The sequence below is a fragment of the Chamaea fasciata genome, unplaced genomic scaffold, assembly GCF_029207755.1.
Source record: "Chamaea fasciata isolate MVZ Bird 193981 ecotype frontalis unplaced genomic scaffold, bChaFas1.0.hap1 SCAF_9, whole genome shotgun sequence".
Taxonomy (NCBI): Eukaryota; Metazoa; Chordata; class Aves; order Passeriformes; family Sylviidae; genus Chamaea; species Chamaea fasciata.
The window spans coordinates 16,438,819-16,727,176 of NW_027094094.1; the positions used below are offsets into that span (position 1 = coordinate 16,438,819).

The 288,358-nt window shown below is 39.7% G+C and overlaps 5 protein-coding genes across 6 annotated transcripts; 2 read left to right on the forward strand and 3 right to left on the reverse strand.

Moving 5' to 3' along the window:
* Window positions 1-26,208: 26,208 nt before the first annotated feature.
* HECTD2 (HECT domain E3 ubiquitin protein ligase 2) lies at window positions 26,209-60,351 on the reverse strand. Its single transcript, XM_066191219.1, has 21 exons — window positions 59,950-60,351; window positions 55,613-55,742; window positions 50,930-51,068; window positions 49,410-49,512; window positions 48,478-48,567; window positions 47,868-47,932; window positions 46,774-46,819; window positions 45,572-45,681; window positions 44,003-44,151; window positions 42,516-42,639; window positions 41,694-41,790; window positions 40,707-40,814; window positions 38,738-38,870; window positions 35,690-35,778; window positions 34,538-34,696; window positions 34,177-34,251; window positions 33,181-33,268; window positions 32,822-32,928; window positions 31,529-31,644; window positions 30,770-30,913; window positions 26,209-28,743 (listed from the first exon to the last, which is right to left on the reverse strand). The coding sequence occupies exons 1-21, from the start codon at window positions 60,175-60,177 to the stop codon at window positions 28,623-28,625; spliced, it is 2,421 nt and encodes an 806-aa protein (XP_066047316.1). The 5' UTR covers window positions 60,178-60,351; the 3' UTR covers window positions 26,209-28,622.
* A 41,616-nt stretch (window positions 60,352-101,967) lies between these two features.
* On the reverse strand, window positions 101,968-169,009 carry PCGF5 (polycomb group ring finger 5). 2 transcript variants are annotated; one of them, XM_066191220.1, is made up of 12 exons: window positions 168,920-169,009; window positions 158,951-159,061; window positions 153,851-153,922; window positions 135,770-136,079; window positions 125,956-126,052; window positions 121,424-121,479; window positions 121,245-121,304; window positions 118,020-118,168; window positions 116,770-116,868; window positions 115,627-115,716; window positions 113,673-113,732; window positions 101,968-111,518 (listed from the first exon to the last, which is right to left on the reverse strand). In XM_066191220.1, exons 4-12 carry the CDS (start codon window positions 135,879-135,881, stop codon window positions 111,471-111,473), a joined length of 771 nt encoding a protein of 256 aa, XP_066047317.1. In that variant the 5' UTR covers window positions 135,882-136,079; window positions 153,851-153,922; window positions 158,951-159,061; window positions 168,920-169,009; the 3' UTR covers window positions 101,968-111,470. The 2 variants fall into 2 exon arrangements, with proteins under 2 accessions (XP_066047317.1, XP_066047318.1); XM_066191221.1 differs by lacking the exon at window positions 113,673-113,732.
* A 49,177-nt stretch (window positions 169,010-218,186) lies between these two features.
* Window positions 218,187-226,268, forward strand: ANKRD1 (ankyrin repeat domain 1). Its single transcript, XM_066191223.1, has 9 exons — window positions 218,187-218,291; window positions 219,439-219,618; window positions 221,418-221,555; window positions 221,645-221,752; window positions 222,389-222,487; window positions 223,611-223,709; window positions 223,855-223,953; window positions 224,074-224,172; window positions 225,365-226,268. Exons 1-9 carry the CDS (start codon window positions 218,262-218,264, stop codon window positions 225,473-225,475), a joined length of 963 nt encoding a protein of 320 aa, XP_066047320.1. The 5' UTR covers window positions 218,187-218,261; the 3' UTR covers window positions 225,476-226,268.
* A 2,817-nt stretch (window positions 226,269-229,085) lies between these two features.
* Window positions 229,086-245,976, reverse strand: RPP30 (ribonuclease P/MRP subunit p30). Its single transcript, XM_066191224.1, has 11 exons — window positions 245,829-245,976; window positions 244,808-244,863; window positions 244,433-244,489; window positions 243,659-243,733; window positions 243,019-243,090; window positions 238,325-238,414; window positions 236,091-236,207; window positions 232,575-232,604; window positions 232,131-232,168; window positions 230,941-231,020; window positions 229,086-229,559 (listed from the first exon to the last, which is right to left on the reverse strand). Exons 1-11 carry the CDS (start codon window positions 245,908-245,910, stop codon window positions 229,450-229,452), a joined length of 807 nt encoding a protein of 268 aa, XP_066047321.1. The 5' UTR covers window positions 245,911-245,976; the 3' UTR covers window positions 229,086-229,449.
* A 6,556-nt stretch (window positions 245,977-252,532) lies between these two features.
* Window positions 252,533-283,429, forward strand: HTR7 (5-hydroxytryptamine receptor 7). Its single transcript, XM_066191225.1, has 3 exons — window positions 252,533-253,258; window positions 274,589-275,335; window positions 281,218-283,429. Exons 1-3 carry the CDS (start codon window positions 252,732-252,734, stop codon window positions 281,252-281,254), a joined length of 1,311 nt encoding a protein of 436 aa, XP_066047322.1. The 5' UTR covers window positions 252,533-252,731; the 3' UTR covers window positions 281,255-283,429.
* The last annotated feature ends 4,929 nt before the right edge of the window (window positions 283,430-288,358 follow it).

Below are 288,358 nucleotides of genomic sequence, written 5' to 3' on the forward strand. Positions count from 1 at the left end.
ACTCATCTGCAACAGGAGAAAAATGGCAGAATCCTTCTCTCAAATGCATAGAGTATTAGCCTTTTCCAGAAAAAAACCAGACCAAATTTCTTTATATGGTTTTGCAGAGTTCCTATACAGTTCTTAGCTGTGAAAAGTTAAATTTTTTCCAAGTATATATAGATTTATTGAGCATTTAACAATGGCCAGAAACAGTCAACACTGAAGCATGTGTCTAAGTTCTCGATAAATACCTTGATTAAATGTAGTCGAGATGCCACAAAATCTCCCTGATAGGAAATAAAACATGGTCATCTGTTCTAATTGCAGTGATGCTGATGCAGCAAAATACGTATTCATCAATTCACTTTATCAGCGAGTACCATAAGGACATGACTACCACATTTCCGAGGAGATCCCCCAACAGATCACATGTAAACAATGTTTCAGCTTCATTTTCAAGGAACAGGATTTTATTTTTAATTTTAAAATGAGGCATGATCTGAAATGTACAGACACTTACTCAAGCTGTGGATTAATGAGGCCCTGCCTCCAGCTGATGCCTCCATTATGGAGCTCATAGCAGAACGTGGTTTATGCCCACGTCAAGCACAGCTTTGCCTACTTTTGGTTAAAGCTCTTTTTTTTTAGAGAGCTGACTGCAAAGGTGAACATACTCAGTATCTTTTTATAGCCTCATTTACATATTTTTTATATCATGATTCTTTATCTAGGTTATCCCACCTCACCCTTTTTCTGAATAATTGAGCAGTGAGCATACAGCAGAATTAGGTAATGAAGAAGAAATATCTCAGGAAAAGATTGTACTCCCAGTAGGTCCCCAGGGACCTCCAGGGAGGCTGAAGGGAATTAGAGTGCACTAAATCAGGTTTCCACCTTCTGGAATGGGCCACAGGGTAAGAAGAGCTCAGCTCAGCAAGGAGCTGCTCTCGTTCATTGTGGCTGCGAGCAGCAGGGTGGGCTGCCCTAAGCTACAAGTTGTCAGTCCACAGAGCACTTTGGCCTGATTACATTTCTGACTCTCCAGCTTGTCCTCCAGACCTTTCCTGAGGTCAGTCTGACTCTGACTTCCATGTGGGACTACAGGGGAAATGCTGACTGGCAGACTCTTGGGCACCACAGCCACATAAGTCTTCACAAACAGAGCAGGAAAAGGGGGTGTGCTGTATCTTCTGCCAGGCCGTTTTATAGCACAAAGACTACTAAATCCCCAAAATATGCAGGGTCAGGTTGCGGGTTAAAAAGCAGAGATATGAAGAATATGAGAAAGACCCACAAGTTTAATTAATTGCAGAGTCAGAAGACAGATGTATTTGTAGCCTTAAATCTCTGAACAATGAAGGCTATGAGGCCTCTTAGTCTGCCCTCTGGACTCTGTGTGCTTTTGGGATCTAGCAGTCATATCATATCTTCCTGAACCTGGAACTAAATGAACCTTAAAAAAATATACAAGAGGGATTTAAGAGGTGAAGTGCCAGAAGTGCCAGTGGTAGGCATCCTTTCCTAACCCCAGCCCACCAGCCATGCTCAGTGGGAGATTTCCCCTGCTGGAGCTGCATTAAAGACACTTTGTCCTGGGCTTGATTTCCGTGGAAGTATTCCACATGCCCATGCCAGAACTTGGCCCCAAGCTTACATTCCTACTGTCAGAAGGTGCTCTTATGCTCAACACAACAACTTGATTTCAACCTGCCAACCACAGACAGTTTTGAACGAAAACAGGGTAGATTTAGACTAAATATAAAGAAAAAAAATTATGATGAGAGTGGTGAAACACTGGATCAGGTTCCACAGAGGGGGTAGTTGTCACTGTCCCCAAAGGCATTAAAAAGATGTGTAGACTGGCTGATAAGGGCCATGGTTTAGTGGTGGACTAGACAGTGTCGTGGCTATGGTGGGACTCAATGATCTTAATGGTCATTTCCAATTCATAAATGATTTTATGATTACTCTTGAAATCCACTGTAGACATAAGTCCTGATTGTTCCTTACTCCGGATGCTAGAATACAAAACAAAAAATAATTCCAAAACCAGTGTTTCTTTTAATAAGGGAGAGAATTCATGTGAAGGTAATATGCTATGCTATAAGAACCCCTCATTCTCTCTACAGAAAATCAAGAAAGGACCAGTGAGACAGTAACATTCAAAATGTGTTGTTTTACGGCCCTGTGCTAGCCTCATTGCTTCTTGAGAAACATCCTTCTGGGTAGTTCTCTGAAGAATTCATTATTCCACCCAGTGATTTCAATTTATTCCATCTAAAGCAGTTATATTTAGAAAAGTTGCAGTCAAAACCATATGATGCCATCATTGATTTATGTGCACAGTAGCAACAATGAGTAATAAAGTTAAAAAGCAATAAGAGAGGTCTAGCAGATGGGCAAAACACAAAAATAAACGTTCTGATAAAAACACAGATTCAGCAAACCACCAAACCAGCTGATTCTTGGGAGTTTGGCTTTATTTGTGTTAACTAAGTAAATTTGCTAAGAATGTTGTTACACTGTCATAACATTAAGGCACAGAGCATGGACAAGGACAGTGGAACATAATCTGGATATCAGAGGATGAGGATATTAGAGAGAAAATGCAGAATATACTGTAGCTCAGTTGCAATTTTCCCCCATCACATAAACATATAAATCTTTCCAGAAGAGCTGCCCTTTCCCACAATCCATGCCACTAAAACTAGATGCAGGAATGGTATTTGTGTACTCAAAGTCCTCAGCTACTGTTCCTCCCATCGTGCCTTCCTGTTTCGTATGAAATTGCTTTTATTTCAGGAAACAGGGCTCAAACTCAGGGAAAAAGTACAATAATGCAAGTGTATAAAATACTGAGCCATCTTAATGGGACATGTAAATTTGGCAAATAACTTCTCATTAACAAGGTTTTGGCTCAACTGGGTTCCTGTTTCCTGTGCCAGGATAGGAAATATTAATTTAGTGATACTTTTGTATTGGGGAATGTGGCTTCATTACCACTGGGGAATCCAGTGCCATTGCCAGTAGTGGCTTGGATGAAGATTCTGAAACTCAGAAACTCCCTTATTTCCCATATTTGAGAGCTTTGAACCTGCTCACAGATGGGTAACCCCTCCTTTTGATCAGAAAAAGACAGTCACAGGGTTTATTCTGTGATAATAGAAGATGATTTTAAAGTGGACAGCCCAGCTGCACAATCCATTGCAATCTGAAAATGAAATGGAAAGATTACGAGGAGCATGGTTTTCTTGTATACACGGCTTCTGTACAGAAGTAACATTTAATTATATCTTTTTGTGCTAAGAAGATCTGAAAGTAGCTTCCAACTGCAATTATAACCCGTGGATGGCAGAACATATTTCCTGAGATAATAATCTGTTCTGGACAGATAATAAAATTTACGTGGCCTAAGACCAAGACTGAAGTTTAGAAACACTTAGAGAAATAATTTCTAGCATGATGATTTCTCAACAACTCTAAATCAATCCAGCTGTAAGCTGCATTTGCCCTGCCATCCTCCAATGCCTTTGTGTTTCCTGCCTTCTGCGGGACCTGTGGAATCAGACAGTGACAGGAGCAGGACCCTGTCAAACACAGCTGTTAAGCAGGCTCTTTCTTAGCTGCATTCGGTTTTCAGTAGACCAACGGTTTTGGTTACAGCAGTGCTTTTGAACCATGTACAATCCCAGTACTTCTCTGACTGCTCTAAGTGAATAACCTGGTTTGTGCTGCAGTAGCAGCAGCTGCTCAGGAGGATGGGAGCTGCGGTGTGCTCACCCTCCAGCCCTGCGTGGTCCCTGGTACCCAGAGCTGGCAGCCTGGAGCCCTGTGCCCAGCGAGAGACTCCCAGCCTTGGGCACAAACCCTCTGCAACACTGGCAGCAGGGCTGGAGGACCTGCCTGTTTGCTGTCAGCTATAATCTCTGGGCCTGGGAAAATTTTCTAATGTGATACCTCACAATGAATAGAGTGTTATAAAAAATATGGCATGCAACACATATAAGGAGGTTTAATCAGAAACAGAAGCTGAATACTGTACAAATGAGGAAATTTTGGTCACAGGAGACTGTAGAGCAGTTTTCTCAAATATGCATTTGTTGGCTATGGCTGTCTCAGTCTATCAATTCAGCATTTTCTAAATTAGGAGGGATTTATATAAACAGAGCATGGTCTCTAAGGTGCTGTTTATGGTCTGTCGGGTATAAATATTTATGATCATTCTAAAATTAGCGATTTTTCTAAAGTGTTCTTTTGTTTAAAACAGCTCCTGACAGTCTCTGTGGTAAATATGCAGTTTTGTTTCTTATGAGAGGCAACAGAGAAACCCACTGAAAATTCTGCTACAATGGTGGCTAATGAATGGAGGGTGGCCCTCAGCTGTGAACTGCAGACTCTCTGCTGTCTGAGAAGTCCCTCCTACACACTTTTCCCCAGGGCATGCAATCATTTTCCCACGTGCCCATGCAAACCTATCCATGCCACTCAGGAATATATATAGGAACAGAGTGCCGGGAGGAAGTGCTGGAGCTGCTGCCTCCTGCAATAGAACACGTGTGATCACACGGAGAGCATCTGCTTACTCAGATCTGGTGTCAGAATGATAATTCATGTCCTCTCTGCAGACATAAAAATAAACTGGGTTCAGGCTAAGTTCAACAATCTAAGGTGGAATATTAGCAGTTACCAATCTTCTTGGGAGGTGAGGCATTTTTTCAAGTTCCCACTAAGAGGAAAGAAACCAGAATAAAAGCCTGGTGCATGGTGCTCACACTGACGTGACTCATACTCATTGGTCGTGACTTCAGTGGGCTTTTGTGAGCCATGACTACAGCATCTTTTAGCAGGATTTCCTTGAGTCACTGGCCTGTCTATTACAGATCTATAGATCTGTGGAACCTGAGCAAGTTTATAGAATAGATTGTTCCTGTTCGTGTACTGCATTATGAATTCTAAAGTGCAACTGTGGGTAGACTGTCAATTCATTTCTATCTTAATCTCTCTTTTGAATAACAAAGCTGCATTAAAAAATTGTAACCATCTCATTGCCAGATTTTGCAAGTAAAATCTGCTTTTAATATAGAATCACCAAATAAGAATAATAAATTACTGAAAATTATTATGAACTTCCAAGTCCTTCACCAAATTCAGTCATCCAGTGTCCCTTCTTCCTCTGCCTCTTTCCATTCCCACTCATCTCCCTTGTTACACAGCTAGGAACATGGATTTCTGCAATAGTTAAGCAAGTTTCCTATGGTCCTCCACTTGAACCACTTCAGCACATCTCAAACAGAAAAAAATTAAATTCATTTGTGACAATTTACCAGGAAGATGGAAAACTGGCAAACTGTAGAGCGGACAACCCACTGCTATGATTCAATCTGCACGAGTCGACAAGATGAATGATTGAAGTACTTTTGCAAATGGGAATGAATTTGTCCAAACTGGGAGAAGTCAGGCAGTAGTCATTGAAAGGGAAAGAAATGGAGTCTAAAAAGAATTCGAGATCACAGGGAATAATTAACTGAACATTGTATTATTGTTGATAAATACCTGATAGTTGTGGTGAGAAGGAAAGAAGAATGAGCCAGAATCTTCTCTGGCAGGACTGTGACAGGACCAGAGGCAATGGACAAAACCTGAAACAGAAAATTCCCCTTAAACATAAGAAAACACTTTTTCAGTGGGGTGTAATGAAACATTGAAACAGATTACCCTGAGAGATTTTGGAGTACCCATCCTTGAAGATATTCAAAGCTGGACCAGGCAGAGCCCTGGATACCAGCCCTGGTTGCAGCTGCTCTGAGCACAGGACTTGACAGCTTCCAGAGGTCCCTGCCAACATCCACCTCTTGTGATTCTTCAATACCTACAGAGATCAGAAATATGAGAATAGACAGACCAGAAACTTATCCATGGGACAAGATTCAAGAAATAGGAGTGATAATAAATGCTTGAATTATTTGCAAAGTTTTGACCATTTGACTTGCTGGAGCAATTTGCTTAGGACTATTGTGGACATTCCAACAATACCAACTTTAAGATCAAATTACACTTTTTTTCTAAATATAGTGATAGGACAAGGAGGAATGGCTTTAAACAGGAAGAGGGTCTTTTAGTTAATGGTCTATTCTATATAAAGTATATTTTTATACTTCATAAAATGCATTCCTGAATGGGACCTGTATTGCAGTGAATTTAAGTATCTTGGTGTATCTTTCAGCTCATGATTTTCATTACATTCTTGTGGCCTCAGAAAATTGAAAAAATGCAAAATATATTTTTTTGCTTAGCATTGTCACCAGGTAGAAAAATCCTACAGTGAGAAGACCAGTGGATATGCTTTTTGAACACCATAAATATATTTTTAAAGAAATAAAAACACGTTTGAAAAAGAAAATATAGCAAAACAAGCAATATTTCTTTCTGTGTTGCCTTGCAGGATTGGCCTTTGCAGGAAGAAAGTATTGGTGAATCTCTTAGGCTGTGTTTTTTTAGAAAAGGTTTTTAAGAAAAATCTCCTAAAGTACAGCTATAACCATGATGCCCAACTCTGGTAATACTTGTTAATTTGTGGAAGATTTGCCTAATTCCTTCTGACTGCAGAGGATGATCAGGATGATGGGCACAGAGCTGGAGCTCACAAAGACCTTTGTATTCCAAGCTAGCTGAGGACATGGAGGCACGTGCACCTGAGCAGCACAATTTCTAGCTCACTGTGTCACTGGGACAGCTGCCAGTGCACACAGTGTGTGGCACATGAACAGAGTACCTGAAGAACCTGCTTCAGCTCAAATATTTAACTTAGACAGCATGCTGATTGGGTCTGTGCAGCCTCTTTGTCCAGTTATAGTGTGCTGCAAACATTCAGGTTACAGCATCCATTTTGCTGCATGTCCAGCTTCTGTGAAAAGCAGAATATCCTTCCCATCCTTCCCTTAGACTGTGGCAATTTTCAGAAGTGAAGGTGGTACAGCTTGTCAGTATCTTCTGTGGGATGGCTGGGTAGTGACAGCCTGGGCTCCACACTGGCGTGAGACAGACCAAGAGAGAGCTGGGGGCTGTTTTTTGCAGCCTTCTGTCAGGCAGCCAGACCAAATCCCTTCAGACACAAAGAGGGCATTTTTAGAATAACTAATGTTCAGTTAGTGACAAGCTAGACAAAATGATGTGTTTCAGAAAATTGATGCTCAGGAAGGAAGATTGGAGATATCAGGGAAAGAGGATTCTCAGCTTTACAGAGCCATATAAAATATGTGCTAAATCGTTTCAAAATGAAAAGAAGTAAAAGTAAGTTGGCTAAAACCACCAAGTATGTTTGACATTTCTTTCCTATAAGCAAAATCTTAGAGTTGAGCTGAGGCCTTCTTCATATGAAAAGAAAAGATCTTGCTCCCTCTGGTACGTTATTCCTTTCTAGATGCAGAGAAGATGCCATTTGTAATCTATGTGATTCCAGCCCTTCACCCTAATCAAGAGACGTGCCCACGCGATGGGACTGCCTGGCACATCCACCCCCCCACACAAAGCAAAGCTGTGCATTGCTGAAGCCTTGGAGCACTCTGGAAAAGGCCTTTGAATCTGCAAGAATCAGGGCTCAGAAATGCCCAAGGTATCTCACCAACCTTCCCCTCTAGCCTTCAACTCAACTTTGTTTAACAGAAAACCAAACAAAGATATCCTGCACACACAAAGAGAAATATAAGGAATGTTTCTTGCAGTTACAATTGTACTGAGTCCCAGATCCCTTCCTCCCCACCCCCAGACTCCCCAGCCCCCAAGCAAAAGCCATGGAGAGGCTGCAGCAGCCCTGGCGCAAGAGTGCAGAAACAGCACAACTCGCTCTCTCACATGAGCAAATTACTAAATACCCACTGTGAGTAAATTAAGTACCAACATTATTTGCTGGGACATTACCAACATTAGTTGCTGGGACTGGTGCTTTGTTTAAGTCATTCACCCACAGAGTTCATTTTGTAAAAGAAAAGCAAATAAGCACTGCCATTTCTTTTTAAATCTGAATCTGATGACGGGCAGAGTCTGTACCAGTTTCTTGGGCTGCTGAATAGTGGGTCACCTGCCTAGCACAGAGTTGAAAGAGTATCTCACAACTTGTACAAAATAATTGTTGTTGGTGTTCTTTTAATGTTTTTCATTCCTTCAAGGGAAGGAAAGGAGCAGAGAGGAGATGAAAATGAAAAAAAGAATTGCTAACTTATAACGTTTGCTGTTTTTTAAAAAATGCATCAGCATCTTACAATCCATTTAAGATAAAGCCATTCAAATTTTATACAAAAAAGTTCCAATTAAACCCTAGGAGATATTAAATTTTTTGATCAGCCTTCATGTGTTTACTAATGTGCAGATGTCTAAAAATATGTATTAATCAATCAGAGGTTACCAAGTTTAATAGATAAAACAGAAACTGTAACGTCTGTTAAAATTTAACAGCCGTCTTTTAGCTTGTGTGGCTGCAGACTCTGGAACCATGGCCACAATCAAGCAGGAGTTCTCTGGGACTCACCTGATTTGAGCAGTTAGAGGGTAACCTTTGAAGGACTGCCAATACAAATGATCCTTCCTGATAACATCTGCCTTGAGCATGATGAAAGGGCTCTTGGATCCAATTCACTAAAAAATTCTGTTCTCCTTGTTCACCTTTCAACTGAAAAAAACCCACAAAAACAATTTAAGAAAATCCCACGAAATTTCAATGTGAAGTTTACTGTAGTGATAGGTCTAGATTAGACCTAAAGTGGGATTGCCAAAGCACTTTTCATGTTTTACTAAATAAAGATATTTACTCTATAGTGAAGCTAATTAATAAATGTCTGATGGGCTGATTTGGAGACATCACGATGGCACTGCACAATCAACAGCAGAGTCTTTTCTCATTTAGTTTGCATGTGCTGCTGAAATCAAACCTCTGCCTCAGCTCTCCTAGGGTGAATTTAGAGCAATGAAGGTTGTTTGCAAAAACAGTTAGATTTGCTTGCTGGAGCTAGGATCTAAAGGCACTGGTATTCTCATTCCCTCTTCTCCCTCCTTTCCTCAGTAAGTAGTACCATTTTTAAATATGCAGCTTATGCGGAAAGTACCACAGAGCCCAGGTGTGGACAACTACAGCAATGCAATAGAGACTTTTAGTCCACACTGAACCTCAAAAGTCTCTTTTGGGTAGTACTTTGACAAATGGGAACCTGAATGTGCCCTGTACATACCTCGCTTTGCATCTGGGAAGGTGGAGGGAAACATCTTTTTGGACCATTTTTCTTATTGTTTCTTCCAAAATGCAGATTTAAGAAAGTTTTGTCTGGAAACTCAGTACAAGCATGTATCTTCATTTGTGGCAGGATTTCCTAAACTTCGGAAGGCTGATCCTCCTGCTTCAGCAAAAGGAGCAAGGTCCTGGCACTTGGCAGTTTTCCTGTGTGCCCTGCGTGCTTCCTCCCATCCGCATCCTGACCCACTTTGGATAAACCCAAGGCATGGCACCATTGCCTTGGGCTTTGTCTTTTCAAAAACACCACCTCAGATTGTCTTTTCAAAAAATGCCCTCCTGACAATTTCTCTTTAATGCCAGTGTTTTAAGAGGGTACTTTTTGCCACTGTGAATGTCAGTTTTCACCCCATCTATACACTTTGACACAGATCTCTCCTGCTACCCTATTAGCAAAGTATTATCATATTTAAATCCAATTATCGTTAATTCAAAAGACAGTCAGCAGTGAAAACTCTTCTATGGTTTTTGAGGCTGGAAATAAGTGTGTCCGGTTCAACTTTATGTTAATTTGTTTTTTTATAATTAGGTGCTGACTTTATTCCCAGGACTGAGAGCATGAACACCTCTAGCTCAGGCACCTCCGGGTCCCTAGGCATCCCCAAAATGTTACAGGGATCTCTAAGCCCTGCAGCAAATTTCAGACTCTATTGGAGATGCCATGGAGCAAACTTCCAGCAGAATGAAGAACTCTGCTTTCAGTAAAATTAACAGCTACCACCAAATTGTGTAAACACATAGTGCTTCAATTCCATCTGCCTGGTTCAAAAGCATGTGCAAACTTGGATTTTAGGATATGACACCCAAAGAGCTGATGTAGGCATGTAAGGAGGTGGTAATAAAGCTGTAAGCTTTTGTTGTGACCTCTGCAGCAGAAAGCACAGATGACTTGTTTTGCTATGGGAGAAATACAACTCCTGAAAAATCCTGTGCCATATATGATCTGCATGAAATGGTTCTGAAATGTGAGAACCTTCTTTTTCATAATATATTTTAGAACACATTCTCCCACTAATAGCTTCCATAAACATACAGGACAACTTTGCTGCAGTGCAATAAACCATTTCTTGGCTCTGTGCTTTTTGTATTTCAACACACTTTCCTGGATTCTGCTCTCAGCTAAAAGAGATGGGTTGTTTCTGGATTTAGCAAACAAAAATGTAAGTACTCTGAAGTTTAATGAACTAAATTCATGCCATGAACTAGAGGCCTTCCCTTCCTCTCCTGCTTCCTCACGCAAGTTTTCAACTGGCCTCTAAGCAAGTAATACTGTAAAAACTTAAATCAAAGTAGCTTTCACTCTTTCTTCATACCTATTAGCTATTACATATGGAAATACCTTTGGACTAATCTTCTGGCAGACAGTCCTAGTGTCATTTCAGCCCCCCAAGAATAATTTAAGTTTTTTAGTCTAAGAACAGTAAAAGAAAGAAAGAAAGAAAAAAAAAAACAACAAAACCCCCCCCCCAAAAAACCCCCCCAAAAAACCACAAAAAACCCAAAAACCCCCCAGAAACAGATTTCATTTGGGAAAAATATTTGTGTGTTGCTTAAAACATTCATAGCATGTGTAGAAAAATATACAATCCTCCCAGCTGATATATTAAAATTATTTTGCTATGAGCCAAGAGGTAAGGTGCCAGAGTTTTCCAGAAAGTTGGTATGTGGACCAATAGATTCACTTTCTGGATAGAGAAAACACAAATTCCCCTGCAAACAGCTGAAGTGCTGCCTGCTGTTGCAGACAACCTCGTTCACGTGATGCAACCCCAAAGGTCTCATCCACTGACACTGGAAACAAAGTCAACTCTGGGTAGTTACACTAAATAAAATCACACTAAACAAAAATTTTCAATTACGGTTAAGCAATGAACATTTATATCCCAGAACTACACAGCTGTGATATGAACTCAGACACAGAGAGGATCCACACCACCACTAACACAAAACACAGACACTGAGAGTGATACCGGCACCTTGCTCTGACCCAGGAATAACAGAAGCTGAGGCTGGCTGCAAGTTTGTGGTATTATTATGCTGTCTCTCACAGACTCAGGACATTATCTTATTTGCCCTCTGCAAAGCTTCCCATGAAAGAACAAAACAGTCCTTAGATTATGTTGGTTTGTAGCAAAAAACGACCATATATAGAGACATAGGCTGCACTTTCTTACTCTGCCAATGCAACGCTAATAGAACCGGAGACTATTGTCCTGGGGAAAACTTTCTTCAGAAATATGGACTCCCTTCTGCTTAAATATGGTGAAGATTTCAGTAAATAATTATTCCATGCATAAATGAAGTCTGGTGCTTTAATAAAACTTTTAAAGAAGCTGAATATTGATCAGTCTTGGGGGAAGGTGATCAAGAACAACATATTTCTTGTGAGGGTTATGTGGGCTGCTCTAATGCTTATCAGCATAATTCTTTATTGATACTATCAGCTTTCAACAACTGACCAGAAGTCATGGGTTTAGGAGCCCTCAAGCATAAAAACAGCAGTGTCACTCTCTTTCAAGAAATTGCAAAGGATGCCCAGAAACACAAAGTTTGTTTCTTAGGCTGTGACGATGTTATTTGGAGTTGGCTGAGCTAAGTGCAGAGAAACATGAAACAACCATATAAAGACAAAGAAAGTCTGTTGTAATCACTGGCTGAGTAAAATTTGTATTTGTAAGAAGGGTGTCAACTCAGCCAACAGAAGCTGGCAGCTATGTGCGTGCAGCTAGTTTTTCCAAAGAAAGGCCAAAGTAAAACTGGAGTGTTTATACTGGCATCAAGACAGTCTCACCCCAACTGAAATCTCAGCCATGTTTGTTCTAAATTCAGCATTATCTTAATTCTACTCAGTGCATTATTATTCCTTTCAGATGCACAGACATTCTTGAAATGAATAATAATGTCTATGCAGACATCCATGTTTTTGGGGAAGGTTAGTTCTGGTGAGGTTACCTGACCAGTCAGCAAGCAAAAAAGCAGCTGCCGTCTGCTGCCCTCCAGTATCAGGTTTATAAATCCCTACATTGCTCTCACTTTTTCTTATGGAAAAACTGAAGCCTAGGGAGATCATCTGATCTACTGTAGGGTCAATAATACCAATATTGTTGCAGCCTCATTTGAGAAAATTGTCGACATACCGTAATTCCCAGGTAAAGGCTATTGGTTTTCAAACCAGAGCAGTAACAAAGCACACCAGTGTTTGCAAAAGTCATGTCACACACAAACTATGCAGCTCAGGGAATGAGTTGGCTGTGCTAAACCCAAAAGCAAAATGATCACATTTACCTCATCAGGGAGAGGTCTGTGGCTGCCTCCATTTACACAGGCATTATCTGGAGGAGTTGTCTGGGAGCTGCAATGAGATGGGAAGAGCATCACTGGAGTCTTGGAAAAAGCTGTGGAGAGGGAGTGGAACATTGCTGTGGTTGGGATGAGTTCCTGGGAAAGGGACAGAGCTAAAGGGACCCACATACTGTACTCAAGGTGTGTGGGTGCTGCTGTGTGTAGGCTGCAGGTGGTGGAGATGACGCCTGCCCCAGAAGTTGTGGGTCTGCTCACCAGCTAAACAGGCGCTGGGCACGTCTGGGGGATGCTTGTGACTGCATAAACCTGGGTGAGCATCAGCTATGGTCACAGCAGGAGCACCTTGGTGCTTCCAGGCTTGTTCAAGACTGCTCCTGTGCCTCCTGGCTGGCAGGAAGGGGTAGTGTGGAGCCACCAAGCTCTGCCTGGAGCCAGGCTCCATGTCCAATATGTCTTGTCTGCTCCCCATGCCCTGCAGGGCTGCACCTGGGTACCAGCTGCTGCCCACTCTGGATCACACAAAAGCTCTGATACAGAGCCAGGTGCTCTGCACAAAAGCCCTTTCCAGATCTCTGGAGCTTCAGGCCAGTTCCTTCATCACAAAACCTCCTTCATTTCCTATCAAATCACTTGCACTTACTCTCCAAGGTGTATGACTGTCTGTGAGAAGAAGAAAGAACAGGAAAAATATCAAAAGAAACCTAAAAACTATAATTACTTTATGGAAAAATCTCACAGAATACCAAAATGAAGCCTAAATTTTAAAGAAAGAATCCTACAGAAATTATAATATGAAGTCTAAAGAATTTTATCAAGAATTATTACTTGTTCTTTCCATCTAAACCTGTATTTCATCTAGAGACTTCTGCAGCACGCCTGAAAAGTCCACTTATAAAGCAATAAATTATCATTTGGACCTTACATAAAGATTTCCAGAGGAATCATTCCTTCTGCAAAGCAGCAATTTCATGTTTGAATGAGAGTTCACCTTTAACATTCATTATTATTGTTCAGTTAGAACAGTTTTAAGAAGCCTTTTGCTACCTCGCAAATGCACTTCAGTGAAGTACTGCAAGACAGGAAAGATAATTATCTTTCTATCTTTATATGGCTACCCATTAAAGTCACCTGCAATGGGAATGAACATTGTCATCTAACTTCCCACAAACATACTTGTGCCTCATAGCAGGAAATGAGTTACATTCAGAGCTAGATTTATATCTTTATTCATAGAATGCCAGCTGTGAGGAAAGTATTAGGGACATTAGTAACCAATTGCCAGTCCCAGTATACCAGTGGATATAACAGTCTGCTATTCCTAGGAGGGAATTTAATGGCTCGCTAGGTTGACATTACCACATACAGTGCCTAGCTGCTGGAAAGAAGGACTTTGGTGCCTGAGTGGTTCACAAGAGACTCATCTCCTAGAGAAGGCAAACACACAAAATGTATCAGAGCCTGAGTTTAAAATTTGATATAATTTTGTAAACTCTATTATCCAGACTTATCATGCATGTATCAGCTTTGAATCTAATCGCAACATTAGCTGACTATTCCCCAGAGACGTACCTTGCCAAGAAGATGTACTTTCATTACTTTCCCATTTGAGTTTTGTAATACTAATCCCGAGGCAAGCTTGAAAAAGCAGAACAGTGGCTAAATTCCCCTCTGGTTTTGCAGAAAGTTTGTGGCGGTTGGAAAAGGGCTTAGGAAAGGATAATTTACAAAAGATACACAGCTTTCATATCAGATTTAGCAACATGACCAGCCTTAGGGAAACAGGACAGGCCATGCTACTGAAATCCTTGCAGATTTATTGCTGTGACCTTATAATTTGCATGAGATGCTGCCTCTTGGCATCAGCTGTTCAAGAGGCTGATGCTCTGCCCTCAGCAGTAACCTGGCATCAGAAGGGTGAGCAGGCTCCTACAATGTGCTGTGGCTCATGTGGAAGATAAACGATTTCCATTTGGTAATTTGGTGGTGGTGGTTCTGTGTGGGTTTTGGTTTTGTGGTTTTTTTTGTTGTTTTTTTTTGTGTTTTTTTTTCCCAGTTAGATGAGCTGGCTTTTATAATTTTCTGAATCCTGTGATCACTCGTCTTACTGAAGTGGTAACATCACAGGACTTGGGAATGCACAGGGGAAGAAAAGAGTACTTCACCTCGTCAGCCCTTTCCCTTTTAATCTGTCTGTTCATGCTCTGAAGTGTGACTACGGCACAAAGAAGTGTGTGAGCCTTGGGGAGCAATAACTTTGCTCATGGAGGCTCAGGGGCAGTTGCTGTCACAGACAAGGCCTAGTGCAAACCAAAATTCACCAAGTCACAAATTTTAGGTAAAAAGAACAGAAGCTCTGGTTTCTTTTGCTTCACTCCCCATCTCTTTGCAAGCTGCTGTGCTCACCTTTAAGAGTGCTCAAGATTAGTCGGAAAGGGCGTTTTTTCTTGCCTAAAACACGGCTGTGATTGCCAAGTCATGCTAACACACTGCTCCCAGAGCCTTGTTACTGAGAGGGCAGGCTGATAGCCTTGGCACAAGAAATTGTTCCTTCAGCTACAAATCCAGTCCAACAAGCAAACAAACTTTGTCTCCATCCTGGAGAAGCAATGTTGGGTCCCTCCCCTGTGGACTGTTACCAGGAGACTTGAAAGAGCACAAACAAGGGAAATTATCTCAAAATCAGCAATTTCACCCTGGAAGAAGAGAGAGCTCACCTTTTACAAAGCTAAATTAAATAAAGGTAAATTAAATTACAGTTCCATTTGAACTGTTTTGTGAAACTGTGGGACTAGGACTGAAGGCTCAGCCCTCTGTCAGCAGAAAGCTCCTGCTGATGAACCAGACCACTGGAGGGGCCAGAGCCCACAAACCCAGCTTTAGAGAGTGAGTGCCAGACACCAGGTTACTCTAAGTAGTCTAATGTCCACAGTACACAGATCCCATGCACAAACCTCAGCATTAGGTGAAAACTCTTCTGTGCTTCAAGAATGCATTATTGTATTTGAAAGGTAGAGGAAATTAGATGGTGAATTGGAATTAGATAAGGAAAACATTTAACAGTGGTTAAAAAATTTATAATACAAGACTGGGTATGTCTCTGCAGAAGAAACACTTTAAGGGTTTTTGAGATTTTTTTTTTACATCTCTAAGTGTCAACACTCTTTTGGGCAAACACTCTATCACACTGAGGTGAGGATTTATGTGGAGATAAAGGGGCAGATTCCTGCCTAGTGTGAACTTGCACCTTTATGATGGAGGATGGCTCTACTTGTTTGAATAGATGTCTTTCTGCTAATACTCTGAACCGCAGCTCTCGGTGCTCACAATACACATGATTCCAGCAAGCTTTCCAGATGAACTCCATGCCAACCTAACAACAGCACTTCTTGCCTTGGACCAAGTCAAAGTTTTTCAACAAGTTTAGAGGACAACTGGCAAACACCTCATCTCCTATTGAAACAGAGGGAAAAACAGCAACAACTAAGTGATTAGTGGACAAACACCCAACCATTACAGAATAAATAGAAAAACCAGTTAGACTGGAAAAGTAGTCTTCTTCTGTTGTTTTAGAAGTATTTCCAAAATGTGATTTTGATGAAGTTAAAAGTGATCAGTTATACAAACCCATGTTGAGACACCAATAAAAACACGTACCTGCAGAAACTGCAAAGGTTAAACATTCTGGATAATGATTTACTTTATTCATTCAGCCTCATCATTCCAAATTAAACATTTAAAGTGGTCAACAGTTTTGCAAGAGAGTGTTTGTAAGGAAGGCACTGCCTGCAGATCAGTGCCAGGTCTGTACCCCCTGCAGCAGCCACATCCTCAGGCCAGCTGCACACCAGTGACGCAGAGTCCTGGAAGGGAATGGAACGGTCAAACTCACCTCAGGCGCAATTTCATCTAGGCCAGGGCAGTTATACTGGAATGTGAGCAGGCATATTAAGCCCAAACACAGAATTGGAGCAGCTAATTTATGATACTATTAATTCTCAACTGAATAGGATGGATGTAAAAATGTTTAAATGTATGCTGCATAAATACCCATGGGAAACAGACACAAAAGTGCTCATGCTGTTCTTCTTCTTTCTTCACAGTGTTCTGAACCACAGTGTTCCTGCAGCTGATTAGGGTCTCTCCCACAGATTGGAGAGTTATAGGCCCATTTCAATCTATTTTCCTTGTCTTGACAAAAATCAGTTCACTAAAAAATGAGAGGTTCCTTGAAAAATATGCATAATATTTGGTACTTAGTACAATAGGACTTCAAGGCAGAGGGGATAACCTACAGGAATGCTATTTACCTGAAAACAAACACCTCCTCAATTAAAACGGAAAGTATTTGTGTTTCAAGGGTTTATAAGAAGAAATTTAATAATAAGGCAATTGAGGAATATACAGAGGGGATAACAGCTTTATGTGGTTTTGGTGTGCTCTATGCTTTATATAAACGTTCACAAAGCATCCAAGTTTGATAAAGGGGAGAGATATTAGAAAATAAAGATTGAAATAAGCCTTTTCATTGTGCAGATTGCAATTCTATGCACAGAGTTATGATTTCCATAAATAAGGAAAGAATGATGAAGTTGTTAAGTTTGGGGAACATATTTTGTAAACCACTGAGTATATAAATAGTTGTATTAAAGTCTTTGCCAATCAAGTTGTCAAACTGAAATTTTTACAGTCAAAACTTGAGTTCTGTAATGACAGCATTTTTACAAGTTGGCAAGTATGGGATTCATCCAAAGCCTTCTGAAATCAGTGAACATTTTCATGGGCTTCAATAAGTACTTTAACAGGATATGCTCCATAATGCAAATGACACAGCATTCTCAACACCTATCTCTGCAAAATTGCTAGAAGTTTTATAATAAAAATAGATTATTTTCAGCTTAGAATTTTTCATCATATTAAAAATTCAAAGTCTCATTGAAGCTCCAAAAGCACATTTTTCAATACAGTATTTTTCAAAGCTTTTTGTATTTCATTTACCCATATGAAAAAAAATCCCAGCTAATGAGTAGAACAGAGAACCAAAAGTCATGAAACCCAGGTTGGGTTCAAAGCTAAACATGATTATGTGCAAAACAGTCTGTTCTTCAGTGATGGAAAGAGCTTCAAAGTGCCATAGGCATGCTCTCCTCCAGCACTTAAAATGCAAAGATTTTTCTACTAACAAAATCTGCAAAAAACAACCAAAGTTCTTCTGTTTTCAATTATCTGCAAACTGTAGAGAGTTTTGCAGAAGAAATGGCCTAGAAAGCATTTATAAATTTTCACTGGCTGGTAAGGCTCTTGCAAATGCCCACTAAAAAATTATATATACAGATCTCTCCATATGTTATAGAAGTGGAAATTTTAGGATGTCTTAAATCTTGCTTGTTCACACAGAATTACTATCCAGTGTGGGATGTGGACTTGAGTATTAAAAAGTAAGTAAGAAGTGGTGATAAGGCCTCTTTCTCTCAAACAAGAAAACAATATGGCATGAGGAAATAAATCCCACACCTGATGTGAAGTGTGAATGAGTGTGGGATGCAGAGGCTCCCTGCCTGCTCCACTTTGTGGCTATTGAGCTCAAAGCCTGACCCAACACCAGGGCTCCCCAGAGAGAAGGCAGCTACTCCAGAGAAAATAATCCTTTCAGTGCTTCAGAATCCAGGCTTGTTCAGAGGTTTATGAAGGCTTGAAGGCTAAATGCAGCCCAAAGATGTAGTGCTGATATAAGGATAAAACATGTAATTTTCAGAGTTCAATAATAGAAAAAGAAGTTAGCAATAATCTATGTAATAACTGGACAATTTTCCAGGATGGCTTTCACAGTATTCTCTGTATTTTCAGCCAATAAGGTATTTCTGGCTTGTTATTTTTGCACATTGCTCATGAAAATTGCACACTGAGACATTAAGAAAAATGGCAATTTAGCTTTTAGACTTACCACACTTCTCAGAATATTTTTCCATTCTCAGCCCCTTTTGTCCATGGTTCACACCTGCCTTGTCAGTAGGAGGGAGGGTTTCAGGCATGACTCGTGAGCACAATTAATATTTTTGTTTAGCTAAGAAATCATAGGATTTACAGGAAACAAAGGTTGTTATCAAATCACACTATCATAGAATGGCTTAGGTTGAAAAGGACCTTAAAAATCATCTAGTTCCAAACCCCTTGACATGGGCAGGGACAGCTTCCACTAGACCAGGTTACTCATAGCCCCATTTCGCCCAGTCTTGGACATCTCCAGGGATGGGGAGCCCACAGCTTCTCTGTGCATCCCATTCCTGTGTCTCGCCACCTTCACAGTAAGGAATTTCTCCCCAGTATCTAATCTAACCTTCCCTCCTTCAGCTGAAGGCCATTTCCTCTTATTCTATCACCTCATACATTTGTTGAAGGTCCCTCTCCAGCTCCCTGGTAGCCCCTCAGGTACTGTAAGGTCTTCCTGGCACCTTCTCCAGGCTGAACAGCTCCAACCCTCTCAGCCTGTCTTCACAGGAGAGGTGCTCCAGACTGGAGATCAACTTAGTGGCCCTTCTCTGGACTCACTCCAACAGGTCAACGTCCTTCTTGTGTTGGGAGACCCTCACACCCAGACAACGCACTCCAGGTGGGGTCCCAAGATAAATCAAAGTAAAAGTGCAGTGGGGGGTATTTTATTTTCCTGAGGTGAGGAAGTAGAAGGCCATGGATCCCACTGAAGCAGAAATGAAGCTTTTATTCCACTTGGAGATGTTTAACAAACACAACTGAAGAAGTTACAAGCTCATGCAGCACTCATGGTGATGGGAGAACCCTGTTCTCTGTGAGTGACTCTGTGCTCACCTGGAGGAGGAGAGGACCAGCCTCCCTCTGCCTGATTCAAACCACACATTTAGGAACTCAAGGGTTATGGACAACAAAAATTCAAGTCCTGCCTTCAAAATGCCAATTCCCCCCCTCATTGGTAAATGCTCTGACCACCTGAGTGTTCAATGGGGTAGACAGAAAAGCATGACACCTCCCTCACTTTGTAAATCAAGTATTTCTCCCCACAAAGCTCATCAGTTGAAATTAGCCATTAAATTTTATCAGCAATTGTGGATCAAATGAAAACCTCCAGTAGGGTCTGAACGCACAAAAGATAATTACTACAGGTTTGAATAGCTGCAAGTATGAAAAAGCCTGTATTTTATGGATTCTCTATTTATAAAATGTAATTTCTGATGTCTATTGTACATATATCTGTATTTACCTTACCGCAAGAATCAGACACCTTTGCTACAGAAGTAAGTCATTGGTGGAGTAAGCACTTACACTACTGGCTAGATGTAATGCGTCAGGAGCAGTTACAAAGTAGAACATTGCCCTGGAGTTACCTCGGTGTTTAATTTCCTTCAGCCATAACCAGCGTGTGCCCTGCTTATGAGCAGTCTGGGAACCCCACCAATAAATCCACCGAAACAAAATCCGAATCCAAAAAACCTGCCCTTACATACATAAAAATGAACAAATCTTTTCTCTTTATATGCAAGTTGCCAACATGTGGTTCGGTATTTTCTGTGGTTCTGTCTTCACATTCTGCCTATGCTAAAATAGTGAGGGAAATGGGAAAGGCTGTTACCCAGTTTTACAAGTTATAATGGACATATAATATCCAGCATATTAGGATAATATGAGACTACTTCATTTAACTGCTTTGGACTGGTAGTATTCAATAATTGTGATGAAACTCTGATCTTAACAATGAATTTCTACAATCTTTTTATATCATGGCTTTTAGGTTTGATAAAAATGTGAAAAATTCTTTGCTATTACTAAAAGCTAATAGAAAGCTCTAAGATGATGTTTGGTACAGATGTTTTGTCTTTTAATCTGCATTAATTGAGAAAACGGAAGCAATGATATCAATGTTGCACATTTCCAAAACTGTCTTGATTTTAAAAACTCAAGAAAAGTCACCAACCAGCTGGTTGACAACTTGGTAGTAGTAAAGGAGAAATGGAAATGGATCAATTACCTGATCCATCTAAAACACAAGCATCTCCTGCTTCCTGGTTTTCTCCTTTGACCCTCAACCTGAAAAGAAACTGGGGTTCAGATTGAGTGAAGTAATCACAGAGATGCCTATATGCACTAATTCTAATTAGGGAAGAATGCTAATGACAGAAATTTAGCACTCCGGGGTTTTGCATTTAGGGTATTTTACAGGACAGCTCTGGGGTCACGTACTACAAATCATGAGCAAGTGAAACCTAAAAAAGCCAGATAGATTGTGGGTTTTTTAATAATTATTTTCTTCAAAATAAATGACTAGTATTTGACCTACTAATCCTATCAATTTGGTAACAAGCCTACATTTCAAATTTATTTGCCTACCTTCACTTATCAATTTCTAGCAAAACCTGTTTAAAAAAGGTTGAGAAATCATGAATGGAATACAGAGCCAAGATACTCAGTGAGCTTCAGCTGTGATCTGGCCTTCATTGACTGAGTGACACAAACAAGTGGCAATGACTTCAAAGTGAAAAACTGGGAAGCATTCAGAGCTGAAGGGAAGGGCTGCAGCTGGCTTGCTGCACTGCCAAACCCTGCCGCAGCCTCTCTGCTGGCTCAGCAAACAAGATCTCCAACCACCATTGGTCAGGCTGGCTTAAAAACGGGTCCCTCTAGACAGACTTGAGATAGATACTGTTAAACTCTACAGCTTTTTACATACTGTTGAAAAGGTTGGGATTTCCTATGGTCCAAGACAAGCCTTGGCTTCTTTCTCACCTTCTAAGTGGGGCTCATTTGCTCAATTCTGACATCGAAAGCAGGAGAAACCCATCACTAATAGAAACCAGGTAAGCATGGGCTTACATACCAATATCAGTGGGGAAAAAAAGCAAACATCCCCAAGGTAATGCAAATAATAAGCTAGGGGAAACAAAAAGGAAGAGCAGATTGAGTTACAGTGACTGATCTGAAGCTTGTAGTGCGATTCCTCAGGGATTTTTGCCCCAGGATATCTTTAATATGTAGCCTCTGTCTAGCTCCTCGAAAATGAGAGAACAGCACAGCGATTTTCTCCACTTTCCCCTGCCACCACCTTGAACCCATAGTTTTTAATCTGCCTTTCTTTTTTTCCTTAAGAGGCAGAGACACATTTACAAGTTGCACCCTAGACACAGAAGTCATTAGCCTTTTTTGCAGCTTTATCTATGTATTCTTCCTTAATATTAAAATCACTTTGATTTATGAAAATGTGCTGCAAATAGAGGATTGACATCGCACGTAGCTAGGATAAGGACAGACAAGCCAAATAACTCATGAGTGCAAGTGACAACTCAGTTCTAAAATGCCTGTTAAATTCCCCTAAATTACCCTGTGTTTTGAGAAAATACAAAATAAAATCTGACACCTAGTGAAGAAAAACCCAAAAACCTAGAAAAAATGGAAACAAATAGCCAATAGGATGATTTTCTAATTTAGGAAAATTCAAAGTGAAAGCCTCTATTTCTTTATCATTCTACAATTATGCATCTACTGTATTATGAATGACAGTAGATCTGGAACGTGGTGAAAGGCAGCAGGTCTATACAAAGAATGCAGATTGTTGCTATAAGTAATGACAGGAGAAATTAATCAAGGATTGGTTGTACTGCATGCAAGTAGCAATTTCATCTTCCCAGCACACCTACAAGTATGAAAATGCTAACAATGTATGATTAAGCATAGCAGCTGTGCTTATGTCATATAGAATTAATATACCCTACTAATAAAGCCAGCAACAAATAAATTGATAAGAAATTCGAGGGCAAAAGATAAACTGAGAATACCTTTGCACCATAAAATAGGAAAGCCCTGATCAGTCAAGGTGCCCTGAAGAGAGAAGAGAAGCACAGAAAGGTAATTTTTTCTTTTGAACAACGATGTGAAAAATGATGCAAGCAATTACACCTTCTGATCCCCAGCTGCAGTGTACCCACTGCCAACAGTTACGAATGAAAACCACACACAACCACAGCTACCACATGGGGATGTAAGCAAAGAGATTAAAGAATTCCAACACTATCACTTACATGTAAAACTTACTCCTAACGCTTCTCCCATGTTTTTGTTACATGTCTACAGCAGTTTACACAAAAACAACCAGGGAATGAGGAACAGAAGACACAGCTGTAGATGTTGCCTCAACACCTTTGATCATAGGATGGTATTTAATGTTTATAATCCAGTATAGGAAAATAAAACAGTTTCTAAACTAATTTCATTGAGATTTTAGTTCTGTACCTGAGAGTTCTTGGACAACATTTTAGAGTGTTGAAGAAATGGACTTCCCTTTTTGAAATGAAGAATTAATGGGTATTAAATTTATCAGTGTAAGAAATACATTAAAACATCCCCTGTAAGGGTGAGAGACCCATCACCAGTAGAAAATGGGCCAGCATGGGCTAGGAGATGATCAATAGGAAGAAAGCAAATATCCCCCTAGAAAATCAAACACAGCTTGGTTGTAATACCCCAGGAGATTTCAGGCCCTATCTGGCAACTAACAAAGCAATGCAAACAATTATTAATTGGAATCCTTTTCACGTATTTGCAGTAACTTCCACTAGCACGAGCTACTGGAAAGAGAGTATTCATCTTCCAGAATGTGCCATTGGATGTAACAGCTTAATGCATTTCAGCCAATGTGCAGAAACACGATATTGAATAGATTCTGGATCCTAAAGCAAAACCACCCAAACCAAAATGCAACAAGATCGTTTGTATGCAACAAGAACAAATGTATGTTATTACTTTAAAACTTTCAGTTTGAATGAATACTGACTGCTTTCAATGCATGGGAGGGCTTCTCTTTCATGGTAAAAAATTGCTCAGTATGGTGTATTACCACCAATCAAGGCCAACTATTAAAAGCCCCAGGCAGTACATATGCTGCCACCACAGTCTTTGGAAACCAGGAATGTGAAGTTACATAAATTCACCAGAAGACAACCAAAACCAAGATCCACATGTGTGAGTTTAAAGCCCATGTCTTTCAAAAATGACTGCTTTAGCTACTTTATATCCAGCTGGATTGATTTTTCCAGAGGACAAAACACAGTTCTTGACTTCCACAGTATTGTTACTGATACAAAACAAATAGCAAAAGAATTTAATGTTCTAGCTCTCTGCTAGAGCAGAGATTAAATGTACACTGAGTAAACTCACCCATTGACAAGATGTTTGAATTACATAAGGCAGCTACAAATAGTTCTGTTCTGGTAATGCCAGTGGAGGCTGGACTGTTATTACCCATAGTATGGTAGCAGCCAGAGATAACTAACGACTCTGTGAGAACAGATTCATCTCTCCTGGTTAATAAGAAATCATGTTATAGAGTGAAAGCAGCAAATAAACAACAAGCCCTTAAATTAAACCTGAACATCACATATCTACAGAATCTAGGACAACTCTCATGGGAAGAAAATACTGCATCAAAAAGTGGAAGTCACTCACTTTAAATTGATGCCAAAGAGAAAAATGGTAAATGAAGCCTCGCTGTAGTAGAATACAAAACACACAACACATGCATTGATATATCCTTTTATTATGCATATAGGTATTACTTAACACAGTACTGCAGAAGAGTCCAGAACTGAACTTAGTTTGTCCAACTAAGGTGAACTTCTCCCACCCTTCTAGAGTCTAATGAGCAACAGCTTCACCAGACCATCAGAAAAAAATCTCTCCACCTTCCTTGACCTGTTGTGTTTTACATAAAGCCACTGAAGTTCAAAGAATTCAGTAAGAATTTAATTAACAATTTGAAAGGTGCAGATCACTGGGGGCCATTTTTGCTCATTAATTTAACAACAAGCCCTACTTCACTACTAATTAGAACATTTCTAATACAAGTGAAACAGCTGTGGCAGTCCAGGCCATCTCATTATTATTTTCTTATATACATGAATATTTCAAAGTGCAAGGAACTTCAACAACACATAGACCAGTACAGACGCTTAAAAAAAAAAATAGAAATAGACTGAAAAATTACTTGACCCAAACAAATTTATTGGAAAAAGCCCTAGGGGTTCTGGAAGAAGAAACACATTATTGTCTGACAGTCAGGACACGAAACCAGAGGCTTTAAGGGACCTTTCAGATATTCTCATTTTTTAAAGAAGTTCTGAAAGAATATTAAATACCACCGCTATGAAGATTAACAATGGGTGTAACATTTGCTTCTGGAGCAAGTCAACCAATACCAACACCAACTACCTCTACAGAGAAGGAATCTCACCACTTGTGGCCAAAAAATCAAAAGGAAATACCGCATTTCAATTTTAAGCCCCAGTGCCAGCCATTTGATCCCCAGGTGAAACAGGACAAGACAAACCAGGCTTTATAACATCTTTCCAAATATCAGTCTTGAGGCTATTGACTGGTCAGAGATCAAGTACAACTAATCTCTCTGGGGTTTCAGCAGAGTCTTTCATTGGTCCTAAAAACACATTAGGAACTCTTAATGGGAAGAGAGGACATTTTCAAAACCCAGCACTAGATCCAAGAAGCTGCTTCTCCTTTCTCCATATTTGTTTGCTAAAAGTCAAATTATATTTGCTGACTTTGCAAATCTGCAATTATTTGTGATATAAATTTTTAAGACATGACTTTTTTCTTCATTATGTGCATTTGTAATATCTACTCTTACCTAAGAGGAAAGTTTGACCTCTAATTAAATTGTTTCAATCTTCATCTTTGCTGCCATCTGTAGGTAACTTGAGTGGCACAAAGGTAACAGTTCTGTGATCAGGACCTGTCCGTGAGAAAGCACGATGTTCTTGTTACATGTCCTTCCAGATTTTAATGTTAAAATTAGGCAGAAAAACCACCAAAGATAAAACATCCAACAGCTTGTGGCTTTGTCTCTTCGTGCACCTCCAAATAATCTTGTAAATGACGTAGTAAAAAAAAACTAAGGAAATTAAGTTAGAATCACAGAATCACAGGATAGTTTGGGTTGGAAGGGTCTTTAAAGATCACATAGTTCCAGCCCCCCTGGCCATGGGCAATGATGCCATTCACTAGGTCAGGTTCCTCAGGGCTCCATTCAGCCTGGCCTTGAACACTTCCAGGGATGGATAGGGCATCCACAACTTCTCTGGACAACCTGTTCCAGGGCCTCACTGTCCTCTGAATAAAGAACTTCTTTCTAACATCTCATCTAAACCTGCCTTCTTCCAGTTTAAAACCATTTCTCCTTGTCCTGCTGCTCTGCCCATATAAAAAGGTCCCCCTCCCTCCTTTTCATGAGCCCCCTTAAGGTACTGGAAGGTTGCAATTACATCCCCCCAAAGCCTTCTCTTCTCCACATGGAACAACCCCAGTTGTTGGATCCATGATGAGGATCTATGCTATTTTACAGCATTATTACACTATGGGAAGAAACTTTGACCTCATTACCTAGAATACATTTTTTGACAATAAATATGAAATATAAGTGTTGGTTTATGTTTGGTTGTTGAAACTTAGTCTCTTTACAGTGAGCCATGCAATGTTTTAGCAGAACTGTTATGGTAAAGAAAACTTCTCAAAGGAAAAGAAACCAAAAGCAGAGAGGTTGATCATAATTTTAAACCCATTGTGACCAATTTTGGAAATCTGAAATTATACAAGTGAGGTCAGCATTTGAAATATTTGATTTAATGACTGGACAATTTTGATACATAAAAATAGATACTTAGTAATGAACAAGTTTATACAAACCAGATTTCTTTTGTACAGTACAAAACAATGATGGAGATAAAAAAAGATTTGCTGGGTTACAGGGCAAGACACAAGAACAACAAAACACCATTGAATAAATTTTTTAAAATTATCAGAGGCTTATTTCATAAATACAGTGTAATGCTTTCATTTAACAAATACAAAATTTACTATTTAATTTATCAACATCAGGAAATATATAAAATGTCTTTGAATGACAATCTGATTTAAAAACTGATGCAAATACAATAGCATTTTTAGGATTCTGAGGTAATATTACACATTATCCCAAAAAAAGCTTCAATAAATAAAACTAAACAGAAGGCAAAGTGCAATTCAGTGAAAAGGAGAAAAGATAAAGCTTTTATTTTAACAATAGTAGATAAATAGTTATTAAAAGCGGGTTTAAGCCTTAAAAAAATATTTTGGCTAATTTGCCATGTTTTCAGATAAACTGTATAGCTATTTGTTCATAAGCCAACCTTTCATGAATCCAATTCTACAAAGAGAGGAAAGGCAGTAGGTCTTTGTTTCCAGGTTTCTTACTTATGTCTATATTCAGGTGTTAGAAATTTAACATTGCTTGCAGCTATCTAGTTCATTCAGTGCAACAGTGAAAGCTGTTTATTTCTCAACATCTGAAATCCTGCAAGTTAAAATTTATTTTAAAATCTCCATTTGGGAGACATAATGTAAAAATACAAAATTTTTCAGTGCTGCTTTTAGCAGTCTTTGTGCTAACCAAGTATAGTTCCAGGCTAAAGCCAATGGAAATTTTATTACTGGTTTCAATGACAACACTATGAATACAGTGTCAAATATTCTAAAATATCCTAATATTTATCTCTGCCTTAATAAAACAGTAAAATCACCAGTAAATTTTCTAGGAGAAATAAAAAAATAAAATTTACACTTAACTATTGAAGAATATCCAGAACAGCTTTGAGAGCATGAATTAGACAGATTAATTTGTTCATCATTCGCAAATCTGTTGACTGTATGTAAATAGAGAGAAAGAAAGAAGACTAATATAGTATTTGAGTACAGACACTACAAGATAGTTATGCATCTATGCCCCAGCAGAAGTCAATGGGGAAAGCTGACAAATTAGATGCCGAAGTGTCTCAAACGATCTGGGTCTTATTCAGCTGAAAGAAAAAATTTACAGAACACACAGTAGCTGTTCATATTCAAAAATACTGCATGCTGATAAATTCTTTCCATGTAATGAATAAAACCCAGACTGACAATTATTTCAGTATTTTAGAACCATTTCTTCCCCAGCTGCTAATTTACTAACTCAGAGCAGATATCCCAAGAATTCTTTTCACGGAGTTTGTGCAGTGAAAAACACAAAACATTTTTAAATGCTGGTCTCCAAGTTAATGAAAGTTGCAACATTCTTCAGAAATGTTATTATATTCACTTTTGTCACAGCTTATTAAAGACTTTCAATAAAGTTGCTGCAAAAAATGATAGCATGATACACTATATCACTTTTCCACCTGTTGTGGATATAATTCTCTTCCTAAAGCATTTCACCAGATATGGAATTTATTTTAAATATCTAGGTTTTTTTAATATAATGCTACAGTAGATCTGGCTAGTCTGCTGTTAAGAATGAACATACAAATTCCTTAATACCTGTACCTTGAACTTGAATCCCCTCAAGCTGAAAAAATACCTTTTAACACTCTTGTACAGTCAAGTGTAAAAGCTGAATATACAACCTCTAAAACCTCTTATTTGTAAAAATAAGTTTTTAGCAGTAAATGGCACTATCAAAACCCTATTTCTTCACAGGCAGTTATTTACATACTTCTTAGACAGCTGGTTTCACCGAGAAGGAAAACCAAAATAATAAAACTACATACTATTTATAAAGATTAAAATTCCTATTTGCCTTTGTGAAAAAAAAATGTCTATGTGCTGATGTTATATTTTTTCTATTATTAATGTTAATTGAAAACAATCTGCCACTGGGATTAACTAGTAGAGAAATGCTCTGTATATTATCTCCCAGTGAGATACCTTGATGTAAAGGAATTATGATTAATGATAAAGTGCTATTAAGAAAAACCTAAAACTTGGGAATTGTCTTAGTTGGGCTTCATTTATCAAACAGACGAACTTTTTGTACAAAGAAAGCTACTTTCTGTGACAAAGCAAGCAGCAAATGTATTGCCATTCAGGAAAAAAACATACACTTCATATTTAATTAAAAAAATTATCTAAATGCGATAAAACTGGCACAGTATCAAGAGACATAACAATGAAAAGCTTAAAGGCACAATCAGAAGAGAGTGAATGCTACATAAAAATGCTGTTCTTGGAGTATTTAATCTTATTCCAGACCAAATCCCTCTGCATTTGAAATTCCAATGATTAACTTTTGCTTCAGTTCTTTCTTGTTCTTGTAAGGAGGGAGACAAAGCTGGTTGAAGCAGGTATGGGCCACAGGTAACCTAAAGTAGTTTTAAAAATACCCAGCAAAACACATTTAAGAATAATGCAATAGAACCAGAAGACTGCCAACTGCCTACACATTTTCAGTTAAACATTTCTTAAATAAGCAATCCTATAAAAGGAACATCTATCCCAATGTCGGTTCAAGTTCTGTTGAATTCAAGTTCTGTTGAATGCTAGTCATAAGTACCCCGGATGAATTTGCTTGCCTGCAACTCCCTCCTCCATCTTTAGTTTTTTTTTCAAGTTGGAATCATCTCCTTCCAGGTTTTGGAAAGTCCAGCTACCACCTGACTTCTCTAAACACAAAATCTTGGTATAGTCAGAATCAACAACATGGAAAAGGAAGGTGGGTCCTGCAGTAGGTACAGACACACCTAGAAGAACCACAGTTATGTGTCTGTGAGGATAGAGAACTCAGGGTTCAGCCTGGTAACACAGGTCCTTAAAGACTTCAGTGGGGAGCTCTGAAGCACTGACTGAAATGCTGGAAAAACAGTTCACAAATTCTGGTCTCAGCTATACCAACACTTCCAGTTCCAATTTTCTTCTGAGAGAGAACTTGAATAAATGTATTGCAGATCTGGCAAAAGAACGCCGGACTGAAAGACTGGAAACTTTGTTTCTCACTAGCATGGATTAATTTGATGAGCCACAGGTAATAAAAAGGTACAGGAACGTCTTGCCATTTAAATTCTCAAGTGACATGGAGGACACACCTGAGAATATAGACTTGTCCTCCCAGCTGATAACTTGGGGTGAGACAAGAGAAAAACAATGAGCTGAAGCTCAACCTGGTATTTGGAAAACACACTGAAAAATGTATTACATTTGGACACACATGTGACTCAAAAGCCCGCTAGGTCTCTTTTCATTTCATCCCTCAGTCTTCTGAATGGCACCAACTTGGCCTTTGATTGTTGGCAAATGTGCTCAAAAGAGGGTGGAACCCCCAGATCTGGAAACCCAAGTTACTTTCCCTTCCCTGCCTTTTAAATGATCAGCAAAGATCTGTTAGTTGGACTGGAGTCATGGCTTCAGGATCTGGAAAGCTGAGAAGCTTTTATTAATTTGCCAATTCTTATTGCTATTACATTCTTTGGTCCTATTGCGTGACCAAAATGATGATGGCGTCTACATCCATCTCTGTGCAGGCAGTCTGACAGCAATAACTTATATCTTGCAAAACATGGACCTACAGCAGTTTAAAATGCACACTATTTCAAAACACATTTTCTCGTTTTTAAGAAAAAGAACAATTTACAAAAGGAATATAAAGAGTGATTCAATGTTGACTGAATTTTCTTCATTTTTCATCTGATCTTCATGTTCCCCTAATGTTACTGGAACCAGTTATTACCTCATTGAGAAAAGCATTAGAAATATCACAGTAATGAGATAAATTAAATTTAAAACAACCTCCAAATTTATGATGTTTATGCCTTTAGATCACCTCTTCACAGAAAACCCAGAAAAATGCAGACTTTGAAAAAGATAGTTCCATTTAAGTATTTTGATTACATTAAGTGTTTGAGAAATCTAGGTAAAGCCAGTAATTACTGCTCCATAGCAGCAAGTTTTTCTATGCAGCTTTCAAATTATTTAAACCGACTCTCTCCAGTCTTAAGAATTGAAAAAATATTATCTGGGTTGCTATAAATAATGCTATCAAACTCAAAAAATTCAGAAAAATTCATGGTAGTTCAATATATATTTTCATTAGGTCAGCTATCACGTTAGGAATTATTAAATAAATAATTTATTTGAATTGAAAACATTTAAATAATCCCTATAAATAATTACCAGCCTCAAATGTAAACACTGACTGGAAAAACAGTTTCCTTGTTTTTTAAATTTATGCAATCAATAAATGGGTATAACATTTTGAAGGCAAACTAAAGGAGTCCATGCAGTTTCTTCCTGGTACATTCGTTTGCTCTTCTGCAAAAAGACATTCAAGAGCACTAAGGACTCTTGGAAAAAAACTGAATGAAAAAAAATTTAAAAATCCAAACCATTACTTACCAATTTGTGGATGTTTCACTCTTTGAAATCTTGAAATTCAGATCAGCCATTCCTCCCACAGGTACTCTATCACTTCCTGTAGCAAAATGTAGCAGCTTCTTTTGAAGGTCCAGAGAAAATCCAAGTACTACATCCCAGAAGTATCTATGCTCAGGGAAAATGAAGAAGAAAATGTTGCAAGATGCAGCATCATAAAAAATAGTATGAAGATGATAATAAAACCACAAGCACTACATGATGAATATCACTTACTGAGAGTTTAATTAATATAATATATAGGACATCAGCAGTACCCCAATATACAAGGTTAAATTACCAAGGAATTGACAAGTACAATATTTTATTAATTTTGGAATGATATCTTGCCAAATGATGCCCCAAGCTACTTATCTATACAAATATAAATGCCTTCCACTCACATAAATGCCCTTAGTATCAAAGAGAATTGAGTAAAAAAAAATATTTTTAGAAGATCAGATAATAAAAATACTGAGATTTCATATGCAGGATTTGGAGCTTTTCTTTTCAAAATACTCCACTTCAGTGTGGTCATAACCTTCAAAGGATACTCAGTAAACACATACCATTAATGATCTAATTCTTCCTACTTATAACAATTTAGTAGTGTCTTTGTCTTATTTAGAAATAGGTTTCTAAAACTTCAGTCATTCTCAGATTATCCTTGAAGAGCTTACTGCTGGAAGTCTAACATTCCATGATGTTTTAAACTCAATAACTGGAATAAAACCCCAGGCCTACCGTATAGTCGGATCAGTTTTTTGGTAGCCCTCATACTGGGTACTTCTCTGTAAAGCAGACATGTCCAGCTCAGGACTGCCACAGACCAGAATTTCAACCTCCTCTGGACGAAGTAGCTGCCATAAATCAAGGACAAAATATTTAACTTTTTAAAAAAGATAAGAAATGATGCTACAAGATTAAGATTAATTTTTTATTTTGTCATTATAGAAAAATTAACAGAATATCATTCAATGTAATTATCTAACTTGGATACACACTGATTATAGAAAAATTAATCCCTCAGCTCTTTGAAGAATCTCTTACTGACATATATAGTAGAAAGTTAATTAAGGATAAGACAATATTTCAGCATATTTTGTTCTTCACTTCATCATTCTTACACTTATTACACTGACTTGCCTATCACATGATCAGACTACAAATGGATCAGGACGAAAATTAAGTTTGTACATATGGAAACTGGAGGGAGGGTCTTGATGTCAATTTTGATTTCAACTTCCATTTCATTTGCACTGACAAGTCCCACGTGGGTAGCTGAGCAGCAGAGGCTGACAGAACTTGACTCAAAGTTTTACACAGCGCTGTGCACAGCACATACTTATAAAAACAAGCCATGTTTAATACCCACTAAACTTACACCTGCAGAACCCACTTGTTCATTTACTACATCAAGTTGTATGGAAGAATGCCATGGCATTTCAATGGATTCTCATTGTTCTTCCAGAACCTTCCCTGCAGCTGGGCAGACCTCACTTTGCTACAAGGTGTCACAATTCAACAATTTCACTGGAATTTATAAAATCCCAGGCAAACTGAAACTTTCTCTTCTTTCTCAGTGCAGAAGGGATGCTGTAAGATAAAATGGTCATTCCAACAGCCAAACAGGACTGAAAATAGACGAATGTTTAATCTCACTGAGTGTTCTTCCTGCAAAAAGCAATAGACATTTTCAGAGGAGTCACTCAGGAGCACTCAGACACAGTTGTTTTGCAGCTCCTAAATGCAGGGAATACACAGAAACCTTGTAAACATTCACAGGAGAGCCTGTGATGTGTCCGTGAATGCATAGTGATAAACCTGTCTTCTGGAGCTTTATTTGTCTCTTTTCAATGAAACACCATAGAGAATAGTTGATAACCCGATTAATTTCTTTTACTTTTGTTGGATTAATCAAGTCAATTGATCAGTCAAGATTCTTTCCAAATCTTAAAATCATCCAGTGCAACTTAGACAAGTCATTGTCAAATACCTGAAATACAAGTGAAGAGTTATTTTTCACTTTATTCTTACCAGTAATGCATATGAAGCACAGACACTATGAAATCCATAATAGAAAGCAGCAAATTGTTTGTAGATGGATTTATTGAGAAGAAAATCAACATAGAGCTGCACATATTCTAAAAAAAAAAATATTATTTTGTTACATTATAATAATTTTAATCAATCACTTGTTCTGCCCACTATAAGTGTAGCGAACATGAAAAATGAATGCATTTAATTTTAGATACCGTTAAATTGGTAGGCATACCAGAAAGAACTACAGCCATTTCATTTACACGCTTTGTTAATGAAAGCATAGGCTTACAGAAAGGAGAAAAAGGACAAACTTTAATCTGCAAAGTACGTGTAGTTAATATACATTGAAGTACCTTTCCTGTTCCGATTTGTGACTGGAATTTTATCTCCATTTGGCTTTAAGTTGTAAGATTTTATAACACCAAATTCTTCCTGAAAAACCTACAGAAAAAGAGGAGTCAAGATCAGCACTATAAAATAAATTAATATACTTACAAATTACGAAGTTTATATTATGTCATGTATTCCCTCTCTCTCTTCAGCACGTGCTGTAATTCTGAGGGTTGAGACCTTTTAACAAGTTAAATATTACAATTTTCAACAAATTGCTCAGAAAATCAGTATGCAAAGTACAAAAATCGACCCTGTTACATAGTGGCATGTCAAACTGACCTGCAGGCTCTGGAGCTATAGAGCTTTTCATACAAAAGAAGAGTATAGGAGCAGCAAATACAATTAAGAAGGTATTTGTTCTGCTGTAGTTCACCTAGGAACTAAGTACCTCCAAAATGAAATTCCATTAACTAGTATGTGTGTTCTGAAACAATGAGTAACTGAAAAAGACTGTCCTGACTGAAACAGCAGTTACAACACACAAGGTCAGGCAAAGCTCTAAAAACTTGAACAGGCTACTGCTGAAGTGAGACTTCCTGGACAAAATGCATAAAATAACCGAGTAGACTTTGACTATCTTCTGGGTTAGACAGAAAAGGGATTGTCTTGCAGCCAGATGAACTTCACAAGCCAGGTCACTGATTGCAAGGTGGCGGTCTCAAGGAAAGCAAAGAGCTGGAAATGCACCAGCAGCTGGCCAAGTGACCCTGGTGGTGGAGCACTGGGATCCACCCACCCTGTCAGGGAAGAACAGCTCTGAGTCTGATCACGGAGCCAACCGCGGAGCACCCAGCGGCACCGGGCAGCGCGGCTCCCAGAGCCAGCTCTGGTCCCCGTGCAGTTATATTCCAAACAATCAGCAATCACACAGCAATAAGACACTCCACTGCCATTCTAACATTGGGAAAAATCACTGAACAAGGTTGAGAACCATTTATAGTTGCGCATTTAACGACCTGAAAGGTTGAGTAAAAATCCTCTTCAACATTGCCTTCATAGGATAGAAGTTCACTTAGTCCGTGCGCCAATTCCTACAATATGAGTAAAAACTCTTTAGTAAATTTACAAAACTAAGTGATGCACTTTGCAAGGATATGCCAGAAGCACTGTTTTATACAGAAAGTACCTTGGAAAAAGCTGTATTTTTAAAATGCATGCTGTGCTAGAAAACACAGATTTTCTGTTTTCATCAGAAGGAGACTTTATCAGCCTGTGCTGAAAAAAGCTGTTTTCAAACAGTTTATAACTCAAGCATTAAACATAAATAAATCAGGTTTTATATCAGTAATTTTGCCTCTTAGAAAATGTAATACTTACAGGCATAATCTGGAACAGGTCATCTAATGTGACACCACAGATGCCTACAAATGTGTTATGATCACAGGGAACAATGGGAGGACTCAATAATTTCTTGTAACAGCAAGGTGGAAAACGAATATCCAAGGTGATGCTGTTATATACAGCAAGTCCCATCAGCTATATATGTCAAAGGTTAAGGGCAAATCTGACACATCCTTATTGTAGTTAATATTTTTGTACCTTGGAAAAAATGTTTTAAGATTCATGCTCAACAAACAGAAGGAATATAAATTATTTCATTGTTTCTGGACTGGCAATTTTAAATGCAGTTTTTCATTACAATTAAGCAGTGGTTAACATGGTCAAATGATGAACACTGACAGAATGCTTGAGAACCTTCTTCAAAATATTCTATACAAGCATCTCTACAATAAATTTTTCTAAGTATTGTTATGAAAGAAAAATATGTATTTTCTACTACTGAGAGATCAATAGAGCAATGTTTCTTTTAAATAAATCTAAAAGCATTAAGACAAACCTGCACTAGTACCACAGCTCATCCATTTAAGTGCATCCCATGAAAGACATTTGAAACTATCCCAGTTCAGCTTCTCACAAGACCTACAAACATCATCTGGTCCAACTGCAATCAGTAAATGGACACTACTACCTCATCTCAGTGGAGATTATAAGAATATACTATCATAAATTTTGTCTGAGATCTTAATTTATGAGCACAACAGAAAACCTAGAAAATAAACTTATGCTCCAAATACCATGTGGCTTCCACTTTCTAATAAAAAAGGCAAAAAGCCACATACTGCTCAATGGGGACTTAAATGAAGTATTAACGGACGCAGGCACATCGATGTTTATTGAAAGAAACTCAGAGGCTTAAGCACATAAAAAATTACAACTTATACACAAAAAAGTTGCATGTTTAATATTGGCTTAGCATTTTCTGGCTGTAAAACATACCACCCACACCCCACCATTTCCTTCCTATTTTTAGTTCACTCGCTTAAACGATATTCAAAAAAATACATTTAAAATGGAACATAGGTGTATATACAACCTTGGAAGGAGCTTGAGCCAGTGCCTTATTTCCTCCCCACACCAGCTCATCAAATGGCTGTCGTTTGGAACATTCTAGAGGACATAAAAGGATACGGCTCCAACCAGTCGGAATTCCGAGTAGTTGTCACATTTAAAGCTGCTGAACCAATGGCACTGCGAGTCCTTGTGGTAGGTGAACATGCCTGCAGAACAGCAACGTGACCCTTAAAAAGCCTGAGCTTTGGAAGAATTTGTACAAAGCCTCATCTTTCCTACCCATGCACCCTTGTAATGCTCCTGAGGGTGCCCACGTCCCCATGCCTGCTCTCAGGACCCTGTTCCCACCCACGGCAGGAGCCCGCAGGCAGGGGCTTGGGAAGGAGCACCAAGGGCAGTGCCAAGCCTGAAGCAGGCACAAGCCCTCCAGCCCTGCTTGGTGCTGGTGCACCACATCCTCCAGGGCCTCCAGTTGTGGGTATTTTGCACTGTCCCTATGCAATCTGTTTCTTCACTGCACTCCAGCATCAGTACTGCCATCAACATTAACTGCCTAACCAAAACTTTTCCTACTGCAGTGTAAACTCTCTTATTTCCTCCTTTCTTTCTAGATCAATAGCAGATGACAATCCCTAAAAATGCTGGCATGAATCCCATGATACACATACCACAAGCTTTACCTTCTCAGAATAGGAAACTGTAAATGGTTTATGTTATACACACACACTACCATCAAAAGGCTGTTTCATATTTTCTGTCAAAAAATTACACCAGAAAAGTTAAAAAAGCCCCAAACCACATGCACCCTAAAAAAGCCACTCATGGGTCTAAAAGATAAGCTAGATCCTAGTGAAATCATGAGTATAGATGAGTTTGACTGCTATTTGCGTCAGATACAGAACATTCTGTTTTAAAGAGTGACAGAAAGTAAAAACCTACATAATGAAAGCAGATAACAGCTCTAAAATGCCTAGGAAGTATTGCTCAGAGAGGCAAGACACACTCCACAGAAGTGTGCTCTAACACAGAAGTAAACTGGATAAAATGTGAAGGCCTTTTTGAACTTCTTGGGATGGAATGGGCCAAGAATATTATTGTTGCCATGGTCTGTACCAGCCAAAGCACGGACTAGTTCTAAGCACACCTTATATGCAATAGCTCAGTGCATCTCTGTTTGAAGATGGTGAAAAATTTTATTTAAATCAGGAAAAAAAAAAAATCAAAGTCCTTTCGACTTAAAAAAAAAAAAAAAGGAACGAATATCCCACTTGACTCAGGGACATCTAGTTCTTATGATAAATTACAGGCAAAAAGCTGCCTTCACGTTCTCCCCCCACTCTCCTGAACAATTTATCTTTTCAACTCCAGCTCAGAAAGGAGCTCATCACAAAAGGTTTAGACACTGCCATTATACACTGCTAGAAGCAACAGAACAGCTGCATGTAAAGCAGAGCAAGGTTCACATACTAAAAGATCGTAAGGATGTTGGAACAAAAGAAGTTTTGAATCCCATTCGTTAATTGTCCACACCAAGATAAAGAAAGTATTGCAAAACACACAGGCAGACAGCTGAGTGAATTAAGAGTTTTTAAATTCCAGGAGTTAAACCCAAAGAACCAGTAAACCTGGAAAGGGTAGTAACAGTGATATTCTCCCTTCCAAGCTTCTGACAAATTATTTGCATCTTAAACATTAAAGAGAGCAGAGGATACAGTCCCTTTCCAGGGGACAAGAATATTTCTGAACTCCTCCCACATTTGGCTGATAGTCGTAACAATGAAAGAATTTGCACTTTAAAGTAAGGAAGCCTGCCAGAGATAGTGAAAAAATAAATTACTCTGAATGTTTCCAAACTCATCAGTAACCAAGCTCTGCTGACAGCATTTTTACTAACAGAACTGTCAAACTTACAGAATGTTTTCTGCAGGATAAATTGTTTCCTATTAAGGTTGCTATCACCAATGTCATGTCTTCACACAGACCCCTTTTTACTAGAAAAAGGGCTACAGGCAAATAACAATCTCAGCAGATATGATGACATACTTACGACTCAAAATTCTGTACCTTTAGAATTAGTCCTCTAAACAATGAAGGACCATGATTTTAAGGGATATGAGCACTTCCAGGCAAAGACAGGCAAGCTCAATGACTATCAGGTGTTATGTTCAAGTCCCTGGAAATCAATTTAAAAGCCATCCTGGCAAAGACAGGCAAGCTCAATGACTATCAGGTGTTATGTTCAAGTCCCTGGAAATCAATTTAAAAGCCATCCTGGCAACACTTTAATGCACTAAGTCATCAGTAATGTACCCATGCCCAGGGGAAAGCTCATTAGAGGGGTGAATAAAACTTACCCAGATCCATCTATATCACTATAAACCAAGTGGATGGAACTGCTTGTTTATGACTGCTCATTCACGTCTTACAATCTCCTATTTAATCAAAAAGTTGTATTTTTTTTTCCCTTGGGTACGAAATGTCCTTATAGGTTCACAGGTCCTGGTAACAGCAGAGTCAGGGTTTTTAATTCAGGCTCACCCCTGCCTATACTGTCTCTGCTCCTGACTGAAGGACCTCTCTTTTCTGAGATTACCCCAGACCCCTTTAAGAATATGGGCCACACAGATACCACAAACAGAACGTCTGATGACCAAGTTTCAAATAAAAACTAACCTCTACCTATCCGAGTCACAGAAATAGTACTAGAATGTGCAGGCACTCTCAGTGCAACCAACTATCAGCACCAAAAATACCCCCATTGGTACATGGGAGACCGAGGTTGGCAGTTTGCCGGAACTGAGCACAGTAACAGCATCCAACCACAGCTACTGACAAAACCAGAAAAACTCCCTCCCTAAACTAGCAATATGAAGACAAATGAGGGCAGAAGATAAAATGCAGCATGTGAAGAAATAGGGAAGGATAGTAAACGATAAACCAATACATTTGGCCTTACCTCCACTTGAATATTTGCTAAACCAATGTGCTGTTTTAGGCTGAGATATTTCGTTCATAGCTAATAGCTAAGCTATTAGCAATGCTATGTTTTGGATTTGTGCTGAAAGCAGTGTTTATGATGCAAAGACCTTTCCATTATTGCTGAGCAGTGCTTACACAGAGTCTGAACAAATTCTCACATTGTACTAAAGAATTATAAGGACTCACCATAATCTGGATGAAAAATCTGACGAATCAGAAGAAGAAACCATTCTTTTGTCAGGCCACCCATATCAAGACCAGCTTCCCCTACAAATGTGACTTTTAACTTCTTTTTCAGATCTGCCTTCTTCCTTGCTAGCTATTGTGAAATAGGTAAGGCAGAAGAAAAAGGAGATTTAACATATTATCACTACCACTAGCCATAGAGAACACACCTCAGCCTCTACTCCCCTGCTTTGCTTAAGCCATTAATTTGCATAATTTTATACCAATAGGTCAAAACTATATTAAAACAATGACTGAATTGCAGAAGCAGGACAATTATGACTACTCAACACCATCAACTACTTTGCACATGGTGTCACTCTCTGGGCTTGAAAAGAAGTTAGGTGGTGTACAAATAAACTTAACAAGCAATTAGATACAATGCACTGAGTTTGTCCAGAATATTTCAGACCTATTTAATTTTTTACCTTTTACAGAAGATGTGCTACCAAGAGGAAATGACAAATTAAAAAAGTATTCAGACATATTTTGGAAATATTTAGAAATAAGGAAGTAGGCTAACACTTTCAATATTTGACACCATTTGATTCTGTGTAAGATGCCTGCCAGCAAGTATCAGCTTCTTTTTACAACTGTTTTTAGACAATGGTAACAAGTTATTTTCATAGCTTTGTCCTAAGAGACAGCATTTCATGCAGGTACACAAAAAACTTGCAAAGAATCAGATGACAGCCTTTTAAAATTAACAGTGATCTTTCAGACTGAATCTCTATACAAGCTTTCTTTAAACCATTAATTACTGTCCAGCTCCAGAGGAAGTGTTTAAACCAGTCAAGAATATGCATGTGCTAAAATAATCTCCACATTGTTTGTTGCTCAAGTAAATTCCTATTACATGAATTTTATAACTAAAGGTATTTGTGTTATTTGAAACAAGCTACTTATTAGCTGAAGTGATTTTCCTTTGCAAATTATTTTTTTTTAAATTTTAAAAATACAAGTAAGACATCCTCCCTCTCCAACTGCAATTCCCCATAAATTTGAGAATATGAATATGTAATATGTTCTTACTCATCTCTGAGATGGGTAGAAGAAAACATTGGAAATAAATAGGAGAATATTTTGACTATAAAAACTTTTGAATTTGCTCTTGGTCATTTTAGTGGTAAAAAAACCCCTACAATGCCTGAGAGAAAGCAATATTATCCATCATATTTCTTTTGCCTTAGGAGAAAAGGCCAAAAATAGACAGGATTTAATGTAGGAAAATAAAGTTTGAACTTACATTTATGAGTAATCAGAATTTGTTTGATGTTGTTTTCACTACCTGGACTTATTTTTCAGTATCATCAGGCTGTTCTCAATGTTGAGAAAGAGAGGGAACTAAATTGCATTAAATAATGTTAATTAGCAAGGTTCAGTGGATACTGAAGAATTGCCTACTTTAATGGACACATCTGTTTCATTTCTAAAAAAGGAGAGATTACATTGAAGAATGTGAGGAATTAGTTAAAAGAATTTAAGAGAAGAAAGCCCAAAATTATTCTTACAGGATAGGGAAGGAAAAGAATAAAATTTTTCCAAGAATTAGAACAGAACAACCTCATTAGTGATTAGTCACATACTATTCATGCTGTTATCATGGACTCGAGTTCTACAGAAACTGATAATTGTGCACTGTGTTTTTAACACACAATTACAAATACAAATACACACCATATGCAAGCATATATTTTGTTATGGGCTTAGCTTTGCAGCAGTATGAGCACAGGAAATGAATTTCAAAATGTCTAACCCAATCTGTTCTGCAGTGCTGCAATTTTGACAGTAATTAAATTATCTTTATTTAGTATTATGTAGTTATATTCCAAATCTCTTAGTGCAAAAGATTTAAATATAACAAATCAAATTGAAATCTAAAAATAGCTACTCTACAGCAACACATAATTTAATTTTTTTTTTTTGTTACCTCATCAAGTGAATCACTAACAAGGTGTGTCCTCCTCACTTTCACATTCAGGAATAACATATTCATGTCGGGCTTCTGTCTGCGAGAGACCTTATCCACAAGGCTTTGCTATTTGAACAAAAAAGAAACATTACACATGCAGTATCTTCATTTAAAAAAAGGTGTCACACTTAACTGTAAAAATTTCTCAGTATCGTATATTAAAGACATTTCCCTGACATTGTAACTGCTTCAGTACCTTCTAGGAGATGGAGAGAAATTTCTTTCCTACTGCAGATACCATTTACACTACATTTGAACTAACTTCTTGGGAGGTTTAGCAAGAAGGTGGCACTTCCCAAATTGTTAAAAATATACCCATAAGATTCTGGAAACTGGCTTATACTTTAATTAGCTATTCACAAGGTATATCCAGCAAGACAGGAATGGATAGGTGGCGGTGCTGCCACACAGAGCACTGAGGAACAGAGTATCACCTATCACCTGGAGAAAACTGCCACTGAGGGAGGCCGACAGTGCCTCTTTCCAAACACAAGAGGCTGCCCACAAGCAGTACCTCTTCCATGACCTGAAAGGATACTGTTGAATCTTGGTCTTCCATGACAACATACCTCCACAGAATAAAATACAAAATAGTCCAAAATTCTCATGGAATTTTTCTTCCTTAATCATCATGTTAATTTAACATGCTAGCATGCTATGCTGGCTTCTCAAAAGAGGTAAGAAAGTAAGTCAAATACTGTAACTTTCTCTAAAACACTGCCACCTATAAAGATCCTGAAACTAAGTACACAAAAAGAAAAAAAATACTGACAGAACCCAGCACAGACACTTGTAGACCCTTCATAGTAAAATGGTTTAAGTTCTTTTTCAGGGTAATGAGAAATACTAGAAGTTGTAACAACAGGTCATGCGTAGTATCAGTCTAACAAATACTCAAAAAATACCAAAGGATGAAACATAAACATTTAGCATTGAGGGACTTACCCGTGCAATACTTATCATCTGTTGTTCTGAGTCCCTTTGAATAATAACTTTTTTTGCTGCTATAGAAATAATAAATGGGTACTGACAGAAAGAAAACCTAAGAAGAGAAAAGAAGAGTAAATATTTTCTTTCTAGCATCTAGCACACTGTTTTCGTTTTAAGAATATAGGAGTGAATTCTCATTCAGTAACTAATTCCTCCACTGACAACAATTTGCAAATAGCTGCTGGGTTTTTCACTTTGAATATAGTGATACTTGACTCAATAGAACAAACTGTTATTTGCAAATACTGCTAGAAACTGAAATTAAGAATACTTATCTTTTGTCATTTTGGTTTTTTGTGGTTTGTTTTGTTTACTTAGTTTTTTTCCTTCTCAAGTAGATTATCAGGTTTCAGACTGAAGAGTAGCCTGAAATACCTGATTTAGTGGAGCAAACTGTGGTCTCCAAGTTTCCCCAGCTGCTGCTGAAGGCAAGGAAAATGCCTATGAATTTATTGGAGGCTAAAATATGTCTGTAGTAAGACACAGTAAGAAGTCTATGCCAATAATTAATAAACTTACTTTATTATCATCCTTAGTTTACATATTTTCTCTAGTTTGCAAAGGCAGAATGAGATTTATTCCAGTCAATCTCACATCCATGCAGTAGCAAGTAAGTAGTAGCTATGTTTTTCCAATAAAATAATACAGTATTTAACATGGATCTATATACACATAAATGGTATGCGTACCATATATATGTCCACTACATTTAATATAGATATACTTAGCATTGATAAAATGCTTTGAAGTACTACTCAACAAGAAACAACCTCTTACCTATGAGAATTCCCATAGCATTGCCAGTTATGATATTCTTCCATAAGATCAATATGATCAAGTGTGGAATTATAGAAATCCGTATATGAAATAATAGGAGGGCTAATCAGACTATTTGCAGCATCTATACAGAAAACACAAAAGTCTTTTAAAATAATACCTAGATCCAGAATATCTCATTTCTCGGCATCATGAGCACCAGTGATCTCAAAAACTTTAAGCCAAGTCTACAATAATACAAAAAAAATTAACAACTTAGCTAGAGAACTCAGCTCAGTCTTAGCTACTGAACTATAGCTATAACATAACACTACATGACATCACATTAATTGTTGTAGAAAACAGTAAATCCCTAGTTCAGCGCCCATTTATGATAAGGGAACCTCAGTTTGACTCTGGTTTCCTTACTGACATACACTAAATTAAGGTTTCATGGATGAAGAGTGCTATATTCTGCTGAAATTGATGAAAAAGGAGTTTGATAAATTAAAGCGTTTAAGAAATCTATAAAATTTCAAGTATTTTCCAGTGCACCACCTAGACCGGCACAAAAATTAAGTACTTGACCAAAGGAAGAAAGCCAATTCACATTTAAGCTATCTCATTATATAATGACATTTATAAAACGTCAAATAGCTAGTAAGTTTTCTCTATTTACACTTCAGCACAATTTAATTTTGGTCAGTCAGACACAAAGTAGTGTCTTTTGACTGACTGAATAGCTCTTTATCCAGAATTAAGGAACAAGCAACTCTTTCACAGATGACTATAAACACGTCTTGGGTTTAGACACAGGTGTGCTAACGTGCCTAACTCTGAACAGGCAGGACTGTGCAGAATACTTCTAAAGTAGAAGTTTTAAATTGACAGTGAAAACATCTTAATTCCAATTTTAATTTTCATTTGGTGGTTTTTGTCTTCTCCAAAAAAGGAGAAAGTAAGTGCTCTGATCTAAGCTAAGGTTTACACTTGCAGTAGTCAAATTTGCTGCGCTCTATGTTGAACTGAGCAGGGATTTACTTCTTTTAAGGAGCAGTTTTGGATGCAAGAGGCACATGCATTGTCTATCTTCCTTTAGATGCTAAATAGTTCTGTGGGGGCAAGTGAGTTACAGAAGAAATTCTGGCAGCTACAAGCTTAAGACAGTTTCTTCTATAAATCTAAGGGAAACCTTAACCATTGGTTACTTCTGTGGATTTCTGTGTGAACAATCTTCAGCTGTCACAGGAAACCTCTGCATAGCAATTATCCTCTACCGGGAAGCAAGTAGGAAGACTTACCAACAGAAGACTCTTGTTTACTACATTTTAGCATTTTATAGTAATTCGTACTGTGCCACCATCATTGTTACTCTCTCCCAGAAGAGGAGCAGTAAAAACTGTCCTCTCCCAATATGTGTGTGTATATATAAAACAAACCCTATATACACACACAAATACACATATAAAAACATATATATGCCTACATAGTTCAAGAAAAATACCTACTAAATAAAGCCAGGACTTTTGTTGCCGATGGAATCCACCAGGTACATTTCACCATAGGTGGAAACTCTTCAGGTTTTGCAGGAAAGAGCCGTAAAGAAATAAATTGCAGTAACCTTTCCACCACCTGCTTGAACCTCTTCTGTGAAATCCTAAAACAAACATGCTGCACTTACTTTCATGTGATCACTGTCTACACTAGAGTTTGTTATCAAACATCAATGCTTTTTAAAAAAAACCCTTCATTAAAATTTTTAAATTCAATTTCAATTGCTTAAATTATTTTTTAAAATGCTTTTTTCCTGTACATAAAAACAAAATTCCAAATGTAAAGTTTGAAGAAGCATGCTTTTAAATATTGACATATGGTAATTCTCTTCAGTGCACCCCTAACTATGCTCTTTAAGTCTGTGAAAAATAAAAAAAAAAGAGAACAGAATCATTATCTGTTCTTGACTTTTAGTAAACAAAACAAAAATCTTTATCTATTTCACTCCACACTCTGAACACTGAGGAATTCTGATTTATTTTGAGATACATGGTCCTTTTAATAAAAAGTGGTATATGCTTCAGATACTTGTGCCATGTGCACATTTTAAATTACATGCTGCACCACTTCCATAATAGCACAACAATACACATACACGTGTAGGCATGTTAAAATAGCCTTTTCTAAACAAGATCTCTCCTATTTTAATGGTTTCCATTTTTAATACATGCTTTAAAACTAAAAACATTGATATGTCTATTGCATCCTTAACCAAAAGTGGAAACCTCATTTGTAAATGCAGTTCCAATGAAGTAATATTTTATCACAATTTTAAGCAAATCTGGACATAGGGAGGGGGAGGGAAATTGAATTACCATCCTTGCAGAGAAGAAAATCCTTAATTAAGATTTCCTGGGACATTTGGAAATTGCAAATGTGGCCAAACTTTGTTTTTACCTCAAACTGAACTTTTTGCTCAGTCAGTACATGGAAGGCAATCTCCATACCAACTTAAGAGCTGGTCTTTGGGCAGTTACCCCCATACAACTTTGTTAGTGAGGTGCTATTAGAATTATTTCAATTAATTACAAACCTAATGCCCTAACCACACTCTCACCACCTCTATTGCACTAGGAAGCCAGGCCTCTAGATCCTTTGTGGTTTCTGTACGTTACAGCAACATTACAATATCTTTTGCAAGTTATGCAAGATAAAACTTTATTTAAACAAAGATCATAAAGATATTTGTTTTAATAATACCATGTAAACAAATAACTAAAAATTTACACACAAGTTATTTTGCATGTGTTATCAACAAATAACTCTGATAAGTCATTTTGCGTTTAAGGCTTTTTTTGCATAAATATAATAATTTTTATGCATTATACACATTTTGCATCTATAAATCAGTATCACTTAGTGGACTATGTCCACATGTATTTGAAAGTAACAAAACCAATCTCTTTAGTCAATTAAATTAACTTTCATATAATTTATAAAACAGTCAACATCAGTGGAAATACAGTAACAATTTTAACCCTAGAAATGGAATTTGTAATGTGGGGTTTTGGTTTTTTTTTTACTTTTTAGACCAGTGCACTAGGAAATGATGGTCAGCTTCTGTTAAGGCTGCTATCTGTCTTAGCAAGTGAGCATAGATGACATAAGTAGAAGTGTTACTAAATTGAGGATTCTGAAAAAGATTAAAAAAAGGTGTTAGGTTAATAAACTGCATAAAGGGAAAAAAGTCATTAGGATTTTTTCTTATGTTTGTTGTCGCCAGTACAATTACACAAGAAAGTAGTTCACAAAATAGCTGTGACAGAGGTAAAACGATGGGAAAAAACAACTCAACTTCTAGCCAAATAAAAAGTACACAACTGCTGTATTGTAAGAGTAAGGTTTGTTTTTTTTTTTCCCCAAAAGAAAGCCCACAGGCAGTACTCAATATTCTGGATTATTCTTTACATTGCAACACAAACTACACTCCTCTAAGCGATGTGCTTTTCATACCAGTAACACAGAGTCTTATAGCTCCTGTCTATCCCGTATCAATCCAAACTGATTTTCCCTCTATTCCACATGTTCACACATTCCCTTGTTTCCGCAGGAGATATTCTTTTAAATTCACAGCTAGTATATATCACCCCAGAGAAGAAAACTATTGTTTCAATAAATTAAATTGCCATTTGATATTCTCAAATAACAGCAGAAACTGCTCCTTGTGTGCAGAGGTGTTAGGTACACTAGTAAAATATAAAGGGGAAATCTGCAACAAATGCAAGCCAACTATAGTAGCAAAGCTAAGTGGTGACCATAGATAGAAATCAGACATTGTAACCAGTCAGATAGACTGGAGAAAGTCAGCCAGATAGACTAGATAAAATGCAACATTTCAGAGTTACAGCAATATCAGAAAGCGCTTATACTGAAACTTTCAGAGTCACAGCATCCTAATAAGGCAAATCTGGGAATAAGGACAACATGAGAACAAATAAGTAGGTAAAATATTTACTCTTTCAACCCAGAAAATAAAAGGGAAAAATTACTTGTCTATTAGTGCATAGTTTTAAACTATGCAACCTTTCCCCAACAACTGTCTTCCACTAAGCTCCCATTCCCATCATGCATTACATTTTTTCCACATTTTAATACATCTGTATAACAGGAAATTGGATGTGAAGTGTCTCAGCTATACAAACTACCTTGTTTGCACAGTATACTGGTTTATAGATTATAAGTTAAGCAGACACATACTTACATAGAAATACTGTATGTTTCTTACCTGTAAAAGTATACAATATGCTCTAAGATCATCTTTTGTTCGTGGCCTATGAATGAATGAAATAATAAACAGAACCATATGGATCCATAATTTACAGACATTAAGAGTCATGAAATAATGGATGATTTTATTTTGCTTTGCTAATATATATATATATATATATATATATATATAATACAGTATTTAAGAATCTTCACTGCTCTCAAAAACTGAAAAGGACATTTTAAAGTTCTGGCAATTCTCTAAAGGCAGCCGGTTATTTATTATTTTTCTTTTTGAAACATGACAGAAGGCCAAAAGAAGGTCAAAACTGAAGAGTCAGAGGTGTTCCAAAGAGGGAATTCTGCATCATTGTCTGTCTCAAGTGACACCATAAAGGAGTTTATTTGCTCTTTGATTATTTCCTGCAAGAATTCTCCACACACTTCTACCACTGCAGCCTCTGCACTTCATGTTTATCAAGGCTTTTACATAAGAACAAACACAGGCAGCAACAGCACAAAAATCAGTATAAGTTAGAAAAATGGGTTGCCAAGACCTGGGTCACATGTGAGTTACAACAGGCCACTGTCTCTTGCTATACCTTTTCATGAATTACACTAGGCATTCTCACTTCTATTACTTCATGCTAACATGTTTTTATCTCCAAAAACCTTCCTGCTTTTGGGTTATCCCCTTCTGCATCCTGCACTGCTCCTTCTGTGGTGCTGCCACACACAAACGGTATTGTGAAGCAAACTGTAGAGCAGGGAATTGTCTTATTGGCTGTTGGGGGTGGACAATGAGAATAAGTTTTACCCTAGTTAAATCCCTTAATTCATCTCACAAATAAGATGTCCAAAGGAATGCCCTGGCAACAAGCAGCTGAGATCCGGTGACGGAATGCATGGCTGAGTACGGATCTGCCTCCCAGAGGTTCAATACCAGCTTACAGAGTTCAAGATGTATTCCAGTAGATTTGCCAAAAACAATTAAGTTCTTATGTATCAAATAAGTGCATCACATTTTCTTTCTTTGCCTAAAACAATAAAGACCAAACATATAGCAGATTTAAGTGCTGGCACAGCACTGATGCAAATATTTGTTATAATTACCCTGTCCATTCTTGCAGTAGGCCATTAATTATTCCTTTTAGGACTGACTTCTGAACATCTTGAGGCTATGAAAAAAGGAGAGGAAAAATCGTTCCTGAAGTAATTATACATATTCAATGCAAGATATTGTACAAACAAACAAGTTTGCTTCGCTTGCATTTCAAGACAGCTAAGAAATCTTTTGTGTTATGATGCTGAGCTCCTAAATACCTTCCTCACAGACATACTAGGTGAGCGTGGGGTTGTGCCAATGGTGCCTTTCAACACTTGACCCTGTAAATACAATTTCTAAACTACTCCTGTCCTATGAGCACAGGACCTATTTTTTTTACTATCTCCATCCTCACATATTCTTTATTTCCCACCATGCAGTCCATCACAGCCATGTAATATCTCTAAGATATGCAGTCTTTAAGAACTACCACAATATAAACTATGCTTTACTCGCAGGAAAAATTTCCTCCTCTTTTACTAGAGCAGCTGTCATGATTCTATGACAATTCTCGTGGGATCATTTAAAATATGTTTTGAGAGATTCTTCAGGAATCATGCCTGTCTAGGAAAAACTTAGTATAAATGGTATAAAACATGAATCCTTTTTTCTACTTACAGTATTTAATAAGGCATCATAGACAACATTCACAAAATTTGCATCGATTCCAGAGTCCTCAATGGTATTAAATGGAGAATTGGTATCTTTCTGTAAGTTAGATAATACATGAAGTATCTTGAATATTTTATAGCTATCTTTGAAAATGTTTAACAGCAAGCTTAGGAAAACATGTTCAGAAATAAGGATTTTCTTATCAAAACATAAGAACGTAAGTTTCCTTAATTAGTATGCTAAAGACAGAGCAAAGCAATAGTGATCCTAGACATTCATGTTGTCATTCTATTTTAAAAATGTAAGAGGTCTTCAAATAAACAATTACATTAAACTTTCATCTTTCATCTTTGTTGTTGATCCATTATCAGACAAAGGCAAAACTTTAAGCATTGAATATTTGTTAAATAACTAAAGGTCACGGGTTATTTCATCCAGGCTCAGGCCCTATCATCCATATTAAACATCATAAGCACATTTTGCTCTTTAATAGGCAGGAAATAATAATTTAGCATGAACTCAGAAGCACAAATATAACAGTTCCCTAGGAAAACCAAGTCATCATAGCACATGAACAGCTATTATAGAGCCCATACTACACCTTTTTTTAGGGATAGGGAACTTCTGTTTCCAGATTTGCCTGGCCTCCACATTAGCTTGGAGGTTTTGAAACTGTAATTTGTGTGGAAAGTACCTACACAGTCACAGTGTCACATACACAAACTACATACTGGAACTTCAAAGCTCCACAAACTTGAAATATAATTGGTTAAACTGGAATTGATACATCAATGCAATAACACTGCAGGTTAGATCATGACAAAATTATCTTAGTGGCCTTGAATACCTGGCTGAAAGCCTTTAACAGATATTTTTGGAAACATTTTGAAGATACAAAGCACTGCAATTACCAAACAGTATTAGGAATTATTTTATACCTTAAATGCAGCATTTATCTCCAAGAAAGAATCAAAAGTTGTAGAATAAAAATTATGTACAGCTTTCCAATCTCCCGATGCCTTCGACTTTTCCATATCATCCCTAGAAAAAAAGTATTCAAATACTGGTAATGGTTTGATATTTCCAGCCACCTAGACTTTAAAATGCACTCTGACTTTAAGCTTCTCTCACTAAGCATACTTAGAAGACAGACAAGTAAAATATCCCTATCTTTCTAACCTCTTCCTTGTCATTTAAAGATCATGGTATTATAACAGAACAAAAGCATAGTTTGTGTTTGATACACCTGAGCAATGTCTTTTATTCAAAATGTTAATTCACAATGTCACAGTTCAGTGTGTTACAACAAATAATTAGCAGAATAGAACAGAATTAAGCTGCAGCTACACTGACAAGATAAAGTTTCTCAGAGCAATTTAAGTATGAGGGCTCCTAAACTACTCAAATTCACTAGAATTTCTTCAGAATTTTATTTCTTTTAAAATTTTTCAAATAGAACTTAATCTTAGGCATGCGAAAAGGTGGGCACTGGTGACAGCCAGTGTGGTTTCACTAAGGGCTAATTGTGCCTGACAAATTTGGTGGCCTTCTACATTAGGGTTACAGTGCTGGTGGGTGATGGAAGAATATCATCTACCCGGACTTGTGCAAGGCCTTCCCCTGGAAGCTGCTTCCTCTTGCTTTGCTGCAGGCTGTGCAAGAAATCCTCAGCACGGGGAAATCCAAACCCACCTCAGTGCAGGGAGCAGCTGCCAGATCCAACTGAGAAGAACCCAGCCCTGCGCGGAGGATAGCAACCGTGGGAGAGGGGAAAAGGAGAGGTGGTAGGGGCTCACAGCTGGGGATTCAAACGGACAGGACAAGGGCTAATGGCTTTAACCTGCAGGAGGGTTGATTGAGATTAGATATAAGGAAGGAGTTTTTTACAAACACTGCCACAGGTTGTTTAGAGGCAATAGTCAATAAATATAAAAATCTGAATATGGAAAAAAATTCAGGTCTTTGGATCACCTGAATACCAGCAAAGGATCACCTCTTTGCAAATTTTCCTTTATACTTCATTTTCTTTCCCACCAAATACACACATAATAATCAAAAAGCGTTCCTTTTCCTCCCTGGAAGCACAACATCTCAAACGGGGAAGAGAGAAACAATTGCCAGTATAGCCAAAACACCTAAGACTGCAGGGGATTTGCCAGCCTACAATAAGCCATTCTTTTCCAAAACAAAACGTTCACTGCATTTCTAATTCTGAAGTATATGTTTTGCCATTTTTTCTGTGGAACAACATTTCAAGCTAGGAAAAAATATTTTGATAGTTTTCACAGTAACAGAGTTATCAATCCCACCATCATACCCAGACTAACTCCTTGCCAGTCTTACTGAAACTGTTTCCTCATTTGAGATTAACAAAATGAAACGTATGGATTAGGTCAAAATGAAAAGAATTCCAAAGAAAGGAAGAAAGCACACTTCTAGGAACACCAGTATAACTTACTGAAAATCTTTCACAGTTTTGGTTCGAGTTGGAAGGGAAGGTTCAGGAGGAAACGGTGCTTTCAGTTCTTGGGGTAATGTATCCATAGACATGCGCTGCTTTTGCCGTACATCGAGGCAAAGAGCTGGTAGGTCTCTCCCTTGAAAGAAAGGTAAAGAAGAGTAAATACAATGCATCCAACACAAATAAACTGGTACTAGGAAAATAAAGGAAACTCTTAAGTGTTGATTCTAATTCTTTAAAAAGGTGGGGTTTTTTCTTACCATGTGCACATGCAGACATGATGGAAAATTTGGCTAACTAAGAAAAATAGCAATGTTGCCCATTATTGTATTTCCAATATAAATTGTAAATATTTAATATGCCAACTGCAATACTGGTGCTCCTTACAGCTAAGAAAAATCTCACGTGCAATCATAGCAAAATTCAACTATCAAACAGGGATAAAACTTAAACCCGTTTTTCTACACTGTGATATAGAATTTTAGCTAGGAATGACTGTGGATCATCTACAGCTTTCCATAAAGAATCTTGCCAAAAAACTAAATGGGAAACACAATTTTTTTTTTGTCTTACAGAGAATTAGTGGTGAAACAGAAGCATCTTTGAACACTTCTCAATAAATCTGGCAGCCTATTCTAGTACAACTAGCAGTGCTTTGCCAAGGTCTTTCTATTCTACTCCTTCCTTTCTATTTGATCTGAGAATATTTGATCAGATTAACGTGGCAAGGCTTGGCAACAGTGCAGCTACTGTGAGAGGAGAGATGAGGCTGCCTCCATGTCTGACACAGCTCCAAAACACACCCACTACATGCCAAAGCTGAGGCCATCACACCGGGCCCAGTGACATTGGTAGCACCCCTGTGAGAATATATTTAGGAAAGGGTAAAAAAACCCTGCACAGCAGCTGAGAGAGAGGAGAGATTTAAAAAAAAAAGGGAGGGGAAAAAAAAAATGAAACTACCCTACAGACACCCATGTGAGTGGAAAAGTAGAAGGAGGAGGTGCTCCAGGGTCGGGAGCGGAGATTCCCCTGCAGCCAGTGGAGAGCCCATGCCTGACCAGGCTGCTGGCAGAATTGGAGAGAAGCTGAGAACAAGGGAACGTGTGGTAAGCGGGGAAGGGGAAGGTGTTTTGAGTTTTTTTCCTGTTTTGTTTAATTGGCAATAAATTAATATCCTCAAGTCTGTTCTGCCTATGACAATAATTGGAAAGTGTATTCCCAGTCTTAACCCATGAGCTTTTTCATCTTATTTTCTCCTCATGTCCTGTTGAGGAGGGGAAGCCACAGAGCAGCTTGATAAACCCACCCAAAACATGAAAAAATATTTCCATTGTATTTCCAACACTTATTTTGATAGTGTCTTCACAAACATCTTCAAAGACTCTTAGAGACTGATTTATGCTGCTCATTTTTAAAAGCATTTACACGAACTGTGACATATGTTTGGGATAAAAGACACTATATAAAATAAAACTATATAAAGTTTTATAAAACTATATTAAAAAGACACTATATAAAATAAAAGTGTCCTCAAAAGTCACACATATTTAATCACAATCCTCTTTGAATTGTCTAAGACCCCTCTGAACCTTTTTGAAGATTTGGGATTTTTTTTAATTAACTAAACATCAAAATAGTATCACCACACTGATGCCTACTCCATTTATCACAGCTGGGAAACAGATGCTAAAAAAGTACCACGAATCCAAAAGCAGATTTTTCTCACTGATGCTCGTGACAGAGACACTGTCACTGTGACTTAACTCAGCCACCATTCATGAGATAACAGATCAGAACTGCTCTCAGTCCCCAGAGGATGGCATCGATTACTGATATGGAACCTTGTCCATTCTCACAGCTGGAATTTTAACTATTTTAAGATATGAGTAGTAACTGAAAAAAAACAAAGTAGACATGTAGATAATAAATTAATCCAAGCCAAAGTGCCAAACAATCCAACCATGCAAATGTTCTGCTATTGAACAACATTCACTGAAAGCAGGATGGACTGATTTTAAAGAATCTAAGAATTGGTCTTATTTTTATAGTCTGAGAATAACAAGATTTTTGATTCAACTCTCATTCTGTCTTCTCAATTTTAGATGGGTTAAACACTGAGTTGTAACCAGCTGAACACACTGAAATGAGGAAAATATTCTTTCTACATCTGTAGAAGAGACATCTGCTTGCAGAAGCTGCTTCTCAGTTCAGTAAATTGAGGCTGCAGGTGCTAAGTAGGTAACTCGCACCCTGTCAGCAACGCAATTTTCTTTGAAATATGTGCAGTTTAATTTACGTATACCAAAATCGATTTTTAATAGTATCTTCAACACATATGGTCAACTTCAGTATGTTTTGTCATTATTCAAGTTTATTTGTACATAGATTTATTTGCTCTTCTGCCAGTAAAGAATACTAATTAAGATTCACCACTTGAGTTTCACTGAGTAGAAATGGGAAACTTTATATATTGAGTTGACAAACAGCAATAACACAATATTACAAGACAAGAAAAACCAGTAATTTCTGGCTTCTTGCCCAGCTACATCAAGTAAAAAGATTCAGCAATGCATGACTGCTTAAGGAATGATCAAAAACTTTGGTGAAGAAAATCTCACTGATACAAAGCAGAATTGGGTAGTCAGGGAAGTTCAGGGTAAATGAATACTGCAATTATTTTCACTGTGACCAACACAGCTGCTGCCCGATGAAGATTTTCAAAGAAGACAAAGCAAAAAAAACTTACTGTATTTGTAACACTAGAAAGGAACCAGAACAATCTATTTAGTATATTAATTTCATACCAGATCATTGTTACATTAGAAGACTCATTATATGCGGCAGCTATGTAGCACATAAACATCCCCCTACTTTTCATGCTGTATTTACCAGCATTAGCTTTTTAATACCTTTGTTTTCAATGAAATTAACATTATTTGAACCTGAAGTATTACCAGGATATGCACCTACATATATATACAGCTACACAAGTTCAGAGACAGCACATCTATAAGGTGCAAAAAAACCCAAACATCAAAACACTAACCAAGCACTATTCTTGACTGCCACATTAGCAAAAGCAGCATTTTTAACTGATAAGTTTGTTTAAATGGTTAATTTATCCATAGAATACACATACTGCCTCAAAATATTTTGAATTCACCTTTGACTGTTACTAAAAATAGCCTGGTTTTATACAGGCAGGTTACTCTGATCCTGAAAGTACCACAGCATCTGCTCAATTTTACACACTGAGCTCTATTTCAGTATATCCTTGACTGTAATAAATATTGCCACACATTAGTGTGGTGAATATTAACAACTAAGTACTTATGAGACAGTAATCACAACTCAGACAGTGCTATTTGCAGCAAAATTGAGGGCACTTCAAAAGAGTGGTGTTTGGAGTTCATCATTCCTGCCAGGTAGCAAAAAAAAAAAAAAAAAAAAAAGGAGGGAGGGTCAGGGGGGAAGCAGAGTTTTGTACGTTATGCCACAGTGGGAGAATTCTTTACTGGCCATCTCCAGCTACTGTAGTTTCCTTTGCACAGTACAAAGCAACCTGAACTAAGCAAAAAAATCCCCTCTAAGGTATCATTCAAACCTTTTGTGTTTCAGTGATTGCCCTTGTTTAGGAAGTAGAAAGCAACACTTTAACCCATTACAAGCACTGCTTAAAAAAAAAGTCTTGTACTGACTTTCAGTTTTGCAGTATAGCTAACAGGACTAATAAAAGATTATTTTAGTAAGAATCTAATGCTGCAAGGTATAAACCATTTTTTTCTGCACAACTTTGAAACTGATAATACTTGTTAACAATTTTGTTTCAAAGTCACATTACAGAGATCTCTCAGTCCATTCTCTTTCTTGCCTCAGATTCACTGAGTGCTATAAAGACTTAGTGAACCACAGCACCACAAGCTTGACAGGGACTTGCTCAGAGACAAGATCAATACAAACCTGACAAATGTTTGTACAGTCTTTTACGAGAAGTTCCAAATTACTGAAATTCCTAGCCCAAAAGCCTAATAAAAATTCCAGGTCTAACCACAACATCATCTCATTTTGGCTTCATGATTCTAGCCTACCACATTGAATACAGAGCTACTACACTTTCTATTTTTTCAGTTATTGTTTCCTCATCATAGCACAACAACCTTCCTTCTCACTTATAAAGCTCCCCAGAACTTACCAACTGTTGTCTTTCTTTTTAGTTTTTGCCATTACTGGCCTTTTATCTTCACTGAAAAACATCATCTTTCAGCAACTGTCTCCCTTACAAGCCTTATGCTTGCCTCATTTCCACCATCCTTCAGATGGCAATAAAACAATTTTCTCCAAAGTTCTGACAATTTCTAGAGACACTGCCTCATTGCAGCTAGACAAAAGGATATCTACAGATAGACTGCCGAATCAGTACCTTTCTTTAGAACTTCAGATGGCTATTTCATCCTCCAGGTCTATTTGTTCCTTCTTATCCGACTTGTCTCTATGACACAACCTCTACTGAGGATGGACTACCATATATGTCACTGCCTGTACAATGTACAGCACAGCGTCATTTAATGAAATCTAGATTTCTAGATTTTCTGGCACTACAACAATACAAATACTGGCAGAAAATTCAGCACCTTCTAAACTTGGTAACTAAGTAACACAGGTCTTTTTTCCTCTTACCATTTTTGATGTTGGGTATAACAAGTTGCGTAGGCGAATTTCTGTTTCCGATGCCTTCTTTCTTTTGGTTGATAGTTGTGATGAAATTGCTGAAAGTGGAAAACTGATTTTTGGCTCCTTCCTCCAACCCCTGTAATTAAGATGACAGTATGCTCTAAAGGGCTAATACATTACTCCTAGAGAAAACTTCCTAGTGAGGTATTACACAGAATTCTTAAATACCTTTTATCTTGAAATCAGACTGGTAATAACCAAATAAGACAGAAATAATGATTCTGCAAGTTTGTTTCAAATTGATTCAGGAGAGTTACCATAAAATTCCTTTCCATTACATTAAAAAAACTCAAGTATTCATTTGCAGAACATAAAGATATCCTTGGATTACTGTGAGGAAAACACAATACAATTAGGATGCTGCCAGTGATATTCAACCTTTCTGCATATCAATATCTACTTCTATACATTTCACTACATCCAGCTCAGTTTAAACAGAAGAAAGTGTCACATATTTCTTTTTTCAAACAGCCCGAATATATTCAAGTAGTTTAGACAAATTTCCCAAGACTTGAAATGTGGGGCCAAAAATTCTAACCTGCTAAAAAATTTCAATATTGAAATTTGAAATTGAAATGGGTAGAACTGCCTAACGATTCAAAATGGTCAGCATCTGCAGTCACTGAAGAAAGGCTGACCAACAAACACTGGTTAACACAGTGCTAAAAGACTTGAGCACCCGTTCACGCTGCCACCAAGGAGCCTGCACAAGTCTCTGCTAGGAAGTGTTGAGCTCTAATGTGTTTTAACAGCAAACAGAAGCGAAATCACACATCAGACTTCCAAAGGACTGTGCCAATTAGTCTGTTTGGCTAATCAGCACTGGGTGCTGTTAGATAGTTATTTACTACAGAACTTGCAAAGCATAGGTGGGGTTAAGAGATGCGCAAGATGACAGAAGTCTCACAATGGATATTTTAATTTTCATCTCAGTTCCAAGTCATCAGTTGATATCGGGAGAAGGTAGATCAACTCAAAAAAATATATACACACTTCCTGCACAGAATGATTTTCAACCTCACAGTAACGTAGAGACTCATTTTCCTGATATCTGGCATCTGTGCTCTCAGTTAGAAATATGTTTCCACACAAATCAAAACTTTAATTCTGCAAATGAGAATACATGTTCTAGAATAATTAATGTAATATCCTATCAAAATTTTTGAACCAGTACATTTCCCTTTTCCCTTAACAGAAATACATTTGAACAAGGACATGCAGTCAGAGTTCTAAGAAAAGCACTTCGCTCCCACCACAACATCCTGAAAAACCACCAGAAGGGTAATAACACAGCCCATAAGCCTACCACACCACAGTGTACACAAGCTGGTACACTGCCAGGAATTTTAAATAACTGTGGCACATACAGCTATTTTTCTGTGGCTCGTAACTCGCTAAATTGTAAATTCGAACAATCATCAGGACTTCTGCCCTTAAAAATATCAAATTGCAATTTCTAAAATTGGTATTTTTACCAAATTTCACCTTCTAGTTCCAAATTCCTTATACGCAACAAACATTCCAAAAGAAAATGTAATTACCAGTGTAATTTTCAGATTAATATTTCCTTTTAGCCTATAACCTTTGAAATACCATTAAGATGATTCTTAAAAATCACCTGGCACATGACTGGAAAAAAACAGACCCTGGACAAACATTAGTGACTGAAAAAGAACTTTTAAACAAATCCAGATCTGAGGTTAATCTGCTCTGTTCACAAAATGTGTGCTCCAGACAGAAAAGCTCTGAAGCACAGACTAGTCTAATTATGATTAACAGAGAATAGATAGCACAGATAATTGAAAAAAGGAGGTTTTGTTAAATAAATTATTGCGACAGCCTTTTTGACTGACTTAGCTTTCAAGGTTTTACTCCAGCCATGTCACTGAAATACTATAGGTGAACAGTTTTTAAAAACCTTTCTCCTTACTGCCACCTCCCTCAGCAGTGATCATAAAGAACAAAACTGCATGTCCTCTTTAACTTGATCTTCCTGTTTCAAATACAGTTCCAACAATATTAGACAAACATATGGACAAAGGCTTTATTGGGAGGCCCTGGAGGGAAACTTCATGCTTATTAATGAGAAACTCTGACAACCCCTGGGGGAGTAATCTAGGGCAAGTGCACAGCATCATATCATACCTAAAAATTTTGTAGGAGATCACTGAGCTTTTAAAGCCTAAGACTCTACAAGCACACTGCCATCAGAAAAACTGAACATCCACCATCCCCCTCCCACCCACCAAAAGGAATTAATATGCTCAGAGGGAATAAGTGGATCAAAGTGATCTTTAGTCCTCTTTTAAGATCATATCAGTAACCCACAACTCTGCTGGCTTCTTAGTGGAAGTTTTCCAAAGCATTAAGCCTTCCATAAGACTGGAGAGGTACTAGCATTATACCTTATCAAACTGTATTTTTCATTATTGAAGTTAAATGAAATGGTGAAAACAAGTCAAAATGTTTGCAAAAGCACATACAGACTGCTTTCCTGGAAGTGATGAAAGATCATCTAGAAGACTTTCTTGAAAATCCTGTGTTAGCCCTAACACCGCTTACTCGAGACCCTTATGTATATGGCAAGCAAAGAGTAGTGAAGATGAAAAGGTTTTCTTCCCTATGCAAGAAGACATGGAAGACACTCAGATTTCCAAAAGGCATCTGTCAGTTCAACAGGCTGCACAAGAAGCAGGATTTTCCTTTCCATTCACAGCTTCAAAGGTGTGACTTTGGACTCTTTCTCCTTTACAGGAGTCTCTAATTGTTGCTACTTATTAGGGAGGAAATTACTTAGTTTTCCACAAGTTTCTTTCCAGAATCTGAATGCTGACACCCAAACTACCACCCATTTGGAAATAGTCTATGACATCTCTCCACAAAACTCACTCCCTCCCCCCAGTAACAAACCATTGAAGCCCACATAAGGCTCTTAGGTAAATTCAAGGCGCGCCCTGCACTTGACACGCAGCCACACCCAGCCAGGTCTGAGCTCCTCTGCAGCGGCTCCACTTGGACAGCTCCTGCCTGAGGGTGACACTTCAGAGGTACATGATGGATGTCCAGCTACAAAGTAGTTCTCCAGATTCTTTAAGGTAGTTGGAATTCTACATGACCATCCAGGGGCACACATTTTTCATTAGCTGAGCTAAGCCTTGCACATTTTTGGCCAGCACTTGTATCTTTATTCTAAGGGACAGGCATTCGCCATTCAAAGTCTAAGGTGGAGATATTCAAAGGTAAAAAGAACTACTGGGCACTCGTCCATTACAGACTTCTCCCACCAAATCGGTATTTGAATCACAAGAATAAACATATTCTTGCACATTCTGACAGATTTACAAAGCTGAAAGTCTTTCAGAAGATTGGAACGTTTAGGCAAAACACAAAATTGGCAGAATTGCTTCAGAGAGTTTGCAGTTTGCACACAATTACTTAGTTTAACATCACAATTATTTCTTGACAGTCATAAATAGTATACGCGCAATCTTTTAAATTCAAATTATGAATTTCAATAAATGATAATTTCTAATAAGTCAGATGCTTATCAGAACTGCTGAACTAAAATCTCTGAAGTTTATTACTACAGGATTAGTAACACTTTTGTTCTGTTGTTGGACTGAAGTAACTTACCACAAGTTCTAATGTTAAGCCATATAAGATATCTAACTCATGCCAGGAAAATTTTATGTTCTGTAATATTGCATGGACAGCAGAAAGAAAAGCACAACTCTGGTATAATTAAAAACCTGAAAAAAGGTTTCTGAAATGAAGTTACTCTGGCAAATATCCTTTTCCCTTTTCTCTCCCTGCATTAATTCACTCACAATTTCATCAAAATGTTCTGTGATCTTCGTTTCAACGCAAGAAAACGGAAAATATTTTAAAGAAAAAGATAAAAACACAGAAGTATTTCCCAGCTATCTCTCTTGCCATTAAGTGTATTAGAGCTGAAACCCTCCACCCCCGAGAACCCTTAATGAACATTCACAATGCTGCAAACCCTCAGTCATGACTAACCCGACAGAGCAGACCGTTGTAAAATGTTAACTATAAGCGGATGGAGAATTTATAGCTTCATTATGTCATTGCTTACAGATGCACTTGTTATTTTTAAGAAACTTGAATGAAAGCCTCTCAACGGAAAGGAACATGAAAGAAAATGAAGACGACGCTTCCCCTCTTCCCTTTCTCCTCCCAGATAAAGCGGCAAACACAGCAAACGAGCACGGAGCGGCACAGGCGGGCCCGGGGGCGGCTGCCCGGGCGCTGACGGGACCTACCCCGGCAGCCGCGGTGGACGCCGACGGGATGGCCGGCAATTTCTCTCCCTCCTTTTCCTTTTCTTTTTCCTTTTCCTTCTCCCCTTCTTCCTCTTCTTCCTCCTCCTCGCCGCCCTCCTCGGCTGACGGGGCCGCGGCGCTGCCCTGGCTCAGCTCCGCGCCCGGCGGATGCCCCTCGCCGGGGCCGGGGGGCAGCTCGGCGGCAGCCGGCGGGCTCTGCAGAGACATGGTCCCGCTCCCGGCCGCCTCTCTGCGAGCGGCAGCCTCTCAGTGCCGTCGGCACCCGCGACCCCGCGCCCTCCTCTTCTCTTCTCCTCCCTCCGAGGAGCCCCCGCGGGCACCCTCAGCTCCGCCGCTCCGCTCGGCCGCCGCGGCACTGCAGCAGCCGCGCCGCTCCCGGGCGCCCAGACACCCCCGCACGGCGGGGCGGAGCGCAGCGCAGCGCAGCCCGGCCGCCCCCGCCGCGGCCCCGGCGAGCAGGGGGAGCGCGGGACGCGGCGCAGCGGAGGCGCCGCCGGAGCCTCTGCCCGGGAGCGGCCTCGGCCGCCGCGCCACCTACAGACCGCGGGCAGCAGGAGCGGCCGCCGCTGCCGCCATGCCGCTCACCGCCGGCTCGTGGAAACGCGCCTGGCGGCCGGGGCGCGGCGCCGGGGGAGCGGAGGACACGGCGGCGGAAACTCCGCGGCGCAGGAACCGGCGTGGGGCTGCGGCTGGCCCCGCGCAGCCGCCCTGGCAAGGGGTGCCGGGCCGGTGTGGGGCACTGACGGGACGGGGGGCCGGTGACGAGGAAACAGACGAGCAACAAACAAATATAAACACAAATATATTTGATATATTTTATACATTAAATATATCTCTATAAATATATATATAAAATTTATTTAAATCTTCAGCGGGGTGAGGGGCGCTCGCGGCGGATACCGCTAGGCACGGCCGTGCCTCCGTCACGCCGGGTGGTGCCGGGTGGTGCCGGGTGGTGCCGGGTGGTGCTCCGCCGGCACAGGCCGTGCTGGCAGTGGCACCCCACACCACCCCCAGGCCGTGCTGGCAGGGACACCTCTCACACCGCCCCGAGGCCGTGCTGCCGGTGACACCTCTCACACCGCCCCGAGGCCGTGCTGCCGGTGACACCTCTCACACCGCCCCGAGGCCGTGCTGGCAGGGACACCTCTCACACCGCCCCGAGGCCGTGCTGCCGGTGACACCTCTCACACCGCCCCGAGGCCGTGCTGCCGGTGACACCTCTCACACCGCCCCGAGGCCGTGCTGCCGGTGACACCTCTCACACCGCCCCGAGGCCGTGCTGCCGGTGACACCTCTCACACCGCCCCGAGGCCGTGCTGCCGGTGGCAGCTCTCACACCGCCCCGAGGCCGTGCTGCCGGTGACACCTCTCACACCGCCCCGAGGCCGTGCTGCCGGTGACACCTCTCACACCGCCCCGAGGCCGTGCTGCCGGTGACACCTCTCACACCGCCCCGAGGCCGTGCTGCCGGTGGCAGCTCTCACACGGCGCTGTCGCCCCACGTCATAGTCCTCGCCGCTTCGGGTCACGCTCCAACGAGAAAATACAGAAATCGTCGAATCAATAAAGTTGAAAAAGCTCTTCGAGATGATCAAGTCCAACCTTTGGCCAAATAACACCACGCCCACTATACCATATGGTGGGGTCAAAACCTTCTTGTGAAGGACTGCACCATATCACGAGGAATGAATATGTGAGCGTGGCCGTGTCTCTGATGACGAAGCCAGAGCTGTGCGCGGTGTGTCCGGCGCCTCCGTTTGGGCAGGTCTCGGGCAGCCTGAGGCGGTACCCGCTGTCAGAGCCTCAGTGCAGCTCCCTGGCCCTGCTGGAGCTTTGCTGTGTGTGAAGTAAAACCATCTTCAGAAGAGGTGCTGTGTTAAACTGGCTGCAATACAACATCTAGACCAGATGTAAACATTCCAGCTGTGAAGTGCTGACCTGCCGCTTGGCTTGGTATGTGGAGCTGCAGGAGCCCTGCTGCGTTGAGAGGGGGACCAAGTTGTGTTCCCCAACCTACATCCAGTTTAAGCTCTTCAAACCGCCGTCTGCCAGACGAAACAACTTTCCTTCAGACCACTCTAATTTTGTGTCTGAAGAAGAGTTTTTCTCCCAGCTTAAGGAACAGAGTGTGAATAGCATTACAGACCACTTGAAGCAAATCTTCAAAATTGTTTTTCAGGTGGAGGAAAACCATGTGATGGGTTTTCTGAGCATTGGCACTACACAACTAGCTCCTGCAGGAGCTGTGGGAAAGATTTCTCTAAGAGTCATAATAGCAACAGTACAATAGGTACTGCAGTGTTAATCTAACACATTGAAAAAGGCTTTTCCTTTCTGAAGGAACTGGCAGACCTGGAGTTTTTTTAGGTTTCATTAAGAAATGGCTTTGTCTCCTTACCAAGTTAAATATGAGATCTGATTTTTCAAGAAGTTCACTCTCCTTGCTGTGCTTACTTCCCAGTGGCTTTCAGCAGTTTGCATGAATAAGCGGCCTGTTGCACTTAAACAAAGCCCCCCAAACACTCACTCATCTTTCTCCTTTCCATGCCAAGAAATAACATAATGGTAGTAATTTCAACAGCTTCGGTACAAGCAGCTTTACACCCAGTGGCAGTCCCCAGCTAGAAATAATTGGCACAACTGTTTAGTGAAGCTGTGCCAGCTTGAAACATGGAAGGATTTGCTCCCTTGAGCCTGCAAAAAGAGATGAATAAAGAAAAAAAATTAAATGTAGAAAGGCAAGTATAGAAACAAATTCATTTTTTTTTCAGTTCCATTGAGCTAGAAAGGCCTGATTTTTGACTGTGTCAAAAACACTGAAAGTTTTCTACCAAGGTTATCTCCCAAAAAAGCTAGTGCAACATCAGATTCATCAACTTCTATTGTCCATGGTCTCCTGTGCTATTGAAGCTGAAGTGCTCTATTGAACTAAACTAATTCAGGTGAATATTTTGACTCTTGACAATTATGAAAATAGGCACAAAAAAACTCTTCTTATTTTTTAAGAGAGAAAAATGATCATATACTGAACAAACAAACACATTTTCTTACTTCTAGCTAACATAGCATATATCTGGTGCCTAGGGTATGAAATTAAAAGTATTTCAATATCATTCATAGATCCACAAGGCAGTCAAAGATATAACCACAGCTGGGAAAGACATGTCTAAATTGGATTTCAGTTTTCTAGCATGGATGGATGGTAGCTGGGAGCAGCAGTGCTGCCTGTAATGAGGTGATGCATGTAGACCCTGCAGTAATTTGTTGCAAAAGTGATGAACTGGGGTAGTGGGCAATGGAGCACTCAGAAAACAGGATAAAGACATTCTAGCAGTAAGATTTGTAGGATATACTACATACACAATTTTCAAAACTAAACAAAAGTATGCAACTGCCATTCTACAGACCTCATGAATTTGTTGGCGAGATGGCCTGGGAGCCTTGACAAAGGGCCAAAACACTCAACGCCTATATTTCAGTGGACACTTTCTTTAATTTTTTACATCTCTTGTAAGCTGGTTAAAAACCTTAAATCACATGGTGCCAGCTACTTCACTGAATTTTTTGGTGAAAGGGGGCAAAAGTAAAGTTCAACTGAAAACTGCAGTTCAACTGAAAACTGTGTCCAAGTACATGTTGCCTGGGTCTACAGTTCTTGCTGTTCCTGGAGGAGTTTGCAGTCTCACTCGATCCCATGCTGGCACACCATGCTGCTGGCTCAGATAAACATATGCACACTGCAGTATCACCCCTGAATAACTGTGGGGGACGCAGGCGGGATGTGACCCTGAACAGATTTTCTTGTACTTATGGAAGAACAGCCATAATGTTAGGCAAACATAACAGGAAGGATGTTGACCCTTTCAGCTGGAATAAGACCCTCTTGACACCTTATTTTAAAATGCTTTACAAATACAACTCTTCAAAGAGTTTGAATTGTCAGAAAGGGGGAAAAGTCACTGGCACATCTCTGTGCAATGACGTGGCCAGGCACAGACTGCCGCTAGGAATGACAGATGGAACCAAACCAAATGCTAACATTTGATCACAAATGATTACTAAATGCTTACAATAGATACACTCACAGAGACTGGCATTTGGGAGTGACACACAAATGTAAAAGATAAAAAGGGCTAAATTTCCTGCCTAGTATAATCATGACAAATACTGATTGGATCTCACATTTTTCTCTGCAGTCAGAAGTTAAATTCAGCTATAGCCAAAACCGCCCCTGGTTTAATTCAGTAACATTAAGGTATAGGTTTGGGCTGTTATGGGATTTTCCCTGATCCTCAAATGGTTTACTAGTGTTTGCAATCAAATGGTGTCAAACATCTGTGGTGCAAACTGGTAGTTCAGGAATCAAAGTGACAAGTGTCCTTCAGAAAAAGTAGGCTGAATTTTCCCATTCAGTTGCTGATGTACTCCCATCACACATCTGTACTGTGTCTGTCTTATGGAATAGTGCTGTTTCCTTCTCTTTATACCTTTTGAAGATCTCATGCACTTCCCAGTATAAAATATTTGGGCCATTTAAGAGATGTGTGCTTTGTGAGATGACCCTGAGTGGGCACAAGGGGAAGCACAGGATGGCTGAAACATCAAAAGAGGAAGCAAAGGCTGAAGACAAACAATTTCCTCTCTATGGGAGTAGGAGAGAAAGAAATGGTTGGGAGTTTTCCAACACAACAGGTTTTCAGCAAAACATTCTGTTTCAACAGAAAGATCTGATTCATTGAAATGGAAATGTTTTACAAAGAAGCATCTTTCTCAATGACCTTTCAGCAGAACTCAGGCAAGATGCCACTGAAATCCACCTGTTACTCTGCCGACTCAGTTGGAGAGCTCATCACACTTGCCATGTGAATCACAAAAATTAGAGACACTGTAACTTCTGGACTCCCTGGCCCGCTAACTCCTGAGCTGTGGTACCCTCCTGTGCCACCTGCCCACATCATCCTTTAGAGAAGATGGAAGTTCATGTCTGCTCACAAGTCATGACTGTTCTGAGACTGCACAACCTCAGAGCTTGTAAGGGATGACAAGTCTTGTCCAACCTCCCATGTTTGCAGCCACCTCTTTCCCTAGAAGTTGGACTAAGGTACAAATTTGAAGATTCTTGCCCAAGAGTCCAAGTGGTTGTGAATCCATCTACCATTGCTAACAAGCTAGTCCATTTATGTTTGTTTTTCTTGCTGCAAATTTGAAAATATGTCAACCTTGAGCTTGGCTTACTGTTTTAGTTCCTGTATCATACACTTTCATTTGCAAGAGAGAAAAGCTGCCTTTATTCCAGAAGCACATGTGCAAGGTGCACTCAAACCCTCCTAAGCTATGTCCATGTTATTTCCCTTATGACTATCATTAGATGAATTTATTGCTCTCGCTTACTGGCTATCCTCCAACACTTGAAAAGTCTCATTTAAAAAATAAAATTATAAACATTTATACAAAAATGGTGCGAAAGAACTTGGATAATCATCTGAAGCACTTATAATGCAAGTTGGGTCGTCTTGGCAGACAGTTATATCTTTCTCTTTGGCAAAGAGAAGGTACATCACCAGATGGGATGCATCCAACTTGGGCATTCCTAGTACAGAGAAGGAAGATGTAATCAGAGGTTCTGTATTATTGGCATCATTATGTTTTCACTTTGGGCTCCTTGTCATCACTGACTGGTGCAGTATAACAGCTCTTCCAGCCAAATGGAAAAGGTTTATGGAGTCTGCTGTCCAAGCTACAGATTATCTTCTAGGTTAGTGATTAACTCATTTTTATCTGCCTAAATAAGGTGAATATTATATTACCTCTTGCCATGGAACAGGGCCTTTGGGTTGAAAGAAATCATTAGAAATGCAATGGCTTTTTTCAGAGGGAGCTTATCTATGATAATGCAGTTTATGCAAACATTTGAAGAAAGATATGGCAAGAGAAAAAGTCACCAAGTGAAGAACATTCACCTAGTGACCTCTCAGCTTCAGTAAGGTTTCCATTTCTTCTCTCCAGAAAGTTGGTGTTGGTTATTCAATCTAAAATTCAGTTAATGTCACTTGTACAGGATGTAGCAGTAGCATTGTCTTCCCCAAGGTATAGCAAGGGACTGAGGTCAAGGCTGGGAGATAGCCCACTACTTTTGTCATGTTTGACCTGGAATTTATTTTTAAATGAGATACAGGCAGATATTAGGCAAAGAATTTTATCCAATTTCCAGTCTTCAAACTGGAAATAAGAAACAAATACGCAATGCTAAAGCAGGTTGAAGTGAGCTGGCAGTAATAATGTTAAATTCAGAAAGTAGTTTCTGTACCTTTGTCATATGACTTATAAAATTGTAAACCCCTGTTAGAATTAACATTCGTTTAGCATGGCTTTGCAAATCTCCGCTTACTTAGTAACAAACGAGTCTGATTTCTTTAAAAAGAAAGCGTTCTTGAACTGAAGCAGCAGCGAGAGATGCCATTTAAATCATTTCCATACGCTCATCCTCTTTGTCCAGGGGGAGCTGGAGGAGCAGAGGGCGCCGGGGAGCGAGCGGAGGGTGCCGGCGGAGGCGGCGGTAGCCGGGGCTGCAGCTCCCTCCAGCGCCCGCTCGGCGGCTTTTCCAGGGAAGGGGCCGGCCTCGCTGAGAAAACATCGCACTCGGGGTTCCTTGGTGTTTGGAAATTACTTATTACTCACAGACATGTCTGACAGGGTGGAAGTACCTAGATTTTGAGCTTTAAAGGTAATAAATACGGGATAAGATCATGTGTACAGTGATTTGCATGAGTATCCTTGAAACTGTTAGGGCAAATGGCATAGACAATAGTAACCTCATAGTTCAGTTTGGGCAGGACTGAGAGCTGGATGCTTGCAGACTGTCAAGACTTTCACGTTTTTAATGCAGCCTGTGGTATTTCCTTTGTAATGTCTAAATGGGATGGGTAGAGTGCCTGCTTCTTCCAGTGTCTTGGTTAGCGAACTCTAATTGCCTTTCCTATTAATGGCTAACTTCTACATATAGAAGAGATGTCTGGATTTGTGGAGGTCTTGAATCTCTCAAGGAAGAAAGGCCCCTGGCACACATATGATGGTAGCTAGAATAAGAGGGCTGGAGCAGATGTTGCCCTACCACTCCTGTCCTTGCTGATGAATCTGCAACCTTCCTGCCACACTTCTCAGGCTGGTCTGTAAGATAAATCACCTCTGCATTTCATCCATGGCTACAACCCTAGGGGAATCTAAAGTGGAAGGTGAGCCTCTGCAGTTATGAGTGGTGCTGTTCCTGCAGCAGAGCAAGCCCTGAGGACAGCTGTCCCAAAATTTGCATCTGTTTTGCCCATGAGGGCGTTTGATGAGTGATCTCTCTCTGTCCTTATCCTCAGCCCATGAACCCTTTGTTATATTTTCTCACCCCCATCCAGCTGTGGATGGGGAGTGATAGAGGCTTTGGTGGGTGTCTGGCATCCAGCCAGGTTCAACCCAATACACACAGTCTCACACATTTTCAGCTGATATTGCAGAATTTTATTGAGTATAGAAGTGCCTGATTTGCTGGAGAGTGTTGCAGGAGTACAGGCTCCTTCCCAAGACAGTGATGCCTAATTATAATGTCATTTGTATTTATCCAAGTAGTTCTATTTATAATAATCTTTCAGGTGACCCAATTGTACACTTCATAAAGCATATCTAAAGAAGATTAGTTTCTATCTTTCAGAGTATGAAGTAGTGTACTATATAAATACTGCAGCTTAGCTACTGTCTATTTTGAATGTCAGTTAGGATCAGGTAGTGTTTATGTGCTCCTGAGATTTAGCAGTTTTTATTCAGGATTTCTCAAATTTGCATCAAGCTGAAACTTGGCATGTAAGCTGTCAGCAGATGCTAGTTTTATTCCAAAAATAGGGGAAGTTGAAGCTTTTAAAGGTGTCAAGTGGCTTATTTATGCAATGGTTGCAGATCCTTTAGTTTTCTGTCTCTTTCAACTATTCAGAAGCTTACTCTATAACCTTCCTCCAGCATTACTCCATTCTCCAGCATAACAGTCCTGAGCCGTGAGGAATAATAAGGTCACACTACAGTGATAATCCAAGGATGGTGTGCCCTGGAAACAGGTGTAAATAATGGTCTTTTTTGGTGAAACAGAGCTACCTTCACAGAGTCACCCTAAACAAAAGTAATTGAGAACACGTCTGAAATGCTACCCAAAATGCTTACATATTGCATCATAGCACAGTGAAAGGACAGGCAAAATCCCCAGCACTGTGAAGGTTTCCTAACACTCCCATTTAGACAAGGAAGGACCTTCTTTCAGGCATCACTGAAATCTCCTCCTCCAGGAATCATTGCAGGGTACATCTCTCCTCCACCATGGCATTTATCGAGTATGTGTATTAAAGTCTAAAGCAAAATGACTCAGAAAACTTGTAGTAGTATGGCTCACTTATGTTCAGTGATCTACGCTGAACATATTTGAGAGGTAACAAACTGTCCCTCACAGAATAAATCAACCCAATTTTATATAACCACAAGTGGACCCCTTTGCTCTATTTTGTGCAGCCAATGAAATGCCCTCTGCCATAACCAAAGCTCAGGTAGACTAGAAAACAAAAGTAGGAGATTGTAAAGCACAGGAGCTTCCTTATAGAATGTCCTGCCAACAGCTGCAGGAGAGGGCAGGTCAATGTAAACATGACATGCACCCTGGCCTCTTTCCTTTCTAAGAACCCTGAAAGACAGGATGAGGAAGGTAAAGCCAGGAAGAGCCTGCCTAGTCCAGAGATCTGTCTGCAGCTCAGGTTTCCCTTTGTAACAAATGGAGGCAATATCCAATTATTTGAAATCATGTTGATATATAAACAAATGATATGTAGGTTTTTGTTAACTTTGTCTGTTTTAAGAATACTTACAGGTTGCAAGGACTGCGATTAGGTTTCAACTGAATTTAGTCAGTTAACACAACCTTCAAATTCACAGCTGTATTTTTTTCCAGTGAGAAATTTACTCTTTGTAAAAGCACTTGTGCCAGTACAGTCGTGCCAGTGCATGACTTCTTTATTTTACTTTTCTTGGGGAGGCATCCCCCATCTGTTTAAAAAACAAAGAGAAGTTGTCACAGTGGTTGCAGAAAAATAGTTTTAAGTTTAGACCCTTCTATTCCACTGAATCAAACTAGACCCAAATACGAATGAAGACCAGTCGCAAGATCATAAGCTTGAAGCGTTTGCTCATGTGTAATACATATTCAGTGCTCAATAATTTTATATTCTCTGAGGAATGGTAGAATTTCAACACTCACTGGCTAAACCTCTTTTCGGAGGTCTTCAGCAGTAATTTCTCTTCTAAAATCTACTCCATAAAATTCTCAGCTGTATCAAAATAGTAGATGAGACCTTATCAAGCTCTATTTAGTGGCCAAGATTTGCACACCTACAATACTCATGACATACAAACATTTTGGTCTTTCCTGTCAGAGTGAAGCAATATGAAAAATCTGAGCTAACTGATTTGGGCTTTAGACAGCTGTGAATGAGAACTAATTCCTGGTGAGGATTTGAAATCATGCCAGCAGGAGCTTACTCTTAAACAGATGCTCCAGAATTCTGTTAGGAGGGTCACATATCTCATGTCATCCTTTGATGGGTACCTGGTCAGAAGTCTCTTCCCTTCCTGCTACAGCTGTCCCTGTGAAATAGCAAACATGTTTTCTAATCATTGTGTGCTCTCGGAATCATTTCTCTAAAAGGTTATTTACAGAATAAATATTTACAGGGTCCATTTTCTTAGCTCTAAAAACTTGGAGGTTAAGCCAAATCTTGTTTGTTAAAAATCCTATAACTCTCAGTGTGATAGAATTCTTATTTTTAAAAATAATTTCAAAATGTTAAAATAATTTTACAGATAAAAAATAAAAAGCCCCAGATCCACAAGGGATTCTTCTTTATCAATGCTTTGGTTTCCGAAATGCATATATAAAAATTTAGAGATTGTATTTTTCCCGAGTGAGCATAAAAATGAGACAGCCCAGAAATATACAGGCAGAAGACTGCATGGAATGCACCTTGTCTAGATGCTGTTTGTCTCTCTTAAGCCTCCATGAACAACAGGTCTCATTGCAACATTTCCCCTCAGGAAACATCTTCGTTTATGCCAGAGATTTCTATTTCCCAAGAGTTTCATCTGTACCTGTCTTCAAGCAAGACAAGTACAAGGTGGGTATTTTTGGTAGGTTGCTCATGCTGTTGATAGTCAGCATTACCTGTAGTTTTATGAATGCTTTCAGTGCTGGTGTGTTCAGTTCTGGTTTTGCAAGAAAGAATCTGTCCACCCTCTCCCCTCTACCACCCTACAGCTACCTGCTGTCATCCTGTCTTCTGCTGTGTTTGCAGGAGCATTTTGTGTGGTCATGTGGAGCTCTGGTTGTGCTTAAGCCAGGAAAAACTCAGAAAGGTTGGTACATCATCCTTGAAAAGATGGTGAGGGCCAGGAGCAGGGTCTGGGCTCAGCAGTGGCTCAGTTCAGTACCTGAAGGTCACACACCAGCTCCAAGGCTGGAACTCACCACACTGATGTAGGTGCTGTGCGGGAAAGGGTGACTAAATCAGCCCCTGGGAGAGACTCAGACAGGATACCCCTGGGATTCAGAGCCCAAGTTCACTTCTGGTGCCTGTCTGCCAACACACGCACAGAAGGGGAATGTGCACATAGGCTATATTTTGCAAGAACTGCCCAAAAAAGGTGCAGTGAATATTTTTTGCTTGTGGTGTGATTTGACACATGACATGCCACAGCAACCTCCCAGGGCACAGAATGTGATCCCACTATGTATCTGATATAATTAAGGATGTATGACTTAAGTACCAGCTCATGGCTGTAGCCTGAAGTGATACCATTGGATTGAGATACAACATTGTGGTTTGCTTTCCATCTAGGGAACTGCAATGTGCTAAAAATACTGTTTGGCATGTGGAAATGCAGAGTGTTATCTCATGCAGAGTGGGACATGGGATGTCGATCCCAACAGAAGTCATCAGAGAAGAGGGAAAATGGACATTTTGAGGAAGCCTTCTTGTGTTGCCAGCAAGATAAGCTAGGGCTGGGTTGATATTCCTTATCCCTCTCTCCACTCTGTCCCTTGCAGGGTGAGGAATGATCTGTTTAGAAGTGAGTCATAGCTAAATAAAACATGCATAGGTAATCCTTTGCACCATATTAGGCATCCATTTTCCATTACACATTGTATCTATGTAGCTACTGGAGAGAGACATTGTTTTCTTCCCTGGGTTTTTTTCATGGGAAGGTGCATTTATTTTTAAGCTGCATTTAAAGTCACTCATCTCTAGGGAAATGGAGGGGATACTTGACAGGAAAGGACCTCATCCTCTCTCCAAAGCCACTCTTGTGCCCAGGCTCTGCTATCCCAACTCTGGGTGGCACACCATGACTGTGGTTTAAGAGACCTTCCTGGAGCGAAGACTTATTCTGACAATCTTTTTAGAAAAAGTATCCAAGATCCTGTCTGAAATTATGGTTACAGACAGCAGCACCTGCTGAATTATTTAAATTGATACCTTCAGGTTCTATAATCATAGAATCAGAAAGAGCGGGAGCACAGAAATGTTACACTAAGTTACTTGTGAAGGGCAATAAGATAATAAACAAAATGTTCTGGATAAATTAACCAAAGTGATTCAATTTCAGCCTTAGAGAACTGTAGAGACAAGTCCTGCCCATTTTACCCATGTGAGTAGTTTCATTAACAACAGTCTGCTTCTTAGTAAATTGCCAGTTATAATAAACAAATAACTTGTTCTTTTTTTCTCCACTGCTATGCATTTTAATAATTCCAGAGGTACTCATTAAAACTGGTGCTTTTATACTCACATGTTGTAAAACACTTTTGCACCACTGTTAAACCACTCCATCTCCCTTTTCTGCCTGGGCATCAATATAGCCACAGAAGAGGCAGAGGAAAATTAAAACCTTGAGAACAGGTGCAAGAGCAGGATGATGCAACTGTCTGCTCACTCTGCCCACAGGAGCAATGTGGCACCTCGGGGCTGTGAGCACGGATCCAGAAAGTGGCACTGAGTGAATTCCATGCCAAAATGTTGACAGCATCTGATATGTGCAGGAGGGCCACTGAGTGCACAGAACTGCGTGTCCAGCGGAACATAACACCATGCAAACACCACTGGGGTTAGATTTGCACACAGTAATCATTTATTTGCTATAAAAACAGATGTGCCTTATAATTGCATCTAAAAGGTGCACTCCCAAAATTAACAATCCAAAACCTGTACAAAGATAAAGGTTTCATCACCTTTATAATTAATTTTAAAAAGTTGTTCTTTATTTTCTTATGCTATAAATACCAATTTTAATAAACCATTGAGTGACATCTGTGTTAGAGGGTTTGGGGGTGTTTTTTTGCATTTTTATGTTTATAATGACTGTATACTATGAAGAAAAAAAGGGTGACAGAGCACCAAGTTTGCTTTAAAAGCATTGTTTGTTCTTTGATATTTTTCATGAAGTACTTAAAGCTATTCAGGAGAATCATGATGTCTAATATGCATGTGTACAATACTTAGTCTGCAAAAACAAGTTGCAGACATTTGCATGGAGGTTTTGGTAACATCTCTTTCCAGAGAAATGGTAAATTTAGCAATCTGTTGACAGTTTTTTATTCTGCCCATGAGAAGTGACACTCCAAAAGGTTCACTTTGTGCCCATTCTTCTCAAGAGCTTTACTGAGAGGGCAACTGGCTCAGCACTGCAACAACTATGGAGGGAGAGATTTCACTCTATTGCCCCTGTGAATGGGGAAAACTGAGGTAAAATAATATGAATTTCCACACTTCCAAGAGCTACAGTTCAGAAGCTAGTGGAATTCTGAAGCCCCTGAATCTCTCATCGTCAGTGTTGTTCAGAACTGAAATAGAAAGACAGGCCCAAAGACAGCTGGCAATCTGTGTATGATACAACAGATCAATGAGAGCTAATAGACGCAAATAGGGAAATAACTCTGTTATGGGCTGCTCAGCCTTTTGAAGAATCGATATACAGGGAAGGTGAGAGAGCATAAAAATATACTGTTTTCTAGAAAAAAATATTGTTTCCAATTAGAAGGACTGCTCATTGTCTTTTCCCAGTCTATCTGAAGATTCATCTTAACGCTGATGGGTATCTAGTGAGTTTGAAGTACTTCCTTTTACACTTTGAGCATTTTTGATGAATGATTGTGGAACCCTGTTGTATGGCTACAAAGTTGTGATCTCTGTGTTAAGGAGATCTTAACCTTAGGGATCTGTCCTATGGTCGAACCTGCTCCCACTGTAGTTCAGCATTGCAGGATGCTCTGCAGACAGAAATCCAGCACCTCTGGCTCTTGTGTACATTTATCAAGAGAATAAAACAGAGACCAGGGTGCTGCCAGTGTCCACAGGTCATGGCAAACATATTTCAAGAGGGGGAAAAAATCACTTGACTCTTTGTATTGCACCAAGGATAACACAGTCCCAGCCCAAACAAGTAAGAATTATTAATGGTAACAGACAGCTGGAAACACAGGTCAAGGACAGAAGATGTCCCTGCCTCAGTAGTTTTCCATTTACTCATGATGCAAGGTGACCACCTGACTGTTCTCCTGGCTTGTTGTTGTCTCGTGGGCAAAGCACTAACTGTGATGAACTTGGGGTTCATGTGAGCCCAGCTCACATGGTAAGTCAGGCTCCAGACTCCCAGTCTGTGGGTGAAACTCCGCTGATGGCATTTCCTTTAAAGCTGTAGCACTATGCTCTTTATTCTCTGCTGCATGAGCTTGGACCCATTTAATCAAAGGCATCCTAGTTAAAACTGGTTGGCATAGTGGAGTTTCTGCCTAAAGATGATTGAAAAAAGAGAGGACTAAGTGATAGGTAGTGAAGCCAAACTATAAGTGGTGTGAACCTTGTTTTCCTTTTCAAAGAAGAACTAAATGTATGTGATTTAATTTAAAATGAAATATATATGTAAAATGTTTCATTTTATTAAGAAGAAATGCTGAAAATCTTTTTACTACCAAGCAGATGTGGGTGACATTGGCTGGCAACACAGTAGTACAATGGGAATTTTTTCAAACATTGCCACAGTACATGCTTTTTTTTCCTGTTGAGATCTCACTAGTATAATGCCAGCCAACTGAGAAGAATTTCTCATGTTTTTCATGGTAATAAATCTTCCACAAAGTGTAAACCAACACCTTGGGCAGTTTTCCTGGTTGATACTACTCTAGATCCCACATTATAAATTGCTGAAACAGGAGAAGGGGCTTAGGTACATATTTCAAACATTTCTTTCCTAGTTTTGGTTAGCATCATGTGACTACATGAGTGAAATAGCAAGGGACTCATCAATAATAGTGGTAAACTACAGCTCAGGCTTTGAGTTAAAAAAGAAAACAAAACCAAAACAACTTTTCCTTCCCCACTCCCCCTCCTTATTCCCATCTAACAGTTCAACAGACTTTGTGAGAAGTCTTGGAATAATTTCTCTTTTCAATGCTTCTAATTTAAATGACTTACTAGAAATGAATATTTCATGACATTACAGGACTCTCCAAACCTTCATCTCTTTAGTGCTAATTACTTCAACAGGACCCATAAGAAAGGCAAAGGCCACTTTTCTGTATTGTCTGCATTAACACTATAAAACTATCTTCATTTGACAGTTAAAGGTCTCATTTCTGTATTTCCTCATTTTTACTTTTTAGTGTCTCCCACAGAAAGTGACACAGTTTGAAGTGTCATGGGGTTAACACTGCAGTCCACCAATTATGTCCTCATTAGTAAAAAAGATGCAAGACTGCTAACACTTAATCTTTAATTTTCTTTCTCTTCAAGCCAAACCCACCTTCAATTTCCATACTGGAAATTCTCACAGCAGTACCCCTAAACAAAGTGCTGTTTAATCCTCCAGGTAAGTTTGACATAGTACCCATTGCCTGAGGAAGGAAGCAAGGTCTGCTTAGGCACCTACATGTTTGGAGCTAAGAAAGTTTCCACTTTGGAGTAAATAGTTTCCACTAGACCTCACTTCCCTTGTAGAAAAAAAAAAACCAAAACCAACAAACCCAAAATAAATCAACCTTCCGTCTGCATTCCTTTTGCATTCTGGTGGGTACAAACAAAATAAGATAACCTCCAAACCCACCAACTTATGTCATTTGATCAAATGGAAGGACATGCAGCACGAAGCTGGAAATCTTTTTCACATACTTTAGCCAAGGTCAGGACAACTCTGTGTACAACCTGTTGTCTGGGGTGTCGGCATTTCAGATGTGCTTTCAGAAGCTCTTACCACAATTCTTTCATGCAACATCCACACTGAGGAAAACAACCTGCAAGTCCAGGCTCTTCACCCTTTGAAGTTCCCTCCTGCTCCTTTACTCATACTCAACCTACAGCAGCCCATCTCTCATGAGGTGCAATCTACAATGAGAGTCTTCCTCTGTTCTGGCTTCTACCTGAATCTCGAAGTCTGGCTGAGTATCCAGGTGGACCCTCACACTGAGAACTCGAATAACAAAAACCTCTGGGAATGGACTACAAGAGATCAGCATGGGGGCTCATAGTGGCTTCTGCCTGCCCCTTACTGGTGAAATCCCCCAGGTGAGGACACTGAGAGCTGCTCTGTGATGCCAGAGCGGCATAAAGAAACAACAGTGCAGCCAAAGAGAGAGAGGGAATGCTTTGAGTGTGTGGCAATAATTTCTCCTACAGCCTACTCTGTGTCATTAAGCAGCCCAAAGGTGGGAAAACACCTCAAAGGAGGAGAGAACCAGAGTCTCAGACTTCTGCCTCTCATCCTCCAACTTCTGAACTGAATGACCTAGAAAATTTGACTTTCTAAAATTGGTATTCAAAAGTGTGGCTCTAAATACTCCGGGCAGCTTTTCCCTCAATACCTCCATATGGCCTTTTGTCACCCACACCAAGTTCTCTGATGGAGAAAGAGAACAGCTAGGTGGCTTTGCATGCCCTTGCCTATTCCCGCAGCCAGTCTCCTGTGCATCCTTGTTCACAGTAATCAGATGCGTGAACCTAACAATGCAATTCCAGTTTTATGAAGTGTAGATTTCTGTAAAGATGGAGTTATTATCACAGAAGAACCCGATGTTTGTTGTCAGACCCTATAGGTTTTGACAAGTTTATTAGTTTCAGATGCGGATCTTAACTAACTTCCATTCTTTGGGTATTACAAGACTTTGACCTCTTAAACATTTAATAAGCATGATGAAACATTAAACTAGATGAAATTAAATGTTGTGGAATTAGCTCTGCATTTGAATTGCACTTTTATTGTATCATTTAGCAACCAAAAGGATAAGCTTGTAAAGTGGTTCCTTTGAAACAGCCAAACAAGTAAGATGATTTAGAGACGCGTGGTGTAAGTAGGATGAAGTCTTATAAAGAAAAATCCTTCATGACATTGTAGCTGAATTAAGCCAAGGCATAATAATTTCCATTTGTCCAGACAAGCTACTGGCACGATTTCTGCAACAGAGCTGCAGATGGTGATTGGGGTGCTAAGTTAATGTTTTTATGAAGGATCCTGGCGTGCACAGGTGATCTTTAAATGCCAAGGATTGCCTCTGTCTTTTGCATCACAAAACATCTGCAACAGTCCTACAGCATTCAACAACACTGTTAATAATCAAGAGCCAGATTATGATATTTGTGTTCACAGCTATTTAGCTTTTACCCTGGATTCCCTTCCCAAATTTTCCTTCATTTTATCCTGCTTCTGTTAGGCTTGTAACCATATAAATTAAATGAACAACTGTATTTCTGTCAGGCTAGTCACCCTGTTGGAACTGCCAGAATCTCACTGGGCTGGTAAATCACAGTTTGGTAGCTGCTGCCAGACATAACAAGGACATCCACTGATGTCCAGGAAGCTATTTGGGAAGCAAGACATTGCTCAGAGGGAATATGGGTATCTCACAGTTGATCTTCTGGCTAGGAATATGAAAGTAAGGGGAGCAAAGCCAGGCATAAATATTAAAAAAGCCCTTTTGTATGGTTTAATACTTGTTTTGGGATTGCAAAATACAGGAAAATAGGGAACATAAATATATGAATCCAACAAAAACTAGACCAATGAAAAAGGTTCCTCACATAAAAGCTGAAGCACAATGATGAAAAAGTCTATATTCCAGCAAAAAGTCCATCACTATTTACTTCTCTCTATTAGTACAATCATAGCTTAGTCTAAATCCAATGCAAAACTGAACTGGAAATGTGAACAGTCTGTTTTGCAACTGTTAAAAACAATTGAATGTGATGTTAAGTTCATCACAGGTTTTCCCAGCAAGGCCTTGCTCCTTTAAACTCCTATGTACAGGCTCTCTACTCTTTTGGAGTGGGGAATTTAAAAAGTCATTAATTTGGCTTAGTTTTCCTGGGAATTTGCAATCTGGACAATATGGAGAGCAGCATTTGAAAGACATTGTTTGCAAGGTTGTGCTGGGTGACAGAAGCATTTCCATCTGGCAAATGACTGAAATGTGTGCGCAGTGTGGGAAAGACTGGAATAAAAGAGGAAAATAAGGTAATATTGGCCTTGCCTGGAATGTGGCAGAGTTTTTGGGCAGGCTCAGAATATACCAGTATTGTACAACAACAGAAAACCCAGAAATAATTCTCGCTTTGCCTGCAGTGCTTAGCAAACAAGTTTCACTAATTTTTCTTTAATCAGATTTGTTACTAAAATATTCCTTGCTTTAGTGCAACTCAAATAAAGATTATTCTAAAAGCATGACCAACTGATAAGACATGAATAAAATTACTTCCATGTGCATAAGATTAATATAAATGGGACTTCTCTTTTCAACAAAGAACACTGTAAACAAATACACGATCCGGTTTATTAACTGAGATGGGCTGGATTACAGTTTGAAAATAAGATACACATGTTGGCAATTATCGCACTTCATTAAAGTTAGGCCTTTGAAAGACATCATGTGTTTTTTCCTGTGGAAATTGTAGCTTTTTTAGCTTGCCTTACTAGAAGATTTTGAGAAGTAGCATTTCAAAGTGTATATACAAGCCTGATTCCTGAATCCGTGTTCAGACATGAGAGGGCAGATCCAGATTCTTCAGTTACATGGGCTGAGGTGGAAGTTAGGAAGGTCTTCCGGCCAGCTGGGATATACCACAGAGAGTGACTAGGTGTAAATGTTTCAGTGGCTGCCCTATTTGCCTATAGCCTGTGTCACTCAGTATGAGACCAAGAGAGGCATTGCCTAGTTCAACTAGAGGAACAAGTGTCAGTGCTCTGCTTTATTAGGGTTAATTTACATTGCAGGATGGTTGTTCTCATGTCCTGGTTTCTAAAATGTGGCAAAACAGACCTCCCCTACTTAGTATAGATGTAATTAAGGGAACTTAAACTGCTAGACTCTTAGGTAATAGTTGCCAAAGAAAGATTATATTTTTGTTGGGGTTTTTTTTAGTGTAGCTTTGAAAGAAAAAGCATCTCTGCTTGATAAAAATAAAGATAGAAACTTTTTGAACAACAGCAGCCTGGCATTCAAGGCACTCATGGCATGTCCAGGTCAAGTTCCTTTTCCCTATCAGGTAGAGTCCTTGTTTTGCCCTGGCTCTGCTGCCTGGCTGGTGCATAAGCCCTAAGCACTGGGCTGCTGGCCATTCTGGAGCAAGTCTCTCTCTCTCCACATATTTTGAGAGAGTTCTGTGCTGGGATGGGATGGGATGCACTGGTTACAGTGGAGATAGGCAAGTTAGATAACATGGAAAGTGATACAGATCTTAACCAGAGCACCATACTCAGTCTAAATAAAAGATTGTTGTTGCACAGTTTGGACAAATGGCTGGCAAAATCTGCCAGGGGGCATTTCAAAGATAATATTCATGTGCTGTCCTACTTCTCCATGTTAAGGAAATGCATGTTAACATTAGCCCTGGCACTAATCCAATACTGGGCTCTGACATTAGAAGGACATATACAGGAAGTAGGAACCTGTCTGCAGAGATTAGAGATGAATCTTCACTCTCACAATACAAGAACTTTGTGCAACAGCTGTAGGGAAAAGAAGAGAAAACCCAGCCCCAAAATCTCCGCTTCAAGCCCATTATAATTTCCAACATGCCCAAGAAATCACGACAAAGTACTTTGCAGACATTATTAGACTCGGGTGCTGTTAGTCCCATCCTGGCATAGATAACACACAGGCCTGAAAAATACAGATTTAACCTCTCCTTCCTGTCATGCAGCCTAGAAAACAACGAAGTATTGCAATAGATATGAACAACAGCACAAAGCAATCTCCTTATCTAATTGACACTAGTATTTGCAGGTCACAGTAATATGACTTAGAAAGATATGAACTTAAAATATCAAGTGTAGAAGATAAAGGAACCCTGGCCTCAGCTCAGATTCTCAGACAGCAACTCCCCAGGTACAGAAGTGCCACAGTTCAAGCATTACTTACTTCAGCCAAAACTTGGCACCTTTACAGTATGAAGGATTCTCCCAGTGAAGGAGCTTTGTCAGTCCTGTCCCTCGTTCCAGCATATCAGAGACAAAAATGGCCACGTGTTGGGTTAACTTCATGTACTGCACTTCAGGTTTCGTTGAGGGGGTTGCAAGTCCTCATTTCTCAAACAAAGCCTGGGATAAAATTACATCAGAATGCCCCACATGTCTTCAGCTGCCTTGAGCAGGCCAGTAACATGGGACACCTTTTTTCCTTGTCTTATTTTACAGAAAACCTCAGATTATTTTTGTGTTTGGTGCTGATTCTAATGTCACTTTTTAAAACCATGAAAAAAGGAAGAGAGTTAAAATCAAGAACTTCATAAATCTTATTAGGAAAAACTCTGCTTAAATTACATGAGGTGAAAGTATGCTCTGAAAATTCTCCAAAGGGTCTTAAAAATGCAGTAGGGGGAGAAAGATACCATCCAATTAGTCCTCTAGTCCTACCCACTAAAATGACCATGCTAAATAGCAAAATAATCAGTTAAGGAGGGATCAGAAGGCACGGGGCAAAGGACTCCGCAAAGCCAGTATCCCCACCTCTTTCAGTGTTCAATTTCATTCTACAAGGCCAAAGATTGTTTTCTTGAAATTATAAAATGAAAGCCAGCCCTGCCCTATTTTGTTAGGCAGCACTGATCTTTTTATATGAGCTACCTGTTCAGAGAAGCAGAAAACTTCAGATGATAGAAGCATTTTTGCTCTGCCTTTGTGTTTGTGGCTACTAACTGATGACAGCAATTAGAAATTACTGCCTTGTAAATTTTCTTCCATTAGCAGGCCAGTTCACGTGTTGGAGGCAGGCAGAGGTGAGCAGAGCCTCAGTCAGTGGGTTTCTGGTGTTGGCAGCAGCAGTAGCACTACTGCTGCTGTGCCTTTCTTCCTGCCATGGACCCGCGCTGGAGCAGAGATCCCTTGGCACTGCAGCAGGCGAGCAGCTCGTACACTGCAGCCCCAAAGGGCTGACGTGGCTGTCTTTGCTGTCGTGTTCCCATCTTTGCTGCATGTCAAGCTAAGCCACAGGCCAGCTCAGGGCTTTATCAGCCACCTGCAAAGGATTAGGTGGACAACCCTGGACTAAGGTTTCACAGCAAGCCCAGGCAGCAGCTCTGGCAGGTGGAGAGCTGAACTGTGGTGTCCCACGGCTTCAGCAGAGATCAGACTTGCATTTGTACACCCAGGCACTGCAGAGCTGCCATCTGTCACTGTGCAGCCACAGGGGACTTAGAGGGCCTTTGGCAGCTGGATCCAGCCCCCATGTACTGTACAGCCTAGATGGGACCCAACAGTAACCAAAGTGTTACAAGTCAGTGACAGAGATCTGGGGAACTGCTCCTGAGACAGACTCTGCATCACAGCAATGCCCATGCCAAGAGCTGCAGCAATGGACGGAGAGAAACATTCATCTTACTGCCTAGAAGGTATTAAGTCTGTGCAGTAAGAAAGTTATTATCACCAGCGAATCTGTCCCTTTCTCTCAGAAATAAAATCTGCAAAGCTATGATTCCAGGTGTCCGATAATGTGGGAATCACATCAGAGATGAACACCATCAAAACTGTTTTCAGCTGCCATTCTGGAGGTGCTTCCAAATTTATAGTGATTGTTTAGGGAAAACAGCTAAGTTTTCAGGTGACAGTAAGGTTACCTAAAATAGAATTTAGAGTTTGGATGCTTAGTACAAAAATGAACAGATAGGATCATAAACCTATCTTAAGCTAGATGCCTCTCTGTACTATTCAGGGACCCTTAGATTTTAAGTTTTAGATTTTCTAATGCTTGACTTCCATTCTGGCAGGAATTATATTGCTGTAATTTGGTCAACTAGCCATTACTTTCAATTAAACCAATGGAAACAAGATTAGATGCAAACCCATTTACAGCAAAGCCAACTAACCCAAACAAACCTCAAAACTTGTAATTTATAAAGCACTTTCTCTGATGCAGCTCATGCCCAGCTCCATGGGAACCACAAGGGAGTATATTAATTCCTCTGCAAGGCCAAAGAAGAGAAGTATCAGATGGAAGACACTTCATAGTGGATCTACTCTAAGTTAGTCAAACTTCAGTACCTGTTTGAGAGATCTTCTGGTTCTCTGACTATGGTCTGTTCTTTACAGAGCAAACATGAGAATTCTCAAATCAAAACGTTTTTCTAATCAACATTGAAAAGGATTAAAAAAAACAAAAAACAGAAACTTTTCTCCCATACAGCATTAAGGGAAAGCTCACAACAAATAACTGAAAATCAATATGCTGCTTTTATACAGAATTTCCAAGAAAACAGGAGTGGGGAAGGAAGTATAACGAATAGCCAAGGAATGGTCTTTAAGAAGGATGAAACATTAGAGAGTTTTCAAGCTTATCCTGAGCAGGTACCATTGTAAAAGCAGCTATAAAGAACTTTTGTGGGTGTTACAAGTGTAACTAGAAGTAGAATTCTGTTACGGTAATAAATCTGCTACTGCAAATATTTTACAATGGGGAAATAAGATTTTTGTGGCTAATAAAAATATATATATTTAAAGAAACAGTGCATTATCCAGGTCAGCATTGTTTCATCTTTAATTTCCTTTCTTCACACCCCATGCATGCTTCTTCCTCATCAAAAACTATAATCCTTGAAGAGGTAGTCATACTTTGCACAAGTGTAATAGTCTAAACACGGTCTCTTTTTTCTGCATGTCGAGATCTGAGAATTTAATGATTTACAGAACACCTCTGCTTGAGGCCTTCTTTCAGCTTTCATTAATTAAGAGTACATGTCTTTGATACAAAGTAGAACCTCTGAGAGGCCAGAGGCATTGCATTCTCAGGTATATTTAACACAGAGCAATGTCATGGATGCAGTTCAGGGCCTTGTGCTGCTCATGTCTTCGCTAGCATAAATTTAGAAAGTGTTAAAAGGTCTAGTGCCTATAAAAGTTAAGCATGTTACAGCAAGCCAAGAAAAGGGAGATGATGCATTCTCTCAGGAATCTGTCTAAGGAAGTTATGGGTGTAGCTGCTGCGCTCTTTGGCTTTGGTGAAAGTCGAGAGCAGGAAGTGTTGTGGGATGGCCCTGGCAAAATTTACAGAAACAACAGCTCTAAAGTAAGTGGGAAATTTAGATAAGAGAACTGATATAAATCCTTAGGACAAATGAATCTCCTATTGAGAGTCTAGAAGAGTAATATCTTTTTCCTGGAATTCACAGTTTATTGCAGAAAAATGAATGAAATGCTATAGCAATAAAATATTCCCCCAGAGTGGTCACTGGGACTTCTTGCTTGGAGAAGAAATGAGAGGAATTTTCTTTTTATATTCTGCTATTTTGTTAGCTATGGCTGTAACAGGAATTTAGACAACAGAAAAAGATTCTAAACCACTTGGGGAACTTGTCAGCATTTTGTGATTTATACAAAAACAGTGGGACTCAATGCAGTGGGACTGCAAATCTTGTCCTCTTCACCACTGACCTCAGAGCTGCTCCTAGGGTGGTGCTGTAAAAGCCTACACTTACTACTGGAAAAAGCCATTACTGACAAATGTGGTCCCAGAAAATGTTCAAAGGAGTCATGTGACTGACATTTTCCTAAAAGCAGAAGTTACCCTCATTAAGTCTATTCTCAAACAATACTGTCAGTTGTTTTCTGAGTATTCAGAAAGTCCTGTTTTGTCTGCAAAATTAGAGCAGAGAACAAACAAGAGTAAATTGTCAGCTTCATCAAAACCATCTATTTGAAGATGAAGGCAATTATCAGGATACCTTGTTGCCAGAACATTTTGGGCCAGACTATTTCAAATGGTGGAAATCAGAGTCAAGTTCAACAACGCTATCTTGCCCATTCTCAGTAACCAAAGTGACTCCTTGTTGAGCTGTCCCATTGCCAGACTCCAGCACTTTCCCCCACAGACCTGCAGAAGTGCCCAGCTGCCCTGCAGATACACGTGTTAAATTGTAGCTTCAGTGTCTGCGAATGGAGACCAATGCCTTCACTTACATAATGCACAGGCTCTGCTCAGTGGTGAAACAACACATTTAGCATGCTGTGATTCTTTAGGGAAATGGGTGAATAGAATTAACCTCCTCGAAACTGTGTTTTTTTCCGCTGCAGCAGCTTTTGAAAGTAAAGAATTTATTGGTGTAAAAACCCAGTCATGTTCTTAATTGCCAAATAATGCCAAGTGCCAGTGCCCATGTTTTATATTTGCGTTTACTTCACAGCACCATTCAAACCCTGGTCCAAATAGTCTTAATTGCTTGTTAATATTAAAGTAGTTCCTCAGGAAGTTCCCACATGAAAAAACCACTGCTGACAGATTGAGAAGGGAAGAAGAGGTTCAGGTAGAAACTCTCCCTTCTGCACCAGCACTACAGGATTTGCTGTGAACCTAAACATGTGCGGAATGTAGCTTTCACCCACAGATGGCGACGAACACAGTCTGTGCCTTCCCAAGATAGAAGACCGCAGATTTAGGCTCAGGGAAATGCCAACGTGCAGCTTAAAGACAGGGGCTCTAGTTTGTGTTAAAACACGATAACCAGTTTGGCATGAAAAAGGTGAGCGTCAGATCGGTATCCACCCATTCATCAGGCTCTGAGCAAGCCAGGGAGGTGCAGGCTCAGAAGAAAACTGCCTCATCCTAATAAGGCAGAGCTATCTGGCAGTGACATAGTCTGGATGCCTTCTATATGAACTAATGCAAGCCGTGGAGGAGCCGCTTCTGCGCGGCTCAGGAGCCATGTCATCCTTCCATCAATAACAAAGTGTGATCACCTCTGCAGGATTACGGCTGCTGAGTTGCACGCAAACGCTGCAGGAAAATCTCATGTTACAAGAAAAGCCACTTACCAATGTCCCAGGTTACCCTCTGCATCTCCTCCAACATAAAAGCCCAGGGAAAAGAAAACGGTCATCATGACTGACTAGCAAGCATTTTTTCTGCACAGGGGATATAAAATTATAGCAAGTATTTTATTTAGTTTTTTGACTCTGTAGTAAAATGATGCTGTTTCTTTGCTTGACTTGTCAAGACCTTTGTTTAGACTTAACTTTATATGACTGAATCCTTTAGAAATAATGGATTTTAGATGGAAGGCAACAGCTCAGAACAAGGACATCTATGCAAACAGCCATGTTTCTGTCTACTGCTAAGTGAAGGTGGCAAGGTGTATGCTGAGGTAGGAGCTGCTGCTCACTTATTTTGACGAAATATCTTTATTTCTTGATGCATTTATAACATTCATATCCACTAATGCATTCCAGGGAGAGGCAGATCTCCCTACTGATGTCAAGAGAATCAGCTGAAAACAGGCCAATAACAATTTTTGGACTTTAAAGCAAGCTCTGTGGCTGCGCAGGAAGAAGGAGATTTAGCATTATAAGCACTAATAAGAAACAAGTCATTTACAAAGAAGAGAGTAAGTATATTAAGTCAAAAATTATTAATGTAGTTGCTGCTCTTATATTTCATAGCCAAAAAAAAAAAAAAAGATCTTGCAGCAAGATTTTCATCTGAATTTTCAGGATATTTGCTTGATAAAATGCTGCAAGATGTGCCTTCTGGGCCAAAACTTCATTTTGGTCTATTGGCACTGTGGACCTTATTCAGTCAGAAATATCCCATGTATTGAAATGCAAATCAACACTCAGCTACCTTTACTACAGCTTACTCTTCTCTTTCAATAATTTTGAATATTGACCCAAAATATGGTAGCATGTTGACATTTCATACTTTTGAAGAGAGCAAAATTAAAGCAAGGGGCGACCTTTTCTTACAACCTGCAATAATCAAGAATGGCTCTACTGGCCTTTTAATCCCCCTCAAAGCCCTCTTTCCAGGCTTTGTTCTACAAAGTAGTGTAGTAGTGGCTAAAAAGAGGGCAAGAAATTGTGGTGAGGGACAGAGAATGTGCTGAGGTGCTCTTGGGTGAATAAACAGTGCAATTGAAAATATTTTGTTTAAACACAGACATTTATCTCTGAGCAGAACAAAGTATGAACTTATTCAACTCTTGATTTATGAGATAATTGGGGTTTGTTTAATCATCATTGAGGCTCCCTAAATTTCAACTACAATTAATTTTCAGTTTGGAGGAGGTGTCCTCATTTGCTCATCAATTACTCAGGAAATGAAGATAACCCTAACATTCACATACAGAGAGGAGCTTCCACCATAAACCTCCCAGTCACCGTAAGCAGCTCCTTCTGCAAAAGCATACAGTACTCAAGAGGTGCATCAGACCAAGCCTAAATACACTTCTATCATTTTCTGCTAATAATGCAGAAAAGAAGTTGAAAGTTTGACAGGTTTTCCCAGAAGCCCTCGTAATTCATGTACATCCGCATCACCAATGAAAATGTCGATGGGCCCCTTTGACATGCCATCTCCTACAGACACGTCTGTTCTCTGCCATGTCTGACTCCATCTGTGACAGGAGTGAAACTGGGGCTGACTACAGATCTACAATTCACTTATAAAGTTCCTATTTCACTTGCGATTCTTTAATAGTTTCAAGTTTCTGGACATATGGTTTCAAGAATGTGCAACTTCCCTGCATGAGCTATGGCTTCCACTTCAAATTGCCACATTTGACTAAGGGGACAGAACAAGTAACTTGAATTCATAGATCTTGGAACAGTCCATTGTGTTGGAGCAACAGAGAAGGGGATTGAAGTACACCCAACAAAGAGACCAAATGTGTGAGCAAGTGTGAGGCAGTGCCACCAAAGCACTGCCAGGTTGCCCTGCCAAGCCACTGTAGGTGTAGCCAGTATAGAAACCCATCTGAAATTTTCAAGAGAATGCTTCCCACATGATCAACATCTTCTAAAGGTCAAAACCAAAAAAAGTTCATTATCTCACATCTCTGTCCCAAGCAGGCAGGACAAGAACACGTGCTGACACATCAGCATTTCAAAGGAGAGAGAAATTGTCATTTATGGCCACCTCTGCATTCTTCTCCTTCAGATAAAGGATTTCTTCCCTCTGCACCAGAATCTGTCATCACACAACAATGACGTATTTAAGTGTAGTTACTCAGCACTATGTACCCAAGCACCTACAGCTGAGAAAGCTGTTCATTTAGTAAGCCAAATCTGGAGCCTCATTCTGCTTACCCTGAAGAAATACTCCATCATCATTCCACTGCTTATGCTCTTGTTCTGCATCCACAGAAAGCCTGGCAACTCAGAAGTGCCCACTCTTGGGCAAAAGAAAATGGAAGACATTCCAAAATGTAAGCATAAGAAAAGAAGTCTCTCCAAGGGAGGGAGATCACTCTGTAATGCAGGTTTTCTAGCCTGAACTCTTTTGTTGTGATTGAGAAAATAGGTCCTTCATTTCACTACTTCCTTTACTTTTAGGTTTCTCTTTGCTCTCTTCATGTCACTATAATGAAAGAATAGTCAGTCCAGTTCCAAGCAACAATTCTGAGTATGTATTTCAACATCATTGTGGTTAATAAGCTTGTCAGATAGCAATCCAGGAGCAGCGGATATTTAGGTCCCTCAGGCGTATTTTATCCCGGCCATATCACTAATTATAACCATGGTTGTGATTAGAATGCTGAGATTCATGGTTTGACACGTCACTCTTTCCTTGCCTGTCCTAACTTTCATTTCAGCCTCCTCTCTCTGGCTCCAACAAAGAGACATCAGCGACAGGGAATGCCTGCCAATGCAGCAGGAGTGAGCCAATGCTGATCCCTCTTCCTGTGACATGTCCTGGCTGAGCATGTCCAGGCTAAAACATCACTACCACCAAACTTCCACATCCCCAAAAGCAGCATTACTTTGTATCACTAAGTACTAGTATGAACAGGACTCCTCCCCAGCTTCTTGAACAGACAACTTTAGATTAAATGGAGGAACTGGGAGCAGGTTTTAGACTAGCTTTGCCATATACTGGAGACACTTCTTATGTTTAGTTGCACTAGAAGTACCTCGTGCCTTTAAATTCTTATCCTTACAGAGATCTGTTAGGGTTCTTGAAATGAGGGAATTCAGACCAACAGACTTGGAACAATTAAAAATAAAAAAGAGAGAGAAAAGAGAGGGAGACAAAGAAAAAAAGTATACAAGGCCATCAAAAGAGAGTTGTGAGGGACTCAAACACCTTGCTTAATTGTCTCCTAGCACTGGAGAAAACTCAATTTGACAGATACCTACTTTTTCCACTTCCCCATCCAGGTGCCCTGAACTGCACCACTTTATCCATCCAGAACTGCCTCAGCTGAGGGTAAGCAGAGATGCTCAGCATCCTGCTCTGCTTCAATCCGCCCCACACCCAGAAGCAGGGCTTTAGTTCAGACCAGTGGCAGGAAACACAGCCACGAGGCAGTGGGTTTCCAAGTCTCAGAGATGCAGACGGATGCCATGGCACTTCCTGTCTTCCTGCAGAACAGAGAATGGGGTGGGGTTCTCTCAATTACTTAATCTGATGCTTGGCTGCCTCTGCCTGTGGGCAAGAAAGCTTTGATTCTGAGCAGGACGCCTTTGTCATTGGGTGACGTCTTCATCCTCCAAGAGGCAACACTCCTCATCTCACCGGCTGAAGCCATAGTGCTGTTCAGTAAGCACTCACCATGCTCGGGGCACTCCAGGATGAGCAAGGAGTTGTGGTTACTCTCCCTGCTGCCAGAAGTGCTGGCATACATTACTGGTCAAGTGCCAAACATAACTCATCTTGGGAGCAGGAACCACAGCTCACAACTCTCCTCTTCCTCATGAGTGCCCTAAGCTGTAGCCCACAGCCCTGCAGCCTTTTTGTTTCCTTGTATTCATGCTCTCCCTCTATTTGATTAATTTGGTTTGGAAGAACACATTCAAAAGCAGAGAAGGGTGTTCTTCCAGGATAAGTGGTTGCCTTGGAAATAGGACATGTGGATTTGAATTCTCTCAAGTTGAGAAGAGAACCAAATGTAAAGCCCTTGCTTTATCTGCAAGGGCAGTAACCACCCACTGCCATAGGGAAGGTGCACATGTGACATACAGCAAGCTGTAGCCCTCTCCTTGAGAAAATGGAGCATGGAAGTGTCCTCAGGACTGAGCCAGGACCAGGCTCCTGCAGGAAGTATTTTCCCTGAAGCTGTAGTAGGACATTTCACTCAGGTAATCATCCAAACAACTTTGTGCTGAGCACATAGACTTTGCATGGTTCTTTCCTCAGGCTTTCTGACTTCTAATCTAATATGTCAGGGAGAAAAAAACCCCTAGTGATTTGCCTAAAAATTGGTAAGGTAATAATGAGGTGCCTTCCAGATTGAGCCAGTCGGTAGAAGTTCCAGTAAAATGGTTTTATACCAGATTTAGGGGGTTTGTTTTTGTTTTGTTTTGTTTGTTTTGGTTTTTTTTGTTATTCATTTTTTCCTGAAAATTGCTTTGCCCCATAGCCTCTTTTCAATCAATGTTAGCATTAGGTCTGTGTTACTTACAGCTAGTCCAAGTGCAAAAAGGTTGTCTCAGGGCATGATCTTTCTGAAAAGATGCCAAGAGATTCACAAGCTGGACACAGATCATTTACTGAGTGTTTTAGGCTACTGTGAAGGTGTCAAATGAAGACCACTTCAGGCATCCATAGCAAAGACCCAGGGGCCAGAGAGACTGTGACCCCACCCAACCTTTAAGCCATACTGTCTTGTGTGCCGAAGATCAAAAGCAACAGAAATAACAATTATCATGTTACATCATGCTGTTCCAATAAACAAATGCGTGTATTTTCACTTCAGCTTTTCCTGTGCTTTAGGAAAAGTGCAGTTTTATAAACAGACTCCAAAAGACTATGAAATTAAACTGTATATGTCTGAAAGCTAAGACTGTGTTTTGCTACTTTCAGTTAGTTTACACTAAAGAGGATTTTTGGGAGTTCAACATACCACTGCTGTCCTGTAAGAATATTTCACAGTGTAGTAAGAGATGCTGTCTTCTTCTTCTTGGCCCAGAGTGAATAATTCAGCACTGCATGTTTCATGGTCTGAGTCATAAATGTTGAAATTGATTACACAGAGGCATTGGAGCAGTCTCTCATTTTGCTTGCTTAAAGAACCACTGAAATTCATTGAGACATTTACAATTCCCATGAAACTCAGGCTTCTAACTCGAGGCTTTTTATTTCTCCCCACCCCTGTCAGGACAGCAACTCCAAGGGCACAGTACATGTTCAGAAATCACAGGAACATTTAAAACGCCCAAAATTCTGAGAAGGGAATGTAGAGGAACATTGCTTAATCTGGCTTGCTTCTAACAGCGAACAGGTATTACCAGTACAGAGGTATATCCTAATTCTCAGTACTGTGTAACCTCAGTGGCAGTCCCTGTTCTTCTGCCTACAAAGCATTTTACTATTTAACAAAGTTTCTGTTTACTGAAATTACCTTTTAACTCTCTAACACCCCTTTTGATAGCAGAGGAATGCAACTGGATTCTCCCAATCCCTCCTGCCTCAGGACAAACAAACCCACCCTCCTTTGCCTCTCTTTTCTGTCATATGCTCAGCCTCCTCTGCAGACCCCCATTTTAATGGCTCACTATTGAAGTAATGTATTTCTCAATAACAGCACTTGATTAAGAAGAAATATATATTAATAGTCTTCCTACTGGGAGTAAGCCCAAATACACAGAATGTAGATGAAAGACATTAATGCCTTGTGTTTTTTCAAAAAAAGATGGGATTTTACTTCTTGCCTATGGAATCAGTTGTGGTCCACTCTACAAGAGTCATTTGGGCCCCTGTTGCAGACCTGACAGAGCTGGAGTAAATCTACCACAAAAAAATGCAGCAAATCCAGCATCGTTTGTTGTTGTACTTCAAACAGGTATAACTGACCCAATCCTTTACACCAAACCCAACACAAAGCAGAGATCAGTGTTTGCCATTTTGGTATGGAGATCAGAACACTTGTTGGGCTTCCCTGAGACACTCCCAGTGGAAGAGCTCCCTAACTTATAACTAGAGTCTAGTGGAAAGGGTGCAGCTCAAGGTAACATGGCTGGCATGAAAAGGGCACTAACAACAACACTTTCAATTTTGAATATGCTGCCTCTGGAAAAAAAGTCAGTGGAAGACTAGGACGTGTTACCCCATTTAAACAACTGAGTCACACTACGTTCAGTAGTGCACATCTTCATCTGCCTGTAAATACTATGAAAACTTCTATTGCAATGCTTATTTTCTTTCCTGCAAGCTGATGGAGGCTCTGGGGCAGATCAAGGGAGCTGATAGAGCAACCATTCATTAGACCTCCTGTATGACCTGGACTGGGCAGGATTTTCTGCACAGAATGTTCCTCTTCCCCCACCTCACAGGGCAAATTACAGTACATCCAATTAAGATACAGAGAAAACTTCAGTTAGAAGGAAATAACCTAATTCATATTTCTCTGGGACACGAGAGTGATACAGCCATCTTTATTAAAGCAAACAGAATAAGGATAAAACCACTCTGCAATCCAGGGCAAGAAAACAACCCTCACTGTAAACAGACGGTTTAAATATTATTCTCAGAGGGATTATCTTTTAAAGAATTGCCAAAATGTTCATTGGCCGGAGCTGGTGCCTTGTGACTTGTAGGAAGTTGTGTTTTTTAAAATGTTTTGTCTTTGTGATAACCTTAGGAAGGGCCATCACACACCTCATTATAGTCTTACTGCTCATTGTGTGCTTGTTTCACACCTTGCACTCCCCCCTTTGTTGGTTGTATTTACAGCACTGAATTTCAGTACTGCTCTGATCAACTGATTCCCTAGAAGAACATTCGGAACCAGAGCCATGGAACTGTTTATGTTGGAAAAGACCTTTAAGATCGTCAAATCCAGCAGTTACCCTAACACTGCCAAGTCCACCGCTAAACTGTGTCCCCAAGTGCCACATCTACACTTCTTAAATACCTCCAGGGACAGTGACTCAAACGCTTCCCTGGTCAGTCTGTTCCAGTGCCTGACAACGCTTTCCATGGAGAAATGTTTCCTAATACCCAATCTCAAGATCCCTGGTGTAACTTGAATCCTATCACTACTTGCCTGGAAGAAGAGGCTGAGCCCCACCTTGCCATAATCCCCTTTCAAGCAGTTGTAGAGAGCAGTGAGGTCTCCCCTGAGCCTCCTCTTCTCCAGGCTAAACACACTTAGCTCTCTCAGCTGCTCCATACCCTTCACCAGCTTTGTTGCACTTCTTTGGACACACTCCAGCACCTCAAAGTCTTCCCTGCAGTGAGGGGCCCAAAACTGAATACAGGACTCGAGGTGCAAACTCACCGGTGCCGAGTATAGGAGCTTACGTCTCTGAAAAATCATACAGCGAAAACCACTCCAGGGAGAAGAACTTTCAGGTGGGCTAGAAAACACTCCTTGTCACTCATGAGACTCGGGAGTTTCACGGAAAGGAGCAGGCACGAGGCAGTGCCCACCAAAAGGGAAGGGCAGGCGCTGCCATCGGGGCGCGGCCAAAGCACGCAGCCCCTGCCTGCGCTGTGTATCTGCTTTGCAAAGCCCCAGACACTCACAGCGCTTGCTTTCCTCGCTGCACGCATCATTACCCGTGTTGGGGAAGTGGTGGGGAGGGATTTGCAGTAAGAACGAGTAGCACTGTTCTAAACCTTTTATACCTCCCAAGTCAAGGCCTCCAAGCGTTTCCCAGCTGCGGGTGGCCCCTCGGGGGCTGCCGAGCTGCGCCAGTCCGGGCACGGCGGCTCCCGGCGCGCTCCCGGAGCGGCTGCTCGCCCCCGGCACTTCCCTGCACACGCCTCTGGGGCTGGGCTGCTTCGGGCTCAGCTCTGGCAGCGAGCGCTTCACTTGCATCAGTGCGGAGTTATTCTGTTCCACGGGCAGCCTCCCGGGCTGATGCATGGGTTTTAAAGGCTTACTTGGTAAGTATCAGATTTCATGTTGTTTCATCTACCACTTCCCACCCCAGTCTCAAGGCTAAGGACAAAAGCAATAGTTTACCTTCACATCAATTTGCTGCTGGTATCCTTTCCCCTTCCCCAAGATTTCCAAATAACAAGCGTTACCATTCCCCTAGCAGGCACTCCAAGCCCACAGCAGCTCAAAAGCCAAGTGAGGCCACGGCATGTCTTCAGGAACACGAAGGAAACGAGACCCAAGACACCCATGAACTGGTAGGAAGTGGAAACTATTTCAGTCTGCTCCTGGGTTTAAAGAGTAAGCTGCCAGGACAAAAGACTGTGGAAAATGTTCTCCTATAAAGATTCACAGTAAATGAGAGAGGTCAGCAGTGACAAAGCTGCTAAAGAGACAGTAACTGTAGCTAATTAGATGGGCTGCTGCTTGGGTCGCTGAAACCTAAGGACAAATCCTGGGAGGTATTTTAAGTTTTTAGGGTCTTGCCATCCTTGCGTAGTATGCTGAAGTAGTTCATACAACAAAAGATGTTTATTTTCCCTTTCTTTTATTGTTAATGTATTGAATACATCATTGTGTCCTCTTTTAGGGTTTGTTTTTCTTTTTAGAAAAAGTAGGTGAAGGTAGGTAAAGGATAGAGCTGCAAAACCCTGCATGCACAGCATTAATGTGAACTAAACATATTTTGCAGGTGGGCAATTATTTCTGTGCAAATTTTCTCATTTAAAAAGTTTTAGCAATTAGAATGGCCAGTTCCAACATTTTCTAAATTTTTTTTTTTTTTTTTTTTTTTTTTTTAGTTAATAATTAAGATAATGCTATTAGGGTCATTTTATCTTGTTATCTCCAAGTCAGCATCTATCTTCCTTTTTTTAGCACATTTCTGTTCTTTCCCTGCTGGAGATAAGCTGGGGGATCTGCATGCTATTTTCTCACTGACTCATTTTCCAAATATGGCCATTTAACAAATATTATTTCTGCAGGCAGCCATCCCCTTCAGAGCCTTCACAAAGGAAATTACTCAATCAATAAAGTTAATTTTCCCTCCCCCCTGAAGCAGCCACCCACCTCAGCAGATGTTAAGAAACACACTAAAACAAAACTGGAAACCTACTCAGATCCAAACATCTCTTGCCAATGTCCTCCTGCAACTAAGGTTGAAATTAATACATTGTCTATACTAGGAAGCAATGCAAAGAGCAAGACCACGTTCTGCTTCTTTAATTAGCTGGCTGAAAGATTAATAAAGAGCAGTGATGAGCTCAGGTCCATTCTTGCTATGTTTAGACTCAACCGACTTTTATGATAAATACTGTTTTCATGTTGAAACAAATTCAAAGTTGACATTCAGTTCAATGATAAACCCAGCGATGTGCACAGCACACATTTCCACCATTCTACAACTGTCCCAGTGGGACAGAAAGAACCAGTCTCACTGCCTAGTTTCATCCCAAGAGGAGGTCTGCACTGGAAACAAAGAAGAGACTCACCTGGAGAGCATGAGGAAACCCTGCAGCATGTGGATTCTCCCGGGGAAACCCTCAAAACCACTTGAGTAGGTTGTGCTTTTGCAAACCTGTAGGAAGTAATAAACAATAGCGTTGATTGCAGGAATGAAATAAATAACAGCAACCACTTTGCTTCTCTTCTGTTTTGAATAAGAAAAATGAAATTCAGCATCGTATATACTAAACAGGGGACCTTGGGATCTAATCTGCTCTGCTTTACATGAACCTGATGTCCACGGAGAAAGTCTAGACTTAAACTGGGAAAGTTCAGAATTAGGTTCTTGTACACAGGGATGTGCAATCCCCCTGATTTGAACATGCTGGCAAAGGCAGCACAGAATTGGCCCCAGTTTAAATTTCTGTGCAAATTGCAATTGGGTAGAAGGGGCACAGATTTAGTGAGTGCATTAGTTGGTCTTAGAGATAAAGTTTAGAAGAAAACAGAAAAATGAGTGTTTCAATTTAATGTTTAAGAAAAAGCAAAAAATACAGGTGTTCTCAAGACAACCTATTAACAGCTGAAGCAGGTCTCTACAGAGGCAGAAGGCTCAGGGAGGAAAAAAAAAAGAGCACCCAGTTGAAGAGAATTTCATGGGTGAAACATACATCAGAAATGACTCAGAAATGCAATATCAGTGTAGACCATTTCTCCTTGCAGTATGTAAATTGTAACATATGAAAGGTATGAAGGAACTGGGACCATCAAGTCTATGATATTAACTAAAACCAAGAGAGAAACACTGAAAAATTATTGGAGAGAGAACGAAAGGAGAAACTGATTTAACTACCTACTATTTAGCAGGATTTTAGATTAATATAATGCATTCTTAACTGAGTACTGCCATTTAGGGCACTTAAAGAACAGATCTACTCACATACCCAGGACAACCCTCATGTCTCTGCAGCATCAAGGGTTACTACTAAGGGCCTAGCATGGCACTATTTATGTTACAGGGGTCACCAGTTAAGAGACAAAATTATCCCATCTCCCAGAGTTTGTCTCCCAGGAATTTTCTGAGTGGAAAGGCGGGGGGGAAGGCAAATCAGCTTGCCCAATGATCCAGTGTAGGGCTGGGTGGGGGATGCTGCAGATGTCCCAGGAACCTTCTTGTGAGTTTGTGCCACCTCATGCAGGCAGGATGAGAATTTTCCAGACTATGGGCTACTGGGGGAGGATGTCCCATGCTTTGATGTTGTGCTAATAAGGTAGAGGTTGAGTGCGAAAAGAGTTCTGCATTCAGACCTTAGTAACTGCATGTACCTGTGGCTGCTGGTTTAGCAGCAATTTCCATCCTGCTGACACAGGGGGCACTGGGAGAGCTGGTTGCAAAGAAATTAACCACTGTAATTTCAAGCAGAGTTGTTGCTGTTAAAAGGACAAAGACAGCGGGTTAATGACAAACAGAGGGAAATTTTCTCTAAGAAAATCTCGTAAGTCAGTACCTGATTTGATAGGAGATCCAACCTGAAAGGATGGAAGTGGTTTAACACAATGCAGCTGGCTTCTTACATGGGACTTCTGATGTGGAGAGCAAGCAGAACAGTCACTGCTGCTGTGACTGGGAAAATGGCAAAAGCTTATGCCTTCACAAGCCCATGGGCTGCTTCAACTGAACTGATACTAAAAGACGGTGGGCAAAATCTTTCTGTGATCTAAACAGACATCTGTGGCATGCATGTTTAATTTAAGTTCATTTAATGAACTTAAAATGTGGAGGCCCAGCACATCCATACCTACAGCTCCAGAATATGAGTAACTCTTCTGCTTATTTCTGGGCAGCAGAGCACCAGGTCAATTTACCCTTGTTTTTCTACATAACTACCTGCTATAAATGCTATCAGAAGAATCCAGCTCCAGCTGTGTCACATATTGAAAAGAACAAAGACTAAGGATATTGCTAGAAATGTTTACCACATAAGACACTACGGCCGCAGAGTGGTGTTTGGTGTGTCATCCTGCCTGGGCATGGACTCACTGTTTTACTAACACTAAACTCCTAAAAATCAGGGCTGATGACAGACTGCACACAGATGGAGTTTTCAGACCTTAAGATAACTCTCTACACCTCCTCCCCAGCAATCACATCTGATCTGCAGCAGCTGTCTCATGCATTTAAGCTCAGTTTTTACCTAAGCACTGTAAAGATGGTTACATTTACAGTTCAAAATCTCAACTTGGACGCATCTGAGCCCAGGGGAAGGCTGCTCTGCACTGATAATTAACAGCAGTGAATTCTATGCCAACTGCTTAGGGCTCAACAGGAAAAAGGCTAGATACTAATGAACATGGAGGACATCTATAAAACCATTAACAAGCTTTTAGTTTTTTCCTCTTTTTTTTTTTTTTTCTTATTTCCTTGGCTTTTACTTTGTTGTACTTCAGCTATTTTTGAAAAGTCTTTTGTAGTTTTTTTCTATTTAATAAGACATCTTCCATTCACAGAACCCTCTTTCTTTTGCTGTAGCTGTGTTTGTCATGTTTGTAGTCACTCCAAGCCACTGAAGTTCTCCCAGTGCAAGGGGGGAGCTTTGCTTTTTGGTCTTCCAGTATTGGGCTTTATCATTAAATTTACAAAAATAAAATGCCAGGGGCTTTTGGAAAATTGTCAAAAGGTAACCTTTCTTTGAATGCAAAGCACAATCTCCACATGCATTCCAGCCTTGACAAAAGATCTGGGTGTGGGTGAAAGCTCCACAAGCCTCGATCCATCTGATTCTGAAGAACACCTGAGGAACTTTTCCTCCCGTTCCTTGGGACAGACACCTGTGCTGGCTTTGTGTCCCATCCTGGAACCTGGATCGTGCATACATCCACATGGCTTTGCTGAGAGCAATCAGCTGTGTGCTTTCCCATTGTTACTCAGAACTGCTTCAGCATCTGGGTGTTGTTGTCTTGCTCAGGTATTTATTGAAGTCAGAGAAAATCTAACCACCTCTCTTTTGTGAGTTTTGTAGAGGCACAAAAAGAGTGGAGCCTCCTAAAGTGTTGCTTGGAAGGGGTCAGTGACATTTTAAGCATTCTTAATGCAGCATTCATTGATCATCATTCTAAATATTACTGATGCATGAAGAGATAGGGATTCAGTTCAGCTTTGGGTCCTCAAATTAAAAATGAAAATGTGCCTTGTGGTCTGCTGCACTAGAAGTGCTTGTACCTGTAGGCTTTTAGAGATGATTAAAATTGATCCTGTGCTGAAGTGGAAGAAAACACATTTGACTTACAGAGTCAATGGAAATAATAATCTGTGGGGGCTACATTTGGATGAGTTCTCTGAGCAGCAGGCGACAAGCCATGATGCTTTTGCTTTTGGGACATTCTATATTTTCTTAGAGTTATTAATAGTATGAAGCCCTGTCTAGTGCTTACTTTCCCACAGAAACCTTTGATTTATATTCACAACTGTGCACTCCTTACCACTATTCTTATTCCAGTGGTTCCTTGTGGGCAAATAAAAGCAAAGCAGGTGATACAGCTGGTGCACAACAGATGGTTTTCCTTCCCCATGACCTATGCTCCCAAAGAGTTTAGCAACAAGAAACCTGTGAATCCACAGGCTCAGGCACTGGATTTCACAGCCTCAGTCTCCAGCTGATGGCCACACCAACAAGTCTTCCTGTTTCCTGTCAGAGCTCCTGCCTGCAGTCCTATAGAAAAGCTCACGGATGCTCTTCTACTGTTTTCCAAGGTCGGGCTCTTTGCTAACAATGTCAGGCTGCAAACAGCAGCTGAAACTAAGTCTACACTCCCTCATAGCAAAATGTGAGGACATTTAGAAAACAGAGTTTATCTGCTGACTATGTACTTTAACCTGGAAGCAGTTAAGAATATGGGTGGCACTAAAAACGTTTATTGGTGAAAGGTCATATACAGTATTATCTATATAACCCATGGACACACACCTTGTCTACAGTGAAGTGTGGTGTACAGGCAGTCTGGCTGGCAGTGACCTGAGCTCTACAAGGGTTCAAAGCCCTCAGCCACTGCCTCTGTGCTGCCAGTTTCCTTGCACAGAGCTGCAAGTAGCTCAAACAGTCCTGCACCAATGCATCTGTGGAGCTTGTGCCCAGCTGGTTGGCTCACTACTGCTCCATGGCTGCCTTGTGTTGGTGTGCTGAGCAATTTCCTCCACATGGTGCTCTCTGTGATGTTACATCTCCAGCAATTCTTGTCCTCGCCTACTGTTGTGCAATCAAGAGTGATAAGAACTACTGGAGCTGAAGACTGAATATTTTATGGGCTATTCAAATTTAAAAAAAATTAGCCAGTCTCCTCTTATGACTAGCAGTAGATGACATCAGGATAAAGAAAATTAGTGTACAGTCCTCTCCCTTAGACAGATAAGTAGGCTCTCCTATCACATCTCCTTCTCAAAATCTAGGAGATATTACAAGGAACTCAGAATAATTTAGCCTCTTGTCAGCTTCTTTAAGCAGTGGTTATTGTAGTTTCCCCATGCTGGGAATTGAGACTCTATTAAGGCTCACAGAGATAAAGCATTTTAATCGGATTTTTTTTTTACCCAAGAATTTGTTTGCCACAGAACAGTCTTGCCCTAGAATAGGAGCTGTAGGCAGAAATCAGTGTTTTGAGGCTGAATGCAGATGGTAGGCAGCTCACTGTGCAGTCACTGAAAAGGTTTACTGGCACTTTTCTCCAAGCTCAGGGAACAGACCTGAATAGATATAGGTGTGACTGATTTCACATTACTGCTACCCTCTCTTGCACTTGAATCACTTTCTTGGGATGAGTTGCTCTATTCTGCTTTTACCTATGGCACTGTTGCCGTGGCAAAGTCACTCCTGCATGTGTATGTTTTAAATACATAGCCTACAGAGCACTTTGGGTTCCTTTGAAATGGCAGACATCTATTTTCCAAGTGATTTTCCTGTTTGAAATATGACGTGTAAAACAAATGGAGAACATGCTACCAGCAGGCCAATTTGTATTTCCACAACACTAAAAAACTATGTACACGTCTTGCATGTTACACATGGGAGTATTCTTTCAGCACAAGCCTTTACAGGATCAGGCATCTGCATAAAAGTGTTTGGTTTCATGCTGTTGTTATGATGTGACATAACACCTTGTTTTTACAGCAAGTATAGAAAATTAAACTATAGCAGCCCTGGGTCAAAAACAACAGTGCAGACCTTTTCCTTCATAGTATCACTGTTCTAAATAAGTGATATTAGCATAATTTATGTATTTATTTTTATATGAACCAAAAATTTTGATTAGCAAACATTTTTGATTTTTTATATCTCTGAATAAATTTTTTTTGAAAAGTCAAATTACATGGGTAATGCTCTGAACATGCACATTCATCCACTCAAAGTATTAGCCAGAAAGCTCTTTTATAGTAGTTTTTTCAAATAAAGATTAAAAAACAAGCTGCATATTGCTTACCTCAAGCATTGTAGTATTTTTTTTTTTTTTCTTATTTATGAGGTACTCTGGAAGCACCTTTTCAGTCTAAGAAGAAAGATTCTGGCAATCAGCAGAACATGGAAAGAGGGGTAGGCTGACTGCTGCAAGTTACTGAACTATTCAGCACTACAGATCCATGCCTTTTTTTTTTTTTTTTTCTTCTTCCAGGGATTTTGATTACCAGATAATAACAATCTGAGCTGAACACTCGGAGAAAGAGAAAGGGTCTGGAAGAATTTGGTGAAATTGCTGTTTAGCATTATAAAGCAATCCACAGTGGAGATGAGGGTAGTACTCAGAGAAGTACAGGTTCTATTCTGGATGCTGTTTGCTTCCTATTGTAGCTACTGGGAGAGTATCCCTTTCTCTTTCCCTGTGAACAGTACCCAATACACTCCACAAGTTCTTTGTGAGTAGCAAGGTGCTTTACAAATCCAACACCATAAACCAGCAAAGCATGGGAGCAGCAGTGGGCTTTCCTGAGCTCACTATCTAAGATGTTTGGAACTCCTGATGTTGGGTGTAGCGTAAGGACATGAAGAGCACACGGAGCACTACTCTACGTTTGCATCACTTCTAGCAGGTTGTAGGGAGGAGCATGGGAACAAAACACATTTTAGAAACCAGTCAAGACAAAATCACATTCCTTTGAGAAGGACATGGACAGAGAAATTAAAGGAGGAATACCAGCTAGTAACAAGTTCTGCTGGTTCTGGGGATAAAATAGGACACAAAACCATAGAAGCTGTGCGTAGGCAGCAGGACTGGAAGTTTTTGGCACAGGACACATACATGTGCAAAAGGATGACATTAAATCCAAGGCATTTAAAGTGTCTCCAAAATTGGTTTTAAGTACAGCTTTTCTTAAGTTCCTTTTTGTAATTATTTTCCATATCTAGAAGTGCACTTACTGTCATTATTTGTGTACTACAGGAAAGAACAGAACATTACCTATAAATAGTGTAGAAAGATAGGGTGTTTTTGCATATAAGAAGGTTTCATTTTCCTGTGTGAGTTTAATAGGATAGATGCCAATGCTTTTATGAATTGTGAATGCAGCAGTCTTCTTTCCAAATGAAGATGTTGGAAGTGTGCCACTGGAACAAGGTGCTCATATTACATACTGCCAGCAAATTTCTGTTGCTTTAATGAAACCTAAATTACGAAAGCACTTTTCTTCTGAAAAACATTACTCTTGCCTATAATGACATGACATTGCATTGCATATTCTTCTCTAGAATAAAAGAGGAAAAAATAATTAGGGTAGAAAGCAATGTGAATCACAGTTCCAACAGGGAAATTCATGTGCTACACCCCTGATGTAAACAGCTGTTTGTATACCACCTACCTTCCTCCTTCTATAAAACATAATCCAGCTTTATGACTTATCAAGGCATTTGTTACTATTCTTATGCAGGGTTGTTTTTTTTTTTTTTTCCCCACAATGATTCTCTTTTTAGCTATCTGAAACAAAGTAATTGTTTGGACTAATTTAATCACTGCATTTTAAATGGAAATCTTGCTTGAGGAAAAGTTCCCTATTTAGGAGCAGCATGTTGCACTTATATACAATTAAATTTCTGTTTAATAAAGAATGTGACGACATTATGTAGAAGCATTATGTTTGGGATTTTTTTACTGAGTCACCTTAAGTCTCAAGAACAATTTTAGAAGAAGGGAAAGTATTTATGACCATTGACAAAACTGGAGGTCAAATATCCCACGTGAAAAAGGTCCAAAGAAAGCCATTGAGGCTGCAGTGCTTCATCTGCACAGGTTACAGAGCAGCCAGTGGTGCCACAGCTGCTCTTAGCCTGTTAACAGCCAATTGGTAACCAGCAAATCCTATTTAATCATGTGTGTGTATTGCAATGTGCTACATATACCTTCATATTTGGTGCTTGCAAACAATTGTTTTTTTTCTGCTAACATGTAGAAGGATATTACAAGAAGATACAAAAGATCATTTTAGTTCAGTCAGCAACTCTTTCTATTATTTCCAAATCCGAGCCACATCTCAGAGCTCATGTGGTGGTATTGCAGGTTTTGTAGAAGCGTCTCAGATAAAAGGTACAAGTTCTCTTGAATAACAGGGCGCCCTCCATTGTTTTTCTTTGCAGTATATAGTGTGAATAATATTACTTCACACCAAGGGCTCACTTGTAAGGATTTCCTCTACCTTCCAATTCGCGTGCCCATTTATTTTACGCTACCTTAGAGTTAAAACAACTCTATGACATAATAAAGGTAAGTGCACAGAATAATCAATACTACTGAAACCACATGAACTCAGAAAAACATCAAAAAGGGAGAGAAAAACAAGCAGTGAAATTTGGTTTAAAAAAAGGTTGAAGAAACGCTATGGGATTGTGGTTGTTTTGTTCTGTTTTTTTTTGTTTAAAGCCTCCAGCACACAGTCACACTGTAATCCACCTGGTTGTATTTTCAAAGAGGGTGCCAAGTCCAGACAACTTTAATGTTAGGCAGAACCCTGCACCTGTGAAAATTAATGGTAGCACTCTATGACATTAACTAGAATGAAATCAGGCCATGTGAGTACCTTCTGTTTTTTCTACAATGAATAATATTACTGCATTCTGTTTTCTACTCACACTTCTGTGAGGTTAAGATTAAAAATGATTACGATATGAAGGTAGAAAATGTTTTAATTCAAATATTATTACAAACTAGAAAGAAGTCAGATAAAACCAGAGATTTTTTTATTGCACAAAATAAATTATATAGAAACAATGCAACAAAACAACTCGTATTGTAGGCTGCACAACAGATGTTACAACATGAATATATTTATTGCTTTGAGAAAGGAGCAATTCAGTGCTAGTAAGCAGATTAGTTATACTTCTTGCTCATCTAGATTTTTCATAAAATTAATCCAACTGGGCTAGAGGCATCTTGCAGCATACAGGTCAGGCCAAATTGTCTTTTGTTATCAACCATTATAAAGGTGCTGTAAACCTTCTTGACATTAGCATGGAACATGCAATTTAACATCACCAGTACTGAGCTGTACAGGTAGTTCACTATTAGAAATATCATTACAAACCTGATACATTTATACACAAGATTCTAGAGGCCCATTCACAGGGTTTGCAGGAACTGTTCTTTCAAAATAAATCTTGCTTACAAATGTCGATGCAGATTTGAACAGGCTTCACTCTACATCAAGAGGCACGACCACGGGGTTTTGCCAAAAAAAACCCCAAGTAGCAGCACTTCCCATCCCTAAATGGAAAACTGATCACTAGTGCTGACTCAGTTATAAGTGTCTCATTTTTTCTAGGGCCACACTCAGATTTGAGATCAAAAAACTTCTCACATTCCTTTGGTAGAACTGGGTGAGATTTACAGTGCTTTTTAAGTACTTCAAAACACAACATATTTGGTTCTTCAAAAGATACAAGTCTGCAGTACTGGTATTGCACTCAGATCAAATGGATTTTAAACTGCTACTTTGTGGACCCTGAGATGTTGATCCTAATGAATTACTACAGAAATTAGCTCTTAACAAAAAATATAAAAATGGACAATGTTCATGTAATAAAACACATCAAATCCTGATCAACTGCAGATCTTTGTGAGGCATGAACACAGATGAGAAAATGCCATTTCAAGTGTTCATAATCTGAGTCAAATTCTCCCCCAATTTGTAAAGGACACAAGTATTTACTCAGTTGAGTTCCTACCAATGAATTCTACTGCTAGTGTACACTCATTATTGCAAACCTTACTTGTAAGAAGGTTAATATAATAAGAGTAAATTTAAACAATATTAGTCACCCACGAAAGGAAATTAAGTGAGGAAGTGGGAAGTCTGGCTTATTTCAAGTCTCAGCTACAAGGATAATTATAGAAAGTCACTCCACTGAGGTCAAGCTGAAGAACTTAACTGAGCATCAGACCCATGAATTAGATCCCTGTAGAATCCCACAGAAATAAGTAAAGAGATTTTGGATTGTGCACTAATATGTGCACAAACAAATATGGTTGCCACTCTTAACTTCACTTTAATAAAATTCTTTACTGTATTTTTTCTTCCCTGAAACTGTGCTAATGCATTAAGATGAATCAAAATACAGTTGAAATGAGGTTTCAAAGAGCTGCAAAATATTACAAGAAAGGAATTATTCTGAATTTAAAAAATAGTATTTGTACAAATTCTCAGAATCCTTAGTGATGCACTTACATTCCAGGCATGTACCCAGCAGTAGTTTCCTTTGACAGAAGGTAAGTATTAAACTTGACTAATCTTGCATACTTTTTCATTCAGGGAACTGTTTACTAAATACTGTATGTAAATTCTGTCATCTTATAAAAATGTCAGTAAGCACAGTAAGATTTAACTAAACAGCGAGATATACCCTGAAATGTCCATTGAAACACATGCATCACAAAAAATGGTTAGCATTTTTTATACTTACTATGTAGTAGAAAAGTTATAAGGCAGAATGAAGCTAATATCAAAGATGAAAAACAGCACCACAAGCCTGTGTTTTGCAATTGCTTTCTGATTGGACACAAAGTATATTATCATAGTCAGATACAATTGATTAAGGTGAGAAATGCATTTAGCCCAGCTGTACTAACTATACAGCTTCACACAGAACAAACATTCCATAAATCAACAGAAAATGCATTTGAGCACAAAAAATAAAAATATGTAATTGATTCTCTAAGCAGCATTTTGTTTTCTTTTTTTTTTTTTTCCAAAACATTAACATAGATAGATATTGGACTGATTAAATATCTACAAGTGCTTTTCCTTTACAAAAATACATATATTCTTAATAGTAGGATAGACTGTCATTAACAATGACCTGTGTTTTTTTTTCACTTCAATTTGAATGATTTATAAGCTAAATTTTACAACCACAAAAAGGTTTATTCGTAATAGGATGTTATCACTTTTGACAAAAAGCTTAAAACATTTTATATTTTAAAACAAATTAGCAACTTAAGATCACAATATGTTCTATGAGCTCCTAAGTACTGTGAGGGCTGCTTTTTTAAAAACTGGTAACTACTGATCAAATGCAAGGAAGCATTAGAACATTATTACTGCTCACCATAGGCTCCTTTCTTTTAACTTGGATCACAGCTTATATAAGGACACTTAGGCCCCCACCCCCAAAAAAATCCATTGAGAGTAACTCTGTATCATCTATTCAGTAGCCTGGAACATCCAACAATTCAGGCTTTGCATTAATTAAAAAAAAATGCAAAATACTTTCCTTTCAACAATTAAGTCTGCAATAAGGGAAAAAATGATGCATTGCTTCATGTTTATGCTAAGAAGCTTCTATTAGAGGAAAAAAAGTACGATCAGTAAGTATTTAGAATGAAACCTTTCAGCCAGCTAAATAATTATATTGACCTATTACTGCCCAGTTTAGTTAACCACTATCCTGGAAAAGGAAATCAAGATAATTTGGATTTTTTTATTCTCTGTTTTATACTGCACAAGTAAAATAATCACTTCTTACTAATCAATGGTCTCACATCAAGGACAGCAATGCCATTTGCTAAAAAAATAGCTATAAAAATCTGTAAAACATACTTAGTATCTTCTCACTATCCTCCAGATCTGTCCTTTCCACCCTCCAAAATATCACTGAACTACGACTAGAAACCCCAAAAGTAGCTTGGTGACTATTTTGTGCTTTGGAAGGTTTACAGGATTGACAGCACACTGAGTTTTTTGTTAGTTCACAGGCCAGGTATAGCAGACACATCAGTAAATGCAAGCCTTTGTGCTTCTCTTCAGGAACATGAGCTAGGACTCAGAGCTACTCTATGTCTGTTGACTCAACCTCAATGCTATTCCTGTTGTTTCATTCCTTTTCTGATTTGTTTTTGAAACTGCTAGGTGTGCCTAACCCTTTAGCTTGGTGACACAGACAACTACCACTGGTTCGGTTTTGCGTGACTGACTCCAGGTACCTCTTGACCATTCAGGCACTCCAGGAAAGTGTCAATGTCATATTCCAAGTCCATTTCCGGGTGGCGTTACCTTTGGTATTAAACAGGCCCCTTAAAACTATTAGGCAATCAGATTATCCATAAAAATAGTTTATTTTTAAAAAACCTTAGTTTTTAAGAACAAACTAAATATCTAACAACAAAGACTAATTTTAAATCAATAAGTATGTGATATTTTTTCAGTAAAAATGGAGCATGTTTCATTTTACCACATCAAAATTCAGGAGACAACAGGAACAATATGTACCATACTCAATATAATACAAAACTGAATTTTAAGAGTAGAATACCATTATAAAATATGTGCCTTGCACTTTGACAATAAACATCTTCATTACAACTTCATTTGTAATAAAACCCTCATTATATTAACTAGCAGCAAAACCATTTTACTGTGCAGCCATTTTGTATAGGGTATAGTAACCTTCTCTCAGCTCTTTGCTTTATACTGACTGTCATGAGGAAAAAGGAAAATGCACTGTAGCTACTTCTGTTCACCTCATCCTGTCAACTGTCAACCATGTTAGAAGCATTTCCTAAAAATACATGTAAAAGTTACTTCAAAGAAAAGTACCTAATGGTTCAGAAAAACAAGCAAAGTCAAACCAATGCCTATCTTTGGTTAAAATTAATGTAACAGCAAAAAACTACCACTTAGAGACACCTTTCATTCCAAAATTTCTCCTCCATCCTGAGCTTACAGAACTTTGTCTCCTTCTGCAAATACAAAAGATAGCCTGGACATTTCTACCCATGTACAAAGCTTCTCTGCTTCACTGCCACACTCCAGGACTACAGAGACCTAAATTGTAAATATTGCTTACTAGAGAATGAAACAACATCCTTACTCAGCTGTAGTGGAAAGCTACCTGAATGCAGAAGATTTATGGCACATACCTTGGAAGAATCTGTTGGGAATAATTTATTTTTATTTTCCTATTCTGGAACCTAAGGTTTTAATCTGACCTACAGACAGTGTAGACAGAAGATAGGAAAGTAAATCAACAGGTAGATCTGTTTATGAAGAAAAATATTTAAACATTGTAAGATCATCTTTTGAAGGACATTCATGCAAGGGATGTTTCAGCTGAGGTCTGAAGGTCAGACAACCCCTATGTGACAAAATTAGAGGTAAATATGCAGGTGGAAGTTTTCACATTTCCTTCAGGTGAATCAATCCCCTTGTGTCTTGGAACTCACCCTGGAACAACTCCAGTAAACTACAATCCCTCCTCAAGCAAGTGTTTTTAGCTGAAACCCTTGTGGAAGCATGACCTTGCTCAAACTGGCTATAAAGGACTGAAAATGCACAACTGAAAACTTTGCTGAAGTCCATGAGAGATACCTGATCAATGAAACCTGTGAGCTGACACCTCATGTACAATTTCACCTTCGTAAGTCCTCAACGTTTTGACTTTTGGGTAGGAAATTGGGTGGTGGAGTATGGGAATGGCCAAAAGATGTGTAAGAACCTAGAATTAATTACAGGAGAAAGGGTGCCTGTTTAAACTTTTTAACTGAGAAAAATAACAAGTCAACAAAGCATGAAGTAAAATAAGAGGGGAATATGCAGCATGATATATGCATTTTTGTAGGAAGCAAAGAGATGCCTTCAATCTACCAGATTAAGTGAAGAAACTGGACCAAACTCTTCGATAAGGATGTAAGTCTTAAATGCCTTTGCACTTTTCTAGGACAAAAATGAGTTTGATCAATGAATGTTATTAACTAGTATTTTGTGTAGCCCCCCTATAAACAAGGCTCAATCTATTTTGAGACTAAGACTGCTTTGGAACAGCTACCTGTATTCTAGTATTTCTACCAAACATAGTATCTGGCTGAGCTGGATGCTATGCCTTTTTTTGCAAGCCCTCTCAAGAATGATTTTTTTCTGAGGAGTGAATAAATACCTCTTGTCTTCACTTATATTAAAATGTAAAAAAACCCACAAACAATACAACTCAGTGATTGGTTCAACTAAAGGACTAAGCCATGGCCTATTTTTTTTAACAGCAGAGAAGGAAAAATTGTTTACTTCTCTTGCAAAGTCATGTATAACAATTATTCATGGGAGAGATGAGAGGAAACTCTGGACCATTATTTTGTCTGCAGTAAAAGCCTAGCTTATATCTAAATGGAATGGGATCAATCTCTTTTCTCCTGCAGATACAGTAGAACTGTTTGTGATAAGAGCAGAAAAGTCAAGTCAAATTACTGAAACCTATGGAGAAAAAAAGACCAAGATTTGGAATTAAAGGGTTCCTCATACAGAAAATGGAATATTTTCAACATAAAAGTACTTATTTTAATATAATTTTTACTGAGATAGGGAGGTTTTAATTTAAAATATCCGAAAGAACACATTTCTTTTTATCCTTTTTTCCCATGAAATCTTCTCAATACAGTATATTTATAATATATTCTTGCTGAAAATATTAAGACCATAGATAAAACTCAGAAGCAAATATTACCCTGTCAAACGAAAATAATGGGCTTAAAAGGTATTCTGTATTAGTAATCAGGCACTTCACTTTGTGTAACATTTTCAGTAAAGTCAAGATAATACTACTGTAATTTTTCTTTGCATAACTGCAAGCTAGCTGAGTGTGCACAAAATACTTCTTGCACTGCATACTCCTAGGACCCAAATCCCCAAAGCTTTCATGTGAACAATACCTACGATAGTGATGAGTCACTTCAGTTATTGTAGCAGTCTTATTTGGTATTTCATTAAAAAAAAAAATCTTTCATAGGACTAGGCCCTTAGCTACCAGGAGCGTAGTAATGCATCATGGAAGATACATTTCTTGATTAATCATCTAATTCCGTATTGTTTGAGATATTACAGGATCTTGTTTCTAAATTCTAGCTTACAGCTTGTTACTACATAAATGCAGCAACCAGCTATGCTCAACAAAAAGTTGTTTATGATTTTCATTAATGAGTTTTTCACTTCTAGGGGGAAAAAACCCAAGTAGCACCAAATGTGCTAAATAAGGGACAGCAAGGTTAGGTAGTAGTGTGGAATATTTTAGGTCCCTCTGCTGTTAGATTCTGCTAATATGGGAAAGTCATAGAAACACAGCGACAGCAACACTTATTTTATATTCTTATGCTTTACAAGGATGCAGTGGTGATACTTTGTCATGGAAATGCTCAGAAACTGTGACTTAATCTAGGCATCTGCTCTAGCATGGCATATGGTGCAGTCTGAAGGGAATGCCAAGGTACTCATTTCACTTTACTCCATCTTTGGCACACAGGAATCTGCACATGCATTCTCATATTCCTGTGGTGCTCAGATACTCTTAATTGGCACAAATGAATTAAATCTGTGTATCTGGAGAGACATGGCACATATATACTATATGAATGAAACATTTCCTGTAAAGAAGGCAATGCCTATGTTGCACAAGCTGCCCAGTTAAGATATGTATTTCACTGGCACTTTACTTTTATAAAAACTATTAAACTATAGCAGCACTCAGGCACCATGCCATCAAATCAGAAATGCATCAAGTGTAGGTGGTTAGTTCACATGCATTTAATGCCACCATTTGCAGCTGGGAACATCGATTCAGATCTGTCAGTATTTTCCATGCTTAAAATCAAGATTTGCCTTCTGTAATCTAGCTTTAACTTGCATCAAGAAAATACCAGGAATCAACACCAATGTCGAACTTTGATTGAGAAAATTCATGGTTCTCTGAATTATGAATACAGGACGTTATCAGTCAAAGACAGCTTCTATTAGTTGCCGTTCCAAAGCCAAGGCAAAATAGTGCAATTCCAAGGGTCCTGTTGAGTGGATGGATTAAAACTTACATGTTCCTGTCTTTTTAAAACAAGTCTGTTCAAATTTTTTCAAAACAGCAAACACAATTGTTGAGAAAAAAATTGTGCCCTGAACCATGCAGAAATTATGCTTAAGCATCCTAGCATTAGTTTTGTGATAAACTGAAACAGGTGTTTTAAGTCAAGCAAATCTACAGTGAAAATTCTGGTATAAAAACACATGAAATATATAAAAACTGTAAGGTGTAATTTGTATGTGCATGTAAATATTTACAAATAATATCCTATTTCTACTGTACAAAACAACTGTATATACTAAAGAGAAGAATTATTTTCAATCAGAAAGCATGCTCTGCTCTTCCAAGCTGCTCCATGAGATGGACTTCTATATATTAAAAGAACCTATTTTTCCCTAGACACTCTGCAGAGAAGGGCCCTCCCTACAAGGAGAATCTTCCTTCTGTCAAGTAGCACATCACAGACTGGGTAGGCAAAAGGATGTCTGCTCCCTGCAGCCAGTGCCTGCCCCCCTGCCTGGTTTTGGGCAAAGCAGTGCCTGTATTGGCCAGCACACTGCAGAAAGGGGCAGCAGCTTCTGCCAAGATGTTTTCCTTCCCCAGTTCCACTGGCACCTGCACAATACGTGCAACCTTGACCTGTAATGGCAGGGCTCCTGATCAGACTGCTACCAACAGCATTTTGATTTCTGCATCTCATATGGGCTTTGGAGTGCAATTCAACCCAACTACATGTGATTCCTCGAGTCATCAGTGTTAGAACTCCTAACAACATTAAAGGGGCCAGATTTAATCCACAACACGGTTATTTCTCCTACAGAACATACCACTGTACATGAACATAAACTTACAAAGAAATTACAGCCTTACATCTATCTTTTGTATTTGATCCCAAGAAAGAATTTTCACTTTGTCTGCCTAAGAATGATCAGTTCACTCTACAGTAGCTTGTGAAAAACTGGTTTGGTTCCTTTTTGCTGTATGCAAAAGGCATAAAGAAAGTAAATAGCTATCTACAACACTAGCAGGCATGTACTAAGTAGAAATTACATAGCGTGACTGACCTATAAGGATCTCCAGAGAAGCTGATCAGAAGAACTCAACTGACTTTTAAGCAAAGACAACGGAAGACAGAAAACATACACATTGCTATGCTCCCTGCAACATTACCAAAACCCCCATGAAACATCCCGTACTAGAACCATTAAGCTTGCAATACCTAAGGCAACAATCACTTTTTATCCAGCACTACCAGGTCTTAGGAAAAAAAGATGACCTGAACAATTATTTTGGTCAGACTGCTAATCTTCAGTATTGCATTACCTCTGATTTTATGGAAATAGTTTTATGATGTGACTTTAACTAATGAAAATTTCTGTAATGAATTCTAAACTCCAAATAGTTGCAAGAGATACAGTATGTAATTAAAGCTATATATTATTTTTGTCTTAGCATATTCTAGGCCTCTATTCAATCTTAAACGGAAATGTTTATTATGAGAAGAAATAATTACGAAAAATTTTTCCTTGGTCATAATTTTGTAGCAGAATTTAGTTGTTCCAAAGACATTTATATTATTTTACTCTCATTTTTATGGAGGTTTTATTAGAAGAAATGTAATCTGACCAGAAGCCATTTTTCCAAAAATAGCTAGTATCCCAAATTCCAAACTTTAGGGAAACCATTGGAAAGTGCAATCACAAAGGCTGCAATGCTTTTAAGCAATATTAGCAATTTAGAAGATTGAAAATTACTATTTTGAATTATCATGTTCTACATCTCTTGTTCAGTATAATTAATCTTTATTCACTGCAAAAGGACTGTTGCACACTCATGAGTGAGCTATACCTGGACCCATGAGAACCGTATCAAGGAAAAGGTAGTGGTCCAATCACCACATTTCTAAATAGATTTTCTATACAAAATATTGTCAAGGTATAATCCTTAGTTATTTTTACAGTACTCTATGATTTGAACAACAATATTCAGTAAAATAGTAAGTGTGTGAAACTGCAAGACCACTGAATGAGCACTCTGCCATTTTGCTAGTGTAATCAATATTAGGACCAGAAAAATTTTCTAACACGCAAGCAAAAATATTCCATAGGTTTTGAGTCTTGACTGTACACTTCATGATTTTGGCTATGATTTGCAGCACACTCTTAAGATACACAAATATCTTATGCACATTTCAGTAGCAGAATGGCACTTGGCTTGCTCTAATAGGAACAACAGAGATGCAACTGACAATTTTAAGAAAGACAATGTCCTTATTTGCATGCTGAAATTCTGGCTGTGTCCCCCCAATCCAGGCACATCCATTCATTGTGCAATCTGTCGATGGGTAAACAAATAGTGCAGGATTCATCTCAGTGGGATCTGGCCCTTTGGTCTAACCGAAGTCAATTCTAGGTCGATACTGAAGTACCATAGGGTAAGACTGAAAACAAGCAAGGGAAAAACAACAACAAAAACAGACAAGAAAGCATGAAGACATGATTCATAAACAATACAAAGAAAATGCAATTAAAGACTACCTTAAGAATAACCAGACCTTATTTTTAAGACAGATGTATATGACAATTTATGCAAAATAATTCCATACATTTCAACAGTTAAATCCATCCCTGTACTTCAAATCTATTAGCTATTTGTCACTGATATACAGTTTCTGCATCTGCTTTTATATATTTCAATATTATTGTTTTATTACATTTATACTTGGGAGTGCTCAAACAAGTCTTATTTCTGTGTTGCTGTGTTTGATAAAAAAGCAATCTTGACATTTCATGCTTTCTAAACCAAAGTATATTTACAGGTAATGTACTTCAAAATTTCTATACAGAGATTCCACAGCTAAACATAAAAAAAAGGTCAAATTGCTGTCAGCTATTTTCTGAGAGATGACCCTCTCCCACAAATCCAAACTCCTTAACCTCAGATCTAGTGATAAATTTTTAATTCCTACTGAAGAAAAAAAAATGTAAATCAGGTTCTTGGATCCCTAAATTTGATAGAACTTGTGGAATGGAAGGCAAGAGTGGATAGGCTTCCCAAAAGGGCTGTAGAATATCTGGGCACTTGTTGCTCAAATTGTTGTACTCAACCTCTTATCTTTCAGTCTGTCAGCATTTCATTTGTCTCAAGGTCTCCTCTTAACTTCATAATCATAGTGGATATTTTCATTAGCATAAAACCCTGGTAAATCTCATTGTCTCAGCAGCTGTATGGCCTTAAATATCTCTGTCTGCCATACAACAGAGAAACAAAGCTATTTAAGTTTTTTTTAAATTCCAAATTAGGAAGTATAAAGAATTAATACAGAAGCTATCATTAAGACCAGAAACATTTTGCTTCATCCTTCAAACGCAAGAGATGAAGAAACAAAGATATAGCACCAGAGACCTACAGGGTTAATAAACTTTCCATGCCATGGTAGTGAAATATCACCAGAACTAAACGTGATCACACTTGCAGGGGATTTACAAACTGGAGTTCAGAGAAATCACAAGGTAAACACAGAGGTATTAACAGTACCAGTAGTATTTAGGAGAGAAGACAGGGAACACCATGTCTAGTCTGTACGTGCGATTAACAAACATGTATCTGTGATATCATAAATGGTCTCTGATTAGTTTTTTTCTCTGCACAGGACATGACTACCATATTATTTAAATGCTGTTTCACATGGTTTTGACTTTGACTATATAAACTGTCTCTAAAAGCATGCAGATCTAATTGGAAGTGCACACAGGCAGAGACAGAGCAATCATCACACTGAAATTGCCAAGTAAACCAGTGAGGCTCAGTGTTTTAGCAAACAAAATCACAAAACTGTACAAATCAAATGCACTATGCTGGGACAATTCTAATTATTGAAGGAGGCATGAGTGCCGTAGTTCACTTCCATCACTAGTGGGGAGTGACCTTCTACCACTAGCTCTAATTTTTTACTCAAGACAAAAATAATATTCCAAAGTTGCAAAGTAACTTTTAGAAATCAGTTCAAATCAAAATTCTCAATGAGGAAACTGAAATACTGTTTCAAACAGTACTGGGAACCAGACTGAAACTTAGAAATCAGCTTCAGTTTGCAGGTTCTGGAGGTTTAGCTTCTAGAGATTATTCCATTTCTAATTTTAAAAATGCGAAAGCAACAGAATTCAGAAAAATCTAAGATTTTTTAAATTCCATCAGAAAGGACATATGAATTCCCATAAAGAGATTAAACCAGTGTAGTCTCTTAACTCACACTTCATTTTTGATCCCTTGCCAGTGACTGCCCAATGCTGCTTAGTTCGAGGAATGAGATAGGAAGAGGAAGATAATCCTTTGAGGCTGATATGGATATCAACCTACAGAATATCTCTCAAAAAATCACAAACAAAAATTGGCCTAAGGCAAAGTAAGACAAACTCCTGTATCCTTTGAATAAAGTTTGTGCTGCAGGAATGAAAAAAAATGCTCAGGCCTCGCTCACAGAGTTTTAGCACTTTGTAGTGAAGAATTATAAAAACTCCACAAGTTAAATTACAATGGAGGTGCTGACAGGACCTTAATGACTGTAGTATGTACAGTCGTGAGTGCCTCTTACCTGATAGAAAGTGCCATCCTGTGAGCAGACTTGCGAAGATGAGCAGTTCTGACACCGAAACTGCGAAGGAGATGATTTTCTGATCAGATAAGAGGCATCCACAGCTGGACATACACATTCACCATTTACTGATTGTTTTTTTTAAATTTTTGAATGTAAAGGTTACAATCAATTTACTTATTTAAAACCAGGAAAGACTTATTTAATGAATAAATGGACATTTTTCCCTTTTCTTGTCTACCTCATGTAAGGTCCACAGCTATGCCAATAAAAGCTCATGGCCAATAGTACCAGAGATGAAGATAACAGATTCACTTGATCTTCATTCAGAAGAGACTGTTAATTAATTACCATTAACAACTTCATCGAGGAAAACAAAATCATAGAAGCCTATAAATTACTGGATTTATTACCAGCACAATGAAATTTTTAGAGGTTTTAATCTTTGACTTCAGGGGAGTGATTTAAAAGTACATGAAAGAGGAGATGAACACATACCTGGCTATGCTGTGTGTATATAAATACACTTACCAACTTAACCAGGGGTTGCCAACTCTGGCATTCACTAAGTGTTAAAAACTATAGTTCTGAGATTTTTGAAAATTTTCAGTGCAAATATTTTTTTATCAAGATCATAGTTACTGTTGCCTCCAATTTCATGCAGCTGCCAAAAGTCCATTTGTAGGCAAGGGCTGCAGGATGAAATGCCATTAAAAAATTCCATTATCACTAAAACTATTGCCTCAACACTTCCTAATAGTACAGCCAATGCTAACAAAAATACAAGATGGCAAACCAAACAAACATCCACTGGTTTCAAGGCAGTATTGGAAAAAATTCTACTTAAAGCTCCCTTACTCGCACAATATTGGGGTTTCAGCAATCACCAAATTTCAGTGCAATATTACTTTCAAATTTATTGAATACTTGCCTATATACATTGACTTCCCTAATTCCTATCAGAATCTATCCTTCCCCCTCCAGCTTCAGATTAAGGTAAAACTTCAGGAAACTTGTGAATTGTTAACTCTACAGTATGTTTAATCCTCTGCCTTCACAGTCTGTGCCCAGTGCTTTTTATTCTGAGCACGAGGAAGCTTAAAACGAAAGAAGAACAGAAGTAGTTTGGAATTTTCTTCAGATCGGTACATTACACATGTTAAATGCTCAACCTTAGCTGCACTCCAATTTAGCCTCCACTAGTAACAATAGACAAACTTGCATATACTACAAAGCAATAAAGAGCGGAGACCAAACGACAGGCACACACAAACAAATGCATAAAAGAAAGAGAAGGAAAGGGGATATTGACTTCTAACCAAAAAAATTAAATATACAAGGCAAAACTAAACCAAACTGAGTATCAGTCCTGAAAAAAAAAGTCTTTTAAAAAGTTAAATATTGCAATTCTAAAATATACACATGCAGCAAGGAAAACCTATCTGGCTCTTATCTGAATGTTATTGTTATACAGTATATCAAAAAAAGAACAGATGTAGTATTAACAGAAACAGTAATAAAACAATTAGATTTCACCAGTAATTTTTCAGTGTCACTTTCAGTTTATTGACTGAATAAACCAGGTTCTTACTGAAGAACTGCTGGATGCAGATTCCCCAACTATTGTAACTCAAAAGGTCACCAAAGGCAAAATTGCTGAAAAAGAACAAGGGCTTGGGTTTTCAGTTACTTGGCTTAAAACTCTGAGCAGAACTTCCATGTACACATCATACATCCACTATTTTGACGTTTCAGAATCTACACAATGTATGTGCTGCAGGGTTTCACCCACTGGGCTTTACATAAGAAATTCGGAAAACATGCAGAAAGCATTTTTAAATAGGGGTTTTTTTAAGGGTCATAGATTATATTCGGGCCTAAGATGTGAAAGCATGTATAGTCTCTACAATAAATATACCAAAACATCATTTATCAATAATGTAACAGCATTTACGTTTTCGCCTCTTAGTCTCCATCTTGTCATATAGATGAATTCCATAGTATGATCCTTCCCCATGATTTCTCCATTGCATAGTACATCCAGCTTAAAATATAACAGAACAAACAGTAAGAAAAAGGGATGCAGAATTTTAAATGTCTAAATGAACTGCTAGTCAATCTCCAGAGTTAATCCCACCACTCCTATCATTATACAACAAGTCCATCAGACATGGATATTAAACCTGGATGAATACAGCATGCTGACACAATATGCTATTTTGTACACTGGCATTCAACTGGTATTTTTTCACTTTTGTGTTTTTATTTGAAGTGTGGACAGAAGGAAGTCTGCTACCAAGGTATGAAATCACCAGTAGACAAGCATTCCCTATATTTAGCTACACTACACATTATCTGTTTGAAGAGAAAGCCTTGTGCTGTATTTGGAAGGCCACCTTGCTATGCCAGTGCTCTTTCAAATCCAAAGATATAAACCACGAGTACAGTAATTTTCATTTAAAAAATAGACTGTAAAGAAAATTTTAAAAAATAGTTTAAAAATAATTATAAATTACAAGAAAAATGCACTTCAAAGTGTACAGACATTCCTTAACTGAAAGCAAATGACAGAGAAAAACAATGATCTCAGTGTGAAAAATGTCTAGTTTAAACTGTATTATAGCATCTTACTGCTGCCCGCCACTGCAAATGTTTGACAATGTTTTCATTACTAGAGCTATAATGCTTTCTGGGTTTTTAGACAAAAAAAAGTAAAAATTTTGAAGTCAGCAGATTCTTTGTAACACAAACCATTAAGGTACCAGACAGATTAAAAACCAAATGGCACCAAAAAGGCTGGTCAGCATGTCATGACACCGTGACAAACTCCTGTGTATAGTTATAACCTGTGCACCAAACCTAACTCAGCCCTACCCCTGACCAAAGCTGGGAGGCTGCTGCTGGTGCTAAAGGCAGCCTGCCCTTCAGGTAGCCTTTGGCTCCCGTAAGAGAACAGGCTGAAGCACTAGTCTGTGCTTCAGTCTAAATTCCTGTATCCCTGGAAAGAGGGAAAGCAGGTTCAAACATGATTAAATGTCGTAGAAATGTATTATGTTTCAGGGAAATAAAAATACAAACATCTTTCTTTCAAATGTACCTCATAGGAACTTGGAAGTTTTAATTTTAAGCTGAGAAACTTTTTGATAGTTCCCACGGTCACTCGAGTAGAACAGCGGATAAATTTCTTCATCAAGCCCTAAATCAACAGCAACAAATCAGAAAAAAACATGTTAGAAATTCTGGACAATGTGAGCAATCTTTAGTGCAAGAACAGCTGTAACTGATAATTTTTTCAACCAGTAACCAATTTTATTGCACTCTCTTCTAATTCATAGTGACACCATAGGTTCATTTTTGTTCATTTGTTTTCAAAATTTAAAAGATGATAAACAAGTTCATTTGACTCATGTCTAGTTCTAAAGGTATTTATAAAAGATACAGAAGGGAGGAAAGAAAAAAACCAAAACCCAGCTATCACCAAAACCATCAAAACCCCCAGAAGAACTTAAATAATCTATGTGTTTGTGTCAGTAGCACTGGGGGTCTAACAAATGTTGCATTTCTTAGAAGAGTTGAGAATCTCCAAAGTTATACATGTAACAACACACAGAAAATATAAATAGTTTTATTAGAAAAGTTCTTAAATATATATTTTTTTATTCTTCTATTTGTAATTAATAAAACATTGTTAAAATCTAAGGTGATTTCTAAAGACTTTCTTCTAGACTCAGTATATTAGGTAATCCCCTTCAGGAATAGAAACCAAATATCACTAATTCTTAAAACAGGTACTGGCAGGTATTACTCTACACATTCTGCAGACTGAAGTGATCTCCTCAAGGCCACAGACAACACATCAGAGGCAGAATCAGGTTTACAGCTCAGAAGATCTGGATCCCAGTCATTCAGAGCACCACATATTTGATAAGCAGGTTCATTCTGGCATGTTAAGACAGTAATCCTGAAGGCCTGAAGGTATGAGGCAGCTCACCTACAGCCAGCTTTATAAATACCTCTGTGGTGTGCTGCAATCTGTTGTGTAATGCAGTTACACATTAGTTATACTACATACACGTAGTATACAACAATCGAGGTTGTATACTACAAAACTGTAATACCCACACACAAAAAAATTCCACTGTCACAGATGGCTTTCTGTACAGAACTGTATTTTTCACAAAATTCCAAAGATGCACTGAAATGCCTCAAAGGGAAGGACTAAATAAATATGGAAGTGGGAACAGATCACTACATTAAGGTTTATTTTTAATGGTTATGAAATGATTTGGTTCCTATAAGATGCTATTCTATCATCAATAATTTCAGTGCAGCTGGTTTGCTACTCACTTTGACGACATTATCTCCTGACTGCCCATTGTTGCGTAAACAGTCGAGGCAGATTGCAATCTGTGGGTCACTCCGGTGATAGTCTTTATCTTCTTCATTTTCATCACACTCCTCATCTACTTTGGGTTTATCAGCTTTTGGACTTTCATCTGTAAAATATGAAGATCATATTATTTAAGTATAAAGTAATTAAAAATCACTTGTTTAAGGAAATATGGCGTTTTTAGGAGTCATAATTGTTCTTCACATTAACTTTACACAATTTTAATTCAGTGCATTCTTGAAGTGGCCCATTTAAGAATCTCTGGAAACAAATTTTTACTACTGAAATTTTAATGCAATATGCAGGCAACAGATTCCTATGGAACAGAAAATTATTTAGTTGATGGACTATATTGGGTATGGCTGCCTACTTCTGATATGCCCAATAATTCAAACCCTGCAACTGTGCATGCATCACAATCACTCAGACATGTAAACCTAGTGTATAGTGTGGCAGTTCAGTGACAGAAATGTTTTTAAATAAACAGTGGATACCTAATCCCAACACTTATATATCAAAGTAACATGGCTAATGAATTCATATTAACTATCACAATAATCAAGTGAAGACAAGTTATGTAATCACAAGATTTTTCCTTCTCTCCAGAATGATTTTCCAACTAAACAGCCATATATTTACTTATTCCCCTTCAAGAAGAAAAAAATGTAAGAAAAGCGGAAAGGTCTGTGTATTTTTTAGCAGAGCTTATACAAACTACACAATCACATACAACATGTTATCCTCTTTCATTCTGCCATTAATATGTTCTATTGGTTCCTGGTTTAAGATTCTAACTCTTTGGAAAAGGTACCATATTGTATAGTTTAGAAAGGTTTAGCAAAGTTGAGCACTCAAAAGCTAAGACTAGCAAGCACATCTAGATAGGGCTGCAATGTACGTAAATAATAACCATAAAACAGAGTAAGTTTTACAGATTTAGAGTACAGTATACAATAATCTTATTGTATACATTTGGGGTATTTTCTGTATCCCCAACTTACTTATTTTGATTTAAAACAAAGGCTGCTCTCTGTTGGAATAAACTGTTATCACAATTAACTTGAATAAGCTGCTTTCATGTATCTTAAAAAAAACTTTCAGATTAATTTCTGCTGCTTTCCTACACGTACCAGACTTCAAAAGGAATTTAGAAGAGTGCAGATGAGAAAATATAATGTAAACTTTAATAAACAGCAAGCCATGACTGAGTTTCTTGACACAGTAATTAGTTGCCTTCGTTGAGTTTACACATTCAAGATGAGTTTTAAACTATATTCATTACTTTTCTCTTACAATTTTTAAGTTTTCAGTAGTTATGAAGGATTTATCCCCAAGTCCCTATTAGCTATTGACACATTTAGCTGAATGTGTATCAGTCATACATTCTGTTCCTATCTTAAACTACAGATTTATTTATTTATTTCTTCCCCTGAAAGTCCAGGAAGCAAACTCTATTAATCGAGCAGGTGCAGTCCACCTGTCACAAGCATTTGTTCACTTCAGACTGAAGAGTACCAATGAATATTTTTTCTCTGTATCATGGTATTTCATCACTCATCAATTCTTTCTGGAAACCACTCTCCTACAGGAGTCACCAATGCCTGAGATATGTTTCATTGTTTAGGGTTTTTTCCTTCTGGTATGTGAAAATTTCAAGTCCTGGTATTTTTTTACTGCTCTTAGATGCTTAGGTTGGTAACCTTGCTGTGACCTGTGGCACAGGATATACAAGACAGACTCTCAAACTACAGTAACAATCTGATTGCAGGGCATGGTATTGACAACTGAAACAGTCTCTTCTAAATGAAATTATTCTCAGCAAATAATTTCTTCCCAGGCAAGATTCTAAATGCTTGATTATGGCAGAAAATAGCTTAAGTGCTCATAATTTGTCTCAATGAGTTGTCATGACTTTCAAAAGGTTTGTAGAGAAAAAGTTCCATAGCCCCAGGCAACTACTAATGGAGTTGGATACATCTGTAGCTACTCGAAAGTATAATTTGTGAGTTAGAGCCTTCTTCTCATTCTCAGACAATCCAAGCTCTCACTTACCAACTCATCTCCATTAGGTTTATCATTAAATTAGCAGAGGAAGGTATGAACCAGAAGAGTAAGTTGGTCAAAAGTAAGTCATATACTACAAATTTCCAAATTATCTGTTAATTCTTTCTATGTATATAGCAGAAGACCATTTTCTAAACAGTTAAGAAATGTCTACATCTCACAAAAATATTTTCTAAGTATTTTTAAAACTGAACAGGTATACACTACAAGGTATACTGTGGTAAACAAATATAATTTCATCTAAACTGTTCTGCAATTCTTAATTTATTCATATAGTAGAGAAAATAGCATTGTCCTTTACCATGGTTGCCAAATGCAAATCAACAGAACTTGTGAGAAAGACAATGAAATGTTACGAAGTTGAAAAGAAGAAATTATAAAGAAATGAATGCAGAAGATTATAAGATGTTTACTTGACAGTTACCCTTTACTGAAAATAGCTATTTTTTAACTAAGCAGACTCTTTCAAAAGTTCTTTAAAATCAAATCAAATCAAATAGGCTATGGTATTAAAAACTTGATGTCAAATTAAAAAGGCATAACATCCAGCCAGATGTAGTCCTCACTTAGCAACTCAATACTGAATTTCAAAGTTCATGGGTCAACTACAAAAAATGAAAGAAAACAAAGAAAAAAACAAACAAAAAACCCAACCAAAAAGAAACAAACAAACAAAAAAGCATTATGGAATCTATATAAAACAATTATTTAGCATGTGTGGAAAACTGTTTTACTACTTGTCATAACTAATTCTTGACAACCTCCTACTTAACAGATGGTCAAATTTGGTAACAGAAAGTAATTTGTAAAAACTCTGTAAAAAAATTCTGTCGTGCTCTATTAGAAAATTAAGAATTCAGCTGGACAATTCTGAGAGCGTTGTGAGTGAGAGCCTAGGGTAATGCAAATAAAAATAATGGTAAAACAGCTAGAGTTTGTTAACCAACTGGTTGACAGATAAGCAATAGTATGTGAAGGCCCATACATTTGCACTGATTTGCTACAAGTTTCTGTGGTATCTTTGAATTCAGTAAAAAACAAAATGTACTTGTGAGTGAAGAAACTGGTCTTAATAAGCAGTGTTACTTGACACACAGATGAGAGGGAAAAATCATCACCTTGTCCATTTTCTTGAGGTTTGTTTTTCTTCCAAAATTCGATCTCTCGCTGCAGTTCCTCTAGTTAACATCAAAGAACAGTAATGTGAATTTTTAAATCAATACCAGATATATAATTAGAAATAGCCATATTCCCTCCACCAACACAAACAGTTCCCAAAACCAAATGAGAAACTTACGTTCTCGAAGTCCAGGCACCAACTTAAATATAATTTCCTCTAAGGTGTTATCCAGCCTTTCAGAAGGAAAAAATATATTTCACATTAAATGGAAACTAGCATTTCAAGTATTTTTAGTGTTTAACAAAAATTTTTGAAAAATAAAATGAGTTGCATTTTTCTGGTAAATAATAAATCCTGTCAAAGCCAACTGATTTTAGCTTGAGAGACAACATGCATTAAAACTTATCTGAACCACCTCCTAAATGGATTTATCATAGAAATAACTACAGAATTTATATTTTAATGTATAAAGATAAGAATGTAACAAAAGAGAAAAACATTATACTCTAAAAGTTTTATTCTTTTAATTTGCATTACATGCAAACAAGAGTGTTACTAGAAGGAACAGACTGGAAAAGTAGTATCCAATTTTAAGGTCCAGCTCATGAGTAGTAAACATGAAAATTATAAACTCCATTATCATATTAAGTGTTGAAGTGCTTTGGTAATAGCCTGAACAGACTATTCCCTACTTACCACACCACAGACAAACCAGTCTTGGAAGGATAAAGAAGACCACAGTGCATCCATGCTGCTCTGACTTGACAGCTCTCAGTACCCAGCATAATTAATTTGAACTATTTAAATCTGCCATGAGTTGTAAACCAGAAGACAGTACACAGAACAGGCATGTCCTCTGATACCTGATATTAGTGCCAAAACTAGTTATTACGGCCCCTTCCAGTGTACACACTAGAGTTATCCTTGTTGCTGAAGGTAAAATGCTTTTCTTTCCCTTTCACTGAATTTAACCAACTCTTTTATACATTTAGTTTATAATCTGCTTTCTAGTTCTACTTCCTCTCCTGGTCTCCTATCCTTCAGCTTCCTCTGACTTTCATTCTGTTTCCTTTTCCTTCCTCTCCTTTGCCCTTTATGTTCTATCTTGTCAACAGAAACTCCCATTGCCCATAGCCTAAACAAAAACTTATGACAAAATAAAATACTAAGTAATACAGAGAAACTAAGTACCTTGACATTCAGTCAGATTCTGGCATATTTTCAATTGCCTTGTTTTTTCATCTCAATAACAATATATTTCTTTACATTTATATTTGTGAATAAATGTGTGTACATGGTATTAATAATACACTATAGGCCTGTAAAAAAAACCCCCTAGCTGTTCTGTCATTTGTTCACCAACAGTTGCAAAGCAGGAGTAAGATTGACTGCTTTTATTGTTGAGGAATGCCTACAACCCATATAAATTGATAACAATTATCTTAAAATAAATATATTAGAGTATTCAAGGTTCTCCTCACAGAATTTTTACTTGTACTTCAAAGTTTACAATTAGACCCATTACCCAACCATCAGGTTCTGAGACTAGATCCCTGTTGTATCCATCAGTAGAGTCATACCATAGGAATATTCATGTTTCAGCTACAACCACAATCCATTTTTAATTGCTTCCTCTTAAGGGGACAACAACCACAACAAAAATAAGTTCGGCAAATGAAACATACCTCCCATAAAACAAAGCAGCACAGAGAGCACTTTCTCACTGATAAGAAGGAAACTAAAACTGTAGAATTTCTGATAGATTTGATCTTGATTGATCAAATTGATTGCTTGATTTCTGATAGCTGACAATGTAGGTCTCCCTTCTCAGATGGTGTATGTTGTAGCCTCCTCTGTCAGTATCTCAGGTAACTACATGGGACTGCTTTCTGTGAGGTTCCCACAGCAGAGCACTGGGAACTTGGGAACATGGATTAGAAATGGAATTCATTTCACACTGTAAGAAAGCACCAACCTTCATAATCTACTCATTAAAAAAAATGAAATAAAGACTTCAAAAGAGAACATCATTGCCTTAATTAAAAATCCCTCTGTTCTTCAGGATGGTACAATACATTGCTGGTTTTCTTTCATTTATTTTTGAAAACTCCCATTTAGCACTTTCTAATTTACTTTCAATGGCCCAAAACAAAAGTCACTGGTAATGCTAAAATAGCAAAAAACTCCAGTATACTTTGCAAATTTACAATGCTAGAAGCAAGAAGTGGTTTCCCACTCTAGTCTGACTTAATGTTCTTCCAAAAACTAAACAAAACAATCTTCTTTCTTTATAGAGGATAAATACTAATCAATACTCTAACAAGGAGCAGAAAAAAAAGTCCTATCTGTTCTTTAAATGCAGGGAAACTAAAACTTTAGGGAAAAATGAAACTATTACAAGGGTCTCATTTCAGATCATCTTTCAGTGTTCCCATAATCCACACATGTAAGCACTCTGACATAAAGATTTGTATTTCCGTGACTCACATCAAACCCATGCCAAAATGAAACTACCCAAAAAAGATGGTCCCAGTGATTTACTGTGATACTTCCTGTTAATGCTGAAACAAGAACACTGATATTTCAGAGACACCTCTTTCCATTGCCACAGCTTCCAACCATCTTCCAAATCTCCAAACCAGAGCATACAGAAAGAAGAACCAAGTATTTCTGTCAGCTTAGTATAGTTCCTTTTTTCACCTCTTCTACAATACTGAATGAGTTAAAAGATCAACACTCTCTGCTAATTATCAGAAAATGTGAACCAAACTAAGACTATTGCTCAGGAAAACTTGCATCCACAGGAGTATACTAGCAAGAGGAAAAGAAGTCTGCCTTCATGACATTATCAACACAGACCATATTGAGTACTAATAATGCAGAGTTCTGCTAAATCAGTAAAAGGAATTCTTAAAATTTAACACTCTTCCTACATTTTCATTTTAGAGCTCAGTGTTGAACTTCAGACTTAGTCTTGTAGTTACAACAGACCCTAAGTGCTGCCAACTAAGAGATACATGTAAAAATCTCACATAGTTATGAAGTTACTCAGAACTGAGTTTAGAAGTAGTTTATAAAGCTTATCTGAGAGATCTTAGTTAAAATTACCGAGTGGTGTTCATCACTATTTCTCAGAAAATGACTGCATTCTTTAGCAATGATGGGGCTGATCTCCATGGTCAGAGTGTAAGACTTGTTATTAAGTTATGCAGGCAACATCCTGGAAAGATTATTCCATTGCACAGCTCACGTGCTCTTCTGTTATTAGTTTAGCAAATACTTAAAGTTGGTTCATAAAATACAACCAGGAAACTACTAACTATATGCAGTTTCTTGGCAAAGAGACCAAATGACTCCAAAAGGAATTTCAGGAAATAATTGCATAGAAAATAGCTCTTCCCACCTTTCTGGCTTGTGCTCTCAACTTTCTTCACCCACCTATAATTTCCTGCTCAAAGCACAGTATTTGTTTACTAAACATCTACTACATCTTTCAGAAAATGCATTTTTCATCTCATATGAAATGGTCCTTTCAGAATAAAGTAACTACTTCTAAATGCTTTTGTTCTCAGCTCATTAACAGCCTATAGCATATTCTGTTATGACTCACACAGCACCTCAGAAACTGACAGGAAATCAGAAAAATAAGCTACATAAACCTGCTCAGCCCCACCCTTTCAAAAAATATTCAGATGACAAAGACTTAGGCCAATAACACCCTTTACAGTTGCTGAATTCATCTCTTTCAGTTATCCTCTTGGCACATAAGCGAGCATGGGAATGGGTGTGCACACATGGATCAGTCAAAAATCAAAGCAATGTAAGAAAAATTTTAACAAAACCAATGACATCAGGAAATTATACCAAGCCTCCTAAATTCCAGATGTAAATTTATATTTTTACATTGATGTAAGAATAAGTCCTCCTAAGTTCACAACAGTATTACAAGAAAATAATAGTGGGGATGGGGTGGGTTAGTGTTAGGACTGAGGGCAGGGAGTTCCGTCATAACTCCAGGAAAACATGAAGTTCTTCCACTAATTATGACATTTTTTTATTTTTCTATCTTATTGCATGTCTACCATCTTTGTTTCAGCGTAACATCACTAAAAGTGAATCTAGAATTTCATGAAAAAGAATTGTTTTTAAAAAGGTGTGCTAATATAATATCAAAAATCTCAAAAAAGGGTATTTTTAATGTAAAAACCTTTTTAATGAGTGTCTTTTCATTAGTCTTACAGCAGATTTCAATTCAGATTGGTAGACTTATGCCCTGAAAACCATTGTTTTTAACATGATTCATTTTCTATATATCGCTATAAAAAGAAAAAAAGAAAAAGTTGCCATGAGGTTTGGAATGCCCTAAATAATTTAAAAACAATCCTTTAGAATTTAACTTCATGTAAAGAATAAAAGGTGCCTGGTTCATTTATTTGTTTAATAAAGATATTAAAATGGTTTTTTAAAAACTTGTGCAATATAAACACTATTTCTGTGTCTTTCCCTTATGTTTCCTCCTTTTACTATATCTGAAAAAATTAAATTTAGAATGTAGTGGGAGCTGAGAAAATGACAACCTATATGGCTTAGAACAGTTAATATATGCATTATACAAATAAGCAAAACAATTATTTCCATTTTAGGATAAAGACGTTAAAATATTTTTGTTGTTCTTCCATTCCAGCAGATGTAGTAAAATAGATTCTCACCTTAACATTTCTAGTGGATTGGTCTCATGCACTTGGTTGCCACACCTGGGACAGTCATTGCTGTCTTCAAAGTGTTGAACGATACAAGTCTTACAAACTAAGACAGAGAAGAAAAAAAAAAAAAAAAGAAAGAAAAAACTCACTTAGACAAAATCTAAATAATATTGCTCGAGCATGACTTCATGATACCTGGTAACTACATCATGCATCAGAAATAAGAGTATGGTCTTAAAGTAAATAATTACAATGTATCTTATTCCCTTCTTGTTCCTCAAAACCATAGTTAATTTTGCTCCGCTGAGACACCAAGGTCAGCAGCACAGGTTGGAAAAGCACTGTTTTAAATGTTTAAATGATGAGATATTTTTGCTACTTAGAATTCTCCCAGCATCATAACACGCAAAGCCCGTTGCCTGAACCACCTTAGAGAACAGATTCTCAGGTGTCTGCTGGGGAGCTTCAGCCAGCAGAGCCCACCAGCACCTCAGCTGATCTAAAAATTTACTTACACACATCACTTCTTTCAATAAGTATTTAAACCAGCATTTTCAGCTGCAACCAACATCAGTTGCTTGCAGCTGAAAATACTGGTTTAAATATTTATTGTAGGAGAAAAGGTCACGGAAATTGTACACAGGTTCAGAGTGTTTCCTTTTTGACACAGTGCTTTTCAAAGCAATGACAGAATGTACACTCGACATTTAGTATTTTAATCTTATAATGAAAAATCAGGATCAGGACCATGGCAAGTATCAATAAACCCAAACCAACAACGTGGATTTAAAAACTAGTCAACTCAAAGTAAACTAAACAAGGTGCTACACTACTCCTGCTTTCAAATGATTAATTACAGACTGTAGATTTTAATGTCATTAATAATGGGAACCAAACTGATGAGAACAAATATGCCTGCTATTTATTACTGCACAACAATGTTCTGGATGGAGATAAACTCTACCCTCCTCTTATTATTAATTCACCTACACTGAAATAAGAACTGCAAATTCATCAGTAAATGGACTGAAAAAATAAATGGACTGCTGTGATTGCAATATGCTTTCTGCTGAAACACTGTAATTTTTTTCATCAATTACTTAAAGAAGTATGAACATCTCTATACAAGTTAGTAGATCCTAATTCCAAGACAACTCTAGGAATCTTGAACTTCCTTTAACAAACAAAGCCTGTATTTGTCTTTGCCTTAGAATGCTCAGAAGTGTTATATCAAATCAGCTGATGCTGATAAGACACACACATTAAACCTCCATGTAGATGTTTCTTTCAACTGACTTAAAGACATTAACTTCACAGCCCAAGTTTCTCAAGGAATTGTAAAATAACTCTTCTGCCAGTTGAGCTTTTCAGCTGCAGCACCTGATAGCTCATGATCCTGGTATTTATATTGTGCTGAATACACTACTTCTGTCAGGAGAAAGTGTACGGGTTAGTGGTGGGTGGTGACAATACTGATGAACCACCAGGTTAAGAGTCATCAGCTGTCTTAGAAATGTCATAAGTTGGAAACCCCAGTCTAAAGAGTGTGGGGGGAAAAGGGCTAAGGAGAAAATACGATGAAGAACTTGTGAAGTCTAACACAGATGTAAATTACTGTCATTTGGAAATTCAGCTGAAAGTCACTGAGGTAAGTAACAAGGGTTTGGCTTACTCTAGACCTCTTCAAACCTGACTTTATAGAAACTGAGCTTAAAGAGAACTCTTTTTCAATGGAGATACATCTGCTAACTCCTATCATAAAGGCAGGAGTTAGTCTTTATTTTTCTGGTAAGCCTTCTGTCTGGTATAAAAGAGCAGCATGTCTATGGAGTCTTTCTAGCCTGACACCAAGTTAAAACGATCAAGGATAGACAAAGTGGAAAAAACTGTATAAATGTAATTGGAATTGGACAATATTAATTTTGGAATTGATAAGCGCAACCCCTAACCTTCTCTTATTTGGAAAATGTTCAGGCTGGATGAGGCTGTGAGCAACCTGAAGTAGTGGAGGCTGTCCCTGCCCATGGGAGGAGGGTCAGAACTAAGGGTCTGTTCCTGCCCAAACCATTCTATTAATTTTTTTTTTTTGCAACAGAGACTCAAGAGAATTAGCACAAAAATTCTTCAAAAGGAGAGGGGGCTTCATATCAATACCAGAGTGAATTGGTTTCTTTTCTGTAAGCAATAGAATTAGCCTCCTGAAAGAACTTCCTTGCATTTTAGGAAAACTTTCTGAAATTCTAAAGAGAATTTAATTCTCTTTGCTCTAAGAATTTCTGCTCCATTCATGCCAGAGAAGTTCTTGAAGTCTGTGATGAGATAACACTGTTCTTACTGCATTGAATTGTCTTGTAAAGATACCTTACATTTGGGCTTTCTAGGATTTTTGTTTGTTTTCCAAACTAAAGGCAAATAAGGCCTCTATCTGAGCTACAGCTTTCATTTACATCTAGAAGAAATTTGAAATTATTACTATTCAGGAGAACTACATGCCATGGGATCAATAACTAATACGCTTCTGTAAGTCAGATAATTGACTCCATAAAACCTCTCAAACACTAAACACTGCTAAACATAAAGTATGAATATCCACAATAATGTAACTTGAAAAAAATATTTATAGGACAAACCAATCTATGGAAAGGAACTGAAGTCCTAAGTTTGAATATATTTTTGTGCACTCTTTATATCTTTTGTTTTTGAGAGGAGATGACACTTTTGGAAGGCATACATAGTCCAAGAAAGGACCTAATGATTAATGAAGAGCTTCATTTCCAATGTAGGAACGGTCTTTGAGTAGAACATATACAGACAAGCCATCATAAGGAACCAAGAACCTTATTCCAGTCCCATATGGGTGTTTCTCTGTGCCAATAAAGACACAGATTTGGATCATGGGTTTGTACAGCCAGCTCAATACCATAAAAACCCCCTTGAAACTGTAAATCAATACTGAAGTAATCTAAAACAACTTTTGCTTTTTCTCATGTAGAGCTATGGTGCTATGAGGATTTGCCAACCAAAACTAAATGTGATTTACCAACAGGAATATAATAGCATGGAAGACTAATCAACTGATACATAATACTCCTAGTGGGATCATCAACCATATTTTCCCATATGATAGGTATAATAGCCCTCTGTTACTCTCAATGTGAAACACTGAACATTTTTCAAAGCCTATCTCTTTGCAGTTTCAGAAAATGGGATGAAATCTAAATATTGGGTGAAAAGGGTAGGCAAAAAGGGAATCCTTAAATACAATTAAATGACAAATATAGTTAATTCACCACCTTAGGGAAAGAACCAAACTCCAAACCAAAACCCTTTAACGCTTCCAGTACAGATTAACAAAGTAACATGGTTTCATTTGCTTTACTGTAGGTCATGGTAGGGCAGCAAACAGGCAAAAGAAAACTGCTTATCCAAAATGTACAGTTTGCAGAATTTTGAGGTATATGCTACACATGCCCGTGAAATGAGAAACTGAATTTCAGAGTTGTATGATGACAATCCAGATGAGACACAATAAAAGTTAAACTCACATAAGATGACTTTCTACAGCTGATTAAAAGTACTTGTGTGACATATGCTAATTGGCTGGCAACCATAACAATGTTGTTTTCCAGTACAGAGATATCTGGTTCACACATTCTCTCAGATCTTTGTAACCAGATGAAAAACACAGACACAAGTGCCAAGACTGTGCTGTATGTCACAAACAAACAGAAAAAGTACATATCTTATGAATATCTACATACATATGTATCCCTCCAGGCTACTGTTTAAATGTTGATTAATGAGGTACCTAAATAAAACTTCATATAGCATTTTTTAAATAAAGTATTCTACAAGATAAAGTTTAATTAGTTAATTGTGGTACAAATTCTTTGTCAGACCCCATCCTTTGAATTCTTCCAAGGATCTCCTCTCTCAAAGTTAATCACTCTGATTTCAGTGAGCAAAGGAAGAGCACAGGATATGTATAGCTAGCGGAACATCAAACCCATCTAGTGGAACATCAAACCCATTAATTGAGGGCACAGAGGTGTAACAAGTCATTTGGTATGTTTACTGAAGTATTTAATCATCTATCTTTAGTCTGCTTTAAAAGCACTTACTTTAGGGAAAGCATTTGCTTAAAAACAGGACAGAAAACTTCAATTCACTTAACCACCCTCTACAGAAACCATACAAAGTGGGACTACTCCTCTCAAGTGCAATTACCAGACACAGTCACACTGGATTATCTTTTGTTAAAAAGCAGAGAGAATTTCAGCATGTGATAACCAAAGAAGACTTCTTGTGTTGGTAACTATTTAAAAACAACGTTTAGGTCCTGCTACATGCCATTGACTGAAGTTTCTGCAGGAGAAGGAGTCTGAAGGAAGCTCAGCTTGCCTGTCTGAGGGTGAGAAATTTTGCTGCAGTGAAGGTTTTTGGGATTTTCTGTTGAGAGCATAGTTTTTATCAAAATCTGAAAACCACTCTAGTTGAAAAATTATTAGATATTGCAAATTTTATCTCTGGTAAAAAAACCTAGACTACCTTGGTTGTCCATTTCTTAACACAAATATTAATGCACCTTTTGATCTGCTCATAAACAGGGAAAAGCTGGTAATGGATACAGCCACAGAGAGCAGATTGCCTTGAGGTGAGTTGAGGGTCTTGTGGAAGGATACACACTTAAACAGCACAGTTAGGACTCTGAAATTCAGGAGATGGGACTTCAGCTTGTTTAAGCAACCCCTCATCAGATTTCCCAAGGAGACTATCATTGGAAAGAGACTTAGGAGTACTGGCTGAGCTATACAGTCCACTGTACAGGGAATTTTGTCAGAAGAACTGCTTAGTGCACAAGAATTGCTTAGTCCACATGGTTCCTAATTAATATGCAAAAGCAGATCAAATTAGAAGTGGAAACAAGAATGAGAAACAAAAGGATATAAAATCACTACTCTGGCACTTAGAGACAAAAGCAGGAAAACCAAGGCCCAGCCACAGCTAAAGCTGATGAGAGACCTAAAGGAATTGTGTAAGTATGCTAGTAGCCGAATGAAGCGTAGACAAAATATGCCTGTCAATGAATGAGGGAAAAAACTCAGAAACAGCTTATACAGAAAGGTTTGAAGTCCTCAGTGTGTTTTGGTCTTGGTCTTCACAGGCAGCACTTGATCCCAGATCTCCCTGAATACCAGGTTGATTTGGGAAGGAGAGGGATGATCAACAGCCAAGGAGGAGCTGGTTAAAGCTTACTGAGAAAGACTGGATGTATTTAAATCTACAGGCCAGGTAGGATTCACTAAGATGAAAGCTTATTGCCATAATCAGGGTGATTATGAGAGGTACCTGATGACTAGAAAAGGGTAGTGTATCATGCCCACCTCTAATAAAGAGGGGAAGGATGACCAAGGGAAGTACAGCTGAACAGCCTCCTCTAGCTCACTGGCAAGATGGCAGATTACATCATGGCCCTTGGAGTCAATTTCAAACTTTGCGAGGGACAAAAATGTAATCAGGAAGTGGCAATAGCAATTTGCCAAAAGCAAATCATGCTATAGGTTGGCAGGTGACATTATAAAAGTTTGTACCATTTGAACAGCAGTTACAGGAGTAACAGACCCCATCTTTTTGGGAGTGGCAAATAGTATCACAAGGAGCAATGGTCACATGCTGACATTTGGCAGGACATTCAGGAAAACTAGATAAAGCCTGTAGCACTGGAAATGGTTATTAAGAGAGGCTGTGGAGACTCCATGCTTATAAATTCAAATGTCAACTATACAGAGACATGGCTTGACGTGGTAGAGTGTTGGCAACTAACCTGCCTCCTGCATGAAGTTGGCCTAGACAACCTCCAGATGTTTGTTGAAGTTTTCAACCAATATTTCTAAGATTGTGTAAACAGTCTGTTATTTTTTAAGATACTAAAGAATATTCTTGAGGAAAGTTTATTTTGTGAATTTTGTAAGTGCACACTGTACTAAACAACGGAGTGACTAAGGAGACAGATGATGGGACATGCCCTTTAGCTCACATCCAGCCTGCTTCCATCAGTAGTTCTTAAACATCCTTGACAACTGTGTAATAGACTAGAAAAAAAGGTCTCAGTCCATTAGACAAAAACCATCCTGTTGGAAGTAGCAAAAAAGAAATGAAGTACTGAATTTTCAGAATAAGTAATTTTGCAGTACCATAACCATTTCCTTTCCAACAGAGATAGAAAAGTTTGCACTTCTGGTAAACCAAGTTGTGCTTAGGTTTCCCAGCAAATAGCGGAGTTATCTGTCCAACATTTTCAAAAGCCCCATCAGAAACATCTCTTATTGAAAAGGCACTCATTTCTCAGAGCAAGACTTTACTTAATATTTTCCAGCAATACAGAATATGCGATTTAACTGCTAATTCCCTGCTTTAGTTACTACAGATCACAATAGTTCCCCTATGATCACTGGAGAACATCTATGTCAATACATGCTTTCCATCTTGTCCAGAGTAAAACATTGTACTCCTAGTACCTAATGAATTTATGCTCCTTCTTCAACCATTAATATCTGCAGATTTTGATCATTTGCACAGCACTGTTTTCAATTATGGCAATCAGTAAGTACAAGACAAATACCAAAGGACAGTTAAAATCATTGTATTCTGTAGTATCTGTTTGGACAATACTGAAGAATCATACCTGTATGGTACCATACCTGTATTTGAAAAGAAAAGTTTAAAAAGAATAAATATTTTCTACAAGATAACTTGACAGAGTACCTTCCTGGATTCTACCATCACCTTTTCCTTTGCAGACATAAGATTTGCATATCATCACCTTTTTCAAGTTTTTAATTTTCCATCACTGTAAGCTTTGTATTTTGGCAACTGCAACCAGACTTTGCTTTAAAGAAACACAACTGTCTTTCCTGCATTTCTACTTAATGACCCAAACATGTGGCAGTTTTTTGGTGAGGAGACCTGTGTAACTGTATGGCAGGTCAGTAAAATTCATGTGCTCTAACCCAGGAACTAGGCAGTACAGCTGGCTCTGTGAAGAGCTCACAAACTACAAAAGAACAAAAGAAGCAGATGCTTCTGAGGAGAGAAAGCTCCTTCTGCCATTACTGTTTTGTAACAGGAGCAAAAGTAAATAAAAAAATAAATTATATATACAAAAATAAAACATTTTTTCTTAAATCTGATTTCTGATGTAACTATTTTCCCCTAACCTCAACCTTTTAAAAGTTACTAATGTTCATTAAACTTCAGCCATTAAAATATAGCTAATACTGGAATTTTTTCAGTTTCTTTAAAGGGAAAGATAATTTAATAATATATTTAACTCTCTCTAATAAATTTACCTCTGTTAAGTTCCTTAGTCTTTTCCTGATTCTTTGTCACTATCTTCCCTCTATATCCAATAAAGGATGAATATTCTCCTTAGCACTCCTTTTCTTGATAATGTGTTTATAGAAACATTTTTAATTGTCTATTATGGCAGTAGCCAGATTAAGTTCTGGTTGGGCTTTGACCCTTCTAATTTTCTGTCTTCATAACTTCATGGTATACTTGCATTCTTTCCAGGTTGACAGCCCCTTCTTCCAAATTCATAAACTACTTTTCTTTACTAAGTTCCAGACAAGGCTTTCTGTACAGCCAAGCTGATCACCCTCCCTGGCAGCTCATCTTCCTGCACATGGGGACAACCTGCTCCTGTGCCTTCAGGATTCCCTTCTTAAAGTACATCCAGCCTTCCTGGACTCTTCTGCCCTTCAGGACTGCCTCCTAAGGGACTCTGTCAGTCAGGCTCCAAAATCTGCCCTCCAGAAATTCAGGGAAGTAGTACTGCTAAATGCCCTTTTCCAAGAACTGAAAACTACCTTTTTGTGTTGCCATGCCCAGATGTCCTCCAAGTGTCACATCACGCACCAGTCCTTCTCTGTTCACAAACAGCAGGTCCAGCTATGTCAAGAAGTTATCTTTCACCCACTCCAGGAACCTGTTAGACTGTCTTCTCTCTGCTATTTCCAGTAGGCATCTGGTAAGTTGAAGTATTCTTCTAGAACAAATGACTAATGACTGTGAGACTGCTCACAGCTGCTTCTCGAATGTTTCATCTGCCTCTTCATTCTGGTTAGGCGATCTGTAACAGACACCCACCATGGTACCTTGCCTTGTTGGCCATCCCCTCAATTCTCACCCATGAATACTCAACTCTATCAATGCCATCACTGAATTCTAGACACTCAAAACACTCCCCAACACACCATGCTACTCCACCAGTTCTCCATCCTTGCCTATCCCTCCTGAAGAGTTTTATAGCCATCCACTGCATCCCTCCAGTTGTGTGAGCTATGCCACCATGTTTCTGTGATGGCCACTGTGCCATAGTTTTCCTGTTGCACAGTGGCTTCCATTGTTTTAATTCTCTGTGTGCTTCATATAGTAGGGATGTAACACCAAATTGTAAAAATTAACAATGAAGACAATAACAACTGCAAGAACAACACTACACAGAAATGACAGGAAATGCCTAGACAAGACTTTTAACTGATATTAAAGGTTTAAAAATGGGAAATCTACCAGAAGACATACAATTCCCCTCACTCTTCTTTAAATGTTATTTGGAAAGACATCAAATTCTAAAGGAGGTCCAGTGAAACCACTGATTATTCAGAAATAAATGTTAAAAAAACAAGCACATAAATAAGCTTGTGAAAGTAAGACAACAGAGTTTGACAGGACCATTCATATATTTAATACAATTCATACATGCCAATGTTTTAAATGTAGTAGGAGCAGAAGACAACTTAAACAACTTTTTCTGAGACAGTTTCATTGAAAGAGATCTACTCCCTAAGTAAATATTTTGCCACCTTTTAAATATTTCTCTGCACTGTGCCATGGAACACATTAGAGAGATGTGTGCCAGTACTGACCGAACTAGTGTATCCATCATATACACTGCCAAGAGGTACATTAGTTTAAGTTTCAAGCACGGTTATATTATCAAAAGATCACACCTGACCTAATGATCTCACCACTGATCAGACAGGCCACAGTGATCTATGTTTGGTGTTAGAGCCAGTACTATCACTACTAGCCTAGGGCAAACAAAAGGATCTCTGTACTCTGCCAAGTGTCCAGCAGAGCTGACATACCCTCACAGGATGGGTCAGGTTGGAAGGGACCCCAGTGGGTCATCTGGTCCAATCTCTCTGCTCAAGCAGGGTCATCCCGGAGCACATGGCACAGAATTGCACCCAGACTGCTCTTGAATACCATCAGTGAGGGAGCCTCCATACCCTCTCTGGGCAATCTGTTCCAGTGCTGGGTCACCTATATAGTAAAGAAGTTCTTCCTCATGTTCAGGTGGAACTTCCTGTACATCAGTTTCTGCCCATTGCCTCCTGTTCTGCTGGTTGGCACCACCAAACAGAGCCTGGCTCCATCCTCTTGACACCCACTCTAGATTTACACACCTTAATGAGGTCCCCTCTCAGCCATCTCTTCTTGAGCCTTAACAGGCCCAGCTCCCTCAGCCTTTCCTTTTAAGAGAGGTTCTCCAGCTCCTAGATCAACTTAGTACTCTCTGCTGGACCTGCTCCAGGAGCTTCGCATCTCTCTTGTGCCATGGAGCACAGAACTGCACACAGTTCAAGATAACCCAGACTGCAAACCAGTGTTTAGGAAACTCCAGAAAAGACTGGATTAATTCAGAATATTTAATGTAAAAAATTCAGTAAACAAAAACAAGCACAGCGGTCATATTAAACACATTAACACTTAAAAATATTATGGAGGAGGGACTATTTTGCCAAGTACTACTTACAGGTATGGAGGCACTCCGTTACTGTAGTTGGCTTGATGAGATAGCCTTTACAGATATAGCAGGTGATATGAGGATTGAAATCTTTCACCAAGTGCTTCCTCTGAGTAGCCATTCGTGGAGCGGGAAATGCAGGCAGAGTGCTTGAGGCCAGAGAAGCAAGTCTGAGAGGCGTCGATGTCCACAGTTCACAAGAGCTGTTGCACTGCTCTGTGCAACTGGACTTCTCCAGGCATTTGATCTTAATTCCGCAGGTCTCACTGCGACATGGCTCATAACTCCAGCTCCTGTTCCGGGCGAGTCATTTTCCTACCTGTAACACACGTGGAAAAAGAGAGCTACGTGAACCTGGCCGGACAGCGGCGATGCCCCGGAGGGCCAGCGTCGCCATGAACTTGGCAGCGGCACGGGGCTGTAATTTACATAACAGCAGCCGCCGTGCGCCGGCAGCCGAGCTCCGAGGCCGCGCCCCCCGCCCCGCCGCGCTCCGGCCGCGGGCGGGACGGGCTCGGGGCCGCGGTGACAGGTGCAGGGGCCGCCCGCCGGCACGGCCCGCCCGGCACGGCCCGCCCCGCCCCGCCGGGCCCGCAGGCCGCGCCGGGCCCCGCGGGGAGCAGCCCCCCCGCCGCCCCGGCCCCGCGGGACCGCGGCCGGAGAGGGCGGCGGCCGCCCGGCTCTGCCCCCGCTCGCCCGACTCCCGTCCCTCCCTTCCCGCACCTGCGGCGCCTCCCGCCCCCGCCGCGGCCCCGGCCGTACCTGGCGCAGCCCCGCGGCCTCGGGCGGGCGCCCGGCGAAAGAGAAAGGGAAACGCCGTGCGCCTCCCCCGCTCGGAGCGCTCCCTCCTCCCCGGCGGGCTGCCGCGGCCGGTCCCGGGGCGGGCGGGACGGGCGCGCAGGCGCTGCTCCCGGCCGAGCCCCGCTGCGCCACGGCCCGCAGCGCCGCGCGGGGCGGCAGCGGCCGGAGCTCCGCGCGGCCCCGCGCCGCGGGCTGCCCGCGCACGGCGGCCGGACGGGAGCGGGGCGGCGGCGCTGCCGGCCCAGGTAAGCGCAGCGGCGGCGCCCGGCCCGCGCCCGCGGCTGGGCACACACCCGCTGGGGCACCGGCGCCGTTTCTGAAAAAGAACTTCAGCTTCTGCCCGTGGAAGGGTGGAAGTTAAGCCCGTTTCTCTAGTCCGCGAATACTAAACACTGCACGAAGTTAGCCCGAATCCCGTGAAAATACGTGTGCTTTCCTCGAAGCGGGACCAACAGTCGAGTTAGCACGAGTAAAAGATGCCTCCGTGGCTCAATGCATCTGCTTTTTAGCCCCCCTAATCACAGAAATCCATCATATTACCAGGTAATTATCCGTAAAACTAATGCTGCCGGAATTTTCCAACTGTACTAATTCTAGAAAATTTCTTTTATACTGCTTTTAACAATAATGACAGAAACATAAGGAGATATTTCCTGTATCAGCTGCAATGCCACCACATTACCTGTGACTGTTTTAGGTCTTTACTTTTCTGTTCTGCATTTTGAAATAAATGCTCATTTTGCAGTCGCCCTCCAGTGCACTCTTCTCTTTCATCCGTGTGTCTGCAACAGCAGAAGGCTTTAATAACTTTGGCCTGTTTCTGCCATCCAGTCCTACTGCTGTAATATTTACCAGGCTATAGATCTCCATTTACATCAATTCAATGGCTAGTCTGAGTCAGGTGCATCAAAAACTGTTACAATCAAAGTTACAGTGCAATGATGAATGCATGATGAACCAGACACAAAATAATTCAACAGAATCAGAAGGATTTTTCCTGATAGAATATTCATCGTGTATGAGGTTATTTCTCCACAACATGAACAAAAGTATATGGCTAAAACTCTTTTGAAGCAGCATAGAATCACAGAGTATCCTGAGTTGGAAGGAACCCACAAGGACCATCGAAGTCCAACTCCTGTCGCTGCACAGGAACATCCCTGAGTCACACCATGTGCTGGAAAGCATTGTCTAACTGCTTCTTCAACTCTGGCAGGCTTGGTGCTGTGACCACTTCCCTGGGGACCCTGTTGCAGTGCCCAAACACCCTCTTGGTGAAGAACCTTTTCCTAATATCCAGTTTAAACAGGCATTTCCTCGGTCCTGTCACTGGTCACCACAGAGAAGAGAGCAGTGTCTGCCCCATTGCTTCCCCTCATCAGGAAGCTGCAGACTCTATGAAGTCTGTCTCCAGGCAGAACACGTCAAGTGACCTGAGCCACCCACTCCTCACAAGGCTTCCCCTCTAGACCCCCCACCATCTTCGTAGTCCTCCCTTGGACACTTGCTAACATCTTTACATCTTCCTTACCCTGAGGCGCTGGAAGTGCCCCAGCACTCAGGGTGAGGCTGCACCAGTGCAGAGCAGAACGGGACAGCCACCTGCACTGACTGGGCCTGATGCACCCCAGGATCCCGTATAGCTTAACAGAGTTTAATGGTTTAAACCTTCCACTGTTAACCTTTGTTGGCGGTTTTATACCACAAAGCACACACTGGCAAGTCACAGGCTAAAGAACACTAAACAGAGAAAGAGACAACAAAAACTATATACATGTCACGGGAATATTTTCATTAGTCACATTCAGTCGGTTTAGTAAAAGTTGACTTATTCCAGAATGTGCTTTAGAGTGGCCCTGTTCAAATGCACTTTGATTATTGCAGCATTATTAAAATTATATACATGTAAAAACAAGCAACTGCAGATGCTCTCCTGGCTGTTTCCAAATGATCTGGTAAGACTTTTTAAAAACTAAACTGTATTCTAAGTGAGATTTCATAGTACAGTTTATCAAGTGTCCCATTTGAAAAAAGAAACAAAACCACAAACCCAACATTTTCTAAATTAATTAATTAATCAGCTAGGCTTGTGTTTACACAGTAATGGATGTACAGTATTCTATTCAAGCACATTAAAAACTTTGTTATGTCATTTATTATACTGTGTAGGCCATGTAGTAATGCTCACACAGCAGTTGGGATACTTGCAAACATACACAACTGGTATTGATTCCCGTAAGTCATACTGAAGTCCCTCTTTTAAGGACATGCAGTCCCATGCTAGGTAACTGATCGTGTACATGACAAATTCTTGCCTCATCTCTCCACGTGCAGGAACTCAGTCCTGCTGGTACCAAGTTGTATTTATGAGATGCTGACTGAAGGTGATGAAAGCTGAGGCTTTCAGCACCTTTCCAGACCACAACATAAAGAGAAAATCAGAATCAGAATAGAAGAAGCTCTCATTTCATTATCAGAAGAAAGTAGATCCTTAAATACTTATCCTTTATATAATCAGGAAGCAAATCATGTTAATAAATGCTTATGAATTAGTTACAAATTCAAAGATTGCTAACTCCTAGCAATGTATGCAACAGGTTTATTTAAAAATATAGGTCCGTATAAGTGAGGTGGGCATTTTGATCTACTTAGAGTAGCTCAAAGGTAAAAGAATAGAGTTTGAATCAAACAAGGCAGTAATTTCATATTATGAAAGAAATAATTAAGAAATGAACTGAACTCATCAGAGTAAATATGCGTCACGTATTAGTGACAGGAAGCATGGTGTCCTGGTTCTCTTGCAAATATTTCCCCACCTCATATGGGTTCTGAATTCTCAGGGTAAGTCCCAGGCTATTGGGTCAGAAAATTCCGCCAGGGCCTGGCCCATTTTCTCCCATTCCCCATACCAGGATTTTCCACGCCTGAGTCCACACTTGGGTCAGGTGTCTCCTCAATCCCTCTGGACATCTCAGCCCTCACTCTAGACACACTGCAAACCATATAGAGGAAGTTTACCAGATAAAATAGCAGGAAAGTGGTCTCTGTAACGTTCAGGGGAAACTGAATATTCTCAAAAGGTGATGTAACAGATTTAAAGGAGAAGAAGGAGAGGAAAGGCTGGGACACCTTATCCTGTGCTCCTCCTCTAACAAACTGGATGCAGTCACTAATAAACCCCCAAAACAGGCTGTGGAAGCTGGGATGGAGATTAGCATGGATAAACAACAGACCACACACATTTTGAACAAACCCCAGTACCTTTGTGAACACTCTAGAAATCATAGTCACCATGCCCAGCAAAATCGCAAAAATCCTAATCTGTGCCTCTCTTCTGTTAAAGCTACGTGTTAGGGACAAACTTGGAGGTATCTGTGGGAAAGAAGGCAAGCCTAGGGACCAGAAAGCTATTATTACCTCGAACAGGCCCAGGGACCAGAGAGACATCAGTGCCTCAAGCCAGAGAGACATTATAAATTCAAGCAGCATGACTACTGACTGCTTTACCCCAATACAGAGTAAGTAAACCCAAAATGCAATTAGCACACTTTTTTCCACTTTCTCAAGCCCCACATTGGGTGCCAAAATTTTGTCCTGATTTGAGACAAATCTGGGAGGAAATGTCCAAAAGGTTTCTCCTCTGAAAAGGCAGATTCCAGCAGCCCCTCCCCTAACTGGTTTGGGAGAATATGGAAAAAAACCCCGTTTATTTAGCAAGCAAAGGATTCATAAGCATGGAAACATGAATAATGCTAAACAACAAAACCTCTCGCTGTTCTGAAGAGATGGCAGATTCAGAGAGCCCTCTGTGGGTATGGCTCGGCTCTGGCTCAGTCTCCCTGGGGCTCAGGCCTGGCATCCCGGCCTCAGGGCAGCTTGGGGGGCCCCTGGGCGATTGTCCTGGTGTTCTGGACCAGAGAAAAGCTGAGCAGTTCCAGAAAAAAAAACACCAGCCCAGGAAAAACTTTCTTGACTCAGCTCACAAACGAAAAACTAGCTTTTTGCTTAAAAAGCAAAGGAAAGCTGTCCTCCCTATAACCATGCTGCAGACAACATGCCGAGAGAAAGGAATCCAGGGGAGGAAGTGAAGCTTCTGCAGACAAAATTGCATGCCACTGCTTTTCCCTCCCCTTGCTCTTGGATCTTGTTTTAAAGGCACAGAACTCAATATCTGACATAAGCAGATGGTGAGGGACAGAATACAGTATCATAAAGTCACCCTAGGACACATGGTATGACGGAGATGGTGATTACAGCCCTCAAAAGAGTGATGAAAACAGCTCTCATTTTTCTGTGTTTCTTCAACTTTTGACTTTCTCATCAACTGACTTTTATACAGCAGTCCTCAGTGTCCTTTAACAGAGTGCTTACTTTTTAAAAAAAAGCTGAGTCCTTTTTCACATATATGAGCTTTCCTAACACAGAAAATAAATGCTGCTTTCTAAGCATTATCATCCTTGAGAAGTAATTTCTTGAAATCCCTGAAGAACTACTGCATCATCCTGATGTGAAACAGAGTAATTACTTACATTTAATATGAATAAAATGTATCTTTTTAAAGGAACAGCCAGGACACACAAGAACTTAAGAACTCCAAGCATTTCATTAAAGTAGTTCTAATACTTTTTGAAATATACCAGTGCTTGATGTCAGCTCCCAAGTAAGTTTCAGAGACAAAATAAATTTATTAGTCAATAAAGCCAAATTCTCAGCAAAATTTGAAATGAGTGAATTATTCTCACTTTGCAAGAAGATCCACAATGGTACAATGTTACATCCTTATCAAACTGCTTTGGGGTCTGTTTCTAGGCAAGTCTCCAACTTACATTTATTTTGTAGATGGAAGAGTTACTGGGGCACATTCGAACTAGGAAGCTAACAAAAAAAAACATCCCTAGTTTTCTTGATAGAAATTGTGTAGCAATCTGAATGGCATTTAGAGAGAACCACAGCATTCACCTTCACTGGATTGATTCTCTAGACATCTGATGGAAATGTCATTCAACACCTTTAAAAAACTTGAAAACTTCATAGAATTCCTTAGGATGGAAGACACCTCTTGAGATCATCTAATTCAACCTGTCTGGTCAAGCAGGGTCAGCTAAAGCAGGTTGTCCAGGACTGTATCCATATCCAGCTGGGTTTTGATTATGTCCCCAGATGGGGCTGTACACACACCCTGGGCAATCTGTTCCAGTTTTGATCAACTTCATAGTTAAAAAAAAAATAAATCTTGTTATCAGGTAGAATTTAATGTGTTTCAGTTTGTTCAATTTGTACACATTACCTCTTTTCCTGTCAGTGACACTACTGAGAACGGTTTGACTTCTTCATCTTCATTCCCTCCCATCAAGGAATTATATATGCTGAAAAGATCCCCTTGAAACTTTTTCTTCCCCCCAGCTAAGCAGTCCCCAAACTCTCAGCCTCTCCTTAAAGGAACAATACTCCAATACCTTAAACATCTTTGGCGTCCTGTGGACCCTTTGGGGCACTGACACGTGCTTCATGTGTTCTGAGAACTGGACACAGCGCTCAATGTGTCACCTCATCAGTTCCGCACCACAGAGAGGAAGATCAACCTCCCTTCAAACTGCAGGCAACTTACTTAAAACTACTGCGTATTTACTCAGGTAGGAAGAAGAGATCACACATAAACACCTGGGATCTCTTATTTCCAGTGTTAAAATCCCAATCAAGCAGAACATTACCTAGAAGAGAACACTAATTGGGTTGGCAGGACCTTTGGACATCATCTGGTCTAATGCCTTTGCTCAAAGCAGGCCTAATGTTAAAGTTATTTTAGATTGCTCAGGGCTTCATCCAAAGAAAGTCTGAGTATATATAAGGATGGCAATTATACAACCTCTTTAGGCAACTTGTCTCGACCCGTGACTGTCCTCGTTGTGAATTAATTTATTTAGGTCCAGTTAGAATTTTCCTTCCTCCATCTTATATACTTTCTAATATATATGAATAATTTACTAGCAGCAAGTAAACTTTTACTGCCATTATCCAAGTAATTGTCATAATCCTGGGATCATGTGACATATTTCTTTGCTTTTTAGGCAAACAGTAGTAACATTGTTTATCATATAAAAATAGTAGTATGCTCAGTGTGAAAACGGCCTCTGATTTGATACGAAACAATAGGAATCAGGTTATTCTTATCCCCATTGGTTACTGAAGAAAATCATCAGCAATGAGGTTTTGCATTTCTACGAGGGTTTTTCTTCATCCTTACTGAGCTCTCTATAAGAAGCCATGTATTAGCACATAATAGCACTTCTGGGATATATATAGCATTTCTTAATGCTTACTCTTCTTTTATAGCCTAAAGTAAAGTAGCAAAGCAGGTTGCAAAATGCCAACATCTGTATTATTAGGCCATTGACAAATGCATAAACAAGAAAAATGTATTCAAGAAACACTTCAAGTGAAAGGTAAAATTGTGTCACACAGTGTTCAACTGTGTTGAACTAAATTCCAGGAACTTTTAAAACGTAAAAGAAACCGTAAAATATGTTCCTACAGACTTTCTAATAATTGGCTCCTAGTAAAGAAGAGAGAATCAAATAAGTGACTCCAGCAAGGGAAAGATGAGCACATCTGTATTGTTAAACATTTCCTTAGTGCACTAAAATACTGGTCAGCCATAGCACACACTGTCTCTTCCCAGCCAGGGAAACAGAAAACAAGAAACAAGGTCATAACAGTGGGAGAGGGAGATTGCCAGCGCAAGGAAAAAAAAAATCATAACTCTGAAACAAAATTGACTAGAAATTGTCACAAGCATGAAGGAGACAATTTAACTTTAGTCACTTGTACGCAGATGTTGAAAGGAAAAACTACCTGGTTTAGAACGTATTATTAGCTGACCACTAAACATACTGAGTGAGGATCTTGTGACCGGTTTGACATACCTCCCTGGAAACAGCGAATATAAGAACTTTGATTATAGTCTTCAGAGGTATTGCAAGTTTGAAAACAACAACCTATCTCAGCAGAATCCAAACTTCAGCTAAAAGCAGCTGTGGATTTAAGAATTAAGTGTGATGGGAATATTTTTAAAAGGTATTTTTGTTCTGTTTCCTTGATTATTTTGTCACTCTTCTGGATTTTTATTTTGAAGAATTGTTTGAATAGGCATGATTACATGCATCAGACACAAACATACGCAGAAACTTCCTGGAGGATGTGAGACAAACTTAGAAAATTTTACAGACCAAATGGTTCTGTTTAGTTACCCAGTGTCCAATGTGTGAACTCTGATCATCTGTTGCTTTCTGGTTTGTTTGGTTTTTTAAAGACAAACAAGTATAGATGGCCATGTAGCCAAGCTGATTCTTCATGTGCAAATAACCTGACATTATTTTGGCTTTAAAGGCAAAGATTCTTATAGGATAAAACCTTGTATTGTGCCACAACAGTTGTTTTTTTTGTTTTTTTTTTCCATAGGTATTTGATTTTTTGTGAAGTGGGGTTAGCCTTTGAAGCATCACAGACTGCTCACAGGGAGTGATGCAATGGCAGGAGGTTTACAACACATAAAATCAAGATGCTTCTGTGCCTCCATTTGCTTGTGTGCTTGGTTAAAAACCGGTGATCTGTGCTGGAGTTAGGATCTCTGGGCAACTAAAATACTGGTAGTATCCTCAACCTCTCCTAGTTTTATCTCATGGCATGCTAACTTCCATGCACTTTGGCCTGCTGTGCTACATCTCCTTCACCTTTTTATAAGGTATTGGAAAAAATGTTTTGTGGTTCTTAGTATGCTCTGTAGGCTGCAATGGAGCAGGCATTATTTCAGAGTTGCCTGATTGTGGAGAACCACAGGGCATGGCCAAAGCAGTCTTTTACAGTCCTATGCTTTATATAAGTTTCTAGCAATTCTGTGTAAGTACAGAATCTAGCAAGTCTGTGTAACTAGAGCAAGTAATGGTGGTGTGTTTTGGTAACATCTTAAAGAAGATGCAAAATTTAAAACAGTTACCCTGGTTCTTAATCAGGTGTTCTCCCTGCACCACAAATATCTTGCATCATTGGAATTACATTTCTGGTCTCCAGCCATTTACTTCACTTCAACTGAAGAGTTCATTAGACTGTTTCTGAATTAATGGAAATCCCACTTGTGTTGTCATTTCCATTATTATATAATCTCCAATACTTCTTAACTACTTTACCTATTGCTGTCTGATTATATGCTTCTGCCAGTTCAGTTTCCTTTCACACAGGTCTCTACAATAGTATCACCTGTTTATTCTGAGGCTTCTCCAGAGAAAATCTGCTCTGCAATTGACACTACTTCAAGTCTCCCTGCTACTCCACAATGGAAAAAAATAAATCAATCAGTGATACTCAGAGCTACATTATCAGAAAAGTCTTCCAGTAGTGTACTCCTGCACAGAGCAGCCTGATACAGCTCTTGTCGGCATGGGCAAGACTATGTCTCCTCCACAGACTTCCAGGATATGTAAGTCACAGAGCACACACTTTGCCAATTTGATGTATATATCCTTCCAGCAGAAAAGTATTTCTATAACAGTATGAACACAGGTTTCAAATTTGCTAATCAAGTCACAACATAGTCTATTCTTTTTCACGAGACATCCTAATGGCTACTTGCTATAATTCTATTACTCTTTAAAAAAATCCTTGTTTCTGTCAGTAATATATATCCTCTTCCATTCTATACTGCACTGTACACATATATTATATAGAAATACCTATTACAGATAATATTTCTCCACTATTTTCCCCTCATATTATCAAAGCCACTTACACCAACATATACAGCTCAGCTAAACTATAATGTGAAGTCTTCAAATAGCTTCATCGAGTTTCATCTCTCAATTTCCATGAAATTAAAAGACAAATGAAAACAATGAAAACAAACTGTAAGAAGCCTCTAGTGACTCCTACTAAAATTGTTACTAACAGATTTTGTTTCTTACAGTTGAAAACTGGCAGGAATGCAAATCAAATTGTATCACACATGTCAAACAGCTTCACAATTATGCAATCAACTTGTGCTGCAAATTAAAAACAAGACTTACTACTAGATCTTAAGTCAAAACAAATTTAAAACATCAATAAACTCAGCAAAAGCAATCCTCAACAAATCTACTCATGTCTGTTATGATGGCAGAACCAGAAAACAGAGAGGCTTGAAAGGAAATAGAAAAGTAGCAACCAAATTACCGCATCTTTCACAAGACAAATTAATGACATTCACAATGTCTTAGGGAGTTAACCACTCCACTTCAATCGATTTTCAACAGGAAATCTGTTTCCAGCTCTCTCAAGAATAAAACCTTTACCTTAATAACACAATGTTGGGTCAATTCCATTTCATTTGAACTGCATAGGACTCCTTCATGGGAACTGTCACTTTGTCAGCCTATTAAAACAGTCAGCTTTGTTGGAGAAAACCTAACATAGATACCTCTGAATTTGATTTTAAATTGTAAACCAGAGGATGTTTCTTCTGGATAAACTAAGAGAAAATAGGGGGCAGACCAAGATACCAAGCTTCACATCCTCCTATGATCTTTTCTGAAGCAATCTAACATATATATGTATATAGAGAGTCAAGGTCTGTGCAGCAACATGTTCTATGTGATCCTGTCCATCCAATCACATGACTATAGTCTCCGTGGAGTTTGGCCTACTGAGTTAGATAAAAGAATTTCCATAAGAAAAAGCAAAAATAAAAGCTTTTTGGGTATTTTAGATGTTTTTAACAGTTCATATTAATAAATGAGAGTCACTGCATATAATATTTCACTGAAAGCATTATCCTGAAATTCTAATATTTTTTATCCACTATACTAATAGTAACAATTAAGCAAAACTGATCCATTTAGTTGATTCTTCATGTGAATAATGTGCTAGTTTTGAAGAGAGACAAACTCAGGATTCTAGCCAGAACCTATTTTCAAGTGAGCAATCAGCCCATAACTTTGCATCATCTGCCAGTTCTGCAGTGACATTAGCTTAGGAAGTTGACTGCTGGTTTGCCCAACTTTAGTTCCATGACAGCATGAAACCAAAAAAGTTTGCATAAATGGTGTCAGCATCTGACATTATCATCACTGAGTTTTCTAAAGAAAAGATGTATAAACCAATTCTCAAGTATGAAAAATAAGTTTGAAATTGTTTTCGCAATTACAAAATCCTGGCCTTCAGACTGCCTGCATGTAAACAGCATGTTCTTGGTTTATGTGCATTTAACCAGAATGAACACAAAATCAACCAAAAACTGTGAGACCACGTTTACCATCCCTGCATCTTGAATTTCCTCTTGTAGTACTTGGAAGTCTGCATTCAGCACAGTGCTAATGAGATCATGTGGCTTTTAGCTGAGTAGGCTATGGCAGTTTAGACTCCCTGTTTTTAGGGTTCTCGACACAGCAGGGCTGAGTCTTTCTCAGAATACAAAGAATATACATGATCCTGCTTGTACAAAATTGTATTGTCTGCTGAAGCTCATTTTTACATTTTGAACTTGTCCAGTCTCATCAACTAGACATGATTGTGGACTACTTTGCTACAAAATTCTGTAGGAAGAAAATGTTGGTGAGAAATGTAGCTAATACCTCAGGAGATTACATGCTTTTGAGTCTAAAATTAATTCTTAAGCATACCAGTACAGGCACAGCCCTTCTAGAGATCAAAATGTTTAAATACAACAAAGTAGTATCTGTTTTGGTCCTCAAATATATAATGGCACTTAATGAAAACATCTAACAAATACAAAAAATGGATCATTATATTAAGAATCTTGTTTTGTATATAGAAAAACAGATCTTCATTTCCTCCTCACAAAGAACCACAATCCCGCTTAAACCACTACATTCCCCTGCAGGGATATCTATACTTAAATGGCACATTAACTATATTTATGTTAGGTCTTTAGGCCTGGATTGCATAAACATTACTGTCTTGCTTCACTATGCATGCCCAGAGTCCATGCAACCCTACTGTCCTCATTAAAATCGTGACTATCAGATTTCATCAAGCTTTAGTCTGGAAATCTATGCAGGAATGTACAGATATATGTAACAGTCGCCTCCTAATATCTCACAAAGGTGCATAAAATCAGCAGAGAGCATGTATCATTCTTTACTATTGTTTCATACCTTGCTGCTATTTCTAATCTGTATTGCAAGTTCCAAATCCTAGAGTGACTGGCAAACACTAAGAGATTCTATGAGATGAGATTTATCAGAGCTATAATAGCTCAGCTTCAGATTGCCAGCTGCCTTTTCACTGTATCAACGCACTTGAAAAAGCACAAACATACCCGAAACATTTTTACTTGCAAAATTTTTCACATTTTGTAATGAACTGAGCTCCCATGAATGTTAAATACATTTCAGGAATCGTTTTCTAAAGCAAATGCTAAACTATGCTAAAGATATCCAATTTCTGACCTTTCTACATTACTACAATCTGTATGCATTTTACTGAGTTTTTTTAGATGTGACTATTTTCTTCAGTGCTGTAATAACTTTTGGTTTTAGAGGCGTAAAGCTAGAAGGATTCACCTATCAATTTATACAGCAAATCTCACTCCATTCCCTAATCTAATATCCTTGGGAAGCTTTTAAGAATAAAAGGTGTAATACTCTTAAAATTATTTCCCTTTACCATAAATGCATAGACGGGAATATGAAATTTTGACAAGGAATTTGGCTTATGAGAACTTGTTGATACATGTAACACATAGTCTGCTCCTATCATCATCCTGCTGTCTATTTAATAATTCACATTTAAAAACAAGACCTCAGTTGCCACTGCTCAGTAGGAATAAGATTAAGGCGATTTACATTTTTCCTGCTGAGAAATAAGGAATTCTGTCAGGTGTTTTATCCTGTGTCTTTTAAACTTGGCAGAAACACTGGTGCCACCATAACCCTCTATCAGTCAGGAACTAAAATATGCATTTGGGGGCTGTGTCTTCCGTTATGCATCAACTTACTAAATTCAGGAAAGAAACTATTGTTACAAAATATATCGAAAACAGATAATTTCCAATACAGACTAGCAATTCACAGTTTTAACTGATATATTTAAAATTTATGGTACAATTTTTTAAGTTCCATTTGTTTTTCTTAATATTTGTACCAGTAAGCAATACCTTTCCCCTGCCTTTTTCTTTATGTATCAGTGAATAGTACAAAAAACTCAAGAAAACAGTCAAGATGAGGTACTGAAACTGCTTTCTTATAATCCTATTTTATGTTAATGTCACTCAGTCAATAAGCACAAGCTAATGAATTTCAGTAGAGAGACTCAATAATACTCCTGAAAACTAAAGCTTTTGGTACAAATAACGTGGTGCTAACAAAACCACATAACAAAGATAGCCATAAAGAAGAGAAATGGAAAGCATACTGGTTTGTATGACTGATCCAGTTTGATAGACTGCGTCCAGTCACTGCTTTGAAGAAGGAAAAAGTAACTCCATAGTTTGTCTGGATTTTATGAACACCCGTCCAAATCTTTACACACAATTTTTACTCAATAAAAAAAATCAATTTTACTGTTTGTTGGAGCAAATACTCTTGCTATGAACATGACCTCCCAATGGTGTTATTGTCCAAACCACCATCACTGATGTAAACAGGAGCCAATTTAAATGGCACTTAGCGGCCAAAGAACAATAAACTTGTAACCACTTACAAGAATACCGTAATTTATTCAGCATAGACAAAAGGCGATGGAGATCCCTACTTCTTTGATAAAGTGTCTTTTTTCAAAAGGCAGAACACAGAAACATTAGTCAGAGAAGATGCAAATATTTACTATTAAAAAGTGAAAGGTACATGCTATTCTTAGCACATAATTTTCTCCCCTCTGTTAATGTTTTTATCATACGAAGTGCTTGAACAGTCACTAAGGTGATTAAGGGATTGGAGCTTCTGTCATATGAGAAGAGGCTGAGAGAACTGAGGTTCTTTAGCCTCGCTCAGAACAGGTTCTTAGTAATGCGTACAAATACCTGATGGGGCAAGTAAGACACAGCAAGAGACTTAGTATTTTCCAGTGACTGGACAAGAGGCAAAAACCAACCAACTGAAACATAGGAAATCCCTTCTAAACAAACATAGGAAATCCCTTCTAAACATTGGGGAAAAAAAATCTAATGTGAGGGTGGAACGAATGTAGAATCTAACTACACAAGAACAGACAGAGAGAGAGAGAGCAGGGAGTGTTTAGCCTGCAGGAAAGAAGGGTCAGGGGAGACCTAAGCATCTGTAAATTCTTGATGGAGAAAGGAGTAAAAAAGACTGAGAGAGAATCTTCTCAGTGCTAAGTGAAAGGACAAGATGCAATGGACACATATTGACATGGAAAATTCCACTTAAACATCAGAAATAGGTGATTTTTACTGTGAGGTTGTTGGAACACTGGAATTGTTTGTCTAGTGGAGCCTCCATCAATGAAGACTTTCAAAGCCAAACCTGATAAGGTCATGAGCAATCTCCTCTATTGATCCCACTTTAAGTAGGGGAGGTGGAATACATGAGCTCCAGAGATCCTTTCCAACCTCCATGATTCCGGGATTCTAACCCAGTGAAATACTAACCAAAATTACTCAATAGGTCAGGAACATGTTCACTTCATGCAGTTTTAGGCTACCTGCAAACAGAAAATGTATAAAGTGCTGGTCACCCCAGCTGAGTCTGACTTCATCAGGGGTGAATGCCATGGTGAGTGCTGGGGTCTGGTCTCACACCATGGCATTGGTCTCTCCTGAGACCAATGGTTACTAGGGATACACTCAAGCCTGCACTGGCTCTGTCACCTCTTTGTCAACATTATTCTTTGGGATCCACTATGCTGACCATCATAATGTCAACTAAACAAAAGTCACTGGGTTCCCCTAAAAAATCAGTACAGATTGGTATCAGATTGCACAGCAGCTTCGTGTCCATTCCCATTTGCTCCATTACATGTCTGAAAATTTAAATTATGAAAAAGCTACTATTTACTGATTTAATGACAAAGCTACCATTATAGTAACCTTCTTGGAACAGTGCATAACAGCAAAATACACAGTCCTGTTAAATTGGGTTAATGGTTGCTTTGCATGGCCCAACTTCTCTCGTTTTTCCCTTTAAGTTTTTCTATTTCTCATCTCCCTTCTGCATTCCCCTGCTTCTGTGGGTTGCTACATTTCTTAGAGGCATCAAATTTTAACTCAAAAATCTGATGAACAAATTTAGCTTCCAGAGAAATAATTTCAAAATAGTATAGCTTTGGGGTAGAGATGTTATTCCATGTTATTTATGTAACAGGAGTCTAAATACTTCTCAAAGAGGAAAACTCAACAATCTCAAATTGCAGATGTCCTTTCACAGTACAAAACTCTACTCAATCGACTAAGTTTTATATTCAGTTCACTACTTGACTTGAGAACATCTACAACCCAGTTGTCTTAGAGGAGAATGCCATTCCAGAAATGGGTAATTCAGGCTGGAAACAGGCTCTCTGTTAGGTGTGGTTCAGGATGAGAATGACGGTAGGCAAATTTAAGGTCCAGGCTATGTATTATCACAATCCAACTCTAGGGAAATCTGGGCAAAACTCAATGGACTCAAGTTTTAATTATGTCTATTTTTTGCTTTTCTGAAAGCACCAAGGAAATCACACACCTTGGGAATTCTGGGGCAACTGCCAACTAGTATTCTCCAGTAAAAGAGCTCTGTTGAGCAAAATAGCCTCAGAGGTGTGCCTTTTGGTCTTCTGTGCATAAAGGAAGAGTCTGTGTATTACGGAGCAGAGAGGGCCAAGGGAAGACAGAGGATGCCTCTACAAGAAAATAAATCAGAAGAAAATCTAAAGGTTGACTGCAGTATTTAGTAAAGGAGTAAGACAAAGCTGTTAAAAAGAAAACAATTTGTTTTTTGAAAGGGAAAAGCAGATCCATTCTTTGAACTAGCTAACACCATTAATAACAGAAGTGAACAGATATATCATAATCTATTCACACAAGGTGCAGGGCAAGCTGGATCCCATTTACTGAAATACCTGTCAGTATTTTTTTGATATTTAACAAAACTGACTAGATTACATTTAGGGCAAATATATCCAAATATACCCATTCAGCTAATACCTTCAGCAGCAGTGGAAACATACCCTTTTCAGAGTCCATCTGCTCTAAAAAGTCTCCAACATAAACTGTGTTAAGAAAAGGATGCATTACTGAGCCTGTTTTACATAAAGACTAAAATATTTCTAGCTGTTTCCTAATGAATTTTTGATGTCAGCAACACAGGAAGACATGACTGCCCAGGAATTAAACCTCCAACACTCAAATTCCAATACAATGTCTTAATCACAACATTAGTCTTCATCTGAATGGTAATTTGACATGCATTTAAACCAGACAGCTAATCTCTGAGGTGAGAGATTCTATTTTAAAAAAATAGCCATACTGAACACTTAGCCTACATTTTGCCTCATACTGCTATTGATACCAGCTCCCGAAAATATTCAGGATATTGACAGATAGTTTTAGAAAAGGATTGGTATAAAATTAAGAGTTAAGTCTCAAGTTTTCAGCATATGGAGGCATGAAAAACATTTTGCAAGATAAAATACTCAAAGATAAAAACCTGGATTCTTCAGAGCTTTATGCTTTATATAGTATGTGTCTGTGTATTTATAGATACAAAATTTTATATGCTTTGACTGAAACAGAGCTTTGTGTTTTAACTGCATTTTTAAATTTGGTTTTAAGCAAGAGCAAATGATCACTTAAGATGGCAAAGATTCAGACCCATCAACTCATCTTTCTTTTTCACATTAATAAACATTTCGTGAACATGAATATTGCTGTTTACATAGCCTAATCCCACACAATACCATCATGACTTCCTGAAACAAGTTACCTTTGTCTCTATGATGTATTTAAATGTACTTTTACCTCTGCTGCGATGAAGAGATTGTTAATACACATCTAGAGCTGATATAGTGTTTTACAGCTATACATGACTTATTAAAATGGAAATAATGCACAGTTACACTCATTTACAAAGCAGCAGTTAATATTCATAATCACTGAAACAGAAATACTGTCTCATTTTATGTTTGTAATTAACTGAAAGTATTTTTGGTTGGAAATAGAAGAATGCTGTTACAGATTCACTCTGCAGTGAGGCTTAAATATAGTATCTCCATCACTGCACTGTCTGCAGCATGGTTAGAAATGTGTTAGTAAACTACTCCCATTCCACACACGCACAAGTACCACAATCTTCCAATAACCAGGGGTGAAGACAACAAATAAAGGATACCACCAGTGTCCACAGTGCATTGATAACTGGGAGAACAAAGTGTCACTCCTTCTAACTCCTGTAATTCTTATTTGAGAAAATTCCAGTGCATTATCTAATGCAAGTGTGCTGGAAGCCTGTGGAATATGCAGAACTGAAGTGGTCTCTGGTCTACTACTGCTCTGTTGCACCTTTCAGTACTAAAGCCACAAAGATGGCACTATAGTCCCAAGGGTGTTTTGTTATGTTTGCTCAGGTTGCCATCACTGCACAGGCAGAAACGGGTCATTTGAGACTGCCAAATTTCTGTTCTTTTTCTTGTCCCTTCCTCACACCTCCCAAACCCAGTATGGTTAGACACTGTAAGTACCTTCTATTCTGTCTAAAGTACTTCCAATACTTCACAGGCACTCATAAGCAAACTCTCTACTTCACAGTGGAGTCAGGGACTCGCCTCACTAGCATGTGAGCAGAGATGAGGAAAGAATAGAGAGTAAAGTGTTCATACAATATTCAAACATTTTTATGTAAATAAAACTACTCACATGAGGAACACTAGACTGCTTACATCCCTATGGACTCTGTGCCAACAAAAAAAACAGTAACCTTTTTTCTCTCTATGCCCAAAACAGCACTGAGAGTAAACCTCCAAAACTCAGTAGATTCCAGCAAAAAATTCAGTTCCACCAGAGATTAATGCCAAATATGATCTTTCCGATCTCATTTCTTTAAAAAAGGAATGCATTATGTTAGACAGGAGTAGGCAGAAACGTAAGACATTTAGTCAAAACATCCAAAAGGCTCCTGCACAAGAAAACTGATACTCTAGTTAGAGAAAATTGAGGATTATGTAATGCACACAACTGTATAAGTAGTCTGTTTTCTGCAGTAAAGGAATGAAACGGACTACTTACTGACCTAAATACAAACTTTTGTCCAAGACAAACATAAACCCTTATATTTCAATTCTTGAGCAACTTCAATGGGATACACAAATACATACCGTGAGTATCTTTTATGTGTGGATTTCCTTCTCAGTCCGAGTTAGAAATATTCATCTCCTGCACCATGTGACCTATGAAATGTGTTCAAAAGCACCAAGGTTATCTATAAAATACTGTGTTCCTCCTTCCTGAAAAATGTTTTGTTATTCAGAGGCTCTCTATGGCTTTTTGTAGCTGAAGTCTCAAATGCTTCCTAAGTCCTCCTGCTAAACAACTGTACTGTGCCTGGCTAGGGCAGAATTAACTTTCTTCTCAGCAGCTCACATGGTCTTTTAGTTACCTGCCCAAAACAGCACTGACAGCACACTAAGGTTCTACCTATTGCTGAGCAGTGCTTGGCCAGCACCAAGGCCTTCTCTCTTTCTCACTCCCACCACAGTGAAGACTGTGGGGGTGCAATACACTGGGAGAGGATGCAACCAGGCAGATGACCTGAACCAACCAAGGAGATATTCCATGCCATGTAACATCACATTCAGTCATAATAACAGGAGGGCTTAGGGATGTTAGCTGCTGTTTCCTTGGAACTGGCCGTTTGTCAGTCTTCCTGTGGGATGTGGACAGTGATTGCCTTTGCCCCACTTGTTCTCTTTCCTTTCTCTCAGCTTTCATCTATCCTTCACTTTATAAACTTTTAAACTTTTTTTTTTTTTAATTTTTTTTTTTTTTTTTACCTCAGCCTCCAAATTTTCTTACTTATTCTCTTCCCTCATCTCATAGGGGCTTGGGGTGAGTGAGTGAGCAATTTGTGGTGCTTAGCTGCCCACAAGGCTTAACCCACAACAATAACTTAATAAACAAAATTAGCGATTTCCCACCTTTCTGTTGTGCTGCCTGGTGACGTATAAGTAGTACTGGGGGTTTATGCACATTTGTGACTAAGCCTGTATTTGTGTTACAAGCAGACATAGGCTGTCCCACTTCTCCAAGGCCAGATGCAGATGTGCATGGTATGACATGACCAACATCTCCGAGGGATGGAAAGAATGCAGAAGTGGACTGGGTGCCAGATGAAGTACTTACCCAGGCAGCACTCAGCTCAGTTTCTAGTTTGCCTGTAGCTCAATTAGCATAATCAGAATAATTTTGTGTAACACTATACATTGATTATGAGTTGTCAACATAAATGCTTTCAATGCAATTACCCCAAACTAAACACAAAAGTTCTACCAAAACATAGCCATGTACTGCACATGCATCTCACCCAGGGGAGAGAATGTGTGAAAAGATTGTGACAGATGTTAGGGACATTGTTCACTATGCTGCTGGAAGATATTTCATTTATATAATAATAAATACATTATAAGAAGCCATACAGATTTATGGCATAATCTCAGACAGACATTTATATCAAGTCATTAAATATTTTTGAGACTGGGAATGTACTAGATACAAATGATAGTATTTTCGGGTGTCATCCCACTAAATACTTGTTGCTTTTACTGCATTCATAGAAAGGTACCATTTCTATTACTGAATATTCTTGTTGTCCTCCCACTGAGCACTAAAATGCTGTATTGCATCAAAAATAAAAACACTTAGCATTAAATTTTCATACATAAATTTTATGGTTAAAATAGAAATCAAACGTACAGAGTCTAAGTTAGAAGTCATTGCAAGCAATTTTCCCTATTGACTTTAAGGGGATTTGAACCTGTGCCTTTTGACTCTTAAAATAAACACTGCATCACTGTCACATATGAAAAATATTATAAATAGTGAAGAACTAGTTTAATCTACTTCTTAGAGAAAACTGAGAATCTCCTAAAGGGGCTTAAAGATTACCGCACTTCTGAAGCAAAGCTCTATCTGGCATACCACTGAAATATTGTACAAAGATGGCTTAAAGAATGTGGTTATTAACAGAGATATTGATTGATCATAACAAAATATTTATTTTCTGTCAGTGGTATGAAAAAAATTGCCACAATGAAGAGAAGGAGCCTTAAAGATGGGAATCCTGATTTCTTATGGCTCCTAAGCATACGTTAGTTTTATTTACACAACATACACCCCTGTGTTACTTTAGGGAAGCTGGGCATACAATTCCACACAATATTTATTTTCTCTAACCTTATTTTAAAAATAAATATGAGCCACTCAATCGAGTCTGACTTTCTTCTTTCTGAAAGAATTCTGGAACGCTGATCTTGGACCATTCTGCACCTTAGCTAGTTTGTTTTTATTAATGGTTAAAACAACACATCTTTTCTAGGTTTATTTTTAAAGAACATAAAAATATAAATGGAGAAGGGTTTAATACAGAACAAACAGGGAACAGTATTTTTACAAAAAACTTAATGGCTAAGCAGATGTCTAACCTACTTTGAGACCAACATGTTATGCAAATACAGTACACAGCTCCCCCTTGTATCCCAGGGCTATGTTTTGCAGGACTAGCTGTTGCTTTACTTTCCACATACTTTTTGAATACTACTCATCGAAAAAAAAGATAAAAGAGCATTTTAAGTTTAAATAGTCATCTATTTTACAAGGGACCCTATCATGCCTTTATAAAGTGCTGACAAACCACACTAGATCTGCGGTACTTGAAAATGTCTCACCTGATTAATGCCATCCTGCTGTCTTTTTGTCATAGATGTCCCTCTGTTCTACTTTTTCTGAATTAACAATCTGAATTCTGGAGAATTTCAGGTAATTGCACAAAGAACTCTCTTCCAGGACTGTGTGCAATTAAACTTCTAAAAGTTACAGCCAAGATTGACTGCAGAACCTTTACTGTGATACATATCAAGTAAAAAAAAGCAATCATCTAATCTGAGTTGCACTAAAAATATTAATTTTCTCCTGAAGTACAACAGATTATTTTGACTAAAATAGCCTTCTTAATTTTCTGTTGTAAAGAGTGATCTACAAAAGTCATTACTAGTTTCAAATGTTAAAAAAAAATCAAAAATACTTAATAGTAGTCTGAATTAGTCTGTTTTTTATTACCTCATTTCCTAAGATACAGTAGTTTGATTTTCTGTTAATCAGCTAGACTGAATAATCTGGTTTTGAATAAGACTTACTTTATCTCAAATATTTCCATTTAGTTCATGAAAGATAATATTAAGAGATGGCTTGATTACAATCTGGAAGTGCCACCTTAGCTTTACTTTTACTAAGCTGTGCCCCTAGCCATTCATGATAACACATGTGTGCCAAGAACTCCATCGTTCTTTTAGGTTTTCTCTATACAACTTTCAAGTTTTCTGCATCCTTCTTGGCATGCAATTGCCAGAATCAAGTTCAGAATGAGTGGTGATCACATCATTAACAACCACTGAACCAATGTAATTCAACAACTGCTTGATATTCCCCTTGCCCATTCATCTAAGTCTACCTTCATTCTTTTGTCTCCCCTTGACACTGGCAGCTGATTATACCATGACCCTTCAAAACTCCTTTAGAAGTCTGCGCTTTGTAAAGGGAAGAATGAGGCACTCTGTAAATAGAACCTACAAATACTTTCTACAGAGTGATTTCTCTTTTGCTATCTATCCTATTCTTCTATGTTATTATCTTAGATCTTAGCTCTGGAATATGCACAGGGAAGTGTATAAGGCTTCTATTTGAACTCATCTAATGTCAGGGAGTTTAATTACATTTATATGGAATATATCAATTTTAGAAATACTCCCATGTGATATTTTCTGCTGTTTCCCTCATGAATAACTGAACACTGCAGACTTATTTCTGCAATTTTAAGTGTGGAAGGAGTTGGTAGGACATGAATGCTTAGCCTTTCCCATTTACATTTGTTCTCTTTCCACCTCCTTTATGATGCTTTTTTGATTCACAATTAAGCACACTCTAACACTGGAATCAAATGTGTATTGTAGACAAATCATGATTATATTACTGTAAGAAAAGTACCGGAATATGTCTCCATTTCATTTTTACCAAAGCATTCAAGGGTTTGTGTCATCTTGTTAAACTAATATTTTCATGAGTTTCTCTTCTCCCTGCTCCCTGTTCTTTCTTCTGGCTGCCCTGAACACAGAACTAACAAACTTCTGGTAGCAGCACTTTACTGCTGAAGTTGACACTTAGAAACAGTGAGATCATGGCTTGAACTGCAGTGCAGTGGATACTGAACAGGTGCTTTTATGAAAGAGCACCTAGGATATGGGCCTGGAAAACACACACAGAGACCTTCCAGCCTTCTGACTTGCTATTTCAAAGATAAAGGTTTTGAAATTGCACCAGAAAGTTCACCTACATAAGATTAAAAATAATCAAGCCATTTCTCTAGGATGAGGTGACTGATTCCAGTCAGTAAACTTCTGGCCTAACAAGCCTTTACATAGAACAATCCTGGAGTTAAAAAAAAAAAAAAAAAGTAATTTTAGTGCTATGGAAGGGAAAAAAGAGCAATTAAGGTTTTTTAAATTTAAATAAAATTTATTGGGTTTTAACCATCTGATTTTAAACGAAAGACCCTTTTTCATGCTTTGTGCAAATTCGCAGCTTTAAATTTAGAACTTCTGTAGTAAGTATAAAGGATTCAAATTGTGGGCCCTTAAATTAGCAGGAATGCTTGCTAGTACCTTCAGTGAAAATAGTCAGAAATAGACCAAGGTATTTTCTAGGGAAATAATGACACAGCATTGTTTAAATGTGTGCAATATTTCAACCACTTCAGTATTAAAAAAAATGAATTGTCTTTTGATTTTATATTATGGAGATTGAAGAATGCATCTCAAGTAGTATTTACAAATGTTTTTGTTCCTACATCTTAAGGAAGGAAAAAATCATACTCAAAACATTTTTAACAGTGACAAAAAAATCAAGCACTAGAAAGCTGACCTGACTTTTTGGCTAGTTTCCATATTAAAAAAAAATTCTCTTACATATAAGACACTTCATTTGGTTAAAGGATGAAACATATCTTAGTGGGTACTATGTACAACAGAGCAGGGACTCTGCTAGTCAGAACCCATTTAAACATAGTTCTTCTAGTAAAAAGTAACATTTGCCTGGCCTGCACAGACTCAGTGGAACTATTTTACATGCTATAATCTATGCTAAGTGAGGTTTGTCTTCCAGAGCAGACAGTGACCTGAATTCCAAGGAAAATATTTAGAATTTCATACCAGAACTTGAACTCTAGATTCTTCTCAACAATCCTTCTGTGATTTCTTTTCAGCATACACAGGTTTCTTCTTATTCCAAAATTTATCTTCTACTTGGATTTCAATCAGTTCCTTGTGTTTGTGAAATAAGAAGGAACATGCGAAGAAAAGAAAAAGAGACAATGAAGAAATAGACCTCTGAATATGAAGCCTTGCTAACTCAGAAGTGTTGCAGAGAAAAGCACAAGCATGAGACCTAAAAAAACCAAATGACTGTAAGCATATGCTTACATAGACAGCAACTCCAGCCCCACCCCCCCATGAAAATATTTAGCACCTACTTGCTTACAGGAATCCAACTCTGAAGAAGACTCTTAGTCATTAAGTTCAGTAATGTCTGGTGCAGGTAATTGCAAAGCAGTTCACTCCTGCAGGGACATCCTAACTATGAAGGTACGTTAAACTGATATCCTGCAAAGATCTGATCTACTGCCTTTCCTCTAGAGAAAGAACACAGCCTAAACATCTCCTCCTGCATTTGTGCATGTTCTGAACAATAAATACAAGCACATTTGTAAAAGAGTTTTTTTCAAAGGTTTTTTCCTATGTTAGGACCGCTCAGAAAAGTTCTGGAGTTCCTGGTCATATTACACTGATTAATTTTGGTACATAGTGAGATGAGCAGCAACTGCACAGTCAGCAGTTGGATTTCCATGCCCTGTTTAACTTAAATGGAATCACTGCTTTCCTTGTATTTGGTATAGGTCCAGAGACTGAGGCCTATAGAGCTGGTGACTTCCAAGGGAACGATGCTCATAGTAACATGATGAAATGAGCAATAATGGAGCATCAGGTTTTTTAGTCACTATTTAAAACCTCTGCAGCTCACAAAATATTAGAAAAAAAAAAAAGTGGTCAGAAAGAAGTGACTACAGTTCAGCAGTTCAATTAGCCTGTGAGATGCAACACTACATGTAACACCACTGTCCAGTATCTGAACGAATGGTCATAATCATTAATGCCAAAGTTCTACCACTCTTACAGCAACACCACACTGATCTGATCTAACCTACAAAGAGCTCCTGCAAAACAAACGTCTGAGGCTTTACTCAATACAGGATGCTCAGCAATGTTTATGCTTTTCTTACTGGTGGGAAAGTACAGGAATCAACATTTAACTGTCAACTGCCACTTTCAAGGAATGTGAGAGTTTATTGCTGTGAACAATATAAATTCCACCTATTCCAATAAGCATGATCAATAACATCCCACTCACTGATGCATAAGAGAAGGCTCTGCATTGTCCAGGTTCATGGGGCTTCTTTCTATTTCTTCTTATTGTGGTCTTCTTTCTATTGTCTTAAACTTTCATTAGTTTTCCCCTAAACTCTGCCTTTCCCTATGCAAATTCCATATTCAGAACTCATCCACAGGATCACTATCACAGCTTCCCAAAGAACACTTTGTTTGTTTTAATAAAGTATTTTTAATTAATCTTGTTTGGTTTAATGACAAGAAAAGTTGCAAGATGGTTCTACTAGCAGCAAGATGTGTCTGTGTTGGAAGCTGACTAGAAACCATACTCTAGTCAGGGTTCTGTTCAGGGTAACACCTAATGGTGTTACCATGGCACTGAGCCACAGCTAATATACTCTGTCGTTATATTACACTCAACATTAGCAGGTATCTTCTTAGTTTCTTCAAGCTCAGGCAGCAGGAGCTTACTTCTGCTTAAAAATTACACAGATGCACCTCAACGCATAATTCCTTTAAGAAATAAAATAGCACTTTGTACTTCCAAGCAGCACACCCAAGCACATTATGGAAAAAATATACCTGTATGACTTAATGTCTCTCTCTGAACCTCATTTGTCCATTATATTCCTTTGTTTAAATACTCAACCTTTAGACAAAACCAATCTCCTATAAATCTTCATGAAACCAAACTCAACAGAATTCCATACCTAAACAGGACCTGCTGAGATCATTGTAACTTCAGTAAAAATTACAGACTACAAAAGAATTGCAGAGAAAAAAATCTGTGTCTTCGCACATATGTGAACGGCAGCACTAGTTTTAATATTATATTTACTGCTATTAACAAATTAGTGTAAAAGATAGTTATGGGGTTTTTTTTGTATTTTACTCCCAGGTGTTGGATTATCACACAGTTACACCCACTAATTTCTCCCCATATAGAAACAAAAGAATCTTCTCCACAGCCTATCCAAGAAGACAACACAGTAAGCCATAATTTACAGATACAGAAAAGGGAGACACAGAAGTCTAGGTCAAAACTGTTTCAAGTACTCTTTATTTCCAAACACCTGATGTTCAAAGGTTCAACTTTTCAGGACACTCAGGACTCAGAAAACAGCTTTGGCTACATGTGTCTCATAACTGGTAAAAATGAAAGACCATCTGTGAACCCCTGACCTATATTACCAACCCAGAAAAAATAGTAATTTAGTATCCAACACAGGCAGATACTAGTCCTCCAAGCCAATATTCAACTTCCCTGCGTTGACTATTCCTTTGTCTTCCTGCAGGATTCCTCTGTGCCCATTCTACACTTGCCTGCAGGTGATAAGGGGGTGCTGGGGAGAAAACCTTTTAAGAACAGAAGTGAGGAGCACTACAATGGATAAATTATGGTCACACCAACAACCTAAAATAAGAAATGTCCTAACATTTTGGCCCTTCAGCTATATTAGAACAGTTTAATTTTTATACTTAACCATTCCCAAAATACAAGAATTCTACTGCTGAGTTACTATGGCTCCATGCAGTCTAAGCTGTCAGCACTTTGACTTCTGCACCTGTCAAAGACTTCACCTTTGTGAATGAACAGAATCAATACCAAGCCAGAAAGCACTGAAGTGGAGAGAGGTTCTTTGCTTGTTCTCTCTGCTGTTCAAGGAGGAACAAAGAAAAGGAAAGTTCTACTCAAAGACTTGGCTGCAGATATTGTCTTTGGAAAATGTCACAGGCAAACTCTCACCAACCTCACCTAAGAACATATATAAACTTATATTATTTTTTTCAAAGTCTTATACTTAGATAAAACACTTCTATTTTCACAAGAACAGGAAAAATACATTTATGATACAAGGGCAATAATTAAATCAAATTTGAGGTCCTGGCTTAATGAAAGTGTTACCAAAACCATTTTTATACACTGGGCAAAGTGACAACTTCTTCCTAATCTTGTTCTTGGAATTATTTATTAACTGACAATTTTATAAGCAATTCAAGGCAAGGTCTACGGTAACTTAAGTAAGTACAAGGAGTACTTGTGGTTACTCTGTCTACAGGCATGTTCAATACTGGCATAAAGTCAAGTGGATAAACTGAAGCTTAAGTTACAGCAGTTTTCATCAGCTAAAGCTGATGAAACTATCTGTATTTTTATGGATTCCTCCTTTGATTAATGAGAGTAAAGACACTTCCTTTGAAAACATACAGTAAAAATTATGTGGTAAGTAGCTACCATCCCTTGTAAGAAATTTCAGTCAGCATATTACCTGTCAGCGTTATCTCGTATTACCCACCCACTCCAAAAGATGGAAACTGTAAATCCAACAGTCCAATGTTTGGGAGATGCTTGCAAATGTTCTTTATATATCAGATATGCTTAAGAAATCTATGTATAAGACAGCAAGATGGGAGGAGTGGGGAGGGTTCTCTTCTGCCAAGAAAGAATTCAGGTGCAGAGTTTGTACCTCATAGCCCAGAACCACAGAACACCAAACTTGCTCCAGCAACCCTTGTCCATGTGACCCAAAGACACTGCTAGTGCAGTGGCCTAGCAAGCACCCAAGAAAGGAAGACAAGAGAATATCTTCAGTAAATATTAGAGAACTGTTTTCTCCATGTATGCTGTTCTATTTATGCTATTCCACCAATGTTACATACATATTAGCAAGACTTCCAGTGCCAGAATTAATCCCCCACTTCTTAGCCCTGATCACCAAGTCAAATGTGGAAATGAGGGTTCACAGATCTTCTGGATATCAAAAATAATAGATTCAACTGGAGATACTGTCTCCAGTGTGTGGTGACACTCCAGCTAAAGCCTTCACTCTTCTGGTGGGAATGATCTGTTTTCCTTCTGCCCAGGACAGAGCAGTACCTCAGAATTTTTACCCATACTAATAACCCCTTTGTTTTATAGGTGATAACCACACTTTTCATCAAATTAGCTATTTAATTGCCATAACTAAAATAAACTTACAGCAATTCTTTCTAATTTGGCCTAAACCGATGGTAGGTGAACAGCAGAGCTGATCTAATGGGCCAGTTGTACCAAAAAGAAGGGAAGCACCACTCTGGAGCTTGTCAATCTATCTCTAAGTCCATTTAATACTCTAGAGCAGCAGAAAACTTTTTCCTAGTTTCTTGGTGGTTTAGTCAAACCTAATTTATTTAGGGGTTTAATGACTGCCAGGCCTCAGAGATTATAAGCCACAGCAGCAGCACTTCCTTTGTTCTAAGCAGGGGTTGTGGATGTCTTCTGGAACTGCAGCCCTAGTTCATTTTTTGCTGCTACTGTTCAAAACCTGAAGAAGGGGTTGTATGCCCAATAGTTTATGTGGTTTTCCCTATTGTACTAGTGGATGTACCAAGAGCTATTACGCCTTGAGAAGCCAGACGATAAAGTAAAGCTCCTCTGTTACAAGTCTCACTGGTTTCACCCAGCTTCACAATACATAAACTGAAAGAGCTTCTCTGCAATTAATGGTAATTTTGAATCGGAGGCTAATCCCATGTAAATTTACATTTTAAATTCTCAGCAATGAATACACAAGAGTTACACATCAATAGTAGATTTTAAACGCTAGCCTGTGTGAGGCACCAACTGTCACTGAGTACATTATTTCAAGTAAATCTATTTGCATTCTCTGATCACTATCCACACAAAAAGCCCCCTTCTTGTACTTTTCGTAAATATGTGTTTGGGATGAAAGCATAAAAATTTACTTTATCTATGATATATCAAAAGAGTTAAGATGGAAAGCTGAAAAATATTGGTTTGATTAAGCAGCTCTTCAAAATCACTTTGTAAGCAGAGAAATTCTACAGCCAGAATCAACTAAGAATACTTACTCAAAATATCATTTATATCATATAAAGGATCTTTTGTCTCTGCAGCTAGTACTGATGATTCTTCAAAAAAGTAAACAACAATTTTATAAAACCATGAAAGAAAGAAACATCTTTAACTTCATTCAATACACATATTGGCTATTTAAGAGATGATCTTTCATCTGAAAGAAGAACTATGTTTTCATTATGAAATTAATCAAGAGTCTCGTTTCTTACATATTCCATTCTTCTTAAGGAAGGAAATAAATATAATTACACTTGCTTTAATCAATACTGACACTACTCTAAGAATCACTCGAGACTTTTATCTTGATCAACTACTTTTTTTGTGGCAGAAAGAATTTCTCTCTCTGTCTGATTGATTAGTAGTAACCAGCACTGAAATCAATCTCCAGAGTATTTAAATTTTGGATTCCCTTACTGTAAGGTGCTTTGCTTATAAACAAAGATTTTAATTTTTAGATGTTTAATAGATGTAACACAATGCAAAAAGTCAGACTGAATTACAAGGGGTTCCCAAGAGCTTGTATTTCAAAAACTAAGCTACAACAACAGGTGAGCAAAACAAGCCTGTAGGTGGAGTTTGAAAGATGGGAATAACAAACTGGATGTGAGCAATTTTACAGCAATTATGAACTAGGACTCTCCCTTCTGGTATCAGATTGTATTTACAGATTCAGCTGACAGAAAATAATTCTGTAACACTGCCATCGATATCATGCATGTAATGAGAATCATAGCCATGAATCAGGAGAATATCACTGTTCACCATTTAGGTCTCACTGCTATTCCTCGCTCCATCTCCACTGGCATGTTGTGCGTGGGAATGGCTCTTTATGGTAAGAATTACCTGGAACACAAAGTGGTTTTCCTCCTTGTGGAAGAACCTACACGGAAGCTGAGCAAAGGGGCCACCAAAGGCATCCCCTGGTTGCAGTGTGGATACCTGTTCTTCAGCGCTGACTGCTCCATCTCCATGTGTGCCCTCTTTGAGCATCAACTCAACTGCCAGGGAATTCTCAGTGTGGGAAGGCAGTTCTTGAGCCACTACAGACCACAGCAACTTGAAGCTCTCTGTGATGCATCAGTCAGTGACATGACAGTATCTCAAGGAAGTGAAGAGCCTCCCAATAACTGTTATTGTCATCTTTAACCTCTTCTGAGAAAGTAAGTTTTCTTGTCATTTCCTGGTCAGATCTTTTATGAAAACAGGAGTATTATAGCAAATTAGCAGGCTACTTTCTTAATTCCTTTAGAATCTCCAAACATACATAAATCAGTAGCAAACAAAATTATTCCACTACAGGAAAGAAATGACCAATGCACAGTAGTTAGTAAATGAACAGTTTGGTCAGCTGTTAGGAAAGGTGCTGACATATGCATGAATTTCACTATTAATAATTGAATAAATGGTTTCAGCTTTAGGTAACCAGTCAAAATTCTTTCACATGTAAGAACTAAGAGTGACAGCTATTGAGACCATAGTGCTCAAGTAACACTACACATCTTTCATTCCAGAAATGGCCCACACTTGAAAGTGAACAGTTTTTGTTTTATAAGCAATAATCAAGATAAGGACACCAACACTTCTATTTCCCATGGAAACAGACACACATTGAGACAAATACTGTCTTGTCACAGCCCAACGGAACTGGCTGCCAGTGCTACACCTGCTCTGCTCATTACAGGCTTCAGTCGCAAAGCCTGTCAAGCTGGTACTTTTCATGGCACTACATCTACTGGAAACATTTAAAGATAAAAACACAATAATCAGGAGAGTAAGCTTCATTGTAAAAAATGTCTAAGGCACTACCCACCATCACTCAAAACAGATAGCTAAAACACTGATATAGAATCAACTTTGTTTCTTAATATTTCAAATATTGAGTCTAATGATAGAAATAAAACTTTTTCCCAGACAACTGCAACAAAAGTTTTTTAACTGAGGATTTGGGCAACAAACAACCCCAAGCTAAGGTGTATTTGGTGCAAAGTTTTCAATAGTTGAAGAAAGGATTCCCCTTTTCAACACCAGCAGTATGTCTTTCACAGGAAAAGATCAGAACTTTGCCTGGGACTATTGCACTTGTCTAAAAGCCAAAACTGCAAAAATGAACTAATCTTTTGGTTTGTTTTTTTTCTTTCTCACTGGGATGTTCCAATTGAGATAGCTCAAAGAATATATGAAGATGCTGTTGGCATCAGTCTTTCAAAGCACAGAAAGATTATAACTTAATATGTTTTTTATTTAATAAAAGGCAATGTAAATTTTGATATAGATATAGGTCAACAGGCCATGCTAAGAACAATTCTGATATTTCTCCAACATAGCAAAAATCAAAAAATCATGCTAAAAAGTTCAGACACTTCACTTTTATCTGCATTGCCCTCCACTCTTCTCTAAGTTCTTCTGTGCATCCCACAGTAATTTGCTTATCAAACCTAAAAATGGAGCTGCACAGGAGCAACTTTAAACCAATACATTTTATCTCACTTTATTTTGCATATTCTGCAGGCTTAGAAGCGAAACCTGGAATTTTCACTTCCACTTTAAATCCCAGAGTGTTCACAGAGCAGGGAAAACCAGCTGGAGCAGAGTGGTAAGTCCACTTGCAGTATTATTTCTTTTACTGCTTTCAGTTGAAGTCTGGGTACATTACACCACCCACCCACACTGTATATTTTAATCTGCTTTTTAAGGAAATTCAATAAGTAATGATGAATGCTATTTGATTGTTGAACGAAATGCACAAATAAAACAGTATTTTCCTGTTTGTTAACTTGACCATCCAGCATACCTAAGAGATTCTTTATCACAGTGCTTCCACTGTCAAGTGCAGACTTAACTTGGTTAAGAATTTCTGATACGGGGATGTTAAAAGCCACGCAATGAACCCTGAAGTAATACAATTTTCCCACATTTAGCTGCTCTAATTCTCAAATTAATACTATGAGGTGCTAGTGCACAGTTCTAGACAAACAAAAATGATAACATGTCCTTTTGCCCCAACAGTGACAAACATCCAAAGCAATCCTTTCCCATGTGGAGAATGACAAGAAGTACAAAACACAGGCAGAGCAATAAGGGATACCTGATGCCACAGGAAACAAAGTAGTTTACTAGCAAGACATACAAAGACCTTCACATTATACTGTAAAACCAGGTGGTTGTATGTGTGAAGCACTACCTCCCTGCTAGAAACAGCAACTTTGTTTCTTCACGGTGGCAGGTATGCTGAGAAAAAAAAAAGAAAAAAAAAATCTTGTAAAATTCATAATTCTGCCTCTGTACAGGAAGAGAAGAATGTGTCCCAAAACCATGGAGGGTTAAAAATCCACTTTGGAAGCAAGTTGGAGTTGAAAGGACAACTATATATAGGATCCAGACTCTATCCCATTTAAAACACCAATAGGCAAGAGGACCATGAACAGAAATCTATGGAGGTGCAACTCTAACGTTTAAATCAACTGGCTTAGATTTTAAAAATACACATTTATGTATTTTTACTTCAACAGAGACTATTTTTGCTTAACAAAACTAAGCAAAACAAAACCCAGATTGAAAGCATCTGGGATCTGTCTCTGGCTTCAGGGTACGGACATAGTGTGATGCCACTTTTTAGGTATTATTGTTTAAATTTTATTTTAAATTAATACACCACGAACAACACAGTTACTTAATTCTCACCTTTTACAACCCCCTTCTGACTATCTGGCTAAAATAATGGGTAACAAGCTGCTAACTGAAAGAGGTTACCATTTAACCACTGAGCCAGAAAAACTGCAATTGAATGGTGCAAAACTTTCACAGTTCACAAACCAGCCGCAGGAAACCTGCTAGGTTTCGGAGCATTGTCTATACTTCTGACATCCCACTGCGTGTCAGAAACTGACACCAACCTTTCACTATCTACGGTACCAACTATGCTCCCTCACAGTTGTGTGCGTGTGTATGCGAGATGATTCACTTGCTTTTATTTCAGGGAACTGATGATTCATTCAATCGTCTCCAGATCATATTAACGTACTAAATATGCACATAAAGGAAGCAAAAAATCAAGTTCTTAAACTTTTTTATGCTCAAATGTTTATTTTTTTTTTCTCTGAGAGAGAATAGAAGCAATCAAACATGGGAGACGAACCAGGACAGGTTACGATTCTGCTCAAAGGCAAGGTTTGGGGAACACACCCAACCCACGTGTAAAACGAGCAGCCGTATTCCAGCGGCGGACGGCGAAGGGAGGGGAGCTCCGTCCCCTCCGGGCCGGGGCTGCTCCCTCTGCTCCGGTACCTGGAGCGGGCAAGGCGCGGCAGCCCGGTGCGCTTCCCCCTCCGCCACACCGACGGCTTGTGCCTCTCCTCCTCCGGTGACATCTTACATAATAAGCCGAGCTAATCACGCCGGAAGCGAGCCAAACCGCCACGGAGCATCAGCGGGGATCACTACCCGCGGGAGGAGATGCTGGGACCGGCACCCGCTTCCTCGCTCTCTGCCCGCCCTGGCGCCTTGCTAGAAAAATCCTCGCCGGGGCGGCAGCGGCTCCCGCAGCAGCCGCCAGACGCGGAGCCCTCGCTCGTCCCCCGCCGCGCTGCGCGCCGTCTCCCCAGGAAGCCGCAAGCATCGCGGACGGCATCAGCCTCTCCCGGGCGCGTTCCGCGCTCCCAGCCCCGCGGGCTCCAGCCCCGCCGCCCTGCCCGGCCGCCGCCGGCTGCCTCCTCAGTGCCGAATAGGAGGAGAAAGTTACTCGGCGGCGGCCCGGCGTCCGCCGCCGCCGCAGTTCAAGAGCAATGTCACGTTCAACAACTTGTTATGACACATGATCCCCCCCGCACGCATCCGCACCTCGCCGCCGCCTGCCCGGCGGCCCCCGGCGGGCCCCTTACCTTCCCCTGCAGAGGCCACGGGCACCCGCGGGCGTGTGCGGGAGTGGGTGCGTGTGGCAGCGCGGGCGGCGCCGGCTGGGCGGGCGGGCGGGCGGGCGGGGGAGGGGAGGGCGGCGGAGCGGCGGGAACGCGCCTCGCCGGACTTGGCGGCGGGCGGGGGCGGCTGCGGGGCGGCGCGGGGAGCGGCGCGGAGGGGAGCGCGGGGGGCGGAGGAGTTCCCGGGGCTTGTTTACGCATTGCCGCCCGCCCGGTGCAGGCGCTGCACTCTCTGATTGGACACAAACTGGGGCACAGCCCGGCTCGGGCGCCGCCGCCCCGGGGGCCCCCGGCGCCGCTCGGCCGCCGGTGGTGCCCCCGCCGGGCTGCGGGGCTCGGGGCCGCTGGTGCCCCGCGGGCTCCGCCGGCACACGCCGCTCGCCCGCCCGCCCTGAGACGCTGGCCGGCCGCCGCCCCCGCGCATGCCCGGCGCGCCGGCGGGCCCGGGGCGCGCATGCGCCCAGCGCGTGGCCGCTGAGGCGGCGGGGCCGGCGCAGAGCCTGCCCGGTCGGTGCCAGCGGGGCCGGGGCGCTCCGCGTTGTCCGCCGGCCTCCAGCGGGGCGGGACCGCGACCGGGACCGGTGGAGCCGCCCTCGCAGGCGCTGGTTATGTAACCGGGGGGGCTGTCTCTGGCGGCCCCGCGCCACCGCCCTGTCAGCGGTAGCGCCCGGGGGGAGGGGCTCCAGTGGCTGCGTTTCCCGATCGGGGAGTTGGATGTGCTCTCTCCGCCCCAGGGACGGGCCCCGCCGGGTAGCGGCTGCGGCCGCTGCCGATTTCCGTCCCTTCCCCGGACAGGTGCGGCCCCCTCTCGGGGCCGGGCAAGAGCTTATCGCCAGTCAGACCGTTCTCCTTCACCCGCTCTTAGCGCATCGCATCCCGAAAACTTCAGAGCTGGGGCAGTATGCGGTCACCGCGCGCCGGTGCGGGCGAGCAGCCCCAGGCAGAGGGGGCTGCTGTGTGGAGCAGCCGCTGCACAGAAACACCGCGCTGCTCCCTCCGTGTAGGCATGAAGGCCATCCCAGCAACGGGTATTTTCTCCTTAGTTTGTTTCTGCTGGGGTGGGTGTGACTCATCCCTTACCCTTGGTAATTTCCATTGAAATAAACAGTTTTAACCGAGGAAATGATCAGAACGTAACACAATTGTATTACATAACTCATGTACCCATTAATTCTCATTAAGCAGCTCCTTAATGTTCCTTTTACTCCCATCCCACAGTCAGCAATGACAGTAAATGTAATATCGAAATAGAAGCCATGAGACCTCTTTGCAATAGGGATCCCCGCTATGCACTCGCAGTACACGCCACAGGAACTTCCCTGACTCATTTTCAGATGAGTAAGCTTCTTAATCAAGTTCTCCTGGCATTTGATGGTAAAGCACTCAACTTCCTCATACTGATAACAGAATCACTAGTCCTTATAACATGTTCCATGTTGCCTCTTGCACAAAGTTTGGGATAAGGGCCCTGGCTAGAACCATTTCCTTGCACACCAGTTGAGTGGTTGGCCAGTAGTCAGGACTGCTGGTACCAACTTACAGCTGAGCATTCCCCTGCAAGTTAGCAGCTTTCCTGAGTTCAACTTTCATTCTTAGATGGAAAGTAGGAGTGTAGTTTTGAAAGATTAATTTTAATATATCCAAGATGTTTTCCAAGTAGCATTGCATTAAAAAAAAAAATCTAGAGAAGAGTTCTCTTGTGCCTGCTTACTTAGAACTTTTCCCTTTCAGTCACTTCTTTGGACGAATTACTGGGATATCTGAATTAAAGATGCTTTAACATCATCTGAATCACGTCCCAGTACCACATGTACCACATTTATTTAGACAGCAGTGAACCCTGTCAGTAAAAAGTACTTGTGCACTCATTGAATTTACTGGAAGAACTGATGCCGACACTGAACTCACAGAAAAAAAGCATAACAGAAGATAAAATTATTCAAGGTATGGCTACAAGGTGGAAAAGTAGCTACCAGTGGTTGCCTAGACTTGGCAGGACAGAGCTCAGAGCAGATTAGCTTTCTTTACTAAGAGAGCAAGGAAGGCACATAAAGCACCCAATGCGAAACATACTTCAGTAGTGACAGTTCTCTCACCAAATGTTCTGAGTCAACTAAATGTTGTATACAGACTTCCCTTTTTAAGAGATTCTTCACAGCCAAGAGAGCCATATATTTAAATATAAGTACATACATATATAAACTTTCATCTAAACTTACAGGTATCTTCTCACATGTTTTCTTGGCTCCTAGGAGACACCAAATAGAGAGAGACAAATAATCAAAGCACAAGAGTTGGCACCGCTTGTTTTGTGTGTAGCAATGTAAAGGTCTAAAGATCTAAATCCATTAAGTGGCTGTAAAAACCTGGACTATAGATTCTGTTTTAATTTTACATCTTACATGATACCAAAGTTTTAGTGTACACAGTTTTTGCAGTTTCATGGTAGATTTTGCATACAGGAGAAAATGGTTTGCCTGGTTCAAGACTCAGTTCTCTAATTATCTTTCTTTCACTTCCTCTGCTGATTTTATTTCTAGTAGAGTGAGAAGCCTTAACCTAATCCCTAGGGCTTTCTCCTTGATCCCAAGCTTTGTAAAATGTAGGTATTTCCTTAGGATGATGAGTTTTATAAGCTGTCAATTAATTGTGATTAGAGCAACAGCCACATCTGGAACTCCTGCTAATGCATCTTTGGAGAATGGCATGAAAGTTGTACTCAAGTGTAAAATATGTGGTTGAGAAATATTATCTAAAAATAAAAAATAAGCAAAACTAAATTGTTTAATTGGTTTTCAGCAGTTGCTACATATAGAGTTGTGACTTAACTTTCAATTCATTAGTAGATTATTTTCATTAGTAGAAGAAGCTCACAAAATTTCCAGTGAAGGGCAAGCCACTGTATATCAGGGATCTTTGGGATCCCTGGCTCTTGATTTCTGACCTAATATACATAAGTCTCAGTGAGTGCCCTCCCTACCTCCTCAGAAATATTGCCAAGTACATTTTCCCTTTTCCAAAAGATTACATAGAAATTGAAAATTATGGCTTTAAAATGTCTAGCATTAATTATGCAGCTCTCTTATGACTTCTTGCCAGTGAGTGATAAATCCCTCTTTCCCTTTCATCCAGAATTTGACTACTTTAGCAGAATACTAGGGCACTCTACTTCCATTTGAAAAGAGGGGATCATCACTCCTAACTCCCTATTTAGAGCCATGATGCTATTTTAAATACTCTTTTACACTATGATTTTTAATTTCATTTAATTTGTGTTTCTAATTAACTTGCTCTCCAAGCAAGGTTATCAATTGTTTACTGGTCAGCAAAAGGCACCCTTGGGTTTTACTGAGCACAGCTTAATGTTGCCATAATTACAGAGTATCTCATCAACAGTGAGACAAAACTGTGAATTCTGCTTTTTGGTGGATATTTTCAACTTGAGCATTGTTTTATTTCTATTCTGTAAATACTGAAACACCCTGACGCATGAATTGCACAGCAGAAAAGAGGTGCTCTCTTGCCTTTGGGTTAGGTTGGGGGTTTTCTTTCAGTTGCAGAGGGGAAGAGCTGTAAAACACCTGCTCAGCCTGGCTTCAGCTCCAGCAGGAGTAAGAATTGCCAGGTATCTATCTTCTGTCAGCTGGAATAGCTGCCTATTTACAAACTTGGTGTAGAGCCTACCACAAGAAAATCTGAGAGTTTACTTTGTCCTCATGACAGAAGCTGTTGAGATCCTTGGGTAAACAGCACATTTAGTCATTTATTGGTGCATTATAAATATGTACGTAAAAGACATATCTTCTGTGTTAGAGCACAGCTACAGCAAAGTCAGGGTTAGACCCTCGGAAGTGAGTTCTGCACTCCTGCAAAGGCATCAGGAATCTCCACAGACCTGCTCCTGTGCTTTAAGGCAAGTCATATCTCATATCCAGTTGCACTATTCCAGAAACTCTCTACTTCCTTCCATTTCACTACTTTTGAACTCAACCATGCTCAATATCATAGTATTATTATGAAGCATTTTGGTTATAATATCAGAGAAAGGTGTTGCCCAGTTTGATTTCCATCATTTTATGGAATATGAACTAAAGTATAATTACACTATATTAGAGACTATTACAAGATGTCATTTCACAGGCAGGATAAAATACCTGTCAATGTCTATGGGCAATCTTCCTCCAAAATGGAGAAGGGCACAAAGAGGTGGTCTCATAGTAATGAGTTCTATTTCACATTGGGGAATTCTGCTCATAGAGAATTACGAGAGTAGATTTTAACAGAGTAACACTTTATTTGGGTGGGGTGACAGGACAAGACTGATACCTGTGTTCAGTAATGACAGCAGCTGTTTCTGAGAAAGTTTCCCTCCTGCCAGTGAGGAAACAATCCCTTACCAAGGAGTTCAGAGCATAATTATTGAATGGTGTCATTTCACAGCCCAGAGAGCACACCAGACAATCACTTTTACACTGCCAAATGGAATGAATGCAGGAAAGCAGGATGGAATAGCAAAGTCTCCAGGGACACTTTTCCTCTTTCTTTACAGATGAGGACATGACTAGTCTTCTGCACTACCCTTTTGTAGCCTGCGGTGTACTAAACAGCTCACGAGGCAATTGAGAGAAGTAGCTGCTCATGAGGAGGAGGTGAACCTAGATATCTAAATTTAGATCCCATGTATACCCTACCATGTAAGCATTTTTAGATCATCCTAAAGAAAAATATTTCCTGAATTGAATCTATTTCCATTTGCTTATGTTGATTTGAGCCACTGTTGAAGTGAAATAAAGTAGGATGGCACTACTTTAAGATCCTTAAAAATCAGTCTTTTTACAATTTTCTAGTGTTTCAACTAACATACCTGCAGTAGTTCTTACTGGCAACTTGAACAATTGAGAATAAATTATAACCAGTTGAGTTCTATAACACCAATATCTAAATTAGAATTCAGAGTCCTTAAGGTGACAACTGTTTCATCTGGTATACTTTGTCACAGTCCTTGGTGGGGCACCTGAGCACCTTAGGTCTAAAAGGGCAAACGTATTTCTAAGTTTTTATTTTCATGTCAACTAGAATGTACGAGTAAAGATTTTTAAAAGATAGAGAGGGAAAAAAAAGGTCCTCTTACACAGTATTGATTTTCAGTCTAGCCTCTGGTTGTTGAAAACAATTTTTAAGGGCTTTATTTATTTAGGGCAATGTGTTTGAGGTCTGGATGTAGATAACTAGAGCTGTGGATACTGGTGCTTTTTCCTTACAAGGGGAAGCAATAGTACATGGAGAAGAGGAAAGAGAAAGTTGCGTGTGACAAATCCATGCCACAGTTCAGAGATCTTCCTGGAATTTCTTTAAAAAGAAGCAGACAAGACACAATAGAGCACTGATGGATTAAAGAGTTCCTATGTAACAGGGAGTTTTTTCTAATCTTCAAGGATAAACCTGTCCACTACCAAATACTTAGGATGACACAGCATGCACATACTAAGAAAATTTCAATTTTTAGCACATAATAAAATGCACAGTATAAATCTGGGATTTTCTTCTGCCCCTTAACATTAGCATATTTTATACGTTTTTTTATCCCCTCTGCATGTACCTGATGGCACCATCACTGAGAACACAGTAATCTTTCTTATAAACTTCCTTGCAGACAGCAGTTATCCAGCAGATTTTAATCCTGAATGATTTGTAAAACTACTGTAAAAGCACATGTGAGCAGTCTGAACAGCTATTGAGACCTTAAATTTTCATCAGGCTATATATATATATTTTTTTTTTTTGAAAGTGAGTCAGTGAATGATTTACTTATCAGGTATTGGTGTAGTAGTATATTTTCTCGGCAAACATAGAAAATATTCTGAACCAAGAGATCAAGAAGGAGAAGTTGACAGACTTTTCTTTCTGTTCTAATCAGAACAGTTATGAAGGCATTTTTGTTTACCGAATGCATGCAAATTCTCCCACTATGTGAAAGTTTTTTAATAAAACATGAAGAGTCTATAGCTGCAAATCCATGCAGAAGAAATATAGTGCTTTCATAATTTGATTTGTCATAGTGCTACTTTTACTCATAGATATGTAAATCCTGCTTGTGACCCCTTCCTGCATCTGGCCACGTGCCCACTGTGCTGTCACCCGTTCTGGTCACAGGGCCTGATTATTCCTTTCTGGCTCCTCCCTCTGCTTAGCCCTCCCTTCTCATTGGCTGGCTTTTAATGAATGAATCACTGAAGATCCCCTCTCGTCTCAATTTTTGTGGTGTCCTAATCCCAGAGGAAAACACATTGACTCCAGATTTTATTTCAGGTATGTGCAGCCTTGACTAAGGCTAGGGAGAATAACAGATACAATGATCCTGCTTGATGTTTCAATTCCTCAGGCAGTAGAACTTTTGTGGGACAAACCCCTGTGCTGAACACAAAGAAGGATGAAACAGAAAGGACAAATCCATTTGCTTATGTCCTGGCAGGGCTGGTAGCTGACAACAACCAAAACACAAAAAACTCACCTTCTAGGCTACAAATGGAAGCTTGTGACAAATGGTTTTGTACTCTGTGTGTGGACAGAAATGGGTATTTAGAGAGCCTAATATGGCCCCTGAAAACACCCTGTGTGGTAGGTGTGTTTTACCCAAATATACACACGTGAGGATTTGGTTTGAAACATCTACTAGCCATGATCCTGATTAAAAATACCCCAGTACCCACAGATAGAGCAGGCAGGTGTAATCCCTCACTGTAAATTACACTGTACTTTTCCAGGAGCTTCATGTCCTCCAAGTATCTCTCAAAATAGAGCTGGAACTTGTCAGTAAGCTGAAACATCACTAGGGAAAGGAAGCCAGAAGATGGACAAACTGTAGGACTATGGATCTTAATTCCTTCAAAAACCCAGCTGAGCTCCAGTTAGATCTAGACTTCAGAAACTTAATACTAATGAAACAATTTCCTATAACACTGGTTAAAAGTCCAAACTATGCTTTCTGTAAGCTGGAGGATATAATTGAAAGTTAAGATTTTGAGTAGGAGCTTTAAGCAACCAAGTTTACAGACATCCTTAGTGACAAATCAATGGAAGCAGGTGGACATCTAAGCTTAACATTTTGAAAACATCTGTTTTCACTCAGCCAAAGCTGTAACAGGAAGAATCTACAAGATGAACTGGTGAAACTAAAAAAAAAAAATAAAAATTATGCCCCCAAATTTTAGGTAATGAAACTTTCAATATCTCATCTAAATTCCTGCCAAATTCAGGATCCATATGCACTGCTATAGAGTTAATTTGAATTTTGAATTTAAGGTGTTACTTCTTCACTGGTATACAGCATATTTGATAAAGACTGATTTATAGTTGAAGAGATGAAATGAGAAAGAACAGCAGAACATGAGGAAACAGACTGGAAAAATAAAAGCCATATATGGACACTCAGGTGTCCATAAAAGTTGTCAGCTGCACTGGCAGCTCCTCTGTCCATCAGAGGGTTAACTGCAGGTACCATGGCAGTGTCAGACTTTTGCACCCCTCATAGGGGTTTTCATTCACAAAATCTGCAGGGGGAAGTAAAGAAGCAATGCCACTTTTTTTTTCTGTCTTGTTGCCCACAAGGTCATGTGAATGAGATGTGCCAATGACTTTAATGGCTTACCAGGCTGGGCCACTGTGATCACTGCAATTTTCTTCTTCTCTTAGTGTTCAGCTTGTATTTTCTCTGCTACAACCTACCCAGTCCCACCTATGCTTAGTTACTGATAGAAGTCACTAATTTTAAATACACTAAGTAAATGCATTAGAGACTTGTGTAGCCAACCAAAGGGAAAGAGAAGATTCCACAATTGCTTAGATATAGGTATTATAGTGGAAGAGCAATTAAAAACATGGATGCACAACCTAGCTGGAGAATCACACAGATATTGATAGATTTTTTCTACCTGGAATGATGTCCTCGTTTACAGTCTCATATCTCTTTTGCAATGCTGTGATTCAAGGATGCATTCAGGAAAGGCAAGAGGAAAGAGCACCAGCGGCACCAGTCAAGTATAAATTATAATTCACAAAAGGCATTCTTTAAAACACTATGTTACATCTAGGTATTTTCCTAAAATCAAAGAGAAGTGGGTAAATACCCTTGAAACTTACTTTAAAAGCCCTCAAACATTAGATCTAAGATAGGAAACATCTAGTTCCTGACAGAATTTATTTCCTACTTGGAACTAAATAATTACAATAATGCTGTTCCACCACACAAAGTAAGCTTGGCAGACCTGGTTTAGTAACTGACACACAGGTAAAGCTGTATCAACTCCATCCGTGTATATGCAAAAATAAATATAATAAAATTACTTTTAAAAAAATAAATGCTAAAACGTGGGTATTTGGATGTTTTCATTAAATAGTGAACTGTTTTCACTTTCAACTGCTTTTACAATAGTTTTAAGATTTGCTTTGACAGATAGAGTGGAGTATATTTAGTTTTGCTGTGACTGCTGGACTTTGGGTCTTAAAAAACCAGCTGGGCATTCAAAATTAAAATCCTGTATGATGCAGGTAAATTTTAGTTTCTGTTTGAGATGAATTCTTTCAGTTGTCAAGTACCAGGCTCAAAAATGAGTCATAGTATTTGGTGAAATAAATAATGAAAGGTTATTTCTCTAAATGAGAGCACACCCTGGGTAGTAATAGTCTTTAGTGTTTCAATGTCTCTTAAGCATCAGAAACCCGAGTAAGGCTTGTCTGAGACCCCTGTTACTTATTTCATTTGGAACAAGAGTTCTTAAACATTAGATGGAGCCCCTCTTCTCTCTGTATAGATGAGCCCCTCAGTGATGTACAGACACCTCCAGTGTAGCCCCAGCTGCACCACACTGAGGGACTGAGACAGCCTGGGAGACTGTGAATACAAAACACACCTTCTCCCTTAGAAAAGCAAGTGCTGATCTTCTGTTTATTATCACTTTGACTCAGAAGGTTGGCTGGACAGCAAAGCCTCCCTGAAGAGCAACACCTGGAGCTAGTGTCCTTGTTCACTTTCGGATGTGCCTTGCTTACTGAACTGAAGGAAGAAGCACACTGGTGTGACAGGATCCACTTACACTGGCATTAGCTATGCTAAGCCTGCCTGATAGATAGAAAACTTCTGTCTTCAAAACAGATTTTAGGCACATTTCATCAGCCTAAGTTTAATCCTGCTGACAGCATGCTTTCTTTAATGCCATCTTTCTTTGCAGAAGATTTCACCCATCTTTTCTGAACAGCTTTTACCACAGGGTTCCTAGGGGTGTGAAGGGTGAGGAATTGTTAGCAAGGGGTCATATTCCTTTACCCAAAAGATTTGATGCAAGTCCTAGACTAAAGGTTAAATTATGATGTTAAATTATTCAGCTTCACAACTTCTGGGATTAGGTAATGCAGTTCACATGTTCTTAATGCTTAGCCAGACTCGAGGCCAGTAGTAACTCCTGGTAGTTGTTCCAGATTATTTGCCTTCTGAGAACATCCATCCACTGCCAAACATTTTCCAGTTGTGAGGCACCAAGTAAGGACTTTTTTTTTTTCCATTTAGCTGTAAAATGCCATACAGCTAACAACTTAGAGGTGGGGGTTTTTTTTGTTGTTTGTGGGTTGGTTTTTTTTTTTTCTGGGGTGTGTGTGGGGTTTTTTTTTATTTTTGGTTGTGGATTTTTTCTTTTTTGGTTTTAATTGCTTATATAATAGCTCCACCAATTTCAGTATCCCCAGCATCTTCCTCCTCTCACAATCTCTGAATAAGCATCTGTTGGTAGCCCACACCTTTCCTTTTCCACCCCTGCAGCAGCTTCTGATTTGTTCATCTTTGCTCTCTGCAGGGAAGATACCTCAGCTGCCTTGCATTCATTCTTCATTCAGCAAAATGTGGAACAAATGTTCAGTGACAGCCTGTTGCACACCAGTTTAATAGTGCATAAAACAGAGAGGCTACTGTGAGCAGGTTTTGGAAATTCAGCATTTTGTATTTAAAGCAATTCAGCTTTGTAATAATGTGATGGTTCACACTGCAGCTAGATTTGCAGAGATGCATGGCTTTATGTAAAGTACAAATGTATTTTTAAGACACTTTTGGATTTTGAGTAGAATCATTTGTAAACTACAATGACGTATGTTCCAGATATTGTGAGAGGGGTCAATAATGCAAATATCCCACTAACCTCAGCAGAGTACTTCATGTTCCATGTTCTCCAAGAAGTCAGTAAGAGATTTTTGAAGATACAAGAAACATTACAGCAAATTCAATCAATAATGTTTCTCTATTGAATATGTATTTCTACCTAATGGAAAAGTCTTAAGTGCTGTTTAAGCACTCCTTACCAGATCATATATCTTCTGACCTCTAGTGAAGCTGTTTTGCTTAAGGAGAGAGGAGTTTGTATCAGAGAGGAAAACTGCAACCAATTTTTCAAACTTGAAATGCAGACTTGAAGATTCGTTGTCCCAAATTTCCTTTTTTCTTCCCAGCCTCTCCCTCTGCTCTTGGTTCATTTTCCCCTTTAGAGCTCTAAGTAGTCCCAATTTTTCAGATTTCTCTCTCCCCAAGACAGGTCACCCCTCACTGTCAATTCCTTTCTCCTTATATTTCTATCCCCCTGCCATAACTTGGAGGGGTTATAGAGTTTCCCTTTGTAGCACCTGCTACACGAGGCTGCATAGAGGAAATCTCTCCATTTCTTCCTGTGTGACTGGCTAGTGGGTTCAGTGAGCTATGAAGAGGAGGAGAAGCACCTTTCCTGTGAGGATCTCTGACATCCCTGTGCCTGGGTTTCTGCCCTGGCTGCTGTAACAGGCTCCGGGAATCCCTATTTAGCTACATGTTCTGCCTACTACATGAAAGACTCCATTTTTTCCTAGGGCTGAAGATGGCAGTGCAAACCTATTCGTATCCTTTCCTCTTAGAAGGCTGTACTTAGTTTGTCTATCACAGGATAACTGCTTTCCCAGCAAACTTTGCTGAAGGCAAAACAATGGAGGCTCCTTTCACTGCTTAAAGAGCATCTCTGAGGTTACAGGAGAACTTAGTTGGTCTTTCCAGTTGTTCTCCTTCCTGTTACACAGGCTTTCCATTGGCAGCCAGCTCTTCTGAGCCCAGCCAGGAGATATTATTGCAAAAGAACAGAAGGGGAATAGCTATTGAAGCCAAGAGCATCCTTTTACACATAATACTGAGTTTTATAAAAGCATTTGGTGGTCAGGCATCATTCCCTGCCTGCATTCAATCCTGGTGAATGTTTTTAGCATCTTTGCTCTTAGTAGAGCCTTCCTTTTCAAGTTGTACATTAAACATAAGAAATGACATCTGAAGAAATACTTTCATGTGTGGTTAGTCTCAAAGGCTAATCTCCTAAGAATAAGCCAATCAAATGCAAATCTATTTCCCAACACCATATAATATGTTATCTGAATATAGATATCTTTCCAGGCAGTATGGTTTCCCTAACAGCATAAAAACAGAAAGCTGTCCTCATGGAGGGGGTTGGAAATAGTACAACACTAATGAGGTAATACTGTTGCAACAGTCAAGGAGCTTCCAGATTGTCACTTGCCACGAATCCTGATTGTTGTCTGCAGCTGGTAACAAAGCTAGTAGTGCACCTCTGAAAAGCCTCCCACTTCAGTGGTTTGCCTCCATTTACCTCTGACACACCAGAAATATTGTTAGAGGGATGCAGGCTGCCCCAGCACCAGTCCTTTGTGAATATGAAGTAACTACACAAAACAAAAAGCAGTTTCAGCTCAACCTTCATCCCTGCCAAGATTTTAGTGAGGCGAGAAAAAGGTGACAGATCTTTAAAGAGTCACCACCTGGCAAAGAAAACCAGAAAAATCCAAGTGACTCCTAGCTGAATGTTTTTACCTTCCATCAGTGCTGGAACTGGGAGGTGAACAACATGAAAGGGAAATATTTTCTCTGTGTGAGCTTTCTTGCAAGAGTAGGTGAGAACAGCACCTTTGTTTCAGGTATAAAATATTGTAACTATAAAACTCAGCCTGTTCTCAGTTTTCCCTTCTTTTCCTCAACAAGGAAATAATAGTAGAAACGAACTTGAGTATAGAAAAAAATAGGAAAACTTCACAATTATCAGCTTATCAGCTCTGCATTACCCTATGACATTAGAAATGTTTAATAAGAAAGACTATCTTTTTATAAGAAATATCACCTTGATTTATGTAATGAAAAGACATTCAACATCTCAGCATAATAAAAGCTAGTTGCTCTACACAAAATGACTGGGGTTAATTTTCTGGAGAACTATTGAAGTACTGAACAACAGAATGAGAATTCAAACAGCAGTAATGTGCCAAAAGGATGATTTCATTCACTATTTCATATGTGCAAAAATGGAGTGACAAATCACCTCCATCAAGACAAAACTGCTGCAGAGAATGCAGCAAGGAATCTGTATTTTTACCTTTGTTCTTACAAGAAGAACAATGGAAGGTTTGCAAAATGCATTCTGGTCTGTCAAAAGCACTCAATGTTTGAGTCACCACAATGCCTGTGACCTGGAATGCTTACCATTTTTTTTTCCTGTGTTGATTAAACTTCATTAGAGGTGAAAGAACTGCATGCTGTTGCAGGGGAGGGGAGGAGGCAGCACTAAGAGGCCACTTTCCAAGCAGATTTCCCAGAAATACTGCAATTAATAAAGAGCCCTAGAAATGCTTTTCATGCACTTCTATTTATTATGTCATGAAGTGCAAACTAAAAGCTTAATGAATCATAAAATGCAGCATTTTTATGATTATTTCTTCATGCCTAATCCAGACCTGTCTATAGTAATATACAGGCAGAATTTGGATCTAGCTTACCCTAACCAAGGTCACATACACGAAACAAATGGCTCTATGAAGAGAGCTCACGTAGCCTGATTTGCTATAGATTTTACCTGGGAGCTCAGTTCACTGGGGGCAAACTGTGCGTGCATTTTAAGTGAAATTTTATCTGGATTTAGGATACTCATGACGTAGTTCTTCATGTGTAATCTTTTGTGTCTTGTAGGAGCAGAATCCTTAGTAGAGGAACTCTCGCTTGTTAGGAGCATCCTTAAAGCCTCTCTCTCCCCTTGGTAATGAGGTCCTGATTTTCATAAATATATAAGAATGTAAATTGTTTGGAGACTGCTGCTGCTCTCCAATTTGGTTAAAATTTAATAGTGGGTCAAAAAGCTTCCACAGCAGGACACACAGATGCAAGACAGATGCAATCACATGATTGCATAAGCCTGTTTCCTTAGAAAACCAGAAGAGGAATTCTGAGACCCACAGAAAGGAAATCACAAAGAAGGAAAAGAGCAATTTAAATACCTAAAAAGCACTTCCTATTCCTGTCCGCAGCAAATCTACACACATAAAAGAAAATTATTGAGGCAAATACTGTTCACAGATTAAAAATGTCTTAATGGCACATTAGTTTTACTCATTTACCACATTAGTTTTACTTTTCCTTACAATTAACACAACTGAACTTCACTGAGCTACTACCAAAGAATACATGCTTCATCATCCTAATGTCAATAAAGCAATATGGTGCATCAAAGAAATGTTACCTAGTGAACGACATTTCTTCCTGAAGAAGCAAAAACCCATTGATATAATTAATTTCTCAGGTTTTTTTCATAGACGAGAAGTCAGGTACAAGTCTCTGTTGAGATAAGTAGGAGAATGAGGATTTAATCCCTTTAGAGATTTTTTTCTTTTATCCTGTAAGCCATACAGTTTTGTTTTACACAGTACTTTTCACTATGAAGAGGATCAAAGCAAACTTTCAGAAAACACCTCTTTGGTTCTGCTCTGGAAAATTATCTCCTTTGTTTCCTTTTTCCCTCCCCATGAGCTGTTTTCAGTGTTTCCACCAAGTTGTTAGTCATAACAAGTTACCAAACCTGGAGGGTGTTAGCTTTGCAATGAAGCAGAAACAAGTCATGGATGAAGTTCTCTCCTAATAGCTTTATCATATGAATGACACAGGAATTGCAGCACCCTGGGCATACTGATACAACTTACTTTGAACCGACAATTTGATGATACTTTAGAAGCAATTATTTCTGACAAATAATGGGCCTCTCTTCCACAAGAGAGGACAAATTTATGTTGTCCTAAAAACATTTGCACAGGTGATAGGGGACAGGGTTGTATGGCACAAGGAAGACACCTTTGCCCTAAACTGCGGTTACTAATGATGGAACGACGGGCAGCATTTGTAGTCCTCTCCCAGCTTTACACACACCGCCCGTCCTCTCTTTGGTCTGTCCTCCCAGCTGTAAGCCTTGCTCGGTTCCCTCCCCGTCCCCCGCAGCGGGGGCAGTGCCGGGGCAGGGAGCGCGCCCTGCCCCGAGCTGCCGCAGGTGCTCCATCAGCCGCGCCGGAGCTGCCGCGCTGTGCGGGGATCGCAGACACCGGGAGCCTGCAGGAAGGGGGACACGGCCTCTGCATCTGTGCCAGACTCTGCAGACTGGAAGGAGCTCGCTGTAGTTCCCACTGAAGTGCGCTGAGGTGGGTGATGCTCACCGTAAACAAATCTTCAAGCTGGGGAACCCACCCATGACAACTTTTACAACTTTTTCACTGCAGCTGCTGACATCGCTGCGGGAGCATCACTCGTGGGTGCAGCACTGCTGCAGGGGCTCAGTTCAGGAAGGCAATGCTAATCTCTAGTATTTAACAAACAGGAGGCCTTTGTGAATACTTAGGTTGGTAGGTAGATTAGGTTTGCTACTGTGAGAAGGGACTATAAACCCAAAGATTTAATGAAATCTATCATCACTCAAAGGAGCAAATTACATTGTTTCCTTGCTTCTGAATTAGCTGCAGTCTCAGTATTAATTTTTAATTCTCAAAATTTGCTTCTTGCAATATATGCTGGTTAAATTCAAGACTTTAGTGTTTCTTGTGTTTAATGGAGCACTCTTGCACAGGAAATACAGACGTTGCCTAAAAAACATACTTGGAGTCTTGTTTTTTCCTGGTGTGGGGTAACAGCAGAATTTTTCTTAGTAATTATTCGGCTACACATAAATAGCTGGTTGGGAAATTTGTGTACAGAGACAAGTTAGCAAAGTGCCAAGTTCCAGGAGTAGCCTAAGTGCTCGTTGTGGAGGTAGCCTTTCTCACGACAATCATGCTTTGTCTTTTCAGCAGACAAACTGTACCAGTTGCCACGTGGCTGTTTTTCTGATTGCCTCCTCTCCCGGGGCAACAAAATCCCCAGCAAGCAGCAGTGACTGCTACAATTGCTGAGAGCAGAATTAAATGCACATTCAGGACTGATCTGCTTAGAGCCTTTCCTTTCCTTGCCCCAGCGCATTATCTCTGTTTTGCATCAGTTACACAGTGGCTCAGAAGTAACTAAACAATTCTGAAACCCGAGCAGATAAAATTGTTTCTGTCCCTCCCCACCAGGAAGAGCTCAATCCAGCTCTGGCAATTACACTATGGTTTAAAACTCAAGCTTTTTCATTCAGCTGAACACTTGCGTTTTTCAAAATACACACTCTCTGGACTTAGAGTAACCCAGAAATAACAAGGAATTAATGCAGACAAGAACTTTAATGCTCTCATACATATAACATTTGTAAATTTCTTATCACTTTTGAATTGTTTTCTCATCTCTAAATGGCATTTTGCTAGTGGCCTCTACCTCCTGAACTTCTCCTTTGTGTATGCTAGATTCAGTACAAGCATCAGCACATGTTAATATTTCTATTTTTGCACCAAACACCAGTTTGTAAAATGATAAATATGGCAGCAAAAACTCAGTTTAATAAAGGCTTATGATCAAAATCACATTTTTGCTGGTGAGATTTTGTTGAGATCTAAACTAAGCAAACTTCTTTGTTATGTGTAGCTTTGGGGAAATCTGATGTGCACTAATTAGAAATCACCCCTTTTTTCCCCCCTTGAGATATTAAGCATAACTGCTCAGAACTCATCTTGTTTTCTTGCTAGAAGCCGACATACTTGAGAGAGATGTGCTACATTTCCCACCTCCCTACCTCCTTCCTTGTGACTTTATCACACATACAAATAATTGTCTTCCATTATTCTACAATAAAACATTCAGATTTGGCACTTGGGTCTCCTTCAAGATGGCAGAATGCAAATCCACAAACCTGCCAAAAGTAATAAAAAAGGCTTCTTCCTTTATAATTTATCATTTGAATACATCCTGTACAGAGGACTTATTTCTAGCTCAAGATTCCACTCTGGAAAGTTTTCCTCCAGTTTTCTGTTTCCGTTCAGCCATAGGAAGGCAGGATTCAAATCCCTCCTTTACCAATTTCTTTTTCCTCACTATACAGCAGCAGACCTCACAGTATTATCTGTATCAAGTGTTCTTCTTCATTCTGCCTTCAATGAGAGACATTTTAAGAAATGTGGAAGAAGGTACAGTTTATACTGCTTCCTGTAATGGATCTAAGAGGATGTTTGGCAAGAGAGAATCCAAGAAGGTGAAGATTTCAGCATGAATAGATCTTAAAATAACCATTTTAGCTTTGGATCCTCTATTTCATTCTAATGGGATTACTAGAAGGAGGATATCACCAAAAGTGGTCCAGTATGCAACTGTATTTTTGGATAGCAGAGTCTAACTTACAATTGTAATAAATGAATGTTTCAGTCAATTATTTATTGTATTTTAAGCCAGAGACAGAACAGGTAAGATGTCAATGGCACTTCTTGCTGCTTTTCCCAAAAGCTGAGAGTCAGGCTGGACTGATGGGCTCTTTAACTACAGTGTGGTTAGCTCACTTAGGAAAGATCCACCCAAATCTAAAAAAGTCATGTCCAGTTTAAAGTCCAAGCATTGCCCCAAAAGTAGTACATACACAATTATATACATACAAATTAAAATAAACATGTATATAAACATACACATGTAGAAAGATAGTTAAAACAGTCTTGCATTCCCCTCTGCTCTTGTTTAGCTGTCCTGATCAAAAATACTACAAGAGAACAGCTGCCATTTAGCATAGAACAGCACAACTTTGGACAGCCTGCGTTTGTCTTTACTTTGTCAATTGTTTAAGAAATTGGGCATGAAGAGGCTCTTATTTGCATGACTTCCCTCACTATTAAGGGCTAGATAACCCTGAATACCAACAGAGGGAGAAGCAGCATGGATTTTACTGCCCCAACCATCTTGCTCAGATTTGGTTCTCACTCCTCCTCACCTTTCAGACAGCCCCGTTCACATCAGAGTTCCTGCTTTTTCTTTTGAAGGAGTTCCTGCTTTTCCTTTCCCTAAGGAAGGGGTAGTTTTGGCTGATGTTGGGCAGATACATGATCCATGCAAGTTCTAGAGTAGAAATGCAAGAAAATATTTCTTACCACCAGCAAGACCTGGTTCTCAGAAAGAGAACAGCAGAACTTTTGGACATGTCCCATATCCAGCATATATTCCACTGCCCTCGGCAGGAATGTCAAAATGTGACTCAGCTACAGGGCCAGAACATCTCTGTAGGCAGACACAGTCACATTGTTGCTTCTTACTGAAATTTGAAGTGTGGCAGTTGTGGCCCTGATTTCAAGGCAATGACAGAAAGTGTTACCACTCCAGAGACCTGCAGTCACAGTTGCGCTAGAGAGAAGTGTGGCCTTTAGTCGGTTGTAAGAGTTGCCATTCATAAATTAATTTATTTGCCAGGTATCTCAGATAATTTCCTGCTGGGTAAGGAAATATCCTCTCTATGGAGCAAGGGTAACTCTAGCACTGGAAAAGTGATAGGTTGAGACCACACTAATAGTCTGCTACCAAAGCTTCTTTCAAAGTCCCAGGGAGTCACAGTATTCCCTCTTAGGACCATTCTCCTTTCTTTTTCACTATAATTGGTCACCTTTAGTGAGCTTGGTTTATGGTGACTTCATGACTGGAAGCTTATTCTGACTTCAGTAGGAGTTGGGCCAATACAAATGTTTTTCAGAACTAGTGTCTGAAATGCACCTTAAAGTTAAAAATAAAGTTTTCAAACTAAGGCAAATGAGGGGAAAGCCATTGCAATGTCTCTATTCAATGAAACTGGAAGGCTCACAGGGAGCCTTGGAGCATATTTCAGTTACGAACTGGCTTGGTTTTGGGGTCTTTAGCTTAAAGGAGATATCTCCTTTTCATGCAATGAGGCTGAGTCCAAGTTCTATGCAGAATTTTCTTTGGGCATCAAGATTTTACTTACCTTCCTAGAATCTGAAAACAGGAAAAATCTAAACTCTCACCTTTTAACTTTTTTGGGAACTTGGAAGTGCTGAACTTGCTAATAAATATTAAGAAGATTTTCACTGTCGTCGTGATAAGTTGGAAACAAAGCTTTCATTGAGACGAAAAATAGTGGAAGTAAAGCTCTAATTAATTTCAGGAGAGCACAGTCAAGTTTGATAATTCTTCTGCAGGTTCAAAAGAGAAGAGACTGAATAAGGCTTTGACTCGTCTGTCATTTATGCTGCCCTAATATACATAGGCTACAGAACTTCTTCTGAGAGCAAACTCAGACTGAAGAAGAATTCTCAAAGCTCATTATACGGTATTTGCAAATGAGTTGAAGTGCCAAGTCTTTGATTTCTGGAGTCACCAAACAGTGGCTGAAATCCCAACCCCCTAGCACACAGCCTACATAACCAGGATATGCACTGGAGAAATCATGAGTTTGGGGCAACAATAGAGCCAATCCCATCTTTAACAGACACACCTTTTCTCCACTGCAATGGCAAACATACTGATGTATCTCAGTGTCCTAGAGTGTTCTTTCTCTGGCCCTGGGGAGCCTCTAGGAGTTCCCTCCAGGCTGTGTAGTGTTGGTCTCCCTGTACAACAGACCCAGTGCCTGCATGGCTCTGCCTGGGTGTTCAGAAAGAGTTGGGAAGCTGTAAATCATACTGCACCTATCTGCAAAGATTACCTTGTAGACAAAAATAGGACCATGAAATGTTAAAGAATCCCCAAACTCTCAGGTCCCTGCTGCATTGCTATTGGCCCAATCCCCATTACCATCTGTTCCAGCACTGTCCAGAAGGGCAGAACCATTTCAAAAGGGACAGATCCTCTAGCCAGGCTATGGAGTGGACAAGTAGGAGAGCTGTGCATCACAGAATTAATTTAGAGGCAGTATTATGCACCTTGAATTCTGAGGTGGGGCTGTGGTGTGGGCTAAGCCAGCTAATATTGCCATTTCCCTCTTATGGCTATTTACAGTGGGTGGGGAAGGGAGAGAACTAAGAAACACTTTCTTATGAGTGCTTTTCCAGAGTGGTGCCATCTGAACACAGAGAATTAAGTTGTCCACTGTTGTAGACTGACATAAATCAATTGCCTTTAAGTAGGGTAGCTGCATTAGATCTGGCCCAGAGCTTCTTCAGGTCATCAGAAAATATATTATTAGTTACTTTTGGCATCACTAGGACTCCTTCATTTCACTCCCAGGAGGCAAAAACTGGTACAGAGTTACATGACTGAAAATATCCTCCATGTGGTTAACTTTTATGTGATCACTGAAAACTCAAGCTATGAGTGCTGTATTTCTGTTAGCTTTGTCAGATTGAACTGCTGTACAATTCAAAAGCTGAGTCAAATTTTGTAATCACACAATTAAAATCATGAGGGAAACCTTCCCCAGTCTCAACAGAAAACAGTCTAAGGTAATGGTTTGGGTGTTTTTCTTAATATATACCTTGACTACACGGTCCTGCTGTTTGGGTTTGACTATTTTTTTTTTTCCAGCTAAGTAGACCCATACTGTGTGGGCTGCTTACAGAGTGCTCTAACATCATCAAGGCTATGTCTGATCACTATGCCAGGAGCACACTAGATGGAAAAGGATTTATGAATGTCAAAACACTCCCGAGAAACAGGCAGCTTACAGCCCAAGGGGGCAGAAATCATCCTTTTAGTTAATCTCTGCAGAGGCTTTTGTAGACACTGCATAGGACATCCATCACCAGGGGTTTCCAAGAGGAAAGGAAGAGAGGAGGGAAGTGTGAGCAGTTGCAAACATATCATCAGTAGGGCTTAAAAGTATAGGCTCTCCCACTTTGTGGAGGACAAATGGCCTAGATTCCCTGTGATCTTTTCTAGCTCAGTGTTGGGGTTTTTTTGTGGGTCTTTTTTTTTTTTTTTTTTTTTTTAAACTGTTATGGCCTAATTTATTCCTTTAATCCATAGCAGAGAAGCTGCAGGCTCCTCAAAGGTGAATCACAATTCATTTAGTGGTGGTTTTCTGGGTTACATGAAAGACAAAGTAAGCTCAGGAATTATACATAGCTATTTGTTTGATTTCAAAAGCCCTTAATATTGAGGGTGTAGGTTATCTAATTAGTCTTTTGTGCAACAAACCTTTCCTTTCTTCTAGTGAGGATAATGTGTCTTAATTATTGTTGTGTTACTAGGTCAGGCCACAAATTCCATAACACCTGATGCAGTCGGTTGGCAATCGTAACATGGTATTTCCATTTAACATAAGCAGGTTAATGGTTAAGTTTGGGAACACATTTTACATGTCTCTTCACAATTTCTGCCTCCTCTTTCACAGTCAGAGCAAGGAAATAAATGGCCTGTTGAGCAGGGTAGCAACTATTCAGGATACCTTCTTATGGGATGTTGTTACAAACTTGTCTCCAACATACCTTGCTTCTGGAGCTCCTCAGAAGGAAAATAGAGGTGATGTTATCAGGCTGATCTTTATGATACTAGTCATCTGTTTTTCCTGCCTGGGAAGAAATGTATACCACCAGATACCCCTGTGATCACAGAGAAGTGGATAACATCTCACTGAACTTGAACTTTAGTTCCTACATCTTTTGCTGAAGTAAGTCATTCATGATATTAGTGAGTGGCAAGGTTTTCTTCTCTTAAATACACGCCCTCCTCTTGTCCTTACAGTTGATAATTTCAGGGAATGTACTATTTTTCTTTGAGGTCATAAAACTTCTTAAGAATCTTAAAAGACACCTTTTTTTTTTCTCCTGTTGCCTACAGCAGAGAATCTTGTGCCATCCTCAGGACTGGAATTCCCTTGAGTCACTCAAGGGGCAAAGCAATTCTCTTTCCTATTGCTAATTAGAAAGGAAAATAGTTAGTAATCATTTAAATCACAACTAGTGAACAAGAGGAGCCCAGGGACTATTATTTCATAAAAATAGGGAGTAGTGAATTGAAGGGTTGCTCTAGCAAGGGATAAAATTTTTACTAGGGGTTTAGAAATCTAAGCCATGGGCTTTAAAGCTTCTTGCTCAGAGTCTTCAATTATTAAAGACCTGATGCAGTTTGGCAGGGTCCAAAGTGCTTGGCAAAACTTGAATTTCAGGTGCTTCCCACCTAAATAAGCCAAGGGGAGGGGGTGTCAAATAGAAAATAGAAGACATAACAACACAAGCTATATTCTGTATTAGATGTTACCAACAGATGAACCATCAACTATCACAAACAAACAACACTTGGCATCATTTTTCCCAAAGACCTCATGGTTACAGCTTTAATATTTGTTTTCTAACCAGATCCTGAAATGTTTATTTAATAGTTACTCTGTTGGTGACCATTCCTGGCATTAAGCTTAGATGCAAGGACTGCCACACAAAACCAGGAGCAACGTAGAATGTAGACCTGAGTTTTTGCAACAGGAAGTTTTAGAAATGAAATGAGCTGTCACAGAAGTCTGTAATGCATCTTCCCTCTTGCTTCATTTTCACAGGGTCTCAGCACAAGCCTGCAATGCTGTGATGAACTTGAGAATGATTTTACAGCCACGATATTTTTAGGGAATTGCAGTTGGGTATTAAATGATTTCCCCACTCCAGCCAGTCCTGGTTGCTTTATTGAAGGGAAGAGGGTGCTATGGAGCTTCAGTTCCAATTCTCTGCCTTGCTGTCCCACTTGCACCCCCATCTGCTCTTCTCTGTTTTATAGCCTGTAACCTGTTTATGAATTTGAGGTCTACCAAACTGTTCTGAAGTATTCAATAAGAAGTTTGCATACCTTCTTATTACAACAGATGCAGTCAGAAGAGTTTTGGAATGGAAAAGCAGAAGGAAACATGAAAGTGCCATTGGAGGACACTAAGTTTTCGTGCAAAGACAGAACCGGAGAGGCAGCAACTGTGTTTTTTCTAGCACTGTTTTCCTTCACATGGTTACAGATGCCATGTGTGAAGTTTTATCTTACATGGAACTGGAAGAGAAACTCTGCATCTGTACTGTCAGCATGGGCCATGACCCTGCAAATACCCTGCAAACTACTCACACTGCCAGAGCAGCCAGTGCAGATGGAGCCAGGCAAAGCTACTGACCCTCTGTGACAAACCAGCACTGCTACACTTCATCGTGCCACGGTGGAGTGCCTGGCACAAATCACCACTTTCCTTCTGGCATCCTTTACGACTCAGCCATCACAGGTAGATGGCAGAATAAACTCTGAGCAACTAGAATTCAGGATGTGTAATGATAACACAATCCTCTAGCTTGCCTGAAGGGCTGCGTTGCCTGCAGGTAGCTGCATTATCATTATTTTGAGACTGTTGCAATGACTGTCCTTTGTGCACTGGAATTCAATTCCTCTCCTTATTGAAGGACAAGACCTTTCCTCTCATCTTTTTGCAACGGCCAAACAACTACGTAAGAGCAGTGAGCAAAAGAGATCATCAACACAAATACATGAGGACAAGTTTACATCTATAATTTTATGCTTCACTTGTTGACTAACTGAAAAGGCCAACTTCTAAAACAATGCACAGATCACTATGATAATGTGCAGTTACTTATTCGCATTACTTTTGTCATTTTTTGGAAAGTTTCAGCCAAGAATTCATGTTGCAGTGTCCAAGGCCTTACGTGAGGGACTTGCCCAGCTGCCAGCTAAGTGCTTTTCCTCAGTGAAGGGGGCCTGGTTATTATGTGCAGCAGGCTCAGGTGAGAGTGAGTTCAACAGCCTGGGACCATGTGGGTGCGGATGCACCCATGGACTGCTACAGTAGATGATTGCAAGATCACACAGGAAAAAGGTGTTTACAGGGAGCAAAAGGCAGAGTCCGGGGAGCCATCACAGCAGTGAAATGAGGTTGAATTATTTTGGGAAAGCTTGCATTTTAGATTGTATTAATTTACACTCATCTCTATAACGCATATAAAATGGTATGAGGTAGTTGTATGGTGCTGTCTGCACCATATAATAGAAGATATAGAAAAATATTTCGTTTTCAGGACTATGTCAAACCTAATTTTTGGTTGTCCATTTTTCTTTTCATTTTCTACTGTGATAATTTTCATGTGTGCTTGCTCATCTCCACAAGTTTGCACAGTATGCTAAGTGGAACATCTGCTTATCTCTCATTACTTTTCTGCTCATTTATGCAGGGTTCATTCAGTGTGATGGATGAGGTAAAACCAGCAAAAAAATAGATTTAGTTTTAGTTTATGGAAGGAATACACCCATTTGGGATCATCTTACTTTCCTAAGAATGGACCACTTTGGAATACTCTGCCTCAGCAGACTGCCAAGCATGCATCAGTAGAATAAACTTCCTACCTCACAGTTATCTGTTCTTGCTGGGATCTTGTATCAACACTTAAAGAATGAATGACAAACATCACATGAAAATATTATTAAATGCTCTGCATTTGTTATCTCTTTAGAAGTATTTTTAATTGATAGAAGTACTTCCAATTATTCACATATTTTGTTTTATGTTTATTGCAATACTTTTCCTTTTGGCAGGAAAACAACTGTTATGTGCGCATAAAAAAAGCTATTAGAAGCAATTTAGCCCCATGAGAACTTATCTAGGTATTTGTGTGGCTCCTGGCTATATGAATGTGCTCTTATGCAATAGGATTTAGTAATCTGCAAACAGATTTTAAGAAGTGCCAACCAAGAGCTCCCTGAGCAAACCTCCACACATGACAAATCAAATATACAATTCAAAAATAGAAACTCATAAGGTTAGAGTTTTATAGAAACATTATTTCACTGTTTTGTTACATAAATCCCTGAAGGGTGAAGAAACAGAGGAAACTGCTTGGTAACAGGCATAAAAATTCTATCCTGGAATAATTCAGTGACTCAGGAATTTCTCTGACACACCACATACCTGAGTTCACAACCTTCCCATGTCTGCTTCTGCCAAGAGTTTTAAACCTGTGTCTCTTTGTCTGGGGAAATCATCTAATCATTACTTATTTGCTACTCTGCTTTTGAATTCTCCTAGTGACAAGAATTTAAGCAAGAACAAGTCTCCATTAAAAGATGAGATGAGTCTGTTTTAGTGAATCAATGTTTTTGTTTGGAAAGATAATATATCAAAAAACCCCAAACCCTTTATCAGTTCTATATCCAGAGACACTAAAGGACTTTGGAGCCAGGATGTGCAGAGGGAGGCTCTACTTCCCAAGGAACCCTGCACCTCCCTGCAGCTGCAGGTCCCTGCTTTGCAGAAAACCCCTGAGGTTGCCCAAGGAGCTTTTGGGGTCCAACTTAGAAATGATGGTAGGAGCAAAACAAAGGGAATCTTCTTAGAAAGATCTCAATGACAAAAAAGCATGAAATCAAGAGAACTAATAAGAATCCATCTTCGTGGATATTTAAGATCTGAGGGACCAAAGAAGAGAAAAAGCACATCATTCTTTATTTACAGACTCAGGTTACTTGGTATTATGTGATTTGTATTTAGGTTTAAGAGGTGGGGGTGGAAAGAAGGTAAAGTTAAGACTATTATAGCAGAGCAAGGATCAAAAAGGTGAATAGCTGGGTGGCTGCTATATGAAATTCAGGCTATATGAAATTTTTCTCCTCTAGGCAGAGGAGAAAATGGAAAGCAATCAAATTGGAACTGCCACATGTGCAGCAGCAGAACCTAAAATACAAGCAATAGAGGTACAAGAGAAAAAATGAGCTTAAGTTGGGAAAACTTGGAATTATGGAAAATTGGAAAACTAGAGCCTTATCCTTAGGATTTTAAAATGACAGTAAAAGAAAATAAGAAATTATTTGAAGTAGGAGAGAAATTGCAGCACCATGTCCGTTATATTTAAGAACTTAAGAAGAAAAGCATGGAGAAGGAAAAGCCAAGGAGTAACACTTAAATGTTTACATTCATGATAAAGTTATCTTAAAGAAAAAAGTTAATCGAAACCTGATAAGTGTGCCCTGCGGATCACATGATGTGATTTTCCTAAACCCTTACATGACCTCTCACTTTGCTTTAGACAAAAGGTTGTCCCTGAGCACCTGACATTGAACTGGGTTTTGATCACTTCATGTCATTTCCATAAAAATTACTTTCAACTTGACCTGAAAACAAACAAGACTGGCTTTTACTGCATAAGGAAATACTGTGGTTGGTCTGGCAGTGATTCAGACATTGAGAGGGAGAAATTTTATTCCATCTTACTCAGGGGATAACTTGGGACAAGAATATTAAAGTTTTTAAGATCACTCTGATGAGTGTTGCAGTTTTTATATCAGTTTTTAACCTGTTGCAATTTTTAACCTGGAATCCTAGGAAGACTGAAGGCATCCAAAGTGACTGAAGCAATGCCACAGGAAGGATTGCATTCTGAAAGTGTGAATGCTCAGAGCACTAAGCAGCTGTGCATCACACTTGATCAGATCCATGATGGGAAATACATCTGCTTTTGATATGTTCATTGTATGTCAAGTATATAAGCACAGAGATGGTTTTTCATGGAATGATGCTCATGCAAGACAAATAATGTCAAAGTATTTTCTCCTAGAGAAAATTGCCGTAGTGTCAAATCCTTGGATCTGAGCTCTAAAATCTCTCTTGAAAATGAAAAAAATTCCCAAGAAGGTTTGTCCCAAGAGACCTATCAGCATGGGAAGTCTTATCCCAAAGAGTTGCTTGAAGGTTTCTTATAAAAATTTTTAACAGATACCCTATAAATGCCATTTCCCCACTAATTCTTCATGGGCCAGTTTGCACAAGTTCAAACTTGCTTACTGTATCTCTACCCCCTGCAGAGTACCTCAATGACATTCCCATTTCTCCTGCCACAGCTGTTCTATGCCAGATTATCAAAACCCCCATAATATCATGAGATAAAAAAAGAAAGAACAAGATAAGTTGTTGAGACTAAAGAAATATGGACAGGCCAAATCTGTGATGAAGACTCTGAAGTAAGTGTTTCCAGAGCCAGTTTTCACTGCTTCAAATAACCCATCCTTATGAAGATGGACCAGGAGGTCTTACAAACATGTTGAGGGGAAACTAAAACCATTTTTGGATCATGAGTAGCAACCTCCTTTCTGATAACTATTCTGCCTCCTCTCTTCTTCCCTTCCCTTCCATTTTACACATCTGCTCACCATAGTTTTCACGGGCAAGTTTTCTTTCTACTTTCTCTTTTACCACACTCAGGCCTCATTTAAAAAGAGCACGGGTGAGCACATTCTTTCAGGAATCAATACCACATAGCAAACCACACTGTTCATCCTAAGGCAACACTTGGAGGTGTGTACACCTTGTACAGCTAATGCCCTTGACCTGGATCCTCTCCATGTCCATCCAAGAAGATCAAGGCAACCTTGAGAAATCTCATTTAGCTTTCAGAGTTGGATCAACTGTTATATCATTTTAAAAATCAAATTTCTAAAAGGACTGAAGTAGACTGCTTAGTACCCTAGTAACCAAAGCACAGTGATCCATGGAAATCTCTTCAGCATTGCTCTGACTAGGTTTCTACACCCAGCTTATCAGCTGAGCACCTTCCAGCCAGCATTAGAAAACACAGCCAAGGTCTGTCACATGCTGTTTGTTCCAATCTCTGCTCCTCACTCTCACCCCTCACCCCCACTTTCCCCCAGGCTCATGCAGCAGAGTCCCTGCTTTCATAGCTTTTTTCCCCCTTGGGAGCACAAATCCTAGTATAGGTTGGGGGATGTGTGACTTGTTCTTGGGATATTTTTTGTGGAAAGCTACAGGAATCTCTAGCTTGCAGAAGTTTTCACTGTCTTGAAGACCCTCCCAGGAGAGATTAATCTCCTATCCAGACTTGCATGTGAAAGTGCACTTACTGACATGCAGATTTGGCTGACAGCTCACCAGGACACCAGTGCAGAGCAGTGGGCAATAGGTTAATTGAGAGTGATGGACTTTTTAGAGCATAAATTCCTGTCCAGTGCTACTTTTGCTAAAGGTGCTACAGTCACAGCTGCTCTTGGCAAAGTCTCAGGAAGCCCCTCTGTGCCAGCTCTGCTGGTGCCCCCGGTGCTGTGAGACAGCGCAGCACAGTCAGGTGAGCTTCACAACTGCAGCAACACCCACACGGGGCAGTGCCCAGGGCAGCCAGTGTGCTGCTTGCAGTCCTCCTCACAGCTCCACTGCTGCTGGAGCCCAGGCAATGGTCATGCTGCACCAGACTGCCCCACACTGAGCGCAGACAACGGTCAGCAATTGCCAAGTGTGCGTGGAGGAGTTTGCTGTGCACTGTTGCATGAAACAACTATACCATTTGAGAGCAAAACAAGGGTATCTGCGTCTATTCCCAACACAAGACCCCCAATCAATTTCCCAAACACTCGGAGGAGGAGCTACTAGGATTTTGCACGTTAAAAATTATGGTCTGCAGAACCTTACAGAAGCATCAGCATAATGTGGGTGTGGCACGAGGACCACTCCTACCCTCCAAGAGCTGGTGTTGGAGAGGTCTGCTTTTCTCTGCAGTGCATTGAGGCATTTTGTTCACTACAGAACACCCATTGTTGTACCAGATGACAAGGTTGAATAACTTCTCACTCCCAGAGGCTGCTAACTAAGCTCTGTTACAGCTTAGTGCTGCTCTGGGAAAATCTGAGGTATTTTCTCTAGCACACTATTTAACAGAAGTTTCTCTCCCTGTTTCTCTGCTGGCTGGGGTGCAGGACCTTTCTGCTCATGCTTTTTTTCTACCAAAAAGTTCTGCAGAGACTAGCAGGGTAGGACTTCAGTTTTTCTGCCCTGGAAGATAACACCAGCATACTTTGCCCCACCCCCCATGTTGAGACACAAGGACTTTCAGCACAACAGCTGAAATGCATTTTGCTCCTCAACAACATACTTTCAAGCACATTTTTCTTGCACTGAGCAGTGAAGTTTTCGTTGTAAAGTGTTTCCAAGTTAAACTGATGTAGTTCCTTCCTCCCAAAGCCATTCATGATGTTTTTCTGCTTTACACAGAAGCCCCACAGGGCACCAACTCAACTCTGCTCTTCTAAGATACCCTTTAAGGCATCTTCCCAAAAATGATTGAATCTGAACTCCAGGTGTCTGCAGGTACAACTTGCAGCAGTAGATAATTAAAGTACAAGCAAAACTATGGATTTGAGTATGGACCTGCAGAATTTCCTGGCTTAAAGTCAGAGCTCAGTAGGCCCTGTCAAAGATGAAGGCAGAGTTTTATGCCCTCAGTGGTCAAAGCTGAGGATAGATTCAGAGATGGTTTAAAAAGTAAAAAATCAGTTTCTGGTAGGGAAATAAGAAGAGGAATACCACCACTCTGTTGCCATGAAACGAGAACATCCCATAGGCACAGTCAGTATATGAGTACTTTCATGAGACACAGCCCAGTAAGACTCAGTCCCATAACACCTCAGCTATTCCCTTTTCAGAAGGGAATCACCACTATCCTACAAGCCTCCAAGGGGTGCAGCCAGTTGCACCAATAGATGCTCCCTTCCCTTGAGCCTCTGGGCAAGTTTACTTAAGAAGTAAAAGCAAAACATATCCCCTTCCATCTCTTCCGGTGCTCCTGGCTATAACATCTCCCATGGAGCACAAGAGCTTCTCCAAAGTTTCTTCACCTGCAAGTCCAGAATGTGGGTCATGCTTCAGTGAGGTCTCATGAGGCTCCCAGATCTGCAGCTGAGCTCCTGCCAAGGAAGCTACGCAGGATGCAGGTTTGTGTGTAACCCCATCTTCCCATTTCTGCTACAGACTCACCCCCTGGCAAGACTCTCAATTTCCTTGTTTGCTTGTTCAGCTCCACCCCACATGTGCCTCCCCAGAAAGATGGCCAGAGGCAGACTAAGCATCAGAGAAGGATTTCTTTTCAAGGCACATGCTTAGCATGAGCCTTAAGGCATTAAAGGGAAACCCTCTTCCTCATACTTTCAGGAGTGAATACCTGATAAATCCAAGGCTATATTTAATGTATTTTTCCTCTAACAAAACAACTCTAAAGCCATCTACTCCTTGTTACCAGTGTTGGCAAGCTGAGGCACTTTATTAAAGTGTAGGTGGAAGATCATAGGGACCTTTACTGCTTCAAAAGAAGGAATTTTATTACAAGCTGCTCTTTCACTTTTGTTCTCCATTCAGCATATGTGGCAACATCATCTGATGTATTCACAATTAATTTCTGGAGAACAGGTATCTTATTTTAATAGCCTCAGCACAGACGCATTGCCACGAAGAAAACAAATGCATGGGATAAAACAAAAACAGCTTCCAGCACTGGTCTTCTCTAATCACTGATTTTAGTTGGAACTCACTTCCACAGGGCTGCCTTCAGAGACACCAGCAAAGATCTCCACCCTGGAAGTGCACATGCTCTTCCTCCAATATTGGTTGGCCAGGCACTGAAATGGGGATCCACAACTCCCATATCTGAGCCTTGCCAGGAGAGCTGGCATGCGGGCAGGGGAGATGCAGCTGGTGGGAGAAGAAAGTGTATGAAAAGAGGCTGTATCTTATTTGCTGAGAAGGAAGAGTGAGGAGAAGGCACTTCATGAGACCCCCCTGCTCCCAGAGTGAAACTTGCTGCTTACACCAAGTGTAAGCAACCTGTGGCTGTCATCCCACTCTGGTTCAGACTCAGCCTCCTTTGCAACACATCAGCCTGGAATAAGCAACCCTATAAGCAAGGACACTCTCAGATGGTAACACCGGGTTAGACATTAAAGTCTCTATATGACCAAATCATATACAGAGGAGAGAACTGAAGACAGAAAAAGTGGAGGACAGAAAGACTCCTGCAGGAGGAGATGGCATTGATCTACTAAAGTCTCCAGCCCAATTGTCTTTAGAGAGAAGTACATCCCTCACTACAATGTTTACATCAGTACATGCAGTATTCCAGCTCATCTCTTGCCTTTTTAGAATCCATGTTAGCAGCTAAATACATACATACAGGGCATTAAACTGATGCCAGACAAAGGCAGTGTGTTTTAGGGCTGGATCCAGCCACACCACACCTGCCAGGATGCCCACAGAGCCACACTCCTCACATGCCAGCATCAAAGGGGTGAGTCTAGACTCTCCTGCCCTAGGGTATGTGCAACCTTGCCAAGGCCATGCCGAGACTATTAATCCTATTAAAGCATAAGCTGGAAGTACACGATACTCATTAAAAGAAAATAGCTTGCTTTGTTCCTGAGAGCTAAACGCCATAGCAGCAGACACTGTGGGACAACCCACCATTACTGACCTCTGCAGGCAGGGCCTGCCATTCCCAGCTCCACTGTCAGGAAAAACCTCACAGCCCCGCTCTTTGCTCCCAAATGAAAACACAGATTTAAGATCCCTGCTCAGGACAAGTGCCAGAGCTAGAGCACACATATTTCCAAAGGGAAATTGCAAATATGAGGGTCCAGCTAATCTTTTGGGTGCTGCTTTGCAGGCATACAGGGTCCATGCAGAACCACAGCCAGTTGTCACTGTCCCCACACTGTTCTTCTCACTGAAAAAGTACCGGGTGGAAAAAATATTAGCTGGTTGTATAAGTCAACAAGTAAACCTTTTAGGAATAGTAATTATTTAGCAAAAGGTTAAAAAAAGATCTAGGTAGATGGGCTGTGCAAACTCATCCTGATCTCTTAATGCATGGAAGGGGTAGGAATCCAGTAGCATGTGGAGTTTGCTGTCTGCAGCATCCAGCTAAAGGGCAAGATTCAAGATTTCCAATGGTTTTAGCTGTTTCAAAAATTTGATTTAATCTGTTAAACTTCTGAAATGTGAAGAAGTTTTCCCCTTCCAAAACTGTTTATTTTTAAGATTCTTGTGCTGCAGTGTAGCACACACTGTTGATTGCATATCACCTTACTAAGGAAGTGAAGAAATCAGCCTTGTTGCTTTTATTCATTCCACCTATAACGAGCTGAAGCAATTCTTTCCAGTCTCATGCCATTCGGAAAGACAGAGCTGTTTGTATCCAGGTAACCAGTGCTGGCACCACAGAGCTTGCTGCAGATGTGTGCCCAGGGACACATCTCTCCCCATGTGAAAGGGCCAAGGAAGGGGCAAACCCTCCTGAAGCAGGAACACACCTGACCCCACAGAAGCCAATGCCACATTCCCCAGAGAAGCCTGGTGGGGGTGTCCAGGTACTGGGCTGCTTTGTGGATACACAGAGCTGTGCAGCAAACTCCCCCCCCCACCAAGACAAAAAAAAAAAAAAAAAAAAAAAACAACACCAAAAAAACCCACCCAAACAAAACAGAAAAGAAGCAGGAGAACAGCAGCAAGGGGAAGAAATACACATACATGTAACCAAGAGTTAAATGGTTTTCATTCCTTCATGCCTATTTCCCATTTTGTTTCTCTGCATGTTCAAGTACTAGAGCATTGCCTCCCTGCCTTTTGATAACAGAAAGTCTACCCCACAGTAATAACCACAAAACCTGTTACTTAAAGGGACTACCAGCTGATCCTGTTTCCCTGCCCCTCAATCAGTGAAGCAGTCATTCTTCCCTTCCCCTTGATGCTTGCCTCAGGTAACTCCCTATCAGGCCTTCACTCAGGGTATTAAATTCTCTCTGTTGCTGAAGAATCACCACAGATCTTTCCATGGTCTCTGCATCCACTAACAGTTTATATAAAGCAGAACTCTCCCATTCTCTTCATCAAGAATTTGTTTTTAAAAAATGTGATATCTAAAAAACCCCATGAATATAATTTTTTACAATTAAAAACAAACCAAAAAATCACGCAACACTCCCTTCATGTAGCCAACTGTGAGGTTTTTTTCTTTTTTCAGAGCCTGTGTAGTCAGTTATTTCTTAAGAAGGTGCTTTATATGCTCTCCAAGGCAGCATTCATACGATGCCACATATCCTGGCTGTTGCTATGGAAATCATTCCTCCGTAAGCTGATGTGCGAATGCAGGTCTCATTGCTGAGCAGAGAGGCTAAAGGTGTGCATGAGTCAAACCATTTGCTGTGCATTATTCCTCTGCAGCCTTGCTGCTGTCAGGGGACAGGAAAGGAACAATTAGTGTCTGCACAGAGGGTGCCTGTAACAAGGAGCTGTAGAGAGTTAGCACTGCTGGATAGTCACAGGAAGGCTCTGGCTGTTACCTGCAGCCAAGCACGATTTAGTCATCCGGCTCATCTGCTCTAGGTGCCACAGGATACAGGTTCAGGAGGTACAAAACAATTCATGATATTTTTAAACATTTCAGGGGGAAGGTAAGTCACAATGCACCATCACGGCTACAAGGTACACAGTCCCCTGCCCTGTCTGTAAGCCTGTGGTCCCTCAGAAAAGTCAATGATAAAGTCAGGCTTTTGACAAAGACCTGGTGGTGGCCACAGAGAGGCAGAGACTGAAGAGTGCTGGAGATCCCTCTGACTCTGGTGAAGCAGCAAGACCAAAAGGGAAAAACATCTACAACAATCAAACTTCTTCACATATGCTGTGTTTGGCAACTTGACTAAGCATGGTTTTCCAGCTCCTGACTACCTATGAATAAGCATTAAGGCGCATATTGGAGTAGTCCCAGTCAAAACACAGCTTGATGCCAGCAGGCACTTTTCAGAAACAACTGCTGGCCTCTCCCAAAGGAACAGAGGAACCTGCTGCCTCCAGGACTCAGCCCCTGACCAAGAGTGCAGATGCAGCCCTTAGAGCAGAGGGCACATGGGGGCAGCTGCAGAGCTCCTCCGTGCCCCACTCCAGCCGAACACCAGCCCTTCCCTGCATATGGGAACCTGGGAACGTTTCAAGACAAGCATCCCGCACCCTTTTCTTTCCCCCTCCCCTGGAACACTTGGCAGTAATTTTCATAGGTATATTGCAAGAAGTAGGGGGTCTCAGGGCAGCCCCATGCCTCAGTGGTTTCTTAATTCATCTGTTCCACAGCCTGAGGGGAGGAACTGGGATCAAAGATGGAAGAAGGGATGTAACGAACTCAGATTTACAGCAGGTTTTTAAGAGGAGACGGTAGGGTATTTTGGCAAATGTTAGATTAGCCATCTGAATATTCAAGGTTTTTTTTCTTTCGGCCTTTCTTTTAAAGGCTGTAGCAGACAAAGGCAGATCCACCAAAAAACACAAACATGGGATTTTTTCCTTCATCTCCCTCAAGGAATTGCTGCTGCAAAAGAGCAACAAGTAGTCCATCACACAAACTTCAGGTTTCTATTAATGTCTTATCTCCTTTCTCACTACTCTGCAGGGAAACAGGTGCTATACCCAACCTCTCCTCTGAATGTTCTTCCATCCTAAACATTAGGGAACTCTTGGAAGCCAAGCAAACAACTTCACTAACAGAATCACAGAAGTTGGTGAAGTTTTACACCACCTTTATTTTTTCTTTTTTCAGTCACCCAGAGGAAAGGCAGCTAGTTGAAGAACAGATTCCAAACACCCAAACAGAAGTCTGAACTTCTACAAAACATCTCAGATCACAAAGGCAAGAATCTCAAAGCACAGCTCCTGTGAGACGCATTATAAATGACAATTAAACACATTGCAGAATATCAGTGTAAACAAAGCAAGCATATCCCCCTCACCAGTAGCCCAAAATAAAGGCAGCACTTACCTCATTTCAGGGCTAAAAAGGAGTCTGCTGTCACCTAAAGCTGCTCCACTCCTGCTTGCCTTCTCAGTGGAGATGCCTGGTCTCCTCTCCTCTCTTACAAGCTACCTGCCAGAAGGTCAGCTGGTCCCTGGTCCTTAGTAGGAACACCTGGCTCAGCACAGCTTGCTAGCAGAGCACAGGGATGGCTGGGATTTAAAACAAAAGAACACAGTTAATGATTCTTTATAAAGATTGTTGTAGTTTTAACTCTCTGTGAGCTGTAATGGGCATTTTTCTGGTAAAAAATGGCTTACTTGATAAATGCCTCCTAATATTCTAATAAATCCATTTATTGAAAATACAGTGATAAGCAAATGGAAGTGTTTCCAATTGCTTTAAGAAGATATTGTTTGAATGTGAATAAATGATGCTAAATCATACTATCATCGAGAAGTATCTTGTGATTTATAAGTTCCTACCTTATGTAAATGAATGCCCCACAATTCTGCAGCCTGTGGATAGCTCTCTTTTGTGTTGTGATATGAACACACATACTATGCCACAAAAGCTTCCAATTACGTGGGTGGGATTTGGAGAATACAAATGACATAAAAAACTAGAGGGATTTATTTCAGGAACAGCTCAATATGATAGAATACAGTATCAAGATTAGAGGTTATGAATTAGAGATTCACTTTTACTGTCTTTTTAGAAAGGGTATAAAAGAAACACTGAAGGAATAGTAGAGCTATAGGAAACAGCAAAGTATACATGTGCATTTAATACAAATCATCACCATTCCTCTTATTTTTAGTATAATGGCATTCATGGTGCATCATATTATGACTGTAATTTTAAGAAATGTGATTTTGAATGATTTTTTGTTATGATCTGATTATGACAGTCCTAGGTGCAGACACAATGCCACCGTTAGAGGGACTGGGAAGGACTCATCTCATGTACATGAAAGCCAAAACCTATATATTTAATTTTTGAACAAGTTCCTGAATTTGCCAGTCATTATGGTTATTTCTCCCTTCTCAGCTGCATCATTTCATGTAAACTGTTTATTTCTTGGCAGCTCAGAGTGTGAATTTGAGCTAAAATGCTCCTTAAAATACTTGATGCTCTTCTGTAACAGATGTAAGTGAATTTACAAATCCAGATAAATGAAGTGATAGATTGAATTCAATAGTTTTCTAAGATCATTTTCTTCAACAAAACCCAAGTCAAACTCAGAGACAAGATTCTCGCAAGTGTTAAAAAACATAATGTTTTCAGGGATTGCTTCATTATAAAGTGAAAATTTAAGTTAGTTAATTAATCAAGAGGGAGGATGCACAACAGAGAAAGGGGAAGAGGTGTTACTGACTCATTTGGTTTTCCTGTGGGACAGACACTATATTTCTGCTTTGCATGAGAAAAGATTCTGTTAGCTATGGTGAAACTACTCAAAAAAGGACTTTTACCCCTCACCTCTGTAAGAATTCCACCCTAATTTATGTGTGTGATGACAAAAGAAGACACAAAATACACATTAGTGCCAAATCCTAAAATTAAACTGCAGGGGAGGAGGAGGGTTTGTCAGCAGGGTCCTGTACATCACACTCTGTCTGAGGCAAACCCTAAGATATCCGAAGCTCCCAGCTCTGACTAACCCCCACAGGAGTGCAGTGACCAGCACTGGGCAGGAGAGCCCAGTGCATTTCAGGGTGAGGCCATTTACCTACATGATAGTGCCCCTTTAAACTGGTTCTATACACATAAATATGCTGTAACAAATCTCATCCTCAACACCTCATCAGGCCAAAATTGGTGCTCTCTTTGCTGAACATTATGCAGTTTGGCACCACTTGGCCAGCAACACACCCTGAGGGTCAGATATAGGGGGGATGTTTTCATCTGACGAGACTGTTAGTGAAACCAAATACCATCCATATTTCCCTGCCACTCCCCTTTGTTGCTGGATTTATTTTGTGAGAACACTTGTCCTCTAAACAAGAAAGAACTCATGTGGTTGTTTTTGTCATTTCAAAAATAATCCTAAAATCTCTTAAAGGATGATAGCATCTAATGGAATATGTCCTGTCCTTACACAGAAAAGGCACTGGGCTCTGTGTTCTCTCTCTTACAAAGCAAAGAAAGTAAGTGTTGTTTCCTTCTCTTCTGTCTGAGCCTTTAGCCCTGAGTTCAAATCTCCGTCTGTCAAATCGCAGATTTAGAGCTGGAAAAAGACAGATAATCACATATGATTATCAGATGCACCAATTCCACTGATTCAGGATGGCAATGGGCAACTTACCACTTCAAGAGGAAACCTCTGGTTATTTGGCTGTTGAACACAGACAAGCTGTTGTGCACACAACAGAATTGTTCCAGGTATTTTCCCCTAAGTCCAGCATATCCAGGATGTGTCTGAACAGGACATATAATGAGCTGTGTCAGGAGCAAAGTGCCCAAGGCACTGGAGCCCACACAGAGCTGGTGCAGTGTGTGTCCTTACCAGCACTGATGTGTGAGGTGCATTGTACTTCTGGTCACTGGCTGGCACTGCACCCCTACACATTACAGTAGTTCCTCTGTGCTTTTCATCTCCCCAGGATGTTCATGGCACCTCATTGTATCTTAACAAATAGAAGATTTTTCGTAAGACTCCTAGATTCTGGGAGTTGGAAAATTGACTGGTTCATGGAAATTTTATTTCAAGTTAGTTCTACAGTGTAAACCAGTAGAAAGGCGTGTTCTTCCCAAAAGACTGACTCTGGGTTAGTTGAAGCTCAGCTGGTCAGAGCATGGTGCTAATAATGGCAAAGTTGTGGTTCAATCCCTCTATGGACCATCCACGTCAGAGTTGGATTCAGTGATCCTTGTGGGCCCCTTCCAACTCAGAATATTCAGAGATTCTGTGATTCTGAAGAAAGGCATTTCAGAGCAATCCAGCAGAAACTTCATGTTGGTCGGCAGCAGTTCACCCACCTCCATTCACCGACAGAATAATCCTCCTTGTATTTCCTCCTGGTGATACCCAACATCAGCACAGAAGGCACATTGCCTTTGGAAGCACAAACTCGCGAGCACTCTGGAACGGGATGCGCATGTCCCTTGTCCTGCTGTAACCTGATTCAAATGTAATTCATAGACAGGGCTACTACAGTTACACTTTCTCTCTTGCAGCGAGACACAGTGGCAGCTACTCGGTTCTGGTATATCTACAACGTTACAAAACAGTAACTTGATACAAAGAAAGCCTCAGCAGGGGTCTGGACTTACTGCTCAGTGGCAGCAATTCCTGGTCTAGGGGTACGGCTCCAGATGATGTTAGGATGACACATCCCAGCCACAGTGGAGAATACACAATTGTCCCCATATGACATGAAAGATGACACTGTCCACAGCACACAATTTTAGCCATTAGACATTTGTTATGAATATCTAGCAGCTGCAACTGGGAATAATTTTTAGCATGAAGGTCTTGCATTCCCTGTGCAGACACAGTAGAAAGGGGAGTCAACAGCTGCTGAGGTTTAGTCCTTAGCCAAAACCCTGCAAACTTGTGACCCTACATGTTTTCCCTGGACTTAGGGGCTCCATGAACCTGCAGCTCCAGAGGCTGTGGAGGTGGTGTGGCACTTGCTCTGATCAACAAATGTGTTTGTAGCTCTATGTTCAGCTCCTTGCAGGAGCGGAGTTTGTCCACTTCTCACTGATGCTTCTGACAGTTACTTGGCTCCTCTTTCTCACCACCATTATGACTAATAAATACATCCTGTCATTTCTTAAAAGATACTATTAGGAGCTATTCCCTTTCATCCCTTGTGCTCAAGCCATCTTAATGAGTGAGGAAGTTTCTAAGTTCAAAGATAACTCTGCACTAGTTCAGCCCAGCAGAAATCTTACAGACAACTGTCCTTACAAGATGGGAAAAGATGATTGTGGAAACTAATCTATGCTTAGAGCAAGAAGCACTTTGTGAAACTTCAGAGAAGTTTCATTTTCTTTCCTGTGAGCAGGACCGCTATTACTAATTTGTTCTGGTCAGCTGGGATGTCTTCTGGTTGAGTTTTTGTGTTTAGTTGACTTAGGAAAATACTGTCCTGAAAGAGAAGTGAAAAGTCTTGGCACAAATTGTGCACTTCAACATGATGGTTTGTGGGGATTTTATTGCATCTAAGGATGATTTCCATATGTATGCTCTGCTTCATGTGACAGTTCTTGAAGAACCATCTCACTGGCTGACAGCACACAGCCGGCAGGACAAAAATGAGATCAATTTGCTGTGTGCTGGTCAAAGAGAGGGTGAAATTGTTGGTTTTCATCTGAAGCGAACTGAGGTAACCAGGGTCAAGTCCAGTACAACTATGGCACAACCTTCTGCGAAGAAGCTGAAGGTATTTTGTGGTTACTGGGTTTTAAAAAGGCAGACTAACCTATGATTTTGGGATTTCTCTTTTTAACTGATGGTGCTCTTACATTGCAATGGAATAGATCAAGGGCTTCTTCTGTAAGCTTCATCTTTGTTTTGGACATATTAACTTCAGCCAACTGAGTTCTAGCTGCTTGAAGGCAAGAGCTGATTATTGGGGAAGCTTTAAACTCATTTATGACACCTCAGGAGACTATGGATTTTGGGCAATAGATTTCAACTCATACAAGTTATGAACTGAAACCTATACTACCTGGAAAGAGAAATAGATACAATATTCCAAAATACACAGGGAAAATTTACCATTTCATTTCAAAGCCCTTGAATTGTTTTCTTGAATGAAATGTTGGAAGCATGAAGATTTAAAATATTAATATGTTCAGTTTTGTATTTTTAGGCTTATAGTTTAAAAAAATCTATAGGCACCACATGGACTGACTCCACCCATCTGTAACTTCGTAATAAAAAAGGAGATACACTCAGACCAAGAGTCTGCAAGTTTCATGATTCCGTTTCTGAGTTGGTATCTAATCCCCTTGTGATTTCTGATGGCTAAGTAATTGCTACATCCCACTCTGCTTGGTTTTGTTTTCAGTAAGAAATGGGTACTGTATTCTCAGAGTGTATTGGATACCATTTTGAGAAGTGTACACTTCACTTGAGGACTTCTGTGCCAAGTCAGTGATTTTGGGACAGTCCATCAACGCAAGATGCCCTGTATGTGAGGAAGAGCAGGACTTTGCTGAGTATACAAAACAGCTTTGGGATTGCTTCAAACTACAAAAGCCACTTACCTTGGCATTTACAGTTGACAGAGACAACATTTTACAGTTTCAGAACTTTCCATGTTAGTTTTTCTTTACATAAAAATGTCATAAGGATGCCAATAAAACTCTATCACTTGGTGATGGAGTGCTGCTATATCTAGAAAAGCTGCTACATGTCCCTGCCATTATTCCTAGACAGGAAAAAAAAAGAAAATGTTTGTGGGTTCCCCCCCCCATTCTAAAGCCTCCCTGAGATCTCACGAGGGGCAAATAATCATCTTAATTAATGATCACGTGAAACAAAATACAAAGGAAACATACACTTCAAAGGAGTATTCATTTGTATGTGAGTGCCTCTAACCCCAATGGAGACAAGTAGAAGATGCACATATAAACAAAAAGGAGAATACGTTCCCCATGATGGACAGAAAAAGGCCAGCCTGGAAGAAAGTGGAATGCATAGAGGGATTTTGAGAAGGATTACAGATGCTGGTGGCAACTGCACCGAGTAAATTATGGTTAGATCAAAGAAAAATAGAATGCTTTGACAAGAGATTAAAAAGTGCCCTTCTCAAATGTACAGCTGTAATTAAAAGCAAATAAAATTACATTTTAACCCCTTATTCAAGGTACTACTTTTTCCCCTATAGTTTTATTTATGAATGACTTCTGGCACCCCTGGAAGAAGACAGCTTTTTCAATGTCTTCATTCTGTTACAACCATCCACCAAATAAACATGCAATCACTGTTCTCATGCATGTATCAAAAGTTCTCATGGGGGCCATGGGCTTTGGGTGCAGGTGGTATAAATTTTAGAAAAACTAGGTGACGTACTGCAGCAAAAACATAAAGAGATAATGCAGACAGCAAGGCTGCTGCTTTTCTTGGGTTGATAGCTAAGTATTTACTAACTTGTAATAAAGACAAAAGCAAAATTGGATTTGCTTTCATCTATTGTCTAAAATAATTTCTTGCCCAAGAACATAATGAGCATGTGCACTGTTGCTTGTGCAGCTTAGAAAAAAAACAAACAAAAAGTAGTTCTTTGAAAAGTCAATAGAAAATTAGGCAGTAAAGTCATAAGTTATTACAAATGTGAATATGCTTTCATCATGCTATACTAAGTGTAAAAGTTGCCCTTTTTCCTTTTTTTGTTAGATTACAGCTAGCATGGGAAGATGCATTATGACTGTTTCCCTTCAGGAGCAGAGAAGCAGGCACCCCAACATGCTTTCTTCTGTGACTGGGACAGCAGAACTATTTGCAGCTGCTTGATTCAAGGCAAAACAAATCAGAGCACTCTAATGCTGCAGTTGTCTAGAAATTCTGTCCTTGGAAAAATCATCTTCACATGACTATCCCTCATTTCCAAAAAATTGTTCAGAGAGTGAAATTCAAACTGTGCACTATGACCTTACGTTTTTCATCTGAAGGTTAAAATTTACCATTTTTCCAGACTAGTTTCTGGTTGCACAAATCCATAAGTTGAAAGTCCTTTGCACTTGCAAAGTGCTTTGAGTAGTAGACTTGACTTTCTCAATTATCTGGTGCTGAGGTTTTACTTGGGATTAATTTGCATGGTTCAACAGGCTGGAAGTCTGCTTCACAGCACTATGTTACTGTGAATGGTGCTGCAATGCCTTGAAAGCTCATTCCACTGAGCACTCATTGCTGATGAGAAGATGCTTTTGTCCTCTCATCAATAACCTATAGTTGATACAGAATGTGGTGCTCCTCCTGCCTTAAATATCCTTAGTGAAAAGAGCACAATTCCCAGTCTCATCAGCACTAAGCTGTACAAGTTTCCACAAAATCTCAGTCAGGAAGCTGAGGGAAGCATGGATGCATGCTGTTGGGATTCATTTCTTCAAGTTTTCCTAGAAGTGGCGTTACAGAATCTGTGTATGGAGTCCCTGTGTTTGTGCTTCTGGGATAGAGGCTGCACATGGCAGTAGCTCTCAAAAACCAAATGACCATTCCTGGACATAGAATACAGCCGTAGTGATCTTAGTGCTGGGGAGATGTTCAAAACACAAGACAGTGCATTATTTTGTCTCTTTTTGGAATACAGTTTTTCTCTTGCTCCTGATTTGTTGATTGACTGGCTTTTGATCAAAGCAACATCTCTTCTATCTTCCATCTGTGCAAATCTCTAGGTCACCTGTAGGGATTTCTGACAGGAGGTGACAAATGTAATTCTTTTTCCCTCAAAAGACAGGAAAAACATTTCTACTGATTTCTGTGATCGAACACTAAAAGAGGAAAGCCCAAAAGGAAATTGCAAGGATAATCACAAATTCACCTGTACCCGGCTCTAATCTCAGCAGTCTGGCATTCTGAGCCAGCACAGGCAAACCTAAGAGTTCAGACTGTGACCATGTGTTTGGCCTCTGACAAATAAGGCTTAAAAATACGCAAAAAAAAAAAAAAAGGAAAAAAATTTTCCATACCTCTTTGAGCTGGAATTCAGACAAAGTTGTACTCAGTCAGAGATGCCCAATACTTCCTTGCTTCAGGAAAGCCAGGAGGTCGGTGGAATTTAGACATCCAGTGTTTCAATATCTCTTTTCCACTTTCTGCCAAAACTAAGAATTGCAGAGAGACTGTATGAAGAAAACAAAATAACTAGCCAAACTGTGCTATGTCTCACAAGCTGCAGTTTCTTGGCAAAGCCCTTGGTGATTTCTCATTTCCTTCAAACTAGTTCTCTGACTCATGCTGCTTAGTGGGAAAGCAATGCCTTTTCCCTTCCTCATCAAACACCACCATATGAAAACATAAGGTTACTCAACAGAATTTACTGTCCACTCACTCGAAATAAAGACAACCCAGTGGTCTGAATCTAAGTGTCAGAGAAGGCAGTGGCCTCTTCATTGCCATTCAGGCAGGAACCTCTGGGAATGTATTCACTCCTGTGGTCACTCAGACACAACCCTTGGCCATCTGAAAAACTGGGCACTGATAAATGACAATGCCCTTCAGCATCTCAGTTTCTTAATTTTTTTCCTTGTATCCATAAGAAAAAATAAAGTATGTATTTGTTTTTACGCTTCTTCACGTTGAAATGTAGCGTTTCATTTGGTTTAATGCCATCCTGCATCCTCTCTATCAATGCCCTAGGGGGAGGAAAAAGAAGGATTTTCCTGCTCTTTCTGTGCTTTTAGAGTGAGAGCAGCCTATGCCTACACTGTCTTTGCCACACAGACGGTCGGAAAAAACATGAAAAAAGAAGCAGAGCTCATGGCAAACTTCTCACAGGGTATGTGAATTAGATATGGGCAGAGCTTCAGGAAGAGCTGGCTGGTCCTCGTCACAGCCTAATCACTTCTCTAGCTTCTTTGGAAAACAAAAGAGTTATTGGAGAAAAGGCCTATCCCTTATCCTACCCTGGGTATGGTCTCCTTATCCAGCCGGCTGTGTGTGAAGATGTCTTTGCTGAGACAAAATTGCTATGGGGGAGACTTTTAGTATTTTCCTTTGTGAAACAGCAGTTTCCTAAAAATAGTGTCTGCAGATGAATACATTGCAGCTTGCAGACCAGAGAAACCAACTTAGATAATTCACTCCTCTTTCCCCCCGTTGCATGCACTCCCTACGCTTTCTGAACCTGAAATGAAACAGAATACAGAAACCCCGTGCCAGTTTCACAACAGATTCCTGCAAAACTTCTGTGTTACAGAAGCACACAAGGCTTTTATCCAAATTCATCACAGACATAAATTTCTCTCTGATTATGAAACTTTAGAGGAAAAGATTTGGGGGTTTTTTTGCTTGCCTCTTTTTTTTTTTTCTGTTGGTGTTTCACTTACTCTCTTCTCTAAAATTAAAGTCAAACTTCTTTTTTAATATATGATATGTACCTATATTAAAAAAAGAAAGACAAAAAAAAAAAAAAGAAAAAATATTCTTTATTCTATTTGCAGTCACAGAATTATCTATCCTCTAGCCCCAAGCGGATGACCAACATATGATGTAATGTAATTCCAGATTTGCATCAATGCTTTTCCACCCTTGCTGGTATTATCAGAATCAAAGGAGAAATTTGTTAAACATGGCTTGGATAAAAATCCAATGATATCTCACTGTCAATGAAAGCTCATGGAAGGGGAGAAATAGCTTTACAGCAAATTTAATGTGAAGCAGATTTACGCATTTACATTTTAATTGCAAAATGTTAAACGCAAAAACAAAACCCAAAACAAACAATCCTCTCTCCCCAAAATAAAAACATGAAAGGGTTATTTTTTCCATGTGACTATGATTTTAAAATTCTCCTCAAGTTGCTTCTAACATTATAGTGGACATGATTCCAACAAATGAGAAAGAGAGAGGCTGCCCGAGTGCATGTCTTATAAGAGTTGTGACACACTATCGTTTTGCTGAGAGATTACAAAATCAATGATTTATGAAAACATTCTTATATTTTAAAGCAAAATCCAGTTATTTATCACCTTGATTCCCTGAGTTCCCTTTTATTCGCAAGAAGCAGGAATATCCCTCTGGTAGAGCATCCCCTTGGACTGTATCCAAAGATATCACAGACCCACTTAAGTGCCAGTAAAGCAGAGAAGCTCTTTTTTTTTTTTTTTTTTTTTTTTTTTCCTTAGCTCCCAAGATGTTTTGACTGGCTGAAAATGATGAAAGAGTTAACAGCAGGCTTGCTGACCTGACTCAGTTCTGGGAAAACAGAGGGAAGAGTTAACCAAAGCTTTATCAATATTGAATCAGACAAGTTACATGAAACAGATGCCAGTCTGTGGGGCTAGATGCAAAGCAAATCTTTTCTAAATGTCTTTTTGCAGAATGAAAAGTCTGGTTCAGAGTAGCAGTTAATGCAGTTTACTTGGGTCTTGCCAAAGGCATTTCATTTCATGACATATGCTGGTATGATTAAAAAGCATGCATTGTATGGAATTAAAAGGATGCACTTTGAAAGAATTAAAGTTGGCTCACTGACAGATTGCAAAGTGGTGAGAGTAAGGAGTGGAACTATTTCCAGCAGATTCCCACAAGGATCAGTTCCTGGTACAACATCGTTTAGTATTTTCATCACATGTCCAAACAATGATGTAAAATCAGTCCCAAGATGGTTGGGGGCTGGAGCACTCCTGGTGTCAGAAACGGCTGGGAGAGCTGAACTTGTTCAACCTGAAGACAAGGTTTCAGGGAAAGTAAAAACAGCCTAGGAGTAGGTTACAAAGAAAGCACAGCACAGAATGAGACACTGCGATCATAAACGGAAAGTGGAAAAGTTTCAATTAAATATAAGGGAAAAGAAATTGCTATGAGAACAATCAGACACTGGATCAGGATGGTCCGGGATGTTATGAAATCTCTTTCCTTGGAGGTTTTTGAGATCTGATTGGATGACACCTGGAACAACTTTACCTGAATTCAATTTTGGCCTTGTTTTAAGCAGAAACTTGGACTGGATGGCTTCCCAAAATCTTCCCTTGGGAGGAATGTAATTTAGTTGACTCTGCCTGGAGAGGAATTTGGGAATCCTGTTGGATAACTACTTCAACATGTGCTCTAATGTAAGGCTACAGGGAGAATCAACTGCTGGATGTTATTTGGTCACTGCTGTCAAGAGCCCCACACGAAACCCACCACCTTTGCAAAGTGGAATTCCTAAAATAGAAGCAGCCAGTTGCAGGTGACCATCACTTCCTCAGGTGCAGCCTGTGAAATCTTGCACTGCTGCCCAATGGAGCTCTCCAGTGCCTCCTGAGCTGCTGCTTTTGCTATGTAAGTGGAGCGAAGGACAGCCAGGACCTGGATTTTGTCCTGTGCATATTATGCAGCATTTCAGAGGGTTGTTTCTATCACCCAAAACTATAGCAACCCCTTACACTTACAGAGAAAAAAAGGCATTCAATACTGAGATGAGAGGGAGTACATTAGGAGCTTTTATGCAAAGCCTTGCCAAGATTCAGTGATTGGAGGGTTTAAGTTAGGCAATGTGAAATTCTAAATAAAAATAAATTAAAAGATGCCACAGTTTCTCCAGAGTGAAGACGAGTTCTCCCGTGTTGCTATTCAAAAGTCCTGGACATGCTTTACTGCAGAGCAAGTGGCCAGTGCTGAATCATGACTCAGGTGGCCAAGATTTGCAGGCAGGCACTCACTGTTTTCTACCTTAAGCATTTTCCCTTTTCTGCCTGACTTGGAGTTGTTCTGGAGTATTTCTGAACAGTAGAAACCTTTAAGACAACTCCACACTTTCACAAAAAAGCCTTTTTGCAGTAGTTGAGGGAATAATGTACATCACCTACCTCACACAAATGTAGTCAGAGGTTACACAAACAGCATCAGCACAGGTGTGCTGGAGCAGCAGGACCCTGATCTATACTGCTAACTAGAAAGGCAAGCAGCCAAGAGATGAACCCATCTGACCACAGATAACAACCCTTATGATGTGTTTTGCTGCATTTGTTTGTTAGCTGAGATCCATTAAGATGAATTATATAGATTCACATGTTGTAGAAATGCCATTGTGATAAAGCTCACAGCCTCAGATACATTCAAATACTTTGTTTTTAAATAGAAATCACTGTTGTATTTTTTTCTGTTATGTGAAATCCCCAACCCTGATGTAACTTGAAGAGGCTTTTTTAAAAGCTTCTCTGAAGTGATGAAACTATTGACTCATTGCTGGTTTGAGTTTTGACACCAGAGAACTGCGTTGGCCAGAGCAGCAACTGCTAGGCTATGAATTCTTTGTTTTTTCAATGACAATCTGAAAAAATGGAAAAATCAACCTCATCTTTTAACGCAAAAATTTCTTACATTCTAACTGTGTACTTGACTAGCTTAATATTCCTAGGCAAAAAAGTTTTGTGGGCTTTTTTTCCCCTCCGAGAAGACAATGTACTTCCTTTTAGCAGTTTTAGACACAAAAATACACATTGATAAGTGGTCTCTAATCAGATGATGTAGCAATTCCCTGACCACTCTAGAAAAAGCAGACAGACACATACATTGCTATGTTGAAAAAGTTAGAACGTGAGTGGTATAATTATCATATCATAGTTAACTCATTCCCAAATCAGTTAACTTCTTGGCAGAAGTATTAAAGAGTATATGTTAGACAAATAAAAGTGTTTCCTGTCTCTTATGGAAAAGCAACAGCTAAAAAGAAAGGGGAGGAAATAAATGCATTTCTTGCAATATGCAATTATATACTGCTCTGTTGCATCTGGATATATAAGGTGTGCTGGGTGCACACACACACTACAAAATAAACAAGCCATTACACACTAACACATCCAGGAGGAGTAGCCTGTGGGTTACTGCTTCTTCTGTGTACCTTGCTTATGAATTTATCTTTGACTGTACATGTGTGGAACAGTTTGCTGGCTAAATAACCTCTGAGGTGCATAACCACTCCTCAGCAACTGATTTTTTCATACCTTTACTTACTTAGCAGCAGGAAAAGGACACAGGCACAGTGGCATCCAAGGGCGGCATCTATGGGTGCATGGACAGAGCCAAGGGCAGAGAGCTGGAAAATGTAAGAGAGACAAGATGAGCAGTGACGCCATTGAAAACACGGTAGTCACACACTTGACGAGAGGCGGCAATATCATTTTTATCACACATGATACTTTCACCCTACCATTAATCACTTAGAAAAATTAATTACAAACATTCTTTACTCTAGTCAGACAGTTCCATTTTGGTAGCAGGGAACAGGGTGTGCCACAGTTTTCTCCCTGTCATGGTGAGCCTACTGTCCTTTCGTGTTTTCTCTGTGAAGGATTTTTGTGACAATATCCAGTTGCCTCACACCTTGCAGATGATTGCTCTGCCCTTATCCTTCAGTGGAGTGGCAAGAGTTTTTCAGATTCCTGTTACACATCGCCCACTGACCATCTGCTATTACCACCTTAACGAGAAATCACTTGATGAAAGGCAATTGAGTGGTTACCATCCACTACAAGGTTACAAGCTCATTATACTACTTCCCCCTCCAATATTAAGCAATAGTGATAAGCCAAGAGTCTTAGCTGATACAAACTGGTGCATTTCTGCTATTTCAATAGTGTTGTCTTTGTTTACATGACATTTAGCTTGAAAGCATTTACTGTTAGGTCAATTTAGGTCCCAGCCTTTGGTTAAAGTGGGTTTCTGAGTGCCACTGTTTTAAAATAAAAACTTGTGATAATCAAAGAATATTCTATTTTTTATTATTATTTTAGTCATCATGGATGAGATGCTTTAAAGATGAATAAACTGTGGTGTTTCAGTACTCATGAGAACTTGGTTTCTGTTTCCCCTCAGAGCACTGAGGTTTCTTGTAAAGCTGCTCTGAGTCTGGATTTATGTACCATTTGCAGAGGAAGATCTATCCACTTAAAACTTCCACATTAGGTTCTGCTGAGTCAGTTTTATATATCAAGCTGTTAAAACAAAAACAAAAACAACAAAACAAACAAACAACAACAAAAAACCCAAACCAAAACCACAAAAATCAGTCCAGAGGAAGTTCACAGATTCCAAAACCGTTTTTGTTCTAACAGCAAACCTCTGTATTTCTTGTTCTGCATCAGGTCTCAGCTGTGATCTGTTTCCACTAAACTAGAAGCATTCTATGCAGCCATCCTGTTAGGTTGTGGGTTTCAAGACAATCTCCTAAATAAAAATCAGAGAACTAAACAGATTGAGGTAAGCTGTTAGAACACAAGAAAAAGCCAGAGCTGCCTCTTGTCATAGAGACATTTTGCAGGAGTACAAAACTACAGTGAAAAAAAAGCCTGGCAGAGTGATTCCGAACATACCACTAGAGGGGGAATGATAGCGTTGCTGTACTTAAGTTTGGAAAAAAATGTTCTGAAAGGTTGTGTTGCTAGCACATACTCTATTTTAGTTCTGGGACTCATCCTCTAATGTCATATATATTCTGAGTGGTAAAGAAACCACCTGATGGCCAGCTTCATTTCAGGGAAAGGGAGGGCATAGGTATGATGGGCACTAGAAGACAAGTTTGGATGTGCTCGGATTACTGGGGGATAGTTCAGAGGAGAGACACCTTGAAAGGTCAATGTCAGGAATGCAGCATGCTAATGATGCTAATGAAATAAACAACACCCGAGATAGGTCTCGATTTGGTGAAGCACTTATGGACATGTTGTACTTGAAGCACCTGAGCTGCTGTATTCATTTCAGCCAGGTGACCTGCGTACCTCACCGGACGGGAGCTCCAGGCATTGCGCTGTCACAGAGCTGGTGTTTCTTGGCATTTATCCACACCCTTTGACTGCAAAGATTAGTGCATCTTCCTCTTATAAAACTGCCTTCTGCTGGTGATCATTCTCCTGATTCCAGATGACTCTTATTCATAGCATAAGAAAAGCTTTCCCAAAGGTTTCAATAGCTCTTTTTCCCCAAAACATGCACATCATCTGCATATATCTCATCTTATCCTAAAAAACAAAAAAATCACTTCTGGGGCCCTATTCTCTCATATCCAGAAGGAAAATATTGCCTGAGAAAACAGTATCAAGTTCCAACACCCCCCAACACACCCTCCCCCCTCCCCCTTTTCTTTTTATTTTGATTTTGCATAATAGGACATAATTTATTATTTGGCTTATAATCATTGACAAGGGTCCAGAAAAATGCAAATCTTCCTGTTTTGATATCTTACACTGATTGTAACTTATTATGTCATAGGCCCTTTTAGCACCAGAGACATCATTCTGGTATAGTAATCCCTTCAGAGAATTCCTTCCAACAAATATAGAAGACTGTCATCATGATGAGAAAAAGCCTTTCCCCTAAAAGTGTTTATCATCCAAGAATAAATAGCAATGAAAACAATGGCTTTTCGAGACTTTAGGTAAAATAATCCATTTATCAGGAAGATATTGCTATAAGCATTGTACATAAGCCACTTACCCTTTGCAGTGACTTACAGTCATCTGAATGTCAATTAAAAAAAAGGGGAAGAAGAAGATGAAGTTATAATGCTGTATCAACAGACAGCTGTCCTAGTGGGCACTGGGAGCACAGAATGACTCGCATTGCCGAGCAGTGCAGTCACTGCCAAAGGAATGATGAGCTCACATTTCATTCTGGTTCCCGTCCTGGTGTGGTCAGACTGTGGGACTCTGAGCCCTCCTCGCCCAGCTGACGCCCCTCCGCTGCCGGGACACCAGATCTGGCTCGTTAACGTGTCTGGAATGAGCGTGAACCACCTCTCAGCTGGCAAGCGCAAGGGGCATACTTGGATTCCCAGGTTGGAAGATTATCTCATTCAAGCACAGTTCTCCCAAAGATATATAAGTGCAGGGAGCGTGGTGGTCCCTGCAGAGCTGGCCTGAGCCCTGGGAGGTTTCAGCCATACAGGAGCACAGCCTGTGATCACCAGCAAATATGACGATGATGATGAAAGTAGAAGAGCTGGTAGGTGCAACCTTCTTTCATTTACTCACAATTATTTTCTAGACTGTCATTAGACCAGGCAGAGAAAGATGACCTTTGTGGATCACTGATTTAGCAGGTTATCAGCACTGCTGTGCTCTAGGTGCAAACCCTTACATGCTGTGGGTTATATTATTATATTTTCATTTTAAGTTTTCCTTGGGAAAGGGTCTCACCACAGATACAACTACACAACTGTTTGGATTTGGCATCACAGCGCAGTTCACCAAGAAAAGATCAACCAAAATTTAGCTATTTATTTGACTTTGTCCTTGATTTTAATTTACGTATGTATTTTTAGAAGCCAGTAATCTTATGATCACACTAAGTAATTCCAATCTAATAGGGTACTGGGATGACATATTAATGCAAGCAAACTACAGTATTTTATAATACTAAATTAGCATCTTAATAATAGTATTGTTTTCTAATAACGAACTAACCGTTCCTACAGCCACTGACTGCTGTTCATGATGTAAAAGAGTCTTCAAAAAATTAGGTCTAGACTACAAGTAATGGGACATTCTGATCGAGAAACTGGGAGAACAGGAATGATTCAGTAAAACACTGCATTTCTTTTCTCAGATGGCTTTGTTAAGATACAGCTGCCTAACTAGTTAATGCTGTCTTAAATTCTTTGGCAAGGTTATCAGAGTTTCTTCTGCATTAGACTCTATAAGAAATACAATTTTACAAGGTAATCAAACAGAAAGGCAGTCTAGTCCATAAGAACCCACTCTCAAAATACACATCTGCCTCTATTAAGTTTAACAAGTTATCTCTTTGTACACAATTAGGCTTTAGAAGTATTTCTGAAAACTATTGAAAGCTGTGCTGCTGCACAGCAACACATAGCTTCTGCCATTCTTCTACAAATGGGACTTTGGTACTGACAGCAATGGAAAAAACAGCCTTGAAATCAGCAACCCTTTCAACTGGAGATGTGCCCCAGTCAGTTGCATCCCCAGCTAACCCAGGCACAGGCAGAATGGCCTTTCCTGGCTGGCACACACACTCCCAGAGAGGGCAGGAATGAGGTGCAATCAGCCCTAGGCAATCCATGTTCCCAGGTGGTGGCTACTGCAGTCAAGAATCCACTGATTATATTGTATCATGTTTGCATTTACAGGTGACTGGGAAGAAGGTGGATGATAAAGAGACTGGCAGCTTCCTCCCTGAGGACTTCAAGAATGGAGAGTATGAAGCTGCTGTAAGATTAGAGAAGCAGGAGGACCTAAAGACAGTCCCTGAGCACTCATTGACCCGAGGTGATCTGGCTTATGAGAAGGAGAAAAAACTAGAAGCAGAGGTAGGCTCTTGGGTTTTCTGCTTGGATTTTTATCATCATATATGCACTTCCTGCTGCAGTCCTTGAAGTTCTGCCTCTCTCTAAGTTAGAAATACATGCACGGTGAGCTAGAAAAACCCTTGGGAGACCACCACAAAAGGAGGTTGGTCTAAAGTCCACTGAAGATCATGGAGATCTGCTCACCTCTGTAGCCTGTGGGTGCAGGCAGTAACACTTTGAGGCAGAACCTAAAGCATCCCCTGCACTGTCTGACTGAAACCCTGAGAGCTCCTGCTGCCCAGGGGTCACCTGCTGCTGGCTGGCACTGAGGGGGGAGCAATCAGAGCCAGTGAGACACCTTCAGCTTGCACATCTAATGACTGCTACCAAAAATAACTAATCCACAAAAAACGGAAGAGTGCATTTCTGAAGCCAGAAGCCTTAATTAACATGAAAATGTTCTTTTTATGAAAACACAGCATTATACTTACTAGTACATTTGGAAAGAACAGTAACAAATGAAACTCATACTGGTGTACAGAAAAGTACCAATTTCTATTCCTGGAGCATGACAATTCTCCCTAGATCCTTAAGAACTGATGTTTTTTCCCCCCAATAACACAGTAGCTGTAATATCTTTAATTTTTTTCTTTGTGAATAAGCAATCAACTGGCCTAAAAATGTAAAGTGATTTGGAAATGATAAAGTTTAAGTAGCAGGGGAAATAAGACTGTGTTCTAAAAAATGAAGAGTGAGAAAGTCAGTCTCAGAAACTTTAGAATAAAAACTACTTTTTAAACTTCAACAGAGACATCATTACTGGCTACAGAGGTTATTTTGAGTTCCTTTAAAGCAGGTTCCTAAGAACTTTGTGGGTTTCCAGTTATCTGCAGTCAGCATAATTATTTTCCATTAGGCCAGTGATCTGCAGATCAAACCACAAATGCAGAGAACAATAAAAAGAAGAGGTGGAAATAACTTGAAAAAGAATTCAGTTGACAAAACTATATACCATATGACAGCGTGTCACCAGTGTATTGACCCTTAATCACATCATGGGACAGAATCTGTCATCTGTATTCACCCTGAGTGAGCCCTTGTTTGTGAATCTCCCTTCCGAAGTCAAGGACACCTCGTGGGATCTCAGTTTAGGCAACACACTTGCCCTTGGTGTCAGCAGTGCCCCACACTGACTTCATGCCCAGATGCTTTTTACAAGCAGCTCTGGAGAACCCTTAAACATTTATTGAACTGCCCCATCAAGGACATTGAGGACATTCTTCATGGCTTCCCAAAATGTAGTAACACTTGCAAACTGAAAAGCAAAGATCATTCTAAACCTTGTTTTTCTCTTGAGGGTATGTTTTTAAGCAAAGAGAATAAAGTTCCAATAATTTAGGGGCTGCATCATTAGAAAAATGTGATTAAAGAAAATCACTTGGTGGAAGTCAGTTGAAACTGCAGGACCTTTCCAGCTCTCATAAGCTGCACATGAAATTTTTAAAATTGTTGTGCCGGAAGAGACAGTAGTGCTGCTCTGACTCCTGGCCTAAATTCAAGTCACAACATACGGCTCAAGAAGAAGTTAGGAAGAGGTCTAATGGTATATGAAAAACTATATGAGGTAGAACTTCTCACACAGTTAGCAGCTTGTAGTAATGGTCAATTAGCTCTATCTGAAAAAAAAAAATTAAAACAATTTATATCAGAGTTCATTCAGTCAATTGAATTCAGCTGAATAGTATCACATTGCTGTCCTGCCACTGAACGGGAGAGCTGGTCACATAGCTCAACCTGCTGCCTTGCCTGATTTGTTTCAGCTGAAGAAAAAGAAATTAGAGGCCAGGTCAAAACTTGAAAACTTGGAGGATCTTGAAAAAATTATTGAGCTGAAGAAGAAGAAAAGATGCAAGAAGGTGAAAGTGCCTGTTTTAAAGAAACCTGAACCAGAAGTTATTGTAAGTTACTTCAAAGTACCTTATTCTGGAGAAGCATTAATGAGGGTTTGTGCCACCCACATACATGTTCTCTATGTTCTGTCCTTCAGACAGGACCTGTGGATATTCCCACATTCTTCAAAGCTGCACTGGAGAATAACTTGCCGGTAATTGAAAAATACCTGTCAGACAAAGGGGATCCAAATGTCTGTGATAAGGTACGGTCTTCTTCCTAATGCAAAGCCTGCTACAGAAGAGAGCAAAAATAACTTTTTACCATGAGGTTTTGTAGATTCCACCTTCATGAAAGGAAAAAAAGGGATGGGGGAAAATAAATAAACGCTGGAAGTTTTGTACATCAGGTTTTCTAGTGGCCACTGAGACCCTTCAAAATCATATTCCCTCAAAGAGTCTTTATATTTAAAAGGAGGCTGTTGGTGCCCAGGAGAACCTGATTTTCTCTAAAAGGTGATCTTCCAATGCTGTGGAAAAAGAGATAATTTTTTCTGCAGAACAACAGAAATAAGTAGCTGCCCTCATACTCCATAATGCATAAGCTGCACTTTGATAACACAATGTAGCATGTTGGATGGGGAGCTCAACAGGTGTCATTTTAAATCTGGAGGCCATACTGCAGATACTTCTCCCATCCGTTAAAATGCTGGGTAGGCAGCTCTCAGCTATCAGGTTGCTATTAAAATTTAGCTGATTTCAGGTCTCAAAAGTATTAGCTCTTTAAAAGGAATCAGCATGCAGTATGTATTTGCCATCATCCTTGGGAGGGTGGGAGAAGAGATTTCAAGACATCTTTGTGCCATACGTAATATCTAACTTTGCACCGTTCCAATTGCCAGTACAAACGCACCGCGCTGCACAGGGCCTGCTCTGAAGGACACCTAGAGGTGGTGAAAAAGTTGGTGGAAGCTGGAGCCCAGCTTGAACAGAAAGACATGGTATGCACATCCACTCACCCCTCTTTCCAAAAGCCGCTCATTGTTTGATACGTGACAGGAGAAACATTTATAGAAGTGCTTCTTGTAGAGGAGCAGTCCTAAAAGGCCTTCCAATGTCTTTGAAGTTTATCCTTAAAACAACATTGTTGACAAGAGGTTTCAGGAGGGAGTGTTTGCCTCCCTGTGCCAAAATGGTTGCTGGAAAACACAGGGAGTGCTGGCCAGCGGAGCGCCACAAACAAGAAAGCGTGGGCAGGGTAAGAGAGCTGAGGTCAGGCTCCCACCTCAGCCCGCTGGCAGGCGCTGAGACAGCACTGTCCCACGCAGGGCTCCACGGTCGGCACAGCCGCACCAGGATTTCAGGGCTGTGCTCGGGAGAGCCCCCTGCTCCTCTGGAATGCCGGCCACAAGGGTTCCCGAGTATCAACAGCTTCTGCAGCTGTTTGTTCGCTTCTCCGCCCTTCTTCCTTGCTGAACAGTTGGCACTGGCCAGCCTCGGTGCCCCTCGTTTAACCCAGCAGTGCTCACAGAGGGTGACAAACAGGAGGAATGACAGGCAGAGTGGGACCATCAAGGGACCCTTTGCAACACAGCTCTGGGCAGAGATGCTAAATCTTGCAGAGGAGAGGGGTTTTTAATTCACGTGGTGGACTTGCATAACTTGGGGATTTGTTTTTTAAAGAGAACTGTCCTGTCCCTTCAGCTTCATTTTCTATGCATTTTAGAACCCAAAAGGCAGTGAATAAAAAATTTAAATAGCACATACCAGCCACATACCTGGCTAAAGGTAACTTCTAAGCTCAAAGAATAGACAAAACACATCCTCTCTCACAGCAGCGATCTCTGTCTTTAGGATTAATATGCAATGTGTGTCAAGAGTGAGAAATTCACAGTACTACAGAAATTAGGGCAAAATAAAAAAAGCTGTTACTAGAAACATTTTGTTTTTACTAGAAACAAATTTTTTTACTAGAAACTGTGATCCCTCTGTGATCACAGTGAGGTGCTCTAGGTTAAATCGCATAGAATTAATTTGGATTAATTTAGAAATTTGATAAAAATAGTGTTTTCTAAAAATATAACCTTGTATTAAAATATTTTTAATTTCCTTCTCCTATTAAAGCTTCATTCTACAGCTCTGCACTGGGCATGCCGGGGTGGGAATCTGGATGTTCTGAAATTCCTACTGGACAAAGGGATAAACATAAATGCAAGAGACAAGGTACGTGCTTCTGGAACTCTGCAGCTTTTTTAAATTGGAGTCGAAAAGCTGACCCTGACTCCCGGTAGATATTTTCTGGCAGCTGTTTTAGAAGCAGCTTTTAGCTGTTCCCCGCCACTGACCATCTCCCCCGCTGACCCCCCAGCTGCTCAGCACGCCCTTGCACGTGGCTGTGCGAACGGGTCGCTACGACTGCGGGGAGCACCTCATCGCCTGCGAGGCGGATCTCAACGCCAGAGACAGGGTAAGCAGCGACCCCTCTCCCTGCCAGCTCCGGGCGGCAGCACGGGGGCTGCCGGCTGCCCCCGAGAAGCCCCGAGCAGCCGGGCGGGCCGGCAGCGCTGACGCTGAGCTCCGTCCCTAGGAGGGAGACACACCGATGCACGACGCCGTGAGGCTGAACCGCTACAAAATCATCAGGCTCCTCATCCTGCACGGAGCAGATCTGACCCTAAAGAACTGCGTAAGTAACAGCACAAAATCGAGCAGTTTTAAAATGCTTTAAAATAAATTTCCCACCAGAGCAGTTCCATAGGTTTCAAGACTGGGAGAGACTATTCTGAACAGACTTAATTAGATCATTTCACAGCTAATTAAAGCAGAGCTGAGACAGGGAAAGGGTACCTTGGGGGAGGTCAGGGAAAAGAAGAAAACCCAGTACCTGTTTTAAAACCAGAACTGACTATCTGCAACTTAGACAACATCACACCTTTCTATTATTTAATTACTCATACCGTAAAAAAAGATGTAATAGACAGATACCTCACACAACTCCTGGGCTTCAATCACCTCTGAGACAACGAAGATCTCAGCTTATAAGAGAAATCTTCTTTTCGTTAAGCCCACAGCTGGGGGCCAGCCCCAGCACTACACCTGGAGGACAGGCTGTTAACCTTACTGCAGGCCAACAAATCCCTGTGGCTGAGAGCAGTCCCACAGCTGGCTGTGCTCAGAGCCACTGCAGCAGCAGCATTGCTTGACCTCTGTGACCACTTGTTAAAATATAGCACTTGACAGACCTTTTCTCCCAAATCCAAACCTAGCAGCCGTAGCACTGGTTTTACTATTGCCAGTGAATGTTTTTGACTGACAGTCAGTCCAAACCCCAGGGGACAAGGAAGAAAACAGTCACTGGAGCACTCTGTACTCCCTACTCTCTGCCCACCTCCCTGAAGCGTGGCCATTCCCAGCATTATCCCTCATCAGAGAATGACAATTATAGAAAGTACAGCCCCAAAGGCCAGACTTGCTCCCTCAGACTTTGTCTGCACACTAAAGTTGGTCCTACCTGATTCCTGTGGTTCATACCCAAATCAAACTCTTATCTGAATTCTGCATTAAATGGAAGAGTGTCACCTAAATAGATTTCTTATCACTTGAAACTAGAACAAAATGAACACCTGCACATTCTACCGGTCACAGCATTTGCCTAAACCCACTGAAACCCAGGGAGTTTTCATCGTGGCTCTGACCAGGACTGGGACTAGATCTGTACTGCAAAAGTACTTTTACCTCAGGGGTGCAAGACTAAGGCTAAGCCAGTGTGTGCAGAAGAGACTCACATCATGCAGACGCACTGAACAAGTATTTAGGAAAGACAAAGTACTTGGCCATCATGGGATGAAATTAAGTATCCCTCTGTTTCTTTTAACCAGGAAGGGAAAACCCCTATGGATCTTGTTCTTCAGTGGCAGAATGGCACCAAAGAGATATTCAACAGCCTGAAAGTAAATTCCAAAAAGAGTGCCCATCTAGGTAAATTCTGAAGTGAGAAACCAGACCACGCTCTTTTTGCTGCTTTGAAATGCATCCCGCAGACCTGGATGAAATGAACATCTATTGAAAATATTTATGGCACTGGATTATTTGAGGTGCCCTCAGTTAAAACGGCAGGAAACCTGCAAAGAAATTACTTTGGAAGACAGGTTGAGGGTTAAAATTCCACTAGCTCTAAAATGGTTTTATTTATTTATATTATTTATTTATTTATTTAAAAGTAATTTTTAATGATGCTTATTATTCAAGCTTTTTTTTAATAGATACAATTTGTCTAAATGCAATTTTTGCCAGAAACAAATCCTTTCGTCTTAAATGGCAGCATTTTCAACTAAATTAGCAACTTTCCTCAAGCCTTCCAATAGCTCTAAATAGTGAATACTTGCAACTGTTGTCTTGTCTCACTACTGAAATAACCTGTGAATTGAGTGGCGGTATGTGGAAGAGCAATGGAAGAAGGTATAATGAGGTGCCAAGAGGATTTAATGAAGCAGTTGAACAATGGTTTTTACTCAGGGTTTGGCAATCGTGGTTGATAATGAGCTCGAGGACAGAGCTCCAACCACCATGTACCCTTTGGACTGAAGGATTCAGATTTAATGTTGTGAAGGTGAGAGGAGACTGTATCAGGGAAGCGATTTTTTTTTAAACTAGACCACTACAAAGTATGATGATAGAAGAACGCAAAATCAGATTATGTATATTTGTAAATTTGTACTGCTTTTTCTGTACATTTTGAACTGATCCATTTCAGATTAAATTAATAGAGCGGTTCTTTTTACTTGCTGGAGTGGATGATGGAGCGGTGAGCATGCATGGGAAATTTTGTCTCTCTTTAATGAAAGTTCACATCATGTCTGCTGTAAAATTTTTTAAGAATCAAAAAAAAGCCTCAGCTGCCAAGAGCAGCCATCCCTTGAGCTACCTCCCTGCCACTGTTAGGTAAACCCCATCTCACTCATTTTGTTACATGGAGGCACATGCGAAAGGCAGTATTTTGAGTAGCTAGTAAAACAAAGTTACAGTTCCATCATTGAGTTTGATTTCAAAAATATCATTTCTTACTTAGTCACTACTCTGTTGAGCACAAGGCAGCTCCAGCTATCCAAGCCAAGAGAGATGCCAAGTTCTGCTAGGAAAGGTAGACACTTCTCCCTTTGCTTTAGCAGAAGCAGGACAATATTCAGTGCTGCCAGCCAGGGCATGACATCCCATTTCATAGAACCACAGAACAGTTTGGGCTGGAAGGGACCTTCAAAGGTCATCTGTTCCAACCCCTCTGCAATGAGCAGGGACATTTTCAACAAGATGGGGTTGCTGAGAGCCCTGTTCCACCTGGCCTTGAATGTTTCCAGGGATAAGTCATCTACCACCTCTCTGGGCAACCTGTGCTAGTGATCCACCAGACTCATTATAAAAGACTTCTCGTATCCAAACTAAATCCACCCTTTTTTAGTCTAAACCCATTACCTCTTGTCCTATCACAACAGGCAGTGATGAAAATTCTGGAGAAATCTTTTTTAAAAGTCCCATTTAAATATTGAAAGGACCCAGTAAACTGGTGCTGGAGCCTTCTATTCTCCAGGCTGAATAACCCCAGCTCTCTCAGCATTTCCATGCAGAAGTGCTCCATCCTTATTCCCAGTTTGGTGGCCCTCTCTGGACACACTCCAACAGCTTCATGTTCTTCCTGTGCTGAGGACCCCAGAGCTGGACACAGCACTCCAGGTGGGAGAGAGCAGAGTACAGGGGTAGTTAGATGCTGCATTCCATTAAATTCCTAATTATCCTAATTATTGGGTGGCCTGACAGACAGGTATGCCAGAGGCTCTCACACTCCTTCACCAACCCATGTCAGCTGGCTTTACAGTCTGGCCAAAGCAATGTCCTGGGCAATATCCTGAGGTGGAGTCAGAAGTGGGCAGCAATGAATACTTGTTCCTGGAATGCCAATTTTGGAGTGAATGTTCACAAAATCCAGAGGAGCAAGCAAAAGAACCACTTATTCTGTCTCCTAGACTGAGGCCAACAGTTCCAGACAGATGACTTTTCTCACACAAGCCCTGTAACTCATGAGTGTCACCCTGCCAGCCACAGGCTTAGTTTGTGCACACATCCTTCTCCACAGAAATTATAGAATGCCCACACTTGCTGCCCTTCACTGCAAGCCACGACTTCCCTGCTTGTTTCTGCCCAATTACCTGGACACTGGGAGCAAGCCTTGCAGGAAAACAGAAATGACATCAGGGCTGGCTAACTCAGTCTGTTCACCACCTAAGTGAGCAGCAGTTCAATTGTTCAGGCACCCAAGTGGCTGCAGCAATGTGCTGGGGGAGAAGAAACTTCTCAATCAGCTCCTGAAGCACTGTATCTAATAAAGGGCAAAGATGCAGAGCTTAATTTTTCAAAGTCAAACAACTAGCAAGATGGATCTCAAGCATTCAAAGCCTCCTTCCATATGATAATTACCAAGGAACTTCTGTCATGCCCAAGGCTGGTTATTCTCTGGCCAAGGCAAGATTAACATGTCATTCAGAAAACTGCACCAAACACATTTTGCTTCTTCTCTGGTTAGAGCATCATTTTAGAGGTAAGTCCATAAATGACAAACTACTTTATGCATATATATATACACACACATACACACACACATAAAAAACTCCCCAATACCTATAATAAAATGGACTGAAGTCACAAAGTCAACAAGTAATAACATACAGGAAACATATTTCATGTTTGTTGAATGAAGCAAAAACTGTTGTGACTTATACCCACGTTATATAGAACTGTTAAATCTATGAGAATTTCACCTATTCTGCTCAGTCCAGTTACAAAGAGATCAGAAATTACCCACTGCAGGATTTCTGCAGTATATTTTACATGTTAAAACTTCCACTTTTCAACTTGCTGTTAGGCACCAGAAGAGCAGCAGAACACTCATGGTAAAAATGGCCCAACAGCATCTCAGTACCCTAGCTGATGTGATTTTTATATTCATTTAATGAAAAGAAAAACTTCAGTAAACATTCGGAAGAGCTCCAAAAATGCTTTGCTGCTTTTATCTGATTGGTTTTTTGGCAGCCAGATTAGGTTTACTGAGGCATTAAAAGGAAGGAAAACAGAAAAGCAAGAGGCAGCAAAATGAACATGTGCATAGATAATTCCAGAGCATGAAGTAAAGAAGGAAATGGTGCAATGAAGATGATGTGAGGTGGAGGCTGCTCAGGCCTAGGTGAGACAGCTCTTACACTGCAACATCCCCTGCTGAGCACACTTTCAGTGTAACCTCTTCCTTCCCACCTCTGGCAAACATCTACTGGTACTGTTAGGATTTAAGTGCTGAGGACACAGATGGCCTTTGGGATATGTATCTGGCAAGTCAGGTCAGTCACTCCTACTGTAACCCAAATCCAAGATACCTCCAAGCAATAGACAAATCCTGGGATCTTCATGACACCCACTGATCCCAAAACCGAATAGGAAGCAATTTTTTTTTTTACTGTATTATTATTCTTCTTCACAGACCACTAGAAGGTAAGCTTCATCTACTGGCATGCACTTGTACAGAGATGTGTTTAAAACTTGAGAAACCAGAAGAGCTAGACTGTGAAGGCATGTGTTCTTAGACAGGTTTTTAATAAAAAAGGAATGCACGCGTACAAGTTTCCACGTTAGAAATGTTCTGTTCAAATGTTCTGTTTGCAATGACTCCAGGAAACCGAAGGCAGGGTGAAGAGTCAGTCTCCTGACCTTGGCCAGAAGTCCAGCATGACCTTTCAGACATGGTGAATACCATTCAGCAGTCTCATTCACCGAGTTTTCCTCACTCGAATGCTGGAAGAATAATCCTTCTGCAGACTAAGCAAGGTATTAAGGGAAAAAATTAGGTTGGCTGGAGGTTGGAGGAAGACTCAACACTGGGTAAAGAAGAGATGGAGGCTTCTGTTGACAACTGGTTCAGTCCTCACGATTGAGTCTTAGCTTTTTTGCAGGCTGGCACTGCTGTTTCCTCCTCCTCAACCTTGCGAGGCTTCTTCACCGTGTACACTACGCCACAGGCACTCTTTCGAGTTTCTGGAATACACAAGCAGAAGCTGCAGTACCAGTACCTCAAATACTCAAATAAAATGCATTTAAGGCACACTCAGTTCAGGTGTGTGTGCCCCAAACCACAGCTGGACATGTTGAGCAACCAGCCAGTCAGCACACACAGCAGGGAAGCAACCTGCAAGGGCAGGAGCTCAGGATTCACTGCTTTACAGAGCAGAGAAACTACTGGGGGGAATAAAATGATGGGTGTGGAATTATAAAGGAAAAACCAAGGTCTGCAGGGGCTGAGGAGCTTCAGAGACACAAAACCATAGAAAACCAAGCTTAGTCAGTTCAATAATCACAGAAGAACACATTCTTGAAGCACTGTCAAAAGCATTTCTGAACCAAACACAGTGTTCTTAAAAAAGTACTAAAAAATGCATTCACATACCCTAAGATTCTTAGGCTATGTGGGCACAACTGTACTGGCAGAGGGTCCCCTACATACCAAGGAAGTGACTTCATGGTATTCAAGAATTTTATTTACTGAACTCTCAACATTATCATGAAATACTGGTGTGTGATGTTACTAAATCCTCACATTTGTCAAATAACCTACTGAACCCAATCCAATTTTGTAATTACTGGTGGAAAGCTTCTCTGCAAAATTTGAGGTTAGAAGAGATTCCCTACAAATACTCTATTAGCAGAGAGGCTCTGCAAGAACCTTGACAAAATATATTAACTTATTCTGGGCTAGTATCCTCTCTGGGACAAGGGAAATGACACTTGATATTTAATTTCACAGAAAAGATAGATGACAGGCTTGAGAAATCCCACATAAATTTGACAAACTCTGTATCTCCATGCAGATGAGTAGCAGGCTGGAGGAGAACCTGTTGATTTTTCCATGAGTTTGAAATGATCCACACTGAAGAGTGAGTCAGAAATAATCCACGCATTAACACACCAGAAAGGGACATGACTAAGGTTGCTTTTGCACACACGCTGGAAAAAGGCAAATGCAAAACACATGCATACCCACTTTTTTGAAGTCAATCATTTAGTTTCTGTCAGTGTCACCAAGATCAGCATTCAAACCTTTCTGCAATGGGATAGTTTCACTATGAAGCACAGCAGGCAGGTCTCTACTTTCGTTCAACCATTTATGACTCAGTGATGTGGTTGAGTGAGTCCTCCAGCACAGACAGCACCATGAGTTCAGCCACTGATTTGCCAACATGGCAAAAAGGAAAAATAAAACAGCCTTGCCACACAAGCTCCTCGTCATGCATTGGACAAAGAAGCTAAAACCCCCATCTGACTTGCTCTGTGAGGTCTCAGACCTTTTGGAGAACATGCATCAACAAGAACTTAGTTTAACAAATGCAGATGTTACTTAGAGGAGCTTACAAGTGCTCACCTCCATGCAGCATGGCAGCTCTGCAGTTGGTGGACACAGCTGCCTTGGCTTCGCCTTCCGACAGGCCGAACAGCAAACCTCTGTCACTGCTGCTCAGGATCAAAACACACAGGAGGCAACAAACAGAACAGGGAAGGCTCTCTGCACGATAGGTTTGCTTGCTCTACAAATAACTGGGAATTAGCACAGCTGTAACTCAAAGTGACATTTTGCATAAGGTTACCCAGAAGCAGAGAAATGAGGCACCCAATTCTCCTGGCTGCAGTTCCCCAGCAGCCCTCCTGGAAAGCTCCTGGCAACGTTGCTTCTTTCCAGACAAGAAGCTGTACTTTTGAAAATAAAAGTCTGTCAGCGTAGGAACATTTTAGATACGCATAATCAAGCAAAAAAATTACCCCACGGAAAATTTCTGTTTTGGGGACAGAGCAGTGTCTGATACAAAAGCGTTATGCTGAGGTTTCCAGCCACCTTCAGCAGGGTTGACACCACATTAACTATGTTAATTTGGGTTGAGCCTGACTGCTCATTTTAAGAGGGAAGAAAACATTGTGCATAAAATCCTTCCAGGCCACACAGCCTCCCACGTGGTTCTCATGACTCAGAGCACGCTCCTTCCCTTCCAGGGACAGGCCAGACATGTGCTTCTGGGGTGGGGAGAGTAATAGAAATGCAACTGAACTCCTAAAAGAAGCAAAGAAAAGACACTCTCCTTTGTTTCTAGAACACAACCTCTTATTTAATATTACATGTGTAACTAAGGACTGGCAAATCCAGTACTGCTCAGACAGGAACTTTTAATTTCACATAAATACAACTTTCTAGCTTCTGCTATCAAAAATGTGGCACTTCAGAGATACTAAGTAGTAATTTCTTGTTTGGTTCATCATGTCCATTGATTTTTCTGGGTTTTATTAATTTCTTCATTTACACCCACACAACATTAACGCACTTCAAAACAAAACATCCCTGTAGCTGAACACAAACATTATTAGTTATAGTGACTCCTCATGCACTCCATGACCAAGACCTATTGCTCCTTCCACACACACTCAAAGCCCTGATCCATTGAATGGGTCACCAACAAGCACCACTGTATAAAGTTCAAGGACTGAAAAGGATGAAAAAAAGTTTCAAAACCACTTTAAACTTTCCAATGTTACTACTAACTGCTTGACTTTGGGAAAGGATACAGATTAGCCACATCATAAGGACCTCGGAGCTCTAGAGGCTAAAACAAAACAGAAATTTGGATATGTGAATGTCTTTGCTGTCAGGCTGATAGTGTGAACAAGAAGGGCAAGGCTATCAGACAGGCAAGATTAAATGCTATATAATACCAAGCTACTGAAGATAATAGGAAATCAAGCAAATACCACTATTTTGGCCAAGAGTCTCCATCTGGGAGAAAACTGTCACGGAAAATACCACAGCAGCAGCAAAAAGTCCCCCAAAACCCAAGGAAACAAAACAATCAACCAAAAAAAAAAAACGCGAAATCCACAATACAATTCTTTGGTAACGGCAAATATATTTAAACTTACAATTTTTATTTGTTAATGTGTAATTAAAGCTGTATTTTCAGCCACAGATAAATCTTCAAAGTATTCTGACTTAAAAACAAATCTGGGACTTACCCTTTCAGCTGCACTAGATATAATGATGTTCTGGAAGACAAAAGAGAACATTCATCTGTAAGACAGCACCAAGAAATGAAAAAAAAAAAAAAATCAGCAAAATGCAAAAACATTATGAGCATTAGCTAAGTTCAGGCTCAGAGCCCAATTAAACAATGGAGTATCTGATGCCCTCAGACGAAGCGAACTCCATCAGGGTGGGAATCTGAATTTGGGGACATATTAGTTACTGCTCTGTCCCCTACACAGACAGGGGCACAGGCACAAGCCCTCTCTTGCAATAACAAACCTCTCACAGCCAGACAGGAGATGAGTAAGTACATCACATTTTAGAGGGATAGGCTAAGCAGCAGAAGTGTCCAAGTGATGGCATTAAGCCATTTTTGTATCTCTCACAGTGGACTTCAAAGCACCCTTAAGGGTAAAGAAGAAATACAGACCTGCAGACACTGTGTTAAGAAGTGTCCCCTTTATTCACACCAGCTGAAAAAGGCCCCACACAAACAACAAGTCACCCAGAGCTGTAACACAAATGGGTTTAGGAGTCCAGGATCCTCCAGAAGCAGCTTACAGATAGCGCCTTGAGACAGTTTGGTGCTCCCAAATTTTCAGCCTATACTGTTGCAGTACAACTCGATGCTAAGCATTCATGTTAGCCTTGACCATACTCACACTGGTTTAGGAAATGTATCTACACTTAGGCAGTGGCTGCCACTTCGTGCCACACACTCATTTCCCTGAACACTGGCACCCCTATGAAAATCACCAGGCAGAGAAATCCTTCTCCCTTCTCTCCCAAAAGGTTTCTGCAGAACAGATATATGACTACACAGAGGCTGAGAGATCCCACAGCTCAGCTGTCAGAGCTCTTCTGATGCTAAGCTCCAAGGATGCTCACCTTGAGGGAGCCTGTTTAGCTCAGGGGGTAACTCTGCAGCAGCAAAATCTCCTTGCACCTTTTATTATACTGAATAATAAAGGCCTTGGGAACTCCTGCTTGAGTGGGTGAGAATTAGAATTGTGCTGAGGCAGAGACAGACTTTCCCTCTCTGACGTCAGTACCACCAACACATCACGCCATCTCTGGTTTCAAAGTGGGGCTTTAGATCCCTTCCCCTTATTGCTTTGTTTCCCCTGTCACCTCCCCAGCACAGAGCTGGGCAGGCACTGGAAGAAAATGCCCTGTGTGCAGCTGGAACTCAGCAGCTGAAAGACCTATGTAAAAACGACTGCCTGTTCACACTGTGCCCAAGGTTTCCTTGTGTGCTGAGGACGAGAGGATGGGACAGATGACTCTGCCTCACCATAAGGAAAGCCTGAAGCAGAAGCAATATACACATCAAAGTGACTCGACAGCACACATCCTGATGGAGCCTAGGACATTTTCTTTCTGAATAGTTCACCTTTAAAACTATGCTATGGATCCCAAAGCTGCTTTTGAGCCTAAGTGATGCTGACTGCAAGAGTTTGCTGGGAAAATTCAAGTCCAAACTGTAGCAACTAATGCCTGTCACCCAGGCTCAGAGAAGCTCCCAGAGCAGCTGTATGAGACATCTCAAACCGGCACAGGACTGCGGATCACTGCTGTGCATTGGAGATACACTCTGGCTAGTTCAAAGGCAACTGGCTTTCACTAGGGGATGGGTATGATGGAGGAAGCAGACAAGAGCAGACAAGAAAAGCACTGCTGCCAAGTGAAGGAGAGGCAGGCAAAGGCAAATCCAAGGCAAGAGCTAAAGGGAAATCTAAAAGGCAAAACACTATCTCCCCAGGTAAAGCAGACAGCAGCTGCTCAGTACACTGCTCCAGGCAGCCTCCAACTCAGTTACCAAAACATGGGAGGTGAGGGACTGTGGCTATACACACCTTCTGTCTGGCAAGGCAGGGGAATTTCTCCTTCATTCCCTGAACATTTTAACGTTTTAAAGACATTGCTCAATGCCAGCTCTGAGAACACAAGTAAATTTCTAAAGGTTTCTCTGCCTTGCTGTAATAGAGGAGGAATAAAAGGATCCAAAAGCTACTACAGGTGCCGCAACTACATGTTACAGAACATAAGAGTTGCATGCCAGGTGCCAATGGAAGTAGCCTATGGACCAGCCATCCCATGTCTCATTTAAACAAGGGCCTTTACCTCACCAACAGAGGCAAATCTTCAGCAAGGGCTAATAACCATCATTGCTGGTCCACAACCTACTGAGTCTGGAGGCAAAGAACAAAGACAAGCTAGCAGTCCTCTTCTGGTGCCCATCAACAACTTGTCATGTGCAGCTCCAGCTGATTTACCTCCCAAGCACAGATGAAACAGACTGACAGATGCAGAATGAAAGTGCAGACTGAGTGCCTGAACATCTCACTTGCCCTGTCCATGACATCAACTCAACTGGTGCTCTCCCGTTCATCAACAACCATGTGAGAAGCACATCCTGAACTGCACAGAGGAAAGAGGAGCAACATCAAAAAGGGAATTCCAAAGGAAAGGGGTCTGGTATGTACAGAAGTCGTGTCCAAGTCAGTACTTCCTGTCATCAACTGTCAGAGCTGGGCTTCTCAGGAGAGGCTGTGCACTTACCTCTTCTGTAGCACCAAGGAAACTAATCTGCTTGACCCACCCTGCTGTTCCATAAAAGCTGCCAGATTTGAGGAGAACTGAGGTAATGATGGATTTAATTTACCTTCCAAGCTCTACATCCCACTTCACATTTTCCAAATCCAGCTCCCATTCAGATGCCAAATCCAGCTTACCTGGACTAGCTACATGTGGCAGAGGCGATTTACAATACACAGCAGGGAGCTGCAATTTCTGTTAACTTTGATATATATTATGATATGACTCCCTGTTAAAAAGCATGGCCTGAGAGGACACAGGGTAACAGACGGCTTAACCTGGAAGCCTGGGAGGAGGTAAGCTATGAAAGCAATGGGTTACAGCCATCTCAAAGTTACTTCTTCCTTGGGTTTCAGTAGTATGGAAGAATGCAGTTCATCTGACTGCAGCAAAGCCTTGGCTGACAGCCAGCTAGCTGTTGGGTCTATTCTGGAGAAAGAGAATTTACTAACCTTTTAACAAAACAAGGTTTCTACTTTTTTTCCTATTCTTTTTTAGCCCCCATATTCAAAGTAGACAGTCAAAAGAGCTTTTGGTCAATGAGAAATATGAAATGGAGGATTTTAAAGAAACACATGAATTTCAGCTCTGGTGCAAACCTTAGATGTCTAGCACTTGAATCTTCCTCTATCCCCCATCACCTTTGTTTTGGGAATCGCATACCACAACAACACATGGGGTGTTCTGGAAAAAGAATCTAACAGCTTGACAGCTTAAGAAGAAAGCATGCACTGGTGCAAGACTTGAAGTATCAGGAGCTACAATGATTGTGTCCTTGTGTTAGTAGGCCAAGATTTAGTCACAGCTTCAGATGTCCCAGCATCAAACTCATTCCAAGTGGCTCAGTCTGTACAACTCCAAAGAATTTGAACTGATTTAATTACCTTGTTTTCACTTTGAGAGCTTACCTTCCCTTTGCAGATCTGCATCAGGCTGATGGCATTTGAAAATGTGTATCTTCTCATTGTAGAGTCTTTGATGGCAGGCGTGTAAAGAAGTTCAAAGTAAATGCCTCGATCTATTGCCTTCACATGAAAGAGAGTGATCAAAAATCAAAAGGAGAGAAGCCTAACAATCTAACAACTGCTGTCTATTATTGATGTAGCTTATTCTCAGTTTAACTGTGTCACATATGAAAAAATTTAGGCAGAATTGTTCCAGTAAGAGCAGAGCATACCATGAAAGGAGAGTGGGGGAAGGCTTCACTGTACACCGGTGCATTTAGGCACCATTTGCTGCATAAATCTTGGACAACAGACAAATGAGGTTTAACAAAAAAATACCAACCACTTATTTATTGCAATTGGCTATCACTAATACATGCATACTATAACAGAGCCAAGGAGACAGATAACGAGCAGTGGTTGGTTATCTGCTGCCTTGAAACTTTGAGGACCCTACTCCTCTAGTTCCACGCCCTGCTGTAAGAAAGATCACCACTTCCCTCAGTACCCATGTATTGCAGATGAAGAATTCCTCTTGGCACAAAAGCAGCAGTGAGGAGCCTTCTTCTCCTGTCTCACAGCATACTCTGGTGTTTGTGACAGTGTTAAATAACAGTGAGTTACAGAAGAGGTTTCAAATAGTAATACTGATTATATTTCCAGCTGCTTTGACATCCTTTCCTATCTGTCAAAGAGCCTCACCAAAAGTCTAGTATTGTTTTTGCAAACACAAAAGGTTAAGCAACTTGCACACAGTGTGCTAACGATAAAGACACAATGTAAAGCCAGGAGCTCTTTGTTCCATGGCAATCCTACCTTTGCCTGAAATGATACTCTACATTTACACAAATATTAAAATATGCTGCAATGGTAATACTGTAAAAGAGTCCAGTAACTGAACACAGCTGGAATTATTCCAGCTCCCACCCATGCACAACCTCTGCATGCAAGCACAACTGAAGCTATATATGCACCAAATGTTCTACACAGAACTGGCCTGATAGCTGCAAACAAGAGAAGCCTGAATTTATCAAAACCAAACAGGTCATGGCAATACATCAATTTCCAGTCAAGGTGTTTTTAACCTCATCCCTACCACTTCAGCTGCCTGCCAATCTGTCTGGCATCCTAACAACCAAAACTTACTGCCCCAGGATGCACAGACCAGTCCAACAGACTGCCTTGAAGCTGGGAGTGTGGAAGATGAGAAGTAGCTTGCAAGGAAAACATCTCCCAACACAGGGCTCTAAGAACCACACAGCTCCTTACCTGAGCCAGCTTCTGGAGTTTTAGGCAGCTAGGGTAGGTACTCTCATACAGTGTTTCATATAAAATTGTTATTCCAAGTGGAATGTTGAAATCCTCAGTTTATGATAAACTCCAATGTATTATTTTTATTCTGTCTGAGAATTGTTTCTAGTTAATTATGAATTTTTATTCTAAGTCAAACTTTCTAAGAAAAGGAAGTAGGATTACTAACCAATTCTAAATTTAAATTTTTGAGTACTAAGTCCTACATCAGCCAAGAATGCCTGTGTGGAATGAACCTTTACATATATTCAGAGGAGAAAACAAGTTCCTCTAAGAGCATGTTAAGATTAAGTTTTCTGGCAAACTACCAACAGCAGGCAGAGCTATATTTGATCCACACTGATAGCCATCTTGGGTCTCACAGCACATATTTAGCAATGCTACATTTGGTTCATTTACCAAGACATTCTTTGGTCCAAGTATGGATTCAATACAGTTGTCTTTCAAGTAAACAGCACAACATCCTTCTCCTAAATTAACACTGCCATTCACATTTCCTGTCTTTTAAATCAAAGGGCTGTTTATCTATCCTGACACAGCTGTACCATTTTTGGTTTGGGAAGCAGCTTAGTCAGCAATCACACCATATCTCCCTGCTTAGCAGCCCAGTGGCCTTAAGGCTCTGTTTCCACTCCTTGGGAACACCACTTCTGCCTTCTTAAGTGGGGGACAGGAGGAGAAAAAGAAAGAACATATATCACTGTGTATTAAATGCTGCAGTGGAGGCCCTGAAGTAAAGGACATGTGAAACAACACTATACGTTATGCAAGAAAAGAAAAGAACCACTTGGATAGGAATGGTGGGAGGAAAGCAGTAGGGAATTCAACTCAAATTCTGTATTTAATGTCAGTCTAACAGCAAGAAAACAATTTAGATGTAAATTTACCATATTCACAGGGGGCCTTCTGAAGTAGAATGGCAGCTTTTCTGTGACATTTATGCAGACCAGATCCACATCTAGTGTTGTGCAAGCAATCTACAGCAAAGAAATAGGAGCAGATTATTAGATGTGCCAAAAAATGCATAACCAACTTAAGGTGCACTAATACTCTCCTTCATTTCTTAACGCAACAAATGTCTCTCCAGGGTGAGTTCAGTTTTAAAATTATGTTATTATAGTACTATGCCTTGCAAGTATGCCAATAGAACAGCAGCATTTGAGACTTAAAACCCAAGTCTTCCCTTTCCTACAGAACTAATTTTCCAATAAAATAATGGCCAACCCCGAAGCAATACTTACTTCTTTGTTTTTATCTGGCAGGGGACATGCAGAAGCAATGCTGACTTCTGACTAAACAACTCAGGTAATAAAGGCCAACCCCAGTTTACAAAGGGAGGAGTCCAGGAACTGCCCCTTGTCCCATCACGCTCTGCTTCCAGTGCAGCACCTGTTTGTTTCCAGGATTAATTACTTTTACCAGAAGCAATAGAGAAAAAAATGAAAAAAACAGCAGAATGTGACTGTGACTGGTGGTGCTGCATGCCCAATACTGGAGACCAACCCTCAGAGCCTCCTTTTCCTGGCTGGGTGGAGAACGTGCAGCTCCTCCTGACAGGCATGCATCTGGCACAGTCTGGAGACAGCACTGAAGGCTACAGTTTGTTTAGCTTTGAACTCATACCATGATTTACAGATTGTATTAAGAGATGGAGGGAATAACCAAGGGGCAGAGGCTCCTCACACTGAGATACAGGGAAAATTAAGGGCACCTAAAAGGGAGTCCTTGATTTACATTAATCTCGTGCACCTAGGGTAGGAATTATATATGCCTACTCTGTAAGGATGATTCCACAGGGCCAGACTAATGTCTGTAAGCAGTGTTGTGACAAAGAAGGTAAGACAGGCTGAAGAACTTGAAAAGGAATTTTCTGTGGGTAGGGGAACTCCCTGCACCCAGAAGCCTGCCAGCAACTGCTCCAAATACACCTGGGCCAGGTGCCAACCATTTATCCCTCCTCCCACTGGCACAAAAGCAGTGGGGGCTATGAGGAGCCCCAGGGGTAAGGGCTGCTCTAACACAAGGCACACTACTGCTTGGCAAACTGGTATTCTACCAGATAGTTCACATGGAATTTGGATGGAGATGAGAGCAGAGGCCCGGCTTTAGGAATGTTTCTTAGCTGTTGATAGCACTCTCTCCTAAACAAGACAGCCACAGTACACAGGCAAACCACAAGGTTTTTGAAGTCGAAATGTGTCTGCCAGGACATTCAGACTAAACTTTTTCTTCATGCCCTACCTTTATACTCCATTAGGCAGAACATGGGCTGCCTATGGAATCTATGGCATAGAATTAGACCTGCATGAGGAAGTTCAGTCCTACCACAGTCAGTTTCCCTCCTTTTTTGGCATGAGGTACAAACTACTACACAGAGGTGATTTATCAGAACATGCACAGAACAAATAGCTCCAAACCATGCCCTAGAAAATATATCAGCGAGGTGATAAAAAATTCAGGAAGAGATAATACTAAAAATTATGGAAAGCAGAAACAGACATCAGACACGTGCAAGTTGCCCTATGTGATGAGAAATCAAACTTTCCTAATCAGCTCCAGAAACACTGGAAAACTCTTCACCATTTTGCAAATTAAGCACAGTGGAAGAGGGAGTGACTCAAAAGCCAGGATATCTACAGGATTCCACTGTCATAAACATTTCAGAAAATATTTCCAAGGTAAACCAAACTGCCAGTTATATTTCCCCATGAGGAATTCCTGCACTGTATGAAAAACTGGAGAGCAGATTTCTCCAAGAACTCTAATGATTAGCCTAGCTTTGGCTCCCAGACAAGTCAGATATGCAGGCAAATTAAGGTTACCCTACCTGCTGAAAAGATCTGAAGTGCAACAGCTTCATCCAGAAAATGACATGCAGCAAGTTGCACAGCCCAGCAGCTTCCTGGCAGCACTGTGGGCAACAGCCCCATCTGCTGGGAAACTCCAGCCAGCCATTAATAAACACATCTGCCACTGTCTGGGTGATCTGAAGCAAGCTTTGGCAAACGTTTTAGGAATAAACATTGAAATCTGGCTTTGCACTACATCTTCAGATTTACATGTGTAAGTTTTTTAGATACTGGTGATGTGCTAAGTGCTTATGAACAGCAGACAGAACTAACTAATATCATTAAAGCAGTCAGAAATCTCAGAAAGCAAAATTTTTAAAAAGCAGCAAGTACAGACCCTATTACCTGCATGGAGTGGGCATTCCTGTTGCAGGCCAAAACTATCTTTTTGGGAGACTTAAACAAGGAGCCCGTTCTACAACTGGCAAACATGGCCTCCTCATACCCTTAAGGATATAAATCATCTGAAGAATTTGAGCACATATTTCAGTACGTATCACTGCCACACTCAGTCACAAAAGAGCTTCCCTGGCTTGTGACAAAACGGCACAGGCTAGTTTTGGGCCATGCTAAAATTGGAGTACATCTCCAAAGGTCATGTAGTTTTTTCACATAAACACAAGAAGCCTTGCTCTGTGGAGAACATACAAGTGCCAAATTGTTGGTGAGAAAGATGATGCTCCTGAGATAATGCTGAGTTATCAAAAGCCAATAGAAAGTTCATTTGTCATGCAAGACCCACCCTTGAACGTTTTATTCTTAATAATGAAGTATCCATGAGTTGTAAGAGCCAAATTGTATGTGCTGAAACCCCCCACCAGACTCTCTGTGTGATACCTCTGTGAAACTGAACCAGCTCTCCACAGAGTGAGACATTCCAAAATCTCTAAAGAACAGACAACCACACAAACCTGCCCTGAATGTGAAAACATAAGGATGAAGCCTTCCACTTCATGCAGTTTGCAAGAAATGCCCGGGTTCCATCCCCAGCTCAAAGTGCTGCCAGCATGGAAGCAATGAAGATAATCCCACTGACAATCCTGCTTCTTTCCTCACACCCTGTCCATCACCTGCCAGAGTGTCAGCTTAACCAGGCACTGTCTGCACTGGCCTGCCAGAGCACAGCCAACCCGCTCTGCGCTGGCACCACCCTGCGCGTGGCTGGCTGCTGAATCACACTGGGAAAGTGGAGCTGCCTGAAAAATAACTTGGCAAAAACTCTGGTTACTGCTCAGCCAAAAGCAGGCTCCTCAAAGCAAACTGCTATGCAGCTAAGCAAGCAAGCAAGCAAGCAAGCAGCCTCAGTAGCAAAGCAAAGCAGACAGGGACTTGCAGAAATGAGCGGCTGTTTATGCCGGTTTAAAAACTGCCACAGCTGGACATCCAACCGCAGCAGGAGTCATGATATGGCTGAAAAGAAGCAATAATAATCCTTAAGAGAGAGAACAGCCTTTTCCCAAAAACCCACACAGCACACTCCTGCTGATTACCTAGTTTCATGTGCTTGTTTAAACACATGATAAACTGATTGAGCTGACTTGAGAAGTGAGATTGTATACTATTCCCAGAGATCAAAAGAAAGAGGTGGAGAGTGGCCCTCAAAAATATTTTAAACCATTTGCCTCTGTCACACCCCCAAGAATCCTAAAATCTTGCAAGGGAAATAAATTCCAGAAATTAGTTTCATTTAGCTGTAACTCCTAAAAATAATTCTTGAATTCAAGTGAAAAATTCTTTAAAGTTCATGTTCTTTGATAGCCTCTTGCTTTGTATTTTACTAGGACATGTCTTGTAATAGGAGGGGGAATAATGTAGAAAAACAAAACAGAAGAATACGATTTTAATGTGGCAAAACAGGTACTCACCAGTACTAGAAAGTAACTTTAATTAACTTATTTTAAAAAAACAACCACCACATTCAGTTTTAAACTGAGAAGCTCCCTTTAAAAGTAAATTCTTCAAAGGAACTCACTTTTATTTTTTTCCTGTCCCTGTCCCTCCTTCACACTGCTTTAAACTGCATGCCTGCCTGCTGCCTGCCAAGGCTAACAGAGATGGAACACTTCCACCTACTCACCTAATTCATTTATTTATGAGCTTACAACAGGTCAGACTACATAATTTTGGGTTTTGTAAGAAAAATTCTGACAAAAAAATAACGTGCTTCAAGATGCTCCACCTGATCAGAACATCGACATCAGCTGTTATCAAGTATTTGAGAACAATTTAAATAAAAATATGAAGGAAATGAACAGCTATCAGGTAACTCACAGAACCACATTAGTTCCACTTTAAAATCCTCTGTAGCATTTTAGAGACTGGGAATAATTAGTCCTAACAGAAGATCACAAGCGCATTTTAGGATAGTTATCAGAGTGTGGGAAGTTAAAGCTCAAGACAGAAGTTTTCTACATGATGTCAGTACACATTTATCAGGGGGGAAAAAAGAATGTTTTCTCTCCTCACTAGAGTACAATGCACACAAAGGCAACCACAGTGCAGGGGCATACAAATCCATTCATCAGGTAGATGTTTCAGATTTTAACCTGTCACCTCAGGGTCTTGCAGCCTCCTGCAAATCCTTCCAAACCCCTCAGCCTATCAACTGAGCCTATAACTCCATGAGATCTTTATAAAATGGGAAATAAAATCAAAACAAAGCATGTACTTAAATTAGCACACAGCCCTAAAGGTTACTGAATAAGCATTACCAATGAGATGATTGTACTTACATGGAACAGCTTCTCAGTTTTTGGAAATACTGCTATGATGTCATATAACCTTATATTTGCAGATGTCGACCTCTATAAAAGGAGCAAACAATTACTATCTTGAATTCTAACAGATGTCAAAGTTATGCACAATGATTGCAACCAAAACAATGAGAAGAAAAATCCTTTTTCCCTGTCAAGTACTAAAACAAAGCCAAAAACACAACAGGTTTCTACAGTGAAGTAACTCATTCTCAGTTTGAGGCTTGTCCCACCCATCTACTAAGACACTTACACTTTTTGCTTTGATCTTATAGCATGAAAACATAACCAGACATAAGGCTTGTTCATGGTTTTCTAATTTATGCACAGAAGTCCAGAAACCAAGGAACAGAACTGTTGTTCCATATTGACAAATGATCAATAGAAGCCACATCCAGTCTTGTAAGTCTGCATCTCCTCATGATCACATTATTTGTTAAAGATGCAATCTGAGAAAACTCTGCTGAGTGCCCTATAAATTCCAGGAAGTTGTCCCCACAGAATTTCCAAAGTTTCATTCATTCATTCATTCATTCATTCATTCATTCATTCATTCATTCAGAAAAGGAAATAAAATTGTTTGCAAAATTGACTGCTGAGCATACTTGAGTATACTTACCAAGAGATTACAGTGGGAAGGATCAGAAACAATAAGTGTTAGCCTGGTCAAGACTTTAATTCTTTTAGATGTCCCCTACAGAAAAAAACGAATAATATAAAAAAAGTTTAAAAAACCCAAATCAAAACTTTGTGGTAATTTCCACCCAGTCTGCTATAAAAAGAAAATGGTGTCATGCTTATAGTCTTGCTATACTAATTTTTTAATTAGTTAGTAGTTACACTTCTCTAATTTACATTATCTGATTATACCTGTCCTTACAAAGAATGACTTACTGTGTTTCTCTGGAAGAGGATGAATAGAAAGTAAAAAACAAATTAAGAAAAACAATAATGCAGAAAAACTGAGTATGTTCTACTACTGCTAGGATTCCCCAGGCAGATCACAACAGCAAGGAAAAGCAGTTCTTGAATTAATTAATGTCAGTGACCCAAAACACATTTTGTATTTCTTTATATCCAAAATTTGCTCCTTCAAAACCACAAAGTTATTTCCAAAACTTCAATTTCAAGAATTGTACTGTAATTATTCAACTATAAGCAGATTCAAAATCACCACAAAGCTATTTCTTTAATAATTTCTAAAATAATGAATAGAGCCTACTCTGATGTGAGTGTACCATTCTTCCAACGCTTGGTGCTTTAACCATGAAATAATGGACAAATTTCTCTTTTTTGATTAACACCTCACACACAAAATCACATATACAAACACACAAAGGTAAAAAAGGTAACTCAGAGTAACTATATATATATAGAATGTAACTAGACATACTTGCACAATAGGTAAAGATGGAAACAACTCTGAAGGGGATATGGGCTTGACGACTTCCTTGGAAGAGAACAGAACAAAGTTATTAAAAATGTCATGAGTTAGGTTTACATGCAAACAAAAACTGTGTTCCAATCTTAAGAAGAAATTTACCAAGCTAAGAAAACTAATTTTGTGGGACAGTACACGAACCATATTAAAAATAAATCTCAGGGCAGTTCTAGTGAAATACAAAACGAGAGTTTTGTTACAAATGGAGAGATTTGTACTTGTGTCTAGATGTGCATTCTGCAGTTAAAGCTACCTGGAAACACGCAATAAGGCAGCAGGTTTACTAAAGAAAACACAGTAAGAACAAATAATCCCAAGAAAAATTACCTGTTTCTTTTCTTTAAAATCGATGACATGATTAAGTGCAACTGCAGAATATCCCACTGAAAAACATACAGTAAAACTATTTTGCCCAGTAAATAAAAAGGAAATACAATGAGAAAACTATAAAATACTCATAATTTAAACGTCTTACAGTAATAATCACGTGCATATTTAGATTTTACAGTATTTCATAAAAGACTGGTTAACTGAAAAAGTGCTTTAAAATAGAAAAAAAATTGTTTGGCTTTTAATACAGCCCAGGCCTGACAACTCTTACTCAATGGCAGAGCTTTATGAACACGAATACTTGGGCTTGGTGTCCCCAAAGGTCTGGCCTAGTCTGGCCCTGTTTATGACTTTCTTTATGGAAAACTGCTAAGTATATTGGGGACAGTTGCTAAAACCGCAGACAACGCAGAGCTGGGAGAGATACAGCTGTCGGAGAAGGCAAAGCGAGCAATTCAAAACGATGCCGACTACACGGAGGAGAGTGTATCGTCCCAAGGGCGCTGAGGAAGACGACAGACTTGCCAGGCGCATTTAAACCACCCGCCCCAAAAGCTCGACCGGCAGCACGCGGTTGTACAACAGCTCTGCAGGAGAAGTTCCGGGCCGTACGGAACTGCAGGCGGAAAAACTTGCCCACGTTGGGAAAAAACCCCAACTGTTACACTGGCATAAGCAGGCAGAGACAGTGCTGCAAGGCACACCAGGAGCTTCCCCTGCGCCCCGGGCAGACCCGGCCCTGGGCACGGAGAGCAGCGGGCAGAGCGAGCGGCGCCGGGGGAAACGCGCCCCGGCGGGGCGGGTGGCGAGGGCCGGCCTGCCCGGAGGGAAGGGAAGGCTCACCCCGGGGAGTCCGGCCGTGCCCACCCCGGCCCGCAGGTCCCGCCTGCGCCTCCCGAGCCAGGGGAGCCGCCGCTCGCGTCCCGCTGCCCTCCTGGCCGGGGCCGGCCCGCCCTCCCCAGCTGGGCCCACCGAGCTCCGGGCCGGCCCCGCCGCCCTCCCCGCTCGCAGGACTCACGGTGCGCCGCGGCCTCCAGCAGGCTCTGCAGGGACTTCTTGTCCAGCCCCTGCGGCAGGTTCAGGTCGGCGAAGCCGGCCATGCTGCGGCCACGGGGGGCGGGCGGAGCCCGGGCACGGCGGCGCGCACGGCGGCGGCACCGCCCCTCCCGCCCGCGGCGGCCTGGGCCCTGTAGTCCCGCCCTGCCGGGCCGGCGGCGCGCTCGGCGGCGGCTGCGCGCTGGGTGCCTCGCCGTGGGCTGCGGGGGCCGGGGGAACGCTGTGGGGTGATCGCTCGGGTCTCAGGCGGGGGCCCTGCAGGAGATTCCCCCGTGGTTGGTTGTCAGACAACGCACCCCGGGCTCCGAGGGACATCCCCCCGAGCCGGGGGAGCCTCCGGCTCTGCCGCTTTCCGCTGCCGCAGCGGCGCCGGCCCGGGCTCGCCGCCCCCCTGGAGCCGCCGGTGCCCGCCAGGTGGAGCGGTCGCCCTGCTCCAGTGGCGTTTGTCCCCTCTTAAACCGGTTCAGCTTCGTCTGAACGTTGCCAATAAAAATCAAAACCAGTCTTCTCTATTTACAGTTTTATAGTCATTCTCTTTCCTACAAAGCCCCGAGCTGCCGTGTCAGCTATCCCCTGACACGGAAAAGGAATGAGGAATTCTCACAGGACAATAACCACATACTAGTTCGCTGTGTAACACTGCCACAAAAAGTATAAATATTGTTCTACCGCTGATAAATAGCACAGAAAATGTAAAACGCAACTGGAAATTCTCAGTAGGAAGTTTTTGGTGACTTAAATCAGCTGCTGAAGACTGCAGTTCTGCAATTCCTATCCAACATCAGGTGGCCAGACCAGGGGGTCCTTTGCTTTTTCTATCTTCAAATTGTGCTAAATGGTCACCAAGGGAAGTCTGTGCAGTATCTGGAGCCCTGAATTCTTAATAAGGCAAAAAACCTAACCAAGGCCAAGGCTGCTGCCAAACCCTGGACATCCATCCTTACATGGTCTGACCTTGATGCAGCTTGTGCCAGCTGTGTGCATGGGACTGGTGATGACCTGGGACTCATTTCTACCAAAGAGATCACTTGGTTAACAAAGTATGGAAACAACAGTGCCTTCTTGGTGTGTTTCTGGACTTCCTGTCCGATGAGTTACAAGGACCTGGGATGGTGGCAACAGAGAAGCTACGTGTGGGCTGCAGGCACTGGACTAGGGGTTGAAGAAGGGTCAGTAGAAAACAGCTCCCACATCTGTATGGCTGGAAAAAAACCCCATCACTCTGAAAGGGGTAAAAAGTCCCAGCTGGTAAACCATCTTTGTTCACACCACATCTACAGCAGCATTTTTGTCTTGACAATATTAGGTCAAGATATTTCAGTAAAGAAGCTCTGTTTTAGTCCATCTGCATCTGTAAGGTGCTTGCCTGTTACATCAGATCAGCCAATACTGCTTCTCTGCCACCCATTTGGACAAGCAGCACAGCCTGAATGGTATTGCCAAGGTTTTTCTTTGATGTGTGTGAAAATGAAACAGCTCGAGGTATTATTCCAGATTTTCTTTGGCTCAGTGTTTGATGTAACTTGTTATGTCTTAATGAATATAAAAAGTGATCCAGAAGAGTGTATCAGCTATTTCTGAATGGCCCTCCTGCAGCAGTGTTCAGAGATACCAAAGAGGATTAAACAGCCTTCGTGTTTGGCAATATACAAGCAAAAGAAATCTTTCTTTGAGGTGTTTAAAATGGAGGACATTTAAACAGATCTTCAGAAGATCTGCAGAACCCTCTTTGCTGTAGTGGTGTAAGACTCTGAGTATGAAGCACTTTTAGCACCAGCTATCAGGAATCATGTACTCAGAACAGTGCACAGCCTTATTTCCTATGTTATTATTTGGATATTACTGCTTTTATTTACACCAGCCCTAGTGGTCTGCTTAGAACTTCTAATGGTCCTCACTGTTAAGCTGCAAGCTTCTAACATGCTTTGTTTCATTGCAGTCCTGAAGTTCTCCTTGGTGAAAACTGGTCTCACTCCAAGTTTTTTTTTTTCCCAATACTCTTAGACCTCAAGACAGTCATTTCAGTAAATTTTAATGCAGAAACTGTCACAGTTCTTCTAATGGGTTTTCAATGGGCAGCCCATTGTAGGAACTGTTAGGTTTCTTCACTTTAGTTCTGCATTTGGCACTTCTAGGGTGCTAAGATTTTATTTATTACTATCTGCCTCAGCAACTCAGTAACATGAATGTCACAGTCACTTTTATCATAACCTCATAACCTCAATAAGCTCCTATGTAAAGGTACAGATGGAGTTTTCAGAGTTGGGAGCTCTCATTTTGAGTGATACAGAATTTTAAGTATAAGTGTCATCTTAATTGTTCATTTTCTTTTCAGATGCCAGCTTGCTGTTAGTATTTGCTGGTTGCAAAAAAGGGAAGACGTAATTTCATATTTAAGTTGCACAGATGCAAGTATTTATTTTGACAATGGTAAGAAATGCCAAATATGGGAATAGTTACCTCTCTGTTTTACTGCCACGGAGTGATGATGATTTATCTTCACAAAGACAAGAAAAGGCAGAAAAGAAAAGTGCAGCTGCAACATATTTGCTAGTAGTTAGACAAGAGTGTTATTTGCTAAACAGTACATGCTGGGAATAAAAATTGTGATTTCAGTAATACCTCTAGCCTCTCTAATGAAATACTCTAAATGTTTTGACAACATATTTCCACAAGGCAGAAGAAATATATACCTGTACTTTATTTATTGTTTCCAACAGCTGTTCCTCACCAATCTTATATTGGTTTCTAAGAAAAAGAGATGAAAAGAAAAGAAATCAAAATGATAAACAAATGAAAACAACAGTTCAAGGAGATAAGCTCTCTCAGGCAAGGAAGGACAAAAAAGGGGATAATAAATAACAAAAGAACAAGAAAAAATTCTGATCTGTTTATTTATTGCATTGCATACTCATGTTACCTTCCTGCTATGTATACAGTATTGAATGGTTTAAGAAGGGGAATGTAGAATTGCCTTCAGCTTTTCAAGCTAAGATAAGCAGGGCTGTTGTTTTCTAGAGGCAGCTGTGTGAGGGAAGGTGATACCATGCTGGGCTGTCAGCGTTTTCTCCTCTGCTGCTGAAGCTCTTGCACTGCATTCCTTGACCCATTTCAGTCAGGATCCTCCAAGTTAGCACAGACCTGCTGTCTGCAAGCATTAATTTCTCCAGGGAGGGATGAAGGATCCAGGATTTAGTCCGAGGCTTTTCAACACAAACACTTTGGTAGGTACAGTCTGGCCCCACTAAATCAGCATGTGCTTGGGAAACTGTATTTCCTTGGCTTGCCCTAATGATCTGTCTTACCTTATCTCACTAACATGGGGGCAAAGAACTGATACCAGTACCCACTGCTATAGTATACACTTAGTATGAACACTTAGTATGAATAACAAATGCTGAAGATGTTATGTGATTAGCACTGTTTCTGGAGGAGGAGAAAAAATTAAACAAAGGAGTTGACTACTTAGGAAGAGGGAAAAAAAAATCAAAGATTCTCTTGCTTCTTTTTTTTCTTTTTATAATCTGAAATTTTTCCGTATAACAATAGTAAAATACCAAAGGTGAGATTTGCAAATGAAGTACACTATCAAATATTAATAAAATAGTTTAACTTCACTAAGTGCAGATAGAATGGAGGACAAAAGACTTAGCACAGAATTGGAGATATATGGAAATATTAAGAAGCTTCTATGCATAGAGAGCCTAAATTGCTCAAAGGACAGGATTTTACTAAGCCCAGCCAGAAAAATGATTTGATGATATGTTTGAAACCTAATGGAAGGTGAAAAAGTAATTTCTTGGGTAGAGAACAAATATAAGCTTGTTATTCTTGACACCTAATTGGACATTTGTTTCACTTCTGTATGCTGTCTGGAACAACATGTTAGAATTTTTAAATGGAATCACTGGAGACAAAAGTGACATGTACCCTTGGAAAGGTCGAGTCCTGCTTTCATTGTTATTTTGTTTTGTTATTTTAAGTACCTAGAGTAGATGTCATCTCATGGAATGATGGATTCTCTATGCTTTTCCAGACACTGGCCATGTGAAACCCTCTAAACCATCATGGAAAGCACCTCACTAGATTCAGCCCAGCCTAGGAAACTGGAAATTATTTTAGGTGTGTCCTAGTAAAAAGCTTTCGAGGAACATATTTTAGAGAGGTGTCAGCTGCTTGGTCTTGCCAGGGTTTTTCACATCTTCTCTGCAATAGTACATAAATCCCTTTCTATAATGGGACTTAAATTGCTTTGTTCTTTCTTCAAAGGTAAGATGACAACAGCAAATTCAAAGAATGGTAACATGGCCTTTGAGAAGGAAAGAAATCAGGTGATTAACTTGGAATGAACCATAAGGAAATTTAAGATATAGAACAAAAGACAAGGTTCAGTCCTAGTTTTGGGTTGGAATGGGTAGGAGTACACACAAATGATCCTGTATTTCATCCACTGAGAACATTTAGAGAGTCACGTCCCAGAATTGTATTGAAAAGCTGTCAAGAAGAGTGACTGATTTAATGAACTGTGTTAACACATTTGCAGGAAGCACCAGATTATAATTTGCTCTGCCTTAGTGACATTTTAAGCAACTGAAAAATTGCTTTTACTGGGAGTATTAAAGTACAACTTTATCAGCTTTTGTGATAAGAATCTATTTTGAGCAAAATTTACTAAGTTCCTAACTCCTCAGCTGTACTTCAGACACTATTTTTAAAAAATATGTTCAACCAATAAGGAAACGTTCTCTCTCCAAGTTTTGCCTTAATGTTTTAACTTAGATATGCCCTTGCCATTTCTAAAGACCTTTTTCTTCCTAATATTTGCTTAACTGAGAAGGACAAAAGACTTGATTTATCACCTGGTGCTGTAACTCACCTGAAGCTCAAGGCTCATGAACGCATTTTGGATGGTTAAACAGGGATTTTTATTTTATGATTTTATTGCATTTGTTGTGATTGGACACAATAAAGCAACTAACAAAGTGTAGGAAAACACTTGGCTGAACAGGAAAATGCTTCCAACTTGGTAATGGTCAAGGAACTGCCCAACAAGATTTCATCCTTACCATTGCTTATTTTATTATCTTAGTCAAATCAAGATGTGGGGGTGGCAGGGAAGGGCAGCAACTCAACTACCGAACCCGCATTTCTAACCACAGGAGGCTCTGCCTGTGCTCAGTCTGTGTCAGGCACAGCTCAGCCCAACCTCTCAGACCCTGCTCATATGTATATATGGGCCAATGCAGAGTCATGCATGTTGGAAAGCCCGTCTTTCAACAGGAAGAAGATTGAGAAAACAGGAGATGCTGACAGAATGGAGGATTTCATTAAAACCAAGACATTCTGGGAGTCAAGTATGGAGGCCTCAGCTGCTACGGATTTGTGTTTCACTAGTCTGTAGGACTGTCAGCTGTAGGTTTTTGGGTTTTTTCCCCCAATAACTGGATACATAGTAGGTTTGTCTTCAAAGCAGGTTTTTAAGTGAGTGTAATGTGCGACCATCCTGCAGCCTTTCTTATTATTGAATCACGTAAACAGTTCTTCCCTGTCCAGTGCATACTTAAATAAAACTTGCTCTGTTGCAAGATCTCCCCTCATTTAATTCTCATGGTTATTGATACATCTGGGATTGATGTTTTTCATTTCCTCTCCTTCTCTGGTTCATCTGGCTTTTGTGCCACGTTGAAAATGTGAAGGACACTCAGGAGCAGGCATCTCTTGTTTTTAGCCCTTACTGTCTGGGATGTTTCTATACCAAGGGGTGTGATCTTCTGCTGGCATCCCATGGGCAACTCACAATTCAAACAGTTTTCACCCCACTTGGAGGCAAGAATAAGAATTATTAAGACTTAAGACTTAAAGAATTGAGAAAGTTAGTGAGTCCTAGAAATTGGCTTGTATCTAAGAATCCAGGGAACCTACAAGAAAAGCAGGTAATTCAAGCTATGGGAGTTTGTGGGTTTTAGCTTTACTGAAGGAATTATACTGAAGGAATTTACTGAGTTAAATCAGGTTATAAAACTATTAATAAAAGAGAAAATATAGGTGATGGTTTCACATCAACTTAATATGAAGACGAATCTGCAATCTTGGATACACAGAGAAGCGCTTCAGTGCTGGCCGTGTTGTTGGAGATAGATCTTTAAAAAGCGGCCAGTATCAACTCTCCAAGCAGCAGCCGGGGTCCTGCCCGCCCGAGTCCTCCTGCACGGATGTGCCACAGGGCTGTGCCAGAGCCGGCAAACGGAGAGGCTCGTACCCCGCTCCAGCCGGGGCAGCTCAGCCTGCGGTCGCCTCTGCGCCAGCCGCGGTCACCCGCCCACAGCTTCCCGGGTGAGACCTGTGTGCATCCATACACACATACATACACACACATATACATGCATATACGTGTGTGCGGGGGGTTCCCAGAGCGTCCCTCGCTTGGGGCGGCCGCGAAGGAGAAGCCGCAGGAGGAAGCGGCTTCCCGGACTGCGGGGAAGGGGCGCACCCCCACCTGCAGCTCAGAGGGCAGGAGGGAGAGGGAGGCGGAGCGGTTCCCATCCCGTCGCCTGTCGCCTTCGGGAAGCAGCCGCGGGTGGGAGCGAGCGATGGGCGCGGGTGGGAGGGAGCGGCCGCCACCCCCGCCCGCCCCTCTGCCCGCGGGCTGGGGGCGATAGCGCCGTGCCCGGCCCGCGGCCACCCGGGATGCGACGTGGGCGAGCCCGGCTGCCCCGGGGGAAGTTGAAGGCCGGGCCCCCACGGGCCGCTCGGCCGGCTGCGAGGGGGCGGGCGGCGCCGGGAGCCCGAGGAGGAGCCCGAGCATCCCGGCGCCGGGGACAGCCGGAGAACGGGCGGCGAGGCTTCATGGGCTGCTCACGCCAACATGGTGCTCGCCCTCAACGGCAGCCACCTCTACGGTAACCTCCGGCCGCTGGTCCTGGAGGACCCGCGGGCGCTGGGCGGCGGCAGGATGATCGCGGGCTCCTGGCCCCCGCGCAGCCTGGCGAAGCTCGGCCCGTCGCCCCCCCCGTCGGCGCTGCCCACGGCGAGCCCCCTCCCCGCCAACGACTCCCAGTGCGGGGAGCAGATCCTCAGCTACGGCAGCGCGGAGAAAGTTCTCATCGGGGCCGTGCTCTGCCTTATCACCCTGCTGACCATCGCCGGCAACTGCCTGGTGGTGATCTCCGTCTGCTTCGTGAAGAAGCTGCGGCAGCCCTCCAACTATCTCATCGTGTCGCTGGCCCTGGCCGATCTCTCGGTGGCCCTGGCCGTCATGCCCTTCGTCAGCGTCACCGACCTGATCGGCGGCGAGTGGATCTTCGGGCGCCTCTTCTGCAACGTCTTCATCGCCATGGATGTCATGTGCTGCACGGCCTCCATCATGACCCTCTGTGTGATAAGTATCGACAGGTGAGAGAGCCCGGCGCCCCGAGGCTTGCCCTGGCCTCCCGCCGCTCCGGGGGACCGGCCCCGCGCCGCTGCCCGCAGCCCCGGGCACCCGCGGTGAGCGGTCCCGCCAGCGGTCTCCTGCCTCCTCCTCCGGGTCCCTTGGGAATGAGCCGTGCTCAGAGCAGGGAGCGAGGCGAGTGCCAGCCCGCAGCCTCTCTGTTCGAAGGAGCCCGCCGGAGAAGGGTGAGCTGCCGCCCGTATGCCAGCCCGGGTGTCCGGTTATCCCTCTGGGTAACTTCCTTGCTGTCACTCGGGAGCCGAGGTGTCAAAGCAAAACCGGACCTACCGTGGCTCTGTGCGAGTAATAGGGCATTTCCAGCTGCTTTAAAATTTGGAACATATGTCTTTAAACTGCTTTCTTCCACAGGTAGATTTGAGCTGATTCTTTCAAAGCTGGTGTAAGTGCAACCTCACTTGCGACAGTGCAACCGCACTGAGTTCAGTGGAGTTTTACCAGTCCAGAGAAGGTGCAGTAATTATAGCTTACTAAAGTTTTATCTTTTTTCTAGGACAATCCCAGAACAGCTCACTTTCATTTTTGACAAATAATGTTTTGCCAGAAGTAAAAATTACTTCCAAACGTTTGCTTTTTAAAAATTTTCACCTGCTGTCTTAAAAACCAAGTTATGCTCATTGACATTTAGCTTCTTCCAAAAGATACAGTTACTGGGGCTACCAAGGAGGTGTGTACACACTGCAGAAGAATATCTTAGGTGTTCAGTTCTGATGTAAAAACCATACGAAAGAGCCCTCATGTGCCTGTGTCAGTCCTCTGGAAGCAGAGGAAGGCTGACATTCATTTATTCCATGCAGGTTCTATTCTGAAGTAAGTTGCAGCCTGTAGCTTCCCTTTTCCCCAGCCTAAATTCTATGCCAAGAATGTTAACAGCTAAAAGGTAAATTTTCATTACAACTCCACACAATTGGCTGAAATTGAAAAACTTCGTAACTAGATTTTAGAAATAGTTTACCAATTCCAATATCCAACAGCAACCTTGACTGTTTACTTCAGAAAGTTTTAAGAAAAGGTCTGCATTAGGTTTCTGCAAAGAAATAGTCTTTCAAAAGAGATTCCTACAGTAAATGGAGTTTTTTTTTGTAACAAGGAGCATCACAGTTTCTATTAATTTCAGAATTTCAATTTCTGTGCAAGCATCCTCTGTTCCAGTACTTTTTTTTTTTATGACTTCTATATTGGCCAGCAGTTATCTAAATGCTGCAGAGCATCTTGTAGCAATGAAATCCACATACAGACTTTGACAGTATCAAACTGTTAGTGTTTTTTTTAACTGACATTTGCTTAATTTTAAGTTATCTAAGTTATTTTTAAACTTAATTCCTGTATTGCAAGAGAATATGAATAGGTTTATCTACCTTCCCAGTGTTATTCCCTGCTTTTCTATACTATTTGTAAGATAGGTGATTTCATTTTTACACTCTCTCCCCATAAAGTATTCTATTCTTTGATTGTTCTTATGTCCATCTCCGAGCTCTCCATCTCCATATCTACAAACCTTTTGAAAACAAATTACCATAATATAGCTTTCTTAAGGATGTGTGATGATTCACACTGTAGCACTGGGCTTTTCTCTATTTCTTAGTTTAACATTTGAGGTCACTGCTGTGTGCTGAACAGGGGCTTTGACTGAGCTGGTCACACTGATGACTGCATCTCTTGTCTTCTCTCAGTTCTCCCTCCACACCCCTCTCCCCCTAAAATACTAGCAAGAGATATATCTCTGTATTGAGAAATAATATAATCTCTTGTAAATGACTGATTTTCACCAGCTAGTGCTGATTTAAACTAGAATTATTCTCTTGTCTTTGTGTTCTCACTTCTTTCACTGAGTGATTATTGAACACCTTCTTTTCATAATTTGTTATACTGTTGTATAGTACCTACTTGAAATTAAAATTCTGTGACTTGTGATGCTTAACCTTTGTCATCCAAATCCATTATATAGTTGAGATAGTAGGTATCATAAATAAAAGGAGACAAGCCAGCAATTCATTAACAAAATGTCTCGACTACTCAGCAATAAAGAATTAAAAAATCTCCATGATTTTTATTCCTCTTTAAAAATGATTAATCTTACACTGCTGCAACACTGCTAAGCCAGGCCAAAGATTAGTTTGGATATTAAGAAATCTTTGAATAGTGTGTATATACAAAATATGCAAAGCAGGGGAGGCATTATGGCAATCAAATGTGAATGATGAAATGTTGCTAGTATAGCATTGATGGTAGTGGTGCTGTCGTATCAGCAGTTGTTCTTACATGTATGTAGATCGAAAATCCTGGAATGATCACTGAGGAAAATTTATCTCTGAAAACGCATACCTCCACTTAAAGTTTTGTTTGTGGTACAGGAGCTGCAAATCACAATGTATACAGTGCATTAGAGAGTCAGACTGTTTTCACAAGGTTCATTTTTTCAAGGCTTTGGTGAAAACACTTCCATGTTTTCTGTTATGTAGATTATCAATAATACCTCCCTTACTAGTCTTACTATCTCAGGGCAACTAATACAAATACAGGACAAGGAAATTTGCATCAGAAATTCCAGAAGCAGAGAAAGTGAATGAAATTTACTGTCCTTCAAGCTGGCCACTCTCCTCAGAGGCTGTACTTAAATCAGAGGTGTACTTAAATCTTGAAGATCCTGAGGTTACATGGGAGACATTTGTTTAGGAAGAAGGGTTAAGACATGACAAAGAAACATTTTTGAAATGTAATTAGGAATTGCACCGTGACCTGGCTCTTTAGGGCACTTTAGGAAACCTTTGTTGTGATCCAGTAAGATCTCTGTTGAAGTAAAAGATGAGGCTATTGCAGGCAGTGCAGAGAGAACAAATAAACTGACTGTTTTAAAACTTGTTAAATCTCTAGTTTTTTCCTGAGCAGGTTTGAGAATCAGGTAAATAGCTGAAAGAATTTTGCTACTGAATTAATCTTAAAGAACGAAATTTGTTACAAACTCTTAGGCAGGGTTTTTAAAGAGAAATAATACCTTTTATTAAACAAACAATTGAGTTAGTAAAGCAGAGGCTTTGAGGAGCTGCCAAGAAGGATAAAATCAGTAAATTGAAAAGGCTTTTTGATTTGTTTCCCTTGCACAAATCTGTGCTACTCAGCTCATGCCACTGAGAGCCCTGAAATGCCAGCAGCTGGCAAGCCTATTGCTCACAGAGAGATTTTGCTGCGCAGCCCTTACTGGTGGATGTGTTTTTTAGCTGAATATATCAGCTAAAAAAAAAGAAGCATATTAGCATGGGGTATACAAATGGGCTGGTTTCATTCTGTTGGAAAACCTTGTAATTTTTTTTGTAGTTTGACACACCAAGCACTTCTTGTGCTTTTTAAGTTGCTTCTATTCTAAGTTGTGTAAATGATAAAGGTTCAAAGTAGATATTAGTGTGCTATTATGGGGGTATCTAACTTTGCACAGGGTGCACAAGGAAGCAGCTAGGTTGGAAAGGTTGTTTGATTATCCACAAAGACCTTAATTTGTGGAGATCATGTCCTTGAAGCTACCAAGATTTGGACTACTGTTTTTCTTCTGATCATTTCTTCAGTTTTGTTTCACGACATAAAAATCTTCAGAGAGCTTTATCAGGTGACCTGAAATGAACACATTTTTTAGGCATCTCTATCTTATTTAAGCCCTCACTTTGGAAGAAGGCTATCTGCTTACAGGCAGTTCTGTCAGAACTAAAACAGATATGATGGAGAGGCAAGAGTATTTCTGCCTTTTCAAATTTTCTAAGGATTAAACAGGCAAGACAACTTGTTACTCAATCAATGATTACCTTTGCTATTCTCTCCATCTGTGGTATGGATATTAGCTCTGTAGAAACGTAGGAGCTACAGAGATTTTTGCAGGATAATTGAACAGTGGTCTTCTTTAAGAATTTTCTCTTAGTGTGTTTGGATTTTTTTTTCTTTTGCTCTTAAGGCTCCACTTTTCTGTTTCTGAATTAAATAGTTTATTTCACATCACAATTCCTTTGCATTCTTTACATTTAAGAGTGAGAAAATATTAGGGGTGAATTATGAGGGATGGGTACAAACCACATCTTAGTAGGGAATGAACAAATAAAGGGAATTAACTATATTTCAACTGGTGGTGTTTTCATGCTGATTCATCATGCTGTTCTTACCCAAGAAATGCTGTTTTGGAAAGTATCCACAGGATAACTGCATAAGTAGCAATTTTTATTTCAATTTAAAAATAGTTTTTGGCTTAGAAAGTGATAAAGAAGCGTATCTACTCTGATACAGTTGAAGAATTATAACACTTTCTCCACGCCCACACAAGTAATGAAACACTTTTTTGGAAACTTTTCCAGTCTGTATCTTGGCCAACAATTCACGAGTATTCCAGGGTTCCATTAAATTGATGAGGATTTAGAATTTCTTTGCAAATAAATGGACCTTCTTTTTGATCCTGAGATTTTTGTATACAAGGATCAGCTCTCTCTCACTGCCTGTGTTGCCATGCTCCAAGTATGAGCACTTATGCTTCTCTTTAGAATTTGTCAGTCCAAAAAGTTCACTGGCTTCTTGAGTCCTCATTCTATGTCTAGGAATTGCACAGACCTCAAATTTCCTCAGAGGAAGAATTTGGAACAAAATTTAAATAAAGATTTAAGCATTTTCAACTGAATTCAGATGTCTAAATTCTACCAACACCCCAAGCTGATAATCTGAAAACTGTCAGCAATTTACTAAACCTAACAGTATCTAGTACTCCTGTGTAGCTTCCTATGTGATATGAAGACTTTTTCGGCCTCAGTGCCATGGGTAGAAGGGGCAGCAGTCTGTTCTGCCAACCCTGCTCAGATCATTCACAAAATCCATGTAGAATATGTATGCAGAAATAGGTATGAAAAAAATCCTCTATGTAATATATTTTGGATCTAGAATAAACATACGCAGCCAGTAGTGCCATTCATGAGATTTTGTTCAATATATATATATTTTTACACAGAAATAACTGAGAAATGAGGCAAAACCTAAAAGGAACTATAGGAGAAATGTGTGATAAGTTATTGCAGTTAAGGTCTATATTGCAGAAGAAAGTTTTGAGAACAGTATGGCAGCTAATTGCTTACAACAGCCACCCTAGCAAGAGCCATTTTTTTCGTTGTTTAGCCTGATAAACAACAGTACTCTTTCTGAGCCTGTAAATAACTTGTCTAGCTTATGAAAGACACAAACAGCATTGATAAACTAAACTAAAGTGGAAAAGAACAGATCTGGTCTTACTCCTTTCCATGTAGTTTTTCTAATGTAGTCTATTTAAAGAATGTTCCTTCAGCTGATGTAGTTTCTTTATTGCAGAGAATTTATTGCTGAACACTTATGCAATCTCCATTTCATTATCTCTGTTGAAAAAAAGGTACAAAATAAATTTTTGGTCTGAATTTCAGAGATGAAGAAGTTCAATTGGAAGTTGGATGCATTAAGTAGTATAAGTCAGTGCAATGTTATTTGTCAGTGAGAACCCACTCCAAACCAGTAAATTAATCTGGGGGGTTTTGTTTCATTAATGTGATCCCATTTCTTTAGGTACCTTTGTATCCCTGGGTATCTTTTCCTGTGTCACATAGGCGGCCTGAAAGAGGTGCAGTTACTTACAGAGTAACCAGCTCTTAGCCACAAGTATTGTTTTATAATGTCTTTGCAGAGACACTATGCTTCATGAACACACTGCCAGATGCACAATAAGTAGGTGGGAATTAACAAATATAAGATATTTTATAAAACAGATGGACTATTTTGTGAAAACTTTACACAGGAAAAAAGTTTAAACATCAAGATGAGTGGAAGTTTTGTCCTTTTCCAGAGGAAAGAGACATAAGACCTGAAGTTGGCTGGGTGTGTCTTGTGTCTGCACAGTAGAGACTGACAAAGTTTGGCAAGCTAAAAGATGTTACAGAAAAGAAATCTATAGATTGGTTATTCTCTTGCTGTTTTTTACTGGTTGCATTTAAGCAGTGTTACTGGAAGGGAGTCAAAAAAGTGTGGAGATACAAGATAACCTAGAGGTGGCAGTGCAAAGGGGATTGCAATTGGTAATTTTTCAAGGTGCATGAATGGGGAGTTGTAGTTCAGTGAGTAGCAGGAGATTTGAGATTAAACCACATTTACCTGAATGCCTTTTCTTGAAACTGGATGTTGTATTTCCCCCCCACATTTGAAACTATCTTCTGTTTGCTCCTACCAGGGTTTAACACTGGATGAGTTTTCAGAAGTGATTTTGGGGTCTCTAATTCTTGGGGGTTCATCCAGACATTTCAAAGGAGCCTGATAAGTCAGAGGTAAGGGAACATTAATTTGCATTTTTGCCAAGCAGGGCACTCTGGAGACATTTAAAAAGTGATTTCTTTCCTCTCAAGGGAACAAAAATAGTTTCTGTAAGTAAGGTTGGATTTGCTTCAAGATTCACAGCAAAAATGCAATTTTAGAAACACTTCTCTTAGTTTTTGCAGGGAACATTTGATAATATATATTAATATAAATCACAAAAATGCAAATGCATATCATACTGGCATAAGGTATAGTGTAACCTGATTCCACAGGTATCAAAATATATTTTCCTACTGTTTTTCTCGAACTGGGTGAGTATCATAGAATGAAACATCAAAGCTTTGGTAGTTTTGTACAGTGAAACAAGATTACTGTATCAGTAGTAGCATGGTCATACAAGAGTTTAGAAGAGCAGAAATTAATCAGGGAATGTTTTCACCTTCCTGAATTAATCTTTTCTGAAATTTTTTTCTAAAACTCCCTGAAAATTATATGAAGTATCTTATCCCTTTTAAAGAAACACAATATTACTTTTGATATTGTTGTTGAGTTTGAAATATTTCATTGGAAATATTTGTGGCAACGTTTAAAACTCCCTTCATCTGCAGTTGATAAGTACATATGGCACTGTCTGTCAGCTACAAACACCTCTTTCATTTTTTTTTTCTCTCGATATGTAACACACAGATCTGGTCCTTCCTCTGTGGACCAGAAAGTCTGAAGAAAGCTGGTCACTGTAGGTCTTGTATGAAAATAAAGAGCTTGAGAAATACTTGAGTCTGCTGAGGTGCAGCTGTCAGAAGAAAGGCTGGGGAGCAAAATCACAGGTTCTGGTATCTGCATGCCCAAAGCACAAGTACCATGAAAGAGTGCTCACTGCAGTTTTGTTCTAATGGTCACTACTGTCTGTAAGCTGAGGATAATTTCTTTCACCTGGAAAGTTTACAAGATTTAGTTTTTCTTGTTGTACTGCATAGTCAACCATTTCTAAAGGATTGAATAGCATAATTCTTCCTATATATACTGAAAAGAGGCAAAAAAAACCAGCTGAAATTTTTTGAAAAATCTCTTACTGCAAATTTTCATTTTCAAAAGATCCCAGGATTGACTATGTCATAGTTAAAGTTTGTTTTCATTCTGTTTGAACTCACATAGCAAAATTAGAGAGTGAGCAGCATTGATTTTCTCTTTGTACCTTGCTGTTTATTCAAGACTTTGTATAGAGTTCTAGATTATCTGATACATCTGTGTGGTTCTGTACGTATTAGCATGTATGCAAATCTGCTAGTGATTCACTTCTAATAATAAACATGGCTTTTGGTAATGCACAGACAAGAACGAATTCTCCAGTAGTGCTGAACAGAGATGTGCATGGGAATCAAATCAGTACTGAGCATATTCTTTCTGTCTAATGTGGCCTTTGCTATCAAATGGGAGCTAGCGCAAGACACCACAGAAGGGGTTTTATTTAATCACTGAGAGCTATTTCACTGCTAATTGTCACAATTGTTTAAAAAACAGTCCGAAACACAAAGCCAAGAGGGATATTTCAAAAATATGTTTTTGAGGTTAAGGGAAACCGGAGTGAAATCTATTCTTAGAGTTACATTGTGTCTTGAAGAGTAAATTGGCAGCAGAGGTTTTTCCTGGGATATATCAAGGAAAAGGGTGGGATTTTGGTACAGTTAAACACCTAAACCCAAGTTTTTTAGCTTGTAGAAGTTTCAAGTACAACCAGAAGGAAAGTTTGTAATCCAACAAAAATCTACCCTTGTTTACAGTTATTTCTCTTAAGGAGATTGTGGGAAGTGGAAGCAGATCCATGTGAAAGGGGGTCAAAATGAATTTTTCATGCTGGAAATTATTTGTCCTGCATGGTGTGGCAGGCTGTGGGGCAAGCAACAGCTTGCCACATGTTAATAGGGGTGGAAAAACTGGTCAGGGACCAAGGGAGCATGGACCAAGCTTGTTCTATCTCAGAAATTCACCAAGTTGGGTAAAATCAGAACTGGCAGCAAAAAATAGAACACTATTTTTAGTGGCAGACTTATGGAAAAACTTCTTACTTTTTATTTTTTGGCTGAAAACTCTCCAGGTTTTTTTTGAAAAGATTGTAATTGGAGATCCAGGCAAACACATCAAGAGGTCTCTTCCCAATAACCTGGTGTGGAGCTGTGCCACCTTCACTGCCACTGAATAATACTGATGCCCTTGGGGGCATTTAAATCATAATTTCTTGTCAACCGTACAAGTATCTGTAATCAGAAATGTGGCCTATTGCTGCTGCAAGTGAAATTGGGCCACCAAGAAAGAGCTTTAAGTACCTTATTTATAAACTGCTTTTCATGAGATGTGGTGGAGACTGGAGACAATGTATTTCAACATATGGTTTGCAGATCTCTAAAGAGGGGTACAAAAGGTAACTGCAAAAATTCCAAGTCTGTGGCAGTAGCACCTGTTCAACAGAGGACTGTTCCCATGTGAGAAAATACAGGAGTTTTTTAATCAGAGTAAAGAATAGCACCCCAGAACATTTACTCTGATAACAGGTGTTTGTTCAGAAGTTGTCAATCAGTATGAACATGAGAAGGTAAAATGGAAGGCATTAGTACAGATAACAGAATATATGCTATTATATAAACCTACTGTAGAATTTACAACGTAGCTGTCATCATGAATATAAGCCATGAAAACGTGTTGTGATTGTCATGAAATATTTCACATATACAGTACCATTTGCCAGAATAATTTTCTGTAAGCAGTTCTCCATGTGGGTTGTTAAATTTTCTTTATTTGCTGTAGAAATTGACATTTAGCAAATAGCTGAAATATTAAATCCCTGAACAAAGGGTTTGTTGTCTGGCCACAAATTACTTGGAAATATTTATACCCATGACCCAAAAGAACTACTGACAAGATGCAAAGCTTTTCTTTAATAGTCTAATAAGATGTTTTGATGCTAAAAGTGGTACAGCTTTGGCTCAAAAGACTTAACTTTTGAATTATGTACTGCAGTTTCCTTTTCCTTGCCCTAAATATCTGTGTTTGAAGACCCACCCACTTCTTATCACAAGCAGTTTTTGCAACAATACTGATTGTTGTGTCTCAAGAGTGTGTTGTCCCATATGAAAAAGCTATTTCTGTAAAATGAATATGGTCATTAACAGAACACAATATTAATTTTTTAAAAAAGTAACTGAAAATAAAATAGCATGGTGGACCATTTGCCTATAAATTAAATAACACAAGAATGAGTTTAATGTTTCCAAAGCCTGTTATTTAACACAAAGCTTCTGCACTGCTACTGAGCTGTTGAAATAAAGGGAGGATCTTGTCAAATATCTCAAACAGCTGTGGCTTGCAGTGAGCTACCTGAGATGTCCATAGGCCAGCTGTGGTGATTCAGCCCACACTGATGCCAGCGTTCTGCTCCTAAATTCAAATGAATGTTTGAAGTTTTCAGCCTGGCAATGAAAGCTGCTATCACTGGGAGCTGTAGCCACAGAAATAAAACTTAGGTATTTTACTTTTTATCCACAAAGAGTTGATGCCACTGTGTTTCAGTACCTTAGAGTTGCCAATTTGTTGCTGAGGGGAAAAAAAAAAAGTAAAGGTGGGAAGAAGGTGGAAAAAAGCAGAGGTGGGAAGAAGGGCTTCTTTCTGCTGATCCCACTTGTTCCACTGCTTTTGTGTGTGGTGTAGCATCTGTAAAATTAATTTAAAAGAGACTTCTGGGATCCTTGATAATCTTCACATCCTACTATCTTTAAAGGTTTTGGAGGAGGAGATGATCTATCATCAGCTGTATTTCTGTTTTAGCATAAATGTATCATTCTAAATTCTGAGGAACATGAAAAGGTGTTATGAAGGTATTGTGACCACACAATCACACATTAAGCTGGAAAAATGGGTATTTGTGAAAAATCAGTAGCTGAATCTGTCCTCAACTTTTGTCATTCTATACAGAAAGCCCAGGGAAAGAGAGCCAGAAACTCCTTTCCTGACAAGAAAAAAGCAAGAGATTTTGTAGATTGGATGTACTTTGTTTTCATGCCTGTGAAGCTGGTGGTAGCAGTTTGTGTTGAAATGTGTTCTATATTTTAAAAATATTTAGTGTTGCAGATTTTGCATAATTTTAAAGAGAACAAAAAATATGAAGGATGTTGCTGAAAAAAAGAATACATTGTAGTAGAAATTTGTTGTGGGCAGGCCTGTGTTCATTTAGACAAAGGACACATTGTCCTGGCTAATCTTTCCCTGGGTTTCCTGTCTAGTGACCTCTAAGCTTACTTGCAGCTACCTTTACAAAGGCAGACCTGGTGACATCTTAAATGGGGAGTTTGGACTTCTGGACTGGGCTTAAATGTTACTGGTGCAAGCTGAAGAAATCCACCCACGTGGAACCACAGCCTGGCAAGTGTGAGCAAAACCCGGGAGGTTCAAAGTTCATTGAAGTGGAGGATTTGTTAGCTAGAAAGAAATAGTGTCCATTTGGCCATTACTTTCTTCATTCCAAAGGCTGCTGGTAAAAATGAATAAATATTATGACAAATGAACTACTAGATACTGAGGTTGGGAAATGCTGAACATACAGTTTTACTGACTGCAGTTTGGGTTTTGCTGCAGTTACTTCTCGTCACTAGGTCTTTCTCTCCTTCAACCTTCTCCTTCAGTTAATGGGCACCTGGGGCTCTGTTTTTGGGGATTCTGAGTGACTGCAAAGGGAAGAAATATCTATAAAGCATTATTAAATTCCTGGAAATTTTCTATTTCCCATTGATATAGGAGAGCTCAACCTGACCAATTCATTGATACTAAATTCCAAAATATCACTTGATGAGACATTTTGTGAGGAAAATGACAGCAGGCAGGAGAATTACATGAGAAGGGAGAGTTCAAGACAGTGTTTAAGCATGCTGGAAATGAATATGTTAGTTAAAACGAGTGCTAAGAAAATAAATGACATATGGTTAAGAAATGTGGTAGCTACAGTAAACCTAACATTCATTGGCATGAAAGATGATAAGACATGATAACCTCATTTTGCACCATGTACTGAGCAGAAAATATACTCCTAAAATATCAAGAAATTACACAGAGTAGCTGTTTATATAAAGTTACAGAGAAGGAATCACCTTATTATCTAATGATAAGTCACTGAACCAAAAGTTTCTGCTGGAAAGGACTGTGACCAGCAGTTTTCTAAAAGATTCTTGAACTGTAGCCTCAATTTGATCTAACCTCCTGCCTTCCTTCCTTCCTTCCTTGATAGCTTCCCCCCATGCTGTGCTCTCTCCAGCCCACAGCCCCTGCTTTCAAAACTGGACATGATTTTCCCTGTGTTAAGACTTATTCATACTAGATACAGAGAAATGATTTTACTACTGTAGGAGAAGAAACTCGAGTGTACATCTTCTAAAAACAGCTAGATAAACATTACATAAGATGCTTTGTGTATCTCATAGTTTTTGAAAGAACATTCTTAATTAAACCTGCTTTAGACTTGGATTTTACTGTTTTTTGTCTGGCCAGGCTTGGGCAAACAAATGAAGTTTGAGGTCAACATTTGTAATTTTCACATACCTGATCCAATGGAACACAGCAAAACTTTTGTCTGATTTAAAAGAAAATTCAGATCTGCCTTCAGGCTGATACAACTATGGACAAAGCCAAAAATGTCTAAGTAGGTTAGGTCTGTGCTGAGATTCACCCATAATGACTGTACAGGTGTTCCTTAGGGCTCTTGCAAAATTACTGTCATGAAGAAGCAAAGAGGAGAATTTGGACCCAGTCTTTCCGTTTTTCCTGTCTCTTCAGAGAGAGGAAAAGAAAGAAGAGGGAGGAGGGAAGAAGTATTCTGGAGGGGTTGTTCCTTAAGTGCTTTATCTGGAGATATTATGTTTAAACTGTTTGTATTCAAGGAAGGAAGAGAAGGGACATAAATATCAGCACATTGAAATAGTTATTCCCTGAGGATACTTTGTTTTAATATAGTGGTATTATCAGTTCAGTGGGCTGTGGTTTTTCATTTCATTCATCACTTACACTATGGAAATTTCTGAAATGTTTAATTTAATTGTACTGAAGACATCAGTCATGATTTTCTAGTTAAAGTTGTGGGAGGTTTTCATTTTGAAACACTATTATAACTTTCAAAATAATTCCTTTTAAGCTGATGTTTAGTGTCAATCCAAGCGTGACTCATGTAGTGAAGTTGGAGAAAATCACCTTAGCCATTTCTGCTTTATGTTAGTCTGATGACTGATTGAAAAACAAAGGACAGTTTTTCATAGCTCTGAAATCAAGCCTCCACACATTCTTTGACAATTCCCCTGGGTGTGAGGGACAAGAGGGTTGAGATGGGGAGAACACAAAAGGAAAATGAGGATTTTCCAGTTCGCATCTGCAAAACACATTCTTTTCCATTTTTGTATTTGTTTGTTCAGAAATTGTCTCTGTTGAAAAGAGTAGGGATTTCATCTGAGCTGGTACTTCAAGAAACCAGATCTTCAAAGGGGAGAATAAGTTCCCTGTAACAGTATTAAGCAATATTTCAAGTCAAGCCTCATCCTTCCTCAGTAGGTTTTGGACTGTGTGCATTCATGCTCAAGGACTCTCCTGCTCCTCAAGCTCTCTGCCAGCACCACCCCCCTCCATTCATGCCACATCATTTACTCACATTCATTTTCCCTTTTCAGAATTACCCAGTTCTCCTCTAACATGCAAAAGGCCGTGTGAGATAAAACCTCTTTCCTCACTTTTTCCAACCTGTTTTCCCTGTGTGTTCAATTGCTAATGAACATCACAACCAGACAGAAATAAACAAGAATGCAATTCCTCTTTTATTCCTTTTCTAGAAAAGAGTTTTTACTTAGTCTCCCAGATAGAGTCAGGAGTTTAAATATCTTCTCTGCCCTCTCAAAAAGAGGCCAGGCATGTTTTAATAACTTAATAAAATGAAATACTGCTTCATACACATAAAGATGAAAATGAATGTAAAAACTCCATGTAATTAGATACTCAGGTATAACAGTTGACACGATGCAAATGCACTGCATTTGTTTCTATGGGTCTACAATATTTTGGGATAATAAAAAAGGTCTCAATGTGGAATAAATTGAAATGTGAATTTTGATAGAAATAGTGTTTTCTGATATAAATCCCCTTATTGAAGATAGCAAAAAACTTTGAAGTTTCTGTTATCTTTGAGGATATTTCTATTTTCCTTTTTCTCCTTGATTGATGAAATGATTTAACAACTCCTCTGAATGATACCACAGAGTATAAAGCTGTATTCACAAGCTTCTGCACTTGTGAAGCAGCTTGTGTGCATACTATGATGAATTTCATTAAGAAGTTTTCAGTAAATTAGATATTTCTTAAAAAGCCTGAGAAGTCTTTCTCTAGGGAATATTCCTAAAACGTTGCCAGTATGTATTGTAAATCATACTTTATTCTGTATTCTGATTAATATAACTTTTTACTTAGGAAAAAGAAAAAAAAAAGAGAGAAATTTAGGAAAAATATTTTGACTCTCTTCTCAATTCTTCCACAAAAATGAATATATCTGTGTAAAATAAAAGAGCTTACAAAGCTGGGAGGGGATGTGTGTGAGTGAAAAGGCAGAAGTGGGTATTATTTTCCTGACAGAATTACGCATTTTCTTTTAGGAAAGCATGAAATTATTTTTTATTTTCCCTCATCCTTCCAGGTTGTTGAACAGTGTAAAGAAAAATTATTCTTCCTATGTGTGACTTGCCTGGATTTGGAGAGCTTTTGAAGTGTTACAGATTATGTATCAAGAAGTGGGGTGAAAAGCACTTTTGAGCTCTGTATATAATTAATCTTTTTGCACTCAGTAAGCAAACCACACTTGTATACAGGAAACGAGTGATGATGAAACCCACAAAGTTGGAGTTCAGACATTTTGAAAAAAATTAAAAATAGTAAGTCTTCCATTACAGAATGCAACTTAATTCCAAATAATTTGTGTCCAAAACCTTTTTAGTTTTCAAATGTTTCTAGGAGGCTGGTGCGGATTAAAGGGGCTGAAATCCGCCTCCCTCCTAATATCTCCTACATTAATGTTTCTGGTGATGGTAGAAAAAAGAAAATACACAGGTACAGTTTTCTTCAAAGAGCGTTAATAAAAGCATTTAGTCTATAATTTAGACTATTGATAAGGATAATTGCAAAATATTGGGAAGGAAATACATATTATCTAACATTCAGGCAGTGCTGCAAGGTAAACATCAGCAACTACATACTGGGACCTTTTCTTCCAAGCAATGTATAATTTGCAGTGGAAAATGAAAGGCTACTGAACTGGTTTGTCAAGAAGTTGAGAATAAGATGTGACAGGTGGTAAAAGCTTTGACAATCATGAAGGGTGAAAATAAAAGGCAAAGGGTGAGGGCAGGTGAAAGAAATTTGCCAAGGTCTGAAAGTAAAGAGCAATGTGGTTTCAGAATTGCGAGTGAGGTAATGGAAGTTGAATGGGAAGATGTTATACGTATTCTGGAAATATGGGTGTTATGTATTTCTTAGAAAGAGAACAGAAGGCGTCCCCTACCTATGGGATGGATGTCCAAGGCAGAGGACAAGGAAAAATACAGAGCTAACAGAGAAAGAGTGATAAGACAGCAAGAAGGTGAAATGAAAATGAGTGAAATAAAAGTATGAAAAACAAGCTAAAATAGTTAAGAAAAAGATGGAGCTGTAAAGTTACACAATGTGAAAGGAAGAAAGCTCAAGAAAGAACAAGAAACCAAAAAACATGCAAGAGAGGAGAAAGCAACCTTCTACTATGCAAATTACATTCCTTTAGAATGAAGATATTTAATTTTGATTGACTTAATCCTCCCCCACTGCCAGGAAAGCCTACACTTTTTGAGTTCATCAAAAATAACCCCCTACAATGATTTTTGAGAAAAAGAAAAATCAAGTCAGAACGCTTACTGTGTAGAATAAATTCAACATGTAAAAATGAAGGTCATCCTATTATAAAGAAAATTTAAGAAAATACATCTCATTAAGAAGAGAAAGAGGAATAATGTAAAGTGTTAACCTTACTGAAAGCAAAACAAGTATTACATTCTCATTCTTCCAAAAGCCAAAATTAACACATCATCATTTCAATGATAAGAATAACGTTGAAATTTTATGCAATGCGAAGCATAAGCATCCAGAAGAATGGATATCAAAACATACATTTAAGATCTTTTATATTTGTTTATTCACCATCAGCTGAGCAGGATGAAGTAGAGATTTCTAGGATTTCTAGCCATTAAGGTGTGGAAACTGACCACTGTGCTAAGACTTTTATAAACTCTGTACTAATTCACAGCATAGGAAAGATGCAACATTTAACTAGATAAAGCATAGTACTAATCAAAGTCCATTTCTCTTTGCTGAACAGTGTTTTGATTTTGTTAGTTCTCCTGTCTCACTCTACCATTGCATGATATTTTATGTTCAGGTTTTAAAGTGACACAATTCATATTCTGAAAGATTTCATATATGCATTTAAATTAGTAACTTTGATCATTTGTGCTAAGGAGAGAAGTCTTTTACAGCCTCTGAAATATCCTCCTCTTCCCAGGTAGTAAACTGGGAGTGATCATCATGTGATCATGAAGCCAATTTGTATAGTAGAAAGGTAAAGTACTGTTGTACAATAACTCACAAGGTAATTGTCACAATATAGCGCCATTGCTGTGTACTGCAATGTTCACGTCCCCATTTAGGTCTTTTTATGTTTCTGTTCTTTTACTTCTGTCTCAATTACATAAGTATGTGGTGGGAATAGTATTTCCCTGATCAGTTTGTATGTTTGTATACCTTGTTTTATTTAAAAGGATGTCTGAGGGACAGAGCATCTTTTGCATTGTGTAAACACATCATCTTTGAAAAGAAAACAGTATCTGCTAAATGTTTAGACATAGCCGGAACAGAAAGAATAGATTTGATATTTTTGTTTCAACTTGTTCTATTTACATTTGAAGGAAAGGAAAAAAGTTCTCTAGATACATTACTATACTAGGGAGAATATTTTTGAATGCTGGATAGATTTTAGGAATGGCATTTTGCTCGTAATCTTGTGAAGTGTCTCTTAATGTTGAACTGAACCAAACAGAAAAAATATTACGAGCGATGATGACGAAATCATAGCCAATGCAGAAAATCCGGTAGATCAGTATAATTCTTCAGAATAAGTTATTATTGCAGGTGAAATACAGGATGGGGTTCTACAGATGTGGGTTTGCAAAGAAATCCTACATGGACATACTTATTGAAGACAGAAAGTTTCTGTGCTAGAGATACAGAGAAGCAAAGGAGGAAGTATAGTTGTGTCTTCAGAATAAAGCAGTTTTACTTCTCTTAAATTACGACAGTAGGAGAACTGACAGAACTTCATATTAAGCACAACTCCTAATCAAATGGTAAGTGATAACAAAATGATATGTTGTGATTCCGGGCAGAAATGGCTGTAATGCACATCTATTTCATTTCCAGTATGTTTCTAGTCTTGTTCCATAGCAATCCAATCTACTTCAGAAAAGCACAGTCAGAGAGTGAAAGATCTAATTTGATTCTGGAATCTGTTAGATCAAGTCAGTGAATTCTGAGACATAAATGAGGACTAACTGGAGTAGAATTCTATCTGCTGATAAAGCACATGGAGACCAGAGACAAAGGAGTTACATGTGTGGCACAACAGTTGCCTAAGTGATGCTGATGTCATGATGCATTCAATTTATTTTTGAATTGGGCAGGAAGCTTCAAAATTATTTTAATTCTTTTAACTGTATGGTTTTCTATTGCTCTGTGACTGCTCACAGTTGCAGGCAAGTCCTTTTTTATCTTTTAGCCATATAATGGAGGTAGGAAAGAAAGATTTAGGACACATCATCACAGATTGGAACATCTTGTTACTATTTTCTTTCTATTGTTCAAGTCAATGTAGCTGTTAAGTCTCAGGTTGTTTTCTGGATATTTCAAAAGGTGTGAGTACTAGACCCATCTGCCTGTGTGATCTACAGTTTAAGTGATAATAGAGATGTTTTTAGCCCTGTGGATAAAAACTATTCCATGTTGTCATTGTAATGGATTGATAGCAGAAAAGCCAGACTGAAAAAGCCCACTAACTGAATAATCTCAGGAGCAAACCCATAGTTATAATAGTTTCACATTAAATTGTATATGACAATTTCTTGTCATCAAATACTTTTTGATTTTCTAATAATTTGATCTCTAATAATTTAGAGATACTGGGGAAGAATTCTATGTCACAGGGAATCAGATTTTTGTAAAGGAAAAGGAAAGGATTTGTTCATTTACCTTTTCCGTTACTGGTGTTCTCTGTGTGTGGCAGGCGGCAATTGTGTGCAGTGGCTGGTGAAAGGAGGGAATTCTTTACCCCCTCCCAGGTTTGAACACAGCTCCAGGAAGAGGCTGGGGTAATTTTTCCTCCCCAGAGCTGGGCACATTATGTGTGCCTCACACCTGAATGGGACTGCAGCAGAACCAGCTTCTGAACCCTCAGTGGGGAAGAAGAGACACTGAAGAAATCATAAGAAACCGACCCAGAATAGGGAGGTGCTCATGTGTTTATACACATACATTTAACAAGAAGTTTATTCTGCTCTTCACCATTTGCCATCTTTTTGGTCTCTGCTGTTTACTCTGAGGTCTCTAAGCAAGGGTCTGTTTTCTACATATGTGATGCAGTATAAAAGGGTTCGCATCATCCTTTTTTTTTTTTTTTTTTTTTTTTTTTTCTGTATCCATTAGACAGTAGTGCCATTTTCTTCCTTCTCAGTGTTTTCCACTCACCCAGCACCCTTGGCACACAGGATGTGACTGCTGTGTGTGTTGTGCCTCTCATAGGGCTGGCCAACTGGTACAGGATCCTGCACTTCAGTGTTCTGCATGTAGAATCAGGCAGTGCTGGATGGAAAACGCCATGACCAGTTTAGAAGAAATGAAGGCCATTCATCTGCCTCTGGGGAGTAACCCATATACAGAGCTCACTGTGCTGGGTGTAACATGGAGAGATGCCCTGTGTGGCAGAACCATAGAGTCAAGAAATTCAGAGCAGGAAGAATACAAAATAGCATTGCCCTTCTTTTAAAAGTGAGAACTGAGGCACAGTTTCTTCTTCATCAAGATCAAAATGAACATCTGTGGCATGTGAAAGAAACAAATCTCAGAATAACAAGTCTGAGACACTTCTTTCATGTGGGGGATAGCTGAGACACATGAAATGGGCTTTTTAGGGACTCTGACTTCATTCTTTCCCAGTAATAAGACCTCAAGATGTTACACTTGAATACATTAAGTTCAGCTGATTTACCTTAAGTATTTTATTTAAGTACTAGTTTAAGATTAAAAATTACAAAGCGTATTTTCCCACTGAATTTGACACAATATTTTTGAAGTTCATGAATCTATTAAGCCCGAACACTCTCTAGTGTATTAGAGAACAGTAGTGATTTACATTATTTTGACGTTGCAAATGAGTTTTCAAGGGTAATGGATTTCATATAGAAAGATTAAAAGATAACAGTCCTTCATTTGTGCCTGCTGACTTCTTTCCCTCTATCATACTACATTTAGCAAAATGAATAAGGCAGAAAGGATGCTGGTGTATTTTTATGTTAATGAACGTATTTTAATTTCAAATAGCATTTCTGAAGAAAAGATACACTCCAAAAAAGTGATGCCAGTGCAAAACTAATGAATTTTCATTCTTTTCGGTATACTCATGCTTTCATGAATTCTTTTTGTTACATTCTGGTGCATGAGAATGTATCAGTAGGCACTCAGAGTATGCAGCCCACAGATCGGATTTTTACAGAAATCCAGCTTAACTTTTTTAGCTACATAATAAAGTTCACCTCAAAAGTGGATTATTTTTAGTGACCAGTTGTAAATTAGCTGTAGAAGTGCATACTTCAGGAAGGCAGACCAACTTTTTAAGGATTTTTTTTACAACAACACATTGTAAATGACAAGAAGTCTTTGCACACAAAGGATGCGTTTAACTGTTTAGTGCCTAAATTGGGTTATTCTTAGCCAAACTCTAAGGGTAGGCCACTCTTGTCCCCAAAAATCTGCAGCTGTGAGCTCACCCTTGCTGCAGCTGCATTGCTTAAAGCAGTGTGATGTATACTTTAATTAGTTAAACTGAAATTTCACTGCACTAACTCTTCTCTTCCATGTCTTGGAGCACCTTGAAAAACCCTTGGCTTCTTGGGAGTGGAAATGGTTTTGGCCATGGTGCTATAAAACAGAAATCTCCATGGTCTCTGCACGATGCCCACAGCTGCTGGGCCAGTGACTGTATTCTAATGCTGTTAAAAAGGAGCAGCCATGGACTGCACTGCTCTGATCCCAGACAATTCCAATAAGAATTCTTAGTTCATGGCCCCTCCAAGCACAGATTCACTGGCAATATAGTGACCTGCTGCAATTTACTTGTGCATACTGTCAAGAATAGGGCACAATAAACCAGTCTGTGCTTTGTGTAACGCTCGTCATAGCAGCAATATAAAACCAATGACATGGTTGAAGAGGATTGTTGATGCTCATCAGAACAGATCAGTAAATGATGTTTCTTTTACTTCCATAACTGTAGCATACCAGGTGCTTGCATAAAGCAAGAGCACCGGCCATGATTTACTGCACTGCAGTAAAATCAACAATGCAGCATTCCAGAGAGCCAGGCAAATCTTATATTTGATGTGCTAAGTGAATAGACAGAGCAAACATGCTCCTCAAAAATATTTTAAATCACATTGTTAGTTCTTGTTTGCAACACTCCAGAACTTCACTACATGAATAAACACTGGTAGCTTATGAAACCAAAGCATTATTCAGAAACTTGATTTGAAATAAATTCTTTTACAAGTAACAAAACACATTGCACTGATTTTCTCTAAATTCTTTTGGAGGAAGTGAAAAAGAACAATTTGAGAAGTTAACAGTAACTCATAGGTAAGTTCCAGTTGAGCAGGAGACAAAATTGAAACTAAAAATCTTAGGTCTAAATAAAGGCATCTGATTCCATCTAAGATAAAATTCCCATTGTTAGAGAGGAAATACAGAATTTTTCTATAGTTGAAAGTAAATTCAAACTTAGGATATTCTTAACCAGCTATATAGAGTCATACCAATACTTCTGCAATTAGAAAAAAATACTTAGTTTAAAATACCACAAATAAGGGAACATAAAAGTTGTCAACAGACCTATTTTTTTTTTTAATGAAAAATTGACCCATTATAAACATTTTTCTTGTCTGTAAAACTGTGTTTTCTTCCTCAGGTCTTCTTGAACTGGGACAGGTTTTGTTCAGGAAAAGTTCGGTCATTGAATAAATGTGTTTTCTAATTAAGTGATGATAAAAAGAATTATTTTATTTCTGAAATAGTCTACTCTAGGTGTAAGTTCACTGCTTGTTGCTCCTCCCCGAAACACGAAGGAAAGAAAGACAACTCATCACTTCAGCTTAATGGCACGGCTCTTCCTAATTTTTGAATACATAAGAGTGAAGATGAATGCTTGCTTATTGTAGCCGTCCACTCAATACAAAAAGTGATAGACCTTGTGGAATGAGCAGTGTTCTATACTCCAAGACTTCTTAAGGTAGCAAAATCAAATTTAGGTTTCAGAATTTCCTTAAAAGCCGAAATATGCTTTATGTGCTTGATGACTGAACAAATGCATAGAAATCACAGCCTGATATGGCCAATGCGAGATTTCTTTCTGGAATAAAAGACCTTTTATGTTCCATAATATCACTATAAATTTTGATGTGAAAGACACATGAATTTACAAGTTGGAAGTACATGCAGAGAGGATTGAAAATTATGAAAGAGAAAACTTAGCCAAAGATTTTGGCCTAGGGCAGACTACATGAAATAACTGTTAACAATTAACCCCTGCCCTCTGTAGTAACTCTGTGCTATCATTCCAGGTACCTGGGAATAACAAGACCTCTTACATATCCTGTAAGGCAGAATGGGAAGTGTATGGCCAAAATGATCCTGTGTGTCTGGCTTTTATCTGCCTCTATCACCATACCCCCGCTCTTCGGCTGGGCCCAGAATGTAAATGATGAAAAGGTTTGTCTCATCAGTCAAGACTTTGGCTACACCATTTACTCCACAGCAGTTGCATTTTACATTCCAATGTCAGTGATGCTTTTCATGTACTATCAGATTTATCAAGCTGCCAGGAGGAGTGCTGCTAAACACAAGTTTACTGGTTTTCCCCGTCTGGAAGAAATGGAAGGGATTTCTGTGAATGGACTTGTAAAACTGCACAAGGAATCTGAAGAATGTACTAATTTTTCACGACTCCTAAAGCACGACAAGAAAAACATTTCCATCTTTAAAAGAGAACAGAAAGCTGCCACCACCCTTGGGATTATTGTTGGGGCTTTCACAGTCTGCTGGCTGCCCTTTTTCCTCCTGTCCACTGCAAGGCCCTTCATCTGTGGTACAGCGTGCAGCTGCATCCCCCTCTGGGTGGAGAGGACATTTCTTTGGCTGGGCTATGCAAACTCTCTCATTAACCCTTTTATCTATGCCTTCTTCAACCGGGACCTGAGGACAACCTATCGCAACCTGTTGCAATGCAGATACAGGAATATCAACCGCAAACTCTCGGCCGCAGGCATGCACGAGGCTCTGAAGCTTGCAGAAAAGCCAGAATTTGTTCTGTAAGGTCACTCATCCTCTACTGTGATATTTGGTTGTTTTATCACATTAGCTTTTTCCCCACAGGTTTGAAAGAAGTGTTGAAGGAAGAAACAGGCTTGAACACTGTTAATGCAGTTAAGAAATAAGGCAGAGTCCCCCAGTCCTTATCAGCCTGGAGAAACAAAACCACCATCTAAAGAATTTTGGTGTAAGAGGAATATAAGAAAGGATGAAAGTGAAATTTAGTGCAGGATGTTTTAGCTGTTAGTGAGGAAAAGGTTGACCTAACCCATTTGTTTTTCCCAAAAACGTTTAATAGATCTGAATGTTGGATACACTTTGTGTCCTAGGGATTCTTTGCTGTAATAAAGACCTGAGAATAATGAAAAGTTCATTTCCTTCCATTTTGGTATTACAAAAATAAATCATCAAAGAAAAAGCTGAATCAAAGAACTTACATTTCTTAGAAATATTCTTTATTATAAAAGCCCATATGTTCATTAAACGTTAATTTACTGGATTGCCTGGAAATGAGCTATGTTGTGAAATTTAATATTGCCTTTGCACAGAAACTCTGGCACTGAAAGAATATGTTACACTTCCAATGTGATTATAAGAGTTTGAGTAAAGTCACATGGACCAGCATCTGCTGCTGCATACAGCCATGCAGCACGGTTAGCTGCAGTGCTGCTGTGCAAATCACACCAGGTAATCTTGTACTATATTTCTAACATAACAAATGTGTCTGATTACAGTCTGTTTCAGGATATGTCTGGCCTTTGCCCGTCTCTCCATTCTTTAATTCTCTTGGCTTTCTCTGCTGAGCACTTCTCTAGTCTAGATGGAGACTGTCTGTGCTCAAGTAATTTCTGTTGATATATGGTTTGTCCTTGTTCCACTTCAGTAGTTAATTTACTGTCTATTTGAAAGCTCTTCTACTTTTTGGGATTTCTTTCTCTTCTGAAGTCAGTAAGGAAAAAGGAAACATAAGACCTTATGACTTCAGAGACGTCTGGACTTTATCCTTAAAAACTGATTTTAATCATCACTTATGCTTGAAGTGATTTAAAGCCTTGCCGTGTGTACAAATAAAGATAATTTACTTTTCCTGGTTCTAGCTTTTTCTACCACCATTGCAGTTTGTCCAAGTATGTAATCCTACATCTCCTGACTTTGGTAACAGATCTCCTCCATCAGTGTAGCACGGCCAAATAGTATAGGAATGTTTTTATTAAAAATAAAAATATTGATTATATTAATATGTTATTAGTAATGTATTAATATAATGCACAGAGATTGTGTAAGATACTACTATAATAACTTAAAATAATAATAAAACAACTCATAAGATCAAGATGAGTTCTTTGGCCCAAGTTTGCACTGCACACCCTGTTCCAGCTGAAGCAGAGGGAGAGGGTACATTAGTGAACAAAGACTGCTTCAGAGCTTGATCTGCTTTTTCAGATATGGGGACATCAGTGAGGAGACATGTTCATTACCAAACTGCCTCAGCATCAAATCACACTTCAGGCTAACTTCTGTCCCCGCTTTCTCAAGTATGAAGCCAAAATGACTTAAATGAGTTCAGTGATGTTAATTTGGGCTAAGTAGGGAGCAGTCTGTGCCAGATCCCTTGTTCCAAGCATACAGACATAATTGCAAACACTTGAGCATCTAACTGGCACGTAGACAAGACCTGGACTGATGTGCTGAGCTGTGTGTACTGAAACATGCCCAAGTAATTTTAGATGCATTCATACACTACACTAGGGAGTACATTTTGGCCTCAATTTCAGAAGAGAATCGTAGAGCAAGAGGGTGTATTCCAGTTTCAAAACAGTTTTCTAAAGAAGTTTTGAATTGATTTGGGACAGTCTTATTTCTTTTAAACGTTCCAATATTATGTAAAGGGACAAGAAGAGATTTGGGCCCAGAACATCTACAGGCTCTGGAGCATGAAGTAGAGCTCATGTTAACTCAAGCATATTTTCCATATTCAACATGAAATTATTGTTATTTCTTTATTACTTATCAGAGTAGCTTTTTTGTTTTTTGTTTGTTTCCAGAATAAGTGAGAAGTTTTCATGGCCTTCTGCAAGATTTTTTTTTTTTTTTTCTGTGTAAGGATATACATGGGAATATATAAATACATATATCTGGGAAAACTTGAAGTGGGACTATAAAACTCTGAAGGTGATTTTAGAATTCTGGACAGAAGTTTCAGCATTTTTATTCTGCGGGAGATCCTGAGAAGCTATGTTTCCTCCAAATAAGATTTTTCCTTTTTTAAAAATATTTTATTTTATTTTTAAATGAAATATGTGTCTTGTGAGTCAGAAATTGACATTTGCCCAGCTGTCACTAAAGGCAATTGCTTTCCTCTGGGAAAACATCCTGCAGGAGTCCAGTTTTCCTCTACCATCTGTTTCAGGTAATGAGAACTCAGGAAGAAGTAAGAGTTGTTATTATGTGTAAACCAATCCTTGAAGTTTTTGGAGATAAACATCTATATTTGATCTCTGGATTTGTTTAGAAAGAAAAGACAAACAAGAGAAAAAACAAACGAGTAAAAAGTTCCTTCATACACCCAAACCACAATATAGACAAATGGAAGGTGATTTTAGATGGAGCTGTGTTTGAGGGGGAAAGTAAAGAAGTTGAGAAGATTAGAAGGATGAACCAATGCCCAAGCACACAGAGAAGTTGAGAAGAAGAGAATGTCTTTAGAGAGAATTATAACGGAAAGAGGCTTTAAGAAGAACAAGAAGGAAATAATTGTTCCAGTTTGTAAACAGGACATTTCACTTTTTAAAAGATAAATAAATAAATAGAACTGCATCACAATATCTAACTGCAGCAATAGCATTTTTTTCACTTAGATAATTCACTACACATCTGAGAAGGGAGTAATATAAGAATGGGTAATGAAAAGTTAATGTCAACACGTGGTTTTATCAAACCCGGGAAGGGACTGCACTCGTGGTCTGTGTGTCCTTACATGTGTTTCCAGAGGAGAGCCAGAAGGGTGAATCAGATAGATGGGGCTGTGAAAAAAAAATGGAAATAAAAGACTCCAGGAAGCAGCCAGAGCACAGGCAGGCCATAATAACACTGACTAAGTGAAGAGGGAGAAAGTGAGAATTGTACTCCCCCTGTCTGCTTAGCACTGTTTTTTAGAGGGAGACTGTCTGTGGCAGGAACCTCATTCCTAACACTTTCTCCAGCTCCCACCACCTACCAGCCTGTACATCTAATACTGTAACACAGTATTGGCACTTGCCAAACTCCTCTGTTTAGCAAGAGTCTTACTGGGTAGTAATAGAAATAGCAGAGTAGTAAAACATGTGACTTGATGATAATTTATTATGATTATGCATCTATTGCTTCACATTTCAGTTTCATAAAAAGAAAAACCTCTTTCATCCTCTGTTCGGAGCTAGCACCACCAGCAGAAAGATGTGTTCAAAGAGTGGCAAATAAATCTACTGCAATGAGACATAAAGAAGGGAATTATTTATCAAATTAATACTATGAATAATGCAAACAAAATCCACTCAATGTTTTGGCCCTGCTTCCTGGCAGGAAAACAGATGTCCAGGCAGCCATTTCTCCAAACAGTGCAGCATTTTTAAAAGACATTAGCAAGTAAAGTTTTTGGATTACTGACCAAGATGCTGCAGTTACAGAACTGGAAGGTGTTGGAAGCAATGCCATTGGTTTTTGTGCTTTCCCCTAGAAATCAAATTTTCCTATTATTTTTCTAATCTTCCAGGAAAAATAAAAAAACCTATTTAAATTACAGTGTTCTCGGGAAATGTGCAAGATCAATGTGTCATCAAATCCTCTTCACAGTTTGCTTAAGAAGTAGTTCTCATCTTTTAAAATGTTTCTCAGGAAGACACAGAGAAAGAGCAAGGAGAAAATTAAGAGACTTGGGGAATGGTTTTAATATGCAAAACTATTAATATCCTGGAATAGAAGACACCTCTTACTTCAGATGCTGAGGAGGTAGGGATTGTGAAGACTGGAAGGGCTCAGGCAAGTAAATGAAAAATAAGTTGAGAAACATTGAACCAGAAGGGTAATCTTTAAAATTTGTAAGAAATACAAACTTAGGCCCCTCTTCATGGTTTTAAATCTTCTAAAGTTGTTATTACCACTGAAGAGTGGATTCAGCATGAGTTTGAAGTGAATTATATTTCTAAACATTTTGCCAAACTGGCCTGTTATTCCCCACACCCAAAATAGCTGCTCTGCTGTTTTGCTGAATCCCTTCTCATCTAGGGATAGTTCCAAAAGGACAGAATGGCTTTTATTTACTGAAAAGATGATGATTATGATTCCCAGATTCGTTTCTCAGTAGTGCAAGATAAAAAACCCCATTGGGCTATTTCTAAAAGATGTTAATATATGGTGATTGTTGAGGATAATGTTTTGATGATTTGTGTAACTTTGTGACTTTAGTGATTGAAATGATAATTTCTCTCATTTGCGATCTTTTGCATAAAACTAGGAAAGTTTTTTTCAGAAAAAAAATCCACACAAATGTATCAAAGTTTCCAGAAGAGATCATACAGTTTTATAAACCAACATACCAGGCTGAATAAATATTTTGCCTTTAGTTTTCTATCTACTCAGTCAAAACCAATGATAATTCATTAATTCAGTAGTTGTGTGGTCTTGCTAGTTCCAGAAAATTGTGTTTACAGTATACTTATTTTTACCTTTTGCAAGAGAAGAGAAAGCAAGCCACTGAAGTTTACTTAGTTCAGCCCTTTTGAAAAATGTCTTTTAAAGCATGGAAAAATAGAAAAGAATGCATCTGGATAAACTCATTATTGTCTCAGAAAACTTGGCATCTTTGGCTAAAATAACCAGGTCTGTGTTAAAATAACAGGGATTCCTCAGTCAAATCTACCATCCTGAAGATGGTTCCAAGGAAGATACAAAATTAGGCCAATTAAATTAACATTTACTTCCCCACAACAGTTGCAAAACCTGACAAATCCACAATTTTTATTTCTGTCTTCAAAGAAAGCAGTAAATACAGCAGGTGAAAATCACGCCTTGCACTTGTCATTACAAGAAGAAAACCAGAGGTTAAATTATGCACATAAAGTTAATGCTGCAAAATAACATATTTTTTTTTTAATATAAGTATGCTCTTTCTGAAATAATCTCCTATCAGCCCAGAAAAAAGAAAAACAACATTTTCTAGGGCAAAGTATACTAACTCCAGGATTTAATTCTGGCTGCAAAAGAAAATCTACAATTGCTTAATAGATAGAATTTAAAATATCTTAATTTTGTATCTAATTTTGAGCTTGGATATAATTACCAGCCTTCCTTTAATTTGGGTCATTTTAATTTGAATATTATGTGAAAAACCCAGGATGTGTTTTCATGTAATAAAATATTTGAAATAAGTGAGAATGCATGTTTGTCTGTAAAAATGACTGCTTGTGATACAATTAGAGATACAAATAATTCCATGGTTTCAACAGGGAGGCTATAACAGGACAAAATAGTGCCTTGCTGCAAGACTGGAGAGGGATGCCCTGAAACCCTGTCTTGTAATCTTGCAGAGGCTCCCAATTAAGTCACCTACATTTAACAAAGGAATTTAGGGCTTTTGCCACTGAAATGTGTAAAACAGACTGAGAACTTCCTCAGTTCTCACAACAACCCGAACTATCATGAGTACAAAGGAGTCAAAGCCCTCAGAATGTTCCTCTTTTCCCCAGCTTCCTCATTTGTATGGGATGTTAGAGAATTATTCCAGTAGATGTGATCTAATTGCCTCTTGAGAAATGTCTCCATTTATTTCAGGGGTATATTTGGTCAGAACTTTTAGTTGCCCCAGGATATTTCTCATCTAATTCATCCACTTTGTTATAAACAGGAGAAGTTCTGATTTCTCCAGGGAGAAAGAATCATGACCAAATGTGCTTCAAAGCAGCCAGAAAGAGTCAAGCCAGAACAAGAAGAAGAAAAATGAAGAGTTGGCTTCCAGAGAACTGGATAGATTTATGAAATGTACTTCATCTTCCTTTGATGGGAATGTACTAAAAATATTCCATGAGCTCAATACATTACATTAAATATATTTCTATTGGAAGTACTCACATCTTGTTTGTTATAGAGGAAAATGCTGCTACATACAAATGAAAATAGTTTTCTGCCTGAGAAAGCCAATTAATTTCAGCAATAAGTTTGACACAGGGCAGGGGGAGTGCCACTAAAACTCAAAGATAAAGCATTGTACAGGTTTCCACCACATGAAACTATGTAGAAGAACATTTGTATGTTTACCATGCGTGTGGATCCTAACATTGGTATTCATATTCAGGGATTGTCAGTGGTACTGAATGTATTTTGCTGTGCTAAATAAAAGAGGTTTTCAGACAAATGCCGTCTCTGTGGATGCTTTCAGAGCTTGCTTTAAAAAATGCTGTGCACCTGCAACGGGATTGAGAATGTCAACAATAAAAGACCACTTTTTGTTAAAGACTTCTGTTATATTAAGTAAATGTCTATTACTTGTTAATATACATGTGTGCTTGGTTCTCTCAAACTTTTGTAAAAAGCTGTTTTCAGCTACACAGTGATGAAAGTTAAGGGACAAAATTAGAATGCACGTGTATTACACCACAGCTAATTTACAAATGTGATTGCTTTGCTTTAATGTAATTTTCATGACCTGCCAGTTTGTAAATTTCTGTCATTTCAACTCAAATATGTATAAAAGGCTAGAGAATTTCCACAGCACTTTGCTTTTTGTCTTACTGGCTAGTTAGAGAGAGAATTTTTTTTTAAAGAAGTGTTATTTGTTATTTTGTAAAAAGTGTTTAAGAAGTGTTATTTCTACCAACGGTTTGTTATAATTAAAACAGATCCCTTTGGCTTGACAAAAATGAAATGGGTGAGTGTAAATGACCATTTTTCCCAAGGAAAATTGATTCAAGGCATTGTTCCTTAAGCATAACTTTTAACATGGGGTTTTTGGGTTTTTTTCTTTTTGAGCTTCTCACATTCGTTTCCCTTCAGAGTTTCTAAACTATGCACAGTTATACAATGCAGAAGCGTATTTCATTTCCAAAGTCTGTCTTCTTTAAGAGTACACCTCAATGAGCACTTGCCTTATTTCCATAGTTGTGGGATTTGTGGTAACTTGCAGTTTAACCAAAATGCTGCTGGTAAATCATCCGGTGGCTATGTGTGCTATTGGGGCTTCAATTTCCTTTGTTTAAATTAATATAAAAGTTCACCATAGCTGCCTAAATAAAGAATCAGACATACCAGAACAGGCCAATTAATTTCTTATTGGCAAGGGATCGGCATAGGAAGCAAATCAAATATATGTTAAGCCTATGAAGAACCTAAAACAGAGACCCTAATCCTCCTTCTACCCACGATCCTGACACCCTAAGGTAACTCCTGTAGTTACATGAGAGCACCAGAGTGGCAGATTTTCATTTCAGTAGGTCAGCAAAGCTCATTTCAGTATTTTACTGATATAACTACTCATTGTGAACTCTGCATCTAAAACAAAATGAGTCTTACAGTTTATTTCATTTTCCAAAGGCAATGGCTCAGAAATGCTTTTTGCTTGGTTAGCCTGAAGTATTTAAAAGGAAATGGGACAGTTATTGTCAGGGGCCAGTGGACCAGTTCTGGTTGCATTATATGAGAATACAATCAGAGGAACTCAGCTGAAGGCAAAACTACTTTGGCAGATAATATTATAACTGAACCTAGTGAGAAATGGAGATGATAGGTTCACAAATGTAACAATAAAAAAAGAGGGGAAAAAAAGGAGGGGGGGTTTACTTCTTTTAAAAAATCCCCAACCCTTAAGATGAAGGGCAGTGACTATGGTCACTGAAACTCATTTTCAAGATTTATGGTCTCAGTTGCATGCCTATTTCAAAAAGGCAATGAAACAATTTTACTTTGATGAATTAGACTGTCATTTTCCTTGTTCATGATGCTGTGTCAAAACCTTAACTTGAAGTGAAATGGAAAAATTGTACATTATATGAATATTTTAAAGGATTTTAAAAATACCCAAATAAAAAATAGCTACCAGTAAATTTTTTCTGTGAAAATTTATGGGGTTTTTAATGTAATTATTTTAAGCTTAAGGGAAAATGTGTGTTTTAAGAGAAACTTAATAGAGGGCAAAAGAGTCAGAAAGGGCTTTAAACTACTAGGAAGCTACAATTCCAGGCAGATATGTCTATACATATATATAACACACACAACATATGTCCCTTGCTACCCATTCCATTCCCAGAATCTCACAGAAATTATGGGGATATTTTAGGACAGGTTGTGGCATCACAGACCTACAGAACTGCAGTTTTACCTGTTTCTCCATGAAAAGCTTTACCCAGGAATTTACAGACACGTAATGCAGAGAACATTAGGAACTACACAATTCTGACACTTTGCCATACGAGATGGAGCTCATTTTTTTCCTGCTGTAACTGTCAGGTCTGTCACCTCCCAAACCAATGCACAAACCCACATAGCAACTAGGAGAGTGACCCAAGGCTAAGTGCATGCCCAGTGCCAGCTAATAATGCACACAATATTTTAGAGGATTAGGAACAAAATAGGGCTGATCAAAAGAGGTCAGGAGATGAGACAGCCTGCTGGGATAAGGAGTTGAGCTTTCAATAGTTCCCATGGCCCACAGTGCAAGGGCAGCACATGGACCTGCCTCACTCTGAGATAATCCAAGTCCCCAGGCTGTGGATATAATAACTGCAGAGCGGATGATGCCAGAAACAAGGCTCAGAACCACTGTTCTGGATCTGCAGAGAATGCCTCTCTAGCTCTGTCACAAAAACCTGTTCTGGGATGTCACAGTGAGCAGTTGGCATTTTCACAGGGCTGCCTCATGGTAGTTACCATTGCATTTATCAGTTACCATTTTTATTTAATAAAATAAATGACTTTGAAAAACTGCATATCCCTTGATCTTTCACTATCCACCCAATCCTGTCCTTTCCCCATATACTCTTGTGGTTAACAGACCACTGAGATATTTGGTGCACAAGCCTACTACACGTTTATTATAGCTCTCCTGCACTTCCCTTATCATCTGGTTTGTTTCCAGATTAGTCTTTTATTCTACAAACTTAAAGCCTTTTTCTAGCTGTCCCCTTGATTCTACTATAAAGTTCTTACTAAATTATGTGGCTTTTTCAACATGACAAAGTGATTAATTTGCTTCAGACCTGGGTAAAAAATAAATTCAGTGATACAAAGTTTTTTTCTTATTATCACAATAGACACTGATAAAGTTATGTAAAAATCAAAACTACATATACCGTGTAAACAGTAAGATGATCTCAATTTTAAGAGATAAAATGAATTCCTATTTCAGCCAGTTGAGCCTTCTAATATGTGAAATTCACCAGAGGTTTGAGATAGAACTCCATTTTAGGTCATACATTTTACCTTGACAAGGTCTGGTAAAACATAAAGATGGGTAACAAAAGATACTCTTCCCCAAGCAGCTGACCAAGAAATAAAAATACAAGGAAATTAAGCTCTTCATGTTCTAAGTGGCCTATGCTGAAAACACTGAATACCTTTTGTTGTAATATGAGTTTTATTTGTAATAAAAAGAATTGCTGCCACTTGCATTGCAAATTATTCAAATTTATACAGCAACCTAATTTAACAGAAAAGGAAATAGGGTTCTTCTGTATAAGGTACTGAGTTTGCTTTTAAAATGTATAAGCCTAGAGGAATATTAAAATGTTAATTTGGATAGTATTTAAAAGGTAATTACTTTTATACAATAAAATAAGAAGCCTACTGAATACTAATCCCTGTGTCGTGCTTTTTTTGAACTAATGCTACATTAAATAGAGAATCTATTTGTTTAAGTGATTTTAATTTAGATACATGGAAGACATTCTCAGCTACAAAAATGTCTGGGTTTTTTCAGCTCACCTAATATAAAATTCTTACTATATTAAATTCAGTGTTGAAGAAAGTACCTCTACATGTTGGATAGCACTGAACTGGAAGAATGAGAGATTTTTAATGACTCTCCTGAAGAAAGCATGGTTTGGTTGCTCAGCACAAGTGCTGCTACAGAGAGCACTGGCAGGGGCAATACGGAGCAGGAAGAGACTGATTGCTCCTAAACAAAAGCTGATTTCATCTATTTAGCCTTTTCAGGGAAGGGTGAATGCTGAAAAAATTTTTTGGCATTTCTGTCCAGAGAAGACTGCTAAGACTAGCCAGCATATTTTGGCAAATTTCTTGAATTATATCATCTAACCTCTTGTCTATGATAATCTTTTTGATGCACAGAGGACTTCTATCTTGGGACATCCTCATAAAATTATATTTGTGCTTTCATGACGTTTTTCATTCATGCTAGTGTTTCCTTATTTTTAAGTCTGTTAAATCAATGCTTATTTCTTTAGCCAGAATCTTTTCCTATGGTTGACTTCCTATATGAATCAGTTTGTTAAAAATATGACTTATCTAAGTTGGGTATTTAGCCAAATAAACAGAAATTATTTCCAGCTGAATCAAAAAAGCCAATAATGCTCTTTAATTTGTAAGAAAGCCAGAGATGATATTTTTATTTTTTTTCAAGATATTCTAAAAGAGATTTTTAGAACACAGAGTGTTTTGAAACTGCTCTCAAAAAAATCAGTTTTTCATGCAACCATTTCCATTGTTCTGAGCAAATCTCATCTCTTATGGTTTCAATTACCAGATTCAGGAAAGATGAAAGACACAAAGAGCAGCACAAGCCGTGATGGGAAATCACATCAGAGAAAAGCCGTGTTTGAGACACTGAGCATGTACCTGCAATTCTCCAGAACAAAGGCAAGCCCAAGGAGCAGGTTATACCCGTGTCCTCAGTCTGGGGCTGTTTCCCAGTGCCTGAATGCAGCTGTACACGTGGGCAGCGTGCCACAGGGCAGGTGGGACATGGGGAAGGGAACAGAGTACCCGGGCATGGGGTGAAACGTGGCACAAACCAACATCCCTGCTCCGGGCACACCACGGGCACAGCTGTCCCCAAAGCTCAGACCGACCAGGAACAAGAGCTCAGTAAGCTTTATCCTTCTCAAGCTGGATAACTATTGAACATTACTCAATATTTAGCAAGAATATGAAGCCCTTTTAAAAATGATTTCTGATCAAGTTATAGCCAGTGCAGATCAACCATGTAAGAGTCTTTCACATGGTGAAACTCAGGTTGAACTATACTTAAAATGAGAAATGTTAAGAACCTCTCTGCTCTCCTATGTCACTTATATATGCCCACTCTATATTCATTAGTTTGACATTTACTGCTCTTATTCTGTCAGCAGAAAGATGACTTGATTTTCACTGTTGCTATTACAATGTCACGGGTATAATAGAACTATGAACAGTGGGATAGATTTACAGAGTGAATAAAATATGATTTCTGAGGAGTAATTGCTGGTAGGAAACTAAACTTTAATAGCAACCTACAACTGGTTGGCAATTAACTAAATATAATTATTTTATTATCATGATTTATAGATGAATCATTAGAAACAAACCCCCAACAAAAAGCTTATCACTCATATAAAACATTATCAAGATAAAGATATGGTGAGTGATTATTTCCTTGAAAAGGACAGCAAAGAGAAAAGCAACAAAGAGAAAAAGAGTAGAAAATTTGTTGCCTGTTTTAAATCACTAACAGCTCCTATGCTAGTCAAGCTTGTTTTCAGATTTGAATGTGATAAAGTGAAACCAAGCTCTTGTTTTGATGCATATATGACCAGAAAATAGTAACTTTTGAGCAGAAACATGGTGTATCTATTAAAAAAATTACCCTGAGACAAAAGTTTTGTGGGATTGAATGAAATATTTCTGGAACTGTGATCGAATAAAGCTCTACCTAGCTGCCATCACTGCATGGGTACCCCTGAACTGCCACTCCCCTGTTTGTCTCAGGTCCTGCATGGCACAGAGGTGTGCAGAGCCAGAGCCAGCCCATATGATCATCTGTCCAGGTTGCCAATCCAGCACAGCCTGGGAACATGGACTGTGCATCCAGCAGAGCCAGAGCTCTGCATGTCACTGGTCACCTCCTTTCAGAGATGGCTGTGGTGCTTTCTATGCTTCTTGTAAAGTCCTCAGATCACTTACTAAGCACATGGAAAACCTATGACCAAGGCTGACATCAAATCCACAACCCCCTAACTTGGAGACTGAGGGTATGAGCAGGCTGTTCCAGGTGCCAGAAGCAGTGTCTGGCCCTTCTGGGGAAGACCCTTTGCAGAAAGTAATTCAATATTAGTTGGACCAAAACAGAACTGAAGGAATACTTTACTCCATGTATTCCTCCTCCTACTACAGATGCTAATTTAGATTTAAGGAGTTCTTTATCCAGTGAATGTATTGTAGAAGTACAGTCGAAGTTGTGAATAAAATTCTGGGAGCAGAAAGCAGGAATCAAGTTTACTGGTTCCCAGATGAGCTTTGTATCATCCGACAGAATCATTAAGCACAACCTGAAAAATATAACTTACTGCTCTCCTAGGGAGGGCTTCAGACCAGAGGCACTTCTTTAGCCATTACATGCTGATGTGATATTTCCTGCTTCAGTGAGGCCTTGTGAAGGGCATCTGACATCCTAACACTCGGCACTTGGAATTTGTGAGAATTTGGGCAAGCTCCGTTATTTGGATTTATCCTAGTGAATTTATCCCTGATTCCTCACTGTCCACAAAAGTTTAGATGACAGAAATACTTTCACTTTCACAAATGAAGCTAAAAAAAGTACCTGTTGCATATAATAAACCAACATTTTACATACTATAAGCTTGGATTTGGCAGGGGAAGCCTATGTAACGCTCAAAAAAAAAAATCAAAATCAAACATTGAAAACTTGAGAATTTAACATGACTTTAATAATGTACAGTCTCTTTCTTCTGCTCCAATATGACTTTTCAGAGTGAAAGATCTTCAGACCATTGAGCATAAAAGCATTTGTACCAAAGCAAGTTTTAAAATGTTATTCAAAA

Bases quoted from the DNA above. Each gene is read 5' to 3' on its own strand.
- HECTD2 (XM_066191219.1), bottom strand. From the start codon at position 60,177: ATGTCTCTGCAGAGCCCGCCGGCTGCCGCCGAGCTGCCCCCCGGCCCC. The intron at 44,152-45,571 runs GTAAAAAAAAAA...TGTTTGTTTTAG, and splicing joins CTAGTGCACTGGTCTAAAAA to GATTTCACAGAAGAGGTTCA. The intron at 33,269-34,176 runs GTCGTTAAATGC...CTTTTTCTGTAG, and splicing joins ATTTTTACTCAACCTTTCAG to GTTTTTCAGGAAGAATTTGG.
- HTR7 (XM_066191225.1), top strand. From the start codon at position 252,732: ATGGTGCTCGCCCTCAACGGCAGCCACCTCTACGGTAACCTCCGGCCG. The intron at 253,259-274,588 runs GTGAGAGAGCCC...CTATCATTCCAG, and splicing joins TGTGTGATAAGTATCGACAG to GTACCTGGGAATAACAAGAC. The intron at 275,336-281,217 runs GTAAGGTCACTC...TGTTATAAACAG, and splicing joins GAAAAGCCAGAATTTGTTCT to GAGAAGTTCTGATTTCTCCA.
- RPP30 (XM_066191224.1), bottom strand. From the start codon at position 245,910: ATGGCCGGCTTCGCCGACCTGAACCTGCCGCAGGGGCTGGACAAGAAG. The intron at 243,091-243,658 runs GTAAGTATACTC...CTCCTTTTATAG, and splicing joins CTTCCCACTGTAATCTCTTG to AGGTCGACATCTGCAAATAT. The intron at 232,169-232,574 runs GTAAGTCCCAGA...GTTTTGTTTTAG, and splicing joins TATCTAGTGCAGCTGAAAGG to CCTCTAGAGCTCCGAGGTCC.
- ANKRD1 (XM_066191223.1), top strand. From the start codon at position 218,262: ATGACGATGATGATGAAAGTAGAAGAGCTG. The intron at 221,753-222,388 runs GTACGGTCTTCT...TCCAATTGCCAG, and splicing joins ATCCAAATGTCTGTGATAAG to TACAAACGCACCGCGCTGCA. The intron at 222,488-223,610 runs GTATGCACATCC...CTCCTATTAAAG, and splicing joins AGCTTGAACAGAAAGACATG to CTTCATTCTACAGCTCTGCA.
- PCGF5 (XM_066191220.1), bottom strand. From the start codon at position 135,881: ATGGCTACTCAGAGGAAGCACTTGGTGAAAGATTTCAATCCTCATATC. The intron at 126,053-135,769 runs GTAAGTAGTACT...TCTCTGTCTTAG, and splicing joins AACGGAGTGCCTCCATACCT to TTTGTAAGACTTGTATCGTT. The intron at 121,480-125,955 runs GTGAGAATCTAT...TCCTTCTGAAAG, and splicing joins AATCCACTAGAAATGTTAAG to GCTGGATAACACCTTAGAGG.